The sequence below is a fragment of the Sciurus vulgaris genome, assembly GCF_902686455.1.
Source record: "Sciurus vulgaris genome assembly, chromosome: 4".
Lineage (NCBI taxonomy): Eukaryota > Metazoa > Chordata > Mammalia > Rodentia > Sciuridae > Sciurus > Sciurus vulgaris.
In genome coordinates, this window is record NC_136464.1 from 1,013,063 (window position 1) to 1,295,737 (window position 282,675).

General features: G+C 56.5%; 2 protein-coding genes and 3 long non-coding RNA genes across 7 annotated transcripts; 2 read left to right on the forward strand and 3 right to left on the reverse strand.

The window, feature by feature from the left end:
* The first annotated feature begins 15,034 nt into the window (after window positions 1-15,034).
* Window positions 15,035-16,971, forward strand: NKX6-2 (NK6 homeobox 2). The gene is made up of 3 exons (XM_079138740.1): window positions 15,035-15,668; window positions 15,743-15,915; window positions 16,158-16,971. Exons 1-3 carry the CDS (start codon window positions 15,263-15,265, stop codon window positions 16,407-16,409), a joined length of 831 nt encoding a protein of 276 aa, XP_078994866.1. The 5' UTR covers window positions 15,035-15,262; the 3' UTR covers window positions 16,410-16,971.
* A 1,260-nt stretch (window positions 16,972-18,231) lies between these two features.
* Window positions 18,232-189,506, reverse strand: INPP5A (inositol polyphosphate-5-phosphatase A). Of its 3 annotated transcripts, none has more exons than XM_079138735.1 (16): window positions 189,144-189,506; window positions 140,456-140,497; window positions 117,683-117,783; window positions 114,841-114,928; window positions 86,978-87,041; window positions 80,233-80,336; window positions 69,401-69,453; window positions 67,885-68,004; window positions 57,134-57,218; window positions 42,819-42,914; window positions 42,665-42,739; window positions 34,212-34,285; window positions 22,962-23,073; window positions 20,411-20,479; window positions 19,621-19,657; window positions 19,285-19,484 (listed from the first exon to the last, which is right to left on the reverse strand). In XM_079138735.1, exons 1-16 carry the CDS (start codon window positions 189,216-189,218, stop codon window positions 19,426-19,428), a joined length of 1,254 nt encoding a protein of 417 aa, XP_078994861.1. In that variant the 5' UTR covers window positions 189,219-189,506; the 3' UTR covers window positions 19,285-19,425. The 3 variants fall into 3 exon arrangements, with proteins under 3 accessions (XP_078994860.1, XP_078994861.1, XP_078994862.1); XM_079138736.1 differs by having other exon boundaries at window positions 19,345-19,484; window positions 19,570-19,657; window positions 189,144-189,505; XM_079138734.1 differs by lacking the exon at window positions 19,621-19,657 and having other exon boundaries at window positions 18,232-19,484.
* LOC306660474 lies at window positions 71,854-75,859 on the reverse strand. Its single transcript, XR_013763640.1, has 2 exons — window positions 72,185-75,859; window positions 71,854-72,154 (listed from the first exon to the last, which is right to left on the reverse strand). It is a non-coding gene; the product is annotated as an uncharacterized lncRNA (long non-coding RNA).
* Window positions 189,507-200,040: 10,534 nt separating the features above from the next.
* On the reverse strand, window positions 200,041-210,260 carry LOC306660620. Its single transcript, XR_013763692.1, has 3 exons — window positions 209,729-210,260; window positions 201,772-202,143; window positions 200,041-201,674 (listed from the first exon to the last, which is right to left on the reverse strand). It is a non-coding gene; the product is annotated as an uncharacterized lncRNA (long non-coding RNA).
* Window positions 210,261-262,867: 52,607 nt separating this feature from the next.
* On the forward strand, window positions 262,868-267,654 carry LOC306659346. The gene is made up of 3 exons (XR_013763279.1): window positions 262,868-263,303; window positions 264,264-264,321; window positions 266,088-267,654. It is a non-coding gene; the product is annotated as an uncharacterized lncRNA (long non-coding RNA).
* Window positions 267,655-282,675: the final 15,021 nt, after the last annotated feature.

Sequence of the window (282,675 nt, forward strand, 5' to 3'; positions counted from 1 at the left end):
TTCGATGGACTGGCCTGGTCCTGGCTCCTGCTGGCACAGCCCTGAGCTGGCACAAGGAGAGGCTGGGGCTGCATCCCTCTCTTCAAGTCATACCTAGCCCTCAGCAGCTCCTGGCCCACCGAGAAACAGCAGTCAGACTAGGTCCCATCCCCTGAGCGCCTCACCATGGGGACACAGTGCTGGCACAGGGCCCTTGGGGACACTCAGACCACACCCAAGCCCAGAAGTGGAGCTGCTCTTCATTCTGGGGCTGGAGATGCAGAAGCAAACAAGGCAGAGCCCACGGTGCCTCCTGCCATGCGCCCAGAGGGGCAGAAGGGTCTGCAGGACCCACGCACTGGGGACGTTCCCACCTGCAGGATACATCCCCCAGGACCAGACCCACTGGCCGGCCCATGCCTGGCCCTCTAGGGCACAGTGACCCTGAGGAACAAATACTGAGACTTCCCAGGTCAGAACACATGGCCAATAAACAGCACCCCAAAGCCTAAGTTACTCAGCACTGTGACGAGGCACAGGGCAGGACTGGTGAAGCTGCAAGGGGCACCCAGTCCTGCGGGGCACCGGCAGTCTCGGGCAGTGAGGAGCTGCGGTCCTATGAGACTCAACCTGCCACCGCCCTGCCGTCCAGCATCGTCCTGGGGGCCTCGCGCCCAGAGACACCCACACACGCGCAGGAGCTGGAGAACCCAAACAGATCACCCGCCTGCCCTCCGGAGCACCCCACGCTGCCCGCATGGCTGCAAGAAGAGGGCTTCCTGGTCCCGTGTTGGAGGCCCCAGTCCACCCCCAGCAGGAGGCCAGGCCTCCCACTGTGGCGGGCAGCAGGTGGCAAAGCAGAACTGTCTCCATGCTCCTCAAGACCACTGATCTGAAGGCCCTTCTGGGTCCCCCAAAGGGGACACGGGCCTCTGGGGACATTCCAGACCCAAACCAGAGCAGCCATCAGAAAGCAAATGAGCCATGAAGGCCCACGCCAGGGTGGCCAAGAGGGTTCCAGAATCTACTGCACCTGCTCCACTCTGCTTGCAGAACCAGGAAAACGTCACAACAGACAGCTGGCTGCCAGGCAGAGGCGGAATGGGTGCAGGCGGGAAGCTGTGAGGCCAGGTCTGTGCCTACTGTCGTAGTGACAGCTTACCCAGGGCCAGTCGAGGCCCCCTGGGCCCTCCAGCACCTTGAGCCAAGGTCAGATCCTGATTTTGCCCTCACCTGATTGTGCAGCTATGCAAAACGCCCCTGGGAGGTGCGGGGCCAGTGCCCTGCGTGCAGCATGTGCCTTCCCCAGGGGTGCCTGACAGGTGCCCAGCCCTGTGCGCCCTGTGCTCCCCCAGATGCCCACGTGCAGAGCAGACAGGCCAGCCTGCCCTCTGCGTCCATGGGCCGGGGCCCCTGGTAGCACCACCTTTGCTGTGGGCCTCTAGTGTGCACAGCAAGGGCTGGCACCAGTGCTGTGATGCCAGTGGGGGGCTCTGAGCAGGGTGCAGACATCCCGTGGAGCAGGACACACACACACACCCAGCAGTGACTTGCACCGGGCAGGGCACTGCCGGGCTCACCAGGCCAGGGGGCCACTGTGGACTCGGAACCATTTGGTCCTATGTGCCTTTTCCACGTATTTTCCAGCCAAGATTGACCACAAGCCACTGGAACCGCAAAGTGGGCAGTGTGGCCAGGGCTGGGCACAGCTTTTGCAACTTCCTGGGGTCAATCACCGATTGACGTAAAGGGGTGTCAAACGCACAGCTCCCGGAAATGCAGGGCCGCAGGCCCCATTCTTCTTTGGTTGATGTCCCTTTTCTTCAAATATGTACACATACTTAGTCTGGCTCTTACAAAACACCTAACTAATGACCAGGGAATAAATTCAAATCAGAGGCGCCTGGAAATATGAGCTTTCTCCAGGGAGACGCTGGCGCCCACCCAAACAACAAGGGTAAAAGCTTCTGAGAATATTTCACCTGCAGCAGCACATCTGTTTCCGCAGGCTGTGTCCACCCGAGTGAGAAATATGGAGCCGCAAGTGCTCTCCATGCATCGAGCCTTAGAGTAACTTTCTGAATTATGTGCCGGCAACATAACAAATCACATTATCAATTAGCTTCTATAGCAGAAGTGGCATTCTGTAATATATTCACACATGAAAAAATTGTATAGGTGAAATTTATGTAACCCTAAAACTATAAGAAGATAAAAGATCTCGAGGGATTTATTGGTAATAATGGGAGACAGGACGTAATTCGAATGGTGGATGGCCCCCGAGAAAGGGCGCCCAGCTCTGAAGGTTCTGAACGCAGCAGAGGGACCAGGTCAGCAAGGGGCACCAGCACAAGGGCCCAGGGGTTCCAGACGACGGCTACCCCCGGCATGCCCAGCCTGGGGCTGTCCACTGCCAGGGACCCTCCAGGGCTGGGTACGGGGCAGCAGGGAAGCGAGGAGTAGACTCCTGGTATCATGGCTGAGGGATGCGCCCTGGGTGGCCACGGGAACACCCGGGGACTGGACCAAGCTGCACCCTGCTGGGCTCCGTGGCCTCCAGCAGGCCACTCGAGAGCCCACCCTCTCTCCTGGAAACCCAGTGGGACACCCACTGTGCCTCCGGGGAAGTGAGAGGCACCCTGGGCAGGACGGGAGGAGCAGGACCTGCAGCCTGACAGCCCACCCAGCCCTCCACTGGCCTCGGAAGGCCACTGCCACCACTAATGTCCTTAGTTTATGTCTCGAAACTTTCCATATCTTAAAAATAAGGGTTTTTATTAACAAAAGGTTTTATTATAGGAAATTTGGAAAATACCAAAAATAGAGTAGGTAAGAAGCGAAAGAACCCCCGTGGCCAGACCAGAGGCCTCACCCAGTCGCACCGGGCCTCTCCCGGGCCCAGCAGTGCCAGTGTCCTCACTGACATGGGGAAGGACTCCCACCTCAGGACCACTAGCCTGAGTTCCATCCAAACACCCCTCGCCCTCAAACTAGCCCAGGAACGCTTGCAGCCGGGCAGGAGCCCGACAGCCCAGCGCCTAGCGGGGGCCCAGCACCAGGCCCCATGCTGGGAAGATGGGCGGGTGCACTGGACCCTGCAACCTGGCTCAGGACCAGGCCACAGGTGGGGGCCCTGCTCTGCCCACACCTGCCCCGGCCACACCTGAGACCTACAGGGCTCAGGGGAGAGCCCGCCAGGGCCCCGGCACCTGCCAGGGCTCTGGGCTCGCTCCTCACTCAGTCCTGGAGAACGGCACCCGCACGTCCTCGGCAGCTCCAGCACGAGACCAGCGCCCACTCCCAGCTCTGCGCTCGCCTGCCCAGCCTCCCAGCCTCCTCCACAGCGCAGGAGGCCTGGGCCTCATCTGCCCGGCCAGGGTGCCCAGGGGCCACCCTCCCCACCTGGCCACCTGCCGTCTGCACTCCCCCCAGGAATCTCTCTGGGCTCCTGGAACTTCTCCCTGGAAAGCCCAGTGGGTGTCCCTGGGCTTCCCTTGGTAGCCACCAGCACTCTCCGGTCCCTTGGGGAAGCAAGTCCGTACCCCATGCCCACCGCCTGGCCGGCTCAGGCTTTGAGTTGCTCTGGATTGAGGAATCAGGCAGGTTAATAAAACCAAAGCTCACAGACACTTGTACGTGAATTCCTGTTAAGCTGTCTTGTCCAACCTAGCCTGTAATGGTCTGATTTCTGTATTAAATAATTAAAACCCTATTTTCAATTTCTGTGAACAATTGTTTTCCTTAATGATCTTCCTGGAGAAGCCAGTAATTTTATATCTTGTAAAGATGATTAAATGGCATCATCATCCCATATCTCTGGAATATAGCTCAGCAACTTCAGCCACAGCCATCTGTATTCAATTAAGAATCTCGTGCATTAAGACCACAGTCCTGCTCCAGGCCGTCACCAGCCTCTGTGCCCTCGTTTTATGATGACGATGATGAAGAGAGAAACAACGGCTTTAATTATCCCATTTCCAACAGAGGAATCAATTTTCAATATGTCTTCACCCCTGAGAAAGCAGCAGCCACAGTCCCTGGGAAGGGCAGCCAGGCAGCCGGCGGCCGCTGCAGAGCCCTAGTCCCAGGGCCCAGGGACACACAGCACAGAGGCGTGGGGCCCCACCAGAGGCCGCCCTACTGTGTGACTTTGGGGACGGCCCTTGCTTGTGGGGATGTGGGCTTGGCCTGGCCCTGGGCTCTCTGCAGCCTCTTCTCCCCTGGGGCCGCTGGACCTGGCTCCACAGGCAGCCCCAGAGGCTCCCAGCAGCTTCCAAGGGGCCAGGGCCGCAGCGTCCTGGGGAGCAGCCCCACTAGCACAAGGCAAGTCTTCGGGGACAACGCCCCGCTTCTGGGGCCCCCCGGAGTCGGGGCAGCCAGCGTCTTTGTCAGGGTGATTCAGGGGACGTGCCCAGCCCCTCCACTCAATCACACCAGCAGGGTGGCCAATGCAATCTAATTGTTTGACATTTTTATCACAATTCACCCAGGCGAGAGAGAAATGACGAGATTAATTCCACCACGCAGCCAGCTAATGGCCAGGACGGGGCTGATGGGCCAAATTACAGGGGACCCCTTAAATGTCCTTATTACAGATTCCGATTCTTCGTGACAGGAGGCGAGAGTGGCGGACACGCTGTCCTCCTGGCACCCTTGCCCTCTCTCTCCCTGGGCGCCTGCTCTGAGCCAGGCCCAGGCTGGGAAGGCTGCAGTGGCGGGGAGCGTGGTGGGGACTCAGGCGTCCAGCAGAGGCCAGCTCAACCCCTGGTTGGAAACAACCCCTTTGGGCTCAGGACTGTCCCCCAAGGGCACAGCCAGACCCCAGAGCCCAGACTCTGGGGCCACGCAAAGCCCCGTGGTGACAGGCCAGCGGGACGTCATGGGGGTGGGTGGACATTTCAGATGGCTCAGCGGAATTTTCCTGGGGTGTCCTGCCAGCCTTGATGAGCTGGGAAACCCAACGCCAAAACCATGGTGCCCCACAGCAAGCTGAGGTGGCCTGGGTCTCTCACCTAGACCCCTATTCCCGCACCCTGAGGGGAAGTGCCCCATGGCCCAAGGTGACTGGGCTTACACGGGACTGTGGGGCCCACAGGGACCCACTACCTGAGACAGCTCAGCGTCCCGCCTCCTTCCTGGGCCAAGCCTCTGCAGACTGAAGGAACGGAAGGGCACCAATGTCTCAGCAGCAGCTCCTTCCATCTGGGGCTAAGTACACGGCTGTTCTGTGCACAGACTACGAGTCCCAGCCTCCCCGCAGCAGGTGTGGCCATTCTAAGTTACCGTCAAAGGGAAGCCCATAAAAGGAGGGTCCGAGCCTCTCTTGCTTTCTGAAGGTTGGAATGGAATCCGATGGCTGGAGCCTGGCAGCTACCTCATGCTATGTGCTAGGGTCACATGTCAAGTGTGACAGTCACGCTCAGAAGGAGCCTGGGTCCTCTGCACCGAGGTGTGCCATCTCCTTCCTGAACGGGTCTCCTCAGGACTCTGTCAATGTGAGGGAGCAACAGTCCTGCTTTGCCATCTCCTCAGAATCTAACCCTACACAGGAAGCTGAGGGTTGGGGGGCCTGGGGAACTCCCAAATTTGCAGACAGGGCATCTGAGAGGATGCTTGGGGGACGTTGGTGGTGAGAGCCAGAGACTGACCCACTTCATCACTCCCCAGCCGCAGTTCACAGCGCCGCTTCCTGAATAATCCATGGCTCCCACTGGCTGTTGAGGCCACCTCTGTTTCCTTCAAGCCTGTCACTGGGGTCCCTGCGTATGTGTTTCCTCCTGGGCGGACCCAGCAGGGTCTAAGTTCTAACTCTGGCTTGGCAATATGCCTTCGTATCTATCTACTCATCAATCCTTTTTGACTTCTTTCTGACACTTCAGCTCTGAGGGACTTCAATTTCTCCAGGTGAGATTCATCTGTTGGAGTCCCAAAGAAATGCAGCCTCCACGGGCACTGGGCTGCCTCCCGGGAGCGCACTTGAGGACCCGATGATGTCAGGACCCCGCTCTGTGATTGGTCCTCCTCTCCCGTCACTTTGGTGGCTGGGGTGACCCAGTCCTTGGGATGATTCTCGCTCCGACTCTCCTCTGTCTTCGGCGCAGGGAACATCCTTCCTCTTTGCCATTCACCGTCAGGTCTGCTCGCCATGACAACTGCACGTCTTCCTAGCTCCACTGGGCCTGACCTGCCTCCGCGAGCGGCAAGAGACTGGGATCTGCCTCTCCAAGGTGCTCAGCAGTACGCAAGTCACTTTGCAAAGCGGGTGATGACGGGGCCTGCCCCAGGTGGCCATGCCCAGGGATGCAGGGGCACCGCCCGGCGCCCCCAGCAAGATGCCCAGGCCCAGGAGAAAGGTCAGGAGCTTCTCCCCGCTGCTGGGAGGGCTCTCGGCAGCGTTCAGGGCCTACCAAGGGCTTTAGGAGTCAAAGCCCTACAGACTTCCTGGACATGCAGGGCTCATCCCGACAGGCGAGCTGGGTCTGGGGGCGTGGGGCCCTTCCGGTGCCTGCCTCTCCTGCAGGGGTTGCCGCATCAGGACACTCAAGATCTGGATGGAGGCTGAGGACACCTGGGCCTGGGCAGCAGGGGCAGAGCTTGCTGCTGGAGAGTGTGGGACAGCAGAAAGGACCCCGGACAGGAGGGTGACAGCTGCAGGGGAAGCAGCGCCAGGCCCAAAGGCCGGGGTCAAGTCCACATTGAGGGGAACTCCTGGGACGCTGAGCCGAGAAGCCAGCCTGCCTCGCCTCAAGGAGCAGGCTGAGCACAGCCTCGCTGAGGCCAGCGGCCCAAGGGCACAGATGTGGGCAGGGTCTCTGCCCACCTGTGTCCTCACCCCACAGCTGCAAGGCGCCACAGCCTCCAGAACTTGGGACGGGCCCCATGGGACTTGCCAGAGGCGGATGCAGGAGGCGGATGCAGGAGGCGGATGCAGGAGGCGGATGCAGGAGGTGGATGCAGGAGGCGGATGCAGGAGGCTGGCAGGGACGGACAGTCTCCCAGTCGGTCAGTGCTCCTCCCGCCCCTTGCAGCCCAGGCGTGAGCTCTGGGCCAGGTGGAGGGTGGTGATGCCAGGCACAGCCAGGTGTTCAGCAGGGCTTTCTGTCCTCAGGGCCTTGGATCCCACTTGAGTGGCCTGGCCCTGCACACCCGCTGCTCCAGGGCTGGGCAGCCCCCTGGCTGGACAGCCAGTGCCAGGGGGCACTGCCACCCCGCCTGCCACCCTGCACCCACCTATTGCCCAGGGCCCAGGTGCCCACGCTGTTGGCCAGCTCTGGGGTCTGGCTCCCTCTGTGGGCTCTCCCTGCAGGCCCTGCTCTCGCCCTCCCGCGGGCTACAAAGTGTGCCTGCTCCGGCCTAAGCCTGCTCGGGCGTCCCGAGACTGGGGCGCTGTGGGCAAGTGGGCCTGAGGCCCTCGCCCTCCAATCCAGGGAAGGCGGGGCACTTTCAGAGAGAGCAGAAATTCAGGGCTGCATTCCGAGCACCTCCATCCCTGCCAGAGGCGGAGGCCCCAGGACAGGGGCCCAGGGTGTGCGAGCTTCTCCTTCATGCCCCACCCATGGACCGGAGAGAGGCCAGGGATGCACAGGTGCAGGGAAAGTCCCCTCCTTCTCTCCCATTCCCAAACTCCCACCAGATTGTCTGAGAGGGTCCCTGGGAAGTCCCTGCTGCAGCCATGTTAGCACTCAAGTCAAGACACTGAGTGCAGCTCTGCCTGGCAACCGGAAGTGAGCATCAGCCTCAGGTGAGGAGTCCAGACTCAGGTGAGGAGTCCAGGCTCAGGTGAGGAGTCCAGGATCAGGTGAGGAGTCCAGGATCAGGTGAGGAGTGAGTCCAGACTCAGGTGAGGAGTCTAGGCTCAGGTGAGGGGTCCAGGATCAGGTGAGGAGTCTAGGCTCAGGTGAGGAGTCCAGGATCAGGTGAGGAGTCCAGGCTCAGGTGAGGAGTCCAGACTCAGGTGAGGGGTCTAGGCTCAGGTGAGGAGTCCAGGCTCAGGTGAGGAGTCCAGGATCAGGTGAGGGGTCTAGGCTCAGGTGAGGAGTCCAGACTCAGGTGAGGAGTCCAGGCTCAGGTGAGGAGTCCAGGCTCAGGTGAGGAGTCCAGGATCAGGTGAGGGGTCCAGGCTCAGGTGAGGAGTCCAGACTCAGGTGAGGAGTCCAGGATCAGGTGAGGAGTCCAGGATCAGGTGAGGGGTCTAGGCTCAGGTGAGGAGTCCAGGCTCAGGTGAGGAGTCCAGACTCAGGTGAGGAGTCTAGGATCAGGTGAGGAGTCCGGGCAATAGGAGGTGGTTGGGATGTGGGCGGCAGAACCTCCTCCAGCCTTGTGTCCCAGCAGCTTGGCTCTGCCCTGGCCTCCCGCTCCTGGGCAGCTGCCCAGGGTGTGGTGGAGTCCTGTGGGCGGTGGCACTGCAGGACCTGCCGGTGGACCCTCTTCTGGTCCTCCCTCCAAAGTGGAAGAGACCTCCCCCGAGATGCCTCCCCTCCTTGGAGGAGCCCCATGTCACCTCCTCAGGGGCTTCTGGGACCCCTGGCAGTGCTGACTGTGACCCCACTGTGCCTTTCCCCCAGGGACGGGGCCATGCAAAGGCTTCTCAGGCCTGTGCTCAGCTGGGGCTCGGGCCTGGGCTGCACTGTGCTGAGGCCGGGGGACAGCAGTGAGGGCAGCCTCAGTTGTGGAGTCTCCCTTGCTACCCAGCCAGACCCTAGGACATGTCCTCTGCCTCCTGCCGGTGAGGAGCCCAGGTTCTCCTGAGCAAGTGTCAGCCAGTTCGACCCAGCCGGACAGCACATTGGGTGCCCATCAGATCCGTGGTGGATCTCGCCCCACGTGCTGGAGGCCCAGGCTGCCCCCACGCTGCTCCTCCGACCTCCTGGCGGCGAGAACATGAACGCTGGTGGGCACACGCAGCCTGCAGTTCTGCCCAGCCTGGCGACGCCCTTCTCCTGTCTCTCTGGCTATGGTGCCCACATGGCCACGCTGATGGGGCATACTCCAGCCTCCCAGGAGAAGCAAAGCCAGGCACCTGGCCTGGGCAGGAGGAGATTTCTCCCTGCGGAGGGTGGACCAGCTTGCCGGAGTGCAGCCATTCCTGATCTTCAGCGGCAGAAGAGGCTGCTCTGGGAGCTGGGGTGGGTGAGGGCCTGAGAGCAGGAGGTGGAGGTCTGGGGAATGGGACAGGGGGCTATGGCTAGAATTGGGGCTGGAGACGGGGGACTAAGTCGGGACTGGGCCTGGGACTGGGGACTGGGCCTGAGCACTTGGGCTATTGAGTGAAGCTGGGGAGTAGGGCTGGGGACTGGGGACTGGGGGCTAGGCCTGCAGCTGGGGGCTGGCTTACACAGGCCACCTATAACCCAGGGACCCTGAGACATGGGGCCAGCTGCACTCAGTCAAGCCCTGCAGCTCCTGTGCCCAGGTCAGAGGCACTGGACCATCCCTGCCAGGAGACCCTGACTCACCTGCAGCCCTCCAGGCGCTGGACCCAGAACCACCTCAGAGTGTGAGTGTGGACAAGGCCTCAGCACTGCAGGGGATGCCCCTTGGCTGGGGTGGGAGGTTGGTCTGGCAGCTGGGAGCAGATGCTGAGAGGTGACGAGCCAGTGTGGACAGCACTCCTGCAGAACCCACTGCCTGCTAGGTGGCTAGAGGGCTGGACACCCCCTGTGTGTGGCCAGGAGCAAGGGAGAGCCAGGCTTCCCACAAAGCCAGAGGTGCTGCTCTCCATGACCCACTGCTGCCCACAGAGACGTCTCTTGGCAGGGCCGAGGCTGGGTGAAAGCTGCCCTCTTAACACTCTGTCAGATCTCAGACTCCCGAGAGGCCAGCTGGCCCCTTCAGCCTGCCTGGCTGTGGACAGCAGAGGGCCCTAAGCTGAGGCTAGATAAGCTGCCTCATCCTCCCCATGACATCTGGGTATGGGGAGTCCCATGGGCACAGCGTGCAAGGCCCCTGCTGTCCTCTGAACTTCCACACCACTGGTCAGGCCCTGTCCTGTCTCTCAGCCACTGGTCAGGCCCTGTCCTGTCCTGACTCCATGTCCACAGGCACTCAGTGCCACCTGCTAGCTCTGTGGTCCCTTGAGGTCGCTGTGGCAGGGCAGGGCCACTTCTGTAGAACTCAGCACCATGGGTGAGCAGAGACCCCTTGCTGGGGAGCAAGGTGGACCCAGGTCCCCTTGCAGGACCATACCGCACTGCCAAGCCTGGAGTCTCCTCCCGGGGGCTTCTCTGTGACCGCCAACACCCAAGTCAGAGCACAGGGAGAAGGAATTCCTGGCCTCTTCGCTCTGCCTCTCCAGCCCTGCTGGACCTTGAGGCCCAGAGAGCTGCCTGGAGATGCGCTGTGATGTGTCCAGCAGCCCACCGTCCATGCACTGAAGAGCAGCTGTGGCCAAGGGGACTCAGGGCCTCCGGGCAGTTCCCTCAGGAGGCCCAGCAAGTGTGGGTGATGGAGGGAGCTCAGCCCCCAGGAGGGATGGGGAGACCCTGAGTTGCTCTCACATCTTCTGCACCGTTAGCTCCACCAAAACAAATGACTCTTGAAGAAATGAGAGGGCTGGAGGGAGACTCGGGACCTGGGGCCACAGTTGGTCTGCAGGGCAGGCGACGACAGGCTGGGTGCCTGGCCAGGTCCCACAAAGCCAGAGGGCCTGGGGGTCTCCAGAGGAGTCCTCAGAGAGTCCAGGGGTCCTCTCCCTCCTGACAGCTGGGCCTGTTGTTCAAGCTGCTTCCTGCAGGAAGTGGGGGATGCCCTGGCACCCCTGCCCATTCTGCCCCACACTCTCTTCCTCAGCTTCTGCCACCCTCAGGATCCCAGATTCCCAGAGCCCTATCCCAGTCTTCCTTAGCCTGGGGACCACCAGCCTGTGACCGCCCCATCCTCAGCTGTCCTCCTCTTGACCACTGCTGGCAAGTGTCCAAGTCCCTGCCAATGAAGCCTCCATATACCTCAAGGGCCACTGGACACCTCACAAGGGCTGGCAGCGACAGCCCCAGGCCCTGAGATGACCCCTTCCTCCCCGGAGTGGTGGGCCTACTTCTCCCTCCCTGGTAGCCCCACCCACATCTGTGCCCCGCCCATTTTCATGGGCTCCCCTCCCCAACCTTCTGATCTCCAGAAACCTCTGAAGCCTGCCACCTGGCCAGGTTCACTCATTCTACAGTACTTATTTAGCCCTGGGACAGGAGGTGCTTGTGGATGGCCCGAGTGGGTGGGTGGGCAGCCAGGCTGGTTCACAATTGACTCTTACCAGAGTCTGGGCCCGGGGAGCAGTCCACAGGTGGGAGACCAGGGTGAGGCCTCCACTACCCGTCCAGCCCCAGGCCACCAACCCCAGTTCAGTGCTCCAGCGCCTCCCACTGAGTTGCTTGCAGTCAGCGCCCAGCCAGGGAGGGCACTCCATCTCAGCCCTTGTTGCAGCAGGCATCTGCCACTGGAGGGCGCTGGAGAGGGCGCCCATTCCCCAGGCATTTTGCTGGAGGGGCGGCTTTGTTCCGCAATCTCAGGTGCATCTTGGTGGGCCTCTCAGAGGTCTCTGGGCTCCTTTGTTTCTGGGCTCTGGCCTCCAGCTCTGTGGACCCTCCAGCTCAGGGCTCCATAAATCCCACATCTTCCCCTTCATCCGGAGCCCGACAGGTGGTAGCCACAGAGGTGGCTCTGGGTTGTCTCAGTGGTCCCTTTTCATTCTTTTGGACCATCTTCCCCGGGAAGCAACCCGCTCGCCATGTCACGCATGGATGACTGTGAACGCGCTCTCACCTGCCCGAAGGACAAAACCAGGGTGCTTCCCAGAGGCCTGCCTCAGAAACCCCAGTCCAGAGCAGGTCAGGCCAGGGCAGGGGCAGCTCAGCAGCTGCCTAGAGCTGCCCAGGTCACTGTTTCGCGAATGAGTTCTCCGCGGACTCCTCGGCCTCCCTGGCCTCCCTGTGCAGCAACAGATAGCTTCCAAGCTCCTCGTGCCTGCACGTCCCTGAGACCCGCCTGTCTCCCCCTGCCCGTCTCCCCCTGCCCTGAGGCATCTTCCAAGAAATACCCCGCCTGCCTGCCATGCACGGTCAGTCACTTGTCCTCCCTGCGGGCACTCTGGGGGTTCTACGGTTTATTATCTGGCCACCGGCAAGAGGAGGGCACGCTGAGGCTGAACTTTGCAGCGTTCACTTCTCTCACCCTGGGTGGCCTGGCACGTAGCAGGCACCCGACAAACACAGGTTGAAAGGGTAAAATAAGTGCTGAAAGGGCTCTGCCAAATGGTGCACGCTAGTCTCCAGCTGCCCACAGTCGTAGGACATTTTCTGCTAGACCAGGAGGTGGCATTGACGAACCTCTCCACTGCTGCGCGGCGGGCTTCAGCGGCGCTCTCATCTCAGGCGGGCGGTTCCTGGGATCCTTCTACAGGCGGGGCGCTTCCTTGGATCCTGCTGAGAGGGCGGTGCCTGGGGATGCAGCAGCAGGGGATGCAGCAGCAGCGGATGCGACTCTGGGCAACCACCAGAGACCGCGCACAGGAAAGTTTAGGGCACTTGCAGCAACCCGCCGAGCCGGGGAGAGGGGACTCCGTGTCAAGCCTTCCAGCGGGGTGAGGAAGTGCCCCGGGCGTCCAAGGCAGAACGGGACACCTGCAGAACGCACGCCGCACTTCCTGCGCCCAGATTCAAACCATCCTCCTGATCCCGCACTCACGGCCCCCTCATTCCGCACATTAGGCTGGGAGTCCCTGAAGAACCGCACACTGTTACACACTGAGACCGCCGTCCCATTCGCGACCCCGCGACCGCAGCTCAGGAAGGAGTCTGGTTTACACAGACCCAGGGTTGCTAGGTCGCAGGGCAGCGACCGATCTGTTTTCTCTGTCTCAACAGTGTTAACCAGTCTCCCGACAGACTGAGGGCAGCCAGTGGAGCCGGAGCTGCGCGCGGCATTCCTTTTGCCTCAGAGCTCAGGTTGCCCGGATCCTGCGGGAACACAAAGCGCACCTGCCCTTCCCTCTGGGCGCGCCTCTCCCTGCTCCTCTTCTGGAGACTCGGACTCCAGCAAGCCTGCTTTGCGGCCGCCGCTGCCTGGAGTCGGGTTGCACTGGGTGGAGCGGAGCGGGGTCTGGAGATGGGGACCAGCCCCTCCCACCGTCCCTGCCCCGCCTTCTCCAGCCCTGCCCCCAAACCCAGAACTTGCCGCGGCCCCGCCGAGCCTTGGCCTGCCGCCTCAGTACCTGGGAGTCCAGGAAGGTCCAAACCCTACCCAGGAGCGTTCCCCTAGTGCTCGGACACTCGCTGTGCGCGCGATGTATACTTCCTCCGAGGACGGGGGGCACGAGCGAGGCCAGGAGCTGTCTGGGGCCAGGTGAACTGGGTGCCATCGACAGTGAGGAGATCCCAAGTGTCCTGCGTTGAGGTCCCTAGGCTTGACTCAACTCAGGTCGATCGTCGGCGGGGCTGCGGCGCGCAATCGGATACTATGAGGGCTGACCCCGCCTAGAAAACCAGAAGAGCGAAACCCCGGGGCGCCGGGCCGCACCGCACAGGCGTGGGAGCCCATATTTGCGGGGTGCCTTGCGGTGCCGCGCTGCGCCCGCTCCGCAGCATAGTGAGCGCATGCTCTAGTCAGAGCGACTTCAGAACCCCGGTCCACACCCCACGCCCCAGCCAAGAATGGTTTTTGAAACCTCGACCCTAACCCGTGGCGCATGTAACGAAAATGAACCCTGGAGGGGAGCAGCGGGAGTGGACACTCCGCCCCCCACACGGAGCCGCGGAGATCTCCTTCTTCCACTACACCAAAACCCTGGCTGCTGAGGCAAAACGGAAAAGTCGTTGTTAACAAACTGGTCCAGGCCCGGGAGAGCCGACCTTGGGCAAGCAGCCTCCACTCAGAACCCTAGGCCCAAAATGGCCATCTCTTTGCACACATTTGGGTCATGGCTCCCAACGGGTAGCAGATAATTTAATAGTCTTCACGTATTAATAAGTGAATAAGCAGCATCACCCAAGAGGAGGAAAGTGACAGCACGCAGCATCTGCTCAGAGCCCGCCCAGGGTGGGCTCAAGAATCAACTGCGGGCTCATTTAACCGTCTGGCAATTCTCTGGGGTGAGGGTTGTCTGGACCCAGAGGGTTCTCATGGGCACCACATGCAGGTCTAAAGGCCATGCTGTACTGCTGCGCTTCAAGTGCGCACCCATGTTCAGACTTGAACGTGACACTGTACACGCCCTGGGCTCCAGAGCTCTGAGACAGTTGGGGTTCCTGTTCTCCTCGAGGTGGCTGCGACTGAGAAGAGAACGGCTCCGTAGGGCACTGTTGGTCCTGGGTCGCAGCCCTGGGCTAGAGTTACCTCCTGGGTAACCTCTAACGGGAGGCCCTGACCTCCCCAACTAGAAACCTGGGGGCTGCCACCTCACCACTTGTCTGCAGGCGCGGAACCTCCAGGCAGTGTGCGCATAGAAGGCCGGAGTGTGGCCCCTCTCCCTCCGGTCCTGTCCTGACACTGCGCGGGCCGTTTGTTGGCGAGACCAGAAGCGATTTGCACGAGCCTAGCTGGCCATTCGATCAGAGTACTCCTCCACCCTTCCGCGGGCGCGTCCCAGGACAACGTTCGCCGTAAGCCTTCAGTCCCCGAGGCCGAAGAACCGCGGGGTGGGGCTCGGACCACGGTCCCTGCCTGCGCCCGCTGACCCTCGTCATAGGGCCGCGGCGGCTCTGCCCCAAACTGGACGCACTGAGCGAGCGGAGTTGATCTTCAAATCTACATTCTTTCGGGCGATAAAATATGTTCTCGTATTTTTTCCTGATTTCCCATTAAAACCTTTGCCTAACTAAACTCCCATCCAACGGGATTTATTTCGTCCCTGGGGAGATAAATCAGGGGGCAAATTTACAGCCCGGGAGGCACCTGCCCAGCTAATGGGCCCTTCATGGAGTGCGCGGCCGGCGGGGGCGCGCGCAGACGGCGGGGCGCTGGCCAATGGCTGGGCCGCCGGTGCCCGCAGCCAATCAGCGCGCGCGCCGCGCCCGGGCCCCGCGGTTATCAGTGCGTCCGTCCCGCGCGGCGCCGCTCGGACCGGCCCGGGAGCCGCCGCTGTCGCCGCCTGAAACCCCGCCGTCTCTCCAGCTACCGCCCAGCCCGCCTCGGAGCCGCCCGCCCGCTCGGGCCGTCGGCGCCCGCCCGCGCCCCGCGCGCCCCGCTGCAGCCGGCGCCCGCCCTCCCGCGCCGCGCGCAAACTTCTCTGGGCCGGCGGGCGCGGGCGGCGGCGGCGGGGCCCGGATGGGCGCCCGGGCCAGCGGCGGCGGCGCCCATGGACGCTAACCGCCCGGGCGCGTTTGTGCTGAGCAGCGCGCCGCTGGCTGCGCTGCACAACATGGCCGAAATGAAGACGTCGCTGTTCCCGTACGCGCTGCAGGGCCCGGCTGGCTTCAAGGCGCCGGCACTGGGAGGCCTCGGCACGCAGTTGCCGCTCGGCACCCCGCACGGCATCAGCGACATTCTGGGGCGGCCGGTGGGCGCGGCGGGCGGCGGGCTCCTGGGCGGTCTGCCCCGCCTCAACGGGCTTGCCTCGTCGGCCGGCGTCTACTTTGGGCCGGCAGCTGCGGTGGCGCGGGGCTACCCCAAGCCGCTGGCCGAGCTGCCCGGGCGCCCGCCCATTTTCTGGCCTGGCGTGGTGCAGGGCTCGCCCTGGAGGGACCCGCGCCTGGCCGGCTCGGGTAAGTGGCCCGCGCAGGGTTCAGCGCCGGGCGGGCTGGGCGCGCGGGCCGCTCTCACCCGCCCTCCTTCGCAGCCCAGGCCGGCGGGGTGCTGGACAAGGACGGCAAGAAGAAGCACTCGAGGCCGACTTTCTCCGGCCAGCAGATCTTCGCGCTGGAGAAGACCTTCGAGCAGACTAAGTACCTGGCGGGCCCAGAGCGCGCACGGCTCGCCTACTCCCTGGGCATGACCGAGAGCCAGGTGAAGGTGAGCGCGGCAGGCCCCGGTGGCCTCCCCGGGGCCCTGCTACGCGGAGGCAGGCCTGGGCACCCGCGTCCTGCGAAGGGCTGGCGAGCGGCTGCCCGTCCTCGGCCAACCCAGGAGGCGCCGCTGCACCGGTGCGCGGTGCTGGCCGCGGGCGGACAGCGGGGTCGGGCCGGGGCCGCAGGGGTCAGCGGCGCAGACTCGGAACTTCGGAGGTTCCCCTGACGGTCCTCTCCCGCCCGCAGGTGTGGTTTCAGAACCGCAGGACCAAGTGGCGCAAGCGGCACGCGGCGGAGATGGCGTCGGCCAAGAAGAAGCAGGACTCAGACGCCGAGAAGCTGAAGGTGGGCGGCTCGGACGCGGAGGACGACGACGAGTACAACCGGCCCCTGGACCCCAACTCCGACGATGAGAAGATCACGCGGCTGCTCAAGAAGCACAAACCCTCGAACTTGGCGCTGGTCAGCCCGTGCGGCGGCGCGGGGGACGCCTTGTGAGGACGCGGCCGGCCGAAGGACCAAGGAGCAGGGCGCCCGGCGCCCCAAACGCCCGCCGCCCGCGCCGCAGCTTGTATATATATTTTTACAGAATAAGTTATAAAGCGGCCCGGCTCCGACTCGGCGTGCGGGGCCCGGCGGCGTCCATTGGCGTGGGCGCGGGGTTCGGGCGATCACTTTGTATAATCAATAAATTATTTAACACGTCCGGTTGGAGCCGCGGCTCCTGAGGCTGCACCGCGTGTTTCTTCCGTACCGAGCGCGGCGCCAGCGGGCGGGCAGCAAGGACCTGCGGGCCGCGGACTGTCGGTCCTCCCCGCGAGGCGCGGGGCCTGGCACAGGCGGGCACGGCGGCGCGCGAGAGCGCCCGGCGGCGGCAGCTCGCGGGAACGTGAAGACAACAAGAACGGGCGGGCACTCGGCCGCGCACCCTCGGGTGGCTGGCAGGAAGGAAGAAGCCGCAGCAGAGGCCTCAGTGGAGCGGGACTGGACGGAGCGCGGTGCTCAGCAGGTACGGATCCCCGCGGGCGAAGCCCGGCGCCCCCCACTTCCGGCAGGACGAGGTCACGTTGGCTCAGGTGGATGAGGTTTGTTTGGGGCAGGCTGAAACACACTCGGGCGTCCCCAAAGGCGACTCCGCCGCGTGCCCACCCCGCCCCACCGGACCCAGCACCCGGGGAGGTTACTCTTTTTTTGCAGCTGGGGTGATGGGCTGGCCCTGTCGCTCCAGCAGGGGTCCTGTTTTCAGACCAAGCTGGCTCTGCCTCCCAGCGCGAGTATTTTGAAATGTTTATTTTAAAGTCATTTAGCCAAAACGCTAAACCTACCAAATTCGCCTCCCTTGAAATCCGGTTTGCAATTTCTGCCCTGTGGCCCTTGGCTACCAATTTTAATAGGGTTTTCATGGGCAGAAAGCACTATTTCATTCAAGCTAGGACTGCAAAGAGAAATCTGAAATAATTCTGTCCGCAGAAGGACAGCTCATAAATCTCCATGCAGAGCGACCCTGGGATGGCCTCCCAAGCGCTTCACCCCAGCGCAGAGGGCCGGCTCTCAGAAGGGTACAACTTGGAAGGACCTGACAGCTCTTTCACAGCTCACAAGGAACAGTCCACGCCCAGGGCTCCTGGCCACAGCTGGACCCCATCAGCAAGAGCTTGTCCCAGTGGTCCTGCCGCCCACGCTGACCTTTCCTGGGCCTTTTCTTACCACAAAATATATCCACCAACTCTAAATGAGCTGCAGTTGTTACCAAAAACCCATCTGCTGGGAGCACCCTCCCCATGGCTGATGCGCTATAGATGCTCCCTACTTGAGCTTAGGGGTCGAGTTTTGACTTCATGTAAGTGTAAATGATCGCATTATACAGTTGCAAAATTTCTTTTGGAAGGTGTTTTTGAAAATGTTGAAGAGAAACATGAAGGCATAGGTTTTGCCTTTTGCCACTTGACCACCAAGGTTAAATCAATTCTTTTGAGCCCCTGTCCCTTGTTCTTAAAGGGAAGCCATGATCTTTAAAAAGAGGAACAGTATGATTTGACTTATCTTAGTGCAAGGGAAGAGTGGAATTTCCAGTTTTAAATTTGAGGAAAGCAATGTGTTTACATAACCCCGTTAAAATGTTGAGGGATATGTCTTTTTTAACTACCGTAAAAAGCCCCAAAGACCCTTTTTCTATTCCTACCTAATGATCCTGTGAAAATATGTGAGACTGGCTTTCGAACGGGCTTGAGCTTAAACAACAGGGCACAAAGGCGGCCACTCCGGTCACTTTGCATTTCAGAGGTGATGGACAGGGAAGGAAGGAGGACAAAGCCAGGAAGAAGTTTTCACCATGATCAATTTTATTGCTTAGGAACCGAGCAGTCACTTCCAAAGGCCTTCGGAGTGACCCAGCGCTGACGCCCAGACAGACCCGCTGCGTGGTGGTGGCGGCGATGGCGTGTTGGTGAGCAGCGACGGCAGCACTCCCAGACCCGCCGTAGTGTGGAGAGCTTGGGTCGGCGCAGACACCAGGTCACTCGGGTTGTAGTGGTGGTGGTTCTGTGGCCACCCACGTCGCCCTCACGCCCCTGCCCAGTCCAGGAGCTGTAGTGTTCTGAAGTAGATCAATACGCCCGCACGGCGGCTCCCGCCGCAGTGGCCCGCGCTGTGCTGGGGCTGGGGGCTGAGTGCGCCACAGGGTGGGCAGCAGGCAGCGGCTTCTCTCCCGTGCTTTGTACAGCCCATGTTAGAAGCGATCTCTGTGGGAGGCGGACAATGCTATTTCTAATTCTCCCACAAGATTATGGTTTTAATGTAGAATATTGGCACCATAAAACAGTAACAAAAGACAGACAAAACAGTTTACAAAAGTCTTAAAGGTACACACAGGGTGGCAATACACTTCACATTCAGTTCTAACGTCACACAGAAAAGGCAGGAGTGACACACTGCTAGCACAGCGTGCAGGGGCGCTTCCCCGGCACTGCTGGCCCGTCTGTCGCAGCACGCCTCCACCGCAGCCCTGCCTGCTGCTACGTCGCGCATTCATACTGGAGAGTGTATGGAGCATAAGTTTTGATAAGATTTATAAATTATTCTGAAAAAGTATATATTTATATGTATTTATATATATAAAAATGGGAAGCAGCTGCAGTGTGATTCGGACACCATGTAACATGGCAGTAGAGTCGGCCATGGAGTGGCCTCGGACCGGGCAGGCACCCGGGGCCACCTCCTGGCAGAGGGCGCGGACACCATGGGGTTTCTATGCTGGAGAAGCTCCTCCACGGACAATCATTAAAAATGGAAAATTCTGAAATCTAAAATACAGAACCTCTTTGCTATTAGAGTTTTGGCAACAGGACTGTGACTTATTTTTAAAAATCCAACGTTTCTACTTAATGTCACACGAACAGATACAACAGTGAGGTATGTGAGGCTTTCCCGGAGTGTCCGGAGGCGGAAGCGAAGTGTGGGGCCGGCCACATCTAGCGGTGCTGCTGGCGGGTTCTGCTGCTGCTGCAGGCGCAGTTCAGACGCTGCTACAGGGAGGTCTCGCGGAGGGCCCTCTCCTTGCGCTGGCACTCTTCCCTGAGGTGGAATCAGTGATTTGTTAAAGGAACAACACACCAGGAAAAGCTGCAGAAAGAGAACTGAGGGAAGGAGGCATATTTACCACCACGTCACTGCACGACACAACACTTGTGCACACGTGCATGAGGTTTACCTGCCCCGGGCGCGATTCGGAAGGCCAGGAACACGGGCTGCAGTGGGAGAGGAGGTGTCAGTGCGCACGTGCGGCCACCTGCCACAGACCCTCGAGCCTCGGGGCAGTTGGGGTTGCGTCCAGAGGAGGTGAGGCTCAGTCACGTGCTCTGAGCAAGGCTGGGAGCCAGCCTGGGCCTGCAGTCTGGGGACGGGTCACAGGGGCACCAGAAAGCCCCCTTCATGTTCATAAGGCAAAAGTCAGCAGGTAAAATCAGCAAGAGCACTGGTTCTCAGAACTGCCGAGTCAGCCTCTGACACGTGGAAGTGCATCCAGTCTCCGCAATGGGCTCAGTGGCCATGGGTCAGAGGGCCAAATGTGGTGCCCCGAGTGTCTATGGGGGCTGCTGGGCTGCTCTGGGTTGGGGCAGTCACAGGTATATACGGTCTACAGATGATGGGGCTGTCCCCAACTGCACTGGACTTGTAGGACACGCACTTGCTGCTACTCTGCCTGGTGGGGCCTGGGCTAGGTGTGAGGCCAGAATATTCCAGATGCTGGAGAAGTGGCCTTTGAAAACCATCAGCTGCAGAACCACTGCTTCTGACAAGTGGAAAATGAGGTACCTTGTTGACTGCAGCTAGTCTCCTCTGCCTTTCTTCCTACCTGGCCATCTATCTCAGCATTTTATTAAGATTAAATAAAAACCGAACAACTCAACCTACTCTGAAGCCAGAGGAAACAAGACATGCTGCCCACCCTCCAGCCCCCCAGCCTCCTGGTCCCCGGACCGCAGCACGGTGCACGTCACCTTGTGGTCTCCCATGCAGACGTTGGGCCCGATGTGGTCATAGGTGACAACCTTCTCCTCGCTCTCAGACTGGAAGCAAACAGAGAGGGGGCAGTGTGAGGGTGGCGCTGCGGTGCCCCATGGTCCCACCAGCAGGTGACAGGGGCTTCAGGGTGTCCTGGGGGGCAGAGAGGTGGGGCATTGCTCGCTCTGCCCCGTCTCGGGGGCTCTGGTGGGTTGGAGCTGCACCTGGGAGGGAGGGGCTGGCCTGCTGGAGCCTGAGGCTCCCACAGCACTGCCGCACCTTGGCCAGCCCCTCCCTGTGAAGGACCCTGCTCCTGGCCCGCGGGGGCAGGGGGCCCAGTCACCAGGGTTGTCGGTGCTGCTCCGAAGGTTCTCCGAGATCCTCTGCCTTCCCACCTTGCCTAGGACACCTGTTTTTGATGTTGCCGTCCGCTCTGAACCCTATTCACGGCACAGACTTGCCGACCTCTCTGGGTCACACAGAGCAACTTATGCACACTCCTTCACCCAGTGCGCCTGGGAGGCTGGCAGGTGCCTATGCTTCGGTGTGGATGGCAGTGGGTTTGTTGCTGGTAATCAGTCAACTCTGATGGGGCTGGAGTTTTACATCCACAAGTGAAGCATCCAAGACTATAAAGCTGAAACTGAATTATCTTTAATGCAGTAGGAAGCTTAAGGTCAGATTTACTTTCCAGCATGGTCATCTGCCAGAAAGCATAAAAACACAACCTTCGGCACCACACGCACCAGCACCGCCTCATCCTTCACGAGCCTGAGCCACCGCCACGGAAGTGGGGACACATTCATCAAACGCAACATGGTGATTTGCAAAGGCAGCATAAAATTGTGGATTTTCAACTGCGTGATCTTTGGACAGATAAACAAATGACAGCGGTGCAGGCAGACGCGGCACACCTCGCTGGCGCTCATCTCCGAGGCTCCCAGCAGTGCGCCGCCTTCCATGTTCCAGGGCTCGGGAAGCAGAACAGAACATGACGAGGAGGAGCCAGAGCGTGGCGTGATGGATGGCACCAGAGGCTGCTCATGGCACCGTCTGCCCACGGGCAGCCTCCAGGGGAGGGCCTCCTGGGCACCATGGCCTCAGTGGAGGCCAGGAGCAGAGCCCACGGTGACTTTATTTAAAGTGTGGAGTCCTGGGTCTGGAGACCCAGGGGAGATGTGGCCAATTGTCAGACAGGACAAATGCTGCCTTTCTGGTGCTGTCTATACCTCTGGCCCAGCTGCACAGGGTCCTGCCAGCCCTCGGCTACACCCAGGGCTCAGCACGGAAGGCAGCTCTCCTGGCAGTGGATGTCTTCCTGGTGGGTGCCAGTGGTCACTCTCCCCAGCTGGGCCCCCTGAGCATTTCCTTCTAGCCAAAAGTGAAATGCCCACCTTGAGCCACTGTGCAACTCTGTTCTCTGTCCAGTGCTGGCAGTGTTGCCTCTGCAGGGTTGATCAGCCAATCCTGGCCAATGGGCCCCAGCAGGCCCCCCTGCTCCCCCTGGGCCTGGAGGCTGCTGGCCAGAATCCAGGTGGTCTCTCTTCGGCCCGGGTGAGGGCAAGTCACAGTTGTGCATGCTCTGACCACAGGCTAGAAGGCAGGGCTGCCTGCCACAGCTCCTTGGGTCAGCCCTCTGTCCTGTCCAAGCTCCCAGCAGATCCAAGAGCTTCTGGTCAGAGTCCTTTGTCTCCAACTTGGGCTGTGGGAGGCAGATCCCTCCCAGGGCCAGACACTGAGCACCTGCTGTGCCCCAGGGGTGGGGGAGGAATAGCAACTCAGAGAGAAGGCCAGCAGGGCCTCAGGAGGAGGGCCAGTAGGGCCAGCAAGCTGGGGGGCATCTCAAGGGCACACAGAGTACCTGGGGGTGCTGTCCAGCACAGGGGCACAGACACGGCAGCTCGTAGCGACTCAGGTTAAGGTGGGCTGGTCAGCGGGGCTCCCATGCTGTTCTGGGCCCAGGGAGGGGCAGAGCCCACAGAGCCCAGACCACAACCGCCTGCCCCACGCCACGGCAGCCAGCACCCCGAGCAGCCTGCTGTCCTGCCCGAGTCCTCGACTCCCACTGCCGATCTTCCCTGAGGGGCGACAAGACTCACATGCTGGCCTTTTGAAAACACTCTGGTGTGAGCACATGGGCAAACCCTGGAACCACCTGCAGCCTGGACGTTCCCCGACATGTGCCCCCATGGCCTCCCAGAATAGCACCCACTCGTCTCTGACTCCCCAAGCCCAGTGTGGACTGCTGACCACAACAGCCGACAGACATTCCTCCGAGCTCACCCGCAGGCTGGAGCCCTGAAATCTAGGAGGCAGGAAGCTGGGACTTCTAGACCCCTGCCCGTGGCCGTGTGCACAGTCTACTCAGCGGCCCTCGCTGGGGCCTGAGCACTAGCCAGGAGGAGCCCGTGCTTTGGCTCAGCTCACCTCAGGGCAAGGCAGGGCTCCACCTAGGGTGACCCCGGGGCGAGCAGCTCATCCCACCTGGCCCTGAAGCCCAGCCCTGCTCTGTGCCTCCCAGTGGCTGATCCAGGGAGCTCCACTTACTCTGAGCACCAGCTCCTTGGCTGACAGGGACATGAGGATGCGGTCACACCATGCTGGACACCGGGTGTTCATGTACTGCTCACCCTGCCTGGAGTCCTCGCTGTACGGGTAGCTGGGGAGACACGGAGGAAAAGGTCAGCAGCACCCCGGGGTCCAGGCCACCTCAGCATTCCAAAGGGAAGCTGGCTACTCAGGAAAAGAATGCACACACAGAAGTTTCTAGAATATAATGCCAAACTCACAGCTTGATAAGTTTGCTTATCAAATAGTCCTCTGCACAAGGGTCTACTGATAGCTTCAAGGCAACCCAGGTGGACATATGCTTCCTCTACCTGATCCAGTGGCTGCAGTGCTCCTCTGAGGGTCCAGGTGCTCAGAGGCGCCAGCCCCTTCGGGTATACCCTGAGCATACCCTGCATCATCCTGGGGCAGGTGTCTGTGCCCCAGGCACCTGCCTCATCCCCAGCACAGCTCCTTCTGGCCCAGCACGGCCCCGCTGTGCCTCCACGTGCCCAGAGGCTCCCCAGATGTGTGAGCTGCACTTCAGGGGAAGCCCCTGCCCCTGTGTCCACCTCGGGCGCAGCCAGCCCGCTACCGTCCGTCTCCCCAGCTGCCCACTTTGAGAGGCTGGCTGCGAAAACATCTCCGCACTCCACTGTGCCCCCAGGCGTGGTGCGTCCACTCGCACAGCCAGGGTCAAGACTCGAGAGCCTGTGTTACTGTGTTTTTTCCAAGTCGATTTTAAAACGTCACACAGCAGGTGCAGAGGATGGCACGTGCCCCATGGCCTTCTTCCTGTTAACCTTACTGGAAGGGAAGAGGGATTGATTCTGCAGGCTGAGGATGCCCTGGGCACTGCCAGGTGTTGATTCTGTGGGCTCCTGGGGTGGCTTGAATACCTGCGGGCCAGGCGCCTCACCACTGCCCTGGGGGAGGCCCCAGGACCTCACGTCACCCCTGTGCCTCACTCATCCAACAGCGAGTCCCTCAGAGAACACACTTCCTGTTGGCTCCCCAGAGGGACTCAGCAGATGCTCCCAGAAACTGTGGCTTGTGACCCTAGCCTCACAGGGAGTCAGATTTGGCTAAAAACAAAATCCACCTAACTCCTACTGTAACAACACTGTTTCTAAGAACACAGGACACCAGAGACCCCTGCGTGTTGTCCAGGGAGAACAAGCAGTTGATGGCCTGTCCCTGCCACGGCTTCAGAATGAGAGTCACCTGGCTGCAGTGCTCGTCTCTGCACACAGGCTGTGACGGAAGGACACCCTGCCAGGGCCACGTCTTGCCCTATCTGTTCTGCTGCAGCCGTCCAGGGATGGCAGCAGGGGGCCCACAGCCCTTAGGGCTGCAGAGTCAGGCTGCCTGAACTAAGCCAGCCCCACAGCAGGCAGGAGACCAGTGGGAAGGGGGCACAAAGCTTTCAGCCAGCTGGACTGGAGGGTGTAGGTGTGACCTCCACCTGGAAGTCCCCTATGAGGACTGGGCAGCAGGCCTCTCCATGTACCAGGGGGTCCTACTGGCTCAAGCCACAGACAGAAGTCTCCACGAAAACATGCCCTGCCGGGAGCTGGCTGGCTTCTCTGCATGAAATGAGTCAGTTCTCCCTGTCAGGAGTGAGGTCTCAGTGGGCAGTGGCTGTGTCCATATCAGTTACTGTCCCCAGGCTCTCTCCAGACAAGGTCTAGTGTGCAGCTACTGAACTGCATGACAGGGTCCGACCAAGCCTGGCCTCAACCGTGTCACTGGCAGGAGCTGGCTCAGAAGGACGCAGAACTGGGCCCTGTGCGCTCAGAGACCATCGCTCCACGCATGGGAGCTGCAGAAAGCCTGCTGTGGGCAGCTGGGTCTGGGTGCCCTGGAGCCTGCACCGGCCTGCGCCCCACACGCAGCACATTCTGGGTCTGAAGCACGGTGGTGGCTTTTAAACGAGGCTCTGCTCCTCGAGAGCACTGCAGTGCTGGGCGCTGGTGCTCCCTGAAGCCGGAGCTGGCAGAAGGCAAGGGCCACCCCTCTGGCCACAGGGACAGGACCTGACGGTGGTTGTGCTTGGACACACAGGGCTCTGGATGGGTCACTGGATGGGTCACAGAATGGGTCAGGCTAGGGATGGCAGGAACGACTCCCTGTGCAGTCAACCCAGCCGCACCCCAAGTCCTGGGTCCACTGTGCCCTGGCTCCTCTGGGCCTCAGGACAGACCCTGGCTGCCATGGGAGAGTCCCAGGTGGAGGCTGTCCTCGCCGGCACTGTGGGGTGCACACAGAGGTCCTGGTCCCAGGGGGGCCTGGGAGGCTAGTGTAGACCAGGTCCCAGGACCCCTCCACTCACACTGCAAAGCTGATGCCTGGCTGGACAGGCGAAGCCCTGCTGAGGACTCAGGCAGGCAGGGCTACGCACCCAGACTTACCGGGACGCACACCTGCACCGCAGGAGGCAGGACACGCTGGCCCTATCTCGGCCCCGCACGGTTAACTGCAGTGGTGATAAAGTGAACAATCGCCCACCTGTGCTCCCAGCCCACAGCCTCCTCCTTGCCCCTCCTGCTTCCCTCAGGATGTGGGCAGACTGTTTGCTTCTGGCTGGGTGGACGCCCGGGCAGCTGGGCTGGATAGCGTTGCCATGGCTCTGGGGCCACAACACCCAGGCAAGCACAGGCCCACGGCAGGGCCAGAGAGCTCCACGCCTCCGGACCACAGCCCAGTAAGCGACTGAGAGGCTGCTGACCTCGGGAGAGCGCCCCCTCTTCCGGCCCTCACCTGGTAAACACCTGGACATGGCTCCCATGGGAGCACCGAGCAGGGGAACACCTCGGCAGGACGCAGGGAAACGACGCCGTGTCCCTCCGTCAGCCCTCACTTGGATGGCGCTATGTCCACGGAGGCCCGGAGTCGCAGTGCGCAGTGCTGGGGCGCACGCACTCCAGCTGCCCTGCCACCAGCTGCAGCTGAGACCAGAGAAGCGGCTGAGCAGCAAGGGTGGTGGCGAGGTTGGAGGAGGAGGCAGCCACAGGTGTGAGGCCGCCGACGTGGCTCCTGCTGGGCCTCCTACGCACCACTGCACCCTCGGCCTGAGTCCAGCCAGGGCTCAGCCAGCCACAGATGTCCCTGCTCCCGGGAGGGCTGTGGCAGGAGGGCTTGCCCTGCTGCCGTGGACCAGCTCAGATCTGCAGGCAGCGGAGTGCCAGTCCCACCCCTCGCAGCCCTTAACGAGAGCAGGTGCTCCAGGAGAGGCCACCTGCTGGCTGTCCAGGGCCTCAGCCTGTTTCACACACAGCTCGTCTTTTTCAAATGCCAGAGCCCAATCTTATTCTGTGGCCTGTCCATTAAAGGCACTGCTTTCCCACGGCTGGGTGCTGACCGCTCCCCTTCTGACATCCTCTGAAGAGGTCGGTGCTCTGGAGAGTTCCGATGAGCACATGCAGGTCATGCTGCTGATGTGTGGCGTTAAGACAAGGTGCTGGCATGGAAGGGGTGTCTGATGCCATGCCAGCCCCCAGGGGGGGGCCTGGCTGGCAGGGAAGGGCACGCGAGGCTCTGGCAGCCCTGCTCTGCTGCAGGGCCTTGTCTGTGCACCCTGGAGTGGCAGCGGCTGTGCAGCTGTGTGGCCCCTACTTCAGTGCCCAGTGTCCATGGCACTGTTTGTGACATTCTGCTTGCTTTCAGTTTGGGGTCATCCTTGGTGTTTGGTAGGTGGGCCTCTGGGGATCTCGGAGACCCTTCCAGGGAGAAGGTGAAGAGGTTAGCAATCCTCACAACACCTCCAAGACACTGGCCGCTTCCCTGCACGGACGCTGCGCTGTGCTGAGGGGCCTACGCCACGTGCAGAGGGCCGTGCCTGGGCCATGCGGCCAGCATCCTCCTCCCTGGTGTCACCCCGCAGCTGGTGGAGGCCAGGAGACCCGAGTGCCAGGCCAGAGTACCAAGGCCTACTCTTCCTGAGCTTGCACCTCCGCGGCTGCTCCTGCAAACGGACTGACGGACAGAGTGGGGTTCCTCAGACGGGCGGCTGGCAGCTGTCCTCTTGAGAGGGGATGAGATGAGCCTGCCTCTCAGGAGCCCTGAGAGCATCTGATGCCAATGACAAAACTCAAGCTTTTGAGAAAAATCTAGAACTTTGGAAAATGTATCTGCCCACGAATCTGACAGCACCCCGCCCTGAAGGCTCCTCCGAGGAGACCTGTTGTCCTGGCGCAGGTGCCATGGGCTCTGCAAGGGAGCGTGGCCATCCAGCGCCTGCCCGCCAGGCCAGCATGCCCACGGGACCCTCCCAGAGGGCATGGGAGGCTCTAGGCTTCGCCCTCTGGGAGCAGAGGCATGGCTGGGGAGGTGAGCTGCTCTGTCCTGGTCCAGCTCCGTGTATGGAGGGGGCCGGACCTCATGTCACCCGTCCAGCCAACCACAAAGCTACCGGTCAAACACCACCATCCCTCTCGTCTTCTCCTTCTGTGTGGAAAATAATCACATCTTACAAGAAGTTGTAAAGACATATTTAGAAACGTAATAGTTTATTACTGTTAAGATGAATAAATAAATGTTTAAAACTTATGGAAACTATCAGTAGATACAAAAACTCCTTTGGGTCCTTGACACTTTGAAGAATGTAAGAGTCCAGGCCCACACCAGACCACAGCTCTCCAGGACGTGTCCCAAAGGGATGAACAGGGCCATCTGCAATGATGCAGCCCAGCCCTGGACCTGGAGCAGTGGCCCGTGAGGCTGGAGCAGGGGCAGCAGGCAGTCATGGGCCATGGGGGCAGAGCATGCCTTGCCAGTATGGATCTGAGGTGTACTGACTTGTCCTGCCGAGGCATCTGTTCCTCAGCACTGCAGCCTGGAGCCCCAGCACCCCCAGTGTGAGGACAGCAACCTCCCACTTCCCCCTGGGCAGTGAGGACACAGAAGTGGATCAGACTAAACGAGACTGCAGGGCTGGCCACCAGCACTGTGCTCTCCCAAACACTGGCCAGCATGACTCTGGATGAGGCGCGTGGGCCCAGTGCCATGCAAACCCCTAGACTAGCACTCGGGCAGCAGCCCATCAGGCCCCCTCTGGCCTTGTTGGCGCTCCTCCTAAATCCCACTCCTTCCACTCTGGCCTTCTGCTGTCCTGTGAATTCCACTCTTCAGATCTGTGGGAGAAGAGCCTGGAAAGAGGCGGGTGGGGAGCTTTGTGTCTGCTGAAGCACTGGAGGGCGCGGCCCCCACGGAGAGGCAGTGCAGGAGCCCCGGGCTCTGCTGAGACAGCCTGCAGAGCTGGCACGTGCACGCATGCCCTGCTGCGCTTAGCTGCTCACACCAAAGCGGGCTTTCTTGGCCCTGGAGGCCTGCAGCTCGCACAGACCCACCACCAACAGAAGTAGAGACTCAAGTTTCATCTCAAATTTCAGTTTCAGTGGGATGTGGTTCTTCTCCTTAATAAACGGTAATATCCGTTGCTATACCTTTAAGGGTACCTATGAATGCTTGTCTACTACTTGCTATTTGCCCAATGCAATAACTACGGCAGACACTGTCTTCTTCATCGCAGGTCGTGTTCACACCAGCAGAGCTGAGCACTAGTCAGCCACCGGCACCCAGCCCGCCTGCAGAACTCGCATGGCGGAAACTGGATCTGGGCTTGCAGGTGTGAGCAGCTGGGCCTGCTGGGGACATGGGATCCCCTTCCTCGTCCTGGACCCCAGCACAGAACATGTGCAAGGGCAGCTTATTCCTGCCTCTGCCGGCGTGCTCCACCAAGGCAGCAGCTTACACGGCACACTGGTGTGCCCGGGCACAGCAGTCCCCATGGCAGGCACGTGCAGCCATGTCAAAACAGGGCCCCGAGGCCTTCACCTGGCCTGCACTCAGGCATGGTCCCTGCATCTCAAGGGCAGGGGAAGGCTCCAGAAGGTTGTGGTGGAGGCAGCAGCAGCCTGGTATGGCCAGCTGCGGGCAGTCATTGGGCTTGTGGTCATCTAAGAGAAGGTGCCAGGACACCAGGGCTTCAGTGGAAATCAGGGAGGAAATCAGGGTTCCACAGCACCAGGTCACGAGCACCTTCTAAGCTAAGTGGGTTGATGAGGCTACAGTCCCTTAGGAATGCAGCTCCAGCAGTCCACGGGAAACAGCAGAACAGCCACGAGGGCCCCTGTGAAGGAACCCTGCCACTGTCATCTCGCACCCTCTGCTATAGAGTGCCCTGGGACCAGCACTGGGGACACTATCCCCTGGGCCACCAGGTGCTAGGCTCTACCATGGAGCTCCTGCTGCCTAGGGAGGAGGTCCTTCCCACAATGCCTAGGGACCTGGACAGGAGGGGAAGCGGCAACACGAGACACATCCAGCCAATCAACTGGCTGCAACTCACTCACTTGAATGAAAGAGCAAACCCAGAGAGATTCTGGAAAGATTCTGAAAATCCAGAAACAGACGCAGAAGACGCCGCAGGGTCCCCTCAGCTCTGCTGGCCTAGCACTACCTGCAGACAGTCTAGGCACTGGGCCTCACCATCCCACTCCTGCTTCTCACAGCCAGGACAGACCCTGTTCCGTAGGCACCCAAACCTCGTCAAGGACAAGTCCCAAGCCTGGGGTCCTCACAGCCTTCCTGGAGGTACTGGGAGGGCTCAAAGCATGACTGGGCACAGACATGTCCTGACACGAGTCTAACGTGGAAAAAGGACAAGCTCTGGGACCCAGGGCGCACTCTGTACGTGTAGGCTGAAGTCCTCAACCACCTCAGCAGGCAGACTGCTCTGTGCTAGCAACTGTGCACAAATGTGCAGTCACCCATGCTCATTCATGGACACACACCCATACACATAAAGAGAAGCATACATGCATAAGCATGCATGGGCACACAAGCCTATTCAGATGTGTGCACACTCACAGAATGTATAGTCTGCCCTGCACTTACATCTGCACACCTGCACACAATTCACACACTCGTGCATATGCACAGATGTGCGCGCACGCACACACACACCTGTTCAATGTACATCTGTATGCTCATGCACACACCCATGCAATTTCCAATGCCTACCCTAGTCACACATGCCTACATGGGCCTATGAGCACACACATGTACACAAGTGACCTGTATGCACATGTACACGATGATGTACATGGATATTATAAAAGGACACCCAAAGTGGGCACGCTTAAAACCACACCCACATGCTCATACACATCTTGCATGTGTGAAAACAGACAAACATGCAAACCCACATGCCGCACACACATGAACACATGCTATCACGTGCACATAAGAATAGCCTTCTGCATGATTTTCTACACACACCACATCCACACCACACCTACACATATCTGCATGATTTCTTCTTCTTGAGCACATGCATGGTACACATGCACATTGGGTGTGCTGAGGTTGCCTATTTTAATGTGATCTGAGAGTACATCTGTTTTTACTTATTTGTGCTAAGGACTTGTATGTGCTAAGCATGGGCTGTACCATTGAGTTGCATGCCAGTCATAAGGACATGGCTTGGTAGGTACGGAGCCACAAAGCAGCACCTCTAACGACTACCGTGGTCTTCCCAGCTCAAGCTTCTTGCTCAAGCCACTTCCTGGTCAAAGACAATTCCCCAGACCCAACATGGCACCCATTAGGGGCCTATGAATGCTGTTGGATGATCACAAACAAAGTTTTAAAACACAGTAGAACCAAAGGGAAAAGGGTCAGTGGGTGCATCCCAGGAAGTGGAGAGCTGTCAGGTGCATCCTGGGTGAAGGAAGATCATTGGCTGTATCCCTGTCAGTGGGAGAACCCTGGATGTGTCCTGGGTGGCAGAGACACACCTCGGAGCCTCTGGTTGAAGCTGACACAGTTGTGTGCTCTAACTGGGCAGAGAGGTCAAGCATTTCTGACTGTGGACTGGACCCTGGCACATGGAAGTCAACAGTTCAGTTTGGAGCATCTTTCCTCTCCATAATCCCCACTTGCAATCAGAAAACCTCAATGCTATTTCCAGATTAAAGGAAAACAGTTATAACTAAGCCCATGAGCCAACAGGTGCTGGGTATCTCCTGTGTGCTCAGCAGGCAACACATGGGCTGCTACACTGCCCGAGGTGTGCAGGACTGCAGGGCAGGGAGCTGGTGAGGGCACACACCTGCTTCTGGATAGTGGGTGCCCAGTGAAGCCAGAGGCTGGGACAGGAAAGAAGATGAGCAGAGACCCTGAGGGGCAATCCATGCAAGCTGCAGGGCAGCGAGGGGTCTATTCACAAAGGCCTCCGGCCTTAACTGCAGGAGGGCATCAGGGTAGGTGGCAAGGCCTGCTCCGGGGAAGGTACGGTGGGGTTCCATCTGTGGGCAAAGCACATGCCGCCAGATGGCATGAGGAGGCTGCGGGCCCTGGCGTGCTGGTGACCACGACCACTGAAGACAGATGAGCTGCCATTGCTGGGGGAGCTCAGAGCACAGCTAATGTGGGGCTCCAGACCCCCTCAGCCTCTGCCACTGCCACCCAACACAGCTGTGTGTGTGAAGAGCCCCGGCACCACGAATGGCCATCTCAGTCTTCTTGGGGGGTGGGGGGGACGTTTGGGTGGGTTCAGCTCAGGGTCTCAAAGGCCCAAGTCAAGCCATCACTTTGGCCCTACCCAGGGGCCAGGGTCAGCTCCAGTCCCTGATGTATGTTGGCAGGACTGGCCCTGAGGCTAGTACCTCAGTTCAAGGTCACCTGTCCCTTCCAAGCTGACAGCACAACAGTCATTGTTTCCTGTCTGCTTCTAAGGGCTTATGTTACTGGACTGGGTCCAACAGGTGATCTGAGACACTATCCCTATTTTACGGACACTCTCCTTAATCACCTTTGCAAAGTTCCTCTGGAAAGTGAAGTAAGCAACCCAGCTCAGGAATAAGGACATCTTATCTTTGGGGGCTACCCTTTGTGAAGGTCAACTCTGATTGCCAATGTTATTGCTTTTGAGACTTTTGGGTGTGCCCGTGAGGTGTGTCTAGAGATGACTGGAGTGTGGACAGTGGAACAGAGCAGGGCAGACACCCTGAATGTGGGCAGCACCGTCCAGTAGGCTGGAGGCCTGGGTGGAGGAGGAGGAGGCCCCCAGGTGCCAACTCCCCTCTCCTCCAGCAGGTGCGTCTGGGCCCTGACCTCAGACTACGCCCGTGACCTCAGACTCAGCTGCTTCAGCCCCTGGCCCTGGGCTCTCTCCAGACACTCTTCAGGGAGCTCCCAAGCCCTCAGCCCCGGCTGGGTCACCACTGGTCCCTCCCGTTTTGAGGCTCCAGCTTCTGGGGCTGAGCAGCAGCAGGTTTCCCTGGCTCTGCAGCCTGCATTGTGGGGCTATGCAGCCTGTGACCTGTGAGCCAATCTCATCAGTCCATCTACATACTCTATTGGTTCTGCTGCTCCAGAGAAGCCTGACACACCCTCTTAGCACACTAACCGATCCCACTTCACAGGCACTGGCTGGGGCACAGCCATCTCCTCATGCAGCCCACCCCAGCATCCCGGCGAATAAAGCAGCTCTCAGTTCTTGTCCTCTAGCTCCAATGCCTCCCAATTAATAACCAGCGCTGCCCTTCCTGCCCCAGCCAAGCTAGGCAAGGGCTGTTGGGCCCTGCGTCTTGACAGTCTAGTCTCGGTGCTCAGCAAGTCTGGGCTCTAGCCATGTTCTCAGGAGGTAAGTGCCTCCAGTCTCCAGAGGTCCATCACAGAGGACCCTTCCTGAGAGCATGCTGCTCAACATTCTAGAATACACCAGTATAGTGAGGGTGGCTGAGCCCTGTGAGGCCTGAACCTCTCCTGCCCAGGGGTGGGCAGCAGGTCCTGTGCTGCTGTGTGGGTCAGGGGGATCTCCCTTGCCCCTCAGGTATGGCAGGAGGTCCTTTAGACTCCCACCCTGGCCAGACCCTGCTCTGCATTTCTGGTACACAGGTGATGCCTTGGGCCTGAGCCCCTCAGCTGGTGTCCCTAGCCTGTTGTGGTCCTGAGGTCTCCTTGCACCTGGCCAGCCCAGATGAACCCAGAGAAAGACACCCTGGTGTCTAGAGCTCCACTGTTCAGAGAAGGGATGCTCGTGACATCTGACTGGGGACACTCAGGGCAAGGACAGGAGCAGTCCTGAGTGTATTTTAGATTTAGGACCTTTCTGGAAAGACCTTAGGCTTTTCACTGCACACCTAACTGATCCAGAGCAAGCCGGAAGAGACCATGAGACCAGGCATGCTCAGACAGCACCTGTGAGGACCCCTCTGTCTCGCTGCTGTAGACCACATACCCACGTGCCAAGGCCTTGGCCTGGGCACTGACCAGGTGCCCTGATGCCCAGTGGGGCCCACCAGCAACACATCACCCACCCCCAAAAAGGGGTGCAGCTAACAATAACCCATGACCCAGGAGCCACAGGGCCCCGAGTCCTGTGTAGGCCAGGGGCCCCTTCAAGTCCACACATGCTCAACCACTCGCGGCCAGCCCCAGATGGGGGTAGCCCAGGAGAGAGAGGGCGAAAGGCTGCCTGGCTGTCAGGCATATTTCTGAGGCCAGGGTTCGAGTTCACAGCTCAGCCTTGTGAGACACAAGTGGGCGAGGCACAGACGCCACATGGTGCCATCCCATCAGGGCACAGCTCCCACGTGGAGCCAGCACCAGGGCACTTCTCACCCAGCCCTGGGCATCTCAACTTCACCCGAGGAAGGAGAAGTGGTGGGGAGGAGAGCCCTCTGAGGCTGCACCGTGACAGGTGCCCTGTCCTCGGGCCACCACCTTTGTCCATGCTGCTTCCGGGGGCGCCCAGCAGGCCGCGTGGGCCAGGGAGCACCTTCCTCAGGAACACCTGGTGTGCTGCTGGCCACCTCAGGAGCCACTTTCTGTCAAATCATTCCTCTTTCTTCACACCACAGCCCTGAGTCCTTGAGTTGGTGTGGAGAAAACTGGTTACTGTTATAGATTTCAAAAATGTCAGAGTAAAACACAGGGAAAGCCAGTTGCCTGAAAGACACACAGGCCAGAAATCCCTGCCCAGATGCATGACGGGTCCTGGGGCTCCCAGAGAGACCGCAGCACACAGTCACCCTGAGGCCCACCCGTGCATATCTAATATGGCTTCGGTTTGCATATTGGAAAATATTTTTTTTAAATGAAGATAGCACAATTACTTATCATTCCCAACTGGTTTCTTTCTTCAGGATACAGAAAGGCTAGGAAAAAGTACAGTTCACACAGATGCACCTGGGGAAGGTGGAATGGTGGCCAGGCCCGTCCAGCAGGCGCAATGTTCCTTACCTGGGGGGGAATGAGATGTCCAGTTCATACAGTCTGTCCTTAAAGACAGACAACTCTTTGTCAAATTCCAAGAGCTAAAGAAAAGACAAAGAAGAGAATAAAGTCACTTGGGTTTTCTTCAGTGGGGCTTGGAGGTTAAGGACATTTGTAACTTCTGAAAACCCACCCAGCTCAACCATTCAGAGTGATGCCCGCGCTACCCAGAGCCGCCAGATCACGCCACCAGCAAGGCCCAAGGGATCCTGCTTGGCTTGGTGTCCAGCTGCCTCTGCTGCCCAGTCTTCACGCTGCCTGGCCATTCTGGCCAAAGACCCACGCAGGTCACCTGGGCAAGTGCTTGCTCCCTGTGTCATCCTCTCCGGAGTGGGTCACGCTTTCTCACAGAAAGGACATGGCTGCCACTGTGCCCAACACCTAGAGTAACTTGTAGAGCCAGCAACATCAACTTCATGGGAGTGAATCAGAAAACTGGCCCCCAGTTTGCACACCAGAGGTTCCAGCAGCAGCTCAGGCAGAAATGTTCATCACTTTGTACAAAGGAAGCGAAATGCTCTGTTTTCTCAGGATGCTTCAGACACAAACCCTGGAAGGCATCTGCTCCAAAAGGAACACACCTCCACCAGTGGTCACTGTGCTCACCCTCTGGGACACTGTTCATTAATCACGTCCCACGGCACAGCTGTGTGGGCCATGGCATCGTGACGGGGCTCCCCTGGAAACCATACTGTGTCCTCACTCTCTCCTGCCACCTCATCCATCATCTCTGAACGTGCAATTAGCAGCCTCATGTACACAGTAATTACCCATGTGCCAGGCTGCCACCCCCACCTGCACCAGCCTCCTCCCTGCAGGACCACCGTGGCAGGTCAGCAGGGCTGGGCCTTGCCTCACTCGCATCCAGAAACAGAAACAGCCGAGATCCCCATCACAAGAGGCAGGGTCTGTGGCGAGGGGATGGGAGGACCAGCCCGAGCTCCTTTGACACCAGCGGGCCCATTCTGGACACGGCAGCCTCGCCTGGCACTGGCAACCTTGAGCTGTATCCTGCAGCATCCTACAGAGACCCGGCAGGGCACCTCAGAGCTGCCAGTCCAGAGCAGACACCAAGGGCTACGGCCTGGACCCCCGGGTTCTGCATGCAAAGCCACTCGGTCCACTTAGCACTGAGGTGGCAGCCACCGGGCTCAGGGAGGATGGATTCCAGGGGAGGCTGCTGGCTTTGGCCAGCTGCTGATGTGGCAGTCTTGGTCACTAGGATCAACAAGAGGAACAAATGTACTCACTCCAGTCACCTGCTGACCTGAGATCAGAGCTAGCTTTTCCCTAAAGGCCTGCATGGGAGCCCTTGGGAAGGGCTGGGCTGCAGAAAGGGCCACGGCCAACACACTGGCAGTCCCTTGGATGTCCAGGACACACACTGAAGTCCAGGGAAGTGCAGGTAGGGCACTGGGCTCCTCTTTACCCCCAGGTTTACTGCAGACTTTCCTTCAGGAATGCAGCAAACCTTGTGTGAGACTCCCAGCCGGTTCAGGCAGGGGGTGACTGCGCCTTGGACAGGACTCTTGGGAACACCATCGCTGCACATGCCCACTCTCTTGCCTTGCTTGGCGTCCCTCCATGTCACAGGACTGTCCTGTCCTCTTCACCTGGCCCTGCTCCAGAGCACAGCTGCAGGTGGGCCGGCTCTTGGTCCTGTGGAACGTGTGGGGCTGGCTGGTACCCTTGAAGGGAGAGCTGGCTGCTTGGTGCTCAGCGGCAAAGGCTGCTCTGGAAGCTGATGCCTACTGTGCCCAGGGGGCCCTGGCATGTCCCTCAACTCCTGTGGAGCCTTCTCCTTTATGTTTGGTGCCTGATTTCATCCTGGTGTGGGAAGTTTTCGTGCCTCTTGCTCAGGACTCACTGTGCTTCCTGAAGGTTCGGGACGTGGACGATTCTGGAAAGCGGCCTACTGGATGAGCAATGGGCCCTCTTCCCACGTCTCTGCTGCTCGCCTCGCAGTGTCCAGGTCCAGGTCCTGCGTCCTTCCCTCCACTGTGCGCTCCACCTGGGCTCATCCATGGGGTTGTGGCCTCCGTTCTCTGGTCTGCTGGCTGTTACTTCATGATGGTGACTATGTTTCTGATGCTTTCATGTTTTCAACAATGTGGACCTTGTATTTTATGAAACGTATGATAGAAGGTGACACTGCACACAACCATCGTCCATCACTCAATCGCTCAAGCTTCTTGCCGCCTACCTGGCTGTGGCCATATCTTGACTAGTGGCGAGTGGGCGCTTCTTTCCAGGCTCTGAGGTTTGGGACTGTGGTCTCGTCTTTGCTGGTTCTGCCTTTGAGACTTCCAGTCATGTCATGAATGTGGGCTGCTCTCCCAGGGAGTAGTCCAGTGAGAGGGCACGGCAAACGGTGCTCTCCAACACACACTCCAGATTTCACACTTATGAGCAGCTGGAACAAACTCTTAATTTTCCGTACTTTTTCTTCCGCTTTGAAGGAAACCTCTGGAACCTCAGATGCTATACCTCCAGAGATTAGTGCAGACCAGGCAGCCCCAGCCCCACTAAATGAGTCACTGCTGCCTGCTGGCCTTGCTCTCTGCAAGGAAACCCTGGGGGGAGCCATCCACGACATGCGCCTGGGATGCAGAGGGCGTGCAGTCAGTGTTCTCCACTGCAGGCCTCTGGGAAGCAGCTGTAGAAGAGAAGGGCTCAGGACTCACAAGGAGGCTGAGAGTGTGCACACCAAAGAGCCATCTCCAGAACAGCTCAAGGAAACCTGCTCCTGCCCCTGTGCGCACAGCCAACCCAGCTGGAACCCTCAGGGTCACAGGGTGCTTACTGTGAGCTACCTGTTGAACTTCCTGCAGCATCTCCAGAACATGTGGGGCTCCTGCCACACCTGCGTGGGCAGAGATGGCCTTGAGTGAGGCTTTTGCTCAATGCTGGGTTCACGGTTCCTCGTGGAGCATCTGGAGAGCTCTGTTCCCAGGAAGAAGCCTCATTCTGTGGAGGTGGTGTAGCAAGAAACCCCCTCCCAGCTCTGGCTCCTCTGTGTCCCTAGAGTCCCTGATATCCTGGTCTGCAGTGCCAGCCTAGGGCCTGCCTGGTCCGCAGAGGAGATGGCATGGAGCCCAGCCCTCAGGGGCACTGGGCCTGGACTGCCTTCACTCTGTGAGAGACGAGCCTGAAAAGCAGCAGGTACACACGGGCCAGGAGCGCACAGAGGAGGAGCCTGGGCCAGAGTCACTGGCTCTGAGGACAAAGTGGTGCTTCCCTGCAGGTGATGCTGCTGCTGCTCAGGTGGGGCGTCCCTGCCTCCAGCTGCCAGGGTCCACAGGGTGGGGTCTCTGAGCATGATGCAGCAGTCACAGCATCTGGGTCTCCTGTGGGCATGTTGTGGACATGTGGAGATGGCATGTCAAGGGACATGTGAGGAAGGGTCACTAGCAGGGCTAGGAAGACCAGGACCTAAAACCTCTGACTGAGGAGAAGCCCAACCTGACTACCAGGCAGACAGGCCTCATGACAACGCGGGCATCCAGAGCCCCGGCCCCAACTGCAGACAAACCTCAGCTTTTCATCTGCACTCGCCCACAAAACACAGGAGCACAGACCTGCACACGAGGAAGACAGGGCAGTGCCAGTTGAGGGCCCACCCAGCCCAGCACTCCAGCATCGGCCCTGCCTGGTTCCCCAAAGTCAAGTCTTACAACACTCTGGCTCTTTGAAGGGTTCTGTATGCATAAACAGACATGTATCTATACATAAGCATACACTCCGCACACACACGCAACACACATGAGCACATACATGACAACACATGCATGACATGTATACACATGTGTGCACGCACATACTCATGCACACATGGCACAGATACACACGCAGATGCTTGTGTGTACATGCACACATATACACATTTGCTTTGCTTTTAAGTGTCTGACTAGGCTATGGAAATACAAGCCAGACTGATTATGGTCACCATTTTGCTCTGTGCTCGGTATGAGACCACCAAATGCAGACACGGTCAAGGTTTGGAGGTCCTCATGACCAGTTCTGGGGACAAGTGCAAGAGAGAAATGACTTCACATCAAGGTTCACGATGTGCACACATGTGTGCCTGTACCTGTAGGGGGTGGATTTCATTGTCAGTCACCCAAGTCGCCTTAGCATGAGACTGCAGAGCCATGCAGACTCCCTGTGAGTTTCCTTGGGGCCAGTGCCTGCTCCTAGAGCGGCCAGGGCCTCCCTCTGGCCTCCGCTTGGGGACACCATGTGGGCGTCACCTGCATGCCCCACAGAGCTGCTGTCTGAACGTATACATGAAGAGCAGATGCTAATGCAGACATCCACACATGCTCCAGTGAACAGCCTCACAGGGGGCGCAGGGAAGCAGGAGGGAGGGGCTTGCGACTGTCGGGGATGCCAGCCCCTGGTGAAAGTTGACAGCCCGCTCCCTGTCAGGACCTTGTGGGATTCGTCAGTGGCCACTCTGCCCTGAGACTGAGGCCACTGTCCCACCATGTTTTCTGTTTTAAAAAAAGTTCCCCCTCCAATTCTTGAGGGTGTAAAGTAAAAAGAAGAGCAGACAAATTTGGAATGAATTTGGATCTTTAGGGTGCTTAGATGGTATGAGAGTCCAGGAGGGGTGGGCTGGGACCCTGTCCTCTGCCATCCTGCACTGCCATGGCCACCCTGCCACCACACCTGCGCTGTCCCCATGTCCCCAACCCCCAAGCTGAAAGAAAAACTGGGAAACTGGGGGTAGATGCCACCCTTAAGTCACCCACATGGACTCACAGCCTGTATCTTGACACAGACATGTCCTGAATTTGCACAACTGTGCCCTCTGAGTGTGTAATGGCCATGAGCAAACCAGACACGATCTCTGGCTTCCTGGACTCTATATCTAGTGGCAGCAGTCACACAGACTACCATAGACCTGCACTGTGTGGAGTGTGGGTGCAGGGGCCCAACGTCCCCCATGTGGGTTCCCACTGCTTTGCTGGCATGGAAATGGCCCACGGTTCTGGGCCCAGACATCCACGTGAGATGATGTGGACTAAAGCCACTGCTGCCACAGGCATGAAGTATCTGAGCCGGAGGTTTCTGATGGGAAATTACACTGCACTCTGTTGGATTGATAACTTGTATCTCTTTGAGATTTTTCACAAACATGATAACCAATTTCACGTGTACCGTGAATACTCTTCTTGATTACGACGTGAAAGCAGCACCCGCGTGTGGACAGTGACAAAGCAGCTGCTGGTCACACGTATCTGTCAGGAGCCGCCCAGCTGCACGGATTCCACCGTTGCTGCAGAGACACTGTGCTGATAAAGAAAAAAGAGCCCGGAAAATCAATGCACTCGGAGCTCAGGCGGTTGCTAAACACACAGAAAACATCTCTATCCAACAGGCCAAGTGCTTCGAAAATTCCCAAGCCCTGCCCTGGGACAGCCAAGGAAAATTTAATCTCTCCAAATCCTCACCAGGGCACTCCATCCTGCGGCCCTGACAGCCACACTTATAATTAATTATACAATTTCGATGGGAATATCGACTAAACAAAGCTATAAATCATAGAAAAAGTCAATAGGCATGGACACATTCAATCATGTCCCGGCCAATGATTACTACTCTTAAAATACAATAATTATTTTCAGGAGCCAGCTTGAATTAAATTTCTGTCAGGCGGGTACAAGACCGGTGGTTGATGAAGGATGCGATGGATTTTGGGGGCTGCGTCCCGCGCAGGCACATCCATCTGCAGTCGTAGTTTGTTTTTAGTGCGCGCAGCACGGCGTATTTAGCCAGACCATGAAGACGAGATGATCCCCCATGCTCATTAGGCCGTTTATCTTGTCCCCTCCAGGGCTGCTGGGGACGATGCTCCAGATTCTGGGCATGGGTGATTCCTCCCAGCACTGTGAGACCTGGGCAGGGGCCTGGCACACAGGTGTCAGCCCAGATCCGTGAGGCACTACTGAAGGCCACGTCGGGGTCTGAACAGCAGGAGGGGCTGTCCGTGACCAGCTCTTTGAAAACGACACGGCCTTGCCTGAGCAGCACGGGGCTCCGGGAGTCTACTAGTCCAGCCTCCTGCACAGCAGACAAGCAAGCAGGCCTCAGGGAACGCTGCCTCCACTTCACCCCAGAGGCACTTCCTCACGTAGAGTCAATTAAAGTTCTCCTGAAACTTCAAGCTAGTTGTTTTTCTTAAAAATAAAGTTGCAGAGTAAACACGGACTTCACTTACAGTAGACCGTCCCTCTTCATGACTGCCCTCTGTCTAAATGCCCACGGACACACAGGGACAGTCGACACTTGCCCTGCTTCCAGAATGTGCACCTCCACTCAGCACTGCCCACACCCAGGCTGTGCTTCCCCTGCAGCTGGTGCCACCTCCCTGCCAGTGTCCTTGCTCCCTCTGGAACGTTCTGTCCCGACGGACACCCCATATCTGCTCTGGGGGCTCCTCTACCTGCTTCTTGCCCTGCCCAGGACCCTAGGTCTGAGGGGTCTGCTCTGCTGGGGCCCACAGCACCCCATCTGCCTTCTCCAAGCCGAGATGGCCATGCAGTGTCATGGCACAGCCCCCGTGTCTCCTGGACATTCGGTCTCCCCACGGGCTCACCACTTGCCTCTGTTGAAGTGAGCTGGGATGCCACTCTACGCAGGAGGACTGGACCACACCCACTGCCCTAGCAGAGCTGCCCCGCTGGGGACACCACACTGAGCTCTAAGTCTGCATAAGGGACTGGGGAGAGTCAGCCTCAACAGGCCCCAGAGGCCCGGGAAGGAGAGGGGTGCAGGGAAGGGCTCTGTCAGAGATCCCTGGTGGAAGTGGACAGTGGAGAGAACTTCAGGGCCTCCTGCAGACAAACAGAAGCCAGGCCAGTGACATTAGCCTTCTGGCTTCTGAGGCCAACAGACATGCTACAGGAAGTGACCAGCATCAGTGGGGGGGGAGGGGTAGGCCCTGCAGCAGAAGAGAGGTGCTGGGCCTAGGAGGAGGGCCTGTGGGCACTGACCAGTGGGAAAGCTGTGGGCTGGGCCAGATGAACGGCCAGTTCTAGATGTTACCTCCCAAGCAATGAGACAGGAGGGGCCCGGGGGCTGAGCAGGCAAGGCAGCAGATGTAGTCCTGGGTCACTCACTGTTTTTTGTTTTTAGTGTAGGGTTGAACCCAGATGCACTTAGCCACTGAGCCACATCCCAGTCCTTCTTATTTCTTATTTTGACACAGGGTCTTGCTAAGTTGCTCAGGGCCTTGCTAGATTGCTGAAGCTAGCTTTGAACTTGCGATCCTCCTGCCTCAGTCTCTCAAGTTGCTAAGATAATAGGTGTGTGCCACCACATTCCACAGGATAACTGGTTTTGAACTATCCCAGGGATATGGGGTGGATGGAATCTGCTGGACCACTGGACAGTCCCCTTTATAGGGCTCAGATGTGCCCAGTTCTCCTGCAAGCACTCTGCACATACTGACCCATGAATACGCCTACACTTTGTGAGAGGTAAACTGAGCCACCCAGCCAGTCCAGGACCAGCCCATGAGGGGATGAACACCCCACAGTGCCCAATCTACCAAGCCAGGTCTGTTCTGGACCCACCCACTCACTTCCAACTCTTCTCACCAACTGCCACCACTGCAGCTGCCTGAGAGCAGAAACCCCCTGCCCACAGCAGCCCCACAGGGGCCCGGTGGCTCTGCCAGCTTCCACCACTGGTTCTTCACATTTCAGGAAATCTCAGGAGCTGCTTTAGATGTGACTGTTACTCTGCAGCTTGGACTTGCCCACAGAAGGGGTCTACACCACAGAAACTGGCCAATCCACAAGGCCACCCCTCTACAGCACCACCCTCATTTACCAGAGCATAGCTACACCATGCAACAGGTATCTGCACAGCAAACACATCAGAAAGAGGACAAAACTGTTCCACGATGAAAAATGACCAGAGGTGGATGCAGGCACCTCTCAGTGCCAGCTGCACACATGCTCGCAGGCGGAACAGGCCTGGGACTGAGGGTAGCTCCTGCAGCCAGTGTCTCTGGCGGGAACTCCCTCTTCAACGACCAAGCTGTTAAGCTCCCAGAAACACAGACATCCATTTATACACTCATGTGCATGTTCGCGCGCACACACACGCCTTACATATGCATACACATGGAATCACACTCGTGCACAAATACCCATCACTACGTGCAGGAAGTGCCAAGTCCACCGAGACACCCAGGACCTTGCCTCTTTTCTCGAGGGGTCTCAAATGAGGGGCTGAGTGTCACGCTGCCCACGAACAGGCCCAAGGCCAGGGAGCCGAGCCCGGCCCAGTCCAGGCGCTGCACGTGCCCACAGGCTGTTCTCAGCCAGGATGGCCTTAAGCCCTGGAAAGCCGAAGCCCCACCAACGGTGCAGGAGTCGTGTGAGGAGCAGGGTCTGCAAGCAGCTCACCGCAGTGCCGTTGTCGTCCCGGAAGACCTCCTGGTTGAAGTAGTCGAAGAGCTTCTTCTCCAGCTGGAGCACAACCTGCCAGGGGAGAGCGGCCTCAGCACTTGGGGGCCTGCAGAGGCCCCTCCCCAGGCAGGCCTGGCCAGGGGCCACTCACCTTTCGGTCATTGTCTGACTCCCGGAATATCAGCTTCACGACCTCGTTGGTGTCAGCAGCCCGGACAGTCTGCATGGTGGCCTTGGTGCAGAGGGTCTGTGGAAAGACACCAGGGAACTCAGGGCCGAGGTTACAGTCGGGTCCCTGGCCACCTCCCTCGCGCCTTCCCTGGCAGCCTCCCAGGCCGCCCCTCACTCACAGAGGGTGCAGGCTGGCTGTGGCCGTAGCTCTGCACTTAGTAAAGCAGTGCTGCCCGGAAGCCGGGTCCAGGCTGGCGAGCACAAGCCAGCTGACTGGCTATAGTTAAATCTCAGCCTTTCCAGAAAGCTCTTGTCTTGAACTCAGAAGACCACGAGGGGGGCCCTTCCCTACTTCCCGAAGGCAAGACAAAGCTGGAGACCCCAGGCAGAGGAGCACTAGCCAGGCAGAGACTCTGCCCACACCACAAGGGCCGAGCAGGACCACTTGACAGGGCAGTGCAGGGCTGGGGGCCGACATCACCAGATGCCTGAGAGGAATGAGGGCCTATGTCCACGTTGAAGCAGACACCCCAGGATGTGGGGACAGGGCAAGAGGTGGAGAGGGTGTGGGATGGCAGTCGGCTCTGGGTTGGGGGGCTGGAGAGGGTGTGTGGAGCAGTAGTCCGGTCTGGGTTGTGGTTTGCATGTGAATCATACCTCACAAGGCTTCTTTTGGAAAGGAGAATATAGGATTTTTACTTTAAGAAAAGACCACAGTAACAAAAGTGACTGCGACTTGGCCACGTTCGAGGCTGCAGGGCGCCCCAGCCCTACCCAGGCAGGCACGCGCAGCAGGGACAGGCACCACGGTGTCGAGGGATGTGAGCCTGGGCCACCACTCCCAAAGCACACTGCAGGGCAGGCCATTGGCATTCAGGGCACAGATCAGCTAGCCGAGCCAAGCCCAGCAGAGTGGCTTTTGGACTCGGTGTCACAAATCAGTCTGGCTGCCCCTGAAGAGGGAGGATTAGGACTAGCACCCAAACAACCAGGCAGCTTGGCCACCCTGCTAGTCCTGTGTCCTAAGGAGGTCTTGGCCCCATCCAGATGCTAATGCGCTTAAGTGGCTTAAGCCCTGGGTGAATGGGGAAGGCTCTGGGCTGCAGACTGCCATTGTGGCCAGGCAGACCCGTCCAGGAAATTCACGGCTGTCTCCTGAAGGCATCTGCTAGAAACCTTTTACAAACTGCTTATCTCACCACTGTGGGCAGCTCCCGAAGGGCCAGCGTCTGAGGGTTCCGGCCATGCACAGGGCTGGCGCCCCCAGCCTCTCCTGCACCTGAGGGTCCCCGGCCATGCACAGGGCTGGCGCCCCCAGCCCCTCCTGCACCCGAGGGTCCCGGCCATGCACAGGGCTGGCGCCCCCAGCCTCTCCTGCACCCCTCCCACGGAACCACCTCATTCACAGGATTTAAAGAAATGATCAGGGGCTGAGCAGAGCCTTCCCCTTGCCTTTCAATCCAGAATCGTGACCACTCATGCAGAAAACTGCCCAGCCGGCCTTTCCGGCTCAGCTACTACGGAAGGGATTTTGCTCTTTTGAAAGGAGAAAAAAATACCCCAAATGCTATTTTTTAAAGGCCATCTAAGATTCATTGCATTATTAGTAGCTGCATGAAAGGGCCCTGAAGAGTGGCCTGCACAGGGCTTCCCTGGCACTTGAAGGCCCTTTTCCCCGAAGTTCCTGGGATGCTATGTGCCAAGGCGCCCATCTGTCTGTGGGCCATGAAATTTCTGGTTTCTTCATGCTTGCAAACTATCAAAGGATGCTTCCTGGACCCAGGTCTCCAGGCCCAGGGTGCTAGTGACAGCAAGAGAAGGCTGCCTTCTCTGCAGGTGGTCACTCTCTTACGGCTCATGTGTCATGTACAAAGGGTCCCCGTGATCGATCAGATGTCCCGTGCACACGTGTGCAGTGGGCCAGCTTGACTCACACCAGGAACAAAACCTGACCCTCGACGCCCACACAAGTGGCGTCACGAGTGCTCCTCAACAAAGTCCAAACTGCAAAAGGCAAGCCGTGGTGGGCCAGGCGCCCACGTCCTCTGAGAAGACGCTGAAGAGTCAGCCTGTGCTCTCTGACAGACAGAGTGAGCACCACCACACATAGGGCACCGGGCGTGTCAGTGGGCCTGGACGGGGCCAGACTCCACGCATGGTCCTGTGGACACCTTCTCTGCCAGAAACACGGTGTCCAAGGAGTAGAGGTTTCTCAGGACCAGGGCTGCCCAGGGATCTGCCAGGAGCCCAGTTAACATGTCCTTCCTGGTCTTATGGAGTCTGACTTGGGGAGCTCAGGACAAGGTGCATCTTTCAGAAAGTATGTTCCCAAGACCCATGGGATCATTTCTGGTCTATGGTGGTTAGAGGCATAGCAAGCATCCAGGTGTGGTGGCACTGGCCTGTAATCCCTGCAAGGAGTGAAGCTGAGGGAGGAGGATGATAAATTCAAGGCCAGGCTCAGCAACTTAGCGAGACCCTGCTCAACAACAATAAAATAGAAAGAAGAGAAAAAGGAAGGAAAGAAGGAAGGGAGGGAAGAAAAGGGGGTGCCTACGTTGTGGCTCAGTAGAAGTACCCCTGGGTTCAATCCCCAGTACCACAAACAAACAAAACTGAAAAAGGTACATCAAGCAAAACTACATAAAAATAAGACTTTCAAAAAATCTCTGCCAGAAATGGAAAGCAGCTCAGAGTAAAGGCACAGGGCCACAGGGCTCTCCAGTCACTCTTCACCCCCTGAGCTGCTCAGTGTGGGTCAGAGTCACGACTCTCCAGGGCACGGCCACCTCGAGTCGGGGATCATCGCAGGAAGCATCTTGGTTTGCCTCACCAGCAGCTGGCTCACTGATGAGTGGTGCCCAGGACCAGGCAGAGATTCCCAGGTGAGCATGCCCTCTGTTACCAGTGCCAGGGCTGGGGTGGGCACAGCTGCCCTCAGCGTCCAGCCACCACCTATGCATGTCGCATGTGCATCCTCCATGATCTGCGGGGTTCTGTGGAGAGCCAGTGGACACAGTCCCTGCCCTGGAGTCAGTGGGCTGTCTGGGTGGGCAGCTAGTGAGTGCTCCTGGAGGAAGAGCAGGAGGGGCAGGCCAGGACTGGGTGGGCTGGGCACCAGGAGAGAGGCTGCGGGTAGTACTGGGGGACATGGGCAGGGGCTGGGAGGGCCAGCAGAGGAGAACAAGGAGATAAGGGAGGACCACAGCAGGGAAGGGGACAGTAGGGAGCAGCAGAAAAACTGGCCTGGATTGAGGCAGAAACTGTGGTGTGAGCCGTGGAGAGGGGGATGCGGGCCCACCCTGGGGGACTGGGACGGACACAGGGTGCGCCCAGCACAGCCGTGGCCTGTGCTCCTCAGGGGCAGAGGAGTCCAGGTGCATCCCCAGGCGGCCTCTTCCCACCTGGGAGAGCACCGGTGAGGTGTGACTCAGGCGTGGTTTGTATTAAAGGGCACTTGGTGGGACAGGAGCGCTGCCTTCTGCTGCTGCTGCCGTGCCAGCACCTTCCTGGAAGGAGGCGTAAAGAGCTCCAAAAGGGGAGCCAGCTGCCCGGGTCAGAAGTTGACAGGCCGCAGGGTACTGCGCTGCAGGCCTCATGCCAGTGGCCCTGCACAGCCCCCCTGGAGCCACCCAGAGCAGCCTGGCAAGGGTGGCACAGAAGGACCAGCCTCCTCGTGTTGGCTTCTCTAGTCGCTGGCTCTGGCCAGGGGAGCATGGCAGGCTGGCGGAGGGCTCCTGGACACACGTGGCTGGGACCTGGAGGCCACCACACACACCACTCTGGTCCAGGACAACACCTGGGGAGGGGTTGGCGGTGCCATTGTTGGGTGGTCCTGTCATTCACCAGTGGCAGCACAGAGGCAGGGGCAAGTCCCATCCTGACTTCAGTGGGCAGATGAAGGCCAGCAGCCACTGTTTAGCTGCTGAAGGTACCAGAGGCTCCTGGCCCCACCACGGTTGGACGCTGCCCACTGTCATCACCTCCCCAAGGGGCAGTTAAATGACCACAGCCTGGGACCTCCTGGAGGCACCACGCGGCGACCCACACCTGCTGGGCACTTGAGAAGGCCAAGTCACACACCCACAGCCCACCGTGTGGACAGCCTCTCCTGCAAGAGGCCACAGGGGCATCAGGGTGGCTGGTTCTGACACATCTGTAGAGCAGCCACAAGTGAGGCCTCAAGTCCAAAGTCAACCTTAAACGAGAACAACCAGGCGAGGCAATCCTCAAGAGCCACGGCAGCACTCGGCTCCTCCAGCTCTGCGCAGGCCGCGAGGACAGACGAGGCCTGCCGTCACCACGGAACTCGGAACCACTCAGCCATGGCCTGTGCCACTGTGTGAAAGCACTCCAACCAGACAGCTCTATGGGCCCTGCAGCCACAGCCCTGAGTGGCCTGACGGAGTCCTGGGGTCAGCCTTGGAGCACGTCTTTGACACCCACGGCTGAGAGACGGTCAGGTCTGAGCTCGAGGCCACTTCCAGGGAGTGCCTCAGGCTGCACCAGTCCTGACCGTTGCTTACCTCCCTCACAGCAAAGGCAGAGAAGGCCCTTGAAGGAGAGCTGGACCCCAGCACACTGCCTGCTGGCACCCTGCAGCCTTCGAGGGGCACCCATGGGGTGCTGAGGGAAGGAAGGAGGGGCAGAGCCCAGCCTGTGCTCACCTCCCACGGGGTCCAGGAACGGCTGGGGCTGGGCCTAAACATACACTTTACCAATTGTTCGTGCCCACCCCTCTCCACGTGACCCCGTTCCTCAGCTTTTATCCTTCTGACAAGTTCATGAGGAAAACACGCAGACCCTCTGATAGCATGAAATCGGGACAAAGGCCCAGGGACAAAGGGGACCAGAGCGGCCAGGCTGGCTAGGCCAAACTTCAGCCCCACACAGATGTTCCAGGACATCTGAAAGGAGCCGCTTGTAAAACAATGTCTTCCACAGTTTAAAGAAAGGACCAAGGGAAGCAGCCCCTGTCCATGACAACTCTCAGCAGGGAACCTACCAGGGTCATGAGTCTCACTTGATGTGCTTTCTCTCAGGTTCATCCTGGATTCTAGATGGGAGGAAGGCATCTGGCATCTGAGCTGTGTTCAAGGTCATTTGCAGGCTCTGTTGGCTTCTCCTGACTGCAATTTACTAGAATCTGAGCCACAATCCCTAAGACTTCAGTGAAAAACAGGAAAAGACTAAAGGACAGCGAAACTGGGCGGGTGAGCCAGGCTGCCGCACAGCAGTTAAGACCAAGAGGGGAGCTGAAGAAATGGCTCACTTGGGAGAGCGCTCGCTAGCATGCGCAAGGGCCCCGAATCCCTGACCCGCCCCCCACCTCAAAAAAAGACTAAGAGGGGAGAGGTGAGGGGAGGGAGAGGGCTGGGAGGGGCAGGGAGGGGAGAGAGGAGAGGGAGGACTGGGAGGGAGCCTGAGTGAATGACAGCCCTCCTGCGAAGCGCGGATCTGGAGAATGCCTCCAGGAAGCAGAGGGAGAGAGGACAGGGTCCTTCCGCTTTCCAACAGTCCTTCTGGGAATGCTGAAGTTCACATGCACTGCTGCACCTGGCAGTGCACCACCGAGGCCCCAGGCTTCCACTGGCTCCAACGGGCATGGATGTATTGGCCTCACAGACGGAATCAAGGGCCAATGCATCTCAGAACACCACTGACCCCAGCAACTGCCAGCATGGGAGGTTCCAGGTTTAAATGAAGGCCACTGCACAGTGAATTTAAGAACTGGACCTTGAATTCTGACAGACACACAGCAGAACTTGAGTGCCCATGAGTTCAGGAACACCAAGTCAGCAATGTCTGTCCCAGGTGACAATCTGTTCCTAGATCTAACGCATGAAGACATCTTCTCAAGTCCTACTTGCAGTAGAATATGAGGTTAACTGGCCGGTCATTTAACTGCTAGCTCAGAGATGGAAACCTGGGGCTTTAAAATTTACATCCTCACTGGTGATTTGAAGGTTTGACCAACATGCCCAGAAAACAGTATCCCAGCAGATTCTCCGAACATTCATCTTTGGGATGAGCACGGCCTGCATCCCTAAGTTAGCAGGCATGCAACAGAGGCACATACGATGGCTGCCTACACCAAGTCACATGAGGCGGAGACCAGACCCCAGGCCCTGGCAGACACTGTCACAGAGGGGCCACCAGACCCCTGCAGAGCTAAGCCAGCAGGGAACTGGCAAGGGCAATTCCTACTCAGGAGCAACGTTTAACAGAGGCAGCAGGACTAGAGGGCACACAAAATGGTCCTGAGCTGGCTCTCCCCAGGGCTGTGGCCTCCTGTGTGCCTGGCCCCATGGTTCAAGTGGGGGTCACGAGGCCCAAGGAGCTGGAAAGGGGCAGTGAGCAGTCTGTGGCCAGACCACAGATGCTGCATCTCTGACCCCAGGCATCATGGTGAATCTTGGCCTGTTAGGACTTAGGCTAACAGGGCCAGGCGTGTGACCTCTTAGCGGGCCAAGGTGCAGATCACCACAGTACCAGTGGTCCTGGTGAACAGCACACCCTCACCCTGACGTCCAAACCCCAGGGCCTACACATTTCAATGCAGACTCAGGCATGCTTTGCCTGGCCCTGGGGGACGCTCAGGGACAGCTAGGAAGGTGGGGGCTGCGGCTAGAGTTGCAGGCCAGTTCTCAGGCAGGGCTCGCTGGGCACGCCAACCTGCAACAAAACCAGGGAAGGCACTGTGCAAAGCGGGCACCCATGAGAAGGTGGTCTTCTCAGCGTGAAGGCGTCTGGGGGCCAACTGCCTCCTGTGTCTGTTGGGACGGGTCCCCAGGCTCCACTCCAGTTCACCTTCTAGTCCTGTAGGAAAATTCCACTTTTTTGAAGATCAGAGAAAACCGTCACTGCTGGCTAAGGAACCCCCTGCCCTGACACCACTGCCCACCAGCTGTTGGTGTCAGCACCCTTCCTCCTCCTCACCGCACACCGCCAAGTGTTCGCCCAGAACAGCGTGCCATAGCGACGCTTTCATCTCCTCTTCCAGGACTGGTCCCCAGCTCCCCAGCAGCTGGGCAGGATGGACATGGTGCTCACGTAGCCTGGGCAGCACCACCGAAATCCACCCAGGGAGGGCACTGTGCATTTCCTGAAGCTCACCTGCAGCAGGTCATGGTCTGACCCCTCAGGCTCAGCAGGTGGGGAGAGGGAGGGTAGACAGAGCACAGGCCTGGCCTTAGGGTCTCCACAGACCCTCAGAGGTGTGCAAGCACCACAGTGGGGCCAGGCAGGGTGTATGCGTGGGGGAGAGACCCCCTCAGTGAGCAGTGAACAGATCCAGCTCCTGTGCAGAGTCCTGGAAAAGAAGAGGGAGCACCAAATTCTTCTGTCTTCTTTCCCTATGAAATGGGATTTTTTATGTCACCCTACCTGTTAGAAATGTTGACTGGCTAAAGTGTGTGAAGTAATCTTCCTAGAAGAAAACCCCAGAATATAAGAGTAGCTGCTATAATTCAGTGCAACAGCTGGGCACAGTGACCACATCTGTTACCCAGGGAATCATGGCTGAGGTGGGAGGATGGCAAGTTCCAGGCCAGCCTTGCAACTTAGCAAGACCCTGTTCTGAAATACAAAATAAAAGGGGCTGGGAACTAGCTCAGTAGTAGAGTGCCCTGGCTCAATCCCCAGTACCAAAAATAATAATGCAGTGTGACATTCCAGCAATGTCACATCACAGGTCCTACATGATAACAGTCCAACAGAGGTCTTTCTTTAAGTCGGTCTTTTAAAAACAAGTTTAATGATTTCAATGAGTGCCTGCTGCAATTTCTCTAAGCAAACATTCAAGGTGAGCAGAAGTCTGCTCGCACACCTGTTGAGGACCAGCATCCTGACTCCGTCCCCCAGTGCCCAGTTGCTGACCTGAGGGCACTGCAGCTGGAGAGGAAGGGGACACTTCTGTGGAGTGCTGTGGAGTCCAGTGAATGAAGTGCTTGAGGCCTGGTGATGGGGCACAAGAGCACAGGTCACACATGTTCAGGCCCACTCCACATCAGCGGTCAGGTCCAGGCCTGTGGAGGGCATCCCAGCAGGCTTCCTGCAGTGGATGGCCCTTCCAATGGCCCCCAACACAGCCACGCTGGCACACTGAGTCCTAGGTTCCTACCATCCATGGCTGCATCAGAGCAAAACCCTGAATCACACAGGGCTGCCACAGGCTGGTAGGCTGAGGCTGAGGCAGATGCACAGAGACCCAGCAGTTGCTCCTGAAGGCGTTTCATTCCTAAGCATGAGCACAAGGCCAGCAAGAATCCCCACAGCTGCCCCTGCCGGGCGAGTCTCTGAGGGAGTCACAATGGATACGAGAGCCCAGGCCTCAGGCTGGTGGCCTTGCCTGTGTCAACTGTGTTCTGGGCTGAGGGGTCTTTGTGCAGAAGGCCTGGCAAAGTGGCTCCACAAGGCCTGTGTGAGCATGTGCAAGCTGTACTCCAATAGTAACCGCATAGGGAAGCTCACAGGCAGGTGCAAAAGCAGCCAGGGGTCCTTAGAGGCCTCCCAGGAGGAGTGTGCGGCTGTCTACATGGCTACTATAGCCCTGGAAACCAGGAGTGCATGTGGTCTGGGCCAGGGTTCATGCCACCAGGCTGGCAGCTCCTGCTAGCCATGGTCTTCTCACACAGTGGAGGTGACATGAGACACACGTGGCAATCCTCTCCCAAGGCCAGAGCAAAGCTGGGCCTTCCTTCAGGGCTGCTTTGAAAGCTGTACCCAGGAAGCTCTGCCCGGAACAGCTAGGGCGGTCGCAGTCCTCACAGGACCCTGCTCTTCGACAGGTCCAGCTGCCTCCATGCACATACCTGTCAGCAACTGGCAACTAATTTTTGAAAATGGCCACAAGTCCCCCAAAACACATCCATCACTGCCACTGTCAGGAGGTGATGGACAGCAGGTGTGGCATGGCCAGGCCACCCGGAGACGGGTGCGCCTGGTACCGCTGTCACCATGCGTCACCATGACCAGCTGAGCACTCCAGCTGCCAGCTGCCACTGCGCAAGGCATAAAACATATCCTCCGAACAATCCCCCAGCAGGCCTGAGCTGGAGACTGCACTATTCGTCAGCGTAACGACACACGGGTCTATTAGGCAGCACGAGATGACGGTGTTTAATCTGTGTGTGTTTTAATTACGGCTTAAGCAGTGCCAAATCTGATCAGTGTCATCGTTTCAGTTCTGCTCTGCAAGCATGCCTGCATTCATTTGCATCTGAAACACTAGGAGCTGCTAGTTCCAGAGGACAGAGCTCTTGGTTTTGCACATACAGAGCCCCTTTCACAGGCGAGGTGGGAGGGACTCTGGCAGACCCATCCAACCCCTGTGGACCTCTGTCCGCTGCAGATGAGGAGCAGTTCCCCGCCGTGCTCTCAGAGCTACTGGGGCCGAGCCTGGTCCCCATCCCAGACCCTGCCCTAACAGCAAGATGAACAATTGCTGCACTGAGTGCCTTTGATTTACTGTGGCTGGGCACTGGCTCATTGGCCCTCATTGTTTAGGAGATGGATTTAATTAACCTTTGATGAATCTTGCCAGAGAGCATGAAGTGTCACAGCCTGCTCAGGTATCCTGAGCACTCAACAGGGCAGGTCACGGAATGGGCCTGCCCCTGAGAGCCTCAGCAGCAGCACAGGAAGCAGAACAGAAGGAAGATGGAGCAGGCATGGTTCTGTGCAGCTCAGGACACAGCAGGGTGAAGCAAAACCTCACCACTAAGGCATTACCCTCCGCTGCAGGAGAAAAGCTGGCTCCAACTCAAGGGGACACCCACCCCGCCTACACGCCAGACCACCAGTGTGCTGCACTGCAGAATAGCCCGGGGCAGGGCTGCACTCAGCACCTGACACCCCTAAAGCACGGCCTCTCGAGGGAAGTGCAGCGCACTCTTCCACTTCTTCCTCTGACCTCAGGTGATCTGAGGACACTTGGGAGTGACCCACCCACACTGAGGGCACACGTTCCCAAGAGCAAGGGACCGAGGCTGGGTGTGGCTTCCTTCTCTTGCTCCCAAGGAGTGGGTCTAAAGCTGTGGGCATGTGGCATCCCAATACGGCCACTTCGGGTCATCATGGTAGGAGCCCTCCTGTGGGTGAGCCTGCATGGAGCTACAATGTCCTACAGGATCCTCAGGCACTGTTTTGGGGGCTGTTTCTGAGACTGCTTCTCCCTTCCTTCTTGACAGAACATGGTAGGGAGAAGAAAGGATGGGTGGCTTGGAAGATGCAGCCTGGGAGGCTCCAGGGAAGTGGTGTGGGTGACCTCCTGTGCACCATGGGGTTTTCATGGGCAGATGATGCCAGCTGATGACAGGAGGGAGAGGTCTCCACCCCAGAGCTGCAGGCCTCATGTGCCTGAACAATTCTGAAATAGAACTACCCTGAAAGTCAGAGTCCATGCTTCCCATCAAGCCTGCTTTACCTAGCTCATAAAGTATGTTCAAAATGTAATTAAAGATCATTTTTATTTGCCAAACGAACAGGAGCTATCCATAGGTTTTAAAGAGCCTGAAAACCTCTCCAACAGTTAATGCCTGGATCTAAGATGCATCTGTTTGTTTATTGAGCAAATAATTCAGTTAAAAACCATTGATCTTCCTCCCGCCCCTTTGCAGGTGCCGAATTAATAGCCAGAACAAGGAGCCTTGGGCTTCTCTTGGGCCATCAGCCAGAATCCACCAGCCACACAAATAGCTGTTGCCAGCAGGTGGCATGCTGGGGACGGCAGGTACCGAGCAGCCACTGCCACTCAGGGCGAGCTGTCCCATCTGAGGACACTGCAGACACACCAGGCTGTGCCGTGTGACCACGCAGTGCATTCACAATGCCACACTCCTGAGGCATTCAGCACGTTCAGGTGGTGGTGGCCAACGTAGGAGTAGGGACAGTGCCCCCCAGCAGATGACCCTCTGAGGTCCAGAGCTCTGGGCGCACAGCCTGCCGCCTCCGCCTCCCACTCACCAGCCGCACAGGCATCAGCAGTGATGGCTTGGGGTGAGCATTCTCAGTGGGGGAGCCACGTGGACCTCCTCTGCCCTGCTGCATACTCTCCGCTCTCCTGGGGACCAGGCCCGTCCTGCCCCTGGGATCCACACGGCAACCCACATGGCACTGCCCCTCGTCCTGAGTGAGATGACACTACACCTGGGGTGCTGAGAGAGGCAAGCAGACCCCACACGGGGCACGCTCAGCGCCATGGTCCTGAGACCAGCAAGGACAGAGTGGGGAGCACCGTGGGATGCAGTCTCACAGAGGGGCCTCCAGCACCACAGCGCCCGCGTCTCTGCGGGAATGGTCCAGGCCTGCGGGCACGCAAACCTGAGACGCCGCCGAGATGTGAGCTGAAGTGAGGTTTCAAGTGTGGCTCCTGGACACCCGCAGGACACCACCGTCTTGAGGCTGCTGCATGTGCAGTGTGGTTGCGCAGGGACAGAGCGGGAGGCACATGCTACAAACAAGACTGAGGACAGCCCCTGAGCAAGCTGGGCCTGAGCAGTCCTGCCGGGAAAGTCCTGCCTGGGCTGCAGAGAGACCGCTTCTGGAGATGGCTGTTCTTTCCCTCCCTTAACTCAGTCTTCCATGATGCTCAAGTGAAGTGGGAACATGTCACTGCGGGTGTCTTAAAGAGCATGTGCTCAGAAGCCACTCCTTCCCAGAGCTATAAACTCTACAAAGTTAACCACTGTGATGTCAGGGGGCTGTGGAGACCTGGGGCACACTGGTAGATGTCCTGTCCAAGGTGACCTGCAGCTGGGAGCGGCACCTTACCCTCCACAGGGCTGATCTGCTAGTTAGTTCCCAGATGGTTCCACAACTTAACCACTGCTGGAGTCCAGGCAGCCCAGGAGGTGAATCCCCAACACAGTGTTGATGGGTCCTGAGGACCCTGGATCACCCACTGAAATGGCACTAAGAAGAGGCTGTGAGCCTTGTGCAGCTGAGAGTGGGGTTGACTGGTGCTTTCCCAAGGGCCTCAGGGGGGCCACACACTGGAAGATGGGGTCTCACCTGCCTGCCACGCCCTGTGATAGTGACCTAAGGCACACAGCTGCCCCATCTACAGGTGGCCTCCCCAGCACAATTAACCCAGGGTTCCCCAGTGCAGCAGCCAACAAGGCCTCACCTGGACGCTGGCAGGGCAGACAGATGCCCTCCCCAGCATTAACTGATCTCCTTAGGGGCCACCTTGATGCCGAGCAGGCAGGGATGCTGCTGTGGGTCTTGCCGGCCTCCCTACTGGGGCAAAGGGTGTCCACTCGCCAGTGACCACAACGTGCTCACACAGCCCTGGTTCACGCAGCCCAGCCCTGGTGGGCAGATCACTGGCACTGGGTGACAGAGGCAGAGAGCGGAGCACAGGGGCCAGGGAACCAAGGGGGCACAGGCAGACTCCCACTGCTCGCTTCACTGGAAAGCCAGCAACCAGGGCAGCTCTACGCCAGTCAGTAGCCCTGCGGAGAGGGAGGAGGAAAGCTGGTGGACTCCTCCCGCTGGGCAGTGACCACAGCACGCAAGTCCAGCATGGCCCGGAAGCCCTGCAGACGCAGCTGCCCCGACTCCACCACTGTCCACAGAGACGCGCTCCTTCATGGCAGGTTGGGACGCCCACCTGGTGAGGCTTCCACCTGGGCACAACAGGCTGCCCTTCCTTGTGACACTTGCTCCAGGACACTTGAAGCTCCTCTGACTTATTAACCGTGGGTAGCTCTGCACTGGCCAGTTGTAGCTTTCCACTGGCCACTCTGCTTGGAGCAGAGGCCTCTGAACAGGGAGCCACCCGGTCAGCAGAGGTGCAGTCATGGTCTCAAGCGGCAGTCAGGGACCAGGTTCAGAGGGGTGCAGTGAGAGTCAAGGCTGGGAACGGTGGCTTCAGCCCCCAGGCTCAGCTTCCACAGGCGAGGGACCCAGTGAGGGCTACAGTCTCCTGTAGCATGTCTGAACAGAGTGGGACGCAGCCGAGATTTCCACAGGCAGGCCCTGCTCCTGCTGTCAAGGTTCCCGACATCGGCTTCCAGAGAAGACCTGGCGGCAGCTCTCCTCCTCTCCTCCAGGCCAGGTGAAGCTGATCCCTGCCAGGCACCACTGAGCATCCAGGGAAACCACCTACGCAACCCGGTGTGCACAGGATGCACACACGGGTGTGCCGAGGCCCACTTCACAACGTGCCCTTGGCTCAATTACACAGGAAGGGAAGAGGATTGTACCAGCATGTCACTTATCTCCATTAACCAAAGCGAGACAGAGGACAGGCCCGCGTCTGCTCAGCTCTGCCCTTAGAAATGATTCTCCACCAAGGATGGAAGGTTACCAAGAATACTACTCAAGGCGATGCATGTCTCCACGCTGCTCCTGCTGTGGCCCCAGTCTGTGCTGTGCCACGCCCTGCTCCAAAGGGCCGGCTAGGCTCAGGCTGGAAGCCACGGGCTTGCCCCACGTGCCGCATGGGTATGGGTGGGGGTGCTGGGTGATTTGCTTTCTGCCCCTCTCCCTTGCTGCTACCTGGGAAGGTGGCACAGCCCACCACCACATGGGAACTGAGAACAGCCAGGAGCAGACAGAGCCCTCAGCCTGCCACCCCAGAACTGAGGATGGAAGGCCAGCACCCACCTGCTGCAGACCTCACCATGGAGGAAGGTCAGTCCTGTGTCCATGCTGTGGAACCTGCTTCCTTTAGTGGCACACCCTGGACACACCACTTTCTACTGACTCAGTGCTGCTCATCTCTGGGCCACACTCTGCCAATTTCATGGTCAATGGGGACCCAGTGCCTGATGGGTGAGTAGCCAGTGGGGTCTCTGAGTTCCCAAAGACTGACAGACAGCAATGGCTTATTAAATCAAATGGAACAACCAGTCTGCAGACAGGGAAATACAAAATTTAAAATGGGCTTCCAGCCAGACACAGTGGCATGCACCTGTAATCTCAACAGGACAGGAGGTTGAGGCAGGAGGATTACAAGTTCAAAGCCAGCCTCGGTAACTTAGCAAGACCCTGAGCAACATAGCAAGAACCTATCTCAAAATAAAACATTAAAAGTGCGGGGGATGTGGCTCAGTGGCTAAGCCCCTCTCTCTGGATTCAATCCCCAGTACAAAAAATACCCATAACAACAACAAAAAGTTGACGTGTAGTTGGGAAAGACCCCTCCTCTGGCGTAAGAATCTGTTTACTAGGAGCTTTTGCCTTGACAGCATACCCAGCAAAAGCGGTACCATGGGAGTCGCCTGCACTAGACGCGCCTCTGACCTTTCCTCACTCTGCCCAGGCCTGAAGGGGAGGTCATATGCCTACCTCGACGACGGACTTGGAATCCAGACGGAAGTTGAAGTCGCCAAAGACAAAGTAGGAGACTTTCTCGAATCGCTGATCGATGATTCTGGGAGGAGGAAAGGAGACAGAGGTCACCACAGGTGGAGACGCTGACCAGACCTCCCTCCTGCAGGGAGACCACAGCAAGGGCTCCTGTGTGCCCCGGAACCCAGCACCGAGGCCAGCACTCGGCTCCCCCACGTCAGGCAGGCCAGAGGGCGTCACTGACACCAGGCTCAGTGGAAAGTCACCTCATGGAGAAAGAAGTGACGCCAATGACACAAGCCCGAGAAAACAACCTCCAGGAGAAGCAAGAGGACAGTGGGGGGTTTGTCAGGTGGACAGGGACAGGCGCCTTGCGGGGGACCCCACAACAGGCCGCGCACAGCCACGCTGCCCGTGCGCCTGACGTGCTCCTCCTGTTTGGGAGCATCCACACATCATCCTTCCTGAAGGCCTCCAAGTCGTACGGCAACAGGACTGCATGCAAGACACAGATGTGTTTGAGCCGGGTGTCGCCTGCAGAAGAGCCACGTTCCAAGTAGGTCACAGCCATTCCTCGAGCGCACGGGGCCGTGAAGCAGCGCCCCTTACAGACGCCGCCCGTCTCCACGCACAGGATGATGCAGCAGCACAACCAATGCTCATTCTTTTGAGGCAAAGTAAACACCTGTTACACCATGGGCAGCGGTGCTCACGACAGGACGCAGGCCCCAGCGGCATGGCAGCCTCTGCTGCGACGCGGCTGCGAGCTCCTCACCCGGATCACTCCAGGCTCCAGGTGGAGTCCACCACACACCTGGATCCTGGATCGGCAGGCGTGTGCGTTCGCGTGCTGTGAGGGCCAGCGCAGGCCGGGCTGAGTCCACGGTAGGGCTATGCGCCAGGTACACCTGGAGCTGGGGTCCAGGGCACAGGGAGGGTAGTAGCTGACGAATCATGCTCTGGGCACTTCCTGACTCATCGGTGCAGAAACCAACAGAAGTGAGGAGTCCACCTCCTGAGCTCCAGCTTTCGCAGGCGTGGTGTCGCATGGTGGTCTGTGGCAAGTTCCTGAAGGGTGTCCACACACCAGCTGGAAGGACGAGGTTGCTAAGAGGTAATGGTAGTGGCCACGGTGCCCAGCCTTTGCCCTGCTGTTTTCTCTGTACCTTGGTGAGGGAGGGAGGGAGGGGCACTGTGCAGTCCACTTTCATGACTGGATCCTTGAGCTCAGTGGACACCTTACTGAAAGGGACTTCCTTTCTTTCAACCTGGGGCCTCGGGGACAGTGAGTGTGGACACTCGTCAGCACTCTTACTGGGATTGGCATTCCCCTTGTTTGAATGAGCTCAGGGCCAGTTTCCCTGTGGTCCGCCCCCCTTTCTGAATCTCTGGGTGGCCCTGTCAGCTCTGGGCAGTGGTCCCAGATTGTCTGGGACCGACGTGGGAAGCCTCCCGACAGCCCGCTGCCCCTGTCCCCCCTCTGCTCGGGCAACCTCAGCCAGGTGGAAGCGTCAGCTTCCATGGGAGCAAGTGCACCCGTTTCCCACGGCTGGTCCCAGCCAAGCGCACAGGCCCCTCCACACTCTGGGTGGTGGTGGGGTACTAAGGTGAGCATGGGCTCAACCCGGAGCCACGGAACAGAGCAGGGGCCTCAGGAGCTGGTGCTGCCCACCCAACCGCAGTGCAGCCCAGGTCTCTTGAGATCACCTACTGTGTTTTCTCATTTTTTTTTTTTTTTAAATCTATTCCTTCTAAATCATGGGAATTTTCATGGGGAAGCCTTCTTATTGACAACTTTTTAATTTTTATTTATTTATTTTTTTGTTGGTGGTACTGGGGATTGAACCCAGGGGCACTTTACCGCTGACCATACCCTCAGCCCTTTTCATTTTCATTTTGAGACAGGGTCTTGCTGAGTTGCGGAGGCTGGCTTTGAACTTGTGATCCTCCTGCCTCAGCCTGAGGCACTGAGATTATAGGTATGCGCCACCACACCCAGCTTGATTCTTTAATCATCTTAGCACTTTTGATTCTCTTCTTGCCAAATTTCACAAAAAGTCTTATCTTCCTTTTTAATTGGAACTGCTTTCAACTTAAATGTTAATTAAAGAGAAAGGTCATATTTTAACCGGTTACTATTAGAAACATAAGTAGCCAGTGATTTTATCTACTTTTTAAAACTCAGCCTTTCTGTGGAGGAACAGACACTGTGCTGGCAGGGGGAGTCTAGCCAGGGCTGAGGGCTGGAGGCTGCTTGGCCTCCTCCTCCAGCCCCGCCCCTCCTCCTCACCGCAGGTGAGGGGAACAAGACCACCTGATGTGACTGGGCCGCTCAGTAGGAAAGTATGGACCATCTTTAGAAGAAACGCTGTTCTGCTGGTAAACATCTCTAAGAGGGAAAGCCTAGGCCCCAGAGGACCTGGGTCACTCTCCCAAGGTCGGAGCCCACCAGGACACCTGGACCAGGGCGTCCGCACTGATGCCCACCAGGAAGAGGGAAGAGCTATGTGCTGTGAGACCCTGCCCCATGAGCAAAGGGGAGACAGGCTTCAGAGTCCCCACTTCTACTCATGCTGCTGCCAATTCACCCCAGGACCACGGCAGCAGAGAAGCCAGCCTCGGTTGTCACCTGTTCCCAGCACCTGAGCGACTTCTGCTGTGGGGAAGGACAGCTAGCTGAGGATAAGGCCTTTCCCCGTGGCACAGCGTCCCACCAGGGGTCCTGGAGAGACAGAGGGAGCCTGCCCACACAGACTTGTCTGTAGAACAAGGGGCTGGGCCCTCTTCCTGCTCACAGGCGGCCAGCTTTTGACTGACCTGTGCCCTACCCACCCTGCTGCCCCAGCCTCAGAAATCCGGTCCTGTCAGTTTCCAATATCTTGTTTTTACTTTCAGGCTTGCATGAGTGTCCCTCCGGCCTGAGGCTGCTGGCGAGCTCTCCTGACAGGGAGACACTCAGGTCATGCAGCCCTGGGCCCCAGACATGCTCACACCTAGGCATCCTGCTCTGGGCCTTGCATACAGCTGGTGCAGAGTGGGACATACCTGGTCTTCTCCTTCCGATACTCCCACCCCTTTCCACTGTGGCTTCTGTGTGGCTTGGCAGAGGGACTGCAGGTGACAAGCCCAGGGCTGGTAACCTATGGCAAGGCGCAGGGGTGGGCGGCAGTGGCCTCTGGTGTGCAGAGCCCTGCCTGAGAAGGCTCGCTGCATGAGAGACTGCAGCAGAGCACAGCAGGAGGGAGTTGCTGGGCACCCGGCTCAGGGCTGAGGCCCACTGGCCTGGAAGACGGCCCTCCTCCTGCAGGGCCTCTTCCCTCTCGGGCTCCCGGGTCCTGTTTCAGAGAGAGCTGAGGCCCGAGTCTCCCACAGGTACTCTCCAGCAGCAGCACTCTGCACAGCCACATGTCTGCGCTGCCTCTGGGGTTGCTGGCAGTTGTCTGGCCCCAGAGCAGGAGAGCTCATCCCTCAGACACCCAGGACCAAATGCCAGGAACACTCCTGGACTAAGAGACAAGGGTTTGCTACCGATTTCTCTTTACACTAGGCTCACTTGATGCTGAGGATGAAAAGTCTGACTCAACTTCATGCACGACTGCAGAGGCAAGGGCACCCCACCCACGGGGTGCTGGGTGGGCGTGTGCACCTGCCCTGCTCACAGGAGCTCTCAAAGAGTCCACAGGCAAAGCAGGACTCTGTGACCACTGCCATTGTGCCCATTTCCGCACTCAAACACGCTTAGAACACTTCTTCACTCTAAGGGACTTTCTTTTCTCACAGAAAGCTCTGCAATCAGCGAGTGTTCAGGGAGCTGCTACAACTGCCCCAGGAGGTCGAGGTGAGCCTCTGCACTGGGCTGTGCCCTCAGGCCAGGGTGGTGCAAGGCAAGTGGGAGCTGACCCGGCAAGGCTGCAGGACAGCCACCAGAGCGACCCCTGCGTGTGTGGGGGCACTAGTGTGCACGCTTCAGAGCTGGGTCTCCCAGCCAGCTGAGCTCAGTGGACAGTGCTGAGCTCTGACGGCAGGAGGCAGAGGCCTCTAAGGGGAAGCGCAGAGATGGCCTGGGCCAGTGCCTACAGCAGAAGCATCTGGGCTAAAAAAAAAAAAAAAAACCAAAAAACCTGGGTAATGGCCTGAGCCAATTAACAGAGCACCACCTCTGCAGCTCCTGGAGCACGCGGCAAGATGAAGGGGCTGTCACCAGCCCAGCAATCGCCTGAGTGCCAGGCCCCGGCCTCACGCACTCACTGTTAATTTCAATATAGTGCCATTTGGACCAGGAGAAAAAAAAGAGTTGTTTTAAAATTAATTACCTTGTCAGTAGCTATTATGATTAAAAAGTGGGCCCACATCAATATCATGAGCCTGATTCAGAAGAGAATCACAAGAAGAGCCATAAAAATCAATTTCTTAGGCCTGGAAATAGTGTCTCCTGCCTTGACAGCTGATTCCAGGATGTGACAGCGTCTCTGGGGAGGTGCCAGCCCTCTGCGTGGTCAGAGCTCTGTCCCCCTGCGTCTGGGAGACGCTGCATCCCGACATGGAGGACTGGAGAAGATGCAGAACGCCCAAGGCCTCCAGCATGGTGACTCCCCTAGCACGGAAACAGGAGCCCTGAGCGGGCAGCCGGTGTCTCGGCACCCCAGTGGTCTCTACGGTCAGAGAGGGCTGCAGAGTCCTGCTGAGGCCCAGGAGCCAGCCTGCACACACCCAGCCCGTTCACCCCCGAACTGCAGTGGGAAGCATGTGCGCCCAGGGCTCCCCACAGGCCAGGAAGCTGCTTCTTCTTTCCTTCCTGTTTTGAATCAGGGGATGCGAGGTCTTTGGCACTGTGCTTTGGAGTGCGCTGCCTGCGCTCCATTAGAAGTCGCCTGCAGTGTGCTTCTAGCTGTGGGAGAAGTCACGCTTGCTGGCCAATCTGAAACAGCAAAACACTGGCACCATGAATGACCCAAACTACCCCAAACCTTTAGAGTAATGTAAGCACTTGGAAGCCTCCTGCTCTTCCCTCATCTGACTGGCCGCCTGGCACAGACGTGTCCAAGCCACTCTAAATAAACTCATCCCAACGGAACAAACGCAATGCCCGTTTGAAGCTCTCCACTACCTGGCCCCCACTCAGCCCTCGCAGGAGGCGTGTCCTGAATGTGGCTCTGCCCTTGGGCACTCCTGGGCACCGCAGACTATGGAGGCAGAGGTGAGGGCAGCCTGTCCATCACAAAGGCAGGGACATCAGCCAGTCCAGTTGCTTGGATACCCAGAGCACCCCGGGGTGTGACAGGAGTGGCTTGGCTCCTCGGTGCTTCATCCCCAGGTAACTGGCAGAGGACCCAGAGCTGAGATCCTGGGGAGCAGAGCAGCCCTGGATCCACCAGCTTGGGCTGGGATGGGAAGCCTCACTGGCTTCCGGGAACTGGAAACTGCCTGGCCTTCCCACACTGGCTGGGTGTGGCTGGGTGGTCAGCAACTTTTGGCAAAATACTGAGAACCTTCCCCCCAAGGAGTCTCAAGGAAAGCAGAGAGTTGCGAAGAAGCAGCTGATGTGAAGCCAGAGATGCCTGTCACAGTGCACAGCAGGATGTCACTCAGATAAGGCTGAATCACCACTGTAGACACCCCACGTGCAAACACACGACCCCACGCGTGATGGAAGGTGGACGCCTGTCTCCACACCAGCACAGAAGTGGACATGCACGTGCTCCTGCCTCGCGCAGAAATGTGCAGAGTGACAGGCCCGAGCGCCACGGTGCAGGGGGAAAGGCAGGCAGAGGGCAAAGGGCGCAGGGGCATTAGAGGCATCCACCGCCCGCTCTTCACCAACAGGAGACGTGCAGGACACACACGCCACTCTGCCCAGGGAGGTGGGCGGCTCCTGGCACCATGGCCTTCACTGCCTTCCTGGAGGCCAGACCAGTAGGGCAAAGGACAAACGACAGATTTCATCAGCCACCCAAGACGGGAGCCCAGGACTGCCGCTGGGCTCAACATGGCCCCACCGGGCCCACCGCAGGAGGTGCTGTGGAGACGCTGGAAGGTCCTGGGCAACGTGTAGGAAACAGCTGGGAACATGGAGGACCTTGGGATGCTGCAGGGTTCTGTGCTGGGCAGGGTAAGCCCAGAGGGACGGCAGGTGTCCTGGAGCCAGCAGGTCTTGAGGAAGCCCGACTGGGTGGCATGGAACTGCACTGGCTGCCAGGCAAGCCCCGAATGGCTGGATGCCTCAGCCTAGAGCAGCCGTGCCTGAGGCGCGGGCTCCCTCCTGCTCTCTGGAGCGAGGCAAGCTCTGGGAACGGCCTGCAGAGAAGCGCTCGCTTGGCGGGGTCTTTGAGCAGGCTGACAGCTGACTGATGACCGTCCACACCGCGACAAAGGGAGCTGTGTGGCCGCCCGCGTCACATCGCCTCTCCCTGGGAAACTAATTGCTCCAAATTGTTCAGAGGGACATTATTTTTCTGGCAATCATTTCCTCTGAATGCCCAAAATGAGCATGAAACAACTCTTTTGACTGGACATAAAAGTTAAATGTCCCAATGTTGATCAAATTAACTTCAGCACTGTGACAATGGACTATGTTTGTGAGAAAATAATGGGGGGACAGAGGGGCGCTTTATGCCAAGATTTCACAGTTGTAATGTGGAAATGTCTGCTGCCCAGGGAGGCTGCATTTCAGAGTAGACAGAGAAGAGCGCTGTCACTTGCAGAGGACCTCGCTTCTTGTCCCAGTGCTCGGAAGACTTCAGGACACGTCTGGGGTTAGCATCTCAGAAGGAGAGTGCCTACCAGAGCTGACCTCGCATCGGGAGGGGGACCAGTCTGCAGCAAGGACTAGTGTGGGCAGGACTAGTGTGGGCACTAGAGTGGCATGAGGGTCTCCTCCAGCCCTGGACTCCCCAGCACCCCTCAGACCAGCTGAACATGCCAGACCTCTCCTCACGGATCAGGGATTTGCTGTCCTAACTTTTGATAACAAGGGAGGCAAGGAAAGAAATCATAAATTACACAAAAATAGATAATTATCTCTGATAAGAAATGCTGGGCCAGGCATGTGGCTCAGTGGTATCATGCCCAATGTACTGGGTTCAATCCCTACACCTCCAAAATAAAAGAAAAGAAGAGAAGAAAAAAGAAAAGAAGAATCCTAAGAAACCCACAGGCTATTTTTGATCAACATTTGAGTGGTATCTTCTGAAGCCTCAAACATCAACCCCATCCAAAGGCAAAGGCTAATCACAAGCTGAAATGAGGGGCAGATCCTCCCAGGCCCTGGGCAAGTCAGGCACCCTGCCCTCCTGCCAGGTGGCACCCTGTGTGTGACAGACTGGTCCATGTGCCCAAGCCACTGGTTGCAAGGGTTGCAGGAAGGAAGAGTTGGACTCAAAGCACCTGTCTTTGTTTCGTTTCTTTAATGACCTGTTTATTTTGGAATAATCTCAGATTGAGAGAAAAGTCAGTTTTCACAGAGCATCCTCCCCCAATTCTTGAGCTGGGGGTACACAGCTCACGGGCTCTTAGTCTACTGCCACCTGCTTCTGAGGCTCCGTTGGAGATGGAGTTCCAGGAGCTACACAGAAGGACCTGTTCAGGAGCAGGCGGCCTCCCCATGGACTCTCGCTGCCTCCTGCAGCTCAGCAGAGAGGGCAGACAATGCTCACAGCAGTTCCCAGTGCTGCTGTGAATGCGGCGCTGTTGGTGGCAATGTCCATTCAAAGGGCCGGAGCGGCATTGTCCTCCCCAATCAGCACAGCAGAATGCAGTCTGCTGGTGGCTGCCAAGAGGTCAGCAGCCCAATGGAAGGCGACCCATCATTCACTGCTCCACAGAGCACCCCTTTGTGCCCATGGCCCGACCCTGCACGGGAGGTCCGGATCTGCGGCTGGCTGCGTTCGCCACAGAAGCTGTTCGTGGGAAGATGAAGAAAAGTGGCCCCGAACCCCCAGGCTGCTTTTCTGGGGGCCACGGAGGCATGGCAGCATGGGGCAAGGACACATTTTAATGCCTTGCCACACTGGCAACCTGACCACGATCACCAAGACTGAACGGACAACAGATCTCTCGGCTCCTAGGCTCCCTGGGAGGTCCCTGAAAAACCTGGTGCCATGAAGCAAAGAACTGATCAGGCAGGGAAAGCCACACCTGAGTGCTGTGGACATGGCTCCCACCGCAGGACAGCTGCTTCCTGTCCAGAGAGGGAGCCCAGCGGACAAGTACACAGGGTATCGCCAGTCCTCAGCCACTGGGGACTGCGGGTGGGAAGGACTGTCACCTGCCCGGGACTAAGGCAACCCCGAGCCTGCACAGACACGAGCCCTACCTCAGGGCACCAGTCTGGTGCCATCCTCCAAGGCTGGGCCTTGTTCAGGGCAGCCCTGGCCCGTTTTCCAATCCAGGAGCAGGTGGGCAGTAGCTGCAGTGGGGCTTCTGCACAGGTGGCCACTTGGGGCCACAACAGAAGGCACTCCAGAGCAGGTGCATGAAGTGCAGCAGACAGTCCAGAGAGAGGACTGGATGAGGATGTGGCCACAGGACAAAGCCCCTGCACCCACGGCCACTTGCCACTGCCACACCTCACAACAGGAAAGCAAGAGCTCAGCCTTCAGGTTAGGCCTGCCCCCATGCGCAGGGGCCAGCCTCTGCTAGGGCACGCTATGTACCCGGCAATGACAGCAGAGGCATCCAGACACACATCCCACACCCATGGTTTCTCCTGGAAGACACCAACAGCCCTGAAGCCCTCATACTGAGGATGGGGTTAGAAGTGGTCAGACAAGAAAAGGGACTGGACTACAGGGGCCTAGGCTACTTCTCCCAGGCAGGGAGAATGTCCCAGAGGCAAAGTGGTGGCCACATGCCTGGTTAATGGCCAACCAGGGATAGGAGGTGGAAGGAAGAGAGGCCCAGGTGGCCCTAGGCTCCCCACTCTCCTCAGGACACACGGCTGAGTCACAGCACACTTGCACACTCACACACCTAGTTCACAGGCACACGCTATGGTCATGGAGGGCAGTGAGAAGGCATGCTCCAGCTCAGATGCCTGTGCAGGGTCCTCCCTGGGCGGTTGTTCCTTGTGACCCACCTGACTCCAGGGACTCCTCAGGACATGCCCTCAGGTCACAGTTCCTGCTTGACGGGGAGGAGTATGCCCAGACTCAGGCTTTCCTCTCATGGACTCTCCCGGCTCTGCCCTCAAGAATCAGACAGTGCTGGACGTGCACCACGAGCGTGCAGGGACGGGCCCTCCAGCAGCCTCCACTGGCCCACTGTCCTTCCCTCAGTCAGAAGCCTCCCAAGAAGCCTCCCAGAGCTCAGCACATCTGGCGCCCTGTCCTGGCTTTCCTTCCTGAGTCCAGCCCTTGGCACACCCTGGCCAGTGCCTCTGTCCACGGAGTCACGAGTAGCTAGCTGTGTGATCATCCCAGGCAAGGGCAGTGGCCTGGGACAGCATGATCCTTCTGCTGAGCATGACACCATGCTCACAGGCCTCACATTCTCCCAGGAGCATGAACAGGAAGTGCCCTGTGATGGTGTTTTGAAGAAAAGGGACTGGGCAGGTGCTGGAGGAGGGAGGCTGGGCCCTGGAAACTGGGAGGCCTGGGCAGGTGCTGAAGGAGGGAGGCTGGGCCCTGGGAATGGGGAGACCTGGGCAGGAGCTAGAGGGAGGCTGGGCCCTGAATGGGGAGGCCTGGGCAGTGCTGGAGAAGGTAGGCTGGGCCCTGAATGGGGAGGCCTGGGCAGGAGCTGGAGGGAGGCTAGGCCCTGGGAATGGGGAGGCCTGGGCAGGAGCTGGAGGGAGGCTGGGCCCTGGGAATGGGGAGGCCTGGGCAGGAGCTGGAGGGAGGCCAGCATCAGATGGGAAGGGGCTGACTCAGAGCCCACAATGCTGTGCTCCTCATGCTGGGCTGGATGTGGGGTGGGGGTCCCTTGGGAAACTGTGGGGCTCCCAGTGAAAGAAGAGACCTCTCAGGCGAGTGCCTGTCTTAGGCCTACGGGAGGTTCTGTGGCAAGCTCAGGCTGACCACTGGCCATGCAGAAGCTGGGAGAAGAGTGTTCCAGGATGAGGGCCACAAGAGTATGCAGAGAGTAAACACAGTCTTGGCTGCCTGGGCTGAACCTTAGTAAATGGTCCATCTGCACATCAGCTCTGACCCCATCAAAGGTCACCTGGCAAGATTCAGAGCCTGGAGCACCCAGGTAGGAGCCAGGGCAGCTGGAAGCCCAGGTAGAAGGAGGGCAGCCCCCTGGCTTGGTCACTGAGGCCACCTTCCCCTCCTCAGGAAGCGAGGCCTGACCTGTTAGATGGCAGAAGGGCAGAGCCAGGTGGAGCAGCCCTGTGCAGGGCATGCAGCAAGGCCCCCAGGCAGATCCTACGTAGCTGGGCACTGCTCTAAGAGTACAGACCCGAGCACAGCAGACAGGAACCACCAGACAGGGCCAAACCTGGGGAAGACACTGCCCTGCCAGAAACCCCAAGAAGCATCTGCTCTGAGCCCAGAAGAATCAGCTGTCGTGATTTAGAGGCACAACGTCACCCGTCAGAACTCGTGTCCTGCCACGGGTCTTCACAGTGCTGTTTTCCTATCTTTCCCACAAATGCAGAAGGGAACAGATGTTATGGGGAGGGCCTGCTCAAGCCAGGGGTGGGGACAGGGCTCCCACAGCCTTGATGGTTGGCATTCCAAGGGCCACTGCCAAATAGGAAAAAAGGAACACCACGCCATGTTCCAAAGTGGACAGGGCACAGCAGCACCTACCTGTCAAGCACGTAGCCCAGGGCCTTGTGCCGGATGCCCGAGTACACGGAAGGGCTTGTCTCCCAGGCTACTAAGTTGGATGCATCATGGAAAAGATGGATGTTCACCAAGTCGAAGGCACTGTGAAAGAGAGAAAGACCAGGTGACCACGAGCCAGTGTCCTCAGCTGCCCTGAGCAAGGCTACCCTCCCTGAACCTGGAGAGCAAGCATCGGTGCCTGCCTCTTCTGTGGGGGAGCCACTAGCCCCCCCCTCCACCTGTCCTCAGCCACACCAGGCTCACCTGGAGCATCAGCTTCTGAGGCCAGAGGATGTGAGACCTCTCGTCAAGTCTCCAATAACCCTCACAAATGCAGGCACTTGGGCCAGCCCAAGCAAAGGCTGTCTTTAAGGAAAGGACCTGTGCAGAACTTCAGAAGCTACCACAGCTGTATGCTGAGCAGGGAGGAGGGGGCTCCTCTCTTGTCCTCAGCTCCCACTGCATCACCATCAGGGACCCACAATGGGAGATGGCCAGATGGACACTGGCAGGTAGCTAGACTGAGCAAACAGCCTAAGACCTTCGGCAGCCTCAATGGACCCCTCCATACGCAAGGTCTTGGTGAGGCTGGAAGCTGACCTGGGGCAGCCGCTCCCACACCCTAGAGACGCCTCAGATCCCCAGCTGGCATGGATGTGCCCACCTCAGCAGGTGGCACTCCCTGCCACGTGCAGTCCTCTGTAGGACACTAGCACGGGAGCCTGTCCCCTTCATAGCAAAAGCCACAAAGGAGAGCCTTGCAGGTCTGTGCTCTCCTCTGCCAGCCCAATGGCCACCCCTGCGGTGTGCATGCCTGCGGTGTCCTTCCCACACTGTGCCAGGGGTAGACCCTGAGACCAAGGATGAAAGGTAGCAGTGGTGGCTAGCCTCCTCTTGCATTAAGTCACGAGGGACTGCAGCTCCTCCTTGGGTTCTTCTGTCTCCCTCTCCATCCCACCACTACTGGGCAAGCTCAGAGGAGCAGCCCACAGCCCACAGGACCCTGATGGGACCCCAGTAGAGCAACAGAAGCCACAGTCCAGGCAATGGCTGACTCTGAAGCTTTGAGCAGATGGTCTGCTCTACAGCAACAGACCCTCAGGCAGTGAGGGTTCAGACCTCTCAGGAGGGAAGGTAAAACCTCAGGTGGGACTCCACCACTGCCCTGGGAAGGACAGGGAGACCAGGCACTGTGGGGAGGTACTCTGAAGGAAGGTGGTCAGAGACAACTCAGGCCTGGCTGTGCTCAGGTCCTGCAGCACAGGCTGCAGCCTGAGGGCCACTGGAGGCTCTGAGGACCTGGCTGTGTCTTCATCTGTGCCAAGACCTGAACTCTGACACACAGGACATGGCAAAGCTCTGCATCGTGTGCGTCACCCACAAACAGAAAAGGTCAAGGAGCGCCTGTGGAGGTCAGGCAAGACCACAGTGTCTTTGATGACATGCAGAACACAGCAGAAGGCGGGAGTACTCGGCGGTCCTGTGCCCAGGAACATACCAGTCAGCAACGCACCACCTCGTCCGGATGAAGCCTTTTCTTGACCATTTGCACTGAAAAACAAAGGTCAGGCAGTGAGCAGTGCAGGAGGGCACCGCACTGTCCGCACTGAGACACTCCACTGGGCTGCACCAGAGAGGGGTCCCGGGGCCAGGAGCCAGCCAGCCCGCCTGAGACAGCAGCAGCAAGGAGCCTGGATGGGCAGGCATGAGGCAAGCCACCCCCAGGCACAGCATGGGCCTGGCACTGTCCCATGCGGGGAGGCCCCAAGGAGGAGCTACAGTCTGAATGTGTCCCCAGGTCCATGCTGAGATTCTACTGCCAGTGCACTGGTACTGCAGGGGCTCTGAGGAGCCAGGCCACCAGGGCCCCTCCTCCCTGATGCTGGCGCACTTTCAGAAGGGCTTGCCAAAGGGAGTCTGGGCCCTTTTGTACCTTCCTTTCCCTCTGCCCCATGGGGCAGCATTGGTCCCAAGAGGACACAGTCCTCACCAGACACTGAATCTGCCAGCATCTGGGTCTTGGGCCCTTCTGCCAGTGTGTTACATCGGGGGTCTGTCTGTATGTGAGACGCCCCCCAAAAGCTCACAAGTGAGAGAATGCAAGAAGCTTTGGAGGAGATATGACTGAGTTATGAGAGTCTCAACCTAGTCAACTTAACCCTGATGGGATTAACTGAGTGGTAACTGGAGGCAGGTGGGGTGTTGCTGGAGGAAAAGGTATGAGGTATATATTTTATATCTGGAGAATGGAGTCTCTCTCTACTTCCTGCTTTCCATGTCAGCTGCTTCTCTCTTCCACACACTCCGCCATGATATTCAGCCTCACCTTGAGCCACAAGGAATGGAGCCTGCTGTCTAGGATAGAGACCTCTGAAACCGTGAGCCCTGAATAAGCCTCTTCCCCTCTACATTTGGGCTGGTTGGGTCCCTTAGTCACAGCAGTGAGAAAGGCTGACTAAAACAGGTCCCCGGGTGGAGAGCCTGAGAAGTGAATCCTGCTGTTTCCAAACCACCAGCCCAAGATGTCCCTATGATACCTGCTAATGGGGCAGGGGTGAAACAAGGACCAAGGTGAGCTTCGGTCACACATCCTCCCCCTCCCTGAAACTGAGAGGACACTTGCTGGTCTCCCTCACCATCCTCAGGTTGGCCCAAAGCAGGAAGTGGTGGGGTAGGGCAGAGGCTGGGCAGGGTGCCTGCCCACCCCTATGCCACAGTCCCTGTGCCTGGGCAGCCCTCCCCAGCATCACTGCCTGACTGGTGCCCACACTCATGCAGGGAGGCAAAGTGCACAGCAGCTGGCTGTGCAGCAGGTCTGTGGGGCTACAGAAGGTTCTGGGCCTGGGGGCCCCACAGACTGCTGCTCACTCAGTGTGCGACCGAAGACGGGACAGCCTCTCAGGCGAGGTCTAACAGTCACCAGACCCAGGCTGCCTCGCATCATAGGCAGCACTGGAGGCAGGATCCTGCCATCGGAGGAGCCCTCAGCAGGTGCCAGAGCAGTGGCGTGGAGGCAGTAGGGTGCACCTGCCCTGCCTCGGGGCTGGGCTGGGAAATGAGCCTGCAGCACCTGGCACCAGAGGGAAGGTGCAGCCTGCCTCCTCCATCATGTCTGGCCATCCAGGGCAGGTGACCACACGGACTCGGCTAACTGATGGCGAATCACGTTCCCTGACTCAAAGAAGCGTCCTGAGAAACGGGCTACAAGGAATTTCGTGGAAGGCACTTAACTTCCTCATCTAATAGGAACAGTTTTTGTGGTTGACCCCACCTCTCTCGGCCCAGTCCCCACTTCTTCAGCTTCCCCTGGTCACCGTGCTCCCTTGGACCAGAGCTGTCCAAACACATGGTATCACTCCTCCCACTCCTGTTCCGTCTTCAGGGGCAGCTCAGTTCCTACTGCCAGTACTCAGCCCAAGTTGATGCCCTTGAGGGCATGCTGGCCTCCACACACAGAGCCTACTCTTCCCCGTGCTCAACCTCACCAGCACCCACACCCCCAGTCACCCGCTGCAAGCCTCCATCCTGCTGCCCACCACCACGATGGGCTCTGGGTGCTGGGATATCAGGGCCAGGGGCTCCTCTCCCTGACCCACATGCTCCTGCTCATGCCCAGGGATGTTTCTACCCAGCCTCCAGCTACTTGTGTGCTGGGGACTCCAGGTGCTGGACCGTTGCCCGTCTGCCTCCCTTGCCCCTTGCTGGAGAGCCACGCTTCAGCAGCTCTAGCTGTCCGCCCTGGGGCATGTCTTCTTTCTGGCAGTTTTTAAGGATTTGTTTGGGTTTTTTGTCCCCAGTGTCCTCAAGTACCTGGGTATGGACCAATTCTTACATGCCCTTCTCTGAATCCTGGAGATGCTGAGCCTGAAAACACAATTCTTTTTTTGGGAAAAGCTCCCCCTTACTTTTCCCAACACTGCTCCCCTCTGTTACTCTCTGGAATTTCTTCTGGACAAACAGTTGAGCTACTTGGTGGGGCTATCATGTCTTTTCACTGCGCCTTTCTATGAAAATAAAAAACATCTGGGCGCAGGGGTGCCCACCTGAAATCCCAGAGGTTCAAGAGGCTGAGGCAGGAGGATCACAAGTTCAAAGACAGCCTCAGCAACTTAGGGAGACCCTGTCTCAAAATAAAAACAGCCGGAATGTGACTCGGTGGTTAAGTGCCCCTGAGTTTGCTCAATTCCTGGTACCAAATAATAAAATAAAAAAAAAAAAAGGTAAAAAACATGATACATAGCCATGTTTATAGCTACACTATTCACAACAGTCAAACTGGGACCAGCCTAGGTGGCCATCAACAAACGAATGGATAAAGAAAACATGGTATGCATCCTCACAAGGGATGTTTTAGTCAGCTTGCCATCATTCTGACCCAAAGACCTGACGAGAACAATTTAGAGGAGAAAAGCTCATGTTGGCTTAGAGGTTCACTACTAACTTGGACTTGAGGTGGGGCAGAACATCATGGCAGTAAGCAGCTCAGAACATGGCAGCCAGGAAGCAGAGAGCCCCACTCGCGAGGGACAAAATACAAACCCCAAAGGCACAGCGCCAGGGACACCTCCTCCATCCCTGCATGCTGCAGGCACTGCCAGTTCACCCGCCAGTGGATCCGTCACTGGTCAGGTTCACGCCCCTAGTGACCCACTCCTGTCACCTCTGCATGCTCTCACATCGTCTCACACGTGAACTTGTGAGGGCACTTCATATCTGAACCATGATAATGAAGTTTTATTCAGCCAAGAAGAAGAATGAAATTATGTTATTCGAAAGAAAATGGATGGAATCGGAGGGCACTGTGTTAAGCGAGACAAGCCCATCTCAATGTTTCCTCATGTGGAAGTCAAAGAGGAAAAAGGGGAGTACGGGTGCAGGGTGAACCTCATGAGAACTAGAGGAAGGTCAGGGGCGTGGAGGAGAGGCATCGGGGTCAGGAGGGAGGGAGGAAAAGGGCAGCACTGGGGGTGATACTGGCCAGATCACATGATTTTAGCGTGTGCATGTTCAAACATTTAACAATAAATCCCACCATTACGTACAATTATAATACATCCATAAAAGGTATGGAAAAAGAAATAAAACATGAAAAACCAAGCAAAAATCCTATCTCTTGACTATGCTCTAATGAACTCCTTAATAACATTTTCCGATTTATTAATTAATTCTCTCTGATTTATAACCTATTCTGTTCCTTTTAATGACTGTTTCTATAGACTGGTTTTCATGTCCCTTGTTCTTATTTATGCTTTAGTTGAATAACATCTTACTTAATAAACTTTATCATGTGTCTCTTGAGCATTCTAACATCCTTATTTTCAGGTCTTTGTCAGTTTATCCAACCCCATTTATTTCAGGTGGAGTAAGTTTACTCCACACACACACCACCTCACGCACCACTTGACCCTGCAGTACCCTGGCCGTGCCACAAAGGGACGGACGGAGCCTGGGAGGTCCCACTCCCGGGCGACACTGAGGGCCCAGGGCGGCTCTGGTCTTTCCCTCTCCAGCGCCAGTCTTGCTCCTCACCTCTGACATTCCAGGCCTGGGAAGACATTCTAAGTAACAGATTTTAATTTTCAGAGCAGTTCCAGGTACACAGAAGAATCAAGCAGAAGGTATGGCAGGGCTCCCACACGCTGGTCCCACCTGGACACACCATTAGACCGACCCCTCCTGCTCTGCTTGCAGGTATGCTGGCTCTGTCCCGGCAGGCCACGTGCCTGCAGGATGACAACGGCTGTGCAGAAGCCCCCGGACACTGGACAAGGTATCACCTGACAAGCGGTCTGACTGCTGGATGGAGTGGCGCTGCAGGGATGTGGGGCTCACCTGCCCCAAGTCAGACCAGGCCTTCAGAGTCAGCGGGCAGCTCTCCCAAGGCCATGTGCCCACAAGAGCATGGCCACAATGGATGGATCCAAGCTGGGAGGAGAGCTGGTGTGCAGAGGTCACTCCGCGGAGAGCGCCAACCTCGGGAGGGCAAGCTAGCTATCAGGATGCTCTTGGTGCCCAGGACGCCCTACGCCCACGGTAAACCCTCTCCTCACATACCCTGTGCCCCGACAAACTCTGCTTCCTCCATCTTTTTCAGGTCTGAATTCCACCCATGCTTTCCTAGGAAGCTGATAACCAGCAGCAGCCACAGATCTCCACCTACTGCCTGCTCAGGTCAGCATCCATGCTCCTTGGGCCAGGGCCCAGTTTCTGCTCAGTGAGGATGGGACCCAGATGGGCGGCCTCAGGCCCCTGCGAACACTGTGAGATGGGGAGGGTCCTCACAGTATCGATCTGCACCCCCTTACCAGGACACAAGGGGGCTTCCCTTCCCCTCTTCCCCTTGCCTCCTTCTCTCTGCCTGTGTCACTGGGGTGCAGCTAGGTGGGTATGAAGGACAGGGCCTCCCAGGTTCTACCATGCAGGACTTGCCTAGGTCTCCCTTGCTGTGAGAGCTGGTCTTGAACCTGTCACCACCAGGGCTCCCTCTCAATCAGGCATCAGAGGGGCTCTCCTGGCTTCTGGGGCCCCTGCTTTCTCTCCCCCAGGACGCCAGGCTCCGCCAAAGTGGACCATCATGTCTGACATGAGCTTTTCCAGTGGCCCACCATCCGGCCGCCTCTTCCAAGCTCAAACACTGCCATGTGTCACACACCCAGCACCTCTGCAATTCACTCACCAAGCACGCATGCTGCTCTCCGGCCAGCACGTGGTTCCACAAGGCAGAGGCCTTCACTTGTCCCCAGAGAATACAGAGCCCAAGGGTGCACAGGTTACAAGAGCACACAGAGCTGGGGCAGCCCTGGGGCAGTGTGTGCCAGAGATGAGTGGCCATCAGGCCATCACCCACCACTTCAGAGGGCTCGTCCATGGAAGCAGTGGGGCCAGTGGGCTGCAGATGGCCAGTGATAGCTCCTCCAGGTCCTGGGGTGCACTGGGCCCCACGCTGAGTCCAACCCTGCCTCTTCCTGGAACTCACTGTGGCACCAGCGGCCTTACTGCCATTACGAATGGAACATACTTACACATTGTTGGACCAAAAATTATTGTTCCCCTCAGTTTTCCGCTTTGTCTAAGTGAAGGTATGTACATATGTGTGACTTGAGTGTACATGCACACGTGTGTCCTGTTTGAATGTATAACTACATAACAATGGAGCATTATTTTCAATACTGATTATTAGTAGGCTGAATACATATGATAGGAGACAAAGTGTTACTTTTTATATACTATAGATTAGTAATAACTGCAATGTTAGAATTCTGAAGACATTTGTAACTAAACTGCAGATTAAGTGTAATTTTGTTATAACCAAAAGTTTTGAAGAGGTATCTGCAGAAAACATGTTCCTTTTGAGATATGCTCATCACTATAATCACAAGTTGTTCAAACTGCATTTCTTTTTTTCTTTTTAATTTTTTACAGACTGCATTTTGATTCATTGTACACAAATGGGGTACATCATTTCATTTCTATGGTTGTACACGATGTAGATTCACACCATTCGTGTAATCGTACATGTACATAGGGTAATGATGTCCGTCTCATTCCACCATCTTTCATACCCGCCTCCCTCTCATTTCCCTCTATGTAATCTAAAGTTCCTCCATTCTTCTCTCACTCCCCACCTCACCACCCCCATTATATAATATCCACTTATCAGGAAAAACATTCAGCCTTTGGTTTTTTGGGATTGTCTTATTTTACTTAGCATGATATTCATTTATCTGCAAATGCCATAATATTCTTCTTCTTTATGTTGAATAATATTCCATTATGTATACATACCACAGTTTCTTTATCCATTCATCTGTTGAAGGGCATCTAGGTTGGTTACACAATCTAGCTATCGTGAATTGCGCTGCTATAAACATTGATGTGGCTGCGTCACTGTAGTAAGCTGATTTTAAGTCCTTTGGGTATAAACTGAGGAGTAGGATAACTGGGTCCATTCCAAGTTTTCTGAGATTCTCTACACTGCTTTCCAGAGTGGCCACACCAATTTGCAACTCCACCAGCAATGTATGAGTGTGCCTTTTCCCCACATCCACACCAACATCAATTACTGTTTGAGTCAAACTGCATTTCTAAACAACATTGTAGCATGAAAGATGACAGGGTGCATGACACTGACACTCAGGCCTGTGGCCCGGGCCGCCCACACGGCCCTGGGCCTGGGCTGGGCACAGTGCTGTTTTCCAGGGACCACAAGAAAGACAGCCTCACCCTCACTCAGTGTCCCATGCACCATTCTGCAACGAGAAGATGGTCAACAGAGAGGAAAGCAGGGCCCGACCTGTCCAGGACCACCAGCTCCTTAGAGACAGGAACAGAGCTAGAAGCCACCTCCCTAATTCTGCTGAGGTCCCTTCCCTTCCCATTTATGGCCCAGCTTGAGCGCTCAGGGTCAAGGTGGGGAGGGGCCAAGGCGCCCACACCCCAGGTCATCGTGGGTACAGGCACTTCCTGACAGAGGCCCTCAGTGTGACCTCCCCAAAGACACAGGCCCTCAGTGTGACCTCCCCAACAAAGACATGGGCACTCACGAGCACACACATGACACACGGACGTGGCTGTGCTCAGGGCGCATGATGGGAAGCACAGGGACAGGAACCCTGCGTCCTACAACAGAATCTCCGGGGCTAAGGGGCTCCTGGAAGTCCCCAGATGCACACAGGGTCGCCTGTGCTATGGCAGGTGAAATAGCCGGAATGGGTGGGGTGGAGGCCCCTCAAATGTCTGATGGGTCTCTTTCCTCCTGGTCACATTCTAGAACTTTCTGGCCACTGACCACCCTCTGAACCCTTCGGCTGTGGACTCCCAGGTCCAGACAGGGACCTCACAGTCCTGGGGAGGCCACACTCTCAAACTGAGGAGGCTTCTCCGCTCTTGGAGGGGCCGTTGCAGCTTAGGGGAAATCCGTGCTGTGCCCATGCCTCCCACTCTCCACGTGTGGCCTCTGCTCAAGTCGCTGTTAACAGGGCTCCTTGAGCCAGCAGACGGATTGCGAATACCGGCGGTTTCATCTACTAAAAGACAGCATAAATCGCAGCAGAGGAAAAAGAGGGGCCGGGGGAGGTTATCGCCTTGCAGCCCTGCCGTGAAAGGCCTGCTTGGAGCATTAGTGGAATGAATTCATCTCTCACCAGAGCTTGCGGCAGGGCCTATGATCTATGGTAACAACCAATTTCTCACAACGGGCAAGAGGAAAAAAATGATTCACCCCGATCGACTACACAAATCTGCTTTTTAAAAATGGCCTCACATTATCTGGAGTGTTGCTCCCAGAGGCATCATCTGAAATTCATGCCGAGCCAAAAGCACCCATAAATCAACAGAGAAAGTTTTGTTAGTTTTAGATGCAGTGGGCTGTAATTATTTAGAATTGCATTATGCTTCTATCAAGGTAATTACATTTAGATTATCCTTAAGTGATGGCAATAAAAGAAAGAGAAATCAGTCTTAAACTAATTCCCTCCCCCAAAATGCGCCTGAACACAGTGCAGGGCCTGGCAGCAGGTGTGGGAGAGACAAGCCCAGTAAGGCTGCCAAGACTGGCCAAGGTAACGCTCCTGCTCAGGGCGCCCCAGGATCCTGCCCCCAGAACACAGCTCACTTTGTGAAGTCCTACACATTAAAAAGTATCACGCTTCAGATATGATGTTAGAGGTCGTGATTTTTAAAATGAGATGTCCCTTCTATTAATTGACAGGATGAGAAGAAACATGCACCTGCTGGTACAGCACAGGCCATAAGGGTAGACGCACAGGGTCCCGAGGCAGCTTCCCTGACGACAGCCCCAAGAGGGCCAAGGTCCCTACGGAGATGAGCATCAGTCCCAGCCAGGGACTGCTGTCAGTTAACCCCAGGCTGTGGACAGCAACAGCTGTTCTTGAAGTCCAGGCCAGGCCCACTCAAAGCCACCCCCAGCCCTGCCTTCCTAGGAGCTCGTTCTCCCAGAAACACCCTCTGTTCCCTGTGGGGGACAGGACAGCAAGGCCCCCGAGCAAGAGACCCACAGAGTTCAGGAAGGCCTGGACCCAGGTAGGCTCCTTCCCTGTGGGAGGGGAACCACATCTCTCCCCACCAACACAGGGCACACAGCACTGACCACAGGGTGGAGTGGGGACACCTTTTGTCTAAGAGGTGGCAGAACACAGCAGAGGCCCGCGGACCTCACTGGCCTGGCTCCTGTATTGCCAAGGCTGTGGGGTGGGTAAGCAAGGAGGCCTTTGGAAGGAGCCCTGCTGAGAGCCTGGGGCCTAGGGCACAGAGGGACTCTCGAGGTGCTGCAGAAAGAGCCATTCCTGTCTGGCCACTCTGCCTGCTGCCCAGCTTCTCGCCTTCCCCTGTTCACTAAGAGCACTGTGGCACTCCGCGAGGCCAAGCTGCATCTGCAACCCTCCAGGAAGGAACAGGATGTGCAACAAGAGGACCTTCTGACCCAGGCTCTGGAATCATGAGGAAGTTAAGGACTCAGCGAGGCCACACCCCCCAGAGCCCTGCACGGAACACCACTCACCCAGGACACAATACACGGAGAGCGTGAGAAGCACGCAGCTCAGTGACACTCACAGGAGCCGAACACAGGGTGCAGACATGGGCACAAGGCTCTCGGGTCAGCCTATAGCTATGGGGAGCAGGCCAGGGCACAGGCACTCGCCAGCTCTGATGCCACGGGGCCCGTGGCATCTGCTGTAGATTTGCCACTCTTTTCAACATTTGAACCAGTTTTAGCAGTTAAAAGACAAAGTTGCAAAGAAAGATACTCAAATGCTGATGCCTTCCCCAGAACCATCACTACACTATTGCTTGTGCCCGATGTCCAGCACTGACCCCTATCAGTCCATCCAGCCTGCCCCGCCTGGCCCTGGCCCAGCCCTGGCTTCCCAGAAGACACTATTTCCCCCTGTACCCCTCAAGTCTACTCTGGGTCAGGGTTAGCCCCAAAGAGGCATCCACCTTATTGAGGGCCAGTATGGGGTGGTCACAGGCCTGAACTCAGCTGTAACTGGCCTCTTGTCCCACAGAAGCTCTGAGGTCACTGCAGTCCCACCAGCTCTGCCCACAGGAATGTTGTACAGACACACAGAAGGTCCCATGTTTTCCTGCCCTCCTCCCTGAACCCTAGACCCTGGGTGGAGAGGGGCAAAGAAGTGGAGCCAGGGGCAGCCTGCACCAGCTGAACACAGGAGGCTGGCTGCTGACACCGTGTCCTTGGCCTGCGAGGATGGATGAGGAAGCCGAGACGCCAGGTGACAAGAGGGCCCATCCCTCACGAGGTACTGCAATCTCTCCACTCAGGCACGGTTATAAAGCAAGTTGACAAAGTTGTGGCCTTGCTCAACATTTGCTCTGCAGGACGGCGCGCCCAGCACATTGGGCAGCCCCTCCTGGAGAAGGAACTGCAGAGAGGCCTCCCTGGGCTGAACAGACAAGCCTGGTGTGGCCCCACATCACAGCAAGAGTGGGCAGGCCGTGGGGAGCAGGCATCCAGGGAAGAAGCTCAGTTCTGCTTCAGCACTGGAAACACTCTGGCCACTGGGTCCAAAACCCACTGTGACATGACAGATGATACAGGGAAGGCCACATCCGGTGATCAGCAGGTGAGCTGCCTGAGCTCAGAGAGCTGCAAAGATGCCAGCTCTCAGGAAGGGTCACCAAGTGACCAAATGCAGAATCCAAACAGCTGCATATAAACAACAGCCACGCACGGAAGGAGAAGGCTCAAAGTCCCCAAGACAGAGTGCGTTACAACCGCATGGTCTGGGCAGTGAAGTAGTCAGCCGATTCCTGGGGTTCGAATCCCCAACCCTGGGCACATCACGGTGCGGCAGGCCCAGTGCTGGCGGCCCCACCTGGCTGTGGTACTCCTACCTGCTGTGTGGGCCAAGGCCTTGTCTGTGCAGGACCTGGCCCCAGCCCCAGGCCCTGGGAAGGTGAGAGGCGAGCCACGTGCACATCCCCACGTATCCTGGCACACAGTGACCCCCAGACTCGGCCCAGGTTGTAGCTGCCATTCAGACAGACCTCCATGCTTCCCAGGGGGCTGGGTAACTTTCCTGCATGCTGGGGGAGGGTTCTTTTCCCTGAAAATGATGTCCAGAGGTTTCACCAGTCATCTACTGCTGGACTCTGCAGGTTCCCCCCACGCATGTCTAGGACGCCCAGATCAACCCATGTGCCTTAGAATCTCCCGGAAAGACAGAACCTTGGAGGAAGGCAAAGGCAAGCTGTGGCCACCAGCTGGTAACCACGTTTCATTTCTGTTTTGTCCACTCTGAGAAACAAATGCACTGTTGAGAAAGCCAACCACTGGTGCCCAGCCAGTACCTCAGGGAAGTAGTCCTGCGGGAACTTCTCCTTTTCCAGCATGGGGGTGCTCTCCAGGGTATCCGAGTAGATCTCCTTGCCAGTGACTTTCCTATACTTCTTAGCTGGAAAGATCAGAAGAACGATGTGAATGACCCCAGCGCTGCGCCCCATCCCAATAGCTGTGTGCTACTCAGGGGCTGCACCCCACTGCGCAGCCCTGGGGAGCTAGGCAAGCCACAGGCAGGAACAGACAAGGGGCTAACCCTCCGCAGCTGCTCTGGACATCCTGTGGCTCATAAATTCCTGCTCCACGACCTGGAATCTGACACTCCACTTCATTATCCCCTAAGAGCTCCCAGCCTGCAGATTTACAGGGGCTAATTGGCACCCTCTTTTAAAGCTGTGAATATATTGAAGAGGGCTGTGGAATCACCGTTCACGCAGACCTCCACATGAATTTACTTAATAACATCGATTTCCTCCTCGCACACGCCCCATCACTCATATTCCAGGGAAGAGTTTTCATGTGAGGTGGAGGGAGGGATACACCTGCCTGGCCAGCTGCCGCCCAGACCCCCTGGAGTCCCTAGGGACATGGCTCCCCAACACCTCGCTGGGCTGATGTGCCTATGGATGGGGTTGGCCTGGGTTCTCTCACACATTCCCGCGTTCTCAGTGGGATGTGACTCTAAGTACCTGACTCCATTCTTCAAATGGTTTCAAACGCAGAGGCTCAGGGCAGACGGCTGCCAGTCTTTGCAAGACAGCTAGAGGCACAAGCAACACGTGGTCCAGAGGCTGCTGTGGGTCAGGGCAGGTCAGGACCCAGCACAGATGGCACCCCAAGGTCAAGAGCAAGCGTTCTCAGGGTGACACTCCTGGTTGTCAAACAGATTCTTGGACCCCAACTTTGGCACATAAGGCAAGCTGTGCTGCCAGCTTACGAGGGGAGTCACAGCTAAGACCTGCAGCTCCTGGAACACCAACTACCCCATGGCAGGGTGGGCAGCAGGAGCAGAGTGAAGGGTGTGGACGATGGGCGGGGCCCACTCTGGGCCCACTCAGGGTGGGACAAAAGCAGAGCCAGTTCTGAGGAGGCGAGCTGCAGCATGGCCTGCACAGGTCTCTGACCCAAGCAGCTCAGACAGGGAGAGTCTGGGCCAGTGCAGTGAGCAGAACACACAGGAACTCTCTGGATGTGGGATTCTGCACCCATGAACAGGGACTGCCCACTTAACCAGAGCTGCACTTCTAATGACCCCTGCACCTGTGACACTGCAGGCATGCCTGGCACGGGCTCCTCCCAGCAACACTGGGAGCACCAAGAGCCTCTGGAGGCCTCACCACCCTCTCAAGACAGATGCGTGGGGTGGGCACCATGCCAGGATGCGGCTGGGCAAAGCGGTGCAGGCCACCGGGTCCACGTGCTTAACGTGGTTGCAGGAAGTCACTGTGCTTTGGAAGAGAACCGAAACGCTTCTGCTTTCCTCTGAGGAGGGGAAGAGAGAGGGCAGGGGTGGTGTGTGATCATCAGCCCACACACGCAGTCGCTCGTGCTTTAGCGGTAGGTCAAGTCGGGAAGAACTGACGGCCTGAGAACGTTCTCTTCCCACTGGTCTGAGCCTGTTCAGGTGCTACAACAAGACACCACAGACCGGAGGGCTTGTGAACTGCTGGCTCCTCACAGTTCCGGAGGCTGCAAGTCCAGGAGGAAGGCCTGGTGGATTCAGGCTCTGGCAAGCAAGCAGCCTCACGGCGGGGAGGCAGGTGGGTCTGCCCTTCCGTAATGCTGTGCCCCTGTGGCCCAGGGCCCCAGAGGCCTCCTCCTCCTGTCTTCACTTTGGAATTCGGTACACTTATAGACGATGGGGCCATGCACACACTCAGGCCCGTGTGAACAGGGCATAGCGCCATTTACCCAGCCCTTCCATCTCTCATCAGAGGGTCATAGTTCTCCTCACTGAGATCTTGTTTTGAATCATATTTTGTTACATTTATTCCTAAGTGCTACTTTTAGTGTGTGCTCATGCAAACAGTTTGTTCTTTTAATTACAAATTCCACCTGTTAACTGCAGGAAAGCAGTAAACCATCTTAACCGTGTATCCTGCAACCTTGCTATGATTGCTTATGATTACCAGCTTTCTCAGGTGGTGTTGGCTTTTTAGGATTCTCCACGTAGATAATCATGCCATATGAGAACAAAGGCAATTCTCTCTCCTACCCCACCCCCAAATACTCCTTTATTTCTTCGTTTTTTTTTTTTTTTTTTTTTTTAATCTTATTGCATTCGCTAAGATTTCCAGTAAGAAGCTGAAGTGGTTGAGAGGGGACATCCGAGCCTGTTCCTGATCTCTTCCTCAAATTTTCCATCTACTAACGTCTCATCAATGTTGATGCTACCTGTAGTCTGCTTGCTTTTGGAGAAGTTTCCTCCCTCTCTTTTAAATCGAGTTTTAAATCAATTGCTAGTTTACTGAAGGTTTTCATCATGAATGGGTGCTGGTTTCTATCGAATGCTTTTTCTGTATCTACCAAGTGATCACATAATCTTTCTCCTCAATCTGCTGATATGATGGGTCACATTAGTTGACTTTCAAATGCTGAACCAGTCTGGGATACCTGGACTGAATCCCAATCGCATTATATAATTCTTCTTATACTTCCTGGGTTCAATTTGCTAGTATTCTGTTGAGAACACTTGCATTGTACAAGCGAGAGGGACAGCTTACGTTCTCCTTCACGGAGTCTCCTCTGGTTTTGGTAACAGGGTGGTGATGCAGGTTGGCCTGACAGAATGGAGAAGTGGGGTGGCCTATGGAGAGCCGGTGTGCTCCTCCTCCAGTGCTCGACAGATGGACTAGAAAATTCATCTGGGTCTGCTGTCTTCTTTTTCAGGTTATTAGTGACTATTTCCATGAATAGCTACAGTCCTATTCAGATGACCTAGTCCTTCTTGTATGAGTTTTCACAGATGTGTCTTTCAAGGAGTTGGTCCTCTCGCTTGTTAAATTTAAAGGCACAGACTTGTTCTTGACATTCCTTTACTGTGTTCTTAATGTCTGTGGGATCGGTAGTGATGGTTCCTCACTAATTTCTGATATTAATAATTTGTGTCTTTTTCTTTTTGGTTAGTGTGACTAGTAGTTTATCCATTTTATTGATTTTTTTGAAGAACTAATTTTGGTTTTATCAATTTCTCTATTTTTAATTTTGTTGATTTCTGCTCTGATTTTTATTATTTTTCTTTTGCTTACTTTGGAATTAATTTTTCTTCCTCAGCTTTCCCAAGGTTGAAGGTTAGATTACTGATTTTTAGATATTTCGTATTTTCTAATATATGCATTTGATACTATAAATTCCCCTCTCAGCATAGTTATTGCCAATAGTCCATGAATCTTAATAGGCTGCATTTTCATTTAATTAACGTAGTTTTAAAATTTCTCTTGACACTTCTCCTTTGACCCATGACTGTTAATCAGAAATGTGTTACTCGATCTCCAAATATTTGGGGATTTCCTACCAATCCCCATATTACTGATATCTCATTTAATTCTATTGTGATTTGTGAGCACACTTTGCATGATTTCAAATTTGTTAAGGTGTGCTCTATGGCCCAGAATGTGGGCTGTCTTAGTAAATGTTTATGAGAGCTAGAGAAGAATGTGTGTTCTGCTGTTGTTGGGCTAATCACTCCATAAGTGACGATCAGCTCAAGCTGCCTGGGGGTGCTGCTGAATCCAGCTACGTCCTCAGTGATTTTCTGCCTGCCTGCTCTTCCATTTGTGACAGAGGGTGCTGAGGCTGCCAACTGTGACACTGGGTCCCTCCATCCCTCCTTGCAGATCAGCCTTTGCCTCACATACTGTGACACTCTGCTGGCGTGTGCACACAAATTAAGGACTGCCAAATCCTGGGGAACTGACATCTTGGTTACTATGTAACGCCTCTTTATATTGCTGATCATTTTTCTTGCTCTGAAGTTTAATTTGTCTAAAAGTAATGTAGCTATTCGAGCTTTCTTTTGATATGCTATCATGTGTCATGGTTTGGGTATGTGATGTCCCCCCAAAGGCTCATGTGTGAAACAATGCAAGAATGTTCAGAGGTAAAATAATCAGATCACGAGAGGTGTAACCTAGTCAGTGGACTGACTCACTGATAAGGATTACTCAGTGGTGACTGTAAGCAGCTGGGCAGTGGCTGGAGGAGGCAGATCACTGGAGGTGTGTCTTTGGGGTTTATATTTTGGTCTTGGTGGGTGGAGCGCTTTCTGTTTCCTATGCACCGTGTTCTGAGTTGCTTTTTGCCCCCATGCTCTGCTACCATGATGTTCTCCCTCCCCTTGGGCCCACAGGTTTGGAATCAGTTCTCTAGGGACTGAGACCTCTGAAACTATAAGCCAAAATAAACTCTTCCTCCTCTAAATTGGTCTTGTCAGGTCTTTTGGTCACAGCAATGAAAAAGCCGACTAAAACAGCATGGTATGTCTTTCTCTATTTCTTCGCTTTTAATCTTTGTCTTTGTATCTTAAGTGGGTTTCTAGTATACAAACACAGCTGGGTGCTTTTATTCCCTCTGGTAGTCTCTATCTTTCAGACCGTTCACATCTAAAGTGATCATAAATACAGCTGGAGTAACATCTACCGTGTGCGGGACTTCTTTATTCCTGACTTAGTTCTGTTTCATTTTGTCTTTACTCTCTGTCTTCTCTGGTTTTCACTGAGCACTGTATACAGTTCCATTCTTTAAAAAGGTTCCCTTTCTTTTTGGTACTAGGGACGGAACCCAGGGGCACTTAACCACTGAGTCACATCCCCAGTTTTGTTTTGTTTTGTCTTTATTTTGAGAGAGGATCTTGTTAAGCTGCTTAGGTCCTTGCTAAGGTACTGAAGTTGGCTTTGAACTTGCGATGCTCAGCTGCCTGAGTTGCAGGGATTATAACCATGAGTCACTGTGTCCAGCTCAAGTTTCACTTTCAAGAACCACAAACTCCTTCACAAGCAGTACGAGTTCCTTTTAACAGATATTCTCAGCAGTGGGCCCGGTGACAGAGTCATCTTCAGGGCAGACCTTGTGCAGAAGAGGGATCCTGGTCTTGCCCATGACGACGTGGCAGGGCTCTTAGTGGTAGGACTGACAGGTGTGGGTCCCGGAGTTTTTCTCTCCATGGGAGTCCACACCCAGCCTTAGTTCCCGTGGCTACAGGCTTCAGGGGCAGCTCTTGCTCCTAGGAGGCCGTGACCCTATGCCCGTCTCTGTGTTCCGGGCAGGGGCTGGCCCTGTTCCCACGACCCCTGGTGGATCTGGGAAGGACTGTCTACTTGAGGTTTGTTCAGCTTCCTCTGAGAACAGGAGTCAGGCCCTCCAGACTCCTCACATGTTGGCCAGAACCTGGCGTCCTGACATCCTTGTATTTGTATCTTTAGGCACTCCTTAAATTTCAACTGGATCCTTATTTTTCAATTTAGGCTATTGCTTTGTAAAAAGTTTATTCAAACTTTGCACGAATTCTGAATCGCTCTGCGGTGACTCACCGCCTGAAGAACAAGAGCTGTGAGAGCAGGGCAGCCTGCGACCCACGAGACCCACGCCTGCTGAAGGGCCAGTCACAGCCCTGCTGCGCTGCCACTGTGTCTGCACGGCTAACGTCCTGATCACACAGCGCCTGAGCACGCGTCCCCTGTTCTGTCCAACCTCGTTCGCGCCCTTCCCACACTGTGGAAGCCTCAGGAAGGTTTTGCTCAAGTTACACGTCGATCTAACTACTGCAGTTCTGAATGAACTGTGAGTTGATCTGACTGATTCATTTAGTAGTAAAATATGTATACAGATGATTCTTTTGGAACAAAAGAAAAGAAAAGAAAGTTCTACAGGCGTGGGACCCCTCTAGGCTTGACCTACAACCTTCTCAGGAGTAGCCCTTCTACCCACAGTTTCACCTAGCACGTGGTATGTCCGAACATCTACTGTTGAGGACATGGTGGCCCCAGCACCACAGGCAAAGGCCCGAGCCCCCTCTCTGCAGCCACACGCTTAGATTGGGAGCGCCAGGCGCTGGGATTTAAACATATCTGAAAAGCCACAGACAGAAGACAGTGAAGGGACTGCAGCAAGGCAGAGGAATGCTCCCCGGCCCCCACAGGGCGCTATCTGCTGGGGAGGACAGAGAGCACCAACCTAACCCACCGGCAGGACTAGCTGTGGTCATAGCCGTCACAACCTCAATGACATCTCAGGTTGATGTGCCTGGCTCCAGGCCTGTGTGGAGCTCGGGACAGCTCCCAGGCAACAGGAACAGAGGAAGTGGCGAGGACGAGGCGACACCCCACATCTGGTGGACCCACACTGCAACCTCTACCTCAGGAAGGGTGGGGTGGCAGGTGTCTCGTCAGGAGCACCTCAGACAGAGTGCAGGCCCAGACGCTGGCCACAGCATGAGGGCAGCGTGTTCCATGGCCACAGACACATGCTCCTGCCCATTCTGCTTTTGATGTATGCAATCCTCCCCTTCTGCTTCATTTTCAGTCACTGGGAACACAATGAAAACCATTTCCTCCTCCTGGGACTCCTGTGGGAAAGCCAGGTCCCAGCCAGGTCCCCAGCCAGAGCAGAAGGGGTGGCTGGGGCAGCACACCAGGACCAGATAAGCTGGAGAGCCAGGAGCTCTTGTGGTACACCAAGCCCAGACCACACAGGCCCTCTCACAAGGACACAGGCAGAGGGGACCCAGTGGAGGCAACAGAAGTCAGCATGGAGTCTTACCTTTAAAGTCAAACTGGTAGACGTTTTTCAAGGATTCATGAAGAAAATAAAAGCTTCCTAGTGCCTACAAGAGAAAAAAGAAGGACCGGATCAGAGGCTGTGCTGGGAGTGTTTCCAACCTTAGCGAGGGTCTGAGCAATGAATGAAAGGCATTCCTGGGGGCTGGGGTTTAGCTCAGGGGCAGAGCACTTCCCTGGCATGTACAGGGCCCTCACTGGGATCCTGAACCCCAGGGGTGGGGAGCAGGGGCACCTAAGCCAGATCAAAGAGTTAACTAGCCCTGACTTAAGTTTGTCCACTCACACAGAGGCTTGCCAGCACCCCACCCACCACCAGGCTTGGGTACACAACTAAACTGAGAGGTCAGGGCCAGGGCTTGGCTGGGCTGACCCTCTCTGAGCACTGACCCTCGGCTGTGACCCTGGCCTGGGCTCTACATGCCCACCCACTGGGCACTGGTCTCTGTCTAGCCCCTGCCTCCCTCTTATCTCTTCAACCCTCAGGGCTGAGCTGCAACCCCATGCCCACAGCCATCAGACATGCGACATCTGTGGACTGAATGAGCAATCACAGATGCCCGCTGCATGTCACACAGCATTCTGGGCGGGGGTCCCACAGGGCAGGGCTGGCCATGAAGCAGCACACTGTGCTAAGTTATCTGCTACTGGTCTGAAATTTGACTTTAGCTTGCTGTTTTTACATGTACAAGTGCAGGCACACTATGTGCTTGTTTGTATGTATGTACTTACCATGTGCATATATGTATGTACACAAACATATTTTTAATTCAGCAACCCTGACAAGGGCCCTGGGGACCCTCTACTGCTGGCTGCGGTGGTGGTCACAAAACTGCACACATTCACCAAAACTCACTGGCTTGTCCCTTACAATTAAAGTAAATTTCACCATCTGTGAACTTTGCTTTTACAAACTTGATTCAACAAACAAGGCCTACTTTTGTGGACCTCTCAAAAGACCTGAGAAGTCCACACAGAGCTGGGATAGTAAGATGGTGCATAAGGATGCTGGACAGGGGCCCAGAGGGACCTCAGGGGAAACCTGATCACGGCCAGATCACACAGGGTCTTGCGTGTGGGAAAAGACTCAGTTCTAACCCCAACTGTGTTTGAAGTGCCATCCTCAGACAAGGGACTGCGTAGGCCAAGGATGCAGTGTGTCCTCACACACAAGCACACACATGGGGCTCTGTTTCTGGCTGAACAATGGCCCAAGATATTTCACTCCCACTGACAGTGTGGGACTCCAACAAGAGCTCTCCTCTGTGACCACGAAGCCACCACTGCACTGCAGAAGTCGACAACATGCCACTGACGTCAAAGCCCCAGTCAGTCTCCCCATAGCCCCAGGGTCTTCCAGAGACCTCCACATACTGGAGCCCTGAAGCTCTGGGGACATGGACTGCCTTACACTGTGACACAGCTGGCTTGGGTAGACCATGGACAAAGACTGCAGGGGCTGACCTATAACACGGGAGGCCACTGCAGCCACCCAGCACTGGGCGGCCAGGTGGGAAGGAAAGCAGCCAGGACAGGGCGTGCTCCCAGCCTGCTGAGGGAGGAGTGTGGTGGCGCTGGCCTGGCCCCCACCAGCGCCTCACAGTCCTTGGCCCTGCGGGCCCTGCAGCCCATGGGCACAGTCTCCACAGCACAGGAGCCCAGGAGGCTGTGCTTACTGGGCCCAGCTGAGAGCAGCACAGTGACTGTGCAGGGGGGTCTGAGGCCCAGCTCTCCCTGCTCCTGGCCTCCCTGCGACAGCAGAGCCAGCCTCAGAGCTGCTTCCTTGAGCACTTCTACTGACAAGGCAGTCCAGCAACACACAGAGCATCTTTTCAAGTCCTGTAGTCCTCGGCCACAAGATGCCACCCTGGACCCACGGCAGCTCCACGGGGCAATGCGCAGGGAGCAGACGCAGCACACCTCCTGCAAAGGCCTGCGTTCTTGGCCCCAGCATGTACAAAGGAGTTGGACCGTTCAAGGAGACATTCTCCTTTCCACAACTCACTGATCTGGTTCCACATTTTAAAATAAAAACTAAACGACATAGGCAAAGCTGGAGTTTACTACCATGTAAAATTTAGATCGAAAACAAGCTTGTTTTCATAATTATGGATAAAAGTTAAGTATTAGAATCAGTCAACTCTTGCCTCAAAAAGTGCCACATCATTCTGTGACCAGGGCCAGGTCTGCGGTGCACTTGCCAGACTGTGTTCCTGCAGAGCCCAGAGGGCAGGCGAGCAAGGCGAGGCCCTGGGGAGGCCTGATCTCTGCTTTTTAGGACTAGACCAATGGTCAGGGAGATAGAAAGTTCAACCTTCAAAGCTGAAGCTCAAATTCTCTAGAATACCATTTGATTTTAAGATTTGTTTCCTGGACATCAGACGCTATGAGAATTCTGGCAGGAGGCACCAGCCTGGTCCTCATACTCAGGCGCCTGCTCTCTGGGCGTGGTGCAAGCTGCACCTCCAGGGGCTGCTCCCTGTTTCTGTCACTCTGCACTTGCATGGACCACGACCTGCTGTCCTGGGTCCAAGAAGGCCAAATGAGTGTTCGTCCCTCAGCTTTCTTCACACCACCCGTCCCTAAACCTCCCTCTTGAGCACACTTCCCAGGCTCCACCCTCCCACCCAGCTCAGTTGCACAAATGGAGCCTGGCGGCCAGTCTCTTACCAGTCCTGTGCACACCACCCACTTTCCCTCTCCACCCACACCCTACAGCCCATCCTCCTGCCTAGCCCCTGCTTGTCACATCACCGCTGCCTCTGGAAGAGCCCAGAGCTCCCCACTGGCCTGCCTCTGCCTCTGTCCCCATTCACACAGCAGCAGCCAGGATCCTCTGCACTCTGATCAGAGACCAGCAGATCCACTGAGGCACTTGCTGCTGGGCTCAGGAAGATGGACTAGGTTAAGGTCAGGGGACATCTCACCAGAAAACAACATGTAAGCCTTGAGACACAGCAGCTGGCTCCTGCAATGGATGCCCCTGGAGGGGAGGCAGCAACAGTGCTGAGGCGCAGGCTGGCCGTGGTTCACTCAGAGGTCCAGGTGCCCTGCTCACCTGGCACAGGGCAGGCACTGCCCTTCTCGTTAAGCAGCCACCTCACTGGGCAAAGCACTCTTTCCAGGGCGCTCAGCAGCAACATGGGGCCCTTGGTGGAAATGAAGTGTTTGCAAAGCCACCCAAACACATTTCTAACCTTAACTGGAGTTCAGCGACGTCACAGCCCACAATACCTCATGCCTCATGCTTTGGTTTGGGAACTGAGTCTGACAGCAGCAGGCCCACTTTTCCAACACCCGAGAGTCAGAACTAGAGCGGCAGAACACTGCTCCTGCCTGGGCAGAACAGGACGCAGTGCCAACACTACACAGTAGGAAGCAGGTGCTCTGGCTGCAGGCCAGGGTAGGAGCCCACAGAGGAGGTGTGACGCAAAGCTGCACAAGAGCTGCACCCCCATCACTGTTGACCAGCACATCAGGCAGCCAGTAACCTGCACTGATCTGTCACTCCCACCCTGAGGTCAGCAACAAAGCACTGTGGCTAACCTGGGGCCTTCTGCAGGAGGCTGCTCTTCCAGGCAACAGCAAACTCCTAAGCTCAAATCAAATGGCTCAGCAGTGAGTGACACACAGCAGGGCCTCTTCTGCTCCAATACTGAAATCACCCAGAACCTCCCTGTGGGACCCTGAGCTGGGAAGAGGCCGGTGTGCTCACAGCCAGGTCCCTGTGAGCTATCTAGCCGACTACCAGCAACACTGCAGGGTGTTCACAGTGAGCTCCCAGGGAGCCAGCCAGGACAGCATGGGCAGGGACCACAGCGTGACCAGGGAGTAGGCCGAATGCTTCATTAATTTTTGCAGTTGGATTCATACAAGGCTATGGCTCATTCTTTATTTTGCATCTTCATCACACTAATGTAGTTGGACATCTTTTTTCTCTTTTGCGGTGCTGGGAATGGGCCCAGGGCCTCACGTATGCTAGACGTGTGCTCGACCACTTCAGTGCTTTCTTATTGTGCTACTTACCCCCCAGCCACTTCTCTGTGCGCAGTCCAGTGGTGTTAACACATCTGTGATGCTGCACAGCTGTCAGCACGCCTCTCTCCAGAGCTCCACTCAGCTTCCCAAATTCAAACTCTACGTGTGACATGGTGCACCAGGGCCAGCCCTCTTCCCAGGCCCTGGCAACCACCTTTCTATCTCCTGTTTCTAGACAAGTGCCTGTTCTTGGCAGAATCACGCAGCATCTGTCTTTCTGTGACTGACTCATGTCACTCAGCACGACGTCTTCCAAGTTTATCCATGCCACAGCCGGTGGCAGGTTCCTTCCTTCTCCAGGCTGAACACCCCACGGTAAGCATGTGCCTTCTGCATACGCATGTACGCACACATGGACCCTTGTGCCTCCGGCGTTTCTTCTGCCGTGACCAATGCTGCCATGAACAGTGCACAGACATCTCTGGGCCCTGCTTCCAGTTCCTCTGGACACACACACGCAGGTGGACTTGCTGGGTCACGTGGTGGCTCCTGCTTCAAACCTAAAGCATGACCACACTCTTCTCCACAGTGGCTGCCTCACACTCCCACTAATGGACGAGGGCTCCTTCCAATTTCTCCAAACCGTTATCAGTATTTCTTATTTTCTGGGATTTTTTTAATAGTGGCCATTACAATGGGTACAAGATGTTAGCTCATCTTAATTGACAAAATCACAGCTCACCAGTTGATTTTCACATCTCTAATAATTAGTGATGCTGAGCATTTTTTCATGTTTACGTACATATTTTCTTTGGAGAAATGTCTATTCAAGTCTCCTGCCCATCTTTAAATCAGGTACTTTCCTTTTACTGTTGAGTTTGTGAAGTTCTCTATATATTCTGGATATTGATTTTTTTATCAGTCCCATTTTACTCAACTGATGTCTTCTGATGTACAATTTTTAACAATCTTGATGAAGCCCAGTGTGCCTTTGTGGTTGTCATTGGTCTTTGATGTTGCACCTAAAAACTCATCCTCAACTCCACTGCTGTGAAGGTCCTGCTCTCTCCTTCCAGGAGTTCTGTGATGTCAGGTAGGGCCCCAACGGTGCTGTGCGCGGTGCGAGGATCCAACGCCCTCCTCTGCACTTGGACATCCAGTTTCTCCAGCAGTCTTGGAAGAGACCATCCTTGCCCCTGACTGTCCTGGCCTGGTCAACCCAGCTGACGCCCCACCACTGCCACATTCCTGGCTTCTCTGTTTGGGTCGCGGGTGGATAGCAACCTTTGCAGTCTGGCGAAGGGTCTCTTCCGCCAGCTGCACAGCCATGCCCTCCATGCTCCTCGACTCCTCCTTTCCCCACATGTATGTTTCTTACTTTTAAATACAATCGGATTCTTTGTCTATTATCTGCATTACAAAAGACTCCTGCAGTCCTGGCCTTGCCTCGTCAATATTTTTACAGTATCTTTCTGGATGGAAGCTTTGTTCCTGAGGTGAATTCATCAACATACTTCCTTGTGGTTTCTGCCTCTTCTCATCTGAAGACTCATCCGACTCCTCACGCAGTCCTCCGCGTTCACTCTTAAAGGCACAGGACCGAGTCTTTCCCTGCCATCGTCTGTTGCGCAGGGACTTCCTGTGAGGCAGCACGGGGCCGGGGCTCCCCGTTTCCCAGGTTGCCTCATGCACAGAGGCCTGCACCACTGGTCCTGGCTCCTGGCTCTGCTGCTCCACTTCCAGCAGTGCTCTCTGCTGCTGTGCTTTGCCGTGGTGACTGGGAGGTGGGCCCCCCGGCTTTTCTCCACGGCTCCCATCTGCAGGTGGAACCTGACGTGCAGCAGGCGGCATGAGCACCACAGACAGGCGTGGGGACTGGCTGGAGCTGGCACCTGTAACCTGGGGCCTCACTGTCTTAACACGCTCAGTCTTCATCCACATCGAGATCTTTCAAAATGATTTTGAATAAAGTCTCACCATTTTCCCCATGAAGGTCTCTTAACCTTTTACTACATGTAATCTCAGGGATCTCTTAGTTTCCATTGCTATTACAGAATGTTCCTTTTAAAAACGCACTTCAGCTGCTGCTGCTGCTACTGACTGCGTCTGGCCTTCCCTCAGCAACCAGCGCAGCCCCTGTTGCTCTGGTCCTCTCAGGCCCTCTGATCCCCTGGGGCCTGCCCGCTTGGTCGCCCCTCGCGGTCCTCACACCGCTCTCCCTTTTGCTCTTTGGCTCTGAGGCGCTGCAGGGAGCTCTGGCTCCACACCGAGGGCCTGGGGGAGGGGCGCACGTGCATTCAGGGGCAGTGAGGCCCAGACCCGGTGCCTGCGCCAGACACGAGGAGGGCTGGGGTGAACACATCTGCATACGGTTTGCTGATGGTTGAGTAAGGTGTGCAAGAAAGGGAGCCCAGATGCTCTCATGCTCTGGTCAGAGGGGCTGGGAGGAGCTGCCGTTTTCTGAGCTGGGAGAAGCTGCAGGAGAAGCACGGTTGTGGGGAATGAGGCGTCTGGGACAGACCTGTTGGCTAAGCTTCCGGAGGGCCACCACGCCAGTACAGACAGTGGCCTAGAGTCTGGGGTTCAGGGCCAAGGTCTAGTAAGGGTGGACATTTCCAAGCTGTCTTTCAAGGTTGACACGTGAAGCTGCAAAGATGCTGAGGGAAGAGCTCAGGTCCAGGCCTGGCCAAAATCTGGGGCATCAAGCTGGCACGAGCTCAAGGTAACGGGGAGCATGCAAACCAGAGAAGGGTTGGCCACTGCTGTGACGCCACACAGGACAGAGCATGCTGTGGAGGCTGGTTCGTTAGGGCAGTGAACTGGCTTCTCGACAGCACGGGATGCCTGCCCTTCCTCCTTCCTCCAGCTCTGTTTGGGAGCTCTTCCTCCTCCTTCCCTACAGTGACACCACCATACTGTCCAGGTAGTGCACCCTGGGAAGCTTCTTGCCTGCCTCCTGCTGAGCTCTCACACGCACCCTGCTGGTCTTCCTCCAGCTCCAGCCTTGCTGCTCCAGGCAGCCACAGGGTCCCCCTGGTATCTCTCCTCAGGACGGGCCTCCCCAGCTCAGGCCAGGAGAAGACTGTGTCACGTCCATTCCCCAGCATCACCCAGGGCCAGGACGTGGAAAGGGCTGAATGCCGCAACCACTGTCACATGGTGCCCTCTCTCCAGAGCCATATCGCTGTCGCGAAGGGAGAGCAGACACGTTCACAAGGCACTGCCGTTCCGAGTCCTGCTCCCAGGCAGGACAGGAGATGACGGCACAGGGCGGGCCCCTGGCTGACCCTCAGCACCAAGGCCCGCCCAGCCTGGCTGCCGGTCCACCAGATGCACACATAATCTCATTCCACCTCCTGTCCAACGGCCAACATGAGCAGTTAATTAAATTGGTTGTCCACTGAATTCATCCACTTACAAAGTTAATGATATTCCGTCCCTGAATTAAAGAGCGTCTTATAAAGCGTGCACCATGGGAGCTGGCATGAGTACACAGGGTGCTGAACCCTGTCACAGCTCCCGGTTGTCGTGTCCCCAATTAGGCGGCCCAAGAAGGGCAGGGCCTGTCTGCCCAGGCCCAGCACCAGTCATCCTGACAGCCGGGGCGAGCAGTGCACAGCAAACACTCACCGTCGCCTGCTGGGCCAACATATCCCCACCACATTAGCACACCTGTAGACACCCACCCTGCCACAGCTCGGAGGGGCAGGAGTACCACAGTCAGTCTGCCTATGTGGCCCTGAAGTCCCTGCAGGTGCTGGCAGTACAGAGCCACCCTGCAGACAGGCCTGAGCAGTGGGCGAAGCCACCACCCCCGCCCAAGTATTCCCACTGTCTCAGTCGTCTCAGATGCACAGGGCAACAGGCAGAGCCAAGCTGGCAGACACAGGAGTGTGGGGCGGGCCTCAGAGAGCCGAGCGGGTCACCACCATGCTCAGGGAACAGAGGGCTTGAGAATGCCTTCCAACCCAAACCAGCTGGGGCCGCACACCTGAGACATCACAGGAAGCATCTAAGTGGCTGGATGCACAGGTCAAGAGGTCAGGTCAGACACCTGGACAGTCCTCAGAAACATGGAACGCTGAGCTCACCACGAGGCGCTGGAGCCAGAGAAACGGGTAGAGCGAGGGACTAGACCTGGCCAACAGTAGAGAGGGGCTTGAAGTAGGCAGTAGAAGCTACTGGTCAGTGGGAACAAGGGGCAGTAGGGGGACAAGGAGCGGTCAGGGAGACAAAAGACAGTTGATAAGACAAGGAATGTTCTAGAGACAAGAAGCAGCCAAGGGACAAGGAGTCATCAGCGGGGGCCAGGGGAGGTTAGAGAAAGCAAGGGGAAGGGGAGAGAACAGAGTGCTCAGGGGGACAAGGAGCAGACAAGGGGACAAGTCAATCAAGGGGACAAAGTGCCTGGGGGAATGAGGAGTGGTGGGGAGGAGCAGGAACCAAGAGCAGGTGGCATCCGAGAGATGAGCAGAGGGGTGACCCCAGGTGCTGTGTGCCTGCCAGGTCTCTGGCACAGGATGAAGCCCTGGCCCCAGGCTCACGGTGTGGCCTGTCCAGTCCATCCACAGGGAGTTTCGACACGTGGACCTGCTGACCACTGCGCATAGGTCACAGTGCTGCAGCCCCTCCCAAGCCCTGGAGAACCACACACATGGTGCCATGCTGCCCAAGTGGCTGGGCAACGGACATTCACAGGGATGGTGGAGCCCACTCCACCAGGCCCTTGGCCTGGCCTGGCCTGGCCTGGGTGGCCCCTAGGAGCTGCCCTCTGGAGCACAGAAGGCATGAGCACTGTAGAGGGACCAGGGCCACAGGAAGGCTGACCTCATCAACGTGGAGCCACAGGTGCCCTGGCCCATCCTGGAGAGGGGAACCCTGTGGACTTCTGCCTGCCTCCATCTGTTGTCCCCTGAGCAGAAGCCAGACCACAGGCAGAGCAGCAAGGCAGCTCCTGGTGTGTCCACCACAGAGGGCGGTACACAGGCTGCAAGCTCCCCATTCCAGAGCTACCCACCTCCTGCCATGAGACTGGAGTTCTTTTGCATAGGTAGTAAAAATGAAGTTGAGCAAGGACCTGGACTCTATACAAGCACTCCAAATCAGTTTTTGATTTACATCACCTAGGTATCTTCCTCTCAAAATGAGATTCGTGTATAATCTGAATGCTATTTTTTCATAATACTTATTTTGCAAATTGAAAATTCCGATAATGGGAAAAAACATCAATCTTAAAATAACATCTAATCTTAATTATTAAATTTATTAAGCTATATTTTCCACATCTAAATGATTACAAAGTAATCGATAACTTGCTTGCCAATTAAATTATGTGGAGAGTTCGCGTCATCATTAAAGTGGCTCCAACTTACCTTTTGTCTTCTGAAAATCATTAGCTTTTCCATTACAATTTCATCCTTACGGGTGTTCTGCACAAGTACAGTATGTGCATTATGGATGTAGGATAATTAAAGTGCAGTGTGCTTTCAGAGAAGGCCAACATAGAACACAAGCTGTTTACAAAATACCTTCTACCACTGGAAAAAGCTCAGGGCACATAAAATGCTAAAAAAAAAAAAAAAAAAGCTTTAATTGACTTTTAAATTGCAATTATATTGAGAGACTGCCAACTACTTCTGCTCCGCACAGGGGAGTGCCAGGACAGCAGGACTCTCCTGGGGCTCCACACTTGCTCTGCGCCCTCTCTGGCTCCTGCGGGTCTGCAGCAGGGCCCTGTTCACTCCTGAGGGGCAGGCCTCTTCTCTCCTTGCCGCTGAGGGAGCTGCCGTGCTTCACACGCCGAGGATCCCTACTTCGCCCCATTTCACCACTTTCCTTGCTCTTCTTTCCTTTCTTTCTCTGACCTCGTCAGGATAAGGACACCCCTGAGCGTTTACTGCCTCTTGGTGATCTGCCGGCGGGCACGGGCTCTGGCTGCGCTGGAGCACACGCTTTAGGAGTGCTTCTGGGGGTGCAGAACTCCTGTCGGCAGGCTCCCCTGGGGAGCTCAGGGTCACTGGGAGAGGTCACAGCACCAACAGCACTAACTGGCCACTGGCCACAGCACAGCACACTGTCCCAACAAGAAAGAGATGAGCCCCTCCTAGCAGATAAGGGAGCTCCTGTCTGGGTGGGGGAGGAACGGGCAGGGACCACTTTGTGCCTCCCACCATCGACAGGAAGACCTTTCTTCACCTCATTTCTGAGGCCAAATCACAAAGAACCTTACGGGAAGGATGTCCACAACAGCTACCTCCTACTAATGGCCTTGTTATAAATCAGACCTTGCTGACAAAGACCAAGGCGAGTGACGCCCGTCAAGCAGTCTGCTGCTGATGCTCTGCACTCCAGCACCGCTGTCCTGACCTCAGGAGCATCTATCATCTCCCTTAAGAGACACAGACACTGCCAGGACATCAGTCTCACAGGACAGGCAGTCGGGGGAGGTGCGGGCAGGAGAAGAGGGCAGTGCTGGCAAGCTGCTGCTGCTCGCCTGCGTTCTGACACCAGGGAAACTGCTACAGGGCCTCTTGGAGGGCCAGCAGGCCTTCTGACCGCACCCTCACCTTGGTGATAGAGGCTGACACTGTCCTTGCTTATTGGTCAGGGTCTCGAAGGCAACTGACAAACAGCAGGGACAGCAGGTGATGAAGTGGGAGAGCCTGATGAGGGGGACCAGGCCTGGGGGGCACATCAAGCATCTGAGGCAGAAAGGTCTTCTGGGAAGAGGGATGTGACCCTGGGCTTGCTGCTGGCATACCCAGAGACTCAGTGAAGGAAGCAGGGGTTCCGCAGGAGAAAGGGCTAAGCAGGGCCAGAGCAGGATATGCAGAGCCCTGGCACATGCAGGGACTGGGGGTGGCAGTGGTCAGGGACCTGGGCACCCCACAGCGAACAGGGTAGACAGGGGCAGAGGATGAAACACCAGTGGTGCTGGGGGCAGGAAACAGATGGGACCGAGGAGACCCAGCTGCACAGGGGCCGGCGCCAGTGGGAGCCCTGAATGGAGTCAGAGCCACCAGGCTGGTACAGACGTGCCTGCCACGTGAGGAGCTGAAGCACACAGCTACACGTGGCGCAGAAGCCAGGTCTCCATGGACTGACACGGTGCCCGTGCGAACACAGGGAAGAAGAAACATCAGCGTGGGGAGGGAGCAAGTGGCAGGACAAGCTGTTTTAGAAACCAAGGTCAAAGTTCAAGGCTGGAATCCTAAGCATGTCCTCCTTTGCTGCAAGGTACTATCGAAGGAGCCACAGGGACCAGGCTCCGCAGGAGAGCTGCCTGTGGCCCATCCTCCGGGTTCCGGGATCACCAGCGGCTGGGGGCAGGCTGACAACACGACACCCATGCAGTGCCCCCGTGCTTCCCTGAGGGGCAGCGCGCAACGCCCAGGAGGGTGCTGAGGGGCCTCCTTGAGCCTTGGAATCCCGTGTTCCTCCTGTTCCCTGAGAAGACCCTCTGGCGAGGCTGAAGTCCCAGGGCATAGGTGAGGCGCACAAGCACCGCCCTGGGGACGCTTTGCACGGCGTGGGCACAGCCCTGACCACCTGCCGGCCACATGCTGCCTTCTGTGCTCTGAATGCACCCACCCCAGACCAGACCCCGGGGTGAAGGGCGAGCTCCCAGCATGCAGCCTAGCAGGCGGATCATGCTCAGGAGAGCCGGCCGTGTGGTGGACACAACAGTGCTTACAGAAGGCCACGAGGCCAATGGAGCACAGGTGACACCCACAGGACTACGGCCACCAAGCTGTGCGAAGCCTCCCTGCAATGGTGACGGGAGAGAAAGAGGCGCCCATGTGCACTCCCATCTGACATCAGGAGCAACCTGCATTCCTGGTGTCCCTGGTCACACTGGAAAGCAATCTACCAGTTTAAGATAAAGCCATTATGGATGGTGACCAAGAATTTCATCACTCCCTATTGAGCAAGAATCAATCACTTTAGGTTTTATGATGCAACCTCTGGAAAGTGACCAGTTTGAGGCTGAAGGATTTGAAGGGCTCCAGTTTCAGCCAAAGTGTCCATCAGACACCCTGCTCCTGAGACAGAAATCCCACACGGTTTCCCTGTTTTCCATGTAGTGGTATCTAAAAAGCTTCGGGCCACAACTCCACGTGGTGATCACAGGAAACCAAAAGCCTGAGGACAGGCAAGGGGCAGAGCATCCTGGAAGTGAGCCTCTACCCTCCTGGTCTGAGCCTGGGATTTCCCCTGGAATTTAAAAGGGCAGGCACGGGGCACACTACAGCAGCTGCACCTGGAGGTTCCGCCCAGCCAGTGCCTGTCCACGCCCACCTCGCTCTCCCACTGGACCACAAGACACTGTGCACAGAAATGCATCTGCAAACCTGGGTAACTTTGATGTTAACTAGAAGTAAGAAAAACTAACAAATACTTACAAAAGTTACACCTGAAAAATCTCCACACCAACTTACGTTCAATGTACTTAGCGAAAAGGTCAAAGCTCCGGAATTTGCTGGATAAATAAACGCTGCTGAGGCGGATGAATCACTGGAGAACCGGTGCATGGCAGCGAATGAATAACCTGCAAATGCGTCCCAAACCCCATTATTTCCCCTTCTCCAGGAGCCCAAGATTCATGTCCCCGCATGCCGCCAGTTCATTACGGAGAACCATCATCCCTCTTCCGGCGCGCGCGGGCAGAGCGCGTGGCCCCTCGAGGACCCTTTAATGTTTAATTCCCCATCATCCGCTCCACTGAACAGCTTAATCTCTGCTTGTATGATCAATACTATATCAGTGTAAATTAAAATGACAATTTTAAAGTAATTAAGCCTGTTAATGCTCGATTCAAATGTCATTATTTGCACAGGGGATTGAGGAGAAACCACACCGTGTCGGGGTGACAGGAGGACGCCTGTGCTCCCGGCCCTGCTGTGCGGGGCCACTAGAGGCTTTAGCAAAGCGGATTAACTTCTGCCTCGCCCTGCCAGGGTGCCTATCCAATTTCTAAAGAGGATAACGCAATTTGATGAATTTAATTCCAGCTACAAACTCAATCACTGTGATAATAGATGAAAGTTGGGAGGAGACTGCAGGAGGCCCGAGTTTCTACAAGTGCACTAACCTCCACGATGGACACACAGTAATGACGTGATCTGATTTGTTCTCTCTTCTGAAAAACCTTTAGATCATTACGATGGCTGGAAGGACAGCCGACATTTATTAAACAGCCTCGCTCTAGCCCACAAGGGCTGTGGCTGGGCGATGCCCGCCGCTGTCCTGAGCAGCAGCGCAGCGTCACATCACTGCTCACGCACGGCCCTCGCCAGCTGCAGACAGGGCCTGCCCTGCCAGCCAGACTGCTCTGCTCCCAACCCCACACGGCAGCCAGACACCTTCTCTCTGGGCAGCAGTGTCGGGGGGAGACAGACACAAAGAGAATCAAGGGAGAAACACCCCCTTCTCCCTGCTGTGCCCCCAGAACACCAAGCGCACAGCATGGGTGGCAGCGCTTCCTCCACCTGCGGGTGGCGGGCTTGTGCGGCACACATGGGGACCCGACTCAGGGACACCTACCATCGCCTGCGTCATTCATTACATCAGCAATAAAAACTGACAACCCAACATTAATTTCAAGATGAAAAGCAAAGTGTGACAATTTCCATTTGAAAGATGTTTAAGCCCAGGGCAACCCACTGCCCAGGGCTTCCGAGACAATCCCCAGCACTGACCACTCCAGGGCCCCACTGGAGCGCACTCCCAGTCCCGGCAGTCAGGCAATGAGATAGCTTTGTTGGTTATTCTCAGACCACTTCATTGTCTAAATTTCAGATTTCCTGCAGCAAAGGGAAGCTTCCAGTAGGCATTTCTTCTCAACGTCCCCTGCAAAGCTGACGGGACCTCCTGTCCCTCTTCGCTGTGCATAAAAACCTCATCACTTGTCTCCCCCAGCTGACAGAAACAGGATTTAGAACCAGCAGAAATGTGGAACGTATCCAAAAGGATCTCCCCTTCTGGAAAAGCAAACCTCCCTGGGTAGAAGCCTATAGATGAGCAACCAGAGAGCCAGTGAAGACCTACGAGAACAGCCATGGCCGGGGCAGCAGCCTGTCATCCAGCTGCAGCCACAGGACCGCCCTGCGGGGGCGGGGATACAGCCAAGAGGCACCGATGTGCCCACCCAAGTGAGGCCCTGGGATCCAGCGCTATGTGGGAGAAAGAGGAGGAAGGCCGGGCACACATCTGACAGCAAGTCGGCGTGACGAGGGAACACAGGCACCACGCCTTCTCACAACCAAGAAGGATCAGAGCGAGGAGGCCCCAGGCCTGACCAGCACTGCTCCCACAGGAACGAGGAACACAACCGAGGGGAAGTGTGGAGCATGTGCACCTGAGGACGGGCATTTCCACAACTTCAAGGGTGGCCCTGTGTGCTGGTGGCAGTGGACACCCTGACATGTGGCCTGAGCTCTGGGACAGTGAGGCCCTGGGCACCCTGAGCTCTGGTGAGGTGAGGCAGTGGACACCGTGACAACTGACCCCGAGTTCTGGGACAGTGAAGCACTAGGCAACCTGCCATCTGGCCCTGACCACTCCACTTAAATGTGGAGCCTCCGCATGAGACCCGCTGGAGGGGACGCTTGACAGCCACAGCTAGTCCCTCCGGGGTGGATGCTTTCATCCTCATCACACAGAGACGACTCTGAGATTGCAAAATAGGAGGCAGCAATCTAGTGGGTGTAAATCCTAAAATGATGATAATGCCCACACTGCCCAGGGAGAGCCCACCCCCTTACCACCATGCCCTTGGGGTGGAGGAGGACCAATCACAGGGGACAGCACGCCCACTGCCCCAGACATCTGCACACATGGGCACTGAGGGAACTGAAAGGCCACTGGAGACACAGAGCACATCCGACTCGCCTACCCAGCACTCGCGGCTCAGGTGCCACACTGTGCCAAGCTGGCACACGCCAGCAGCCTGAGCAGCGTCCCGACTGTGTCCCTGAGCAGGCAGCCGACTCTGCACGGACAGACAACCTCCCCTGGGGTTGGGGCTGTGGACGGCTCCAGAGGAGCAGGCCAGGGTGCCGTCCGGGTGTCCTGCCACACGGCGAGGGAGGCTGTGGGGCTCTAGCAATGGCACAGGGACTCTGGTGACACACACACCTGTCATGTGCAGGTCCTGTGACCCTGACACATCACAGCAAACACAGGGAAGACCTGCAAGGAAGGACGGGAACAGGGGGCAGCCGAGATCTCCTCCAGAGAACCCCTCGAGACACCCTCCAGCACAAGTGTGCACAGTGACCAGCAGGCCTCTCTCACACTGCCCATTTCTGAAGGTCACCCTCCCTCCATGAATCAGGCTCCAGGGAGGTGGGGACAGCAAGCCTGCCTGAGCCAGGGACGGGCAGATACCACCCTAGGGTGAGGCAGGGCCAAGGGCTCGTCCCCCTCCCAGGGACACACCAGCTATGCGCAGGGTGCGGCTCACAGGGGTACCCTGGGAGTGAATGTCACTTGAAGCCAGACGAGTAGGACAAGCAGCACCCGCAAGCCGCCCAGGACGAGGAGCAACAGGCAAGCTGCCCAAGACTACTTTTTATGTCCACTGCTTCAGTGATTTTCTGTCAAAAACGCTAACAAGCACGGACGCCCGTAAAAGCTCTACAGTCTTTCAGATTGTTCACCCGCACATTTCCTGGAGCGAATCTGTTTCCAGGCTCCTGTGACACGGCCTCCATCACGCCTGTCTGCTGCCTGATGGATCGGCCACCACCCCTTGGCTAGCTCGAGCCTGTTACGGATTTCCCACTGGGGAGCACAGGACAAGAGTAGAAGGACGACCCAGGAGGCCCTGGGCTGGCAGGTGGCCAGTCGGGCTTGGATGCACAAGGTGGGGATGTGGATATGCACACCCACACTGCCCCCAACCCAGTGCCACACTCAGAAAGGGCTGCCCCTGACCTTCCTCCATCCCCTCAACAGACCCTCTGCACCCAGATGCAGGTGGGGATGTGAAACCTGAGGTTGGTCACGACGCTCACGCTCTCTGTGGCAGATTCCAGATTTGGAGAAAGGTTTTGCCACAGGGTCTGAGACTCAGTGCTGGGTGCTGAGAGCACACAGCAGGGCTGGTTCCTGGGACCAGCGAGTCAGCAGTGGCCTGACAGGCAGCTCCCAGCCTCCCCACAGCAGACTCCTCCCTCAGTCTGGTGGAAGGCTGGTGCGGGATCCTCCCCTCTCTGGCCCTGGCCTCTTGCCTGCACAATGCCCACCCCCAGGACGTCGGCTACAGCACTCAGTGGGGAACACATGTGACACAGCAGGAGGCCAGTCTAGTTCTGAAGGGTGACAGGCTCAACAGGACGTGCTCACTGAGGTGAGGTGGCTAAGGCCATGGCGGCCTTCCTGAGCTCTGCAGGTGTGTGTGTTCAGGGCCCGAGAGCCAAGCTCCACAGAACACTCTCAGCAGCCTCCACCACAGGCAGAGAACCTTCTGCTCAGGGTCCCGCGGCCAGGCAACCAGGATCAGCCCCTAAAGCTGAGCCTCACAGCAGCTCCCAGTCTTCCCAGGTCTGGATCCTTCCAAGGACGCCACCCTGGAAACCTCCTTGTCCTCCTTGTGGGACTCCAGTGCCCTCCGTCCAGCCTCAACCAAACCTGAGGACGTAGCTTCCAGGGTGGCACTGCGAGGAGGTACTGCTCAGACCCCACTCCATGCCTGTGCATGCTCATCCCCGTCCATCAGAGCTGCCCGGTGAGGCCTGCAATATGGGCCCCAAGAGCAGGGCTCAAGCATAGCCGTCCGTCTCTGCATCTCTGGGGCTGAACAGACAGGCCGCCACTCCCCTCCACCCCTGGAAGCAGGGTCACCGCTGAGCCGGCTGAGGCTGCGGAGGAGAGAGTCGACAGCTATGCAGCTACCCGAGTCCCTGCTCTGCCTGTGAGGAAGGGGGAACACCCCAAGGCCCTGGGCAGGTCTCAGGGCCAGGAAGGTGTGCATCTCTCTGCAACTCACCATCCCACCCACAGTGCTGCTGGAGGCGGAGAGGCCCCCACAGAGGGCATGGGCACCACTGCCCTGGCACTCAGACGGTTGGGGCTCCTGTTGCCTTCTATCCAAAACCAGGTACAGGGGACAGGCCCACAGGCCAATGCCACACCGGGGGGATGGAGGTCTGCAGGCACGCAGGGGTGCGTGGGGGTGTGGGCGAAGGGAGGCACGCGCCTGCCACGCGGCCAGCTTCGTCACTGCCACTGCCTGCCCCTCAAGGCCTGGCCCCCAGCCCAACCAGAAAAGACAGGCTCCTCCCTGGAGACCTCACAGGCAGCACAGCTGGGCAGTGCCACCACACCCTGTGTGAAGCCTCACCTCTGTCGAGGAGACCCAGCCCCAGACAGGGGCCCTCCTCCAAGCATACCTGCCAGTCTTGCTGCCTGTCCTGCTTCAGTCGGTGGACACCCCAGCCTTTCGAGCCTCACTGCCTTGTATTCAGACGGGAGTGGCCGTGGAGAAGCTCACAGTGCCCCAGGCCTCAGTGCCCAGTATCCAGTGGGGGTGGCCTGGAAGGGCATGGAGCTGGGAGGCCTGAAGGGAGTCTGCCCTGCCGCCACACCTCTTCCCCCACCCCCTGCCACAAAGGGACGGCATGAAGAAACATGGTGGCTCACCAGCAGAGCCACGTGCTGGCCCAGGGCCGAGCTTACCAGATGCCAACAGGTGCACATTTCCATGCCCAGCATCAAAAACACAGCACGGGCCGCACCTGCACAGTGGCTGGTGCTGGGCATTCACAGCCTCCTCCCTCCACAGTCTGCTTCATCCCATGTTCAGCCGAGGATGTGTGTCAGCTGGCCACTTCCCCTTCTGGACGTCAGTGACTAGGAACCCTGACTCTTGGCATTGGCACAAGCCACACTGTCACGTCCCCCGAGGAAACTTTCTACCACTCAAGAAAGACCACGAAGAAGAAGTCAGGCCGCACGCTCTCTCTGCTCTGCTTCTTGAGCAGCCCTGGCTCCTATGCCTGCCTTCTCCCAGCAGGCCACATGGGGCCACGTGCCTGGCCCTCTCCCGGCAAGCCACATAGAGCCACAAGGGGTCACTTGGAGCCACGTGGTCTGCTACGCCTCTCAGCCGCCTCCTAAAAGGAAAACTTCCCAAGAGATGCACTGCTCATTCTGTCCCCATGCTCACAGGAACCAGCACAGCCAGGCCCCAAGGTCTGCGCAGCCAAGGCAGCTGGCAGACACTGGGGACCCCCATAGGCTCCACCCCTCTGAGGGATGCTAGACTCAACTGCCACTGAGCAGATGCCACGGCCCTGGCAAGCTCACTCTAGGGCCCACCTGGGGCCCAAAACACCTCACTCCACCTCCTTGGGACATGCAGAGCCTGCGACAAAATCAATCTCCTGGCGACTGTTTTCCCTGTTTGATTGCCAGTGTCCGCTCGTCTGTTAGAGGGAAATAAAGGAGTCAAGCCTAAATGTATAAAGAATCACGATGGAAGTCCTGAATACAGTGGGGCTGCAGGCGCACTGAGCTGAAAATCAATCCGTCAATGAGGGAGTGGGTCAGGAGTGCCTCGCAAGCCCCAAAGAAATGATCTGCCCAAACACTGGGATCCAACAGTGGGGGACCAAGTTCCAACACTTTTAGGAAGTAAATAATGAAAAATCAATTCAGAGGAAAAACAGATCAAGAACCCTGACTCTGACGTGCCGACACATTTACTGCTGAATACCATTTCTCGGCTGACCGAAAACTTAGGAAGGTGTTTATTTACTTTCAACACCTTCCAGAGATCAATATTTTTAATTTGGATCCGAGTTATTATTTTTCACATCACAGCAGCGGGGAGAGGCGTAAAGTGGCTCATATTTTAGTGCTAAAAAGATCGATACGACAGTTTCACCTTCACTGCAGCCCGGCCGCTGCCCGGCCGCACATCATCGCGTCCCACGGGGCTGCAGGTGCCGAGGCAGGAGAGCAGGTCATCACCCGCCAGCCGCACAGACAGCTGTGATTTAGCTGAGCACCGAGCGCCCAGTGCCCTCGGAAAACCAATCTTGCACCTCTCACTTCATCAGGCCTGTCTCAGGTGAGGCAGCGGCAAGGGGCCTGGGCAGGGAGGGGCCCCTGCCCACAGTAGATCAGGCCCCAGCACAAATACATCTGCCTTTCCTTCCCCATCCTCGGATCAAAGGGTAGCAGCAAACGCATGGATCCCCATGAATTCCCCTCAAGTCTCATGAGGAGAACAGGGGAGGGGCTGTACCGGGGTAGGGAATGGGGTCTCCCAGGCAGGAGCAGCCTTAACTGCTGGCCCCACGCTCAGCACCAGGGTCTCTGCCTGGAGCTGTCAGCCGGGGAAGAGCCTTCTGAGGAGACTCTAGGACCCGGGAGCTGTGAGCCACGAAGTACAGTGGAAAAGGCGCCTCTAGCACCCAATCAACCCATGGGGCTCCACGTCAGGGGAAGGCAGGCCAGAAACCTCCTGGGAAGCCCAGATGGTGCTCACAGCCAGGAGCACCAGTCTTTGGGGCTTGCCTACCCCTCCAGTAGGACCTTCCTCTCATCAGTGCAAGGAGCAACAGAGAAGGAGGGGAAAGGAACCAGCCCGCCTCCTGAGCAGCCAGCCACTCCTGGCAGTCCTGACCACAGGACACAGAGCCACGGGCCTGTCCGTGAGTGAGCAGGAGGCGGGCCCACCGAGAGACCTGCACCTGCAGGGCAGGCATCGGAGCCTCTCCACACGAGGCTCCAGCGCAGGACCTCCACCAAGAAAGCAGGCCTCGTGCCCACCCCACACTGTGCGAGGACCCTGAGCCCCAGCCTCAGGCTGCCCAGCTCCCTGCACAGCCCCACACTGGCTGTGCGACTAGGACTGCTGGGGAGCAAATGGACAAGCACCCAGGCCACAGGGCGGGCTGCTACAGCAAGACTGCACACACGTCCTGCTACCTTCAGCTCTGGCAGGAACAGGGGTCTGCACCATGTTGGGGTAGGAGACCAAGCCACAGCGCTGGGCCCAGCCAAGGACCCCTGCCGTGCCAGGGTTTGGGGCCACCAGGTGAGTGTCCTGACAACCAGCCCTGCATCAGCCTCCCTGTTCTGATTCATCCACAGGAAAAGCTCAGTGCACCAATATCCAGGCATCTGCAGGTTAAAAAGCACATGTACCCACCAGGCTCCCCTCTGAGGCACCACCCTCTCCCTATGCCCAGGGCTGCTGTGGCCATACAGAGGTCCAAACAGGAGCCCAAGCAGGAGGCCAGCACCCTGCACACCTCCTCCTGCCCCAGCTCCAGCAGCAGACAGCTCCTGGATCCTGGTGTCCCAGGCCAGGCCTTCTCAGCCTCTCCACAGCTACCTCAAGTACCTTCCCCAACGTCCCCTAGGTGGGTGAAGACGGCCCACCGAGAGGGGAGTCTCTCGTCCACGCTCTGCGCCACGGTCATCTTCACTCCAGAGACCAGAGCTTTCGGGCAGGTCAGCACCAGCACCCAGGTCCAAGCGGACGTCCTCTTGTCGGGGGCAGAAGGGCAGCACACACCATCTTCCTGCTGCCCGCTCAGGTTTGGCCCTGTAGCCCCAGAAGCCACACACCCTGGCTCAGACCCCACACTCAGATGCCTGCGCCTTGGACACCAAGTCACCAGGGAAAACTCGGAGGCCCTCAAGGCCCTTCCTGTCCAGGCCACGCCTGAACTCTGCCACGGTGGACATGGCAGAAGCCACTCCCTCAGGCTTCCAGGTCAGGGACCATCAGGAAAGCGGTGCCGGCGCCTCACGCAGCAGGGCTTTCCTTCTGCAGCAGGAGGATATGGCGGAGGAAGTGCGTGAAGACAAGTCTGCAGTCCCCATTTGGCCATCCCAAGCTGCAGAACTGAAAGGCATCCCCTCACGTCGGGCCATTGCCGTATGAGCTTGTCAGGCGGTGAGCAACGCGCTTTCTACGCTCCTCCATGTGGCCAGTTAAGTCAGACGCAGGACTCCATGCAGCTGGAGCGCCGGGTCCATAGATGCTGGATGGCCTTGGGAAACTTCGCTCAGAGCCCACGGTGCCCAGGCCTGTAGGGCGGGTGTGCTGGGTCGAGAGTGCTGAACCCAGGAAGGCACGGTGCCGAGGCCGCCCAGGAGCTTCCTCCCAAGTCTGCCTCAATGCATCAGGTGGCGGGTGGCAGGTGTGTCCCCAGGGCAGGGCCTGGAGAAGGCAGCTCAGGGACCAGGTGGCCTGATCTCCCCTCTGGACCAGCCCACACAAGCACAGGGTTCAGGTGTTAGCTTGGACGCCTCCTCTGGGGCCCTCTTCCTTGGGCCAGGCCCATTTCACCAGACAGGGTCAGGAGGCAGCCCCAGGCAAGAGCTCCTGGTCATAAACTGCCCAAAGTCCTCTCTGTGTTGCAGGGCCAGCACCGTTTGAGGAAAATCCAACCTCACCTAGGGTCCCAACTCTGTACCAAAGACTTCTCTTAACTCTTTGCTGAATTGCTGTTCTGGCAAGGAACAGCTTCATGCCACAGGCCAAGCTGGCAAACACGCAGATTGCACGCGTTCTACAGAGTCCATCTCCCAGGTGGACGATTCACACAGGGCTGTTCTCATCCAACACCCATGATGGTTCACTGGACCAAAGGCAGCGATCCCTGCCTTCATGGAGCTGATCTGATAGCAACAAGGAGACAGGTCCTGGGTAAGGAGCACTTGTTGGGAGAAGCACAGCCACACTGGGCAGCAAGGTCCCTCAGGAAGGGGAGAGAGTGGGACAGAACTTCCAGAAGGAAACAACAGCAGAGCCCTCCAGGAAGGGGGAAGGAATGGATGGGCCAGCACAAAGGTCCTGGAGCAGAAGTCATAAGTGTTAGGAGGCAAAGGTGCCAGGAAGTTGGCAGCCACATCCCGGCCCACAGAAGACAGCTCGGCAACAGGCAGCCCCTTCTCTCCTTCGCCTCTGCTTCTATATGCCCACCAGGAGCAGGGCCACCACGAGGCAGCCCTGTGTGGGGAGGTCACTGCAGCTCCTCACCAGATATCCCTGGTCCAAAAGCGCAGGCCTGGCCCCCAGTGGTGCTGGGATAGATGTGGGGAGGCACTGAGCAGGCAACAGCAAACGGCCCTGGGGCAGCGAGGTCCCACAGGGCAGGCTGCCCAGGTGCCAGAGGCTTCTCCCCTTGGGGAGCAGCACCCTCCCTCACACACCTCCTCCCTCTCCCTCCTGCGCTCCGGCTGCAGTGAATGCCCCTGAGCACACAGCCCTGAGCACATGCACTCCCCTCTTCTACAGAGGACCACACCGCTCACCATACGCAGACAGAGCCAGCAGACTCACCAGCATCAACCTGGCAACATCTTGTTTCTTTTGGGTCAATACGAAACCTCAACTGGCTCAGCAGCCGGCACCTGCCTCACACATGTGAGGCCTGGGTTCCACCCTTAGCACCACATAAAAATAAATAAAGGAGCGGTACCGTGTCCATCTACAACTAAAAAAATCTACAACACAAACAAACAACACGGCTGGGACATGAGGCCACTGAAGCTGCCAGGACACCAAGGATGTCCAGCAGGTCTGGACAGCACTGCCAGCTCTCCCTTGGAAAGGGATGCCATGAGACCCAGCCACCACCTGTGACCAGGGGACGCCAGGCTCAGGTCCCTCCTCTGGCAGGGCAGAGCCCCGTTCTCCTCGGGGCCGGGTGCAGGTGGGGAGGACAGTGCTTCCCCTTGGGGTCCAACCTGGTCGCTGTTGGTGTCTGGGGCATCACCCCTCATTCACCACCGCTGCACCCTGGATGGAACTACTTTGCCTGTCTTTCCACCTGCAAATCTCTGGGAGCCCTGTGCTTGGCCCCCTGCAGCCAGACCTAGGAGGCAGCACCCAGTTCACAGCATTAAGCACTGGCAGCGGCCACTCCCGTCTGGGGCCTGGGTCCCCTGCGCTCCACACAGGCACTGCTCCTCCACTCTCCGCCTGTGGGCTGAGGTGCCACACAGACCCACCAGCCCTGGCTGATCCTGCCCCAGCACTGCTCCGCCCTGGGGACCCCGCTGAGCACTTGCATGTGCAGGCTCCAGGGCAGGCGTGGAGCAGCTGCTGCACCCAGGGAGCAGGCTGACGACCAGGAGAACCAGGGCCAGTACCGGGATGGCCCTGCTGGGAGGGAAGGCCAGGGACACTCCCGTTCACAGCACAGGTGCTCCTGCCTCCTGTGCAGCTCTCCTGTGACACCAACGCCCTGGGCCAAGCGATGGAGACACTCCAACACACTCCCAGAACAGGAGGACCTGGCCTCCAGTGCCAAGGCCTGAACACGCCAGACAGGCAGCGCCTCTGAGAAAACAGACTTTGACACCAACTTTCCACAGAAAACACAGGCAGGCAAAGCACTAGCTGGCGACAGAGGCCGGGGAGAGGGACGCCACCAAGGGAGCCCAGAGAGGAAGGTGCGCTTGTCTCTATTCCTCTCTGCAGACCAAAGGAGCCTCCTGCTCACGCCAACGGTCACACACAGAATTCAGTGTCGCCATTTAAGTACACGGGTCCACCTGGCGCCACCTCCTGGCCGTAAAAGTCACTCACAATCCCCTGCCTCTGCCCAAAGCTCCCAGGGTGTCCCCAGCAGAGGAGCAGCAAATGCCCCCTGCTGACTCGCCGAGCCCCACCCACAGGACGACCCCATGTCGGCGTGTGCAGCAGGTGCAGTCCAGTTCGTGAGCTTTCTGGGAACAGGCCACTATTTTCTGATCCCTATTAATGCCCATGACAGCATTTATGTACAAGATAAATTCATTTCAATTTCCTTCTTCAATTAATGGCCTATTATTTGAACCAGACTCAGCTGAAAATACTGCTCTGATACCATCAATCTTATAAAGACTAAATGTCCCTCCGTCTGAAGCCAGAAGGCACCAGGTTGGGTAGGAGGGCTGCCTGGCTGGTTCTGCCCAGGACCCCAAGCGAGTAGGGTGCTCTCTACCAGGACACCTAGAGGCCACTCAAGGTCATGACACTACCCAGGGGGCATGAAGTGGTGGTACACAGGGCCTCAGTCTCAGTAACAGGATAACAGCATCACTGCCTTGGTGCCCACCCACGATGGCAGCAGGCAGCACAGAGCAGCCTGACCACCGCCAAAGCCTTCAGAGGTTGCCCACAGCCACCCACTAAAAACAAAGGCAGCCCCAGGGGACCCTGGCTGCAGGCCAGGAGACAGTATCCCCAGGAGGGACGCCAGGTCATGGGCACCAGTGAGCCAGGCTCAGCGGCAGGTGTACCACACATCACCCCTCCTCCCAAACAGCCCTGGTACTTGCTTCTGTTTCCAAGTCCTTCCCAGCCCTTGCTCTAAATCTTGTACTGAGGATTGAACTCAGGGACACTCAACCACCAAGCCATATCCCCAGCCCGTTTTTGTATTTTATATAGAGAAAGGCTCTCACTGAGTTGTTCAGGGACTAAGTTGCTAAGGCTGTCTTTGTACTCAAGATCCTCCTGCCTCAGCCCCCTAAGCTGCTGGGATTACAGGTGTGCACCACCCTGCCTGGCCTCCCTGGCCTGCTTCTGTAGACAATCAGGAAAATGGCCTTGGGCAGCCAGCTTGTCCAGCTGCCCTCAGCCCAGCCCTGGCTGCTGGCATTTCAGAGACCTTGACTTTGAGAACACGTACTCTGCAGACTGGTGTAGTGCTGTCCCTGGTGGAGAGGTGGCCCTGGAGGTAACTTCTGACCAGGAGTGGCCAGGCTCCTGCCTGGCACTTCCTGTCTGAGCGACGGGGTGGCGCCCCCTCTGCTGGGCACCCAGTTTAACCACTCACATCCACGATGCAGACTGCTCCAGCAACACACATTCTGAAGGCTTTTTAGTTTGTTTTCATCTAACTCAAAGTGTTTTCACTCATTCTCCTTGTCATTTCTCTTGTCATTGAATCATGGGATTCAGCTTGGTTGACTTCTAAATATTTGACAAATTCTCAGAGAGCTTTTCAGTGAACTTCTTGTTCCACCCCTTGTAGTCCAGTAACACAGTCTGCAGAATCCCAGTCTCCCGTAGTGTCCAGGTCTGTTCTACAGCGCAGACTCCAAACACACGCTGGTGGTAAAGGGTCTGTGGCCAGTGCCCAGGCCAGGTAAGACCCTGGAAAGAAGCTGGCCAAGAGCCCTAGAACTCATCCGGGCCTAGAATGACCTCATGGAGGGGCGGGACCAGATCACCCTGACCGCAGGCCACCAGGGACCTGTCCACAAAGGGCCTGAGCCAACCTAGAAGACAGGTAGGCACTGCAGCCCTCAGGGCCTGCAGGGGCTACTGGAACCCCCTTGGCTTCCTGCTGAGAGGCCTCTGGGGACAGTGGACCTCACACTGCCCTTCAGCCCATCACACTGCCTCGTAGTCTCAGGGCCGCGGGTGCTGGACACACGTCCTCCCTATTCTGCCCCTCGGTGTGTGGCATGGCTTTCGGCTGTGGCTGCATACGCTGCACTTGATCTGGAGTGGCCACACCAGCACTGCAGCGCAGGCTGCTGGACAGGGGCCTTTGTCCACCTGCAGGTAAGCTAACAGGGCAGGCATATTCAGATCCCCTGCTGGGCAGGCCTGCTCACTTCGCCAGGTTCTGCTGCTTCCTCGTCTACGAGAGCCAGGAGTCTGGGGCACTTGGGACTGCTCTGAGCTCTGCGCAGAAGACCTCCTGGCCGCCAGGAGGTGGCCCTCTTTGCTCTGGTCATGGTCCTGGTTCCAAAGGCCACTTCCACAGCAGCACAGCCACCCTGCTCTCTCCTGGCTGTGCTGGCAGGGCTTGTCTCTCCTACCCGATTACTAGAAAACACCTGCATCTCTACAGTTAAAGGAGGCTGGGAAGAGCAGAGGGACTTTCCCACAGCAATGCGGGTAGTGGAGTAAGGCCATGGTGCAGGGCGGAAAGGAGAGGCAACCAGAGAGGCCCAAGGGCAAAGTGGCCATGAGGAGCTACCTACAGGACCTGTGTTCAGTGAGTAGACTGCACCATGCCTCCTGGGCTTGCCTTTGCGCTCCCTCTACCTGCAGCTTGTTGCGATACCTGCTTCTGTGATTTTGTTGTGGAAAATCTGGGCTGTTCTTTCTTTAAGCATTTCCTGTCCATCCCCTCTGCACCCTTCAGGGGCCCCAGCCACACACAGGTGAGGCCCAGGACACGCTGGGTCAGCCGTGCTCCCCAGCCACTTCACACCATCTCCAGGAGTGCTCCACTCAGTACCACTGCTCTCTGCAGGTCATCGTCTCGTCTGGTCTGCCACATCCAATCAGTGTGTTTTCATTTTTAAATTCTGTCTTTTCATGTACAGAAGTTCCCCTTGGGAAGACAGGAAGTTGGATCCTGGCAGAGGAAAGCAAAGGGCTGGGGAAGGCCAGTTTCTGTGTGGGGGTGGACGAATCCAGAGCTGGGAGGAAGCAGCCACAGAGAGAAGGCCACTGGGGAGCGTGGAGGCTGTGTCCTGAGCCCGCACGGCCCCAGGTGCTGGTCAGAGTTGGAGAGGCATGGAGAAGGGTCTGCGGGTGCTGCCGGGATCATGGAATCTGCAGGGATCTGCAGCTCTGTGGCTGTCTCCGTGCAGCAGGGCATCACTTACCCGCACCGAATGCCCAAATCCAGAGACAAGACCTGGACAGACAACTCCCTCACCAGGACAACCCCCACGCCACACCCCCAGGGCAGGTGGCTTCATCTCTGCCCTGCCCACACCAGGTTCTGGGGCAGGGAAGGCTGAAGGACAAGGACCACAGCTGCCTGCAGGACTCTACCTTATGGAAGAGCTATAAACGTGACGGTGTGACAGAGGGTGCTGTGAAGGACAGGGACAGACCCAACCCAACCCCAGGAGTCTGGAGCTTCTGAGAAAGGGCCTGAAAGGCTGCTGGGGTACAGATGAGGTGTCCCCAAGCTCGTCTGTGAGACAGGGCAGGACGTTCAGAGCTGAAGTGGCCGGGCCACGGGGCCTGAACCTGACCAGTGCATTGACCCGCTGACAGGGATCCATGGGGTAGGGACCACAAGCCGGAGGTGTGGAGGAGGAGGTGGGCCACAGGCGCTCCTCTGGGTGTGCATCTGGGGAGCTGCGCTCAGCCGCCCTGCTTCCGGGTGCCCGGCTCCCAGCTGCTTCCCTCCGCCGTGATGTTCTGTCTCATTCCAGGTCCTAAGGAATGGACCTCTGAAACAGAGCCCCAAAATAAACTTTTCCTCCTTTAAAATCGTTCTTGTCAGGTGTTTTGGTCATGGCAGTGAAAATGCAGAATAAAACAGACTTCATCTCTGAAGCGACACCCGGTTACTCAAAACCTTGCAAACATCTCCTGAGAGGCGCTCCCAGGCCCCTCCTACCTCCCAAGCCTGCTGGACCTCACCGGGGCCACTGTCCCACAGAAGCCAGGACATCGCAGAGGAGGGACAGGCCCTTCCCAGATCTGCAGAGGTCCCATCCCACCCCTCATGGTACCCTGGGGCAAACCTGGCTCCTCGGGGCCTCCTAGGGGCTCACGAAGGGACACGGCACACGGGAGCGGGGCCGGAGGCACCAAGAGCTCCGCAGAGCCCACTCGTCTCCATGGACCAGAACGGCAGAGGCCTTCTGACTCCCATGCCGAGGCTGAGGGCCTCCCTTTGTTGGCAGCTGAATCTCAGTCCCCACCAGGCTCCACATACGCCAGCGGAAGGAGGCGGCCCTGAAGCAGCTGTGTGCCACGCTCAGCATCCCCTCCCGGTCGCAGAGGTGTCGGATCACCCACCAGCCTGCAGTTGGTGCAGCAGCTGGATTCAGGCTGAGCGGAGTGCGAAACAACTTCGTGCTTAGAAGGACCAGCCTCAAGGGAGGCTCGCCCTGCCTGCAGTTTCCACCATGGCCTGGAAGGGGACTCACCGTGAAATGCTCCTGTGACTTGTAGTTTTCGTCCAGGTAGACTCGAGCCCTGTTGTATTCTTTCATTGCATCGCTTGAGAGTAGTTCCCTGGAAGGAAAAAAGCGAGGTCATTAAGGAACAGCAACAGAGGCCACATCATTCTGCAAGACACCCTCGAGGGGAAAGGATGTATTCAGACAGCATCTCACGTCACCCTGAAGCCAGCACCAGCCAACAGTGGGAGAGAGGGGGAGGGGGAGAAGGGGAGATGGGGGCAGGGGAGAGGAGGGGGAGGGGGAGCCTCAGTGATTCAGCTGCTGGTGCCCTTCGTGCAGTCTGAGGGAGGACATGAGGCTCCAACACTGAACATCGTGCCTCACGCCTCATCTGGCATCATACCAAAATTACCTGATATCCAAAAAGAAGCCCAATAGCCACCAGTGGAATCAAACACAGAAAGGACAAAAGTGGCGGGATTCACTAAAAGAACCTTAAAACAGCAACTACGAACATGATGAAGCCGAACAACATGAAGGTAATGAAGAGAGACACAAGACCCAAAATCACAAAAAACAAAAAACTGATAGAGCTAAAAAATATGATATCAGAAATAAAACAAGTTCACGGGACTGACTTTAGGTCAATCCTACAGTCCTGCACAGGAACAGACCAGTGGCTCTCACACACACACGGAGGCCAGCAGGGGAAGAAGACCTTTGGGACGAGGGCAACATCAGCACCCTGGAGCCGAGGACTAGAGAGAAGGAGGGAAGAAGAACAGTGTCTAGAGAAATAATGAACAAATGACTTCCAAATCTGATTAAAACTATAAATCTACTGGTTGAAAATAAAATCAAACCAAAGAGTAACATAATCAAGTCACTGCAAAACGGCTGTAAAGACAGAATCTGGCAGTTGGGGGATACTGAGGTGAGAGCACCAGCCACGTCCTCAAGGGCAGCAGGGCCACAGAGGCCACTTGAGACCTTGAAGTGGCAAGCAAAAGGACAGGCTTATACTCCAGTGCCACCAACATGGCTCTCCAAGACGACAGACATTCCTCATTCAGAGGAGGGCCAAGGACGCAGCAGCCAGCTGAGCAAAGGCCTCAGCTAGATAAAAACTAGATACACCAGAGCGAGCACTAAAAGCATAAGTGAACCACTAATCATAAGTGGCAGTGACTCCCACTCCTTAATCCTAAGAGAAAACTGGCTATTCAAAGGAAAAGCAACAAGGCAGGAGGCTGCCAGGGAGGGAGGACCCCAGGTGCGGTGGGTCCACTCTCCTGCAGGTGCCAGAGCCTCTATCACCTCTTCCCCACTGTGAGAAATGCCTGCTCTTCCATCAACCTGCCTTTCTTCTTTTTAGCAACCTGCAGGAATTCTTAATATATTTAAACACTAATTTTATCTGTGGAACGTTCTGCAGATCTTTTTCCCAGTGTGGCTTAACTCCTTTTATTTGGAGTGCCTCTCTATAAGCAAGGTGGTTAATTTTAACATGATGAAATTTATCAGTCTTAACCTTTCATAAGCTATACTTTTTGGACCTTTGTAAGGAAATCTCTGCCTGTCTCAAACCTTTGAAGAAGATATTCTGCTATAACTTAGTCTCAAATTTTAACCTTTCTACAACTGCAATTGCTGATGCAGGCCGTGGTGGGACCCAATCATAGGAAGCCCATGTTCCACAGGCCATGCATAAGAGAGAGCGGCCTGGCCGCATCTGCTCTGGCTGCCCTGCTTCTCTGCCAGCCCACACCACTGTCCCCATTGCTGCACAGAGATTGGGTCTGACTGGCAGAAGTCCTACCTCATTCCCCTTCTAGACTGTTCTGGCTGTTCTTCACTCTGCTCCAGAGCCATTTTGTATCAGTTTGGTGAATGTCAGGAAAAAAAAGTCTGTAACACTTGCATTAAAATTGCCCAAATTACAAGTTATCTGGGGAAAATGTGCAGGTTTTTATCCTGAAAGTCACCGTGTCACATCTGAGAACCTTGAGTGGTGGGAACTCAGCGTGGGCAGCAATGTCACTCCAACACCCAGCCCGGGGCAGCAGACACTGCCAAGTCCCCAGCCTTCTCATCCTCCCACAGACCCAGGGCTGAGGGCTCGAAGCCCCTCTGTGGATCCCGGTGCCCCAGGTGGCCCTGCACAGAGCTTGCCTCCCTCATAGCATGGAGGCCTTCCATGGCCAACTCTGAAGTCACAAGGCACTACTCCCCTGCTCTGTAGGCCAGAGTCCAGATCCCTTTCCCCAGTAGGTTCAAGACCACACTGTCAGGGACAGAAAGGATGGACTCTACTGTCACGGCCCCCTTTGGCAAACACCACCCATAATGATAGCTTTCAACATTTTCCAAAACAGGATTATTCAGACTTCGCTTTTTATCTGCATTGTATTTTACAGAATGTTAATGAGGTACCATTTACTACACTTACTCTCAAGGCTGGGATTTCTGCAGACCTCAGGACGATTTTCCAGCAGAAGCACCCTGTACAAGAACTCCCTCTTGAGGACATGGAGAAAAGGAACATTTTTACACTGTGGTGGCACTGTAAATTAGTACCACTGCTATGCAACTCCTAGAAGGCTAGGAACAGAACTAATAACCATCACTCCTGGGTATCTATCCTAAAGAGTCAAAGTCACCGTGCTACAGTGAGACACATGCACTCGTGCTTACAGCAGCACAATTCACAACAGCCAACTACAGAACCAGCCCCAGGTCACCAAAGGAAGAAAGGACAAAGAAAATGTGTATATATATACACAACGGATGTCTCGGTCCAGAATAGCAAAGGTGGGGACAACCCCCAGCCCACCCGCAGCCCACAGGAACCCATCCCGAGACTTACTTGACGAACTTGTCCACGTGGGACATGGAGGCCTCGTAGTTCTTCCCTCCGAACTCCTGGCAGTGCAAGGCCATGAAATGGGGCTTGTGCGTGTGCACAACCTGAGGAGGAAGACACACGGTCAGGGCACAAACCACCCACAAGCTGGAAGGCCACACAGTCCCCCACAGCCCCAGGTGGGGCGAAGGCCACACATCTGCACCAGGGGTGGGTCTTCCCAGTCTGAAGCAGCCCCTATGTTCCCAGGCACCTTCATCCCCGTGTCTTCCTCTTTCCATCACCATGAATCCCTTAGAAAAGATTCAGAGTTTCCTAGGACCTTCTTCCACAATCTAGAGGCATATTTCTCCAATTAGAAAAAGAAACAGTTTCTGCTGCAGGGAGTCTGGAGAGCTCCCAAAAACCAAACAAGCAGGTCATCGTCTCTAAGACACTACCTTGGGGCCACCACCAAATGAGAGTGCCACCCAGGCACACACGTGTGTGAGCACCTGTGACGAGCGTGTGCCTGTGCAGATGTGCATCGGCTGTCTAAGGGAATACACGAGCAAGGGTAAGCATGTGTGTGGTCATGTGCAGCTCTACACATGTGCACAGTGTGCCCATGGATATGTGTGTACACTGTGCATGCAAGTGCTCATGTGTAAGCACATGTGTGAGTGCTATACATGAGCATCACAGGCACGTGTATGAATAATTTGCAAGAACATGTGTGTATGACATAATGTGAGCATGTGAGTGTGCTTAGGGTGTGTAAGCACATGCGCACAAAGTATGATTGTGAGAATGTACATGTGTGCATGAGCAAGTGTCAACACAACCTAGCACGTGTAAGCATACACGCCTGTGCTAGCATGTGTGTGGCTGTGTGTAAGCATGTGCACGCTTGCACATGGTCACTTCTGGCCCATCCGGGAATCACTGAAGCTGACTGCTGAGCGTGCACCAAGTCCTCAGGTGGTCTTGTATCCTTGGGTAACTCTACATGGTGGAGCAGGGGAGGACTGCTACACAACATAACTTGCCCAAGGTCACGCAGCCCAAATGGCAGAGTCTGGGCTCAGAACTGAGCCTCAACTGGTCTACCTACCTGCAGATCCACCCCTGCCCACACACTGTACTGTCTCAGAGGTCCCAAGGTCCCTGACAGTTGACAATTCATTCTTTTAGAAATCACCAGCAAGGATTTCATCCCTCTGTAGTGCATTCAATCGGCCCTAAACCTTGCATTTCAGAGCGGCACAGTGAACATCCTTGACAACAGGCTTCCTGCATCCTGACAGCCACACAGCCATGCAGACCTGCATTCCCAAGGGTCAAAGTTTGAGCAGACACATGGGAGGCAACACAGGAGCCCAGACATCACCTAAGCAGAGGGAGGTGTGGCCTTGCTGCTCTGCTTTCTGGAGCACAGGGTGGGCAGTGCCTTGCAGGGAAGTCCACTGACAGGTGCCCATGCCTGACAGTCACTGGGAGTCCTGGCAGGGTAAAAAGGGCCTTTGGGGGGTGGGAGGAGGCAGGAGCAGAGGAGTCACAAGTCAGAGTCACTGCCACCACAAGGCCGAGGGTAGTGGCAGTAGCTGGACTCACAGAGGGCGAGGGGCCTCAGGGTATGTGGCACTAGAGGTTGAGAAAACACTCGGATGCAGCAAGTGCCCACCTGTGGCCCTGGGGCCTGCATTCTTCCTTCGACTCTAGGTGGAGTTCAGCGTGGCCTCCACACAGCTCTGCCGTGTGGCAAGACAACTGAGGTAACGGTCCTGCCCAGGAGCAGGTCCAGCACCATGTGGGCCCAGTCCAGGCAGAACTAACCAGATTTCAGGTTGTGACATAAAAATACAGGCCATACTTATTAAAATGGGAAAATTCTAATAAGAAGGACATGGAACACACGTGGACACTTCTGAAAACAGCTCCGCCGTGGGATGGGACAGTGCTCTCGCAAGGTCACAGGGCCACCGCTGCAGCAGCGTGTTTACCAGAACACGATATATTCCCTTGCTGGTGGCATGTACTCTGGGCATCACTCCAGGGGCTTCCTCCAGGGTCCTCGGACAGAGAGCATGCACACCAGCAGTGCTGGCCACAACCCAGGGCAGAGCTCAGGGAACTCAGTGCCACCGAGTGGCTGGCTGTGCCAGCAACCAAAGACTCTCATCTCAGAACAAATCGCCAGTAGCTCTGCCACACAACCTTCCTTCATCCCTTCACTGCTTCTTGAAGCAACATGCCCACACCACAGCCCACTCAGAACTTCACCCTTCACACAGCAAATAAGAGGACCCCTGTGGGGTGTGGGTTTCCTCAGGGAGCGCTGCCCTGCCTGGAACTCTTCCCCACCACAAGGGTCTTCCATTGCATTTCTAGTGGTGCATGGGGCACAGGAAGCTGCTAACGAGGAGTACACGTGATTCCTTGCATATGCAGGTAACTATGAGGATTTCCACATATTTCGTGTCTTCAGCAAGCAGAGTCCTTCAGCTTCCTAGAACTCTGCAGAATGTTCTTACCCAGCTGCTGAGGTGGAGCGGGTAGAGGGAAAGGAGGCAGAGAAGTACTAGGGAACCCAGACCACGTACACATCCCCGCACATGTCCCTGGTGCACTGCAGCCAGCACCTTTTCCACTGGAAAGGGAGGAGTGGGGTGATGAGGCCCACGGTCTTCACACCAGACCACCAGGAAAAGCAGCTTCCTGTTTGAGGAAGACTTGGTGCCCCTCATCTGTATAGGGGCACAGGCACCTGAAGGCCATGCTCCCTCCCAGGCTGCCCAGCCCACCTGGAAGCAGAAGTCAAACCCTCACTCCATGCACAGAAAGGCACAACGGCTCTTTCAGATCTTCAGATCTACTGGCTCTCACCTAAATTCCAAGGAACACTTTCCTCCTCAAAATCACTTGTTTAAACACAAGGAGCCTTCTGAGGCACAAAAGTCGACATTTAAATGACACTGAACTCTCAAGGTCAACTCTGGTCCTTTGTACCTCCAGAACAATGCAGGGATCTGAACTCAGCAGTCAGACACAGCTGCAGGAGCCACAGGGACCAAGGAAGCAGCCAGCTTCCTGGCAGACGGACACTTGGTGGCTGCACAGAACCCTGCCCAGGCAACAGCGCAGCACTGCTCATAGAGAGCCCATCTCTGCTGGGAGCCCTGGCAGACAGAACGACCCCAGCTCAGGGTGGCATGCAGAAGACAATTCAGCCAGCAGGTCAGCAGCATGGAAGTCACAAGACAATCCGCATGCAAGAAACATCCAGGGACCGCACAGTATGCGCTGCTCCCTGCTGTTTCCAGTCTGGATGTGAGCACGAAGGGAAGACACTGACAAGCCCAGGAGAACCAAGGTCGTGAAAGGGGTCACAGGGCACATGAAGAAGTTGGTGAATTTTTAGGAGAAAAAGCCCAGACAAGTGGCACTAACCCAGTCCAACTGAGCAGAAAGGCCTCTAGGGAGCCTGGGCGGAAAGGAGCAGGAGTTGTGTACTTGGAGAGACACCAGGGCAGGTGGCGCACCCTGGTAATGCTCTTCTTCCGCCTGGTGGGAGAGCAGGAAACTGACAGGGCCCAGGCTCAGGGGCAGTGGAGAAAGCAGCCTTCTGAAGCACCTGAAGGGGGCAGACATCGTGAGGGGCAGCACGCACCACACCCGGCAGGCAGGCCGGTCGCACTTAGCTGCAGGGCCCCTTTGAGAAGGCCAACCACTAGGCAATAGCAGCCAGCTGCAACCAGAGAAAGCAGAAGGCGGAAACAGTCCCCAGCAGGTGCCCAGCAAGGCCAGGATGAGTGAGACCAGGTAGCCGGATGCAGAAGGGCAAAGCCATGGCCACTGGAGACACAGCCTAGCACTTCCCCATCTCTGTGCACTATGCCTGGGGGTGCCCCAGCTGGTGGTCTTCAGAAGGCTGCCAGAGGGTGGCCCAGGCTGCAGACCCTAGTTTGGAGTCTGCATAGCAGAGTGAGTCAAGGAGTGGATGAAGCCCAGCCCACGTCCACCCATGGAACATGCAGGGCTAGCTCTCCTGGCCAGGCAGTTGGGCCATCTACTCCTGCAACCCACAGGACTCATCCCTGCCTGCAGGCGAGGCTCCCTGTTTTCTTGTCACGACCGGCTGTGCTGATGCAGCTCTGCAGGGCCTCAGCCTCCCCTGTGAAACAGGGAAAGCCACAGTAGGAGGCCAGCAGCCCTGGCAGGAGCGGGAGACAGGCCTGCAAAGCCCCAGCACCGCCCGAAGTGACAAGGTCTGGCACTCCTGGCTGGCATCTCAGTAGCAGTTGGCGGTTAACACGCCACTTGCTCTGACCCGCAGTTCTTCTGCCACTTTTGATAACACTAAGTGGAATTACATCCTCCATTTCCTCCCCCAAGCCTGTCAACCTACACTGACCTCCACTGAAGCCACTCTTCTCCCACGCCTCAGGGATGGGGCCCACTCCCAGGGAGCCAACTCTCCAGCACCCGCATATCCGGCTCACAGAGCAGGACCTGTGGACCCATCTTCATGGGAGCCCCCAGTTCAGGACGGCCCTGGAGCACTTGCTCTTGTGTGACGCGCAAGGAAGCAACAGTGTGGGCAAGCGCTCCCAGGACCAGAGATTGAATAAAACCCTGACTTCTATGCAAGATTCTCATACATGCCACAGGAGTCCTGCATCCTGCACCAAGTGACCCCGCTGCAGTTCCCACATCTAAATCAAACACGACGAAGCAGTCTCACGGAACAGTCTTTGGTACAACAGTCTCTGAAGACCACAGTAACATGCTGGGCACAAGCCACAGACTCTCCCAGAGGACGGGAGCCACCTCATTGAGTGCTCAGCATGCAAGCCTCCTCCCAAGTGCCAGCCTGCTCACTAGGCTCGCCCACCTCTTGTCAGCTCCTGTCACTCTCATCCGAAAGGCCAGTCCCCTCCCAGGTGTGAGCTGGACCAGAGACCAAGAGCATACAGGGATGTGAGGGGTACAGCTACTGTGGCCAGCACTGCAGCCCCTCCCTTGGCTCCCCTAAGCCCATGTGACTTTGCCAGGCAGGTGAGCAAGCTGCCAGGAGAGAGGATCCTCCATCTCCAAGCAAATGCAGAACCTTAGAGGACAAAGTCTGGCCAACAAGCTGACCTCAGTGTCCTGAGAGGCCTGGCGCTGGAGCCACCCAGCGAGTTCCAAAGTCCTGGCCCCCAGGAGTGAGCAACAAGTGGTTATTGTCCAAAGCCACCATTCATGGGCCACCTGGCATTCCCACAGCAGCAGCATCTCCGGCCACCCTCTGCCCACACCCACCATCTCCACCTGAAGAGTCCACCCCGTGGCCAGGTGCAGCTCTGCTTTTGTTGCACACCTGCCCTGGTTCTCAGCAGAGCTCAGTCATCTGGCTTCCTTCCAACCACACTCCTCTCTGCAGGACCTTCTGACCAGGTTGCTCTTACAGTCCCTGGCTGGCATGCAGCCTTTCTTCTGAGAATCCACCCCTCTCTGCAGGACCTTCTGACCAGGATGCTCTTGCAGTCCCTGGCTGGCATGCAGCCTTTCTTCTGAGAACCATGTCCCTCAGCCCACAGACCCTCAGTATTCTGGAGGCAGGGAGGTTCGAACCCTGTTTTTCAGTTACCTTTCTCTCAGGAACTTTATAATTCCTTGAAAACAGGGACTCTGGCAAATGGCACAGCCTGTAGGCATGACTAGCCCAGGACTGACAGCTCCAGAACCTGCCACCTGCCCCTGAGCACAGGTGTGTCAGCACCAACCTCACCAGGCGCTGGGGCAGGAGCAGTGTACACGCGAAGCATGGAGTACAGGTCTGGATGTCACACACCAGGCTCCCCAGAAAACCAAAGGCACCGTGGGAAACGGCCCAATAGCAACAGGCTGGGAGGAGCCCAAGAGCACCAGAGCTGGTGGAGTCAGCACAGGCCCTAAGCTGACACAACAGCCCACACACCTGCCCACTCCATGTGCAGCTCTGCTTCCTCCACAGGCCCAACCTCGCCAGCTCCAGGTCTCCCCATCACTGCTCTTACAGTTGGGCTCCATGTGCCTCTGGGATAGTCACTATCACCCCTGGGGTTCAGGACAGTCTTGGTGACCTTGCTTCCTCTGTAGTCAATGACAGGTCTCCACCTCCCCCTCCTGCCAGACTGTGAGCCCTGAAGCCTGCACACTGGCATGTGGCCATACTGGGGAATCCTGCCAACATCCACCCAGCCCTGGATGCACCCAGGATGCATGCATAGGCGATGATGATGTTCTTAGGCACCACCTCAACCCATGCCCTCCGAGAGGTTTCAAAAGCACAAAACAATGCACAGGAAAAGCATCATGTCTCCCGTATGTAGAAAGGTGTGCTGAGAAACAGCCTTCACAGATTGGCATCCTGCTTCCATGGAACCTACATTATTAAACTGCAACATCTGCCAGGGGTAGTGGCCACGCCTGTCGTCCCAGGTACTCAGGAGGCTGGGGCAGAAAAACTCAGCAAGGCCCTGCCTCAAAATACAAAGTAAAAAGGGTTGGGGATATACCTAGTGTGGGAATGCCCCAGGTTCCATCCCCAGTGCTAAAGAAGAAACAAACAGCTTTATCTGGAAACTCTCAGGAGGGAGGTGGAGAACAGTGATGGGAAAGGTCAGAGCGCTGATCGAGCTTCTCCACACCCACAGCCCAGTCTCCAAGCACATGTGCTACCGGGGTCCCATGAGAAGCCCTCCTTACACTGACCAGAGGTGAACTGACACCAGACACCAGACGTCTACAAGGGAAGACCACATGCAGAAAATTGTCCTGGGGCATCAGGCACCTTCCCCACAAAGGCCATCTGCAGGCTCAGGTCTGTGTGAGTGAAGGAAGATGTCAGGCATGTCCACTGGTCAGGACAGTGGTCACTGTGCCTGACACCATACAGTCCCTAGAGGACGAGCTGCTGCCATCCAGAATGGCCATCTATATCCATGAGGACATGGCCACACTAAGAACCCAGATACCGGTCACCTTGAAATCAGGACGCTATCTAGTATGAGGACAGTCTGGGGAACTGCCCCGTAAAGAGAAGGAAGCAGGAACATACCCTGCCCTGTTTTTGAGACGACACTGTAACTCTGGAGACAGACAGCGAGGGTAAGCGCCTCCTCAGAATGCCCAGCTATAGGGGAGAAGCGCCTCGGACTTCCAGAGCAGGGACCCTGCCACCCCTCCCAAAGCACAGGCTCACAGGGACAGCAGCTGAGGCAGCACACGACCTGCTGAAGTGCGATTCACAAACGCAGACACGTGCACCCAGTCTGATCATGAACAAACACCAACACAAAAGATGAGTGGGGAGAGCGTGTCGAGGGCTTGAACAAGGACAACGCAGCAGCAAAAGTGAACACCCAAGAGATCGCTGGAGTTGGTATCAGAGATAAAGTTCAGGAGACGTAGGAAGGCAGGGCCAGAGCAATGGCGTGCAGGGGACAGACCTCACCGAAGGGGTTTCCCAGCCTAAGCTGCGCTGCAGGCAATGAGAGCAGGCGCAGGCCATGCCGCTGAAATCGGGGTGGCCCCTGTGGGTAAGTCCCCTGCTCCTTCTGCTCTCGTGGCTCTGCCAAGGTCGGGTCACACTGGTCTGTGCAGCAGGCATGGACTGCCCAAACTCCAACAGAAACCACCACCCTCTGGCCAGAAGAGCAGGGAGGAGCTGGGAGGCTGGAGTGTGCATGGGAAACCCCAGGGGGAGAGTGTTTAGGCCACACAGGAACCACTCAAGCCATGGAGTAATCCTGAGCCACACGCCAGCAGAGCAGCGGTGCTGAGAACGGGGCCAGCTTGAACTTTTTAGTTTTTGTTAAACACGAAGGCACAAACAACACAGCCTCAACCTTCCAAGGGCCCATCTGTACCACTTCCCCTCTGGAAGGTCTTCAGGGCAGCCGCTCTGCAGAGCTGCCTCTGCAGTCCCTCCCAAGGGACCCGCCTGGGTGCTTCTGGGGAGCTGTCACTCTTCAGACTGCGTCCATGCAGCCTCCCTGGCTTGCTTCTTGCTTTCTTCCCAGACCAGGCCCTGGAGCATTCCTCTTAATGAGACACTTCCAGGGCTGGGCCATTTTCAGACCCAGCCCAGAGCTTGCTGAGGTCCGCAGGAGCTCCAGTACCCCTGCACTCTGTTCTTGGGCTCTTCCTGTCCTTTTGTAGCCCTCTTGTAGCCTCCTCTTCTCTTGCCCCCAGCCCAGGTTCATGTTCCCCAGGTAACAGAAACTCTCTAGCTCCATTATAACTTACGGGGCCACTGTGGTTCCTGGGTCCTTCCTTGGCTGAAACATGGCAACTAAATGTCATAAAGTGGCACGTTACCATAACTGGAGTCCCAGGAGAGGAGAAAGATCCTGGAGCAGCAAAGAAGTACTTGAAAAAGTAACAGCTAAAATTGTCCTCAATTGAGTGAAAGACATTCACAGATTCTAGAGCCTCAGTGAATGCCTAGGAAGAAAAATCCAGAGAAAAACCCATGTCGACACATGTCATGATCAAACTGGTGAACGTCAATCATGAAAATGCCTCAACACGCACTGAAGCAGGGACCCCAATGGAAAGCAGTTCTGTCACCCTGAAGCTCCCGTCAGAAAAACCTGGGCTCAGAAGAGAGTGGGACCTGTCTGTTCCATGCCAGAGGGAAGAGGGCCTATATAATGACCATGGGGCTCTGCGGAGAGGAGACACTAGAGCACCCCAGCTGCAGGATGAAGGAAAGGCACCAAGGTGGGGTCTGGGTGAGTCTCAAGAGACTACCTCTTGCTTTTTGGATTCTTTAAAATATGTAGGATAAGCCTCCAGGGTAGCTGAGGACAAGCTGCCCCAAACATCATGCACACGTGTGTGCATAAACGTTTAAACCTGTGTGACGCAACATACATAATGTACAAACCACCTGGTAAATAACAGGTACAGAGGGAACACACTGAGCCTCAGCTTCCCTGCAGTTGGAGACCAGCCCAGGCAAGGCTGCAGAGGAGCACGGGCAGCCAGGGAGAACCAGGAGACAGGCGCTGAGAGGGGAGCTTCCCACACCACCAGGAAGTCTCGCATCTGAAAATATCGGGAAGTGCCCAGGCCACCAGGGCACAGGCTCCCGGGAATTGACTTCAGGGACTACAGTTTAGAGTGGGTGGGCGTAAAAGCTTCCAGAGAAGAGAGAGATAAAAAAAAAAAAAGAAAGAAAGCAGCAGCCCCCCCGCAACAAAATACTGAAGAAGCAAGGAAGAGGTGACAACACAGCCCCCTGGGTCAAATGAAGTCAGAGAAGTGGCAACCCCAAACCAGACCACCCAGCCAGTGCTGGGTGTGAAGACTGACAGCAGAGGGCGCCTTCGCACCAGGAACCCAGAGCACACAGGCCGCCCACCGGCCCCTGAAGGGCTACGGTGAAGAGCAAGGAGAAACTGCTCACAGGTCAGAGCACACACCAGACCTGGAACCGGCGAGAGGACGGCTCCCATCTCTGCTGCACGCAGAATGAGAACTACTCAAGGGTTGGAACCAGGGACACACTCAGCTCAGAAATGGACAGAGAGAGAGAGAGAGAGAGAAGAGTAGTGACTGACCTTGAGCAAATTACAAGCACTCCAGGGTTAATCAGGGCTTCAGAGCCAGAGAAAGAGCCAAGAAAGCAACAGCAGCACAGCGGCACAGACGCACAGAGCAAGGGGCGAGAAGCCAGAGGAGCAAGGGCCTGAGGAACAACACCCACCCAGGTCCTGCCGGAGGAGGCAGGCAGGCAGGGCTGGGCTGGCTCTCAGGACTGCCAAGGAAGCTTCAGAGAAGGAAAAGGGCCCGCTCACCCACATGGCAATATCTGTGGAGTAGAGAAAGCAACCTGGAAGCTTCTGCCCCAGACCACACCCCATGGGCCTGCAGGTGGAAGGCTGAGGCTCAGCCTCCAGGACTCCAGGACTGCACCGGCCTCCTCACCAGAGAGGCCCTGCAAGGTCATCACGACAAGGCAGCCCTGGAAGATCTCAAGGCGTGCACATCCAGCCAACGCCATTCCCACAGGAAACAGACTCCACTACCCCTTGGGGCTCTGGGGAGCCTCTAGAACAGGGAGGGCTCTTCTGCAGAAGACCCAGATGCACATTTTAGGCTCTGAGGGAACAGTCCCAAAGGAACTCAAAGCAGCCTCTGCCAGTAAAACCCGACTTCCAGAGAGGAGGCAGGCTGGCGTGACTGTGAGGGACAAGCAGCTGCCCTGGGTTCGCCCGTGGTGATCCTGCCTGCTGGGCACTCAGGGTGAACCTGCCTGTGCTGCACGGAAACCCGTGTGGCAGCAGGGCCTCGGCACGGCACACCAAGGCCCACATGCTTGCACTGAAAACGGCGTGCCTGCAAAACGAGCTGCGCTCAACTGTTATCTTGAGACGCAAGGGCCAGCCTCTGCAAGGCCTCCACAGCACAGGCACCACGTGTCCATGGGCAGGTGTGAGCAAGCTGGCTGCACTGCCAGTCCTACAGGGCGTGGCGCACGGCCATGTGCGGGCACCACGGCTCAGCGGCCAGGCACGCCACACGTGCCCCATCGTCCCAGAGGGCACTCCTCCTACTCATTAGAAAGAAACGGAACTAGGCAGTCTGCCCTGCGGCCCAGCAGCAGCCTCCTTCCGCTCATGGTCGCCGAGCCTCCCGCTGCCCCGCTGACATACACAGGTGTGTGTACTACTCCCCGTGCATGGTGAAACCACCTGGGAACACATTTCCCCGAGAAGCCCCGCCTTGGGTGATGCCTAACTGTGTGTCATAATCCAACCAACCACTGAAAGGTGTTTTTGATGTTTTTTGGAGTTTTTTTCCATTATTTTATTTATTTGATTTTTTACAGGGGACTGAACTCAGGCATGCTCAACCACTGAGCCACATCCCCAGTCCTTGTTATGTTTTATTTAGAGACAACTCACTGAGTTGCTTCGGGCTTTGCTAAGTTACTGAGGCTGGCCTTGAACTCTTGATCCTCCTGTCTCGGCCTCCTGAGTCCTGGGGACTACAGGTGTGCACCACCACACCCAGCCCGGAAAACATTTTTTTAAAGCCAGTCAAAAGATAAAATTAAAATGAAATGCAAAAAAAAATAATAATAATTCAAAATAAAACAGGAATGGGGGGAAAGGAACAAGGAGTATACAGACAGGTCGTGAAACGGCAGACCCAAACTCAACCACACGAGACTCATGCCAGTGCAGCTGTCCAGACCCACTCTGTGCAGCAGCAGCCGCAGGCCCAGGTGGCTACATGAGCTGGAACTAAGAGAACACCCAAAGATTCAGCTCGACACACTGACGGCATTTCAGGTGGTCACTAGCCGCATGAGCATAGTCAGGAGGCTCCGCCACAGGGCTCTAGCCTGGGCCCTCCAGGAGGAGGCAGTGCAGGCAGGGTGCACGGGGCCAGGACCTCACACGCCCTGGCAGGGCCACACTGAGTAGAAGGATGCCCTGCAATGGGAGCCAGGAAGGCAGTGGTAGCCGCAGCCAGGAGACAGGAAGAGCGCCGATGAGGGACATTGGAGACGAGGCTTGGGAGATAGCCCAGCCACGCACGCGGAAGCTGACCAGGGACAGCGCAGCCAATCACCCCACCATCACAGGGCTGAGTGACACCTCGTCCAGGCGGCCCCACCCAAGCCCCGACACTCAGGGACCCACACGGGACAGAACGGCGGTCGCACACAGCCCCATGGCACACAGACCACGCGTCCTCAGCCTGCCCACGGTACACCCGCCAAGAAAAGCCTGTGCTGGCCACAAACCAAGTCCTGGTGGGCTCAAGGGATTAAAGCAGAGACTGTGCTCTGACCACAGGGAGCAGCTGCACTGCCTGAGGGCAGCCAGACAAGGAGGAGGACACACAGTGTTCAATCTGTTTACATAAAATCCCAGGAAACACAAACTCATCAGAAAGCAAAGCAGCGGCTGCCTGGGACATCAGTGGAGGGAGGGAGGGAAGGGGGCAAAGGGCCAGGACCAGGTGGTGATGGAGCGTTTGTATCTTGACCACAGAGGGTTGGGCAGGTGTGACTGCAGGCCCTTGCTGTAAACTCATACCTCAACGAAGCCACAGATTGTCATTTCTACCAACATAGCAATGAAATTTAATATATAAACTGAGAAGCTGTGAGACAATAGAGGGTATGTGGTCATCACCTGCAACCCTTTTGGGTGTGACAGTGATATTGTGGGGCTTCTTCTAATTCTGTAGAGGTAACTATGGGTATTCGGTCACGAACATGCCCAGGCGTGAGGCCGACAGAAGTCAGTTCAGAGCCAGCCTCAGCAACTCAGTGCACCCTTGTCTCAAGATGCCAGAGGAGGCTGAGGCTGGGGTAGCTCAGCGGTAGGGCACCCTGGGTTCGATCCCCAGGACACTAAATAAATAAATACCTAAGAATCAAGTGATAGGCTGTCATTTGCTTAGAGACAACTAGGGGTGGAGGAACATGTGCAGGCAGATTTGAAATGAGCTGGCCCGCTCACGGCGGAGTGTGGGGCTGGGCCTGGCACAGTCCTACCATCCTCCCCTTTACAGGTCTGAAGTTCGTCAAGCAGATGTGCTGAGCACACTCAACATTTAACTTGGCAAGAACAAACCAGAGGCCCAACAAACACATCCTCTGGGGCCAGGGCCTTGGACCAGAGCGGCAACCCACCCCAAATGCTTCACAGTGAACCCATCTGAATGAGGGCGAGCATTTCCTTGGCGGTCTCTGATCTTTCCAAGTTTCCTGCTGATGAGGGGAAGAACGGAGGCATCACCATCGCCTCATCCGCCTGGGAGCTCGACGAGGAAATGCACACACTGCCAGCTACGTGGTGAGGGACCCTGCTCAGGAGCCGCACAGCCATGCCACACACAGGACTCTGCACACACGGATGGCACAGAAGAGAGCACAGGCTGAAAACCAACCCAGCTGCTGCACATGATAGGAAACGCAGAACAGCTCTTTAGATCTGTTTTTGTGACATGCTGTTAAAAACAACTGGCTAACAGAGAAAAAAAAATTTCCTTTGCAAATGAGTGAATCTGTGGAATAATTCCAGGGCACAAGTGAACACTTCACTGAAGGAGCAACAACTCTCAGTGGCACAGGAGTAAGAGACAGCTGCCCTCCGTGGGAAGACGTGGAGGGGACCAGTGCCCAGGGGGGCCAGGACAGCTCTGCAATGGGGTTCTGAAGCACCAGCACTCAGAAAGGCAAGGGTGATACTTCCTGCTGGCACGTGCTCACTGGGCGTAGCTGGCTCACAGTCCTGCTCCCTTCTGAAACCCCCAGCAACCGCTGCCCGGGCACAGATGTCTCCTTGGGGTCGGGTGGGACAGCAGTTGCCCAACCCACTGAGCTAGTGGCAATGTGCTGAAGGGCTAGAAGACCAGCTCTGGGCAAGAACCCTGGGGTGCAAGCATCTACCTGGTACAAATGCTCCTCTGCACAAATGCTAACCTACCAGCATGATGGCGCCACACAGGGCCATCCTGGCAGTGGTGTACTGCCTCACTCAGACGCCAAGAAACAAGCAGGATCGGCACGAGGCACAGTGCAACAGCAACAAGGGAGTGGCGAGTCGGACACCAATTACTCTGGTTACTGTGATTTTCTTAATTATAAGAATCTGTAATCTGACTTGTTATAATGAGCGACGGACCCCAGGTTGCTGAGCACTCCACAGTCCACTCCCGCAAGTAGAAGGCACTGGCGCAGCTTGCCACTGGATGAAGGGTGGGGGCACAGAGGTAGGAGCACACCCAGTGTGGATTCTCACTTTGCCACCTCCTACTAGGACCTGTGCCTGGTGCCCTGGTCTCAAGTGTCCACTCCCATGCCTTCCTTGTGGGGCGTTGATGAGAGGCAGGCACCAGGCGCTCAGCATGGGCTCTGGTGGACAGTCATCAGTTGGACGTCAGCACTCGCACCAAGGACTGCAGCAGGAGCAGGGAGAAGTGGCAATGGCTGCCTGGCCTCAGCACTGCCTCCCTCAGACCAGGAGGACAGGGAGCAGCATGCAGAGCCGCTTGGCAGCTGCAGCCCAGCAAAGCAGCTCTGGGCGACCTTTTCCTGGCCACTAGAAGGAGCTCTGGATCCTGGAAGACAATGGGCAAAGGATTATTCAGGCAAAACGAGTAGCCTGGCAGCGGGGCCACTTTGTACACTGGAGGGAAAGGCCACACTGGGGCACAAGGCAGTTGTCACAGCTGGCTGGAAACGCCTTGGGAAGCAGTGACACACACCTGCATACCCTCCACAGGATGCTCCCCTGCCCTGTGCTGGCCCTCCTGTTCCACACTCTGCACCCTGGACAACCAGAGAAGTCAATGGCCAGAGCTGCATATGTCTTAGACCAAGATTCTACTGAAAAAAGAAAAGATTTCTACCTTAAAGAAAAAAAATGGGCAACTGGTAAAAATACATAGGTTCTTCTACTATCATTTCCCTGAACTGTATTCTGCACAGGAAGGCTGAAGGAAAGCATTTTGGAAAAGAGTGAATTAGAAATGTGGCAAGGAACGCAAAGCGTCTCACACACACATACACACAAAAAGCAGCCCCCTGCTTGTGACGCAGTGCAGGTATTCAAGCAAGAAAGCCATCTTGGCTCCAGGAAGCCTGTGGCACAGGCCTGTGGCCACTGGCCCTGTACACTGCCAAGAGCCGAGTTAAAAATAGCAACAGGCAGGCCTTGTTAGTCCTCCTCCAAGAGGAGTATCAGAGTGACCTAAAAAGGAATTACGCCCGCGAGCACACCACTGGGAGCCTGAGAGTCAGGATAAGGGCCAGGAAGAGGCAAGCGATGCGCCCGCCAGACTGGGAACGCCCGCTCTGGCACTCCCACTGCCCACGGGTCCCAGCCGGGACTCTTCCTCGACTCCCAGCAGGCTCGGGCAGCCCGAGTTGGGGATCATTTAGACTCAGCTCTTCATGAACCTGTCCAGTGGCCTCTCTGCAAGTCTACGCCCAGCGCAGGGCCAGAGGCAGCACAGAGTACAAGGAGCCAGCTACGTGGGCAGCAGGCATATTCTTCTCACTGCCCTGCACAGGATGCTACAGACCCATGACCTCACATTAGGCAGTGTGGCCAGGGCAAGCAAGCAGTAGCCTCCTGGGTGGGTCTGCATGGGATTGACCACCTGGGGACAAGTGGTAGCCACACCACAGCACATCTGAGTTTTCTCCGCAAGACCAGGCTCTGCTGAGCCCCTCTCCTCGCAGGCAGAAGGCAGCTTGAAGAACCTTGCCTGAAAGGAAGCCAGAGGAAGAAGCAGGAGTGAAGGGCTGGCGCACTGCCCTCTGGACAGTCTCTTGCTGGAGGACATCGAAGCACTATGTGGACTCGCTGATTTAAATTGAGCAGCACTTTCCCCAGCTGAGGTGGGAGGACAATCAAACTGAAGGTCACCAAGCAGAGCTGTGAACCTCCTGCTTACCGCCCAGCCATTTGCCCTGGCTTTACAGCTGACCTGGAAGCCAGCAAGCAGCTCACCCTCACGGGCATAGCAAGAGGAGTCGGGCACTTCTCACAGCTCCCGGGGAGCCTCCCACTACACAGTTCCATGAGGGCCCACCTCATCGTGCCCACTGCTGGCTCACAGGGGACGCGAGCACCTGAGGGGAAGGGAGCCCCTGATGGTGGGGTCCAGAGCTGCAAAGGCTCCCCCACAAGCCCTCGAGACAGCCCCCCCAGTGCTGTGGCACCAGCCCCTCCCACCTCTGCAACCTCCATCACCTAGGGCCCACCCAACCCCATCAGCACCTTCCAGAGTCCAGGGCCACAGGACCCACCCAGGTTCCAGCAGACATGTCCATCTCCTCTCTCCCTTCCTGGACATGGAGGAATCACTCAAGAGAGTGCTCACCACAGCTCTCTCCAAAGGCTACCCAGAGTTCTCAGCGGGGCTGCTGGGCACTATCAAGGACAGCCTCTTTTCCTGGGGTCCTCACATCTCACCCTCACCTGACGGTCCAACTAAACACCCTCCTTTTTCTTCCAGGGCCCCAACCTCCCCACTCCCCCTCCCGCAGCAAATGACCTGCCAGTCCTGGGGAAGGGAGTCCAACCCCCAGCTCCCAGTCCCCATGTCTCCCACGTTCTTCCAGACCACTGCAAGGTCACATGGATCCCTCTATAGGGCCCTGCTTCCCAGGCTGAAGCCAACTCCCAGGACTTCCTCCATGCCTCCACAGTACCAAGCCCGTCACTCCTGTGACCTCCTGTCCATCCACAGACCCCCAGTCTGCCTCCCCCTCTTCTTACTGCTCAAGGGAAGCACCACCTAAGAACCACGGTGACAGGGGCCCCCCGTCTGGCCACTGCTTCACCATGTGTCTCAGACACATCTCTCAAGCTCTCTAGCCCTCGGTTTTCCCACCTGTAGAATGGAGCATGGAGGGCAGCTGCAGCAGAGCTGTTCTGGGATGACCACACAAGGGGCTGAGCAGAACCTGGCAGTGCAGGAGCACATACGCAGGCTGGGCTGACTCCGAACACACAGGGACACGTCAGAAGCAGGTCATCTGTCACCCTTCCCACCAACCTTTTCTAAGCATATGGATGTTATACGATTGTCCTGCAACACTTATGAGAATGTTCTAACTTAAGCCCTTCTCCCAAATCATTAAGAGCTGGTGATCACATGACTGAGAAGCTGCACACAGTCCTTCACGCCCAACCCTCAGGACATGGCTGGGCTGGGCTGGGCTGGGATTCCGTGGGCATCTATGGGGCCTGTTTCTGGAGTATGTCCTTGCTGTCCCCAGCAAGAACAAGCCTGAGACCCCTGAAGTATTCTGTCAAACTCTTTCCAGAAGGATGCTTCCCATCTGCAGTCTTGGGCATACCCACGCCATCATGTCAGCAAGCCCTGAGCAGCCAAATGCATGCACGTCTCTCCCCTGAGAGGCAGTGGGAGCTCAAGCACAGTGCTTGGGAGCACAGTGCTCAGCTTGCAGGGAGACGGGCCGCGTCTGAGTCAGCAGTCACTGAGTGTCCTGTGCCTGTTGTCTGAGATGGATGTGCTCTAGAGTAATAAACACATGCGATTCCAAAAGGAGCACACAAGCACACCAAATACGTGTTAGAATGACGTGGACATTCCGGGTCAAACGAAGTGCACCGTTAAGCTCAAGCTCACCTATCTCTCTTCACCTTCCTACACGTGCCTCTCGGTAAACCGGGGGCTGCACAGGTGCCTCACGTGGCACTGCCACGGCAGCAGAGAGGCCTGCCACAGCCTCTCCCTGAGGCCAACACCCTCCCTGGAAGGGCTCCTCCAACGTTCACACCAGACTGTCATCTCTTCAGCGTGTTCCCAGTCTGTCTTTCAGTGACACTCAGGCTTCAGGAGTGTGAACAGACCCGGCCAGCTTTACTGAGTCAGATTTATTGCCTTTTCCTGCACGATTCCTTCAACTACCTGCAGTTCAGAAGAGCCTTGCCTATCCAGAAAGAGGAGCAGCTACATTTCCATCCACGGGGCCCCTCCCCAAATGTGCAGGTGACCATGAACGGGCAGGACAGTCTGCCTCACCACGGTGCAGCAGTGGCCTGCCCATGTCCCCACAGTGGCTGAGGCCATGCCAGGTAGATCGCAGGGAGCCCATCGCTCCTCACGACGACCTTCAGGTGCGGCCACGCTGCCTGCCATCAGGACACTCCTCACGACGACCTTCAGGTGCGGCCACGCTGCCTGCCATCAGGACACTCCTCACGACGACCTTCAGGTGTGGCCACGCTGCCTGCCATCAGGACACAGGCACGAGGAGGGGGGTGTGAGGACGTGAGGGCTCCTGCAGGGTCAGGACCTGAGGCGGCTCTTGCTGTACTGCCCCCTACAGTGGGCAAGGAGGGCCGAGCTCCGTCTGCGTGTGCCAAGAGATCTTGTTTAAAAAGAAACAAAGTGCCGTCAGGCAGGGTCATGCCATTCCGTGGGTGCTAAGATGTCGCTGGCAGGAAATCTGTTTTCAGGGCTTTCTGTTGGAGATTCATTCCTTCTTTTTCTTTTTAGGAGACTGATTTCTAGAAAAGCATTCGCCCACACCTGAGGCTCACTGCCTTTCTCCTCACCAACCCACACCTGGGATTCCTGATCAGACCACATACCACAGCACACCCAACAGAGTTGGGCAGGTATCGGCAATGCAGTCTGCAAATCGCACAGCGTCATGGCTGTCGCCGCCTCTGCACTCCCCGGCTCTCTGCAGCCACCAGCCCTCTCTGCAGCTGCTTTCCACTCCAGCCCACAGCCTCACGGTGAGCTGTCCGTGTCCAGCACTGCTGCAGGGGCTCGTCCCAGGGCCCCACCAGAGTCCCCACCTCTCTCAATACTCTCCCGCCACCCTCGCCCCAGCCTCAATCTGCCTGGACCTCCTGCCTTCTCCACTGCTGTTCCTGGGAGACGCTTCCCTTCCGCCTTCATTTGCTCATCCATTCCACAATTATGGCCAACTTACACTGACAGCCTGGCACAGAGGAGCACTGGCTAGGGGACCCTACTTCCACAGAGACACGGTGCTCAGTACGGCGACCAACAGGGACAGATGCCAACTTCAGGGCCATGCCCAGCACCCTCACCTCGCTGCCATCCTCAGGCCCGTGCCCAGCACCCGCACCTCGCTGCCATCCTCAGGCCCGTGCCCAGCACCCTCACCTCGCTGCCATCCTCAGGCCCGTGCCCAGCACCCTCACCTTGCTGCCATCTTCAGGGCCCATGCCCAGCACCCTCACCTTGCTGCCATCTTCAGGGCCCATGCCCAGCACCCTCACCTTGCTGCCATCTTCAGGGCCCCATGCCCAGCACCCTCACCTCGCTGAACCCTGGATTCACCCACACAGCAAGGCAGACTCCAAGCTCCCTTGCTCGGCAGCCAGGCTTGAACCTCTCAGTACAGGCGTGGCGCCAGTAGCGGCTCTCAGCCTTAGCCTCCCAAAGCCTGGGGGAGCACGTGCAGTGCCTTCACCCGCCTGGCCCAGCAAGGGCTGCCGTCACCAGGTGGCGCAGACACTCACACAGATACTCATCTCCTGCAGCTCTGGAAGCTGGAAGTTCAAGCAGTCTGCAGCTGGTGGGGCTGTGCCAGCTCACAGACAGGCCTTGCGCTGTGTCCTCAGGAGGCTCTCTCGAGGCGCCGATCCCAGCACAGGCCTCTCTCGGTCCTCCTCCACTATGCCACATGGCTCCAAGCCGTTCCCCCACTGCCATGGCCAGCATGATGAATTTGTGGACAGTGAGCAGTGAAGACTGCCAGCATCTGCACCCTACACTGAGTGCGAGCTACCCAGGAGGCTGCAGGTACTGCCCCAACTCAGCAAGCAGAGTGGGGCTGGAGATGGACCAGCTGGCTGGGTATGGCACCCCAGCCTGTGCAGCCCCGTCCAGCTTTCAGCACGCCTCTCCTGGGAGTGGGTCCAAGAGGAGCAGGCACATGTCCACAGAAGGTTGCACACCATGTCCAGGCTGGCCAGACCCAGCCAGACCCATGGAGAGAACATAGGAGCCACACCACATCACAGCAACAGGCGGTAAAGGAGGCCTGCCAAGAGCAACTCACAGGAGCTGCCAACAGCTGGCAGGCAAACGAGGATGGCCAGGGTATTGTGCTGGGTCCAGGCAACACAGATCTGCAAGGCCTGCAGGAGCTGACTGGGAAAGGAGGAAAGAAGGTCCCTCCTTGGGGCAGGTGCCACACAAGTTCCCAAGAGTGACCCCTGACAAATCTCAGCTGACTCTAACAGTAGATAGGGAAAAGGTCAGTTTTGACCACCTTGGTCTTAAAACACCTAGCAAGAGAACATAACCAAAACAGTCATACATGCAGATTTAAACAAAAAGACAATGGTTTTTCACTTGAGATGTACATTGTGTCAGTCCTCCTGAAAGTAAGTAAAACTGGGAGGTTACACAGGTTATACTGGGAGGTTTTATACAGGATAAATATCACGAAATGCTCCATCAGAGTCACAAGTTTGCTCTGTGTCAATGTGAGACCTATCTGTGCCTTTTTTTCCTCCTGGTATGATTATTATGAGCTGCTGCTCAGCCTCCCCTTCTGGCATTTGCATTCATCACTTCCAGCCTGGCGACTTGATTTTAATCAAGACCTGAAAGAAGACAAACTTCAACTGAATGGGAAAAGACCTTACCAAGTGCTGCTAATCATCAGGAATCATCGGGATGACTATCTGAACGGCTAAAATGGGAAGAACTCGTTCCTCCTCAACAAGTTTCTATGGCTAGGACGGATGGCTATAGGCCAAAGGTACAAGAACAAAAATTAAAATGAGACCAAAATACATATAAAGATAAAGGTGTGAGACACTGCGAGCATTTAGGACACACTGGATATTGATTTACACAGAAAGACACCTCAGTTTACCAAAACGGGGAGCCTGCATGAACGCAAGAGGAGCGTGAGAGTACACAGATCTGCGACCCCTCATGGAGGTCCGCTCTCCTGCAGCCACTCGCAGGACTCGGGCTGGAGGGGCAGAAGCAGAGGAAAACGGAGTTGACACTTTTCTGCTTCATTCAACTTACTCAGAAGACTCTCAACAGACAGCTGCAGGGAACACGCCATGTGCAAACCATCAGGAGGGTGGACACAGCCCTGAGCAAGGCAGGCAGGGCCCTGCTCCCGAGAGCCCGGTCGCAAGACAGCCTACCTGTCTTCCCCACCTCACCTACACATGCAAGGCCGAAGGGTTCCTCCGACCCTCCAGATCCCAGCCTCTCCAGGAAAGGGGAGGGCGCTCCAGGGGCCAGGGAGGAATGATGGTCAGGGCACCTCCGAGCTGTGCCTGAGTGAGGTCTGTGTGGACGAGTGGACTGAGGTGACGGCTCTCGGCTTCGCCGTGGGCTGTGTGCGTAATGCCGCACTTGCACAGACACGCTGCCCTGTTCCCACGGCAGGGCCCTTCATCCTCACTGCCACAGGCAGAGGTGGGCTCTCCACTAGTCCCACTGCCCTCCCAGTGGGGAAAGGGCACAGGTCCTGGCCCAACATCTTTTACACAAAGGTGCACGCAAGGACACAGCCAGCAGCAGAGCTAGATGCGCCAGCACCCAGGGCAGGGAGGCCTGCACCCAGAACAGATGAGCCAGTGAGGCGGCACAGGCCGCAAGGGGCTTCCCACCTCCTCCCAGTCCTCCCCGGAAGACTTCCAGGACAAAGGCCCAGACCCCGTGACTTGGCTGGCCCTGTTATCCCTCCAGGCTTCACTCTGTCAGCAGACCAGGTATCACCCACTGCCACCTCCAGTGAAGACAAAGGCACTACGGGGTCCTCCAGGCTCCAGGATCTACGGGGGACCACAGGACCCTGACCAGAGGCTGCAGAAGAGCCAAATCCCCACCTGGAGAGGGACTTGTCCCCTACCACAAACAAAAGGAGGCCACATCTCCCACCCAGCGGCACACCTGGGGGACAGCACAGGGAGGTCCTGGCCTCCAACCAGTACCCAGTCATGGAGAGCAGGCAGACAGAAAGACCCTGAGGACACAGGCTCTCTCTGCAACACGGGTGCCAACAGCCACACGGGGTCCCTGTATCTCTGAAAAATGGCCAGACCCCAAGAAGGGTCCGATCACCACATAGACATAGCCTCCCTGTCACTGTGGCCCACTACCTCCTGTCTGCCTCTCCACATTTCCAGGAAAGGTGATCATCCTGCCTCGCCCTGGTCCTGACTCACAGCCAACAGAAGGGCACCACCACCTGCAGGGCTGGCTCCCCACCACCCTGGGAATCTTTAGGCATCTGTGCTTCTCAGTTTCTCATGAGGACGTGAACCAGCCTCCAGGGACTACACAGACAGAATGAGGCAGGTCAATGCTCTCCAAGGCGACTATTCTACAACAAAAGAAAGGAGGCAATTCACGAGGCACATCCCACTCCACCCACATGCCACAGACCCCAGCACCCTGCAGGTAAGGTCCCGGTCCCCAGGCCTGACTGACAATGGACCCTACACTGACAAGAATTCCCAGCACCCACCCCGAGACCTGCGCTGACACGGGCCTCCCGCGCCCTCTCTGAGTCTCCCTGGACCTGCCAACCTCTTCCTCCATCTCTACAACTCTTTTTCTGGAACCACTGGCTGCTGGCCCAGGTGCCCTGAGGCCCATTTTCATCCTACACCTCTGCCTCCACAGGCCTTCTGGGTCCCACTCTGCCCACATGCAGCTAAGGAAAACTGGGAAAAGTCAGGCCCTGGGTCCCACTTCACCCCGCCACAGACAGCAGACAAAAGAGCACTGTGTCCACCAAATCCTTGTCGTGTCCATCTTCCTGCCCCACCCCCCCGGAAGGCACACTGCTACATATCCCCACATGTCTCTTCAAAGCAGCGTCTTCAGGAAAGAGACACAGGCACTTAATAAACCTTCACTCAGTGGCCGACTTGGGGATCTGCACCTCGTCCAACAGCACCACTGCCCAGACCCACAGCAGTACCTCTGTCCAGGACTCACACCACAGCCACAGGACCCTCCCGAGAAGTGACAGCACTCACCCCCCACCACGAGAAGAAACCCCAGGCTGGGTGGAAGCCAGGATGTGAACAGTGATCCCTGCAGAGGACCTGGGCCTGGCTGGCCATGGGATGGTGACAGGCACTTCTCTGAAACGGAGACAGGAAGCCCATCCTGCTCAGCACTGCTAGGCCCAGCCAGGGTAGCCAAGCAGCCAGGCCTGCACTCCACACAGACCTGCTGCAGCCCTCCCAGGAAGCTCACCTCCAAGCACTCTGGAGAAACGCCCACTCCAGCTCTTACCTGGTAAAATTCACGAAGCCAGTTCTTCTGCAGGTTTTCTGGCTGTAAGTGAAGAAGAAAAAAGAAGAGACAGTCAGACCACAGACACCAGCTCAAAGGGCTGGAGCCAAGAGACCCCTCTCCACAAGGGGTACCCCACTCCTCATGAAGGCCATTCCTGGGGCACAAAGCAGGGCAGTCCTTGTTTGGTGGAAGGCAGGTATGCACAGGGCCCCAGGATCCCCCCACCAGTCCTACTCTGTTCCCCACAGGGTCATGGGGAGGGAGACAGCTCTGTACTTCTGCTTCAAGCAGAAAGTGACAGCCTGCAACTGGCCACAACTCCAGCCTGGCCAGAGCAGCTCAGGGCACCACTCAGTGGCACTCTGCGGAGCACAAGATGCCAACTACAGGGACAGTTCTTTGTGCTCAGCCTGCTGTGCACTGGGGAAGTGCCTCCTTGGAAATCAGCCCCAGGGGGAGAAAGCTGGTGTCCAGAGGGTGCGGCGACTGCTGCCAGAGGAAACGTCCCGAGAGCCACAGAAACCGCTGTGGACTACTGCGCACTGGTGACCTGCATACTTGAGAACACCTCGGGTGCGGAATGCAGTGTGTTCCAATGGCAATGCAGAAAACGGAAGAAATGCCCTCCCCTGCCGCCAAGGGACTGAAGCCCTGACACCTTGGCCCCTAGAGCAGGGAGGTCTCTGAGCACCCACATCCAGACCACAAAAGCCTAGGCTCATCAGTCCCCTGGGTGTGCCCTAGAAGCCCCCACAAGTGAAGCCAGCAGCACCACACTGCTTCCCTGGGTGCCTTCTCCATTTGCCAGCTGGTGCTTCTTGTGTGTATGGTGCTAGGGGTCAAACCCAGGCCCTGGCACAGCACTCAAGGGCTCTACCCCTGAGCTGCACCCAGCCCAAATGAGTTAGATACACAGAGATACAGATATACAGACATAAATACAGATGCAGGCTTTTTTGTTTGTTTGTTTGTTTGTTTGTTTGTTTGTTTTGGAGACAGGGTCTTGCTAAATTCCCTAGGCTGGCTTTGAACTCTCAATCCTCGGCCTCCCCAGTGGCTAGGATTATAGGCCACCACACCCAGTTGCCAGTGTTTCTAAGGTTTCTGGGAATCAAGAAGACAGAATTCAGATCAATTAGTGAAGGGAAAACAGCTGGCAAGGACCAAGAACCTCTCACAGACCACAGAGAGTGTGAGGGAGACTGGGGTGTCCACTGGCAGAGTGCCCAGGAGGGCTCCTGGGCCCTCACACCAGTGGCACAGCTCCCTCCTCTGACCCCAGAGAGCCACAGCAAGGCATCAAAAGGACAAACTGGAGCTGGCAAGGATCTGAACAGAATGGCCAGGCAGAGGCTCAATCATTAGCCATGGACAAAATACAAAACCAGGGGCTTACACAACCCCTGGAACGCTACAACAAAAGCTGGCAGTGGTGCCAGGGAACAGGAGTCTGTCCACACTGCTGCAGGGAACACTGGTGGCTCTTCGAAATGCTAGACCCAGAGTACCAACTGGCCAGCAAGTTCACCCAGCTGCGCACCCAAGGAGTGAAACGTTCCACGCAGAAACCTGCACATGCCTATTGTCAGCAGCACGATCCAATGGCAAGACACAACCTATAGGTTGTGTGGACACAACCCTATGTTCATAGACCTAATGAACACACAAAGCATGGACAATGGTGGAAGACTTCTTGGCAGGTCTGGCCCTCAGGCCTCAGGCTCCTTTGGGCCCAGGCAGAGTCCTATCAACCAGAAGCCAAGCTGCAGGGACCAGCCCCTGCCTGGACCTCTGCACCTGGCCTCCACAACAGCTGAATTCTCACTCCAAAGTCCTTCAGCTATCAAAGGCAAGACTCCCATTATGAAACATGTCAATCCCTGTATCAGATCCTGACCCAGCCACAGGCAAGGCCCAGGAGTGCCCTGCCAGGGCCTGCCACCAACAGAGAGCCCCACCCAGGTGAGTTCTGCAAGGGCAGCCAGCAGCAGGGCTCCAAGATAACAGGCAAAATATGTGCATTGGTCTTTTATCCCCAGATGCCAAGGCACTCAGCCTTCCCCAGGGGAAGTGACTGAGGTTCAGCCATAGCAGTCCTCTCCAGAGCTGTGCCAGGAGAGCATGCCAGGAGGCCCGGAGATCAGAACCAGAGGACAAGGCCCTGGCACGGGGAGGAAGGAGCCATGCCTCAGGGAAGGCAAGCTGAGCAGGGCAAGGGGAGCAGAGGTCACAGAACTTGGCTGTGCACTGCCCACATGACTGCAGTGACGGCACACCTGGGCACATGGTGAGGCACACCTGTCCAGGAACAGTGTTTCCTCTGGAACACTGGGCAGTGACGGATGAGACCCTGCTGTGGTGCCGGGTGCACCTGCAGCCACCACTCTGCTTCAGGAGGATGAAGCCAGGGCATTCCTCCTGTGTCCTCACCAGGCCCCCAGCAGACACCCAGGCCCAGGTCCCTCGCCTTGTGCCTAGCCTCCACCTCCGCAGACAGGGCCTGCTTCCTCTGTCCTCCTCTCAGAGCAGAGTTCAGTCTTCGAGACACACACCCGGCACAAGCACACCATGTGAACACACACCACCACCTCCCCTGCCAGCCCCTGGTGTGTGGGCAGCCTGAAATTTCCAGCTCATGCCCTGCCCACCTGGCCACCACCCGTGTGCAGAACTCCTAAGGTGCCATGGAGTGCCCACAAGCCACAGTGACCAGAGCTTCCCTTGGTTCTGGCTTGCACCAGGAGCCCAGCTGCATGAGGGCCCCAAGCCCCTCAACCACTCACGGCTCCCTGCCCGACCTTGAAATGGGCCCATCGATGTGATGCTGCCAGACGGCCTATGTGCAGCCCACCCCAGGGCCTGACAAACCCAGGGCAGCCACTCCTGAGTCGCTCTGGGGCCCCTATCCAACAGATGTCCAAGAAGGCCAGGGCACAGGCGTGAACGCGTGCGCTGGGCTCCCGAGTGCAGCAGGAGTGCTCCTGATGACACTCCCACCCCGTCCTCGGGCCACTCCTTGAGTCATTTCTGCCCACTTCACCTGCAGATCCAGTGAGGCTACAAACCAGGTGGCTTAGACAGGGACAGCCATGCCTATCTGCCACTTATAAGTGGCCACCACAGCTGGAGAATAATCAGACTACAAATCTAAACCGAAGGGAGGAAAAGGAGAAAGACAGTGAAAGGGGATGAGGTTCTGAGAGAAAAGGCTTTCCATCTGGCATGCCCACCCACCCACTGTCACGGGCACGCTGGGCCAGCATCACATGGACACGTGGGCAATGCCACCAGGTGGGCACGGCTGCCCTGAGCTGTCCTCCCTGAGCTCAGCCTGCCTCCGGAGGACCTGCTGCACACGGGGGACTCGTGGGTGCCACAGCTCCACCACCACCAGACTCCAGTTGGAGCGTGACGGCAGCTCCGAGAACTGAGGGCCCTTGCCCAGCCCTACACAGAGCCCTCCTCACACACCCTGCCCACTCAGTCTCCTGTGCACACTCCCACACATGGCTTGTCTCCGGGAGGTGACTCCCCTTCCACCTCGGAGGCTGAGGCCTGTCCACAGCTCTCTCCCAACATGGGGCCCTCAGCCAGCCACATCTGCTCCTCCACCATCAGGTTACCACAACTGCACGCGCCTGCCAGACGGGTCTGCGGCCTTTGCTTTCTTCCTCAGAAGGGGTCTCCCTGCTTCTGCCTTGCCCCTTCCAGTCTATGCCCCACAGTGTGGCCAGGGACAAGCCCATCAACCCTCCAATGCCTCCCACTCCCCTTGGCAAAAGACAAAGGTCCCCCCAGACCTGCATGGAGCCTGAGTGCCTGACCCCTGCCACTCCCTCCTGGCTCTGCTGCTAACTCTCCACTCTGCACTTCCCCTCCACAGAGTCTCAGTGGGTGTGTACCACTCTCAGGCCTGGCAGAGGCCGTCTCCTCTACCAGTTACCAAGCCTTCCACACAGTCAATCCTAAACCTCCTGTCCAGCAGCAGTAGGTAAGCCACCTTCTACTCCTCCCCTGCCTCTGCTAGGCGGTTCAGGGATTCGGGAATTGGCAGCATTTCCGTTCCCGCCCCATATACCACAGCGCACAGGAGCAATAATTCTAAGAGTCAATAAAACAATAACAACTGCTTCAACCACCATCCAGTTCTAGGGCTGGGGCAAAGATGGCCAAAGAGAGTTAGATCAAGACATCTGTTCCCTGACATGGACAAGCCCAGTAACCGCATGAGGAAGAATGGTACAGCCTCACACCTCACCAGGAAGGGCAGCCAAGTGGGCAGGGAGTCTGCAGAGGAAACCACATGATGCTCAGGATGCAGGGCAGCACAAACCCAAGACAGAGAACGTGTGCACAAGACTCCCTAGAAGGAGGGAACCCACATGAGGGAGGGGCATCCGAGGGAATCCCATGCAAAAGACAGGCAGCAAGGCAGCCCAGGTTGCAGAACTCAGGCCATCCGTGGCCTCCAGCGCCATGCCATGGACAGTGAGGCTGGCCACGTGCAGGAGGAGGACCGGGCAGAGCCAGCAGCCACAGCCTGGTCAATGCAAGTGACAGCCACCGCGTCAGAAGGTGGAGGTGCCTGACAGCAGTCGTCTTCCAAAACAGGGCTGGGTGTTCACACACATGGTAAAGCTAGTCCACAACTCTGAAGCACTCTCATCCTAAGAACATGGGCAGGATATCACATCTCTTGCTCTGATGAACAATTATTTCAGATTTAGTCAAGTGCTGTCAGTTCCAACTCAATGCCTCTTCTAGCAGGACTGACTCCAACCTTCAATGCCATCAGGCAATCAGGCAACCCGCCCTCTGCACTGACAGCTGTCACACACAGACAGTGATTCTGGGTGGTGGGATTCGGGGAGGGGACTTGTATTTTTCTATAATGCTATTATTCATAAAATAATTTCACTTCAGTGGGAAACCTATAAGAGGTGAGACTGATGTTTTTAGCTTATAGGTTACATACCCTCACCATGAACACGTAAGCCAGAGAACACTGCGCTCCAGAGGACCAGCTCTCCTTGCCCCCAAGCTCAGATAGTCAAGATGGCAGAAGGAGATCCCTGGGCACAGGGAAGGAAAGGCGGTCATTTATGTCCTCACCAACTAGGCCACTGATCAAATTCCATTCCTGTGGAGCTGTTTCACAACCACTACTGTATTTTATTCTTATTTTATAAAGGTGGGAGGTCCAAGTCCATCAGTAAGAAGGGGAGGTCCCAAAAGCCCAACCCGTTGGAGACCAAGGACACCTGGGCCCAGCCAACACTACATGTACTTCACCTTGCAACACAGGCTGGGATAAGAAGGAGCAAGGAGACCTGCCACGATCCAGCACACAGAGGTGACATGGTTCTCCAACACTGTGCCAAGTTGCTGCCCGCAGCCCTTCTGCCACGGCCCACTTCAGGTGTGGGGGGAAACGTGCGATTTCTTGAAATCTGCAACTGAAGTTACGACATCCTGACGTTTGCTTCATACCAAAATGTGAGGAGCTGAAAGGCCCGCTGCAAAGTCCCACTGAGGCAGGTGTCGGTGGCGTGGTGAGCCACAGGCTGCCAGCCCAGGCCGCACCGCCCACACGAGGTCGCCTCCAAGACCTGCAGGGAGAGGAGGTGAGAGGCTGGGGACGGCGAGGCGAGCACAGCAGTCGCCACCCACACCTGGGACGTCCAGCAGCAAGGAGCGTGTGCCAACACACAGGTGCACAGCCAGGAGGCGCCCATGCCAGAGCCTTCGTGACAGACTCTGCCCACCACGAGGGGCGACTCCCAAAGGACAAACAGCGCAAATGGAGAGCCAGACAAACAGCACAGCAGAAGTATTTCAAGCAGAATGGCTCAGAACTTTCTAGAATTAATGAGACACCACATCCAGGCCCAGGAAGCTCAGAGAGCACCTGGTGGACTGAACAGGGAGGGGCAAGTCCACACCTGACACCTGCAAAGGCCACGGACAGAAAAGTCCTGACAGAAGCCAGAGAAAAACATACCTTAGCTATGGAGGAAAAATGACAAGAACTACAGTCAGCTGCTGAACACAGCCATACAAGCAAGAGGCAGCGAAGCATTTCAAGTGGCGAAAAAAAAAAATGAAGCGTCGATCCAGAATTACATACACAGGAAAAGTGCCCTTCGAAAGTGAGCCAGAAATGAAAGCTTCCCAGACAGACCCACTCTGCGAGCAAGGCTTAGAACTTGTCCAGGGAGAAGAAAAATCGACAAGTCGAAATGCACATAAGAAAGGAAGAGCGATGGAGAGGACACAAATGGAAGTGGTGGCGAATGTCAGGTGACGAGTATCTCCATAAGCCAGCACCATCCTTGATGGGGTGCCAGGCTCTAGGCTGGACAGCAGGCCAGGCCCTCTGGGTGCACTCCTGCATAGATGGCCCTCCCCCGTGAGCGCACGCTCTGGACAGGGTAAGGCCAAAGTCCTGTGCCCGACAGAACACTGCAGACCTGACCACCGCCACCCTCGGCAGGCCTTAGAGATGGAGATGTCCTGGGCAGACCCTACCAAATGACCCTTTCAGAGATGGAGACCAGAAGCTGGAAGCAGGCAGCCTGAGGCAGATCCTGCCCTCCCCTGGGCTCCTGGAAGATCACAGCCCCACGCTTACCCCACAGGGCCCACATGGGCAGAGACAGAGGCCCCCACAGAAAAGGAGCCCGCAGACTTACTCGTCACACAGCACAGCATACTCGCTATCCGTGGATCGTGACAAACAGGGAGCACGCTTGATGGCCCAGTGCGTGTGTGTGTGTGTGTGTGTGTGTGTGTGATGAAATGGGGAGGTGTTCTGAACACGTCTGCCCCACTGCATGCCGTTTGGGGGGTAACAATCATGGGAAGGATCTAATTTAAGACTTTACCATGACATTAGCCACTAGCTCCCACACCGTCCCGACACCAGCCTGGACCGTCTGTCCCTTTTCCTCTCAGTTAGCCTTACCAACATTTGTCACTCATGTGTTCAGACAAGCGACTGTGGCGATTCCTGGCGGTGCTGCTGTTCCTGCTTGTTCTCCTTCATGAATACCTGGACTCTCACCTGTCCTTCCGACCTCCTCCAGTCACGGCACGGCTCTGCACTCCAGCATTGGGGGTTCATTCACTTTTCTCTTCTTGTTTCTCATCCAACAACTCTGAGTGCTGTGCAGCACGTGTGTCACAAGTGTTACAAGCCACATGTGTGTACCCTCATCCTGAAGCTGCCTTTCTTCTCTGGCAAACACTACACCACACTTAAGTGGCAAGAAGACCCAGTGCCCATTCTTTGAAACCATGGGAACAGGAATGAGACCAAAAGAAAGTCAAAATGGCCATACTACCAAAAGTGCCAACAGATTTAATGCAATTCCTACTAAAATTCCAACAACATTCTTCATAGAAATAGAAAAGGCACTCTTGAAATTCGTTTGGAAAAATAAAGAGGCCCAGAGTACCCAAAGAGATCCTTATCGAGAAAAGTGAAACAGGAGGCATCACAATATCTGACCTTAAATTGTATTGCAGAGCTATAGTAAAAAAAAAAAAAAAAAAAACAGCATGGTACTGGCACCAAAACAGATATGGAGATCAGTGGTACAGAATAGAAGACACAGACAAACCCACATAAACACAATTATCTCATACTAGACAAAGTCACCATAAATGTACAATGGAGAAAAGATAGCCTCTTCAACAAAGGGTGCTGGGAAAATTGGAAATTCATATGCAGCAAAATGATATTAGACCACTCTCTCTCACCCTGCACAAAACTTAACTCAAAGCAGATCAATGACCTAGGCATTAGACCAGAGATCCTATACCCAATAGAAGAAAATGTAGGCCAAACTCTCCATCATGTTGGTTTAAGAACAGAACTCCTTAACAAGACTCCTAAAGCACAAGTTGTAAGATCAAGAATCAATAAAAGGGATGGTATCAAACTAAAAAGCTTCTTCACAGCAAAAGAAAACAATCAAGAATGTAAAGAGAGATCCGGCAGAATGGGAGAAAATCTTTGCCACCTGCACTTCAGATAGAGCATTAATCTCCAGGTATATAAAGAACTCAAAAAAACTTAACACCAAAAAAACAAATAGCCCAATTAATAAATGGGCAAAGGAACCGAATAGGCACTTCACAGAAGAAATAAAATTGGACAAAAAATATGAAAAAATATTCAACACCTCTAGCAGTTAGAGAAACCCAAATTAAAACTACACTGAGATTTTATCTCACTCCAGCCAGATGGTAAGACTAGAAGTAACAATAATGTTGGCAAGGATGTGGGGGAAAAGGCTCACTCTTACATTGCTGGTTGGACTGCACATTGGTGCAACCACTCTGGAAAGCAGTGTGGAGATTCCTCAGAAAACATGGAATGGAACCACCATTTGGCCCAGCTATCCCACTACTCAGTTTATACCCAGAGGACTTAAACTCAGCTTACTACAGTGATGCAGCCACATCAATGCTTATAGCAAGCAGTTCAATTCACAATAGCCAAGCTATGGAACCAACCTAAATGTCCTTCAACGGATGAATGGATAAAGAAAATGTGGTATATATACACAATGGAATATTACTCAGTCATAAAGAAGAATGAAATTATGGCATTTGCCAGAAAATGGATGGAACTGGAGACTGTCATGCTAAGTGAAATAAGTCAATCCACCCAAAAATATAAAGACCAAATTTCTCTCTGATATGTGGATGTTAACACACAATAAAGAGGGTGGGGAGAATAGCAGTTCACTGGATTAGACAAAGGGGAATGAGGGAGGGGAACAGGAAGGACTGCAGAATGAACGGGACATCACTTTCCTATGCTCATAGATGAACACACGACCAGTGAAACTCCACACCATGTACAACCACAAGAAGGGGAAGTTATCTTCCACGTATGTATGGCATGTCCAGTGCACTCTCCTGGGGTTGGGGTTATGATACAGCACTTGCCTAGCACATGTGAGGAACTGTGTTCAATCCTCAGGGCTACATAAAGATAAATAAATAAAATAAAGGTACTGTGTGCATCTACAACTAAAAAAAAAACACACTTTAAACACACTCTACTCAGGACTGCAGTTGTGGCTCAGTGGTGGAGTACTTGCCTAGCATGTGTGAGGCACTGGGTTCAATCCTCAGCACCACATAAAAATAAATAAAAACACACAAAACATCATAAAAATATATCTTAAATGTACTCTACTGTCATGTATATTTAAAAAGAACATAAAAGAGAGAGTGAGAGAGAGACAGAGAGCACAAGAGAGAAACTGGAGCCAGAAGCTCAGAAGGGAAGAACTAACCTACCTGAAGGCAGGTGACAGGGCAGCAAAACCCCACGGAGCAGGTGATGAACCCAAAGCCAGCAAAGAGAGTGCAGGGGAAACAGGGTCCAAGACCAGCACCACCAAGGAACAAACGAAGCAGTCAGAAGACACGCTGGAAGAGAAAGCCCTACTTCCCATGGCCACACAGAAAGAAAATGTCAGGCACAAGCTTCTTCTCACATGCAGCTTTGTAAGAGGAAGACTTGGAGGCATTCCTGGAACAGGTAAAGCAGACTGCATCCAGGGGAAGAGCCTCAGAGGGGGCTCTCCCCATGTTAGGAGGCAAAGGCACCCAAGCCAGCAACCAGGCAGGCTGATGCAGGTTCAGCTGGACAAACTGTCCCTCAAAGTCCAGACACAACTTCTAGGAAGAGTGTCACTACCATAGGAATTTCTGCATGGCAAAACCAAAAAAAAAAAAAAAAAAAAAAAAAAAAAGAGTGTCAGAATGATTGAAAATACTTGAAGAACATGCAAAAATCAAGGAAAAATTAAAAAAAAAAAAGTGGGCAAAGACCCATCAGAGGCCCCACAGGAACAGAGAGCCCATGGGCAGGCAGGGCCTCCTCCCCAGAGGGCGGGGCCTGCTCAGCTGGTGTGCGTGGAGCTCCAGGCCCACCTCGGGGTGCTCCTCCCCAGCTGCTGGGGACCAGCTGCCAAGCAACGCCAGAATGGTCCGACAGCAGGATGCCCACAATACACACAGTCAAGATGGACGGTGGGAGGAGGCGGGCAAGCAGGGGCGTCCCCCAGGCCACGGCTCAGGCAGCACCCGTACCCCACACAACCCTGCTCACATAGACACACGGTCATCCTGAAGCTGCAGGGTGGGGTCTGTTTTTTAGCTAAAGACTAAGTCCAGAGGACAGAGAAGGAACCATGAGAACAGGACAGCGGGGGAGCCTGGACTCGGTCACTGTCCTCACTGTGGGGCTCTAGGAAAGGCGCTGGCCCTCAGGTCCTGGCCCTGTGACAGGAGGCTGCATAGTCTCCCCACAGGGGGCACCGGCCCATGGAGAACTGGACCAGCACTAGGGCCTTCACTGCAGCACAGGGCAACAATCATGGCAGCCGCGTTTCTGGCAGTCCCATCGTGAACTTGAATCCCTGAAATCCTTTTCTTTCTTGGAGATGTGAGCAGTACACTCCGTGGCATCCTGCTCTGTGACTCCCCACCACGCTCACCCTAGGCATCTGCCTGGTGAAGATGCAGGGCTTCTAGACACCAGATGAGCACATCACCACTAAGGTCCCATGCTGCCAGGGCACCCGTTCTCTGCACTGGGCCTGGAGGGTGGAGAACCTGCTCTGGAATCCAGGCCACCTCTGCCTGCTTCCCAAGATTGTGAGCCAACAGTCCATGGACCTGGAGGGCAGGAAGTGCAGTTGGCCTTGGGTCACGCAGTGACTAGAAGCGTGCAGTGCCCAGGATGGCAGGTGACGTGTGGGTCCAGCTGACAAAAGCCCAACAGCCAGTCAGGAGGAGGAGACAACGCTGCACTACCCACCCAGGACCAACAGCCTCGATGACACCACGCCTCCTCGCTGGCCTCCTGGGCTCTCAGGTTGGGCCCCCTGCCATCCAGTGCCTTCTGCAGCTCTGCCATTCTTTACACCCCAAGGACTGAAGCACCCTCACGGAGGGGAGGCACCCGGATCCACCTGCTCAGCCTGCACGCCCACTGGGCGTGTGCAGTGGGCATGTCCGGCAGCTCTCCCTCAGCAGGTCAGCACTAGCTCCTCACAGCAAGAGGATGGGGTCAACATTTTGCCCTCTTCCTTTCAGCATGTGAAGACTCAAGTAACAAGGTTCCAGCCTGAAAGCAGAGAGCCAGCTCTCCCAGACACCAAACCTGTCTGCACCTTGATCTTCAACTTGTAGCCTCTAGAACAGTGAAAAATAAATCTATATTCTTTATAAATTAAAAAAAAAAAAAAAAGGAAGGGTCAAGTCAAGGCCAGGCAGGAGCCCCGGCTCAGGGCAGACCTGGGACAAACCACAAGCCCCAGCTGCGGAAGACCACATCCTCGAGGTCAGAGGCAGGACCCAGGGCAGCAGAGACTGCAGCAGACTCATCTGCACTCAGATTCTTTCTTAAAACTTCAACCATGAGTCGCTAAAAGTAAGTGAGCACCCAGGCTCCCAAGAGGAAAGCAGCCCAGGCCTCCAGGCCTCGTGCAGCAACCCAGGGCGGTGCTGTGGATTCCTCAGGAAATCCTGCCCCAGGACACTCTTATCCTGGGGCACAACCGCTTCCTTTCACAAAGAAGGCAGGCACGTCTGTGCAGTCACGAACACACTGAAGGTAAAAATAGCCCACAGAACACGTGCCAGCTGTGTCCCTACCAACAGGCAGGCAGCACAGCCTGGTGACAGGGAGCTGAGAAGGGAGCCCCTGTGGCCATCCTGCTGCGTGCCGCAGCGCTGCTCCCCACAGACCCCGGCCAGGCCAGAGATCACAGGCTAGAGGAGATCCTGGCTCCTCTCGCCTTCCACAGTCAGGGTGACTCTCCACATTGTCAGCACCAAGCAAAAACACCGCTGGCTCTTCTCAACTGACACAGCATTCAACACTCCCCCTGGAAAACCTGCCAGCAACCTGGGCAGCACTGGGAGGCTGCTCCACCTGCAGGACCCACAGAAGCCTCACGCTGCCTCCTGATGGGCCCAGTGGAAAACTGCTTTCGACTCAGTTACAGCTAAGACCAGACAGCACCATGGAGACATAGAGATGGAGCACAGAGAGGGACACAGAGGCCATTCACATACGACCCAGGACAAAGGGACATACACCCACCACCACACTGAGAACTACAAAATATTCCTAAGCAGAACCAAAGACACCCTGGATGAGTGCAGAGATCACCAGCCCCAGTCGTGGGCCAGCAGACAGCACTGTACTGCTGCCAATTCCCCGATGCATGCCCAGGCTCAGGCAGCACAGACCCTAACCTCAGCAGGCTTGTGTAGATGCTGGTCAGCTACGTGCCCAAATTGTCCACAGCAGTCTTGGAGACCACTCAGCATCACTGGCCTGCAGCCTTACATGAAGGCACGGTCATCCAGACTCCACCTGCAGAGCAGCAGAGCAGGGCAGGGTCCAGAAGAGATGCCATATGTACCCCTTGATTTCCACAAAGAAGCCCCAGCCATTGATTAAAAGCAAAACCTTATCAAAAAATGTTGGTGAGGTAGCTGGACACCCACATGGAAAAGTAAGCCTCGAGCAGGACCTCAAGTCACAGGCAGGAAGCTAAGCGAAGCAGCGCAGCCGCAGGGCTGCCAACGGGGAAAGCTGTCCTGGTGCCTGGGTGGAAGCAGAGCCCGGGTCACAGGAACCATGAAGGAACAGTCTCACCTCAACAGTGCTGAGCACCGAGGCACCAGCACCAGGTGACAAGGTCGACCGGGGGAAGACTCGTGGTCACACCGGTGCCAGGGACAGGAGGAGCTCCCGCCACTCCACAGCAAGGTGGATGCTGCAGAGGAGAAACATGAACGGGAGACACAAGCAGACACTGTCAAACAAGGCCACACGTGTGGCCAGCAAGCACTGAAAAGACGCTTGCTGACATCACTGATCACCAGGGCCAGCAAAATCACCAGTGGTGTCTCCTTGTGTAGTCAAACCAGAACAGCAAGGTGCTAACGACCAAATCTAGACCCAGAGAGACAAAGAATCAAAACAGTGCAGCTATAAAGTTCAACTATAAACTATCAAGTATCAACATAAAGTTCTCTCAGATACTTCAGGGAAAAGGATACACAATTGATCAACAAACAAACATCTCTAGCAATTACAGAAATGCAAATCAAAACTACTCTAAGATTTCATCTCACTCCAATCAGAATGTCAATCATCAAGAATACAAGCAACAATAAATGCTGGTGAGGATGTGGGGAAAAAGGTACACTCATACAATGCTGTGGGAATGCAGAATGGTGATTTCCTTATGGAAATCAGCATGGAGAGTCCTCAGAAAACTGGGAAAGAAAGCACCATTTGACCCAGTTATCCCATTCTTTAGTTATACCAAAGGACTTAAAATCAACATACTACAGTGACGCAGCCACATGAATGTTTATAGCAGCTCAATTCACAATAGCTAAGCTATGGAACCAACCTACATGCCCTTCAACAGATGAATGGATAAGAAACTGTGGTGTATACAAGCAATGGAATATTACTCAGCCTTAAAGGAAAATAAAATGATGGCATTTGCAGGTAAATGGATGGAGATGCAGAGTATCATGCTAAGCAAAATAAACCGGTCCCAAAAAACCAAAGGTCATTTGTTTTCTCTGATATGTGGCTGCTGATCCATAAAGGTGGGTAGGGACAAGGGGAAAATGGAGAAACTCTGGATTGGGCAGAGGGGAGGGAGGAGAAGGGAGGGTACATGGGGGTGGAAAAGATGGTAGAATGAGACAGACATCATTACCCTAGATATATGTACAATCACACGAATGGTGCGACTCTACATCATGCACAACCAGAGAAATGAAAAGTTGTGCTCCATTTGTGTACAATGAATAGAAATGCATTCTGCTGAACAAATAAAAATTAAAAATATAAAATTCAACCTGAGTAGACGTTGAGATTTTCATAATTGCTGGAGAAAACTTCAAGAATAGAAAATTACAGGGCTGAAGGCAATGGTTTATGTGAGAAACTGAAAGTCCAGTAGTCCATTTTCAGAATGTAGTGTTCAGCCTTAAGTGGGATTAAGAGTCAATTTAGCTTCCTCAGAAAGCTTGGAATGGAACCACCATTTGACCCAGCTATCCCACTCCTTGGCCTATACCCAAAGGACTTAAAATCAGCATACTACAGAGATACAGCCACATCAATGTTCATAGCTGCTCAATTCACAATAGCCAGATTGTGGAACCAACCTAGATGTCCTTCAGTTGATGAATGGATAAAGAAACTGTGGCATATATATACAATGGAATATTACTCCACCATAAAGAATGATAAAATTATGGCATTTGCAGGCAAATGGATGAAATTGGACAATATCATGCTAAGTGAGATAAGCCAATCTCAAAAAACCAAAGCACGAATGATCTTGCTAATAAGCGGATGATGACACATAATGGGGGGTGGGAGGGGTTAGTGTTAGGGTTAGGGTTAGGTTTAGGTGAGGGTTAGAGAGGGGGGCAAGAATGGAGGAAGGAAGGACTGCATAGAGAGAAAAGGGGTGGGAGGGGTGGGGGGGAAGGGAAAAAATAACAGAATGAATCAAACAACATTACCTTATGTAAATTTATGAGGGGCTGGGGAGATAGCTCAGTCGGTAGAGTGCTTGCCTTGTAAGCACAAGGCCCTGGGTTCAATCCCCAGCACCAAAAAAAAAAAAAAAAAATTATGATTACATAAATGGTATGCCTTTACTCCATGTACAAACCGAGAAACAACATGTATCCCATTTGTTTACAATAAAAAAAAAAAGTAAATCTAGCTGTTTTAACTACAGCCCACCCCTTTTTAAAGCCCACCCCAATTTTAAAAAATTAGCCAATCGCATAGATGGTGACCCACTCTCCTCATCAGCAAGGGGCAGTGCTGTGTTAGGGATAGGAATAAAGGCAGCAGAGGCCCGCCCAGCTGCACTTGCTGGCCAGGTGCAGGGCACACCCTTCTGCAGAAGGTAAGCTTGCCTAGCCGGCTACTCCCAAGCACGGGCTGAGTATGATCCTTGCAGACCCCAGTATTTCTAAACCTCTAAGGCCCTTTCCCAGACTTCTAAGCCCCAGCTAAGCAGAATCTATTCTTCTCAAACAGAATCCACTCTAGTAACTACAGAGGCCACTCTCGTACAACCAGACACAGCCCCTGGAATCTTCTGGCAAGATGATTCCATGAACACTCCCCCTGGGAGCTGTCAGGAAAGCCCCACCAGGAGCAGAAACAGGCCACTGGGCACCCCTACAGCTTCTTTGAGGGATGGCGAGCAGCCCACAGGAGAATGAAAACCAGGCCCTGAGGCATTAAAAAAAAAAAAAAAAAAAAAGGAAGAAAGGAAGGAAGGAAGGAAGGAAGGAAGGAAGGGAGGGAGGGAGGGAGGGAGGAAGGGACGGAGGGAGGAAGGGACGGAGGGAGGGAGGGAGGAAAACACCCATTCTCCAGCAATTTGACATGCTAATCGCCATTCTCAGAGGACTTTTTAAATCTTAAAATCCAAGTCCAAAATAACATGTCTAAAAATAGGGCCACTGTAAAATAAGCACTTTCTAAAACTTCCTGCTTTTCTCTTCATTCCTTAATCACTAAAGGAGTATGGGGACGCCATCCCCAGGCCTTGCAACCCCACCCAGAAGGGGACGGACAGGGCGGAAGCCAGCTGCAGGGAAAGGTGAGGCCAAACACAGCAGGCCACCCTAGAGAACTCACCCCTTAGCCCCACCCTTGCCCCCCACTGCAGCAGGTCAGGACCCCCAGAGCCCCTTCCTGCACTGTGCGCTGTCCAGGAGCACAGATCCTCTGGTGCATCCTCTCTGGGGCAGAGGGACACCTGGGCCTTTACCCTCCCCACTCCTACCAGCACCCTGCACCCCACCCCCTGCGGCTCCTCTGTTCCCCCAGCTGCCTCTTCACGTAGGGAACCAGGCTCCTCCTCCCCCAAACCCACTGCTGCCCAAGAACCCTGCCCTCTGGCACCCAACCACCTAACCCAACAGCTTCCTGAAACCAGTGGCCAGTGCCATGGACAACTCAGGAGATCAGTGGACATGCTAGTGTACTGACCGTGCATACCTGCAAAGTCCAAAGAAGCGCCAACACAGGTGACAGGAAGAGAAAGAGAGCACTGTCCAGGAGGCTCTGAAGACAAGGGGCCTGGCCCTGCTCAGCTCAAAATGCCTACAGGCCTATCTCTCCGCCTAGACCTTGTTCTTGGGCCAATGACACACATGCAGGAAAATGTATAAGGTAACTGCACCCTCAGATCAAAAAGGACACCCCCAAGATTCTTGAGTGTTGTTCCACCCACAAAGTTACACTGTCATATGTGTGCAGTATTCCTGTTGGAGAACTAAGCATGACTACCCCCATCTCAGAAGCACTTACCAAGGTACCCCCACTCACACAAACAGTGAATGCTGGGCATAAGGCTTGAGACCGTGGGTCCACACCAGGACCCAGGTTCACAAGCCTACTGTTTGATAAACCAACCAACACTGGGCTCAAAGGCAGGAAAGACCCTACACAGCTGGCCACAAGGACCCAGAGTGGAAAGAGCAAGGGTGCAGGGGTGCCTTTCAAGACCAAGCACTGCAGGCAGGCAGACCCTGCCCTGACAGCCCCTGGCCCTGTGAAATGCCAAAGCCACGCCCACGGCAGGCCCAGAAGCAGGCACCTGAGATGCAGGCCCAGTCCCAAAACAGAGCACACCTCTTCTCAGGCCCACAGAGGTGTTCCAGGACTGCGACCTGAGACAGGAGAGGGGCACACAAGGCAAACGCTCCCACTGCCACTTCCCTTCCTCTCCCCACCTAGGGAGACCACCCGGAGCCCTGTGACTGGCTTAGGCAGACCAGTGCTAAGCCTCTAGCGAGCACGGCACTTAGCACTCAAATACAGGGCCTGGACTCCCTGTCCCTGGGGGCATCTGCTTCCTGGACAATCCAATTGGATGTGAGTGCACATCCAATTTCTAAGACTGCAGCCAAGAGGAAAGTCAGCCTGCAGTCCTGCCCAGTCCACACTGAATTATGGGGTCCGACACATTCCTTTAGGATGTGGGCCTTTCCCACCTGCCTCAAAGCTCCCAGCAGATCTAGAATGTGGTACCCAGGATAGCATGTGGCAGCCAAAAAGCCCCTGGGCATGGAGGAGGAGGGAGGGTAGTGAAGGGTGCAGCCGGCTGGGGAGCTGGCAGGGTGGGAGGGGTGGCCCACTACCTGCAGAGCGCAGGCCACCTGCCTAACCAGGCCTGCCCCAGCAGCAACTCAGGAGGCAGCGTCGTGACGCCCCGCAAGGCCTTCAGGAGCCCCATGTGAGAGACACACAGATGCGGCTCTGCCAGGAGGCTTCTCCACTGCAGAGAGTGAGGCACCTGTGCCACCTGGATTAACAGTCCCCAGAAAACATGTCTGACCCTCCTTGGAGCACTAGCCACTCAAAGAACTTGTTTAGCATGGAGCCTCCTGCACAGGTGACCAACAGGCACGGCCAGCCTACTGAAGGGAGACCAGCAGCATCCCTCAATATCCCAGAAGGGACTTGGCCAATTCACTGGGACCCTGTGCAGACCACAGCATGAACACCTTACAAAACTGAAGCCCTCCCAGCCTCCAAAGCATGAGCAAGACCAGCCCCAGCTGCAGCAGCGCCCCACCACAAACAGGGTGGAGGAACTCACACCTCCCTCAGCCAGGCCCACTAAGGGCCCCAGAACTCACCCCCTCCCACCCTACCTTTCTGGCCTCTTCAAGTGCAAGAGCACACATGAGTGTGCATGCACACATGCCTGCAGATCCACCCACAGAGGGGCACACGAGGCCCTGACCTACCACTAGTACCCACTGCGTGGAAACACCCTTCTGGTGACACGCATACCACCCAGAAATGACCGGGACAGGAAGGCCTTCATTGGTGGCCACAGGGTCAACCTGGCTGGCAGGAGCCCTCTGAACTCACCAAGATATTACTTCTCAAAAAGTAGGCCCAAATCTTCACCACATCAGCCTGGAATCTGACTTTCTTAACGAGACCCCTAAAGCACAAGAAGTTAAATCAAGAATCAATAAATGGGATGGACTCAAACTAGAAAGCTTCTTTTCAGCAAAGAAAACAATAATGTAAAAAGAGAGCCTAAAGATTGGAAGAAAATCTTTACTACATGCACCTCAGATAAAGTATGAATCTCTAGGGTATATAAAAAACTCAAAAAACTTAACATCAAAAATACAAATAACCCAATCAATAAATAGGCAGAGGAACTGAACAGGCACTTCACAGAAGAAGATATACAATCGATCAATATAAGAAAAAATGTTCAACATCCCTAGCAATTAGAGAAATGCAAATCAAAACTACTCTAAGATTTCATCTCACTCCAGTCAGAATGGCAATTATAAAGAATACAAGCAACAATAAATGTTAGCAAGGATGTCAGAGAAAAGGTACACTCATACTTGCGGCTGGGAATGCAAATTGGTGCAACCACTCTGGAATGCAGTATGGAGATTCCTCAGAAAACTTGGAATGGAACCACCATTTGACCCAGCTATTCCACTCCTTGGTTTATACCCAAAGGACTTGAAATTAACATACTACAATGACGCAATCACATCAATGTTTATAGCAGCGCAATTCACAATAGCTAAACTATGGAACCAATCTAGATGCCCTTCAACAGATGAATGAATAAAGAAAATGTGATATACATATATATATAGATATAGATATACATATACATATATATGTACATATATACCTACATACATATATATACATACACACATACATGTTGGAATATTACTCAGCTTTAAAGAAGAATGAAATTCTGGCATTTGCTGGTAAATGGGTGGAGTTAGAGAATATCATGCTAAGTGAAATAAGCCAAACCCGAAAAACCAAAGGCCAAATGTTTCTCTGATATGCAGAAGCTAATTCACAATAAGGGGGTGGTGGACAGGGAAGAATAGAGGTACCTTATATCAGGTAGAGGGGAGTGAAGGGAGGGAAGGGGTATGGGGAAGGACGGATAGTAGAGTGAAACAGTCATTATCACCTCATGTACAAGTCTGACTGCATGACTGATGTGATCCTACAATATGTATAATCAGAAAAATGGGAGATTACACTCCATTTATGTATGATCTATCAAAATGCATAAATGCATTCTACTGTCATGCACAACTAACTAGAACAAATAAAGAATTGATTAAAAATTAAAAAAAAAAAAAAAGAAGATATTGCTTCTCAGGAGCAGACATGCCTGGAAGCGCAGAGGTGCCTGGGCACCCTGTGCCCTCAGACCTGTGCTCCTCACACACATCCTGACTTATCGAAGGACAAAAAACTCCCCACGTCCTGAGGAACCAGGCAAAGACCATGGTTCCCAGACAGCTGGCACCCAGAGGCTGAGGCTGCAGCCTGGTGTAGCCAAGCACAGCACAGGTACCCCTCCCTGAAACCCCCAAAAGGCACTCTGGGACCAACACCTGGAGAGACCCTTCTCTTCAAGAACCTGACATGAGCCCCGGCAGCCCGAGAACAGTGGTCACACACGCAAGGCTCTTTGTTGACAGACGCAGGTGCCTAAGGGGGTGCTGCCCAGAGGAACCCTTGCCCTTGTCAGGCTGAGGTCAGGTCACGCTAGAATCTACAACAAATCAAAATGCAGTCTGTAAAAACTTTTTTAAAAATTGAATAAGAAGAAAATTTTTTTTAAAATCTAGAATCTAGCAAGTGACCCAAAAGTAAAATACAAACAACCAACTTTTAGAAAACATTTTAAATGGGTTCTGACATTTCAATGTGTTTGAATATTGGAACAGCCCAGGCGGATGGTCCTGGAAAGAAGAGTGGGCGGAGGACCCACTCCGCCCGTCAGGAGCTCTGCGCAGGCCACACAAGACCCAGAAGAGGCACTGTCCAGCAGCCGCCCTGCAAACACAGCTCAGTCCCACTCTGTCTCAGCATGAACCCGCGCTTATGCTCAGCTAAGGGTTCCTCCATCCTTCCCCAAGTTCCGGAGGATGTCCAGCTGGCCCCATGGGGTGGGGCTGGTGGATGTGGAGGAGGTTCTCAGGAGCCCAGAAGCTCACAGACTGTCCCCTTAGCTGGGCTATCTTGATAGGACTGCACTCTATATCATGTCCTTCTTTTTCCTTTTGTTCACTTCTGGCCTCACTTCCTCCTAAGATTATGTTCCCAAGTTCACTTCTTCCATTCCAACCTTCTAGTCAGGCCGGGCCTCCTTGAGATCCCAGGGTAATTCACACTCCTTCTCCTATGAGAGTCCCACATAAAAGGCAGAGACAGGCTGCATCAGTAGACACCATCCCATGCCCCCAACTTCTGCCCTGATGGCACCTCTGGATGCCTAGGAGTCCTAGAAAACCAAGCCCGTCCACACCGTAAGTCCCAGCATCCCAGGTCCCCAAGGCAACATCCTCCTTCCAGCTGCTCATGCCCAAGGCTTGACACCCGCCTGACAGAAGCTCCCTGCTGGGAACTGAATCCCACCCTCCAGAATCCATAAGAGTGAGACCTGATCCCAGGGAAGCCTATCCTTTCAAGGAGAAGATGCAGAGCAATCCCTCCACAGGCACACAGGAGGCCACAGGAGGACCCAGTGAGAAGTCGGCCATCCACAAGGCAAGCAGGAGACTCAGCAGAAATCAGTCCTGCCTGTCCTATGTCTCAGAATTACAGGCTCAAGAGCTGTGAGAAGCACCCCCTGTGGGACCTGTCACCAGGGCTGAGCTAATACACCCTTCCCCTCAGCTCTCCCAGAATCCACTGCTCCCTACCTCTCCACTGCCAGCACCAGCTGAGCGACGGCTCCTCCTTCCTGGCTCCTTCCTTTCACCCTGAAACCACCACTCAGACAACTATTTGCTCAGACTATAGCCAGATCAGTCCTCTGGAAGTCTGGGCCATACCCCGTCCCTAATGTCCAAAGTCACCTGATGACAACTGCCCTCTTCCAGCAGGGCTCTGGCTTCTCTCAGAAGAGCATGGCCTCTGGCCTTCAGAGGTCACCTATAAGGGATCCCCACTGACATGTAAGCGAAAGCAAAGAAGAACTGGGAAGGAAAAACAGCAGGTGACCACGATAGCTGCCCACAACCCCACCGGGGGAGGGCACTTCCAGCCTGAGACTGTCCAAGGACTGCAGGAGACACACCCAGCCCAGCTCAGTACCATGAACTGGCTGTGCAGGCAGGCCCTTCACAATATTCAGCTGAAAAGGAAAACATCCAGGGCAGGTGGTTAAACATGGAGAACCCGAGGAGAACTACAAACTGTCCCCCACGTCCCTTGAGAACCAAGCTGACCCAGGTCTCGGGAGCCTGTGACACCACTCACGAGCTCTGGTCAAGCTCCCTCATTTAAACTGCCTAGTCTGCAAAAAGGACACAGCCAGATGAGGTGGCCCTCCACACAGGGCCCACGGACTAGGTGGGCACTCTCCCCACATGCACCTGCTCCTTCCTGACCCAGTCCTCGATCTGCCCCTCAGCCCCACTCCCCTCCACGGGGTCTCCAAATGTTGGAAAAGGGGCTGAGGTGTGGCTCAGCAGTAGAGGCCTGCCTAGCAGGCGAGGGTCTGGGTTCTACCCCCAGCACTGCACAAAGAAAAGAGAAAAGCGAGGGAAACAAGCTCATGGCCTCACTTCCAGTGTCCCCACTTCAGGGGCACCAACAATCACCTCGGCTGTTCCCCAATCTCTGTTGTCACCAGCCACGTCAATTCCACCTCCACAACATCTCCAGTTCATCTTCGCTTGTCCTCTGACCAGTCTAGCTCATGGCCCTCACTGAGGAAATCCACACCAGTGCCCACTCTGAAATGCCACCTAGTTTACAGGCCCACAGTCCCCCTCAGGCCGCACCAGTGAAGGCTTCACCCAGAGCACTGTGCCCTCCCATGCCAGGGTCATACCCATTCCTAATGTCCAAGGCCTGTGACCAGCTCTGCCGCCCAACTGAAGACAAAGGACTTCCCCAAGGTTACACAGTCCGCAGGAAGGACCTGACAGGTTGGCCCCGGGCCCCATGCTTTCTTACAGAGCTGCTGCCACTGAGGTGAGTCCCAGCCCTTACAGCACGTGCAAGACCCCTCCCACACCTCTACCTGCCCCTGACCTCTTCCAACCCAACAGACCATTTCCTACGGTCACCTCAGCCCTCCCCTCCTGTTCCACCCACTGGTGGCCTCTCTCCACTTCTCCAGACTGGACCCATCCCTGAGCGTGTCCTTTTTACCCACCCCTGCCTGCCCCTCACAGAGCTACTCAGGCTGCCCCTCGCCTTCGTGTGCACAAGACTGGCAGAAGGATAGCACACAGCATGGGCACTGAGCTCACTGAAGCATTCTGGGCACACACCCGGCACAGAACATGGTCTTTTATGAGGCTTCGCAAACAAGGAGAGACACTGGTGGGACTTGGCCCCTCTTCCCTGACACACCTCTCAGCAACCAGGCTTTAGGTACAAGCAGCCTGTGGGATAGCCAGTCCTATTCTAAAATGGCTAGGAAATGGACGACACACAACATGGAGCAACATGACCCCAGAAGACCAAAGGACTGGACCACACCAGGCATCCATGTGAGAGGCAGCTCGGTCTGCACCCTCTGAGCTTCTCCTTGGGCCCTGCAGCCCTACCTAGGAGTGTTCCCACATCTCTCTGCTCCCCCTTCCATACCCTGGAAATCCTCAAAGGTCCCCTGATATTCCTAGAGCCCAGCATAACATCCTTAAAGGCCCAAGGGCTCTAAACAGGGATTCCCATAGTACAGCCGGATGCAGCCAAGTGAGCAGGCAGTGACCAGTGTCTCTGGGAAGCAAGTAGAACCAAGCAGACATCAGCAGGGCACACACAGGGGATCAGGCAAGCTCTTGTGAAGTTGGGGTTCTGGAGAGAGGTGTGGGAGTCAAGCGGTCAAGTGCAGGTCTCGGGCCATGGCCTGCCTCCAAGTGCCTGGGCTCTATGCAGCACAGGCAAGGCAGGTGCATGCCAACAGCATCTGACTCAGGTAAGCAGGGAGGAGACTGACTCAGAAGACAAACACTGCACAGGTATAGCTATGCAGCGGTTTGTGCACCAAGATAACTCAAGAGCATCCCAGTGCACTTGCTAGCTGACCAAAAGATGAACAGAGCATCCTATGCCTTAGAGGCCACCAGGTGGGTGAACAACCTCCACCCACAGGGTCTCAGGAGTACCGCAACCTGGATGCCACAGCAAGGGCCCCCCTCCCCCAGCACTGGGTGGAAAACTCTCTTGACCATGTAGCCATGTACCTGAAAGGAAAACCAGTACCTGGTACCCAGCCTCATTATGAACCTGACCCCTCCCGCTGGTGACAACGAAAACCCCACCCAGCAGGGACTGTCCTATGATCCTGGGAGAAGCAAGCAGGAAATGTCAGTCCTGGGGAAAGTGGGTACCAGTGGTCCTCCTGGGCTTGGTGAGAGTACTAGAAAGGGCTGCAGCCTGCCCACAGCTGCCTGGGGACAGGCAGGTCCAGGCAGGAACCTGCTCTTCTAAAAGCAGGGCAGAGAAGGGCAGAAGGAAGCCAGGAGGGCATGGCAGCAGTGCAGAAGGTCAAAGTGGGTGGGTGGCATCTACAGACAGAGAGACTTGCGGTAAAACCACTTCTTCATGGTGCCTATGGTCCAGGCATGGAGAGGGCCCTGGGATCCAAAGAGCACAAGAGTCACAATGTCGATGGCGTCAAGCAGGCCTCTGCGGAGAGCGTGAGGCAAACAATGACACCAGGAAGAAATGCCAGTGTGGAGAGCCGCTCCAGGGACTCCCCTGGCATGCAGAGCCCAGCTGGCGAAAGAACTCGGCACAGCAAGGCTGCTCAAAGAGCCAAAAGCGGGGCCTCCGAACACCGACTTTTCAAGTTCATGCCTGACTCATCCTCACCAATATAAACACTCTCACAGGACTTCAAATAAACAGCTTTCTATAGGAAAAAGAGCCTGGAAGTAAACACTCTCCAGGGCTTGTGGTTGGCCAGGGAAGTGGTACCGCTGGCCTTTCCCCTTTTCACTGGTTTCCAAATGACTGTGAATGTGGTTACATGGGTTTGGTTCCTAATTCTACGATTTTAACCAGAATGGTAATGACGTGTAGGCCCCACAGGCTCTGCAGCGGCACACCCCTTCCCCACACTCTCTAGCTCCTGGGGGCTGGCGAATGCCGGCTGCACCTAGCATCTTTCCAGGTGGCCTCGAGAAAGGAGCAACACCTTGAGGCAGAAACACGTGCCATCCAAACGCACAGCACTGGGGTCACGGCCAGCCTGCTGAAGAGGAGCACAGCATCTACACAGGGTGCAGGAGAGCCAAGCGGACGAGCCTGGGCTGCCAGCGCGGCCAGGATGTCCACCCCTGCACTTCGCACCCTGAGGCTGACGTCAAACTGCCTCACTACTCCTAAGTTTTCAGGAAACAGAAGCACCTCAGACACTTGCTCCAGAGATGCTTCACCTGCCACACTGCAGACGGAGCACTCTAAACACCTGAGCCACCGGGAGGGACTCAGCCCACAGAGTGGCCCTCTGCATTACCGTTTACCACGCAGATGTGAGGCTTCCAGCCCGGCCTGCTCCTGGCCAGCCCAGCCGCCCTCCAGGAAGGACTTCACCACAACTGCACCCTGGACTCTGAAAAAAACCCTCTCCAAAGTCTTCATTCATGCCCCAACCCACAGGGAAGATGTCAGCAGACGGACAGGAGACCTGCCCTCAAGGAGCTCACAGCACATGCACCATGCAGGACAAAGCCTTCTGCAGAAGAACCGTGCACAAAACAGTCTCCCCTGGTGTCTCTAAAACGATGATTTCACCTAGATTCTGGAGAGATGCCCGCCTCAGCACTCAGCCAGCCGCAGAGCAGGGGAAACACTGGGAGGCTCCCTGCAACAGGGTGATACGTGCAGCATGTGGGCTGAATGGGGCGGATTCCCCACCACCAGAGTTTCCTCTTAGTTTTGCCCGAGGTAACAAAAGCTAGAAGAGAAGCGAGGGCCAGCACATGTGCCCAGCCACATGACGAGAGCATGGTAACCAGCAAGAGGACCACACTCCATGAAGGCTAGGCAGTCGAAGGAGCAAACTGGCTCAAGGTACCAGCGCTTTGCCCTTCCACCCTGCAGGCCTCTGAAAACCACAGACTGAAGTGACATGCAAGCCCATCGTCCTGCACACCCCAGCACCCCCCACAACCAAGGGGATGCCAGAGGGCATCAGTGCTTTTCTCTGGAAGCCGCAAGTTCAAGCCCTGCCACTGTCCCCAGAAGCTCCCTGCTCCTCCAGCAGGAAGCTGTGCAACTCCAACAACCCACTTCATGGAGAGAACATTCAGGAAGATGCCTCAGCACAGAAAGTGAGGCCCACACCTTGGGCATCCGCCAGCTGCAGAAGCTTCCACTACCCCAATGTTTTCCTGATGTCACTTCGACCACCTACATCTCCAGCCTCACGTCAGAGCGAGTCTCAGCTCCCACAGTTCCCAGTCAGCCTCAGGAGCAGCTGGCCAGGCCCTGTGGGCTTCCCTGCCCTGCTCCCTGGACGAGCCCTGTCTCTTCCTGACTGACAGATGTCAGTCAGAAGTGCCAGACCACAGTGTGTCCCAGGACTCTACTGGCTCTTGCATCACATTCACCAGGCTTTTCACTCCTCTAACCCAGAGATACGGAAAAGGGCATCAGAAAGTCCTGAACAAAGGGGCATGGTGACAGGAAGGACAGGGGCTGGTGGTCAGGGTGCAGCCCTGCTGTGTCTCCCGCCCCCACTTGGTCATCAGTAAGCAAGGGTCCTGCAGAGAAGCCCCAGAGAGCAGGGCCCAAGCAGGCCCTGTGGCACAGCCCAGGGTGGCAGCAGAGGGTGGAAGGTCTGTGCAGGAATGCTAGGTGCTCCCCACTGCTCCGGCGTGTTTTCAGACTCTTCAGGAAAAGCCTCGGGCTCTCTGCATCACCATTCAATCTCCTGATTTCTCCCTCATGTCCTTCCCCTCATTCAACCAAAGGTACCTGCCTCCTACTGCATTTAGGGCAAGAAAGATGCCCAAAGTGCCCAGGTCAGAGTGCTGAGCCTGAGGTGGGCAGGCTCAGGCAAGAGCCTGCCTGTGCCCAGTTGGCCCTGCCTGGGAGACAGAAGCCCCAAGAACGGTTCCACAGCTTGGGAAGGCTGCAGCAGAGAGGGAGGGGTCTTGTTTTCTCTCCTCTGCCCCCATCTGCAGGACTTCCACACAGGAGGCCTACGCAACAACCTATACCTTGGCAGCATGCAACAGCACCGGAGCAGTGTGGCAGAGGGACTCTGCTATGTGAGCAAAGCCAAGCTCACTGCCACAAGACACCCACTCCTGATGTCCTGACCACTAAGAAACACCCAGCAGGGGTCAGTCACCCAGTGGTCACCAGGATATCAGGTCTACAATCCACAGACTCAGCTGTCCCCAAATGGTTTAATGGTTGGTACACTGGAATTCATGGGGAAAATATGCAAGTATTTTTTAGTTTAAAAACACATGGGCTCATAGTAAAAACACCCAAAATGAAGACAATGCCCAGGTCACTAAACACTCCTTAGAAGATGCCAGGTAACTGAGCACTAGCATCAGGCCAGTGGGCATCCAAGGAGCCACTGGATGATGTCTGAGACAGGGACAGCCAGAGCATCTCCCCTCCCATTCCTAAGCAGGACAACAGAAAGACTCCACAAACGTCTCTGGAAGGAGACCACCGCCCCTCCTGCCCACACTGACCCACACTGAACGTGACAGCCAAAGGTACCCAGGGGCAGCCTGCAGGCATGCTGCAGAAGCAAGGTGGCCACCAAGCGAGCCCAGAGCTCAGCAGCACTGCGAAAGCTCACAGTTCAGACCAAGCAGATGGGTGGTCATCAGTGAGGAAACACCCTCAAGGAGATCACATCAGCTTCACAGACAAGAGGTGTGCGTCAACAACCCAAGAGAAAGAAATGTGGAAGCACAGGAATCTATCACTGCCTGCTGTCTGCTAGAATCACTTGCTTTCAAATGTCCAGTATTAAGAAAATCTCAAAAAGAGAATACCAACAAGAACACATCATTGTAGTCTAGCTTACTGCCTTGCTCTGTGCAAAACATGCAATAACTTACACGCTTTGGGCAACAAAATGTTGGTCCCTATTTTCTAAGCTTCTACTGTTTCACAAAAAAATCCTTAATAACTTGCTTGCAGTGGGAAACATGAGGCTTTAACTGAAGGCAGCTTAACAAGGTGCTCCTTTCAGGGAGCTGCAGGGAGCAACTTCTCAAGCAGCCTTGCATCCCACAGGCATCCAGCAGTGCTCCTGGACAGTTTCAGGAGGACCACGCACCCAGCTCCTCCATACTCAGCTGACGCACCAGATGAAGGCTGGCAGGAACCACTCGTATGCAGCCAGACATCTCAGGGATTCTGCCCGATGTGCTAACTAAGCAGTTATCACATGATCATTCAAAAAGAGGGCGGCATAAACTGTGCACGAAATCTTCCAGAATAAAATCAGTACTTAGAATTAAGTAACATACTTGAATTAACAGGGCATTGGAATGAGGCTGGAATCAGTGGACTGCAGGTCACTGCTGCAGAAGTAGCCTCAGAAAACACACCAGGCCTTGTCCCACAGAAGTACTTAGACTGAAGATGAACCCCACGCAGAGATCTAGCTGGAGCGTGAGCTGCCTGAGGACAGACTGTTCTCTGCTCTAGGGCTAGAAGGACCCGGGGGGCCTCCTCTGGGCCTGAGCCAGGGCTGGGTGTGCCTGAGTGTGAGGCAGGCGCGCGGTGGACGGTGTGCACCAAGACCGCCCCCCGTGCCACCTCCCCCACTTCGTCAGTGCTCTTTGCTTCTGATTGTTGTTTGTTTTTGTTTTTGTCTGAGACGGGTCTCACTGAGTCACGCAGACTGGCCTTGAACTCAATCCTCTCTCGTCAGCCTCCCAGTTTTCAAGGATGCTGCTGAGTGGAAACTTTAGAATCAGCTGTCAGATTCCAAAACAGCCCTGCTGAGACCTGAACACGGCTGCAGTCCATGGAAAGGGCCAGAGTCCACAGGTGCACGTGTGCTGGCCCGGAGGGGAAGCCTCAGGCCTGGAAGAGCCTCGCAGTCCTCTTCCCTCTGCCTGACTCCATTGGGCTCAGGAAGCCTGCTGCGGGGAGAGCCAGGGCCAGGCTGGGGTAGGGAATGGCCGACAAGGTAGGGGCCCTGTGGTGCCAGAAGTGAGACACGCACAGGAAGCAACAGGATGGCAGGACCAACAGGAGACCCCAGTGGGCAAAGACCACCTGGACAACCACGTACCTGCCACAGCAGGTCATAACCCAAGAAACATAATACCCACAGCTGCATGCAGACAGGACGGCTGAGTGAGCGCACCAGCAGGAAGGAAAGACGCCTCCTCACGGGAGACCCAACTCTGCGCGCGCACAACCAGGGGGTGCAGCCTGACTGCCCTCCCACAGATGCCTGGCTCGGAGTGGCCGGAGCAGAGAGGGGAAATCACTAGGCAGGAGAGACTGGCTACTCCACACACAGGTGAGAGGGCGACAACAGAGGCCGTCACAACCCACGGAGGCACGTGTCCTGAGGGGAGTGGACAGCACCTCACTTCTAAGCTCTTCCTCCCAAAACCCAGGACCCAGGACAACAGGCAAACCCAAACTAAAGGACAGGCAATAAAATCCGTGGCCTGTCCTCGTGAGCACCAGGATATGCAGAGTGCCAGTGACTGGAGGAGGCTGGAGGAGAGGCAAGAGGGAAGGCAGGGAGGGCCAGAGGGACCCTGGTGGAGTGCTGGGGTGGTCCACAGGAAGCTTGGGGCCGGACAGTCACATGCCCGTGTCAGTGTTTTGGTCAGGCATGCACCATGGTTATGTGAGACATTCACATCAGGGGAACACAGGGGACCGGATCTAAAGTCACCCTAAATTGCTGTGGAGAGCCAGGCGCAGTAACTATAATTCCAGCTGCCCAGGAGGCTGAGGCAGGAGGAGGGTCGCCAGTTCAAGGTCAGCAATGACAACGTAAAGAGGCCCTGTCTCAAAATAAAATAAAAAGGGCTGGGAATGGAGCTAGTGGTGGAACACTTGCCTAGCACACACAGGGCCCAGAGTTCAATACACAGACTGCCAAACAAAGGCGTGAAGAAGCTGCCCAAGGAACAGGCGGCTTGTGTCCAGTCATACAGGCAGTGCCCTTCCTGCAGGTGTGGGGCTCCAACGGGGCCCCTGAGTGAGCCATGCCATCTGCAGGAGGTAGCCTCGCAGAGAGCAGGGAGGCGTGCAAGACCCCAGCCCACCCAGCAGCCTCCCTCCTTCAAACCTCCCAGGATGAGGACCATCTGTTAGGGGCCCCGACACCAGCAGCTCCTGACAGGACGAGCCAAGGGGCCGGTCCTCCTCAGGTTGCCACGCCTCTGCTCAGGAACAGCCAGCACCACTCGTTCCAGCCACTGCTCTGCATCCTGCCCTGCTTCGCACAGGGCCCCAGTCCACACCACCTCTCTCTTCATGCAGGGCACGGCTTCTGGTTACTGTCTGGAAATACACAGGGGCCTGGCTGACTTCGGAGGGGGATGTTTGGTTTTGTGGCACTAGGGAAAGAACCCAGGGGCGCTCACCACTGAGCGACATCCCCAACCTTTTTATGTTTCTTTTTGATAAGGACTGGGTAAGTTGCCAGGCTGGGGTCTTGTAACCTTGGATCCTCCTGCCTCAGCCTCCCAAGTAGCTGGGATCACAGTCATGTGCTGCCACACCCAGCTTCTGTGTGATTTAATTAGCTTAATTTTAGTAATCTGATTACTAAATTCTTTTACTGTGTATCTGTTGCATGCAGCCATTTTGACAAGGAGAACTCAGAAGCACATGGATGATACGCCACTTCTAGGGCTTCAGCCAGCAAGCACAGTAGCCTCTGCAGTCCGACACAGCCCAGGACTCACCAGCACACACATCCTCCACTTCCATTCTGAGCTGTCTGTCTCTAGTCCAGGGTCCAGCCACTTACTGTGGACTCCTGAGCTGCACACCTTTGTTCCATATAATGCAGAAACTTAAAAATGGTCCTCGACTCCAAGCCCGGTCTTGTAGCCAGGACTCAAGGCTGACAGGCGGCTGGCACATAGGAGGAAGCGCAAGGTCACATGGCAGGGGAGCTCTGGACACAAGCATGTGTCCATGGGTGTAGGCCAGGCCTCAGCACCCAGTAGAGCAGGCTCAAAGTGCTCAAAAGTGTGTGGCATCTGAAACAGGAGCAGGAGAAGGCCACTCTTTCCTGAGATCGGTAAGAGATCCCCAAACAAATCACTGCCCCTTCCCAAGATCATCAGCCACCCAACGACCAACCGCAGCGTCCCACTAATGACAGTGGTCACACCAGTGAAGGAGCCTTCCCATTTCTCCAAACACGCTCTCACACCAGCAACAAACAGCAAGAAAAATCATGAAGCAGCCAGAGGAACCAAGCGCATCTGCCAGAGGCAACGGGCTGCACCCAGAGAGAGAGCTGAGCTGTGCCAGTGCCAGGTGTCAGTTGGGTTGGGGGCTTGAGGGTATACTAACTGACAAAGGATCACCAGGTCCAGCCCGTGGTTAACGAGGCGAAAACAGCTCTGTGAGTTCACTGGCCACAGCACGGCCCTGCTTCCTGGTCCAAGGATGAACCAAGCCTGAGCTCAGCCACCAGTGCACACCAGTCAGCACCACGTGGACGCAGAGTCACCCTTGGGAGTAAAGGCACATCGTGGCAAGGAGCTAGCTGAGACTGCACAGAGCACGCCCAAGACCAGGGACAAGCACTAGTTACTAATCGCAGCAGGCAATGCTGGCCAGCAGCAAAGAGACACCTCTGCACACCAGGGGGGGTCCTATTTTAAAGTTATTCAATACGGCAACCAATAATTAGGATCTTTTCAAACGTACTGATATTCTGTTTCTCTTCCTACCCTGCACCCCTTCCTCATTCACTTACTACAAACATCAAACATAAACATTTGTTTTTAAGTTCATGAGTATGATTGTGCTAATGTTTAATTTCCTTGATCTGAACACACAGCTCTCTCCTAGCAAGGAACTGCTCCGACCCACCAGGAGGGGCTCTGTTGCTGGTGATCCAGTGCCCCGTGAAGATCATCCAAGACCCTCGCTGCCAGAACCAGACCTGTGGCCACACCAGACCACAGTTATGAGCAAGCTACGATAAGAGGGTTGGTCTGCAGACGTGAGAGCTAACTGTGGACTTAAGAACTGACCACGAACAAGAGCTGACCACAACATGAGAGCTGACCACAGGTGAGAAGCTGACCACGGATCTGAGAGCTGACTACAGACATGAGAGCCAACCATGGACCTGAGATGCGACCACGAGAGCTGGCTGCGGATGAGAGCTGACCAAGAATCTGAGAGCTGTCCACAAACATGAAGCTGTCCACATACAAGTGTAAGTTTCATGCACACGCACTTCCTGACATTACATTTCACATCTGGCCCCACTGCCAAAACTCCCCCTCTGGCCTCCACGGGCCCAGTGAGGCTCTGAAACCTCTACAGGGGAGCAGAGCAGCAAGGCCTGCTGTCATACATGGAGGAGCAGCCCGGCAGCTACAGACACAGAGACCCCTCCTGAGGCCCCCACCTCTCCCTCTCATGAGGGTCACTGCCCTTTGCCGAAAGGACTGCATGGGACCCTCAAGCCAGTCAACCTCTCCACCAGGCAGTGGAGACTACCTCAGGGTGTGGTCAGTTCCCACTAGTCACAGGTTCAGAGAGACAGGGTTTCCTGGGACACAAGGTGGAGCAGGGGTGACAGCAGGGGCCACACACTGCCAGAGCTCCTGGGACAAGCCCAAAAACAGAAACAATGAGTGAGCCCAGAAGGACAAAGTGCTTCTCTCTGCACAGGAGCTAGTCTCAGTGACACCCTGCTCCACGGCTCCCAGCTCTAGGCTCCCGGCCACAGGACACGTGGCTCCAACTTCCCTCGGTTCCAGCCTACCCACGGAGCCAAGCTCTGGACACAGCTACATGTGGAGGTGGCATCTGGCACCAACATGGGCAAGGGTGGCAGTATGTGAGCTTTCAGTGCAAGGAAGCAGGTGGAGATGAATGAGTCCACTCTTAACTGGCTCTAGGGCCCTTCCTGGGAGCCCTCTAAGTTTGTGTTTTTAAAACTTCATTTCTACTTAAATGACCCTGAGGCTGATAAGCATATAAGAAATGCTATGAAGCAATCTTGCATCATCGTCCAGCTAGACCACATACCCCTGGGCCTGGCAAGGCACACACCTCAAAGACAAAGCTGGTGGCGGAGGCCGACCTCCCACAGGACAGGCTCACAGTCGTCTGGGGCGACCAAGAGGTCCCTGGGGGGAAGGGCATCCTGTAGGAAGATATTGTACTCACCACTAGAGCAAGAAAGACTCTTCTTAACGTTCTTCCAGAGGTGACCGAGACCAGCCTGACAGCCCAGAAGGGTCAAAGCCTCACAGCCACAGCCCCAGAAAGAGCCCTCTGCTCTGGTCAAGTCCCAAGAGTCCCTGTGGCAACTGCCGTGGGTACAGATCTCAGCTCAAGCTGATCGGAAGAAGTGGAGTGCCTGAAGAGACTGCAGCAAGTAAGGAGACTGAGTCCAGCAGACTTGCGCCAAAACACACAAGACACCACTGGAACTGACCTGTGGAGATGCAGCCGTCCAGATGGGGAGACCACTGTCAGGATGGTAAGGCTCCCTGAGCGACTACGGTGGACACAACCCCTATCAAAACCTAGCTGGCTGACACTAAAATTCAAATAGAAACAGAATGAACAGAAAAGCTAAAACAATTCCCCCAAAGTAAGACCAAGGCTGGAGGAGTCAACCTGCCCAACCTCAAGACTTACTACAAAGCTCTGGTGCAGCTACAAGACCGTGCAGACTGGTTTAAGGTGACATACAGATAGATGTAACAGAACAGAGAGCCAGAAAAAAGTGAACTTTCAACAAAAGTGGTAAGACACTTAGTGGGGAATACATCTTCTCAACCAACTGCGCTGAGACAGCTAGATATCCACATGCAAAAGAATAACACAAAAGCTCTTACACCGTGTCAAAAACTAACTCCCAATGCACCAAAGATGGGCACAGGAGAATTAAAACTAAGTCTAAGAAGAAAAAAGAGGAGGACACCTCCATGGCCTTAAATCAGCTGTGGTTTCTTAGAACCGATGGCACAAGCAATCAAAGAAAAACTGAGTTGGACTTCATTGAAGTTAAAAACACTGTGCTTCAACAGACACTATCAATAAGTGACAACACAAAGAATGGGAGAAAATATTTGAAAATCATGTATTTGATAACAGTCTTATATCCAAAATACATAAAGATCTCTTAAAATTTGGTGACTTTTTTTAGAAAGTTTTCATTGTGCCATGGATTTGAGTCTTCAAAGTAGACAAATCCCCAATAAGACATGAAAAATACTCACATCAGCAGGAAATGTACCAACACCACAATAAGATGCCCCTTAACACCTACCAAGACAGGCACCAGCAAAGATGGACAAGAACTCATGCCTTTGGCTGTGAAAATCAGAACCCTCAAGCATTGCTAGCGGGAACAAAACAGCACAGGCACCAGGACACGTCCAGCACTTCCTCCAGGAGGATCAGCATACACGACCTGGCACATGTACCCAAAGGGACCAGCATACACGCAAACAAAATCTCGTACATGGATGCCCGAAGCAGCTCTATATGTAAATGTCCATCGACTAACAGGTGTCCGCACAAAGTGTGCTGTGTCTGGGCAATGAAGCAGCATTCACACGAAGGCAGAGGAAGCCTATGGAGGCCACCTGCCGCTCAGCCTTGAAGACATTCTGCTGAGCACAAGTCACACAGAAGGCTGCGTGCCATTTGTTCCCATTTGTGTGCAACGTCCAGAACAGGTGAATCCACAGTTGGGAAGTGGGCAATGACTGCCAGGGTTGCGGGGAAAGGCGATGGGGTAACTGGGCTTCTTTTCAGACTAATGCAAATATCCTGGAATTAGAGAGTGGAGACAGTCACACAGCCTTGTGAACATATGGTAAAACACTGAACTGTATTTATCAAAAGGGTGAATTCTGTATATCTCAAATTTGTCTTAAAAATGATAATAGCAAATGGAACCGCTACAGGCTTTTCCACTTGAAATAACTAATATTTCACCAATGAGACACAATTATACGTGTGCATCAGTGGGTAGGTCTGGGATAGGTGGAAACTGCCCCTTTGGGCCACAGGTGTGTACCAAGGCGAGAGCACACTGCTTTGACACCACTAGTAGGGGTGGTAGCATGAGGGAGAAATCCTCCCCCCAGAGGCGAACTGAGACCTCGTCAGATGGCAACTGCACCAACTTGCAAATAAGGACCACCAGACGCAAGTGGCCAATCCAGCATGCTCAGGACCTCAGGGAGCTGGCCACCCAGGCAAGGGCAGGGGTGCAGGCCCAGGAGGGCCAAGAGGAGATGGTGCTGAGTGGGACACAGTTTGGCTGGCTCAGGTCATGGCTGAGCATGGCGAGCACAGGAGCAGAGGAGCAGTGGTGACTACGGCTCCCACGAGTCATGCATCCATGGGCCCTGGGGCCTCCGGGAGGCTCCGGGGAGCCTGGGATCACACAGGAGGCATGAGGACAGCAGCCAGCAAGGGCCTGAGCGGGCAGCCTCAGAACGCCCAGCTCCAGAGGTCCTTCTGAATATCCTGGTTCCCCTCAACTCCGAGGAGTCCGGGCAAAGGCTGCACATTCACAGCCACAAAGCCCTGAGACTCGACAAACCGCTCAGGGCCACATGTCACTTCCCTTCCACTGCCCTATTCTGTCCAGCATGGGGAATAGAAAGCAGGACTCCTCCTACGGAACTGCCCACACTGAAGCTTCCGTAACCCCACCCTGCTGACCCACACAGGAGATGTGGAGGCAAAGGAACTGGAGGCTTCACACACACAGAGCCCCTCGGCCTCAGAAAGCACCTGATAAGCCCATGGCTTCAGGAGGCAGAAGGACTAAATGGTGCTGTCCAGGTCCTCGGGGCGTAGGGAGGGAGGTCTGAGTTAACAGAGCTCATGAAGAATCAGCCCAAATTAGCCCTGGTGCCTGCGGCCTCTAGGGAGAGCCTGGTTTCAGTGATCTTGTCCACATATGCTCAGCACTTGGGACCAGAGTACTCGCAGGTAACCTCAGGAAGGCATGGGCTCTGCCATGGCCCCTGGCACCCCAGTCACACACAAGGCTGCAGAAAAGCAGCCCAGGGACACAGAGCATCCCTTCCCAACCAGATGCCTCCAGGTTCTCCTGGCTGCCCTGCCCAACCTCACAAGGCAACCAGGTTGCTCTTCCTATAAGCTAAGAAGTCTTGGTCAAGCATTCACGCTCAATCGAGATTTAACTTTTAATTCATCATAAGGGAGAATCTGCTCACTTCCAATAGTGACAGTAGTCACAGTCAGACTCCCAGGCCTGCTGGAGGACAGTGGCTAGAACATTCTGAATAGGAGGTAGCCAGGAGCAGCGACTCCAGGGAAGAGGTGGTCTCCCAACAGTGTGGGGCTCCGTGCTTCCTCCCTCTGTGGGCAGCGCTCCCACACTGTGGACACAGACCTAGCATGAAAAGCACATCTGGGGCTGAGACCCTGCACACAGTCACAAGCATCACACAGAGGACTACTAGCAGACCCTGCCCACCCCCCAGACTTACCCCAGGTTCCCTTCCAAACTTAGTGTAGTCTGACCACCAAAGTGACCTCGAGACTTGTGGCCACATCAGGCCCACAGCACCAGGTATGAGGGAATACTCAATGATACTCTCTTCTCAGCAGTCACAAAAATCAAAAGAGGCAAAAAAAAAAAAAAAAAATCTACAGAAGACAAGTAGCTAGGCTACAAAGCCTAATGGCTACCTTCTGACTTCTGCGCAGAGGCACTCCCTCAAATAAAGGAGTCACTGAGGACATGGCTCAGTGGTAGAGCACCTGCCTCGCTGCACAAGGCTCTGGGTTCAACCTCAGCACGTGAGAGTGAATGCCGGCATTCACAGAACACAACCCAATGTTGTTCTGCAAAGAGGAACCCTCCGCTCCACAGCACCAGGGCTGCTAAGGACAGACCACAGAGGCTGCGCGTGCTCTCAGGAGCACCATCTGCCCAAGTGTAGACACGCTGATGTGCTACCTGATGAGAAACAGACTCATGCTCCATCACAAGCCACCTGAGTATGGATTCCAGCTGGCGAGGCAGGTAAACTCACACGTGAGAAGGCTGATGTGGTGGAAGATGCCAAACGGCAATTTTGATTTCCAACCCAAGAGGGATAAGAAGAAACTGCCGCTGGTGATCCAGGTCATTTGGTAATTTCCTAACAGGTGTCACAGCATACAGAAGAAAAAACACAAAGTCAAAAACAAGTTGAGTACAACATGAGAAATGGGAAGTACAATGTCAGAAGGGCCCCATACCCAAGGCCTCTCTACACACCTGAAAAACTGCACAGTGCAAAAAGAGGCGTCAGGAATGGCTGACAGGAAGAGCATCTGTCCTACAAACCTACCACCACCCACTCCACAAAGCAACACCGTGACTTAGATGCAAGATTCACAAGGGCCATGTAACTCCAACATTAAAACCCAAAAACAAGGAGGGAAAAATATCACAAATGGTACTCAATCTACAAGAAACCAAGAAATGAGCATCAGATTCCCACAGGTGACCTGACCAGACATTTTTTAAGTATCAAGAGGGGTCGAGGAAAAATAACAGAGTGAGACAAACATCATTACCCTATGTACATGTATGATTACGCAAATGGTGCAACTCTACTTCATGTACAACCAGAGAAACAACAGTTGTACTCCATTTGTGTACTATGAATCAAAATAAATGAACTAAGAAAAAGGGGGGGGGTCAAGGATGTGAAATACCAGACACTCTCCCCCAGCCCAGAGGGAGCACGTGATGTGCCCACACCAGCTCCAACAGAACCACAGAGTCCAGGAGCTTGCACGGGCAAGCAAGGACAGTTTGCCACATCAACATGGGCAAAAGCCAGAGACAGACATAGTCTTAATGTCCACGTGTGTCCATTGTGTTCACATGGCCGATTGTCTCCCGCTCCTAGAGGAGAAAGCACACAGAGGAAGAAGCAAGCATGCTACTGACAACGACCTGCCTACTTAGAACCCCACACAGGGTACAAGGTGGGCTGTCCGGGTCCTTCCCTCCCCACCCCATGTTCCAGGGAACCACCAGGGTATGGAAACACCTGGGCATAGGCAGTACTTAACAGTTCAGGATCCTGGCCGCCCACCAGCTTCCAGGCACAGCAGACCCCAGCTGGGCCCTACCAAATGTAGGAACTGGACTTTCTCCATGAAAAGCATCGAGCTGCCAGATCAAGCTAAATTCCAGTAGGTATGTTGTTGAGAAGTCTTAAAACACTGCAAGTTTGTTTTTCATCAGTAATACAGACTCCTAATACAAAGCCTGCTGCAAGACACTGAAACCCCTTCTACAGCCTGTGCCTGACCACCCAGGACATCAAGGTAGCCAAAGCTCACAGACAATAATTTCTCCCAATGCTAAGGTTCATTTGAACTAACTCTCTCTCTGAGCAGAATTTACCAAAAAAGTGTCAGTGTTGAGTCTGTTTTCAGGAGGTGTGCCATAATGACCCAATCCCCAGAGCCCTGCCCCTCAGTCTGAGGATAGCCCCAACATCACCAGGAGCTCTTCTCTGCCCCGGCAGACCCCACCCAGGCCTGCTTCCCCTTCTGCATGAGCCACTTATCAGTAGTTACAAGAAACAGGTCACAGACAGCTTGGGGCCCAGCTGCCTACAGATGGGGGCTGACTGGACAACAACAGTAGACGCAGCCCTTGCACCCCACACCTCACCACATCCTCCTCTGGTCACACACAGCCACCAGTCTTGCTCCCCGTGCTGTTAAGGGACAGAGCATGAGGACTGAGGTGCAGCCACCCTCTGCCTGCAGCACCCACTCCTGCTCCCTGGCCGCAAAGCTCCCGCTGCCTGCACTGCAGTGTCTCAGCGGTCGCCCTTCCCTGGCTCTCCAGTCAGTCCTGATCCTCCAAAGCCATCTGTCTCTGCAGCCATTTGCAGTATCCACAATTAGAGCATCGCTGGGCTGCCTGAGCCAGCCTGAGGCACAATACAGATCTCCACATTCCTGCTTGTGCTCCCAGGCCAAGCAGTGTGGCCAGAGACATCAGCCGGGTAATGTGGAGGGCAGACTACCTGGCGGAGGACATGGCAACCCCCAGAGCTGTGAGGATGGCAGGGTGTGACGTGCAAAGCACTCCAACAACACCCAGTGGAACAAGGCCCTGGCCCACCGCCCCTCACACCCCGGCACACTGGCCCAGGCCCCTCCATCCTCCTTACTGCCACCCACGACTCTGACCCCATGCCCCCACCCCGCTCCTGGCCTTATCCTTCCTCTGCTGGGACTCACCACTCCCTAAGCACCACACTCAGACACCCTTCCCTGGACAAGAACTGGCAGCAGAGGCATAAGGTGGGCCATCCCCAGCCCAAGGGGCCAAGGTCAGAGCCCAGGGGAGGACAGCCTTCCTAAGCTGCTTCCCCACTGCTGTGGCTGGCAGACAAAAGAAACCTCCAGGAAGCCACAGCCCAGCAGGCACAGGTGGCTGCCCTGCAACTCAGCAGAACCACACAAAACTAGAGCCCACTGGCCTGACCCAAGGGGAGCCCATGACTCCTACACCAGTGTACTTCAGGGGGCCACATGCTTGGATGAAAACTGGCTCTGGTGACGACCTCAGAAGCCCCACCTTGTCACAAGGGAATCACGTGTATGTGTGTGTGTGTGTGTGTTATCAGGAGCACTTTCCCACTGAGCTGCTTACCAGCCCTTTAGATTTTGACGGGGTCTCGCTAAGTTGGCAAGGCTGGCTTTGAACTTGCAGTCCTCCAGGAACTTAGCCTCCTGCACAGCTGGGATTACAGGCATGCACCACAGTGCCCAGCACTCATATTCCCACACAAATGGCCCAGCCCTCCGCATCCCATCTCAATCCGATATGTACACCTGACTGCAGCAGCTAGGGCCACCAGGTCGTTATAGCAAAACAGGAAGTCATGATGATCTGAAAAACCCTAACAGTTACAAAGGAGGCAAGAAAAGAAAAGCAGATTTCCACAAATCTGCCTGCTATTCACACAGACATCAACCTTATAGAGCAAGCTCAGTGAAAGTGGCCCCAAATTACCCCAAATTACACAGAGTAATGTGTGTCCCTCACACATGAGGTACTCAGCAGACACCTGCCTAACCAGACAAAGCAAGTGCCCACTGAAGCACCCCAATCATGCCTCATTCTGTAGGGACCCCAAGAAATTCCAAGGGGATTGTTGGCAACCGAGGGCAAGTGGGCCTTTCCCTGCAGCACAGGCTCCCAGGTGCTGCAGGAGGCTTCATGGAGAGCTTCACACATGCAAGTCACCCAGGCGGTTCAAGGCCAGCACCCAAGGAAGGTACCCCACCCACACTCTCTGTTCTCATGCCTGGACCAGCCAGAAGGGGTCAAATGACAATCAACCAAAGTCAAAAGGTAGGTAAGGGAGGTGCTCAGGGCTGGAGTACAGACCCCCCAGAATTCTTTTAAGACTCTAAGTAGGGCAGATGGCTGATGGAGTCACTGGACCAAATGGACCCAGAGCAGTCCCTTCCAAGACGGCTGAGGATTCCCAAGCATGAGGCCAGCGTTCACTCAAGGATGTCCAGGTCCAAGCCTGGAGGGTCACAGACCCAGAGCTCTCCCTGAGGGCCAACAGGTGGGTGAAGAGCCAACAACTGGGTGGGAGGAAATAGCCTGTAACACTGAGGGCCCAACAACAGGAGGCACAGCGAGCTGGGAAGCTGGCTGCCCATCACCCCACAGTCTTAGACAAGGTCAAATGCTTCCCCTCAATGAAGAAACAGTACCAAATTCATGTCCCCTGTTCTTCCAATACTGCGGTGACCAGATGCCCCCAGCTGCAATTAACACCCACTAGCGATGCTGAGGCCACGGACCCAAAATAGAACAGCTGCCTGGCTATCAAGGAGGCCTGAGCTCCCCACCAAGCCTAGCTCTTCCCAAGCAACCTGAACAAACACAGCTCCTGGTCCTGGAAGTCCCCAGACTGGGCATCAATGCCCTCTTCCACACACAGGTGCAGCATGTACCCAAAATCACACCAAGGAGCAGGTAACGTATCACAGAGTCACGGTCACAGAGCTTCCCAGATGCCCCCTCGGGTCTACAAATACACTCACCCAGACCCCAGGAAAGCAGGTAATAAGGAAAGGACAGGGATGCCAGGCAGCAACCAGAGATGGTCCCCTGGAAGGGGCCACAACACATTTCCCACAGACACTGGGAGACTCGACTTAATGTGGAGGCCCCTCTGCCCCTCAACAGTGGCAGTGCCCAACACCCACAGGCCACAGGATGGGAAACTGGGCTCCTGAGTGTTCCTGGGGCCTCCCCACAAATACCAATGGCACAAAGCTGACCGAGGTGCATATTACCAGTTCAGCTGACCCTGTGTGCCCCGATGCGTGGCACTGAGGCTGATGCCCTGTGCTCTGCTATGTTCACAGCCTAGTCTGCCCCTCATGTCCCAGTGCCTGTTACCAACCCCGGTTGATGCCGACCCCGGCTGCCTTGTTTATGACTCCTGGTTGACACCATACCTATCCTGTGTTAATACCGTGGGCTGACCAGCACTCAACACCCTGGAACTCAGTCATCACATCCATTCCTTGACATGAACACACACTCAGGCACATGGGGTTGAGCAGCAGATGCCAAGGATGGCCTAGGGTACCAGGCCCACAAAATCCTGAATGCTCCCCTTCCTAGCTCCTCCCGCAGTGGAGCTCCAGGACACACACCTGCCTTTGCTCCTGCTTTACCGTCACTAAGCTTGCTAAATGTTGTGATTTATCACACCTGCCATCTGTCCAGGCAAACAGGCCTCCAGTAAGGGTCCCAGGACCCTGTGCCCTTCCTCAGAGGGATGACCAGGAGGGCAAAGCCATGGGGCCACTCCCATTAACACAGTCCTTTGTTTTCCAAAACCCATTACCAATAGGGCAAAAAAAAAAAAAAAAAAACAACTTGTGGGAAGCCTGTTATTTAAAAAGTAGAGGCCAGAAATACACATTAAAACTACAAGGAGCCAAACATGGTGGCACACATCTGTCATCCCAGGGACTCAGGAGGCTGAGGCAGCAGGATCAAGTTTGAGGCCAACCTCAGCAACTTAGCAAGGCCCTAAGCAACTCAGTGAGATTTTTGTCTCAAAACAAAAAATAAAAAGGGCTGGGGGTGTATCTCAGTAGCAAAGTGCCCCTAGGTTTCCTCCCCAGACCAAAAAGAAAAAAAGAAGAAAACACAAGAAAGGATAACAACCACAAGGAGATGCACCATACCCCATCGAGAGTGTGAGCTGTGGGACTGTGAGGTGCAGGCACCAAGCACGCGAGGAGCCTGGTGCTGAGCAGGCAGAGGAAGCAAAATGGCTGAGCCCAGCAGATGAGGTCCCTCCAGGAGCAGCACCAGGCCACACAGCAAGGCTGGTAGCAGTTAGCCACAGGCAGGTGTGCTAACTGAGTGGGTGGCCAGCCATCCAGGCAGCCCAAGAGTGTAGCTCAACACCCCAGGGAAGGAGCAAAGATGAGGTGGCTACCCCACAGGGGTTCACAGCTGAACTCCCCACATGGAAATAAGAGGACAGGGAGCCTTGAGGAATACCTCAGCATAGAGACTGGAGGTGGGTGCAGACAGAGGGCAGATTCTGCATGGAGACTGGGGTCTGGGTGCAGAAGCGCGGCAGTTCAGAGGCTGGGGAGGGCGGGAGGGATGTCAAGGCGGGCAATGGACAGTAGTCCCAACACCCAAGGGCGGTTCTGCTCAACACCCACCCCTTCTAAGATGCAGGGGAGTGAGAGTGGCCCACAACCTCAGCCGCTCCCAAAAAAGGACCTTAAGCCCTTGTCAAAGAGAAGGACCAAGAAGACGACTGGTCCAAGGTCACAACGGCCTGTGAGTGGGCGCAGACTGAAATGGGTTCCACACATGCTGTTTGCTGAAGGAAAGGAAGCCAGAAGTGATCTGGGCCTGGAGGGTTCCAGTGTGCTGTCCCCACACCTGGAGCACATCATTGGCCAGGAAGGCCCTCTGTCAAGCACCAAGCCCAGTCCACCCAAAGGCCCTCCAGTGGCCCAAGCCCCCTGTCATGTCATCACACCCTCACATGACACAGACACCAGGCATCCTGCGGATAGTCTGCCAGCAGGAGAGCATCACACACCCCTACTTACAACAGGATCCAAGTGGACACTCCTCCAGTGCCATGTCCACTTGCAAACCACGTCTACAATTAAAACTGAAACTGGGAGCAGTGCAGGCACCACAAAAGTCTCACCCCCAGAGACGAAGCAGAGGCAGAAACTGTGGCTTAAGGGCCTCAAAGATGAGAGCCACAGGTCCCAAGAGAAGCTCACAAAACAGACCCATGATGTCAGAAACTGTGAGCCAAAGACCAACGGTTAGGAGACCCCCTCCCAGAGAACCTGCAGGGGCACAGCCACACACGGTGACCACCACCCTCCAACCTCAACTTATTTGAATTACTGCTTGACTCACACCTCTGGACTAACATTCTCTTCTCCAGGAGGAGCTGAGTGGCCTGATGTTGGTCTCACGTATGGATGCTTGTTCACACACACCAGTACAGACCAGAGTGCGTTCTCACATCAGGGAGTTTTTATGAGGGTCCTGAGCTTCCAAGGGGCTCAAGGTCAGACTAGGGTGGGCCAGCTCAGCAGTGCCCTCCCTGACCTCAGCTCTGGGTTTCCTAGATCCAAACACATCCCCAAGCATGATATACTCCTGGGAAAGAAGGGGCTCCCAGAGGGGAAGCCCTTGCATCCAAGCTTCTTCCCTGCACTCTGAGGTCACTGCTTGGAAGGCCACTGGCAACCAGACCTGGCCAGGGTGGGCATCAGACTCCAGCCTCTAAACTCCTGCTCCACAGGCCTCTAGAGAGTCTGTCTCTGCAGGAGATTCCCAAGTTTTCCAATTAATTAAAGTGCTGGCCATGGGGACAGGCCTACTCTCTCCCTGTCACCTTGCTGCCCCCAGACCCACCACTGTTTGACGTAATGTGTGCACATCAGAGGGACTCGCCAGCCTAGGCAGGGGCTGCTCCAGAGGACATGTGGAAAGCAGGGTTAACAGCATGCAGCTCAGGCCATTCCTGGACAGAAGCCACCTTCCCGCTGGGGAGCTTCTACTGTACCTGCTGTCACTTAAGAAGCCCTGAGCCTGCTCCCTCTCCCCTGTTTTCCCCACCTCTCCTATTTAGTGAGGGCTTCACCCACCAGGGACAGGGGGCTCCCTAACTTTATTCCCTAACTTCACTGGGAGGCAGGTCTGGGTGTGAGGTTTCTGCAACTTCTGAATCAGAGCAAGCAAGTCCATAGAAACACCCCTAGTTCAGACCTCCTGTTCTGAAACCAAGCAGAGGCCATGGTAGGAGCAGCATGGGCCCCCAGTGCTCCCCTGCTGCAAGAGGAGGCCCTAAACCCCCACATGGAAGGAACTTCTCAGTGATACCCTGTGAAGTGGGACTTCTCAGGCCTCTAGGTGGACATCATGGGCACACATGCTGCCATGTGTTACTATCCTCACAGGATCATCCAGCAGCTCCACCTGGGGCTTAGCTCAGAACTGGGGAAACACTTGGTATTCAAACCACCCCAGCTCCCAGACCCCTCCACATCTCTAGGAGGATGGAAACAGGACAGAGGGAGGTGGCAGTTGAACAGGGAGCACAGCTGCACTCAGAGCGGTCAGTGACAGCACAGAGCGCGGCCTGAGTTCCCAGACGTGGGCAGGTCAGAGACAGGGCCTGAGCAGTGTGGAAGCAGATGACTGTCACGTGCATCCAGAGATCCCAAACAACATCGAGGCACTTAAGATGCCTGTCAAAGGTGATTCAGAAGCTATTCCTTGGGCTGGGGTTGTGGTTCAGTGGTAGAGCACTTGCCTAGCATGTGGAAGGCACTGGGTTTGATCCACAAGACCACATATAAATAAATAAGTAAAATAAAGGTCTATCAACACCTTAAAAAAAAATTAAAAGAAAAAAAAAAAAAAAAAAAGCAGCTGTTCCCTGTGGCTGTGGAGCAGCACCAGTGATTGCAACAGGGCTTGGAACGCTCTCTTACTTGATCCTGCCATCCTGGAGGACAGGCGGGGCCCTGTCTTGTAGACTCAGGAAACTGACCATAATTTTCTCAGAAGAGTCTACTGCACTTCAGGGCAGAAGCAGTGCTGCCAAAAACAAGAATGCTGAGGGGAACAGGCCTGGGGGCAGCAGGAGCCCAAAGCAGAGGCGAGGCCTCCAGCAGCCCCATGCTCCGCACCAGCTCGCAGACGGCTCACAGACAGACGAAGCCCCAGTCCCTTCAGAAGTGCTGGTCCTCTGCACAGGCCGTATGCTGCACACATCCTCACGCTCCCTGATGTCACTCTCCGCATAGTGCAGAGAAAGGGAACCTAAGTGAGGCCCAGGAAGCAAGTGTGGCAGGGAAGGCGGCCAGCCTGGCCCCAGCACACTCATGCTGAGAGCCGGGTGAGGAGACTCAGATGAGGGTGTCCAGGGAAAGGAAAACATCTTGGGAGGAGGACAGCGTAACAAGTGCTGGGGAGGATGTGGAACCGGAACCCTGTTGGTGGGAATGAAAGGCGGTGCAGCCACGGAGAGTCCTGTGGCTCCCCAGGGGCTCGACACAGTTACCCTGGGACCTGGCAATTCCACCACGAGGCACACGCCCGAAGAGCTGACATACACCCCCACAGGGACTTGCACACCAATGCTCACAGCAGCAGTGTTCACAACAGCCAAAAGGCGGAACCAAACCCAAAGGGTAGACAAGACGCAGCATGTCCCCAGGAGGACCGTGTCTGTCCACAGCAGGAATGAAGCACTGACACAGTCACAACAGGGTGACTGAGGATGCCAGGCACAAAGGCCTCACGCTGTGATTCCATATGTGCAAAGTCCAGCAGGGGCAGGTCCACGGAGATAGGAGAGGCTGCTGGTGGGCAGGGGCTGGGGCTTCGGGAGATGCGGGCGTCTGCTAATGCCTGACTTCTTTTCTGAGGCAACATAAATGTTTCAGAATCAACTGGCAAAAGTCACGCAACCCGTGGATGCACTGAAACCTCTGAAATGTAGGTGGCACATGGACTATACCTCTGTAAAGCCACCACCAAACAAAAACTCCTTGCAGAAGGACCCACAGCCAGAGCTACCAGCAAGCAAGTAAGAAGGACTGACCAGGAACTGGCCACAGGGGACCGACCCAGCTTGACAAAAGAATCCCACAGAGAAGGAGGACACCTCTTCAGAGGGTGCCTGAGACAAAACTATCTCTAACACTGTGGAATGAGTTTCTTCTCCATGCTCCCGCCGAGGGCACGTGATGCCTCCTAGGAGCATGTGGCATGCCATGACCCACCCCTCTGCCAGCTAATGCCACATATGCTGTGTTCCTGAGTTTTGCTACTGCTCGGTTTCAACTTCTGATAGTGAATATTTGTAGCTAAAACCTTCATAAACAAGAAATCATGGGATCCTCCATAATCTCTAAGAATGTAAGGGATAAAATGTGGGAACTGATGTCTTGTAAGGTATTTAAAGCACAATCTGTAATATCATAGGACTCCAAACAACCTGAAGGCCCTCAGCAGGGAAGTGCAGTAACTGCAGCCTGGCTATCTTGTGGGACATGAGGATGCCAAGTGTTGATGAGAAGAAGTGAACTAGATGTTCTAGAGATTTCCAGGGTGTTAAGGACAAAACCATGATTAAAATTTACATACACAGGCAGGGGGTGGAGCTCCATGGTAGAGCTTGTACTCAGCACAGCAAGACCCTGGGTTCAATCCCCAACACGCGCATGCACACACACACACACACACACACACACACACACAAAATTACATATGCAGTGTTTCAAGAGGGGTCACCTCTTCTTGGGGAGAAGGGAGACACAAAACTGCAAAAGCAGAAACAAACCACCTATCGCTGTACATAAAAGGAAAAATGTCCTTCACAGTCAGCATGTCTGTTTCAAATTGGACACCTTTCTCCTCAGAACCAGATTCCCTCGGAAGCAGCTAAGGCATAAGGCACAAAGCAGAGCTTGCTTTTGACAAGAAAGAATTCCTTCGAAGGCCTGAAGGCTGTGGGAGGGGTGTTTGTCAGCAGGGGTACGTGTTGAGTGAAGGAAAACAGTCACAGCAGATCTGAAATGGAGTATAAGCCAAGGAACGGAAGCCTCCTCCTCTAGAGAACCCACTGCTTTCACAGGCTTACATACCATGAGCACCATCACCCAAGCCTCCGCCAAGGAGGGAGGCCCTAGAATGCAAGTGAGCCCTGCTTTGCCAGGTCACTGGGGGAGGGGAGGACGACAAGGGGCACAGGGACAAAGCTCCACCTATTAAGAAACATGAATCTGGGCATGGTGGCACACACCTGTAATTCCAGACACTCAGGAGGCTGAGGCAGGAGAATCGCAAGTTGGAGGATAGCTTTGCCAACTTAGCAAGACCCTGTCTCAAAATAAAAAATAAAAGGGCTGGAGTGTAGCTCAGTGATAAAGTTTCCTGGGTTCAAGCCCCAGTACCAAAAAAAGAGAGAAGAAAACAGACAGACGCTTTTCTACTTGCCTTGAATCCCAAGTCACCCTGTGGAGTTAGCCCATGTGCTGTCTACTAAAACAAACGCTCCTTCCAAATGCAAACATAATGCAAGATTCCATACAGCCTTTAAGAAAAGTAAAAATTCACTAGACAAAAATGAATCAAGTTACCCATTTTAATACCTACAGAGAAAGATACGAGTATACAGTTGAAATGCAACAAAAATGCTAGAACTCGGAATCAAAGATTACTGGAAAGAATGTTTGCACAGCAAAATTCTTTCCCTTTGAGACTAAAATGCCCCACCATGCTTAATTTTCCTGACATTTCTGAGGCTTTGAAGCCACAGTTAACGGATCTGAATCATCTGAACGAAACCATGTTAGAGTGACATGTTACTGGAAAGCCCAGAATAGAATGCTAAATATACAGGCACACGCCCATTCAGGCTCTTTAAAGAAGGATCACGCATGAAACTACAAGTTGTCCACCCAAAGTCCAAGGGGAAGCAGTCCATCTCCAGCAGGTAAGCACAACACAGGTGCCTGGAAGTTACATTACAAAACACAAAAACAGCGCCCACCTTTTATTAATAAGAACTACTACTATCCAGGCACTGGGGCACGTTCCTATAATACCAGCTACTTGGGAGGCTGAGGCAGGAGAATCCCAAACTCGAGGCCAGCTTCAGGAACTTAATGAGACCCTAACTCAAAATAAAAAAGGGCTGGAGATATAGTGCAGTGGTAGAGTACTCCTGAGTTCAGCCCCAGTAACCTCTTCCCCCCAAAAAACCTAGTCTGTGCATGGACTCAGCTTAATGAAACTCTTCCAACCATACTTGCTGCCAGTAAAGAAACAAGAACATCCCCTGAAATCTAAATCAGGCTTGTATCCGCAGCACACACCTCCCAACCCTGGCATAGCCCCAGCTCTTCACCTAGGGAGGGCGGGAGGGAGTACGTGGCTCCACAGCTCCATCTGTGACATTACCCTTTCTTCTTAAACAAGCATGCCACTTGGAGCCGCATTCTGCTTTATTTGGGTTGGCAGTTTAAATACCAACAGTGGGGTGGCACCGTGGCTGAAATGACGAACTAGGTCAGCCTAGGCCTGCTCTGGGGAGCTCCCAATGCACCCTGGGCCTGGGCGCCTCCTGCCTCCAAGGCAGGCTCTGGGTTCCTGGGTGGGACTGAGGACTGGTGGGGGCTGGACCGCAAAGGTCTGGGGCAGTCAGGATCCCACTCTGCTCTTGATGAGCTTCTCAGCACCTTTTCCTGAATTAACAGGGATATATGGTCCTCCAGCGCTTCCAACAGGCCCCTCACTTGAGAAGCAAGGAGATCACAAGTTTCCAGGGGAAATGAGGGCACCCTACACTTCAGGCACCCAGGAAGACAGGGGCAGATGGACAGGGGTCAGGGAATGGCGTTTGGGGGCCCCAGGGTTCAGGGCTTGGGGACCAGGAGCTCCAGGATAGGGGTTGGTGGTGAGGTGTCAGGGTTCGGGGGCCTGGGCTCAGGAACCAGGGACCAGGCTCAGGACCTGGTTCCAGTGCACGGTCTTGGGGCTCAGGGCCAGATGGGAAACAGGGATAGGAACTCAAGCACCGGCGTCCGAGTCGGGAGCGCGGCCCCCGCGGGCGGGAGGTTCGGTGGCCACAGACCTGGTTTCTGGAGCCCGGGTCGGGGCAGGGGGTTCGAACGGGCTGGGCCTCAAGTTGTGGGCGCAGAGACGAGGGCCAAGGGCCCAGGCCGGGGCCGGGGGCGGGCCCGCGGGGCTCGCGGCCCGGGCCGGGCCCGGGGGCGGGCGCGGGCGCGGGGTCTCGGGGCCGCGCTCGGAGCGGACCGCGCGGCACTTACGTCGTCGAAGAGCGAGCCCACGTTGGCCGTGACCAGCAGCACCGCGGTGCCCGGGGCGGCCGCCTTCCCCGCCATCGTGCCGGGCGGCGCGGGCGCTGGGCTGGGCGGCGGCGCCGCTTCCTGCGGGGCCGGGCCGGGGTCCGCGGGGCCGCGGGCGTCAGCTGCGCCGGGGGGCGGCCCCGGGGCGCATCGCGGGCTCGGCGGGTCGGGCCGGGCCTGGCCGGGGCTCCGGCCTCACGCTCGTCGCTCCTCACTGCTCCGCGGCCCCGCGCCCGCTCGCCGCCGCGCCTCACAGCGGCCCGCGCGCAGCCATTAGACCCGCCGGGAAAGTTCCCGCAGCCGCTGCCGCGGACTCGGCTCGGCAAGGCCCGCCCCTCGGGGGGCGGGGCTGCGCGGGGCGGGGCTGCGCGGACCCAGGCGGAGGGATCCGCCTGCCGGAGCAGGGACTGTCGAACTGGGCGGGGCCTGAGCGGGGCGGGGACATGGTGGGCGGAGCCTGGAGTCTACGCAAGGACCGCGCCAGCCCGCGGGGCGGGGCCTGCGCGGGGAGGGGCGGAGCTGCTCTCTGACCATGCTACTCTTAAACCGGCCGAGCCTCCGCGCGCCCAGTCCCGCCCCCTACGCCGCAGCTGCGTGCAGACTCCGCCTCCGCACTCTGACGCCATCAGTGCCCTGCTCCCACGACCCCGCCTTTTAAAGGGGCAGCGCGCGCTCTCTCGCGCTCTCTCTCCCTCTCTCTCTCCCTCTCCCTCCCTCTCCCTCTCTCTCCCTCTCTCTCTCCCTCTCCCTCTTTCTCTCCCTCTCCCTCCCTCTCTCTCTCTCTCTCTCTCTCCCTCTCTCTCTCTCTCTTTCCCTCTCTCCTCTCTCCTTTTCCCTCTTTCTTTCACACCTCTCCTCTCTCTTTCCCTCTCTTCTCTCTTCCTCTTTTCCCTCTCCTCTTTTCTCTCTCTTCCTCTCTTTTCCCTCTCTCCTCTCTCTCCTCTCTTTTTCCTCTCTCCTCTCTCTTTTCCCTCTCTCTCTTCCTCTCTTTTCCCTCTCTCTCTTTCACCCCTCTCTCCTCTCTTTTCCCTCTCTCCTCTCTTTTCCCTTTCTCCTCTCTCCTCTCTTTTCCCTTTCTCCTCTCTCCTCTCTTTTCCCTCTCTCACCCCTCTCTCCCCTCTCTTCCTCTCTCTTTTCCCTCTCTCCTCTCTCTCCTCTCTCTTCCCCCCTCTCTCCTCTCTCTCCTCTCTCTTCCCCCCTTTCTCCTCTCTCTCCTCTCTCTCTCTCTCTTCCTCTCTCTCCCCCTCTCTCTCCCCTTTCTCTTTCTCTGAGCCAGCCCACTGCTTTTTGGCTTAAAAAAAGGTCCCAGGGACTCAGAGAACCTCCAGCCTGACCCTGCAGCACCATGTGGCGCTGTTCTTCAGCAGTAGTTCCAGCCCTCAGGACATCAGCCTGGTGGGGAGTGGGCCGGGTCCTGGAAGGTGGGGGGCGACGCCTCAGTTCCCTGGAAGTCGGATCTGCGCAGACCCTGTCATTTACCCCAGCCCCTCCCGGCAGAACAAGTGTACGGGATTTTGCAACTTCCTAATATGTCCACCAAGTTCCTGATGCTGACTAGTTAAAAGAAATAGAAGGTATCTGTAGCCAAGAAAACAGTAAAAGGAAAAGTACTTTTAAGAAGCAAGCCTGAGTTGGGGGTGCTTGGGCAGCCGGTGCTGCCCACGTCCCGCACCTAGAGACAGCTATCTGGGTCTGTGCCTCTCTGGACAGGGACTTTTAATTAATCACCACACAGTTCATGGCCCAGCTGATGGTGGGGCTGGGGCCGAGACCTGCCTGCTGGGGGTGGGGGAAACCAAGCCCAGGCTGAGACCTAGGCAGCATCCACCCTGAAGGGAGCAGGTGCTGTAGACAAATAGGAGCCCCGTTTGTAATGTTACATTTTCTAGTAGCTACGTTTTTAAAGGTAACAAGTAGCTATTAATTTTAGCAACACATTTAACCCAATAAATACAAATATTCATTGCCTATCCAGTATTTAACAGTGTTAATATTTTTTCACACCAGGACTTTGAAATGGGTATCTGATACTGGGAGCCCAGTTCAAGGTGCACAGCCATGTTTCCAGGGCTCAGGGACACCATTCTGGACATGGTCACTCCAGAGTTTTTCAGACACATATGTTGGGGTGGAGAAATGAAGAGGTGTGCAGTGTGCACAGAGCCTTCCCCCTCAGTGGCTCTAGGGAGGCCATCCCTCAGTTGCTGAGAGCATAGTAGTGCCCAATGGCGTATGATGTTCATTCTATTCTATTAGAAAAACATCACCTGCAGGGGTGGGGGTGATGGCCGGGGAGGTTGTTGGGCCACAAACTGGTTGGCAGCAGGCTGGTTGGTAGCAGGCCAGAGAGCAGTAGGCATCACCATTTTACTATGTAAAGGTTTCTGCTTACACTGACCACCAGTCTGATCCCACCAAGTCCCATTTGACTTACAGACCAGTGTTAACTTCATTCAGTAGGTAAGTGCTGCAGAGAGAATTACACACACCCCAAATTCATATGTTTTAAGTCCTAAACCCCAATGTGAATAAACTAGGAGATGGAGCCTATCTGGAGATAATTGCCATTAAGTGAGGTTCTAAGGGTAGCACCTGATCCAAAAGGATCCAAGTTCTTATAAGAGGAGACAGGAGAGAGCTATTATTCTCCACCTCTTCACTGCACACCAGGTCCTGGGAGCACACAGGGAGTAGATTTCCCAACAAGCCAGGAACCCCTCACCAGGAGCCAACCCCTGCTGGAACTACCTCACCATCAACAGCCTGAGACCTTGGACTTACAGCCTCCAGAAATGTAAGAAATAAATTTCTGTTGTTTAAGCCCTTCAGTTTGGGCTTTTTTGTTATAGCAGTTCAAACTGGCTAATACAGTCTCTTTTCTTCTTCTTTTAATGAAATCATCATACGCCAAGCATATACCCTTAAAAGAAAATAAATGCAGCGGCATTGCTGAGGTTCAGGCCTTGTTCCCTGTTCCCCTTAAACCATCTTCTCCCTCTCACCTCAGCACTCCTTAGCCAAGTTGGGGTAGCATCACCTGGCTTTCCTGGTCCCCTTCCTTCTCCAGCCAGCTCCTGTGAAGCCATGTCATTGGACTCAGCCCTCTGAAGGGCAACCTCCTCTCCTTCCAGACACCCCTCACTGACTCAGCCCTGTCCCCCATCATGTGTCCGTTCCTGAAGACTCTAGCACGTGGGTAGGGGGCCCTGACCTCTTGTCCGTTCCTGAAGACTCCAGCACCTGGATGGGGGGCCCTGATCTCTTGCTGGTCCCACTTCAACACCACTGCCTTGTCTTATCCTCATTCTTCGCAATACCAATAACCATGCCTTGTCCTAGTCCAGGCACCTCATCCTCCCTATACCCCTCACCTTCAAATCCACTTGTGTGGGACCTCCTGAAGACCTCCAACCTGCTGTTGTTCCCACCCCTTCCTTAGCAGTCACCCCCAGTACACACACCTGCACACACAAACACAAGCATGCATGCACAGATCTCTGCTTCCCACCTTACTGTGCTCCTCCCCAGAGCAGAATCACCCCTGTGTACCCCGTCCCTTGCCCCTTCCTGTCCCCTTCATTTGCCTGGCTGTCTCCCAAGACTGACACCTGAGCTACCCACTTTTGTTGAGCTTGCCCTAGATTAGAGAAAACCAAACTTGAGGAAAAACTAGAGAGCTAAATTGAAGAGCACTCCACTCTGACACCCCTGGCTTCTTGCACATGTGCCCTCGTCACTCAAAGATGTTGGTTGTTTCCACTTACCCGTCTCTCAAAACCACTCGCCACCACCTTCATTGAGGAAGGATTGGCAGCCTGTGATCTTCCTGCCAAGTCAACAGCCCCCTGGCACCTGGCAGCCTCTCTGTACCTCCTGGGTCCTGCTGCACAGATGAGGTGCCCACCCCACCCAAGGCCACTCACTTCTGTGCCGTGCCATCAGCCCCTAGGTGGTCTCGGTGACATGGGTCCTGTAAAGTCTTCCTTCACGCTACACACCTCCCCCTCTTTTTACCTCACTGCTGCCTCACTGTGAGTCTTACTCAAGGTCTCTTACAGACCCTCAGCTCAGGCTCCTTATGCCCACACCCCACCAGGGACCCTCGCAGAGGTTCCTAGGCCTGATCTCAGCCAGTCTCCCTGCATGACTGACCCCCTGACTCCCTTCTGGCATGCATGACATTCCTGCTCTCTGCCCTTGCCATTGATGACCACCCTCTGGTCTCCTTGACTGGCTCCTCTTCATGCCCCAGCCAAAGTCCTGGGGTCCTGGGACTTGATCCTATGTAGGTCCTTCCTGGAGCCACACTTCCTCCGGGTTGAGCTCCTCGGGCACACACCTCAGATCTTGCCAACATGCCTGCCTGCTGCGCTGGAAGGGTCAAGTCCACAGTGGAAACATTCCTGACTCCCACATTTTCTTGTGTGGTGCAGAACACCAGCTTAAGGACACACCAGCTCAGGGGCAGCTCAGAGCATTGGCGTGTTGTCTCTGTCAGCCTGGCAGACTTCCTTTGTCATGAGATGCCCCTTCCTCTATGGGCCCTTGCTGTGGTTTAGATGTGAAGTGTCCCCCAAAAGCTCACGTGTGAGACAGTGCAGGAAGGTTCAGAGGAGAAGTGACTGGGTTGTGAGTCTCAGCCCAGCCAGTGAGTTCATCCCGGATGGGATAATTGAAGTGGGGGCATGGCTATGGGGTATATATTTTGTATCTGGAGAGTGGAGTCTCTCTCTCTGCTTCCTGATCACTGTGATGTGAGCTGCTTCCCTCTGACACCTTCTCCCACCATGATGTTCAGCCTCACCTCAAGCTCTGAGGAATGGAGCCAGCCTTCTATGAACTAAGATCTCTGAAACGTGAGCCCTCAAATAAACTCTTCCTCTGCTATAATTGTGCTGGTTTGGTCTTTTAGTTACAGCAGCAAAATAGCTGACTAAAACAGAAATTGGTACCAAGAAGTGGGGTCATTGCTATGACTAACCTAACCATGTGGTTCAAAAGTTTTTTGAGTTTTTTTGAATTGGTGGGAGGCATTTTGAGATGTATAACTGTGCAATATGGAAATGCTTTACATTGTTGTAAGCAGAGATTAATGGCCAATTCTGTTGGGAGTTCAGAAGACTAGAATAGCAATAGGATAGTGATCAGTGAAGACGCGGCTCAAGAGCATTCAGAAAGGAGGACTCCATTGGAATTTGGAGTAGAGTCCATTCGTGTTATGGTCTGGCTGAGAAGTTGTCTGCATTTTACCCATGTCCTGAGACTTTCTGTGAGGCCCATTTTAGAAGTGATGGACTTCTTCATCTGATGAAAGAAATGTCTAGGCAGCATAACATTCAGGCAGTGGTGTGGCTATTGCTGGCAGCTTTTAGCCAAATTTCTTGTGATAATCAGGAGCAGAAAGCAGAACATAAAGATTTTTAAAACGTGGGTTTGAAAGGCAAGTGTAAAACTGGGTCTAAGGAAGCTACAGCTGTTAAGGACATTACCACCACTAAAGGAATGCTAAAGACCATACCTAGAGGCCATGAGAAAATGGTTGAGGGCATCTCAGGAACTGGCAAGGTCACACTCAACTCAAATTCAAGGGAGTAAAGGTGAAAATTCCCTTGAGGTCAGTGGGGCACCCTTCTTGCACAAGGGGCCTAGGAGGTTTTTTCAACATGCTCAGCCACCCAGGCACTCAGAGGCTGCTGCAGCCAGGGTCCCTAGAGGCTTGGTTACTGCTTGAGATGGCAACAAACCTGGCTGTGAACCACATGGTGCTGGTTCTGCAGTAGGATGCTGGAGTTAGGGGGTCATGGAGGCTTCCACCAAGATTTCAAAGGAAGGCCTGGGAGACCAGGCAAAGTGCAGCGGGGTCAGAGTCCCTATGGGCACCCCCTGGCAAGGCAAAGTATGGAGATGTGAGGAGGAAGACAAAGAGCTACAGTGGAGACCCCCGAGGTTAAGAAATGCCAGTAACGTGGGGTCATCATCCTAGGAAAACTGCGGGAATGGAGCAGAGACAAGCCAACAGTAAGGCCCCAGGGGCGGACACATGCCATTTGGAGAGAACATCATCATGCCATGTGCCCCATTTGCCGTTCATGGAGCTACAGGACCTGTTTGCCCAGCTAGATTTCAGCCTTGCTTTGGACCCATCCCTTCTTTCTATGCCCCTATTTTTGTAAATGGAAATGTTTACTTCATTCTTTTATATGTTGGATGTTTGTAAATTGCTTTTACTTTTACAGGAGCTCACAGGGCGAGATTGCCTGAGCCTCAGAGAAGACTGTGGACTTGAACTTTGAGCAATCTCAGAACTGTTGAGACTGAGACTATGGGGACTCTTGGGAATGGACTAAATTTATTTTGCATTGTGAGATGGTTGTGGGGCCAGGGGTGGAATGTTATGGTTTAGAGGTGAGGTGTCCCCCAAAAGCTCACATGTGAGGCAATGCAGGAAGGTTCAGAGGAGAAATGATTGGGTAGTAAGAATCTTAACCCAATCAGTGAATTAATCCCTGATGGGATTAATTGAAGTGGTGTGGGGTCGCTGGAGGAGGTGGGAATTAGGGCATGGCTTTGGGATATATATTTGTATCTGGATAGTGGAGTCTGCCTCTGCTTCCTGACCACCATGTTGTGAGCCTCTTCCCTCCACCACCCTCTCCTACCATGATGTTCAGCCTCACCTTGAGCCCTGAGGAATAGAGCCAACTTTCAATGACTAAGATCTCTGAAACCGTGAGCCTTCAAATGAACCCTTCCTCCTCTAAGTTATGCCAGTTCGTCCCCAGTCACAGCAGATAAGAGCTGACTAAGACAGCCTGCACCCGCCCACTCCCCACCCCATGCCCTCCTTACCCCTCGCACCATGGGCTATCTCACAGCCCTCCTCACCTTGCCCTTCTCCCTGGTCAGCTGTTGGTTTCCTCCCCACCCCTCATGATTAACAGCCTGAGAGTGGCTGTCACATGGGAAATGCTCAGTATTTATTATGTGAATTGACATATCAGGCCCATCGCAGAGCTGGATCCAGCGTGATCCAACCTTCAGAAAGGCATTGAGTGCTTACATCCCCCACACTAAGAGATAGATTGGGGAAGGAAGGGGCTCTTTGCCTTCTGTTGCCATCTGGATGTTGTTCCAAGTCTCCTGTGCTACCTGTGCCAAGGTAATGAGAAGGGCCGTCGAGCCCTGCCTCCCAGGTCCAGGAGCCAGCAGCCCAGCCCACCTGTTCTGCACAGGGCTGAAGATGGCAGTGGAGGCCATAGGTGGCTCTCTCCTCCTGCTGCTGTGCTGTCCATCATCTTGAGTCCTGGCCATTGGACCCAATGCTCTCAGGCTCCCAGAAGGGAAATTTGGCACAAGTCTTTTGTTAAATAGCAATATGTTGTAACCTTTTTAGAAAGTTTACATTAAAGTGACCACTAAATATCACATCATTACTTAGTTTAAGAAGTACCAATTTATTTATGGATTCAGAGTTATCAAAAGGTTGAAGGGTTTCAAACCTGAACTCCTCATGGACATTCACAATCCTATTTAAAAGTTACTCTTCAGAGTAGGTATATATGGCACTCTTAGCTACAAAGTGTGTTTCCATCATTTAATAACCAAGCTTCAGGATTTCTGCAGGAGACACTAACCTTATCCCACTGTATATCAAAACACTTAGGCTAAGTAACTCACTCAAGATAATTTCCTATAGAGAGAAAGCCTGGCTGGATACACAGTGAAGAGAATCTAGGACCTGGTCCTCTTTGGGAGGGACTGGCCTCTTGAGCCAACAGTAAGCTAATGGCATGCTTTCACCGGATCTGGGACCATGCTGGAGAAGGAGGACCTTTCCTTCTGAGTTATTTGGATACTTTCCTGGTTCATCCGCTTAGTAATAGTTACCATCTCCTGGGCACCAGTTGTGTGGGGGTTTACCATCCTCCTTTCTAATCCTCACAACTGTCTCGTGAGATATGTGTTTCTATTTCATGAATGAAAAACTGAAGCTGTCAGATTAAGAAACATGCAACCCTCACACAGCCTCTAAAAGAGAGAGCCAGGGCAAGCCCAGCCGAGTTCTAGGCCAGCCGGCCCCCGCAGCACACGCGTGCTACCCGGTTGAGCCCCCACAGATGTCTATCAGGTGCTTTCTTTGTGCTGCACCACCCAGACACCAGGGAGGAGACAGTAACAGAGGATCCTGTCCTGAGGAAGCCCAGACTGCAGTCAAGACAGGCCAGAAACACATTGGCGCTGCCTCCAATGATGTGAGCGATGTGAGCGCACCCAGCTTCCTGTCCCCACATAGGTCAAGAACATCAGAAACCATGGAACGGCACACAGTCTGGCAAGGGGAGCTCACTCATGATTTTACTCCAGCAAACTGAGCACTGTGGCAGCTTTGACAGTGCCTCTCGGTTCTGCTGGTCCTACAATGAGCCCTGGGATCCTGCTGGACACACAGCGTGGCTCCTTGCACACCCAAGGCTATAGTGAAAGTGTTTCCTGATGCAACTAGACTCTTCCTAGATGTTTCCGGTGCCTGTGCAGTACCACCTGATAGGTGAATCACAGTGTCTCTGACGGGTGATTTTTTAAGTTTAGATTGTTTCCAATATTGCATGATTTTAAAATGCTGTGGTAAACATCTTCATACATGAAGCATTTTCAGTTTTCAGGAATTTTTTTCCTTAGGTTAGAGTCAAATAATATGTTAAAAAGAGTTTAAATAAAAGACATGAAAGGGTTGGGGTGTAGTTCATTGGTATAGCATTTACTAGCATGTGCCAGCCCCTGGGCCACTATCTAGCCTCTCACCCACACAGCATGAAAATTCAAAATGTGTGAGATGTAGATACGGTAGTACTTAGAGGGAAATATATAGCTTTAAATGCTTATTTTGGAAAACAAATGACATAGTTCTAAGTTGAAAAACTAAAAGAAGAACGCAACTCAAATCTGAAGCCAAACAGGAAATAACAAACATTAAATCAGTGAAATAGAAAGCGAGCAGAAACTACATAAAATCTGAAGATTGGTTCTTTTAAATAATCGATAAAATTAGTAACCAACATCTAGAATGATCAGAGAGGGAGAGAGAGGAGGGAGGAGGGAGAGAGAGAGAACTACATGACCCAGGTACAACAAGGGAAAGGTAACACTATAGACCCTACATGTTTAAGGGATAAGAGAACACTGTGAATAACTTTATACCAATAAAACCAACAATTTAGATGAAATGAGCAATTTCCTTGAAAAACAAACTACCAAAGATCATCCAAGAAAAAGTGATCTGAATAGCACTCCATTAAAATTTCAAATCCATGATTTAAAATCTTCTCACACAGACAAGTGCAGTGGCACATGCTAGGTAATCCCAGCAACTTCAAAGTCTGAGGCAGGAGGATCACAAGTTCAAGGCCAGCCTCAGCAACTTAGCAAGACCCTGTCTCAAAATAAAAAACGAAAAGGCTGGGGATGGAGCTCAGTGGTAAAGTGTCCCTGGATTAACTCCCCAGTACAAAAAAAAAAAAAAAGAGAGAGAGAGAGAGAGAAAAGAAAAATATTTAAAAATAAAAAAATACAATCTCCTTTCACATGTAGCTCCAGGCCCAAATGGCTCAAGTGCTAAATTCTGTCAAACACTTAATAAATAAAAAATTCTATACAAACTCTTCCAGAAAATTGAAAAAGAGGGACCATTCCCCAACTCAGTCTATGAGGCTAGATTTCCCTAATATCAAAATAGCTAAAGACAATATCAAAAAAGAAATTTATGAACCAATATCACTCATAAAGACAGAAACAGAATTTCTTAGCAAACTAATTGTAACTCTAATCAATATGCAGAAGGAATAATACCTCATTCCCAAGTGACGTTGACCCAAGATTATATTGAAAACTGCAACTCATATTAATGGAATTAATGCAATTAATATATTAATGTTAATTTTCTTAATCTAGTAATAGAAATCACAGTTATGAATTAATGTAGTTCCTATTAATAAATCAAAAGGAAATTATATGATCAGGTCAACAGACAAAAAAAAAGGAACTTGATAAAATTTAACATTCCTTTATGATTAAAAACTCACCACAAATGAAAAAAAATGAGGAACCTTCCTAGGTCTGGTAAGATGGTCTCCGCAGACAGGGGCTGACGCTGTATTGGTGAGGTGGTGTGCTTGCCCCGAAGGCTGGAACCAGGCAAGGACACACCCTCACTTCTGTGCTCAACCGGCCCTAAAGGCCCCTGTTTGGACAACAAAATAGGAAAAAGAAACAGAAGCATGCAGACCGAAGAGCCCATCTCGTAGAGTGCCTGCCTCTCGTGTGGGAGGCCTGGGTTTGAATCCCCAGCACTCTGAGATTGTGGAAATAACAAACAAACCAAAATCCTCTAAACACGGAAAGTTGTTTTTAAATTCATCTGTTGGCATAACTGGAAATAAGGAAGAGCAGTGGTGTGTGCCTGCTTGGTGGCGAGGCACCGGCCACCGCAGTAAGGGTGCCCTGCTGCTGCTTAGAGTGTCATTTGTGGGATGTGTAAGCTTTTGTCCCTGGGACAGAATCTGAATTCTAAATTCCATCAGGTAGGAGGGCTTCAGACAGGACTGTGGAGCCTTAAGTGCAGCAATGCTTCAGAGACAGTGCACCCAGTCCGCCCTTTTCTTCTTTAGGAAAAGCACTCCAGGACTGACACTTTCGGAAATAGTAGCAAGGGCTGCTGAGCTTGCCCCTGCCTTTCACCCAAAACCTGCAGAAACAGAGGCACCTGGGTGTGCAGGCCAGGGCAGTGCCGCCACACAGCCACCCACCTCCCGACCTTGCGGCCAGCACACCCAGGGGAGGCGGAGTTGTCTCTGGGAGCTGTCTCCGCCCTGCTCAGCCAGTCTTCAGTGGGAGTGACACCGGAGCAGGGCGTTTGCGCCCTAAGGTCACCAGCGTCTATGCCACTTCACAATCCTGTGACCCACCGTGAGAGTGTGGGTGTGGTCAGCCTCATCCAGGGTGGACGTTCACTCAGGGTCACTCTTCTGTTCCCAGAGGGCTGTGGCCGAGCCCTCCTTCGGGTTTGTCCTTAATCAGCTCAGTAAACCAATGTGCTGACAATGGTTCCTGGCAGGCAGGGTGACCCCACCCAGGCACACCGGAGGCCCTCGGCCCTCACTCAGCACATGAAATCCAGACCTTTCCCTACAGCCCAGGAGGCAGGAAGTCTTGTCCCTCCTCTTGACTTTGAAGGAAAGTAAATAACAATTCTGGATTCCCTTTCAGCCAGACTGAGTGAATGCAGGTAACTGCTCTTCTTGGGGAAGCAGTTAATCCCTCTCCTTTTTGGCAGAAATATCATGGACAGGGTCAAATTATTTATATAAAATTACATAGGCAGAAAATGTTGGCCCAGGGTGAGTCGAACTGAAGAGCTTGTCCCAACCCAACTCTGCAGCAGGCGGGCCTCAAACAGGCCCCTGCAAAGGGCCTCACTCCCAAGGAGGGGTTAACCCTGTGCACAAGGACAAATGGGCTCCCGACCACTCAGAGTCCCAAAGATGACTAAAACAACTCAGGAACACCATACCAAGATGATGGTCTCCAGGTTGATGATGCACTTGAAAGTTGCCAAAGAAAGCTGCTTTTCTTGAAGGCGAAGTAAGAACACTAACACTTTTCCCCTGATGACCGAGTTTCAAAGATGTCCCACCTCCTACTCCAATCATCAGCAGGGCTAGTGTCCCAATCAATTTTCAAGGATTCTCGGCTCAGCTGTGACCTCTGTTTTGCAACTTTGTATTTAATAAATCATCTTTGTAAAGATTTCTCTGCATTGTCCATTGTTCAAATCTGCAGAAGATTAAAAAATATCCTCACATTATATTAAATGGGAAAAAAACTGAACCAACATCTAAACCTTTAGTCTCTGGGCGAGTGTTGTCTCTTGTTCCTCTGAGTGATGCACCAGAGGGTGACCTCGAGTTTGTTCGTTTTTACCTGTGGGAGTTTCACTGTTGTCCCTGGCTCATGCCAGACTCTGCCCTTGAAGGTACCTGAGCAGTAAGCCTGTGAATGAACAACCTGCTCAGTCCAAGTGTTTTTCGTGAGATGTTATTCAATCACATTGTTACACTGGGTATAGTCCGTTCCAAAATAAACCTCACCAGGTATATACATCACACATTTCTGTGGATGAAAATTAATTTTTCAATGACCTGTTTTTTAAACCAAGTGGTCTTGCTCCAGGAGTCCTGGTCAGCAACCGACGGCCAGTCGCGTTACTTCCCTGTCCTTCAGGAGAATGTGGAAAGGGTGGGGTGGGGCCATCTGGGCGAGGCTGGTCAGCAGCCACGGATGTTGTGAAGGGGTGCAGGAGCACAGCCCGAGTTTGGACTTGGCTTTGACTCGGAGGGCCATTTTCTGTGTTTGTGGAGAGCAACACAATGGGGTGTCCAAGAAAGCAGGTAATGAAGTTGATGCCTGCAGGCTGTGGAAGGAGAAAGGTGAAATCACCTGGAAAGGAGGGAGGGGAAGACGTTCAGAGGGGAGGGGTGGCTGAGCACACCCCCGAGCAGCTCCTACCCTCCCTGCCAGAAATCAGGGAACTCACCATAAGCTAACGCAGACCAGACAAGGGGGTGGGCGCCATGGGCTTCAGTCTGACACAGCTGTGCCTGCCCAGGTGACTAACCAGAGAACTGAGAGTCAGGCTTTGGGGAAGGCTTGCGCTCGGCAAGCAGGCCCCTCAGCTTACAAGATGTCCAACCCATCCAGATTCAGGTGGACCATACCCAAAGCACTAAGTTAGAGCTGAGAAGAGAGGCCAGCAGAGAGGGGTGCTGGTCTTATTTGAAACAGGATCTTGCTAAGTTTCCCAGGCTGGCCTTTAACTTGCGATTCTCCTGCATAAGTCTCTGGAGTCACTGGGATGACAGGCGTGGCCACCGTGCATGGAAGACGAAGTCACAGCGGACAGGGCTAGCTTTCCTGAGTTAGAAAAGACAAGATGCGTGGGTCAGGATGACCTCTGAAGCAGCTCTCACGTGTGGAGAGCAGTTAGTAACAGTTTCTGCCCCACCCACTGTAGCTGACTGCTGTCTCAACGTGGTCTCCAGGACTCACAAAGGCTGATGTTTTCAAAGCTCCTTCCATTTCAACTCCTGTGTTTATGAATTTCTAGGCACTTAAGCAAGTGTGCGTTATTGAGACAGGATCACACCTGAAAGCGCGATCATCTTAGAATAATTGCAACAAAGCAGGACAGGTCACCTCTCTGACTCACCCAGCTGCTGCAAGTTGCCATTTATTCAAATCTAAGAATAATTCAAGCTTAAAAAGAAAAAAAAATCAAAGTTTTCTTTTCTTTTCTTTGTGCTTATGGTTTTCCTGGCTTCTCAACTGAATAGAAAAATACAGTTGGTGATATTAGGAGTATTCCATTATACAATGCATTTCTTTCTTTGGTAGAAGTTTTGATTATCCCTTTTGATTATAAAATTGAAGCACATTAATATAAAAAGAACCTTCTACTAATGTAAATTTTCTTATATATCCTTCAGTGCAATTTTGGTAACCACAGTTTTATTTTATTTCATTTTTTGATTCATTGATTCTGAAGATGGAACCTAGGGGTGTTTTCCACTGAGCTACATCCCCAGTCCTTTGTATTTTTTGTTTTTATTTTGAGAGGTCTCACCGAGTTGCCGAGGTGACTTGAACTTGCGACCCTCCTGCTTCAACCTCCTGAGTAGCTGGGATTACAGGTGTGCACCATGCCCAGTTTATTTTATTTTTATTTGTAACTGATACATAAAAATTGTACAAATGAATGGGGCGCCACGTTCTTTTTTGTCATACATCTGTAATTTATTCCTGGGTTTCAATCTGTTTCACTGGTCATGTGTTGTCTTCTGCCACATATTCAAACTGGCTCTGGTTATATATAGAAGTGCTAATCTGAACTTACAGTTAACATTTGAAAGCTCTCACTTCTGGTTTTCTCTTTATGATCCTTTGGATTTTTCAGGCAGACCATCATATTAGCAGGTGAAAAGAAGACCATAGTGCCATTTAAAGCTAAATTAGGATATGCCTGAGAATGGAAAATACATGATGGATGTTTTTTCCAAACCACAAATTTAATTAAAGTGTTTATTTTTTTTAAATATGAGTCAAGTAAAATACTTGCTTTGCAACACATGATGTCATAATTTTTAAAGTGAGGTACCTTGAGTAATAAGCCATTCCAAGAAATTCTTTAAAAACAAGAAGCTGCTAAGTGAGTGGCACACAGCTGTAATCCCAGCAACTCATCATGCTGAGGCTGGTACATGTGAGGCCAGACCCAGCAATTTAGCAAGACTGTCTCAAATTAAAAAATAAAATAAAAAAGGGCTGGGGATGTAGTTCAGTGGTAGAGTGCCCCTGGGTTTAATCTCTAATAAAAAAAAAAAAAAAAAAAAAAAAACAGGTGGTACCAGCCCTGCTGAGAGTGGCAGCAGTGGCCCCCTGCCTCCAGCACCTGACCTGCAGGGTGTCGTCCACTTCCTACTTCACCCCCATGCAGCCACAGCTGGCTTTGGCCAGCAGGAGCCAGGTGCCCAGCACTTAGCAGCAGAGTTGCTGTTGGCAGAGTTACTGCCCAGCTGCTGGACACTCGCCTTTCATCCTTGGAGTGGGTCTAGGGTCGGTTAATAGAACAGTCTGTTGATCAGAAGCAGCATTGGAACTCAGAGCCTTTCCCAGGTAAAGTCCAGGGTGAACTGGACCTGAGTCCCTGGCTTCAGGGGAAATGAAAACCACGCACTGACCCTGTGACTAGACTCTTGCCCCTCATTCTGGGGATTCCCTTGGAGGTCCAGGGTAGAGGTTCTGGAATTCCCACAGAGGCAAAGGCTCTCCTCTTCCCCTCCTCCCCTCCTCGGCCTGTGGGTGAGGTCCAGGGCTCCCACACCCTCTCCATTTGAACACTGAAGGCCAGCAGCACCTTGGTAAGGACAACACAGAGTAGCCACGCCTGGCAGTTTCCACCAGAGACAGACACCAGACTGGCAGAGAGGTGGGGGCATGGCCGGGTGGTGTGGGTGGACGGAGCCTCCCAGAGCTCAGATGCAGGGCCTGAGGAAAGTGCCGCTGGCTTCACTTCTGTACACACATGGTTTGGAGAAAGTCCACGTTCTGCTCCAACTAAACCGTGATGTTTCTCCAGCAGGACTTTCAGGACCAGTTCTTCATCTGAACCACCGAGCACAGGAAATGGTTCCAGGGCCTGTTCCCAGTTCTCCAAAGAGACTTCTGGGCTTGCATCCTTGAGGGACAGAGAGTAGAGGTCCTCAGGGACGCACCGAGGACTCAGGTCTGCTGGCTCCGGGAGAGGTGACGTGGCCTCTCGTCGAGTCTGCCCTTGCCACTGTGTGCCTCCCGTGAACTCGGCTGAGTGTGCCCACAGGGTCTGTCACACCCACCACCCTTTCCTGACTGGTCTCCTGAAGAGTCTTCTCTGGGGAGAGGGAGCAATGGTGAAGCCCCCGTCTGCTGCCCAGGGGTGTGGGGGGACGCTGCCCCACCTCTGGCTGCCCGGTGGCAGGGAGGAGTCCTATGTGTCCCTCTCAGCACGCCAGCTCCCCACTCTCCTTGGCGTTCCTCGAGCCCAGCCAGACTCAGGCACCCTCTCCTCTGCTCTGCTGTCCCTAGTGAATTGGGAGTCTGGGACCGACATTGCCCAGTCCTCTGAGTGATGATCTGACTTCGAAACTTCCTTTGTGACCACAGTCAGGTACAGAAGGTAGGGCTGTGGGGGCAGTGGTTGCCAAATGAGGGACCAGAAACAAAGGACGACATTAATTATGACATAAAATATTCATAAGAACAGAAATAAAACCTTAATAAGAATAGAATTTGAGTCAAAGTAGAAAATCTGCCTTGGATGAGCCACAGGCATGCCAGCACAGGGAGCGTGGAGGGAGGCAGGAGAGGACCCTTTGCTGAAGGGACTGCACCCAGGTGTGGGCGTTGTTGGCCCCAGGGGAGGGGAGGGGAGGGAGGTGACGGGCAAGAGCCCCAGGACAGCAGGGTGGAGGAGGGCCCCCTTTCTGAGGGGCTGCAGTCAGGACAGTCCCCACAGGGAGGACTGGGAAGAAGCACCTGGCTACTTTGCCCCATCCCCATGCACCCCACCCCACTCCCCAAGGCTGGACCCGGCTGGAAGCCAGCAGGGCCAGGAGCCTGGGCTTAGCCTCTGGGCCACAGCAGAGGGGACAGAGTGGGACAGGCAGAACAGAGGGAGGAGGGCAGCATCCTGTGGCAGGGTCGCCCTCCCCCACAGAGGTCCTTTGGGCTGCTGACTGTGAGCTAGGACTGGGGAGGCACGTGGCCTCACACCTGCAGGTTGAGGCTGGCCCTGGTTTGTCTGGGCTCTGCCAGCTGCTCTCAAGCACAGGGACGATGGTGAGGGGGTGCTGTGGCTGAGGAGAGTCTTCCTTGCCCCTAGGGGTCACCTGGGTCAGAAACGTCCCAGGGATGGGGGCTTCTCCTGCTGCTTGCTGGACCTTCTCTCAGCACAGATTCCCAAAAGCTCTGCATGAGACAGCAGAAGGCTAGCTCTAAGAACCGGCTCCGGATATTCATTTCTCCATAGACCCTTCTGCCAGGACGGAAACGGAGCCTGGCGTGGACAGGGAGTCAGGACAGTGTGAGGTTTGGGGTTTGTGCTGGGGGCTGCAGTACGTCACACAGGACTCGACTTCCGGCAGCCCCACCTCCAGCCTGGACACCAGCTCATGAGTATCCTGTCCAAGGACAGAGTCCTTCTCCAGGGACCTGGGTCCTTCTGGCCAGTGGTGTCAAACCGTTGTCACTGTAATTGGATTTGCACAGTCTGCCCTGTCCCTGGAGCTCATGGTCCACACTCTGTCCTGGTCCTCTGGGCACCCCGATCAGGCCCTCGGCTACACAGGTGACCAGATCACACTGCCAGAAGTTGTAACCCTGCCCTGCTGTGGCCACCAGTGTTCCACACCTGCTGGAGGAAGCAAACTGCCCCTGTGGCTGCCCCAGCCCTGGCCCAGACTGACTGCTGCCCGGAGGCTGCAGGGTTGCGACCCCTGGGGCAGAGCAGGGGGAGGGCAGAGGGCAGAACGGAGGGGCTGGCAGCAGCCGGCTCAGTGGCTAGGCAGACGAGCTCTGGGAGATGTGGCTCTGACGGAGACCTGGAAGGTCCTCGGTGTGGTCAGTCTCAGGGCTGAGGAGTGGCAGGGGAGGGAGGGAAGCAGAGGAGCTGCCTGGGATGGAAGGAGCACCGCCTCCTCCTCCAGCTGTGGGAACCGTTGGGCCCTCAGAGCAAGGATGAGGAAGAGGAGGATGAACTCTGGGACCTCGTGAGCCACCGTCACAGCCAACACCTGTGGCAACATTATAGCCCGTAGATGGCGTGATTGGCTGCACGTACCAGGTCTCCCTTCTGAGCCTCCACTGTCAAAGGAGGCCTTGGTCCAGAGCCCCGGGGCCCAGGGGGCTGCAGAGAGGACCCCCAAAGACCAGGACAGGAGCATGGTCCATGAGCTCCACAGAGGGCAGACCTTCTGATTCTGCAAACTCTCAGCCCTTCTGCAGAGATTCCCAGCCCTGAGTGCTTGGTGGCATGTGGGCATCTGACTGGGCCTGTCCAGGCCCTCTTGAGGTGCCCTGCTGGCCAGAGTGTGGACTGAATGAGGCCCTGGATTTCATTCAGTTTCAGGTGATTCTTCCAGGGCCTGGAGGTTCTTCCAGGGAGGCCGGAGGCCAGGTGGTACTTCCTGCGTTTCCACAGGGACGCGCAGGGGGAGGGCAGGGCCTCCCGGCTTTGCCTCAGCCCTTGCCTTCTCTGGTGGCAGGAGCTTGGGTGGGGCACTTGCCTCCAGCTTCTGTTTCCCTTCAGTGAGATGATGCACCATAGCCATTTCACCCTGAGATGCTACTGGACGGAAGCCTGGGTCTAAGACCCCCAGGTGGTGCCTGTCCCCAGGGTCCTCCAGGGGTGTCTATGGAGTACAGTCTCTGGCTCAAGTCCAGCCTCTGGGGCAGAGCTGTGCTGGGAGACTCTGGAGTCTTCCAGCTGCATTTTCCTCATTTCTAATCCACGAGAAGAAAGTGCGTCCCAGGACCCAACAAGTATTTACCTAACTTTCAAAATACTAGCATCACCATCAATGTTATATAAAAAGAATGCCTTCGGGGAAGCTTTTCTTCCTCACCGCCTTTCCCGCAGGCTCCCTGCAGTGCAAAGCCAGCTGCTTTTAACCTCTAAAAAGGTAAACCAGGGGCCCCACTTGGAGCTATTTTAAGCACAGACTTATAAAGTAAAAGCAGCTGTAAACTGAAAAGCTTCAGGAACATTTCCATTTCCTGGGATGAGGGGCAGAGAGCTTGCCAGTGGGCCCCGCAGCCAGATCAGCTGCTTGGACGGAGCGGGTGTCCAGGCCTCCACCAGCTCTACCCGGCATGGGGCAAAGGCCCAGCATTTTCCACGACGATCCTGGCTAACATCAGAGCCAAGTTGCTGTCCTGCATCCAGTGGAGGCAGCGGCAAAGGCCCTGTCTGGTGTGGCCAGGGCCCCACTGCTGCTGGGGCTGAGAAGAGAGCAGCTTCTCACAGCTAGGGACCAGCCACAGTGGTTGCTGCTAGGTGGCTTCAACGTTTTTAGTGATCATGACAGGAGGAGTCTGAGCGTCCCTGTTGTCGAGGGACATTGGGATGTCCATCTGTGGTGACTGCCCTATGGCAGGAGTTGGCGGCATGCCAGTGCAGACAGCCCTGGGCCCTGGAAGAAGCTGCTCCCTGGCGGCTCAAATGGGCTGCATGGTATCTCTGTGGTATCTCTGTGTCCTGGTGTTGGGGGCTGGCCCTGGTGTTGGGCTGGCCCTGCCGCACATGATGTGCAGAGCAGGGCCACTCCTTCAGAGCTGTCCCCACAGGGGGTCCTTCCTTGGGGGTGGCCGTTTAGCAGGAAGGCTCAACAATGGCTTCACCAAGTTTGTGCTCGGCTCCGGCAACTCGAAGCCTCTATCAGTGTCCCCAAGGCAGAGAGTAAAGATCTCTTCTTGCCCTTGGAACCCGCAAGCCGCTCTTCAGAGGGTGGAGTCTTGGTGGCTCTCTTCTCAGATGTGAAAGCATTTGGGAAGGGTGTCTGGAAGGTTCCCTGAAGACTCAGCCGATAAGTCTTGTGACATGGGCCTAGCTCTGTCCTCTGCAAACCCAGTAAAGGACAGACCCACACAGTGGGGGCAGGGGCCAGTGGAGGAAAGCACTGCCTAGACACGTAGGTACCCCAACCCCAGCTGTGGGACCCTCACTGCCTTGGCCACATGACCATGGAACCGTGCTTGGAGGGGGTGGTCACAGACTGCCCTGTCCTGCACCCACAGAGTCTGAGCTCCTCTGAATGATGTTTACTAGCCGTGACAGTCTCCCGGTGGCCATGCTGGGCAAGTCCTTGTTGGTATCTGGTAGGGTGCCGCCCCACCCAGAAAAGTTCTGGGGACAGCTCCTGTGCTGGGCAGGAGTCCCTGTTTGCCTTGAGGCTTCCTGAGGAACTGGGCCTGGGGACCTGGGGCTGGGAGAGCTTCATGGAAGCATTCAGACAAACCCTCCCCAGAATGCTCTGCTCAGCTCTGACCCAAGAGCCAGACCTGTGCTCTGTGGTCTCCTTGCATGCCTGTGTGGACATAGCTTGACAGTAGAGAGGACCCTGTCCTGCTAGGGCTGTGCCAAAGTCCACTTCTAAGACTGTCAGGGGCGTCTGAAGACATCAAGGGCTGGGTCATCCAGCCTGACCTGGGTCCTCCTGGGGAAGCAGACATGAGGCCCCCCATACTGGAGGCAGAGTTTCTGGATCGGAGCTTTACTCATGAACTTGAAGGATGGGGCATTGACACGTCCTCAGGTCCTTCCCCAGTGGACAAGCCAGGAGGCTAGGTCTGACAGAGACAGAGAGACCAGAGGCGAGTTTGCTGTCCAGAGAGACCAGGGCCTTCCCCACCAGGGAGCTAGCCACATGCCCTGATATCAGGAGGTGTGGACCTCTTCCGAGCCCCATCTTCAACCTTACTGAGGCCTCGCAGGACCTGGGCAGTGTCTCTGGGAAGCAAATCAACCAACTTCAAACTTCTGATTTACAGGAAAGTAAAGGCCAGTCCTAGAAGGGGCTAAAGAGTGGTGGGAGGTTGCAGCTGGGTTAGACCTCGGGTAACTGTAACCAGTGCCACTGACCATGAGTCAAAAGCACCACCAATCCCAAAAGACCAAAAACTGCAGGCCCAACATAAATGTCCGTTACCCAGTATGGCTCAAGTAGGTGACCACACGGCTCTCAAACGCACCTTCCATAGGGGCAGGTTGTCCAGACAGAGGGCACAAGAAAAAGTCCTGGTCAGGCTGGTGACGCAGACACAGCAGCACAGCCCAGGACCTGGTTCCTGCGGCAAATGCTCCACCACATCCCCAGCCCCAGCAGCCGCAGGACGCGGGAGCAGGTGCGGGCAGGCTCCCTGGCAGTGGCACAGGGACCCAGAGCCCTGCCCAGGCCTCACACTTGCCTTGAAATTCTCGGTCGTTTGTGAACAAGGGTCACATTTTCTCTTTACACAGGGCCTCCTGAAGGAAGCAGCAGTCCAAGAGAGCTTCCGCAAGTCCAGGAAAAGGCCTGCCTGTGATGACCCCCGGGGCAGGGCAGGGCAGGGCAGGGCCTCCCCCTCCTGGAAGGGCCTCAGAGGAAGAGCCAGAAGCCACCCCACCCCCCAAGGTGCCATGGGGCATCTGGGTAGAGGTCAGCAGGGGACCGGGCTCCAGTGACCAGGCTAGGGCACCTGCAGCCCACAGCCCTGGCCAGGCTCTTCACTCCTGTGCTCTTGCAAAGGGGAGGCCATCCCGGAGGAGGGCTCTGTCCTAGCCTAATAATGACTCCAGTGCCGGCCCAGCCAGCCACCGCTATTTTTAGAGTCCCCTCGCCCAGCCTTGGTGTGACTCAGCAAGGCCTGCTCTGATGAGAGATGTGGCTGCCAGGGGGGGGCGGGGGAGGGGTCCGGCATGGCCACTCCATGCAGGGGGCTGGGGTGCCAGGCCGGCCACTGGACCTGGGGCCTTGGGAGCATGGCCTGCGAGCCAGGGACAGCATGGTGTTCTCCCTGCCCCCATCCACCACCGCCCTCCTGGCTCCCAACGGGCTCCTCCCCAAACTGGAGCATGGAAAATCTGATGTCAGAATTCCAGCGTCAGCAAGGAATGTGCCTGACCTTCACCTCCCAGAGCCGCACGCCAGAGCCTCAGGGCGCAGGCTCCGGCTCCCCAGCATCGCTGGACACCCTGGGGGCCACCTCCTCCCACCGGGCCACCTGTCCTGGGGGCCACCACCCTCCCCCTCTGCCTGGTCCCCACTGCGACCCTGGCCTACTGGCTCCACAGTGTCGCCCTGCTGCTAAGCGCCCAAGGGTGCCACACGGCATGTCCCTGGACTGGCCTTGCCTCAGCAGCCAGTCTGTTGGTGCCCCTGCTCAGAGGACTTGAGACTGGACCCGCTTCCGGGGCTGGTCATGGTGGGTGGTTGTGAAGCCATGGGGCAGCACCTGCCCCAGCCCCCTGCCCTAACCCTCCTGGGCTTTGCTGAGGCCCACTCCCGGGAACAGTCCTGTCTTTAGGGTGGAATAGAGTAGCAGACCAGGAGAGCTGGGGTGGGGGTGTGCACTGCATGTGTTCGTGCGTGTGTGTGCATGAGTACACGTGCTCTGTGCAGGTGCACCTGTGAACACGTACAGGCCTTGTGCTTGTGTGAGCTTCGTGGGCAGGGACCGTGCACGCAAACACTGACAGGGCTATGGCCCTCTCAGAGCCACGTCACTTGTCTCTGTAGGAAGAGGGGACACTGGGGACCCTGGAAAACACGGAGGTTTTGCATGGGTAGGGATGGATGCCTGGACGCTGAGTGGGGTCGGGGCTGGCCCCTGTCTGCAGGCTCCCCTGGTTGCTCCATGGAGAGCCTGGCTCCCGGGCCTGTGCCCATGGAAGTCTCCAAGGAAAGCGACCTGCCCTGTCCATGCTGGGTCACAGCACCTGGAACCTCCTCTTGTTTGTTCTCTGCTTTGGGCTCTAGGATGCTTTATATTTAGAGAAGAAAATTGCTTCCTAAACATGGATAATGACAGCAAATTATACCTTGTTGGTCCTGCACTTTTTTCTGTCTCCTAGTCTGACTGTAGTGAAGCAAAGGAAATAAAAAGATTTATAAGTCAGAATGAAAACATTATGCTGTTGTTCATTAACTTCAAAGTCACTTAGAAAACGGTTTCCATTTAAAATCCCTGACTGGCCACGCTGGAAGTGAAGAATGCTTCCTCCCTAAATGTCCCGAGGAGATGCCCTGAACTGGGAGAAGCCAACCCCACAACACCCATCAAGACCAGGACCTGCCATCTTTTGTGGTCGTCTGGCAGGAATTTTGACTAACTAGGAGACTGGCAGGCACTGGCAGGAGAGGAGACTGTGGCCCTCTACTGCCCGGAGGTCACAGGGGACTGTGGCACAGGAAGGGGTGGCTTCCTGTTTAGAAACCTGGCCGGGGCCCCTCGGAAACGCCTGTGGGTCTACTTTGGGCACAGCTGTGCTGAGGTCCCTCCCTCCAGAATCCATCGGGCAGAGGGCTAGGGACTGCCAAGTGAGTCACAGGGACCTGGCCCTGCAGCCCCCAGGAGGGTGTTACAGGGGAGGGGACAGCTGGGAAACCGAGGCAGCCACAGAGACACCCTCTTCAAACCTGGGTTCTCGTAATCACGTCACAAGATTGTCCCTTGGGCGGCACAGGTGGGGTGAGAGGGAGGCAGCAGCAAAGTGCCAGGGCATCTCGTCTTTGAGGGCAGGAGCTACAACACGGAGGCTCGGGGGACAGAGGAGCCCCCTGGACGGGCACTTGGGCACCCAGGAACAATTCCCCAGGCCAGCGCCCAGCCTCACCTCTGGGAGGGAAGAACACATCCAAGTGGGCCGCAGGGGAAGAAATCCAGCCCTCTGGTCCAGCCTGAGGCAAACAGGGCTGAGCACCCTGCACACGCAGAGGCGCACACACACACGTGCACACCCATGAGCCATCCGGCCACATGCGTGCCACACGTGAACCACACACTTACAGACCCCCACCCGATCAGGGGCCCCGTGAGCCTCCCCCACCTCGTCGTGGGCCACGGGCAGTCCTGCAGCTGGGACTGAGGAGTCGTCCTGGGGCTCCCTCCGGAGAACCAGTCTCCGGAGACAATCTGCCATGAACACCTGAGCCCTGAGAGAGCTGCACCCTGGGGAGGAGCAGAGTCTCTGGAGGAGGCAGGAGGGAGAGGAGAGGAAACGGGGCAAAAGTCAGGACAGCCTGGGCTCAGGTGGGAGGTGCAGAGTGTCCTCAGCGGCTCTCGGCCTGAGGCCGGCTTTCAGAACTCGCTTGTCAGGCACCCCTGGGGTGGACCCCGGTCCATGTGTGCCAGGCCAGTGCTCCTCCACCAGCTTCCTGCAGCCCCAGACTGTCCATGTGTGATTTTTACCTCTAGAAGTAGGTAACAGTGTAATGGCGACCTTAAACAGCTCAGCTGGAGCAGGCAGCACATGGGGGTCCCTGCCCCCTGTTCCTTCTCACGAGCCATGGATGAGTGCCCGAGGACGCCAAGGAGGCTCAGTCCCCTGTGTGCTGTTCCTTCTTGCCCAAGCAGACACCCCTAGCCACCAGGGGCTTAAACCACAATCACAGCCTGCTCAGGAAACAAGGAAAACTACAACACTACTTGTAAAAATTCTGGAACGTGTCAAAAACTCTTCCCAGAGGCAAACTGGCCATTTATGAAGTATTCAACTACTGTACTCAGAAACGAACACAGGGAAGAAACTGATCGTTTTGAAAGTAAAAACTAAAAAATTGGGAGAATAATAAAAATTTATTAATACTCCAGGTTCCGTGGTGCATGCTTGTAATCCCAGTGACTGGGAGGCTGAGGCAGGAGGATCACATGTTCAAGGCCAGCCTCAGCAACTTAGCAACTTACCTGGATCAGGTGGCAGGGGGAGGGGGGTTACATAAGTGTGTGGTTCATGTCCTGTCTTAAAATAAAAAAAATAAATAAAAAGGACTGGGGATACAACTCAGTGGCAGAGCACACCAAGTTCCATCCCAAGTACCACGAAAAGAAAAGAAACATACATTAATGAAATGGTTTTAAGAAGCGTGAGGACTGAACAGCCAGTAGCAACAAAGGACTTTGAACAACAGTCTGCAGGCATCCTCTCTAGTGAAGGTGTGATGGATGGGTAAGCCTTCCAGATGTTCTCAAAGCAAGCCATCAGCAAGCTCCAGGAACCTGAGATCCAGGAACAGAGCATCTAATCCATTCTGCCAGGCTGGCATAAACCTGACCAGGACCTCAAAACCGATCTGAAAAGAAAATGCTAGACCACTCAGATGCCAAGATCATGAATGGAGCGTCAGCAAATCAAGCACAGGAGGAGATGAGCAGAGAGTCCTCGGATGCCCAGTTGGGTTTATCTCAGGAATGCAGAGTGCTTTATCTCAAGTAATTTATAAGCCAAAGGTCAAAGGAGAAAAACCTTACCTCAATAAATGCCCAGGAGGGATTTGATAAGATTCTAAATCCACTCCTGACGTTCTTAAACTCCCCGCTCTTTTCTTCTAATATCTTTTTTTACTGCGTGCTATGGACCATGACAACGTCTTCCTGGGTCTGTCCCCATTAGCCTAGGAGGTGGAGCCCAACAGTACCCCTTACCTAAGGCTGCCCCAGGCTCAGGGAGGTGAAGGAGATGAAGGGTCCAGGCCAGGTTCCTGGTGGTCTCTACCCCTGTTTCTGTGGGACAGCTGCATGCAGATCTCTCAAGGAGCCCCACTCCTAGGAGAGAACATGGAAGCTGGGCGTGAGACCCCCACAGAAGCCCAGCCAGGGCTGTTGGGGCCAAGAGGGCAGAGCTGGATGGAGTACTCCAAGGCAGGGCGAGGCGGGCCCAGGTGTGGGAGGACGATGGAGGAGCCCCTGTCCTCCCACAAGATCGCACAGTCTGCTGTGGAGTCAGCAGAGACCTGTGGCTGATGGAGGAGCCAGGGAAGCGCCCACCCTGGGGGAAGCCATTGTCACACCCGAGCGGTGTGCTCGGGGGGCTCCTGCCAGGCCTGATGACTTTGTACCACCCTCAGGCAGTGGGGGGTCCTCATGAGGCCCTGTCCTGACCCAGAGCTTGTCCTCACCCTGGACATCATGAGGCTGGCCAGGCTGGGCTCCAGGTCCTGGAGCAAGGATGTTCTGGTCTCTTCCATAAGTGGCTCCTGGCCCTGTCCTGGACTGCGGGAGCCAAGAGGGACTGCATTGCTGAGGAACTGGGCACAGCTTTGTGTAGGACAGAGGGAGGGACATCACTTGAGGACAGGGAGGGACCCAGGGCAGGGCTCCAGGAAAAAAAGGTGTGCTTGGCAGAGGCAGGGATAGGGCAGGGACGATATGTCAGCCACGGGGGAGGGTGTGGCCACAAGGCCAGGGCACAAAGTCCAGGCACAGGTGTCAGGTCCCCGAGTGCTGGTTGGAGCGCCTCCCAAGAGTGGGGATGGGTAGGGCCCAGCCTGGCCTGCTGGGGACCCACCCAGAGGGAGGCCAGCCCTGAGGTACATCATGTGTGGTGGGAAACCTCAGCCTCCAGCCTGAGGACCCGAAGCAGCAGGAAATTCTCCATGCCTCTGTAGACAACCAAGGAGCCCCCAGCGTGCGACCCTGCCAGACCCATCCTTTGGCCAGAATCTCTCATTTCTGGCCCCTTCTGCTTCCAGAGCTGACTCAGAAGCCCCCTGGGATCTTCTGCAGCATGGTGGTCTTCACCCTGCTCTGTCCACCCCTGGGTGGAGGCTTTCTTTTATCCTTGCCCCAGCTGCTCTGGTGAAGCAGCACCTTGCAGAGTTAAGTGGACTTGGTGCTGGCCTGCCGTTACTGGCCGTGTGGGGCTGGTGCAGACTGCCTCCGGTGGGTGCAGCCGTCTTGCTCCATCCTACCCACCTCTTGGCCCCTGCTCTCCCCGCCTCCCCTGACAACCAGCCTCCTCCTGAACCAGGAAACTGCAACCTGACCCAGCCTCTGCTGCCTGAGCGTTTTCTCTGGGACTGCATGGTTGGCTTCTTGTCTGGCCCCTGTGAGACCTCCCCACCTGTCCCCTCCCTGGTCCCTCATTCAGTCCTGCCTCCCTGTTTAGTCACTGCCTGAACACCTCGTGTGGCATACCCTGTTCGCCGTTTAGTTCCCTGTCTGCTGGGTCCTCCCCACTGGAGTGTGGATGGGGAGCCGGGGCGGGGCCTGGGAGCGGCTGGTTTCGGGGCAGCAGGAGGTCTGCGAGGGCGTGGGAACTAGAAGAGCTCTGGGCACACACTCGGGCTGCTCCTGAGGGCGAAGCAGGCACAGCCCGAGGCTCTCCTGGGGGCTCCCTGTGGTGGCATCTGTGTCCTGGTGAGGGCCCTGCTCACCCCCTGGCCCCAGGACTGGCTGTCCTTGCCCAGCCAGGAGCCCCTCACCCAGGCCCTATCTGTTCCTCAGCAGGGGTGGCAGCTGCTCCTTCTCACCTCACTCCTGACACCCCAGCCCACAGCAGCTGGAGGCGGCCCTGCAAGGAGAGCCCTGCCCAGGCTCACTGCCCTCTGGGAAAGGTGCTCAGCCTCCCTAGGGACATCTTAGGAGGCCAGGGTCTGCTCCACTCAGGTGTCCTGCTGTGTGTGGTCACCTTGTTTGTGTGGCTCAGAGGGACAGCATGAAAATACTCCATGATTTTGTCTCGTGTGTGGCACACTTGCCACTCCATCCAGACTGTGTCCCCTTCTCTCTGCTTGGAGGTCCTGTCTGTCAGATGTCCATTGTCCTGTTTGGGGAAGCCATGGGCCTGGCTGTGCACATATGCTGACCTGGGATACTGCTGATTTGGGAGGACTTTTCCTTAGTCTGCACAGTAAACTCTAGACTCAAAAAAACCCGAGACCTGGCTGGTGGACACCTAGGCTCTGACTGGGGCTGACCACTGGGCGTCAGGTCTGCCTCCCCTCAGCCAAGGCCCAGACTAGATAGACAAGAAGCAGGCTGGTCCCTGCTGGTCATGGTTCCTGGCAGATAATATCACACCAATTGGTTTCCAGTCCCTGGTCCAGGAGTCTGTTGATAGAGAACCTAACGCTAGCAAGGCCTGAGCCATGGGTCACCTGTCAGTGGCCAGCATGAGGCCTCTAGAAAAATCTAGTCTTCTTGAGAAAGGAAGCTTGGGGAAACCTGAGGGGCCGTGAACATATGGGCGCTGGACAAATTGGGGCAGCTGTGAGGCCAGCTCAGCTTTCAGACCCACAAGCCAGCTCTGTATGGAACCAACTTCCTGTGATTCTCATTTTGGCTCAGTGGCCAATAGGTGTGACAGGTGGCCTAAGTCCACAGTCCCATAAATGAAGTAGCACCCTCAAGGAGGCTGTGAGGACTGATTTGGAAATGGTCTGAGCCTGGAGGGTCCCAGGGGGTGCTACTGTGTTTCCAGAAGGGTCAGGTTGCCATTGTCCATGATGTATGGGCTATGAGTGTCTTCTGGGAGGTCAGCACATCCCCAGGTGTGCCAGGGTGGGAGGGGTGTACCCAGGGCAGGTGTACTGTGAAGGAGGGGTGTGCCCTGGCAGTGCATGGGGGAGGGGTGTGCCCTGGCAGGTGCATGGGGGAGGGGTGTGCCCTGGCAGGTGCATGGGGGAGGGGTGTGCCCTGACAGGTGCATGGAGGAGAGGTGGGCCCTGACAGGTGCATGGGGGAGGGGCGTGCCCTGGCAGTACATGGGGGAGAGGTGGGCCCTGACAGGTGCATGGGAGAGAGGTGGGCCCTGACAGGTGCATGGGGGAGGGGCGTGCCCTGGCAGTGCATGGGGGAGGGGTGGGCCCTGGCAGGTGCATGGGGGAGAGGTGGGCCCTGACAGGTGCATGGGGGAGGGGCGTGCCCTGGCAGTGCATGGGGGAGGGGTGGGCCCTGACAGGTGCATGGGGGAGGGGTGGGCCCTGACAGGTGCATGGGGGAGGGGTGTGCCCTGGCAGGTGCATGGGGGAGGGGTGTGCCCTGACAGGTGCATGGGGGAGGGGTGTGCCCTGACAGGTGCATGGGGGAAGGGTGTGCCCTGGCAGGTGTATGGGGAAAGGATGTGACCCCAGGTGGACTCAGTAGAGAGAGGCCCATGCCAGCCTCACCCTTGAATTGGGTTCCTTGTCTCCTTGGTCTCTTGGAAGTAGTATTCAGGGTTTGTGGTGGCCAGAAGACCTTCAGTGGCCTCCCTGGGTGCACAGAGAAGGCTTATGCATCCCCAGAGTCTATCCAACAAGAGGAAACCAAAACTAAATGCAGCCCAGCATGGGACAGGTGGCCCTCAGAGGCCGAGGTTTGCTAGACGCCCTCTTTCTGAGGGTCTCCATGGGGGCCTTCATTCCTCTGCCCAGAGTTCCAAGGGCCTCCTCTGGGATGCTTTTTAATATCCTTGCCAAATTGAAATGTGAGCCACCTAATTACAACTGGAACACCCTGCCCTCGCAGGAGAAGCGTGATCTATCTATGGAAGGGCTGTTCCCTCTGCGCTACACCCTCCCTGAACTTTGAAAAAAAGCCTCCCTCCACCTCTGCTCAGAAGGAGATCAGCAGCTCCAGGGCCACTGTGAGTGGAGAGGGTGCCAGCCTGGTCCCTGCCAGGACGGAGTGTCAAGTTCGCCCAGGAGCAGGGGCTGGTGCTCGATTGCTGTCAATGAATGGACTCTGTAAGGGAAACCAAGGAGGCAAAGGCTCAGGTGGATATGGAAGCCAGGACTGTGCAGCTCAGCTGCATCCAGAGCTGTGGTCAACACAGGGACTGGGGCTGAGAGCACACTGGGACGGGGTCTTGCTGCCCTTCCTGGTGCATGAGGGTGGGACAGCCGCAGGCCAGATTGTGCCCCACAAGACCCCGGAGGGCACAGCCCTGAGCTCTGGTCTCCCTGTACCCTCTCCACAGACACGGACCCTCAGTCCGGTACCTCTGCCCCCTGCAGATCCCAGCAGGCACAAGCTCATGGCTCCACCTGGCCGGACTCTGGCCTTCCCCCACTGAGCACAGCTGGGGCCTCCCTGCTCTCCTAGCCTTCCACCTGTCCGGCCTCTATTCTCCTTCCCAACGCTCCCTGCACCCAGGCCACCCCAAGAGTTCATGCTTGCAGGGAACTCTGAAGGACTGAAGATGCCTACAAGGTCTCAAGATGAAATGGCAGGGCCTGCTGAGCGGGTGGGCAGCTTTCCTAGGGAAGCTGCAGTATACATGTGACCCCTGGGCCACTCTCTCACCTCCTATATCCACCGGCCTAGACACAATTTTAACCTGGATATTTTGGAATTCAAATCTTGGGACAAACAGAAAATTTGTTATTATTACTTTTATCTGAGACTCAGAGAATTTCAAGAAGAATGAGTTCCCAGGGTCCCCAAAGGCTGACAGTATTCCAGAGAAGGTCAGAGAGCCTGAGTTCTTGCTATCCATCAGGAGGGATTGGAGTGCCCTGCAGGTGAGAGGCCCTGGAAGGCGGCGTGCCGGACTCTGATCTAGGTGCCAACAGCTCCTGGAGGACTCAGGATGCCCCAAGGGAGGGAAGCAGCTGAGCACAGGGGCCCTCAAGCCTGGGCCAGCCTGAAGGAGCTGGGCTGGGGCTGTCCAGGCTGCCCGTCTTGGCCAGGCCAAGTCTCCATCTTGCATCGACAGGCTTTGGATACAGCTGTCCCCAGAACTGTCTGAGCAGCCCACCAGCCCAGACCTGTCTCCTCCAGGCCGTGTGTGGCTGTGGAGTGGAGTCATCAGCCACGACCTAAGCTCAAGCTGCTCTTCTCCTTAGGACGCATGGGCTGTGCACACCCCCTGGCCCGAGCAGTTCCTGTGCTTGTCTGGGTCACAAGGGATGTGGTGGGGACTGTGCCTTCTGTCCTTAGACCTGCACCTAGGCTGGGCCCTTCCCAGAGGGAAGGTGTGTGGCATGTGCCAAGGATCCAGGGGCCCCTCTGGTGGCCTGGGCAGCAGGATAGAAGGGCTGGTCCCTGCAGTCATGGAAGACCACCTTGGGGCTGGTGGAAAGCACTGCAGGAGCCCCGTGGGGCCCTGGGGTTTTGGAGTCCCTGGATATGGGGACCCCTTCCTTGCCCTGGAGTCCTGCAGAGGAGGTCAACTAATGGGCAGGCCTTGCTGTCCAGAAGGGATGCTGTGAACACAGAGCGAGTGCCACTTCCGGTGGGGAAGCTGGAAGCCTCAGAACCATTATTGGGGCTGATTTTCTCCAGCAATCGAAGACTGACCCACCGGCTCTGGGCTGCGATCAGGCCATTCGTGCTCCTGTTGAGATCTGAACGACCCTGACAATCTGCCTTACAGCATCGCAAGGAGAGGCAGCACCTGGAATTCCTTGGCCGTCACGCAGCTTGGTCCCGAATCCACAAGTTCTCACGTGTCCACTGGAAAAGGGGGCCGGGCATGAGGGAGGAGCAGGTGGGGGCCACAGAGTGGGTGGGGGCTAGAGAGCGGGCAGTGCAAGGTGAGGCACCAGGCCCTCAGCTGCCTTGGTGGGCATGAGGGGTGCCTGAGCAGTGGGCTCCTCCAGGCCCCTGTGGAGAACAGCCCCTCACCAGCTCCCAGAGAGCCTGTCCCTGGAAGGATCCAGCCCCTTGCTCAAGATTGCTGTTCAAGTTCTTCTGAGAAAAGTCTTTTCTTGAGATGTTATTTATTTATTTATTTACTGCTACCAAGGATTCAACCCAGACCACTGAATTATATCCTATCCTTTTTATTTTGTATTTTGAGACAGAGTTTAAGTTGCCAACGGTCTCACTAAGTTGTTGAGGCTGGCCTCTCAAACTTAGGATCCTCCTGCCTCAATCTCCCTAGTTGTTGGAATTACAGGTATGTATCACCTCACCCAACTGAAATGTTATCTTTTTAAAAAACAACTTCACTAGGGTATAGTTCACATGCCAGTCAGCCCACCCACCTAAAGTGTAGCATCAAGTGGGTTTTAGTGAATTCACAAATATGAGTAATCCCCTGGGCATGATGGTGCATACCTGTAATGCCAGTGACTTGGGAGGCTGAGGCAGGAGGATCACAAGTTCAAAGTCATCCTCAGCAACTCAGGGAGATCCTAAGCAACTTAGCGAGACTCTGTCTCAGAATAAAAAAATAAAAAGGGCTGGGATGTAGCTCAGTGGTTAATTCTGGGTTCAATCCCCAGTTTAAATATATATATATATATGTATATATATACGTCTGTATGGGTTGGAACCACGTGCTCTTCGACATTGCCCTCTGCCTAGTCCTAATCAGCTTTGCTGCATCTGTGTATTTTATTATTTATCTATTTTTTGTACTAGGGATTTAACCCACAGGTGCTTTACCACTGAGCCTCATCCCCAGCCATTTTGGTTTTTATTTTGAGTTAGGGTCTTCCTAAGTTTCTTAGGGCCTCACTAAGTTGCTGAGGCTAGCCTTGAGCTTGTGATCCTCCTGTCTCAGCCTCCCAGTCTCTGGGGTTATGGGCGTGTGCCACCACGCCTGGCTACTTCCTGCCTCTCTTGGTGCTCCCTGCTCTGGGAAGTTTTGTAGGAACAGAAATATCAGACGTGCAACTGGGTGTTATCTCAGACTTCATTCCTTCCCCATGAAGCACTCTCAGTGGCCCTGAGGGGTGTGGTCCACACAGACACGAGAAGACCAACGGCTGAAGTCTTCAGAGTTGGGGAGCAGCTATGTAATTATTTTAAATGCCAAAGAGATAAAAAGCATTGCTGCAATCGGATGGACCACATGTCATGAGGGTTGGTGGCCCACAGGCCTGTGGCACCAGTGTGACCCTGGGAAGGCTGGGAGGGCCAGCCTCAACCTCCAGGACAGGAACCCTACAGCATCCCAAAAGCTTCTGGAAGTCCCTGCCTTCCCAGGGAAGAGGTCGACATCCTCACTAAGTAGAAAAGAGTCGTAAGAGAATCAAACCCGAGCTGTCAGGAAATGTGATTCCAGCAGGACAATCTCAAGCTGGGCTGAGGGCGAAATCTGCTCCCCACCCCAAACAAAGACTCAATGACGGCAGAAAATTGTAAGAAAATTGGAGGCTTAATTAGTATTTTAAGTACTCGGGAAGGTTTGGCAGTCAAACAGAAAACTTTAGAAAGGAAAGGTTTTTAAATTTTATAATTTCAATATAAAGTGTTTAAAGTTTTGGGGCTGGAACTGTAGCTCAATGGCAGAACGCATGCCTACATGTGTGAGGTACTGGGTTGGATCCTCAGCACCACATATAAATAAACAAATAAAATAAAGGCATGCTGTCCATCCACAACTACAAAAATCTTCATTAAAAAAAGTGTTTAAAGTTTGCACACATATACAAAGGGGACCAAATAATCACTGAAGCTCACCGCTACAGGTGTCCAAATTTGCTAGGTTTGAAAATAGAATGTCATGGAGTATAAATCGAGCTTAGACCTTGAAAATCTTCTTACTAACTGCACAGCTTTATTTTTCGGTTTTTATTATGGTAAAATACACACAAGATGAACTTCACATCTTGGTCCTTTCCCCCCAGTACTGGGGATTGAACCGGTGCCTTGCACATGCCAGGCAAGTTCTCTGTGGCCAAGCGACACCCCCAGCCCTTGGCCGGCCTGGAACTCGGTCCTGCCCCTCAGCCTCCAGAGGGGCGGGGGTGACGGTGTGCCCCCTCCCAGGACCTCCTGGCCTTGTGTCACTGACTTATTTCACCCAGCGAGCTGCCTTTGGGTTCACCTGCGCGTCGTGGCCTTGACCCCTCTTCCCGGCCGTGCCAGCGGTGCTCGAGGCTCGTGGGTCTGTTGAAGGACCTGTGAGCTGCGCCTCCCCTCATACCGTGACAGTGCTGCTGTTTGCTTTCCGTTCTGTTGGGGCGGACACCGGTGACCAGAACTGCAGGGTCATCCAGTGATCACATTTCAGTTTTCGAGGCACAGCAACCTCTTCTCTGCAGCAGCCATACTGTTTTATATTCCCACCAGCCAAGCAAGAGGGCTCCAGTCCTCTCCTCACCAGCACCGGTACTCGCTAGCTTTTGGACAGTAGCCACAGCCACGGCCTAATAGGGTGAGGTGGCATCTCATTAGAGTTTGGGTGTACATTTCTCTGATGATTAGCAATCAGGGGGACTCAGACCCAGGCCACCGTGGACACAAACCAGCCGTGATGCCACCAGACACAGCCCAGGCTGGCTCCAGGACCCAGCTGGGAGCTTTTGACAGAGGAAACTAGGTCACAGTCGACATCCCACTTTGGATTCAGGCCTCTGGGCACTTTCATGAGAGTCACGGGTTCTAACATTGACAGCATCACATCCCGCCTGTCTTAAAATTGTTTCCAAAGAAGCGTTCGCTCACCTGTTGGGAGATCAGTGACTGGAGATCAGTGGGCTGGAGGTTGAAAGAACTCTCTGGTTCCGAAAGCCCACATCCTGCAGGGAGAGGGCCAGAGCCCAGCGGGTGTCTGGTGTGCCTCAGGAGCTGGGAGGAGCCCTGCTGGGTGTGCCTCTGCCCACATGCCCCTTGGTGGTCCCCTTGGCCCTGCCCTCACCTCTCCCGCCCCACCGCAGAGAGCTCAGGGAGAAGGGGCCACTCCACACCTGGGATCCCACTGGCCAGCAGCAGAGGCTAGTTGGGTCCTGCCTATCGACAGTTCTGGCCAGCATCCCGTCGACGAGGAGATGCCCAGGCCTGTTCTGGAATGTGGCTCTTGGTGTCCAGAAGTTTCCAAGCTAAAGCCACACTGGCAAGGCTCCCGTGACCACATGCAGTTTGGGACCTTTTAGAAGACATCGGGGTCCTGGGTCAAGGTGTCTGAGTGAGGCCACCACAGACATGGGCATCTCTCCTGCTGCTGGAGCCGTGCCTGCCCCTGTGTGGAGAGGACACGACCTGGCCACCCCAGCCGCTCTGTACGCTTGCGACCGCCTGAGGCTTGGCCTTGCGCTGTGCCCGCCCTGGGGTCTTGTGTTTGTGTGTGAGCAGCTTGGCTGGCATGTCGGGTGGGGCTCAGCCTTCCGGTCAGGGGCATGGGGAAGGCTTCCCTCAACAGCAGAGGGACGGGCTAAGGGCTTTCTCTCCTGGGTCAGCCGCAACATCTGTGGTGCTCCCCGCTGGTGACCATGACGCCTGCTCAGGGCACTGAGGTGACAACGGGGCCAGCCTGGAGGTTGGACAAGCTGTACTGCCCCGTCACCCCCGGGGCTGCTCTGCCTCCATGCCAGTGAAGCAGGGTCCTCAGACTGCCACCCTGGGCCCTGGCCTGGGTGGGGGTCACCGACAGGTGTGGTAAGGAGTCTGCCTCTGCTCCATCTTGGTCACACTCAGCATCCAGGGCTGTAGATTTAAGTCCTTGTTAGTTAAGTGGTGAGGACAAACCAACCCGACGGGGCCCTGAGGCAGGGCCTGGCCCGGCACAGGGAGGGGGTGGGGCCTGCTCACAGCCTCTGCACGAGGGCCTGCAGCCCTGCCCCTCCGTCCCCATCTCTGCCGGTCTGGCCCTCAGCTCGCGCCCACGCACACGCACCCAGCTCCAGCCTGTCAGTCTTGTGCTTGGGGCCCTGTGGTCCCTGGAGGCTGAGCTGCCTCGGTTCTGAGCAGAGGACATCCCTGGGATGAAGCAGCCTCTGCCCAGCCGGGGGTGGTCACTTCATGTCTAAAACTCTTCTCAGCCTGCCGGCTCTTCTCTGTAAAAAACTCCTCTGAACTTCTATAAAGAAGGATCTAAAATAGGCTACCTAGGAACCACAGTGAGCTCTGACCCAGTTGTCCATCAGGAGAGGACACTGGGTATGCTCACCTTTGCCCTGGCTGGGCTCTGCCCTCGGGCCAGCATCGACTTCTCAGCCCGTTTTCCCAGCAGAGCTTGGACTCCCTGAGGTGTCGGTGCCTCGTTCGCGACCTTCCGCCTGTGTTCTTGCCATCTGGCCCCTTCAGGGCCCTGGGGGCACTTTTGGTCCTGAGACGGTTCTTACACCTGCTGGGCCCACCTTACTGTGCCCACCTCACTGTGCCCCTGCCCTGGACATCTTCAGAGGCTGCACCAGGACAGTTCCTGTGTTGCTCCTCCTTCCCTTGCTTCCGAATGGCCTCACAGCACCCACAAGGACTCTAAGGCTATTAGCAGAGGACCAGGCTCTGAAAGGGATTTCAGGCCTCTACAGCTGGCCGTCCTCTCCCAATTTGAGACTCTGGGCTTTTTCCACAACCTGCTGGAACCCAGAGGAGGCACAGAGCCCCTGGCCCTGCCTGTGCAAGGCACACTCAGCAATGACGGGGGGTGGGGGCATACACCAGAGTGACCATGGAGCTGGGGGGGCATGCTGTGGGAACTCAGGATGACAGGGCCTGGCTTGGGGTCACATGGTCTTTCTGCAGGGGTGACCCTGGCATGGCCCTCCGACAGGGGAAGCCTCATCATCCAAGGAAGCCCACAGCCCCCAGGAGTGGCTGTGCTTAGCACCTCCCTTGGACGTCCAGCTGCTGCAGGTCTTCTGCAGGCCGCCCTGTAAATGGCCCCGGGCTGCCATGGCATCTGTTAGACACATGCCTCTCGCCAGGCTCTGGCAGCACCCGAGCTCTGCCTGTGTGTGGCTCTGCACCACCGGAGGAAAGCCAGAGGGCGCGAGAGTGAGTCCGCGCGAGGAAGAGCCCCAGGAGGAGTGGATCAGAGAATGAGGGGCACGGAGCCCGTGAAGAATAAAGGGGTGGGGGTGCTGGGGAGGCCGACAAAGCCTGAGGACAAGCAAAGACCTGGCATGTGGACAGGAGCCCCTGAAGAGGAAGGCCAAGACTGAGGGGAGGGCATGCTCACGGTCGGGACTCACTCTTCCGAAAGGGAAACGTTTGGATCACAGCATTGAACGATGCCACTCCACACCTGAGATTTTTTTCTCTCAATAGCCCCAAAGAAGACTTGCTCATCTGATCAAGTCCTGGAGTTGGGCATGCATGTGCATGTGTGTGGGTGTGCACGTGTGTGCATGTGTGTGGGTGTGGGTGTGCACATGTGTGCATGTGTGTGGGGGGCATGTGTGTGCATGTGTGTGGGTGGGTGTGCACGTGTGTGCATGTGTGTGGGGGGTGTGCACATGTGTGCATGTGTGTGTGGGGGGTGTGCAGACAGGGATGGAATTGGTCCATTTGGTCCTCTTGGGAAGACAACAGGAGTCACTTGGTAGGGAAGGGAAAGAGCCGGCCCAGGGGCTGCCTTTCCATAGTGTGCCAACCCCTGATAGAAGGATGTGGTACGGCCTGAATGTCACCCCTCCCCAGTGCACAGGGGTGAGTGGACCTAGGCCCTGGGCCTCCCTCTACTTTCATTGGAGAAAGGATAGTGGCCAGCCCCAAAGAGCTTCCTGATGGACGCTCCCTGGCCTGGAGTCCTACAAAGGCACTGACCACATCCAGCGGAGCCTCCAGGTCATGCTGCTGTTTGTACAGGGTGCAGAGGGTCATGTACCCTGCCCTGTGTGTGGGCAGCGTGAACCCGCTGGTATGTATGTCACAGATGAACCTCAGGAGACAGTGGGGACCTGGGGAGTCGAAGGACTTCAGGACACATCAGATCTCAGGCTGGGTGGTACTGTGCTGGGTCTCAGGACGCTCATGATACTTGCCAGGATGACCAGGGGAGTGGGCTGTCAGCACAGGAAGGCTGCAGGCAGGGTGAGGGCAGGCCTTCTGAGGCCATTCAGGGCAGTTGCACCAGCTTTTTTAGGCCTGAGTGGTGGTAAAAAGGATGCCTACCCCATGCGAATGCACCAAGTCCCATCTTCTTGGTATGGTTTTCTTTCTCTCTCTCTTTCTTTCTTTCTTTCTTTCTTTCTTTCTTTCTTTCTTTCTTTCTTTCTTTCTTCCTTCCTTCCTTCCTTCCTTCCTTCCTTCCTTCCTTCCCTTCCTTCCTTCCTTCCTTCCTTCCTTCCTTCCTTCCTTCCTCCTTCCTTCCTTCCTTTCCTTCCTTCCTCCTTCCTTCCTTCCTTCCTTCCTTCCTCCTTCCTTCCTTCCCTCCCTCCCTCCCTCCCTTCCTTCCTTCCTTCCTTCCTTCCTTCCTTCCTTCATTCCCTCCCTCCCTCCCTCCCTCCCTTCCTTCCTTCCTTCCTCCTTCCTTCCTTCCTTTCCTTCCTTCCTCCTTCCTTCCTTCCTTCCTTCCTTCCTTCCTTCCTTCCTTCCTCCTTCCTTCCTTCCTCCCTCCCTCCCTCCCTCCCTCCCTCCTTCCTCCCCCCCTCCCTCCACAATTTGCCATCAGAGGGGATTCAGCTTGTGGGTGAGGACAGGCTCTCCACTAGGACAGGGGCAGGGACAATGGGGGGCAAAAGAGGCGAACGACTACAGCCTGTGTGTGGAGAGGGAGCAGCTCAGAGTGGGCAGCTCGGCTGGCCTCTCACCTCACTGCAGGGTGGTGGGGGTCTGCATGGTGGCCTGCCTTGTGGAATGAGGGACTCACAGGGCTGCCAGCCAAGGTGTGAAACATGGGGGGAGCATCTTCCTTGGAAGCATAGGGAGCAAGCGCAGAAGGGAGCTCGGACAGGTGCCGCTCGCTGTGGGAGGGGTGGACCCATCGGGGGCTGTGACCCAGACCCCAGTGGAAAGGTGGACAGGAAAGGGCCCTGCGACAGGACAGGGCAGAGTTCAGAGCCAAGGAACTGGAAGACGCCCAACCCCGCAGAGCCAGGGCAGCGTTCACCAGAGAGACCTCAAGCAGAGGAGAGGGAGAGCCCGGACGCTGGAGGCTCTCTGGGAAGGAGGCGAGGCAGGAATCAGAGCAGGAGGCAGGAAGGCCGCATAAAAACCAAAAAGACTAACTAGGCTTGAAATAGAAGCAAGCATTTTCAAGATCAAAGGCACAGTGGAATGTGGAGCATCCCAGCCAGCGAACACCCTGGTGACCCTGGACTGCAGCCTCAGTTTCTCTGAAATGGCATCTTTCTGCTGTGTCATTGAAGATCAGGACAGAGGCCAGAGCAGCAACACACTCCTGTCATCCAAGCTACTGAAGAGGCCGAGGCAGGAAGATTGAAAATTCTAGGCCATTCTGGGTAAATTAGTGAGAACCTGTCTCAAATTCAAAAACAAAAAGGCTGGGGATGGAGGGAGAGAGAGAGGGAGGGAGGGAGGAAGGAGGGAGGGAGGAAGGAGGGAGGGAGGGAGGGAGGGAAGGAGGAGGAAGAAGGGAGGGAGAGAGGGAGGAAGGGAGGGGAGGGAGGGAGGGAGGGGAGGGAGGGAGGGAGGGAGGAAGGAGGGAGGGAGGGAGGGAGTGGGGGGCGTGCCCTGCGAGCTGGGTCCTGGGGGCAGCGGAGGTCGGGCGGGATGCTGAGGGCTGGGCGCTGTGGGTCTGAGGACAGGTCATGGGGGTCTCTGCTCTTCCCTTTTGGTTTTAACATGAACCTCCGACTGCTCTAAAATCAACTCTTAAAAAGCTTAAACTAAAAAAGAAAAAAAGAACACGAATCCACCACAGGAGTCCCCAGATGGGGTCTGTGGGCAGATGTGAGCTCTCGGACAGCCCGTTCTGGATGCATCCCTCTCCCACACCCTCCCTGAGTTCCGGCACCATCTCTGGCTTCAGATGACCGCGGTACTCTGGGCCAGCCCCTGGTCCACACCAGAAGCAGCCTCGCGTTTCCCAAGTCGAGCTGCGATAGCCTGGCAGAGTGGCAAGGCTTTCCTCTCACTAGCAGCCTCGGGTCGCAGCTGGGGGTTTGCGTTGCTTTACTCATGAGGAACGCTCAGCAGCGGCAGCTGGGGCCTGCTCGCTTCACTTCCACCAGCAGCGAGGGGCTTTCCCTGCAGGTGATGTGGGCCAGGGCCCTGCAAGACCCGGGAGCTGTCCAGAGGTGAGGTCTCTGCAGCTTGCTTCCTTCTTCATACTTTCCTGGGGTGTATCAATCTTCTATCCTGAACATATATTGCCTTTGCAATCAGAAAGTAGGAGTTCCATCCCTAATGTGGATGCGGTCTCTGTACTGCCTGACCCTGGGGAGACGCAGGCCTGGGCACTAACCCAGCAGGAGGGCTCGGCCGAGGTAGCCTGGCGGCCTCCTCCTTCCCTCGAGCTGATGCACTTCCCTGCTTTTCCATGATGAGATGGCCTTTCTTTTAAAGCAGAAACTGCTTCACTTTAAAATTGAAAGCCGAGGCCCGGAGGAAGCCCCTCTGGGCAGCGGGCACAGACCAGCTGCCTGCGGGCACAGACCAGCTGCCTGCAGGCAACCTCAGGAGTGCTTCCCATCTGCAGGCTGGGTCTGGGCTGGGAGCAGGGTGCTCTTCAGAGGCGACGCCCACTCTCTGGGGCAGGGTTGGGGAGGGGGCAGAGAACCCAGGGCTCTTTCTGCAACCCGAGTTGGCGGCAGAACCAGGAGCAAGCAGGCTGAGACTGCGTGTCGGGTGGAAGAGCTCGCGGTGACACCGAAAGCACTCCGAGGGGTGGCAGCTGAGGCACACCTACAGCCCGGGTCCCAGGGTGTGTGGGGACAATGCAGGGCCAGGCCCAGCCTACCCTGGCTCCCAGGGAACTCAGCTGCTGGCCATACTTGCCCCGTCAGGGATGGGGTCCTGCACTTCCAGTCTGAGAGGATGGGAAGCAGTGGACCGAGACACCACATTTCCGGCTCCCGGCTGTGCCTCACACTCCCGCGCCTCCCACACTCCTCACAGGGCCCTGCCCACAGCCCTGGGATGTCCCCAGGGTTGACCTCCATGTGGTGGCATTAAGGTGAGGCTTGGGTTCTATTTGCTAGGGAAGGGTGAGGATCGAGGGGTGCCCGTGGCCTGCCCGCCCATTCCCTGTGCTCCTGGGGACCCCACATAGAAACGGCCACACATTGGACCCAAAGGACCCCTGCCAGCAGCTGCAGGAGCCCCAGGAGCCCTGGTGGCATGTTATGGGGGGAACCAGAGCCCACTGGCCAGGTCTTTGGGCAGAGATGCCAAGGACCAAGAGGGAGATGAAGTAGGAGGCCAGTGGGTGGCAGGCCACTTAGAGGGAGGGAGTTCTGTCCTCCTCCCTGAGGGACAGCAGCTTCAGATGTTGCTGGGCATTCTGCTCTGGAGACCATCCCTCGACTGTTCATGTCCATCATGTGGCCTAGTGGAAGAACGGGGTTAAGAACAGAGACCTGGCTGCCAGTGCGTGCCCACCAGGGCTGCTGCTTCTGCGGGCCTGCAGCATGCTTTGCTCCTGCTGGGTTGCAATGACTCCATATCTGGGGCTAGAAAACGCCATTCCACATGGAGATCCCAGTAAGCCCCTCCCCTGCCTGTGTTCCTTCCGGCCCACCACAGGAGGACCCCTGAGGAGCCCAGCAGGACAGGATGTGATGTGCGTGAGATGACCCGGGGTCCTGCCCACAACCCAGGGCCCCATCTCAACAGACACTAGCTGCCCAGCCTGCCTCGCCCCTCCGCCCCTGCCCCACAGGTACCTCCTGTGGTCCATGGTCCGGGAGGTGCTGCAAGGGCTTGCTTTATTCCAGAGGCGTCAGTCTCTTTAGTTTCCCATCCTGCTGCTCTGTGGCTCCCACATGGACGTGGGAGCAAAGGCCTGACTGCTTGGGGGCACTGGCGGGAACCCAGGCAGGCAGGACAGGATAGCCCCTGCTGGAGGCAGGTGAGTTCAGCTCCTGCTGCTCAGGGATTCCTGGCTTTCTGGATGACGTCAAGGACCCTCTCTGGTGCACGGGAGGAATCATCCAGCGGCAGCCCCTGTCCTCAGTGCCCTGGAGGGCTTTTCTGGGGCGGGCACACATGCCAGCAATGTGCCCGTGTGCTGCCTTGGGTCAGACATCTTTTCCCTTAGGAGAAAGTGCGTTGGGCTGCAGCTCTGGGTCTAGCGATCTTCCAGTCAGGCTGCAGCCCCGCCGGTGCCCCACCATGACGTTCTTGTTGGCCAGGACCCCAGGGCTCTGACCCAGAGCTCTCTGCTAAAAATCAGAGCTCTGCTTGTGCCAAATGGGCTTCTTGATTTGATTCTGGGATCATCCGCCAGCCTTGTCCAGAGGCTTCGCTGCTCCTTGGACAAGCTCAGACTTCCCAAGCTGACAGTTCCATTTTCAGGAGCTCTCGCTGCAAGGACCGTGCCCAACATCGTCTGTGTCCTGCTGGAGAATGCAGGGCGGAGGCTGGCTGGGATGGCCACTGCTGCTCCACCCGGTGGTGGGGCTGCCAGCCTCAGCAGAGCCGACTGCCACCTGGGGCCTCGCTCAGACCGGGGGCGTGGGGCTCCTGGCAGCTTCCCCTGCCGTGGTGTGCTGCACTCCCAGGGCCTGTGGGGCTGAGGGAGTCCCCGAGGTCAGGCTCCGGGGGATGGTGGAGGGTTGGTGGAAGTGCTAGGCAGACATGGCCCCTCCCCACCTCTGCCCACCCTTCCCCTTGGTCATGAGGATCAGCACCCTTGAAGACATGCCCAGGTTGGTTTTCTCGGGATGTGTTCACACTGGTGCTCCCTCGCTGAGGAATGGCATTGGACTGGCCTTTCCTGTACTCTCCCGTCTGGCTTGTTTTAATGGACTCCAAATAACGGGGAGATTTCCCTCTTTGTGGTTGAAGGTGTTAAACTGGTGCCCTTCAGTAGATGAATGGATAAAGAAAATGTGGTATATACATTTGATGGAACATTACTGAGCTTTTTAAAAATTTAAAAATTGTATTTGTTCTAATTAGTTCTATATAACAGTAGAATGCATTTATACATTTTGATAGATCATACATAAATGGAGTGTACTCTCTGATTTTTCTGATTGTACATGTTGCAGGATCACCTTGGTCATGCAGTTGTACATGCACATGAAGCAATGATGTCTGTTTCACTCTCCTATCCTTCCTACCCCTACACCCCTTCTCCTCCCTTCACTCCCCTCTACTAATATAAAGTAACTCTATTCTTCCCCATCCCCTCACCTTATTGTAAATTAGTGTTCGGATATCAGAGAAAACACTCAGCCAGCCTCTGGTTTTTTGGGACTGGCTTATTCCACTTAGCATAATATTCTCTAGCTCCATCCATTTACAGGCAAATGCCAGAATTTCATTCTTTAAAATGAGAAATTATACCTCATTTATGGATAGTATACCAAAGCACATAAATGCATTGTCATTGGAACAAATAAAACATTTTTTAAAGGTGGTAAAGATCCTGTATCCCGAGCACAATTACAATGGCAACTCAATTTCAACATGAGGTTTTTCTACCCACCCCCCATGCTGGGGATTGAGCTCAGAGCCTCACATAGGCTCGGCAAGCACCCTACCACTGAGCCGCACCCAACCCCTCCTGTCAGTTTTAAGGGACATTTAAACCACAAGCACTGTGCAACATATGTATCTATTTCCACATGCTACATACATGGTAAGTAGTACATTCAGTATAGTCCAGTTCTAAGGATTTCTAATTTCCAATATGCATTATTCTTTAAACTCCTTTGTCATTTAAAAGTACTTACTCTGTTTTCCAAATAAATAGTGATCTATAAAGATTCTGTTAGCTTAAATTATTGAAGTTATTTGAAAAATCTTGTTTGACTTCAAATTCATTGTACTTCAGTCTGAAAACAGTTTACATGGAACCAATTCATTGCAATTTGCTAGCCAATTTCACGTAGTAATGTGCAGTTATTTCGTAAACTTTCCCTGTGCATTTGAGGACAGGAAGGTCCACAAGCCAGCAGAATGTCCGTTCTCTTCGTCCATGCAGCCACATGAATCCCACCTAAGCAGCAGCGGCTCACAGTGCTGGGGTGGACACCGCCTCCCAGTGGAGCCCAGTGCTTCTTAGAGCCCAGCCGCACCTCTGGCCTCCCGAGGCTGGTGGCACGGGGTGGGCTGTGGCAGGACGCTCTGGCCTCTGCCTCTGCACTTGCTCAAGGTGGCCTCAAACCACTTCTTCATCAGAGCAGTTGCTTCAGAGTCACGCCCCAGGCCTTTGCAAACGGCCCTCTCCTGGAGGCCTCCGGACCCACAGGTCTGGCGAGGCTTGCCCTTCTCAGGCTGAGGGTGGGGCCCTGTGCTGGTCTGTGTTCACCTGTGGGGGAAGACACGGGTTAGCTGGAAGAGTGGCTTCCCGTGGGGGCCGAGCAGGCTGCCGCCTCCCCCTTGCGCTCCCCTCTCCTCCCTGGCCAGCACAGTGGTCTGGGCTCCAAGCATCCAGGTTGGCAGCTCTGGTTTGACTGTGTCTTCAGCCCTGGTCAGCACAGGGAAGAGGCCTATGTGAACTGGGCTGTCACCCTTTGCTGCTGTGGGCACCTCTGACTCAGCTGGCTGATTGAGTCTGGGTGGGTTTGCCAGGGAGAGAGGCCAGGCTCTTCTGTGGGACCCAACCTGGACGCTGGGTCTGCCTGCTGTGGCCTGGTGCTGAACAGCCATCGAGGCTGGCCGCCCCTCCACCCTACCCACTACACAGAGAAGCTCGCTGGAGATAACCCAAGCCAGCTCACAGGCAAACACCAGGGAGAACGCCCTTCCCACCACGCCTCTCCAAGAAGGTGCAGAGTTACAGACTCAGCGCCCTCGGGACTTAGAGCCCTCGACTCCACGTTGCTCTGCCTCAGTGGGGTGAGCCCAGAATTGACTCTGCCATGAAGAGTCTTCCCCTTCCTTAAGCCTCACTGTGGGGCCACGGCACACTGCTCTGCCCCAGCCAGACACAGATGGCACGTGGAGCAGCCCCCTCGGGGCCACTTGGCCACAGATTCATCCACGGTGAGGCTCAGCTCCAGGTCCGGCCAGGTTCCTGATGCTCTGAGCAGCTGAGGGTGGTCAGTCAACAGTGGTGGTGACGGTGACCCCAGGGCCCCTGGCAGGGCCTCCTGCAGCCACGGGGCCATGTGCTGAGGACAGAGGCTCAGTCTTCTCAACGGGGCTGCTCCAGAAGACCCTGGCGCCCTAGAGAGACACCCAGAGGATTCTCTGAGCCCTGGGGCTCCCTCTGCTGAAGCCCACCTTCAAGACACCCACCATGCTCACCCCTGTTCAGATCCACATGCAGGATGGAGTACAGAGTATGAGGGCAGGCGCGGGAGAAGCCCTGCCCTGGGGCTGTGGGGCCAGCAAGGTGCAAAGGAGGCGGAGGAGAACTGGGGGCACGGAGGGAAGCAGGACTTGGACAGGAGGAGGCTACAGCCAGGCCTGCAGACACCAGGGCCAGGAGCCTCTCTGAGAAGCTGGGCAGGTGACGGCGTCGCAGGTGAGGTGAGGATTTGTGCTCCCACTTGATCACCACGAACAGAGGACCCCTGCTCGAATCCAGCCGGTACAGCTGTCTGGCACGTCCCCCGGAATTCTAGATGCGTGCGGCGGAACTGCAAGGGAGACAGGGAAAGCTCCCACGTGGTGTGTGTGGCGGAGCTGCAAAGCAGTCGGGGGATCTCGCCCGCCCTGCGGACCAACAAAGGGATCTCATGTATGCACACTGGGCGGAGAAGGTGCAGCACGGCCAAGCCCGGGGGCAGGAATCTGTGGCTCAGGGAGGGACGGCCTCTCCAGCTGCCTGGCTGGGTTCTCTCAGGGATGGCCGAGGCCCAGGGGAGTGGTCTGGGTTCAGCACAGGTCTGGAGGGGTGAGCAGGCAGGAGACTGGCCCCTCGGTCATTGGGCCCACTGCCCCACCCCCACCATTAGTGTCCAGTGTCCCCAAGCTTGTGGCCATGGTCAGCTCATCCTGCAGCTATTCGCACACGCGTCACAGTGCTGGGGAAGCCCCGCGTGTAAAAGTTTCATGTCCCACCTTGACCTGAGTCCGTGTCCCGTGAGATGGCAGCTCCTTCTGGCAGGTCAGGAAGGAACCAAGGGGCCCAGGCTTAGCCACTGGTTCCCAGGTGAGTGAGAGCTGCACCAGCCTGCGGCACCGGAGGACAGAGGGAGACACCAGAGCAGAGGCTGGCGCTTGCCACACAGGACAGAGCTCCTCTGCAGCGGCTGCAGACTCTTCCATGGGGAGCTGGCCTTCAGCCCAGTGACATCATGGTGAGGAGCTGGTCTTTCTTTGTAAGTAAGGTCAGGTCCTCATCTGCATTTAGGGTCCAGACTGAAATCCCCTCTAGAATCCAGGCAGGTGGGAGACCCACACCTCTCTGGCCAGCCTTGGACGGGTGGCCTAACAGGGACCCGCAAGTTCCAAGCCACCCAGTGGCTGCGCTTGAGTGCTCAGGGCCAAGCCCCCAGGGCATGGGGGTCCCCAGGGCAGGCGTGTTGGTGCTGGGGGCTAATGAGGAGGGCTCTGTCCCTGGACTTCACGGCCTCCACTGCTCCCCTTGGGACTCTTCTAGGACCCAGGGCCTTCCCTGGTGTGGGCCTGTCTGTCTGAGACTGGTACCTCCCCCAGCTCTATGAGGACTTGGCTGGGGTTTAGCGCAGGGGTGGCTGTGGCTGGGGTCTGTGGGACGGTCTGTGCCCACTCCCTAGGGGCTGTAGGCCTCACTTAACCCTGGACTCTCCATCATCAGCCTTTACCCCAGTTGTGATGCCCCAGGGTCCAACTTTGCTGCCCAAGGTCCTGAAGGACAGAGGGTGCCGCGCAGGACATCTCTCCGTCCCCTCCTTGCTCCCCCAGGGTTCTGTGCCCACAGCAGGGAATGGAACCAGGAGGCCCAGGAAGCTGGCTGAGGAGATGCAGGGACCTGGTGGCTTCAAGCGAGGGGAGCCCACCACTGCTGGCCTGCTCCAGTGGGGGCTCATGGCACCGGAAAAGTCCAGGATCAGAAGCCACAGGGAACCCCCAGGGCCATTTCCCCATGCAGGCTGGGCTGCGTGGTGCTGCAGAGGGGCACCTGGCAGGAACCTGTCCACCAAGCACTGCCTCTCCATCTGGGCTCCCAGAGCAGCATGAGGGACTAAGGCCTCTTCTGCTGCATGTCAGGCTCCCCGGCCTCCTGAGCCACAAGTGGGGGACAAGGGGCAGGGTCCACCTTCTGGTCCAGGCGCCTTCTGTCCAGCCTCAGTGTTTGGGACCACCCTTCCCCTGGGCCTGGAGGCTGAGCAGCTCCAAGTGGGATGCTCCTGCTGCTTGCTAAGGAAGCAGGGGCGCCCCAGGACCCTGGCCACCACACCAGGCAGAGGCGCTGCCAGAGCCCAACAGTCCAGGCCTAAGTGTAGCCAGGACAGCTGCAGAGTGTGGGTCTGCTCCTGCGGTGGGCGCCCGTGGCTTTGGCACCGTTGCCAAGATGCTCTTCAGCAACCTCCACCCAGGCTACCTCAGAGCATCAGTGAAGGGTGTACCCTGACCTGGCCTACCACAGGGCTGTCCCCAACAGCCCGGCTGATGGCTGCATCCTGTGCGGCATTCTGGGAGTGGGGGCTGGGCAGGCTCCTCCTGCAGCCTGTAGGTGTCCCAAACACAGGCTGGGGTGGCCTCTGGCAGGAGATGTCTGGTGTCTGAGCTGGTGATCTTTCTCTTGGTGCTTTGGGCCTGGGAAGGGGAGGGACCCCAGCTGCTCCTGTGGGTCCAGGTCAGCCGCACCAGGCAGAACACGGCCCAGGAAACAACCCATGCGCTCCCTTAGCTCACCGCAGTCTCCTGGCCAGCCGATGTCGTGCACTGAGCTCTGTGCATCTGCCCTGCCCCGTGGCCCCTGGTGGGTAGGAGGAGCAGGTGAGTTGTGGGCCCCTGACCCTGCCAGCTCCTCATGAGTCCCCAGGGCTGCTCCTGCGACCAGTCTCTGCTGCATGCATGTCAGGGGCAGCCTTGGGAGACAAGGAGGGAATGGAGGCAGCCCCCAACCTGAGCCCTTCTCGCTGATGAGGGTCTGAGCAGCTGCCGAAAACTAACGTCAGCCAGAGCCCTGGTTTTCAGAGTGCAGTATAAGCTGGCAGCTGACAGACGAAAAGGTTGCTGCTGATTAATTCTTCTCTATCGAAATGCCACTAGGCCATCAGACACGCACTCCCTCTGTCTGCAGCTGCAAATGGATTATTGATCACTGGTAGGAGCTCCTGGAAATCTAAAGAGCACGGCACCTCCTCCACGGGCCAGACTGCAGGACAGCAGACCGCTGGGTTCTCCTTGTGGAGCCTGGAGGTAGACACAGGCTGGGCCAGTTACTCACGGTCTCTTCCCAGGTCCAGCCTGGGCTCAGGACACCCAAGGAGTAGCCCTCAGGGCTCCATGGTCTGCATCCCTCCTGGGACCTGGGTTCCCAGGACACAGCCCAGCTGGAGGCAGGTGTGGTGGAGCAGGTGCTTCACACCTGGGTTCTTGGACTGTAGCAGGTGCCACATGCCAGCAAGCCCGGGGTTCTTCCCTGGGCCTGGCCCTCGGTCCTTCCTGGAAGGAAGACACATGTGTTGAGTCATCAAAAGGCATAAAGGCCAGGAGCATCCACAGGAGGAAAGACTGGTCGATGCCAGGGTGGCACAGGGCTGGTGCAACCCAGCTTCGGTCAAGTTCGAAAGAATGCAGCAGGAGGGACCAAGAACGCAGACCCCCGTGACCTCCACAGTGCAGGTCCCCACCTCCAGGGAGCACAGGGACGGGGGCAAGGCCAGCGACACGGCACACGCGGCACACGCAGCGTCTGCAGGTGCGCTCACGAGCGCCAGCAGGCACACCCTGAGCACAACCGTCCACGGGCGCAAACACATTCACACACGTGTGCACACGACCCACACGTGTGTGCCCTGGATCCCACGCGGCTCACAGAGGTCCTCCACCAGGAGAGAGAGCAGCGCACACGTGAGGACGGAACCATTTTCTAAGGAGAAGTTCATCTCCCAGTGCTGCTCTGGGCTCCCCCTGAAGACAGAGCAGGCGGCTCGGGAACGAGGCTGGGAAAGCCTGAGCAACAGAAGAGCGTTCCTTGTCTTCTCTTTTTTAGTTGTATGGACACGATACCTTTATTTTCTCTGTTTATTTTTATGTGGTGCTGAGGATGGAACCCAGGGCCTCACACGTGCGAGGCAGGCGCGAGCCGCGAGCCACATGCTGGTCCTGGACCTGCGTGTTCCTTTGGGTTTGGTTCTGCAGTATTGGGAACTGAACCCATGGGTCCCACATGCCCCCTGCCCACGTCTCTCTGGACTTCCGTTCCCGTGTTTTCTGCTAACAAATTTCCCAGTTCACCTGTCTTGTGTCCTGCTGTGTCCACCTGCTGTTAAAGCCATTGATCCAGTTGTTAATTTCAAATATTGAATGATATAGTGCAGAATATCCATTTGATTTGACGATTTAAATTATGAAATTTTTAAGATTTCAATTCTTTGCTGAAATTTTCCATCTTTCCATTTAACTGAGTCCACCTTTTCCGCCACTATCTGTAACATACTCATAAAAAGTCCTCATCTGGGGCTGGGGTCATGGCTCAGTGGTAGGTGCTTGCTTAGAATGTGTGAGGCACTGGGTTTGATCCTCAGCACCACATTAGAAAATAAATAAATAAGCAAACAAAAAAAGTTTTTTTTAAAAAAGTCCTCATCTGCTCACTCTGACATCTGGATCACCATTAGGTTTGCCTCTAGAGGTTTTTAAAATTTTTAATGAATAAATGAATTAACTCATTTTTTTTAGTTGTTGATAGACCTTTATTTAATTTATTTATTTATATGTGATGCTGAGAATTCAACTCAGGGCCTCACACATGTCTGGCAAATGCTCTACCACTGAGCCACACAACCCCAGCCCCCAACCCAGTCCTTTTTATATTTTTATTTTGAAACAGGATTGCCTGGGCTGGCCTCAAACTTGTGATCCTCCTGCCCCAGCCTCCTGGGTCGCTGGGTTTACAGGTGGGGGCAGCTTCTGTTTCTCTCTCAGCGACTGATCCTGGTTCTCGCCTGTCCCGTCACTACTACTGGCTGATGGTACACTGAACGCTGTGTGACGTCCCTAGGCAGGAGGGTCCAGCCCCACAGCCTCGCCTGTCCCACTGGGAATCGCTCTGTCCTGCTGCCACCCTCCCTGGGGACAGCCCTCTGTGAAGCCCACAGGAGCCCCGCAGTCCAGAGGCGCACACGTGCCAGCCTTGCGGGGGCAACTGCTTAGTGAAGTCATATCCTTACCCAGGTATCCACATAAATCAAGTTCAGACAGATCAAGAACCATGCCGTAAGCAAGCTGCAGAGTCTGTAATCATTGCACCAGTTTCGAATTTGATACGAACTTACTGAGCATAAACCTAAAGGAGGACCATCGAAGGCAAACAGGACGTGTTTAAGTGCCTGTGATTCGGACACACACGCTCCTTAAAAACAAGAGCCAGTTGGCAAACTGGGCAACTATTTGCAGCAGATGAAGTCTCCAAGCCTAACGGACTCGAACATCCCCGTGCGGGCGCACGGGCTCTGACCTGGCCAGCAGGCTTACCACTGATGGGGAAGGGCTGCTGGAGGCGGAGGGTCCCTGGGGTGTGCCCGGAAGGTTCCTCTTGCCCCCGTCCCTTGTCCCCCTTCTCTCTGTCCACCGGCTGGCTGCTGCGAGCGCACAGCCTTCCTTCGCCGGCTTCTTCCACCAGGACGGTCGGCTTCTCCTCAGGCCCAGAGCAGTGGGGCTGGCTGACCAGGGACGGGCACCTCTGAAACAGCCCAGACGAGCCTTTACCCCCAGCTCGTTCACGTCAGGCGCTCAGTCACCACAACGGAAACTGACCAACACAACTAACAAGATGGACTGAATGTCTGGAGCGACCCTCTCGACCTCTGCAGCCGTCAGAGGACGTGAAGCAGAGCTGGGCACAGTTTGCTGACTGCCAAGCGCCCTCTCCGCCCAAGTCCCAGCCTACCTCCCTTACCACAGGTCAGCAGCCCGGCCGGCAGGACACCCCTTGCCGTGGCCCTTGGACCCTGCTTCCACTCCTGTTCCAGAATGTGTATGGTGAAACAGAACTCAGGGTTTGCAGCCAGGCTGTCCTTCAGAGGCGGAAGCCCGGCTTAGTCCTCTCTGGTCCTCTGCCTGTCCCAGACTGTCTGCCTAGCTTGACTTCTGGGCCCTGCAGAGACCCCCTCCAGTTTCTGCCTTACCCAGGCTGCAGCTCCCTGGCCCTCTCAGCTCCTGCTATTCTCTAGCCCTTTCTGCCCCAGGTCCTTAGCACTTGCTTCCTCTTCTGCCTGAGCAGTCTCCTGAGACCCCCATAGTCCCTCCATGTTTTATTTGGCTTTTTCACTGCTGTGACTAAATGTTCTGACCAGCACAATTATAGAGGATGAAAGGTTTATTTGAGGGCTCATGGTTTCAGAGGTCTTAGTCCATAGAAGGCCAGCTCCATTCCTCAGGGCTCGAGGTGAGGCAGGACATCACGGTTGAAGAGTGTGGCAGAGGGAAGCAGCTCACATCATCAGGAAGCAGAGAGAGACTCCACCCTCCAGATACAAATACATCTCCAAAGCCACGCCCAATTCCCACCTCCTCCAGCCACCCCACCACCTCAATTAATCCCATCTGGGGCGAACTCACTGGCTGGGCTGAGACCCTCACAGCTCAGTCACTTCTCCCCTCAACCTTGCTGCACTGTCTCACACCTGAGCTTTTGGGGGACAACCCACCTCCAGCCATGACACTGGTAAATCGGACCCTCCTGCCAGCTGTCTGCCTTGCCCTCTCAGCCTGCAGGGCAGTGCTGGTGGCAGCTCTCACCCGCCTGCTGCTTTGCCCTGGATTCCCTGCCAGGGCCTGGCATGGCAGAAGTGAGAGGGAGCTTGGCTTTCCCCATTGCTGCTCACTGGCTGCACCACCCTGGCCCCGAGAGTCCTGAGCAACGAACGTGACAGGGCAGGCTGAAGGCCGGGGCTGGCACGCTGGCACTGTCCTGCGGCTCTGGAGTCCTGGGCGACCCTGCGGTTCCGTCTACTCCTCGAGTCCTGCACAACACTGGTGGCGCAGTTCACCACTAAATAAGTCAGGAACACCATCTTAGGAGGACATGGAAGAAGCAGGCCGAGTTTTCATCTGAGCAAAGGCCTGACAAAGGAAGGGGCCAGAGTCCAGCCTGAGTGGGCAGGCTAGGGTGGGCAGCCTGGGGGTCAGGCTGAGGCGGGCAGGCTGGGGTGGGCAGGCTGAGGTGGGCAGCCTGGGGTGGACAGCCTGAGGTGGGCCAACTGAGGGGCTCTGAGGGCCTCTGCTGATCCTGCCTGGCCTTGGGCGGAGAATGGACCTGACCTCTGCTGGCCAAGGGGCCATGCGTATTCCTAGCCCCCGGCGCCCCGCCACTTTGTGCAGGAGCAGGGGTAGGGTGAGGGTCAGCAGGCCAGAGAGGCCCCCAAGCTGCTCTGCTGGGGACCCTTGGGTCCACCGGGCGGCACGGCTCTCGGGCATCCTTCAGGATCCCTGTCCTCCTGGCCTCCTCCCACTCCGCTTCCATCTCTCCTCCCTGCGCTCCCACCTCACCTTGCAGACACATGAGGGAGTGGGCGGAGGGCACAAAGAGCCTGCTCTTCCCCTGTGGGGCGCAGTGTGGACACCAGCCCCTCACGGCCAGCCAGGGCTCTGCCTTGCCCTGCAACGGGCTCTCTCTCACCTGTGGGTCGCTCCTGCCAGGCACCTTAGCCCTGACTCTCAGGCTGCCCGTCCCTGCATGCCCATGTACCCTACGAAGTCCCAGCCTCCTCCGGAGCCCCTCCACCTTGGGGGCTCCCTTGGGGGTGCCCCTTCTCCCCTGGAGCCCCTGCAGGGCAGTCCCTTGCCCACAGAGCTCCTCTCTTGGCACTGAGGGAGCCTGCACCCAGTGCACTTGCTTATGGGCAGCCCAGGTGGGCATCCCCTACACTTGAAGACTGGAGGGGTGTGCAGGCTGCCGCAGTCCCCTCCCAGGTGACCTGCTATGTCCTGGCCAGGAGGCCGCAGCAGGCTGAACCACAGGCTCTCAGCTTGATGGGGAAGAGTGGTCCTGGGCCACTGGGAGTGCAGTAATGAGATATTGCATAACCGGTCGTCTCTCCTCCCTGGGCAGCTCTCTGGGCCTTTGGAGTTAATTGTAATGTATTTCCAGAAGCAAATCTGGGGCAAGGTGGTGGGAATGGCCTGCAGGGAGGGGCTGGCCCCCAGGGTCTCTGCACACTTGTGAGAAGTTGCTCCAAGCCCTAACAGACATGCCCTGGGCAGGAGCTGGTTCTGGCTGGAAGCTCGGGGAATGGACGGCCAGCCGGCTCAGTGCCAGGCCTATGCCAGTCCTGCCTCTCCCCAGGTGCCTGAGCCCCAGGGTCGCCAGCTGCAGAGCCTCCCCTCTGCTCAACCACGTCCCCCGGGAGCTGCTGGTTCCTTAGGTAGAGGTCCTGGACACTGCCCATGCCTCTCAGTGTCACCCACTGTGCCCATGCCTCTCAGTGTCACCCACTGTGCCCACTGCACTGGGCTGCATGAGGGGGGTCCCCAGCTCAGTGGTTGACTCACGACCGTGGTGGGCTAGCAGTGGACTCAGGGCACACTTCTTTCTGCTCAGAAACGTGGGCCCCAGCAGCTGGGTCTCACGGGGGGAACCTCTCTGGTATCAGTGTCCCCAAGGGCACTGGAGGGGCACTCATGAGACCAGGAGCTGCCCAAAGCCCTGCTCACCTGTCTGGGCATGCTCAGAGGACCATGTCCAGCTCCAGGACTGGGCAGTGTGGGGAAGGGACGTGTGGTGACCCAAGGGCTGAAGGCTGTCAGGGAGCCAGTGTTTCTTCTGCCCACTGTGTTCCCTCCTGGCTGGGCCAGGACCCTCTGTCCAGTGGGGACCTGTCCTGAAAGCACACCCGTGGTCTCTCCCCACAGCACAGGGTGGGTGTGAGCCCGGGAGGGGCATTTGGGGTGGGGATCTGCTGCCCAGGTTGGGTTCTGCAGGGTGTGTCCTTCTTTGGGGGCTTCGACTGCCCAAGACAGAGCAGAGAGAGGTGACAACGGCAAGCTTGGTTCTCGGGCCAGGGCTGAGCCCCGGGGATCACTGGGCTTGGAGGCAACTCTGGAGAGGAACTGGCCACGCTCAGGCCCACAGGTTCCCACCCTGGTGAGGGAGATCAATGGCCTTGGCCAGCTGGGAGTCTTCTGGAAGGTCAGCTTGTAGGCTGCCCAGTGCTGAGCAGGGCATGGCCTTGGGCATGGGGGGGGGGCGGGGGCAGAGGGGGCACTGGGACTCTTTTAGAAAGGATTTGATATTTGTTATTTCAGAAAAGGCGTCCAAGACATAACTGTGGGAAAGAGCAGAACTTTGACCCTCTCTCACGTATTTTGTGGTTTAGTCCTGTTTTAATTCCAGATCATATGGGGGGCACGTGCTCCTTCAGCACAAGCGCACAGGGGTCCTCCTTAGTTCCACGCATGGAGTCCAAGAAGGCCTTGAGACCCAGGCCCTGGCAGCGCTGGTCACGGGTGGAGTCATGCACCCAGAACGGAGCCTGGCAGCTCGAGCTGGAGCCCAGTGTGGGCACTGCGTCTCCCCCAGGTGGCCCTTACCCCAGCCATTGCTGGCATGGTTCAGATTTGGGGCAGCTGGACCGGAGCAGGGGGAGCGTGCGGTGCTGGCCTGGGAGAGGTGAGGCTGACCCCAGGCTCGCGGCCCCCGCTGCCTGCCCTCTCAGAGCCAGGACAAGGCCTTGGGGAGGGACCCACCACCAAGACTCTGTGGGCCCCAGGTCTTTTTCTCACGTCTCACAAGACCCTGTGTGACCAGTTAGCCCAGGCCCCAGTGCCTCCTGTGGCCCCTGGGCCTTGGCTTCCCTGTGTGTAGGATGGCCATCCTGATTTTGTGTGGGCTTCTAAAGGGCCCCAGAGCAGGATCCCCATGAGGTGCTGTGTCTGGCCAGCTCTCTGGGAGGCCTCAGTGGGCACGGCGCGATGGTCACTGGTGCTCCTCCTGGTGGGCTCTCCACAGCCTTGGAAGGTGGTGTTCTGCTCCCCCAGGGTCTCACCAGGAAGACCCTGAGCCTGCAGGTCGCAGCCCATGTGTGCTACTGCTGCCCCTCACTGGGGTGGCAATGTCCAGTTATGAGGGCACATGTTCTCCATGGCCTCGTGAGCGGATGGCCACAGCCGGGCCTGGCTTCCTCCTGTCCTGAGTACGCAGGCAGAGGAGCCGGTGAGGCTGAGTTCCCCAGCTGGAACGGTGTCCTGCTGGAAGCCGTGATGTGCAGCCAAGCCCAGGGGAAGGCTGAGGCTCCAGAGCTGACCCGGCCCTGGGTGCTGGAAGGGCACAGGGCTGTTTAGTGGTGACCAACTTCCTAAGGGGGTCTGTCTGGGTAGTGGGGTGGGGGGTGTGCACGGGCCTCCTGGATGCACAAGCACAGAAATGTGGGGTGGTGTGTGCACAGGAGGGGTGCCCCAGCTGGTGGCAGTGGTCACTGAGGCTCTAGCCTGGGGCAACATCCTGGGTGGACTGGGCAGGGCAGGGCCTGGCCCCACGCGCCTACAGAGCCATTTGCCCTGCTCTTCGTGAACGAGCCTGGGTGCTCAGACTCTGCAGAACTCAGCATCGCCATCCCCCAAGGAAGGCTGGCACCCTTTGGGCAATAGGATTGGGGGCTGGGGAGCCTGCAGGGGTGGACAGGGAGGCTCTGCGCTGGGCTGTGCTGGCCCTTGGGAAGGTCTGGGGGATTGAGGCCTGGGTCTCCACACACAGCCATGCTGGGCCAGGCCTGAACAGGGGCTGGGGCCAGAAGGAGGGTGCCCGGAGCTCTGGACCACTGGCCCCAGGAGAATGGTATGCCCAACACAGCTGGGCCATCCTGGGCCATCCTGGATGGGGACTCACTTTCTGGGATCCTCCTGGCCCTGAGCCACAAGTCACAGCAACAGAAATGAGGCCTGGCCCTGACAGTCAGTGGTCTCCTAGCCCCCAGCAGGCCAGGCTCACTCCTCCCAGCAGCTGGCTGTCCTGGGCTGGGCACCCTCCCCCTGCCTTAGCCTGCAGAGCATCCTGGAAGCTTCCGGGTTGGGGCCAGCTCAGGCTCCTCAGGACTCTCGGGCCAGAGGAGAAAACCAGATGGGCTTGCTCAGAGCCGGCCCAGCCACTTCCTTTCCCACCACCAGGGCCAGCAGCAAGTGCTGTCCTGAGAGTATGACCTCAGCAGCTGTCTTGCCTCCAAGAGGCCTCGTGCCTGGGGCAGCAGTGGGGACACCCAAGCTGTCCTGTCCTGCTCTGGGAGAAGCAGCCCCTGAGCCCCAGGGTCTCAAAATAACCGTGGGTGTTGTGAAGCATGGAGGCCCAGGGGCAGGGAGCCAGGGTCCAGGTCAGACCCCAGGCAGGTGGCTATACCCACAAGGCCTCAGTTTCCCTTTCACCTGCTCAACTCTGACATCCCACTCGGGTGTCTGGCTTCGCTTACAAACACCACGTTCCTCTGACTAGGCAACCCCAGGCCTGCCCAGTGCCCATCCAAATCTGATCCCTTAGCCCTGCTGCCCTTGTCCAGCTGTCCCTGCACTTCCCCAGCAGAGCAAGCAAGGGACACTTGCTAGAGGAGAAGGGTTGTCCCTGGACAAAGCATGAGACAGCTCCACCGGCCAAGGGGAGGCCCAGCCATTTCTTCTGGGAGCCTGGGCTGCTTCCAGGCTTGGAAGAACAAGCTGGCTTTCGCCTCAGCCAGAGAACACAAGGGCCTGGCAGAGCCTGCGTCAGCCCTTCCAAACATGTGGGCAGCATAAGGCAGCTCTGAGCGCGGCTTCCCTTAGCTGCCAGGGGTGCACCGGTGTGTCAGGGCGCTGCCCTTGGGGCATCTGGCAACAGGGAGGGGGCCACTGCCCACATGTGTATTCTGCTGAGCCTCCAGGTTCCTGCACGGGGGCACAGGTCCCGAGCTTCAGTGGGTGAGGGTGGCACTGTTCCGGAGAGCCTAGGTTTGAATACAGAGCTGCCCCTGAAGCTGTGACCTGGGCCAGCGACTTGCTGACCACGGCCAGGAGTGAAGATCAGTGGCTGCACAGGTAGTTTGCTCCCATTTGCATGTGCCCTGAATATCACCAGAAACCTGCTTTGTCAGGGCAGATCACCTGCCAGGACTTGGGACCCCACCTGGGGCCTGGACAGTCCCTGGGGAGCTGCCCTGGTTGCCCTGGGCTGCTCTGATGGCCGGGCTTTCCACTCTGCTTACTGCTACCTGAAGCCCCTGGCCAGAGTCTGGCCACAATTCTGGTACCCCAAGTCTCAGTTAGCTGCTGGCAGAACAGGGTGGGGTACTGGCCCTGCTCTGGGGTCTAGTCTGAAGATAGGAACTGCGTGTGTGAACGTCCCCTCCCCTCACACCCTGCCTGACAAACAGACAGAGCAGTCCAACACCAGCTGGGTCACACTGGATGCCCAGGCCCACTTCCTTTTCCCCAGACCCTGTCCCAGAGGTTTCTGGAAGCTGTTGGTGTCTCTGGAGAGGACAAAGTTGGGGAGGATGCAGGAGACCTAGGGAAAGGAAGCACCAGGCGCCCCTGGCATGGACTCTGGGGGTGCATATGGCATGGGCTCCATTAGGTCGTTTCTAAGTTAGCAAAGGGATGATTGGACTCCAGGGGCCAGGGATCCATTGCCAGGGCTCTCCAATGCACAGGAGGTGAAAGGATTGGCCGGCCACCCAGGGCCATGCTTCCTGAACTGTGGTCATAGCAGACTCCGGAGGGCCTAGACATCCGCTCTGCTTCCCGTTAACTCGTCCTGGCAAAGGCATCAGATGAGGCCTGACTTGCAGTGGCTTCTGGTGGCCATTCGAGGTTCCTGCTGCCTGTCTTTGAGAGGGCAGCCACCTGATGCTCCAAGCCCCGGCTGTAGAGCGTTCTGGGTGTCTCTGGTCACTCCCAGAGCTCATCAGTGGTGGGGCAGCAAGCCTGACTCAGTGTCACATGGCCTGTGGACCCGCAGTGTGGGGCAGGGCTGACCGCCTGAGAGCACTAGGTCTGCCCCCAGAGCAGCTCCTCTCCAGGTCCCCCACTGCTCTCCCACTGCCCTCCTCCTTAGTGCCCTTGGTCAGTCTGTTCTGTCCTACAGAGCCCCCTCTGTGGTCTCCTTTTTTGGGACCACACATCTGTGGCATGGCCTTCCGAGAAACTGCAAGCTTTCTGTTCATGCTGGGAAGCGACTCACATAGTTCCTGGGGCCCCTGGAGTCCAATCATCTCTCTGTCTCATTTAGAAACAACCTAATGGATCTAATTCTCTGCTCTCCCCAGAGAAGTGCCGCCATCTGTCCTGGTTTCGGTGGCTGCCTCCCCTTCCCTCCAGGAGGAGCAGAGGACCTGATTCCAGGCACGTCTGGACAGGGCAGGAGATGTGGGAGCTTGAGCCCCGGTGACCCATGCAGGGTGCAGCTGGACTCCGCTCAGACAGCTGTACCCATGTCTGCTCTGTAACCTGGGACAAGTTCAAGGGGCGGGTGGTGCCCAGTAGGGTCTCTTGGACAAGCAAGGACACACAGGCCCCTTCTATAGTCAAAGAAGGCTCATGTCCTCCAGGTTCAAGCCAAAGTCCCCTGTAGCTGGAGACCTGGCCCACATCACCGTCTTCAGCCCTGGCTGCCAGTCCACTGCCAGGCTCAGGGGTCCTGCAGGGAAGTCTCCACTCTTGGGTCAATGGCCCAGGTGTAATGCCCCACGTGGGGCACAGTGGCCAGTTGGGTCCTGTCCATGCGTGGGATGGCCCTCATTCATCAGCCTCACATCCCCAATATTCCCGAGCAGCAGCACAGGGGCTGGGGACCTGAGTCAGGGGGACCAGAGGATGGGGAGAGATGGGGAGGAGGGGCTGAGGGGCCCTGGGTGGGGAGGGGGCAGGAGGCCTCCTCAGAGGAGGGGGCCAGAGGGGGAGAGTGCTGCTGGCCAGTGGGAGTGGGGAGGGAGGGGGAGGAGGCCGGGGAGAAGTGTCTGGACCTCCTGCAGCGTGCCAAGGCTCTGGTATGACCCCCAGGTTCAAAGGATGGGGACCTGACTGCTGCCTCTCTGGTCAGGCGCAACCCAGAGGGTCTCTCACTGACTGACCCTGGCAGAAAGAAGAGCCCACCAAGACCGGCTGCCTGGCCTGTGGCTGCTTCCACCCTGTCAGCAGGGACAAGGCCTCTGCTGAGAACAGAGGGTGCTCTCCACAACTGCACCAGCCAGGCTGAGGTCAGGCCAGGATGGACTCTCCTGCTATGGGTCCTGCTGCAGCCTGTGCAGACCTTCCCCACCCGCATCCTCCAGGGCTGCTGGCCAGATGCAGATGAAACCCTGGACTAGCCCTGCAATGGGAAAACCTGGATAACGATGGCTTCCTGAGCACCAGAAGAAACAGGAGCGAGTTGCTGTCCTCCAGAGGGGGCCGTGGGACAATCTGAAGGGGGCCAAGTCCCCAAAGGAGCAGGGCCATGTGCAACGTGGCAGGCAGTCCCTTGGCACCCTGGACTCTGCATCGGTCTCCTCCAGGGAGGGTCTGTGCTGTGGAGGGAAGGGTCAGGACCCTTCACCTTCCAGGCTGCACCTGTGGAAGGGAAGGCAGCTTTGGCTGTCCTCTCCTGACCTGCAGGGAGGGCCCTGGGTCTGACCCAGGGACCGGTCCCCCACCATCTCTGCAGCCCCCACTCTGTGCTGGCTGCCCCAGGTCAACCTGCGTTGGACTCCAGGCAGGAGACCTGGGTTGGAGTGGGCACCAGGGCACTCCAGTGGTTGCCTTGGAGCAGACACCTGTGTGGTGGGCGAGCTGGATGTCCACCTAAACCATGGCCCGGGAACCTCACCTTACATAGAGGGAAATCAAGCTTCCTGGCTGCCCAGGGGGTTCCAGGGTAGTCACAGGGTCCTGAGATATGAAGAGGGTGGGGCGTGCAGGGCCAGAGGACGTGACAGTACAGAGTCAGAGATGCACCGCTGGCCGGGCAGCAGGGGAGAGGCCTGGAAGGGGCAAGAAGACAGATCCCCTGGAGGCTCCAGAGAGGAGGCAGCTCTGACCACACCCCACACTGGCCCAGGTGGCTGTTGGCTTTTGGTTTTGTTTTGTGTGTGGTGCTGGGTTTCAGTCCAGCGACCGGCACAGGCTAGGCACGTGCCTGCCGCCAGCTGTGGCTCAGCCTCGAACTTGTCTTCACAGTTCGTTTGCTGGTCTAGCAGCCACGGGAGGCTCACAGGCCTCCACCTGGAGGCCGCTCACTGCAGAACAGAGCAGAGCCCAGGAGCACCGTGCACGGGCCGCAGGCCGGAGACCACCCACAGACCACAGGCCGTGTGCTGCCCTGTGTGTGAGCACCCTGCCCACATCTGCACCTGAGGGCAACTCTTCCTCCCAGGTGTTTGCCGCTTACCCTCCCCGTGATCAGAACTGGCACTGGGCAGCCTGGAGCCCTTGGAGACTGGGGTGCAGGCCTCACCCTGCAGGACAGCTCGCCCTGAGGCAGGAGCCTGTCTGTGGTCACTTGAGGGCTGTGCTGGGGCCAAGTCAACGGGGGACACACCCTGCGGCTGTCCTGCCCTGGAGTAGAAGCTGCGGCCCACCGCTTCTGGGGTCAGGGTGTGGGCCCTCTGGACTGGGTGGAAGGGGACGCTACCCCCTCAGCTCAGATCCAGTCCCGGGACGCTCAGTGGCAGTGGAGACAGTGGTGAGCCTGGCACCGCTGGCAGCACACACAGGGTGAGGGTGTGAGAAGACGTGCGCGGCTCAGGAGAGGAGGTGGGGACAGGGAGAGGCGCCTGCAGCCCCCAGTGTGTGGGCGACAAGAAACCCTGGGAGGAAGCTCCAGAGGCTGCCCCTGGGTGCGGACGCCCTGTCGAGTGGGCACTGTGGGGCAGGAGGGGCAGGGGCTTGGGTACCAGGGCAGTGCTCACATGAGCACGGGCTGCCCTCTGCTGGCGGACATGGGAGCGGCAGGGCTGGGCGGAGTTGGGCAAGGGTGAGGGGCCGCTAAGCCCACAGCAATGCCCTGTTCTCTGAGCCCCAGAGCAGCTTGGGGTCCATGGTCTGGCTACCTCACTCAGGTGCACTTCTCCAGCTGCACCAGGGGCCGTCCCTAGCAGCTGCGTCTTGGGGACATGCTCTCTCTGGGGCCCTTGTGTATGAGGGATGGGAACTCAGCCAGCAGAGCCCACAGCTGCTCAGGAAATCAGCCTTGGCCACCTTGGCCTTCCCTGAGAGGCCAAGTCCTCAATCTGGCATGGATGACAGTGGTCACACACTGGGTGGGCAGCCATGCCATTTGGGGTCCCAGAGTCTCACGTCTGGTAACGGGTGGCCCCCAGAGCACACACCTGGGGCTCTGCCTCTGAGCACCTGGGTCCGCATAGTGCCCTCCAGGATTCCCCAGGCTCCCAAAACCCCAGACGTCATTTGTAGCCGATACTTGATGTGCGGGCCGATCCCCCTCATGGACCGCCTGCTGATCAGCTCCCCCTCACGGACCCCCTGCTGGGCAGCTCACCCACAGGGTCCTGGTCATGTGCCGCACAGTCTCATAGGCTCTGCTCCAGTTTGAAACTCCCCCCACAACCAGGTGGGCATCTCCATTCATGTCTAGGCAGGTGCTGAGCCTGCAGGGCTCAGGACCCATGATTGACCGCCTGCTGGGCTGTCATTAGTGGAGGATGAGAGTCCCAGATGGTCAAGTGGTGGGGAAGGGGCTCAGAAACTGCCATGCCCCCAGCTGCTCCTTCCCAGTCGCCACCTGTCAGCAAGGACCCAGCCCAGGAGAAGGTGGCAGCTGAGGTCGGGATCCACAGGAGAGCTGCTGGTGGAGAGGCAGGTCCTGGTGTCCTACAGTGCAAGGGGTCGGCTTCTGGAGGCTCCACTGCCCCTTTCACCTGTCAACACGAAGGCCCCTCCTGAGCCTGGGAAGCATATCCGTGAGGCTGCCCCCCAACCTGGGCACTGTCCGCCGTCCAGCAGGTTGGTCTGCTGCCAGCTGGCGTGAGCATTGCCTGCAGATATGGAAGAGGCGTAAGGGGGCCCTGGCCTGGCAAGGGACAGGCACCTCAGGGCCACTGTCTACTGCCTGCCCACTCTGGGTGGCAGGGTTTGGTTTATTGGGATGGTTCGGGTCAGGGGTCTGGAAGGACTCGTCACTGCCACTGCGTCAGGAGGCTGCATCAAGAGTGCCCAATCTGAGGGGGAGACCAGCTGGAGTTCCGCTGTCACCTTGGCGAGCTGCTGTGCCTCAGTTTCCCCATCAATCTCAGGGAGGAGCCCACCTTGCACTGAGGGCCTCTAATGCTGGGTGGGCAGAGAGTGCAGCTCCTGTTAGCCCTGAGTGTGGAGAGGCAAGGGGGAGCACAGTGCAGGGGCCAGGCGGCCAGCCGTGCCAGGGCCACGGTGGAGCCAGCTTCCCACAGGGCTGGGGGCTGCCCTGACCCGGGTGCTGCACGAATGGCTCTGGGTTCAGGTCAGGGCTCTGCAGCACCGCCCCTGGCCCCCGCCGGCAGAGGTCTGGAAACACCAGGAGCCAGGAGTTGGGCTGGCAGGCTCCAGATCTCAGTAGCTTCCTCTGTGGGAGGCCGTGACTGAGAAAACAGCTGCCCTTTGTCGCGAGCAGATGTGGCTCTTCACATGGTCTGTCCACGTGCATCCAGCCCCCGACAGCACTGCTGTCACCTGCCAGGCAGTGTGGTTGCTATGGAAGCAGAGCTGTCCCTCCATCCTCTCCAGGGATCCAGGCACCTGCAGAGGACACGCAGGCTTCCCCTCATCTTAGCTCCTCTCAGGCTGTCCTTGTCCCTCCAAGCCAGCAAGCCGTCCTGCATGGTGCTGGGCCCTGGGACAGTCGTGGCTGTCCTGCTGGAGACATACCAACTGTGGCACAGCAGGAGAGGGTCCTGGGAGCAGGCGGGGAGGTGGCGGCCACCATGGCACGGCAAGCACTGATGTTGCAGGGAAGCCTGTCCTGCTGGGCCAGCGTGGCCAGCACAGCATCTGGGCAAGCCGCCGTCGCGCTCAGGGCCCAGCACTCTCCAGGAAGGGCAGTAATTGCCCTGCTCTGCCAGGGTCTGGAGACCTGTGCCCCTCAGGCCTATTTCCACTACAGGGCATCGGGGGGTTGCCAGAGGGACTGGAAGTCAGGCAAGGCAACCCCCAGGGCTGTACCCACCCCACCAGGGACTGTGCCTAGTTCTCTCTCGGAGGGAGCAAGTTCTCCATAGTAAAGGACAGCCATGTCCCCACCATTTCCAGCCCCACCCCTACTCCATACTGGACCTTCCCTAGATCCCTGCCAAGGGGTGGGGCAGAGGGACAGCCTGAGAGCAGAGTGGAGATAATTGACCCCTGCCCACCAACTGAGACCCGCACACCTAACACCCTCCCCACCCACGTTCACACCGCTGGCGTGGGGGTGTCGGGGACAGAGGATGTAGTTCCGGGAGTTTCCTGGGTTCTCCTGCCTGAACTTGGGGACCCCATGTGGCCACCAAGTGAGCCACTCTGAATTGTCCTGCCTCAGCGGGGAGGTCTGAGCTGCCCAGCCCTGGCTGAGGACGTCCCCTTCACAGCTACCTGTGGCCTCTGCCACCAAAATGGCCTGAAGAGCTCAGAATGGCTGCACATTGCCGGTTGCTCAGGTGGACTGTCCTCATGGGTCCTTGCTTGGGCCAGAACACCACCTTTCATCCTCTGGGTCACAGTGGCTGCCAGGGTGGGTAAGCAGAGCCCTGCAGTGTGGCCCGCCAGGGTGGGTGGACATGAGTGAGCCACGCTGGCCAGGAGACGGTGAGGGCGGCCACCAGCACAGGCAAGAGCCTGCTCTGCACCCTTTCTGTTTTGGTTTTGAAAACAGTGCTGTTCAATCTGGGATAGTCCTTTTAGACTTCTGGACCGAGGGGTTTTCAACAGCCTTGCCGGGTCTCCAGGCCTAAGGCTAGCCCTGGAACTGCTGTTAGAGGGTAGAAGAGGCGCTGACCCTTGACCACTCCTGCTCCCAGCTCACGCTGGCTCATGCTGCAGCTGGCACCCACTCCCCACCAGGCCTGCTGGGGGCTCGGCTCTGCACCCTGAGAGCACAGCCAAAGGCTGGCAGGGAGACTGCTGCTGGAAGGGGCCCAGGCTTGGGCACAGGGGCTGGGCTGCCAGGACCCGCAGCCAGACTGGCACCTTAACAGGTCCCCTAAGAGTGGCCACAGTCTGAGAGCAAGGACACTCCATTTTTAAGTGTGTGCACTGGGGCCTCGGGAGGGGGCAGCAGGATCCCCTTAGGGTCTGGGGCCTTGGGAGCGTTGGCTGTCTCGAACTGGAAAAGAAGCCTGTGGTGCTGGGGCTCGGGGCAAGTGAGAGCCCCACAGAGGGTAGGTGCTGCTCTCCGTCCCAGGCTCCCCTCTCCAGGCCGCACACACCCAGCCACAGAGAGGAGGCTGTGGGTTTCTGCCCCCTGGAGTCCTGTACCAGCTGGGTATCACCTGCCATGGTGGCTGCCGTTGGAGGTGGGGGCTCGTCCTATCCAGGATTGGCTGGTAATTAGTGTGGAAATGGGGAGAACGTAGTGAGGCTCCTGTGAATCCATCGTACACCTTTGGTCTTCCATGCAATGTTGAGAAATCTGTCAACATGTCAGCTTTTCCACTCCTATCTGAAGCACGTGGACAGAGCACTAAGTACTGAGCACTAAGTACTGAGCACCCTGGCAGGCAGACCCTCAGCTCAGTTTCCAAGCTCTCAATTTGTAGAAGACTGCCTTGTGTAGACCACGTGCCTCCGAGTCCTCTGCTGTGCCTCTGGCCTCTGGTCTTGGAGCCTTCTCCACTCTAGCCATGCAAATTCTGTCCTGTCCCTGGGGCTCAAGGGACCCCACACCTCCAACCCAGGAAAAGCCAGCTTTCCCTTCCTGACATGAACAACTGATTTTCAGATTCTCTCGGGAGGGCTGCCTCGCACTCTCTCTTGGAATGTCAAGTGAATAAATTCATCAGCGCACATCCATTTGTATATATGTGTGAGTGGCTGTCTTACCTTTTTCTGAAAATTATCTTTGAACAAATTTATTAGGTTTGCAGGAATTGTTTACTACCAAGCAAGCTTGTGGCTGTTGATCCAGACAATGAAGTCACTTAAGAAGAAGATCAAATAAATCAATAAGCAGAGTTTAAAATGCTGGGAGGCCTTTATGTTTGTACGTGGGAACCAGCACTATTCCAGACATGGACGTTTCCTAGATTTATATGTGGAAGGAGATGCAGAGTACAGACCATAAACTTGAGGAAGGGCCGGCTTTGTTGAACCACCTGTGTAGGGCGTCTCCTGAGCTAGGCCCCAACAGGTCCGTCCAACCAGGGAACTGGATTCCACAGAAGCCAGCTGAACTTGGAAAAGGGCCTGTCTCCAAAAAAACAGGAGATCCACAGCCACCAATCAGCCGGGGACCAGGCCATGGGCTCACGGACATCCCCTCTGCTTTAACCCTACAGGGAAAGACACGTGGAGAGGAACAGTCTGCTCCTCCTTGCTGCTCTCCTTGGCTCTTCTTCCTCACCCCTCATCCCCTGGGCCACCTGTTCTGTAAACAGACCTCCCACACAGCTCTGGACAGGTTGGCTCCTGGTTTGGGGCCTCTGGGAGACCAAAGAGCAGGGAGAGAGGGACTGGAGAAGGACGACTCCCAGTGACCACAACCCATGGCCCCTTCCCCTGGGCCTTTCCCGACCTAGGAACCTTGACATTTCCAGCGCCCCAGCCCTGGGCAGTCCAAGGTGGACAGACACACCCAGAACCGTCCAGGAGGCCCCTGGGACTGGGTCCTAAGGTGCAAGTGTCCAGTGTGCGCCTGGGTCAGTCCACCCAGGCTCAGGGTCCAGCTTATCATTCAATTAAATCTTTGCATTAAACTTGTTGTAATTTTGTCTTCTGACGGGTCTAAATCCTGTGCCAGATCTAATGAAAACAGACCCAAAGGGCCCTCAACTGCCCTGTCAGCAGCCCTGGCCTGTGGCTCAGCCCCAGGTACATCCCCGTATGTGGAATTGTTCCTGGAGGGGCCTAGCTGAGATTGGCTCAGGAGCCCTCTGCTGACGGAAGCTTTGCATCCTGGAAGGGCCCGCCTGCCTGGAGGAGTATGTGTGGCAGTGAGGCCTGGAGTACAGAAGCAGAATCCAGAGCAGGTTAGTAGCTACCTGCCCTAAACCTGGTTGCTTAGAAGTGACCAAGCAGCACCCAGTGGTCCAGCCCTCTCTGACTTTCTCAGGGCCTCACTGGCCAGGCTGGATTGACCCCAGGTGGCAGTGTGCACACTGGGCAGCTGTTCCTTAGAGCCCAGTCCAAGGGGTCTCCTGGACAGAGCTGGGTGTGTCTGTCATGCTGGGATGGCCTGGGGCTGAAATGCCAAGGTCCCTAGGTAGGGGCCCCATCCCCAGGCAGGGCTGCAGAAAGGCCCGGGTCGATGCCCAGGGCAGGAGTCAGGCCTGAGATCCAGAGGTGAGGCTGCTTGGAGCCATCAGCCTCCAGTCCCTCTCTCCCTACTCCAGTCTCCCACAGGCCCCCGAGAAGGAGCCAGCCTGTCCAGAGGTGCATGATCAAGGTCACAGTGTCTGCCTCTCCTGGGAGGACTACTTGGATCAGGAGGGTGTGTGTCCTTGGGTGACACAGGTGCTGGGTGCACAGTGGGGGCTGGGGACAGCATGGGGCCAGGTACAGTGTGGCTCCTGGTGCTGCGTGGGTGCTGGTAGTGTGTAGATGCTGAGGCTGCGTGGGTGCTGAGGCTGCGTGGGTGCTGGTGCAGTGTGGGTGCTGGTGCAGCATGGTTCCTGGTGCAGGTTGGGTGCTGGTGCAGCGTGGTTCCTGGTGCAGGTTGAGTGCTGGTGCAGCGTGGGTGCTGGTGCAGGTTGGGTGCTGGTGCAGCGTGGTTCCTGGTGCAGGTTGAGTGCTGGTGCAGCGTGGGTGCTGGTGCAGGTTGGGTGCTGGTGCAGCGTGGTTCCTGGTGCAGGTTGAGTGCTGGTGCAGCGTGGGTGCTGGTGCAGGTTGGGTGCTGGTGCAGCGTGGTTCCTGGTGCAGGTTGGGTGCTGGTGCAGCGTGGGTGCTGGTGCGGGTTGGGTGCTGGTGCAGCGTGATTCCTGGTGCAGGTTGGGTGCTGGTGCAGCGTGGTTCCTGGTGCGGGTTGTGTGCTGGTGCAGCGTGGTTCCTGGTGCAGGTTGAGTGCTGGTGCAGCGTGGGTGCTGGTGCAGGTTGGGTGCTGGTGCAGCGTGGTTCCTGGTGCGGGTTGGGTGCTGGTGCAGCGTGGGTGCTGGTGCAGGTTGTGTGCTGGTGCAGCGTGGTTCCTGGTGCGGGTTGAGTGCTGGTGCAGCGTGGGTGCTGGTGCAGGTTGGGTGCTGGTGCAGCGTGGTTCCTGGTGCGGGTTGGGTGCTGGTGCAGCGTGGTTCCTGGTGCGGGTTGGGTGCTGGTGCAGCGTGGTTCCTGGTGCGGGTTGGGTGCTGGTGCAGCGTGGTTCCTGGTGCGGGTTGGGTGCTGGTGCAGCGTGGTTCCTGGAGTGGGTTGGGGGCTGGTGCCGCGTGGGTGCGGGTGCTCAGAGGACACCTCTTGGATGACTGTGAGCCATGTCTTTCTGCACAGCAGCCAGCAGAGGGCGCCTACACTCACATGCAGCAGACTCCACAGAGACTGCAGGGCCAGGTCTCTGGGCAGCAGAGGGCTCTCAAGTTAGGCGGCCATCCTGCTGTGCGCCTCTGGGGCTGCAGCCCTGTTGCTCCTGCTGAGCCCTCCTCCTCTTCCTAGTACCAGCCGGTTTTGGTGCAGAGCTGTCTTCTTTCCTGCCCTGCTCCTCTCCCTTTGCGGTTCATGGTTTTCTACAAATGACTGTGGCTTGCTGGGCTCCTGGCATGCTGCAGTGGGCAGCATAGGACATGAGCTCCTGTCCCCCAGCACACCCCAGGGCATCTCCTGCTTGTCTGCCTGGCCACCCAGGTGAAGGTAGGCCAGAAAGAGCCAACTGGAGCTGCTGCCCACTCATGAACTCAGGAGCTCCTTCGAAAGGAGGGCCTGGTTCCAGGTGGGGGGCATGTCCCCAGGGTCTCTTCTGGACTCCCCAAGTCCACCTGTTACCTGGGGAAGCCAGCTTGAAACCCATATGTGTTGGCTGGGAGTCAAAGTCAGACATGAACATTTCATGGGCAGGACCATAAATAATGTACTTATAGAAAGACAATGTGAATATTTCATACCCTGAGGTGCAGCCACATTTTAAGAGGGACCCACATTGTGGGGGCAATGCCTTCCCGGCCCATGTCACATGGAAGTCCTGACTGCACAGGCCTGAGCCGAGGGCATGTTCTGGGGCCACCGTGGCAGCACCTCCTGTCCATCCCCACGCCCCTGCTGGCTGACCTGACCTGGCCTGGTCATGGCTCAGGTGGGGCCCTGCTTCTTGGACTTGGGCCTTGCAGCAGTGGACCCTCCTTGCAAGAAGACAGGTCCTCAGCACCATGCGAGGAGGAGACCTAGAGAGGCCGTGGGGGTCCCTGCACCTGCCTTTAGGGGCACTTTCTGTTCTGCGGCATAAAATAGAAGCTGCGTTCGCAGCAGATAAATGGAACATTCCTTGACCTTCCACACTTTCTTCCATCTCCTGGCCTCCATTCTCCGTCTAACTCTCCACATGGAAATGTTTTTGTATTTTCATGTTTTATATAATAAACAGATTTTCTAATTCATTACTTAATTAAAATTTTTGACTTAAAAAAAAAAAAAAAAAAAAGCCCAAGACAAAGAGCAAAGTACCTGGAAGAGGAGCTCTGGAAAGACCAAGCCCAGGTGGGTCCTCTAAATGTCTGCGAGGGGAAGGGGATCTGGATGGGGAAATAGGAGCCAGACCTCGGACCTGGAGGGAGAGGGAGTCACACCAGGTCCTGTGAGGGAGAGGGAGTCACACCAGGTCCTGTGAGGGAGAGGGAGTCACACCAGGTCCTGTGAGGGAGAGGGAGTCACACCAGGTCCTGGAGGGAGAGGGAGTCACACCAGGTCCTGGAGGGAGAGGGAGTCACACCAGGTCCTGGAGGGAGAGGGAGTCACACCAGGTCCTGGAGGGAGAGGGAGTCACACCAGGTCGTGGAGGGAGAGGGAGTCACACCAGGTCCTGGAGGGAGAGGGAGTCACACCAGGTCCTGTGAGGGAGAGGGAGTCACACCAGGTCCTGGGGGAGAGGGAGTCACACCAGGGTCCTGGGGGAGAGGGAGTCACACCAGGTCCTGGGGGAGAGGGAGTCACACCAGGTCGTGGAGGGAGAGGGAGTCACACCAGGTCCTGGAGGGAGAGGGAGTCAAACCAGGTCCTGGGGGGAGAGGGAGTCACACCAGGTCCTGGGGGAGAGGGAGTCACACCAGGTCCTGGAGGGAGAGGGAGTCACACCAGGGTCCTGGGGGAGAGGGAGTCACACCAGGTCCTGGAGGGAGAGGGAGTCACACCAGGTCCTGGAGGGAGAGGGAGTCACACCAGGTCCTGGGGGAGAGGGAGTCACACCAGGTCCTGGAGGGAGAGGGAGTCACACCAGGGTCCTGGGGGAGAGGGAGTCACACCAGGTACTGGAGGGAGAGGGAGTCACACCAGGTCCTGTGGGAGAGGGAGTCACACCAGGTCCTGGAGGGAGAGGGAGTCACACCAGGTTCTGTGAGGGAGAAGGAGTCACACCAGGGTCCTGTGAGGGAGAGGGAGTCACACCAGGTCCTGGGGGAGAAGGAGTCACACCAGGGTCCTGTGAGGGAGAGGGAGTCACACCAGGTCCTGGAGAGAGAGGGAGTCACACCAGGTCCTGCGGGAGAGGGAGTCACACCAGGTCCTGGAGGGAGAGGGAGTCACACCAGGTCCTGGAGGGAGAGGGAGTCACACCAGGTTCTGTGAGGGAGAGGGAGTCACACCAGGTCCAGGGGGAGAGGGAGTCACACTAGGTCCTGTGAGGGAGAGGGAGTCACACCAGGTCCTGGGGGAGAGGGAGTCACACCGGGTCCTGGAGGGAGAGAAAGTCACACCAGGTCCTGGAGGGAGAGGGAGTCACAACAGGTCCTGGGGGAGAGGGAGTCACAACAGGGTTCTGTGAGGGAGAGGGAGTCACACCAGGTTCTGTGAGAGAGAGGGAGTCACACCAGTTCCTGGGGGAGAGGGAGTCACACCAGGTCCTGGAGGGAGAGGGAGTCACACCAGGTCCTGGAGGGAGAGGGAGTCACACCGGGTCCTGGAGGGAGAGGGAGTCACACCAGGTCCTGGAGGGAGAGGGAGTCACACCAGGTCCTGGGGGAGAGGGAGTCACACCAGGGTCCTGTGAGGGAGAGGGAGTCACACCAGGTCCTGGAGGGAGAGGGAGTCACACCAGGTCCTGGAGGGAGAGGGAGTCACACCAGGTCCTGTGAGGGAGAGGGAGTCACACCAGGGTCCTGGGGGAGAGGGAGTCACACCAGGTCCTGGAGGGAGAGGGAGTCACACCAGGTCCTGGAGGGAGAGGGAGTCACACCAGGTCCTGTGAGGGAGAGGGAGTCACACCAGGTCCTGGAGGGAGAGGGAGTCACACCAGGTCCTGGAGGGAGAGGGAGTCTCTCCACGTCCTGGAGGGAGAGGGAGTCACACCAGGGTTCTGTGAGGGAGAGGGAGTCACACCAGGTCCTGGAGGGAGAGGGAGTCACACCAGGTTTCTGTGAGGGAGAGGGAGTCACACCAGGGTCCTGGGGGAGAGGGAGTCACACCAGGTCCTGTGAGGAGAGGGAGTCACACCAGGTCCTGTGAGGGAGAGGGAGTCACACCAGGTCCTGGGGGAGAGGGAGTCACACCAGGTCCTGGGGGAGAGGGAGTCACACCAGGTCCTGGGGGAGAGGGAGTCACACCAGGTCCTGTGAGGGAGAGGGAGTCACACCAGGTCCTGGGGGAGAGGGAGTCACACCAGGTCCTGGGGGAGAGGGAGTCACACCAGGTCCTGGAGGGAGAGGGAGTCACACCAGGTCCTGGGGGAGAGGGAGTCACACCAGGTCCTGGGGGAGAGGGAGTCACACCAGGTCCTGGAGGGAGAGGGAGTCACACCAGGTCCTGTGAGGAGAGGGAGTCACACCAGGTTCCTGGGAGGGAGAGGGAGTCACACCAGGTCCTGGGGAGAGGGAGTCACACCAGGTCCTGGGGGAGAGGGAGTCACACCAGGTCCTGTGAGGAAGAGGGAGTCACACCAGGTCTTGGGGGAGAGGGAGTCACACCAGGTCCTGGGGGAGAGGGAGTCCCACCAGGTCCTGGAGGGAGAGGGAGTCACACCAGGTCCTGGGGGAGAGGGAGTCACACCAGGTCCTGGGGGAGAGGGAGTCACACCAGGTCCTGTGAGGGAGAGGGAGTCACACCAGGTTCTGGAGGGAGAGGGAGTCACACCAGGTCCTGGAGGGAGAGGGAGTCACACCAGGTCCTGGAGGGAGAGGGAGTCACACCAGGTCCTGGAGGGAGAGGGAGTCACCCCAGGTCCTGTGAGGGAGAGGGAGTCACACCAGGTCCTGGGGGAGAGGGAGTCACACCAGGTCCTGTGAGGGAGAGGGAGTCACACCAGGTCCTGGAGGGAGAGGGAGTCACACCAGGTCCTGTGAGGGAGAGGGAGTCACACCAGGTCCTGGAGGATAGGGAGTCACACCAGGTCCTGGGGGAGAGGGAGTCACACCAGGTCCTGTGAGGGAGAGGGAGTCAAACCAGGTCCTGGGGGAGAGGGAGTCACACCAGGTCCTGTGGGATAGGGTGTCACACCAGGTCCTGTGGGAGAGGGAGTCACACCAGGTCCTGTGAGGGAGAGGCAGTCACACCAGGTCCTGGGGGCGAGGGAGTCACACCAGGTCCTGGGGGAGAGGGAGTCACACCAGGGTCCTGGGGGAGAGGGAGTCACACCAGGTCCTGTGAGGGAGAGGGAGTCACACCAGGTCCTGTGAGGGAGAGGGAGTCACACCAGGGTCCTGGGGGAGAGGGAGTCACACCAGGTCCTGGAGGGAGAGGGAATCACACCAGGTCCTGTTAGGGAGAGGGAGTCACACCAGGTCCTGTGAGGGACAGGGAGTCACACCAGCTCCTGTGAGGGAGATGGAGTCACACCAGGGTCCTGGGGGAGAGGGAGTCACACCAGGGTCCTGGAGGGTAGTGGGGTCACACCCGGTCCTGGAGGGTAGTGGGGTCACAGCAGGTCCTGGTGCGTGGCAGCCTGGCTGGAGCCTCACTGTGCCTCTCCTCGGGCCTGTCCCCTGCCTGAGTGGCACCTGCCCCTGGATCTCATTTTAATGATGTGCTTTGACAGCCCTGCCTTTCTTGCCCCACCTGAAGTGGGCCATTTGTGTTTTCTAGGAGCTCAGGGCCTGTGCCAGGTGGACCCCAGGACCCCCAGAGCCCTGCTTGCTTGCTCTCCAGCATCTGAGGAGTCTGGGAAGCCATCGGCTCCTTCCTCGGAGACCTGTGGCCCCTGAGAGGGAACGGGAGGGTGACGGCTTTCTCTCTCTTCCTGGGCCACTGCCCAGCCTCCCTGGGCAGGTGGCCACCCTTCGCTGCACTCAAGGCTGCCCTGGGCACTGCCAGGCTGCAGTCTCCCAGCTGCATTCCTGAGTCCTGACTAAGGCCACCTGTTCCCACAGGCCCCTTCGGGCAACTTGCTCCAAACCGGCTTTTCTAGCTGCTGCCAGGGGAGTCGCCTCACCAGGCCCAACCTGGGGTGTGCGGGCCGAGGGGCCCCCGATGGGGTGCTGCGGCTGCCAAGGAGAAGGCCTGGCCGTGGTCTGTGGTTGGCCTTGGAGAGAAGTAGGAAGTGTGTTTCCCGTCTGAGGTTTGTGCAAGGACAGGAACTGACTGCTGGGCGACTGGGGGAGATCACTCTGTCGATTCAGAGGATGGAGTCAGGCGGCTGCTGCCCAGCAGGCCCTGAGCGGCCCCTCAGCCTGCCCCTCACAGCTCCTCCATGGTATGGGGAGGCTGCCAGAGGGCGGCCGAGCCCAGTGGCTCACATGGTGCCAGCTGGGAGGGCCTTGCTCCACCCTGGCCTGCCCGTCACAAGGAGCTCACAGCCAGGCAGCCTCTGCACTGTGCAGGGCAGGTGGGGGCAGCCAGGCTCCCACAGTGTCCTGAGTTGGCCACACTTGCTGCCCAGGGAGTCATGGGCCTCACTGAGGGCTCCACTGGTCACCACTCAGGACAGATGGCTGGTCTCTGGGCCTGTAGGTGGCCCCACTAGGTTGGAGGGAAAGCCTTGGCCCAGTTCCCGGGTCTCCTGGTGATGAGGCCCCAGGCCCTCCTGGCCCAGCTGGCAAACCCTGGAGGCTCCCACTGACCACTGAACAAAGTTCAGGTGGATCCTTCAGGAAGTCCAGCTCGGAGAAATGCCACGGCCAGGCTGGGCTGGGCAGTGGGGGCTCATGCAGGACTCTCCCTGGGGATCCCTGCCATCCATTGCTCCATTTGCCCACCCCCAACGCCCAGCCCTCTGGAGCTGTCTTGGAGGGCCCTGCTCAGTGTGGACCTCTGCATATGCCCTCCTCCCCAAGCCCCAGGTCGGCCCGGCTCCTCCTCCTAGTCCTCCCTTCCCCTTCCTCCCCTCTTCCTCCTCTTCCTGGTCCTCCTCCTGGCCCACTGCCCTGCTCTTCCTCCGTCTGCTTGTCCTCCTGCCTGCTCTTCCCGTCTCCCCCTGAGCGTGGCAGCAGGGAGCTGACAGCGGCCTGGTTAGCCCAGGCGCCTGAAGCCTCCTTGCTCCCAGAATGCTCTGCACCTTCCAGGTGTCTAGGTCCTGCCCCACCACCATCCTTCCTGAGCCTGGAGGTACCTTGCTCCTTCCCGCCTCAGCCCACCTCGTGCCCGCTGCTGAGCTGCCGGGTGGACCAGGGCCTCTGGCCCCCCTGAGAAGGCCCTTCCAGTGCCCCCCTCCCCATGAGTCCAGCAAAACAGGGCACAGTGTTGGGCTGGGCCTGGTTTCTGTAAGGCAGAGGGAGGGCCAGGGTGCCCCTCAAGGTCTAGCCTTGCTGTGGACCAGCTGGAAGCAGCTGGAGCTCCTCCACACCCCTTCTGCCAGGCAAGGGTGCCCAGAGCCCACCCTGTAGGCCCTCAACCCCCTCGCCTGGGCCTGGGCCCCCACCGTGAAGCCTCTCCCCTCAGAAGTTCCAGTCCAGGGGGGCCTCGGTCTCAGACCTCAGGGCTGGCTTCTGGGCAGGTGTCTGCAGGAGTGAGGGTGTCCCTGCCCTAGAGACCACTGTGTCCACCAAGCCCAGCCACCTCCTGCGTAGCTTCCTTTGACTGGTGGCCACCCAGCCTCCCAGGAGGTGGATGGTGTTTGGGGAGCTGCACCCATTCAGCTAGAGCCGTGTCCAGGCAGGGAGGCTGCCAGGCCTGGCTGCCCCCTCATTCCCCAGTCTTAGCCCCTGGAACCTCGGGAAAAAGAGGCTTTCTCTTAGAGGGGCCGAGCCCAGGCCAAAAGTGAGCAGCAAGGGCTTGTGCTGGTGCTGGGGTGCAGCAGCGCGGGGTGCAGGATGGGTCCAGACACACCAAGAAGGTGGGGGTAGTGAGGGCGCAGGGGGAGAGCCGGGCAGGGGAGCTGGGGGCCAGGTAGACTCCAGGCCTGGTGGGCCCCAGGACAAGGAGGGGATGCTCTGCAGAGGGCCAGGTCCCGCCCCGGGGATCCTGGGGGGATAACCAGCCTCATAGCTTAGCTCTGCTGGGGGATTTCCAGGCTCCAGAACTCCCAGCCTGGCTCTGTTGAGCTCCCCACAGCTCATAAATATTCATTTAAAAATCAAAGCCCCATTAAGGAGCTAACTCCTTGCTGACACTTGCAAATTATTTTTGTATGCAAAAGATTTAGCTGCTGGAGCATGAGGTCCTGCAGAGGCAGGCCCCCAAGTCCTGGGCAGTCCTCTCCCTGGTGGCTGCCTGCCTCCTGGAGGGGCATGGTGGGAGGGAGCACGGCCCTGTGGGGTGGGGCACCGCGGCCTGCAGGCTTGTGGTGTCCCTGACGTGGGTCCGTCCAGTGTTCGAGATTGGTTCTGGCCCCTCTCCTTCTTCTTCAACAGTTTATCATGGCATGTGCAGCCCCACAGGAGGAGATGGCGGCCTCCCAGGCCACCCTGCCCCAGCGCTGTCCCCTGGGGCTGTGGCCCTAGGCATCTCCCTGACCTCCACCCTCTCCTGGCCTCCTGTCCCATCCGCCTTGCTGGATGGTGAGTGCAGGTTCCACCTCTGGAGACTGGCCCCTCATCTGGCTACAGCACAGAGTCCGCTGCCTGGACGGACTGCACCCACGCACAGGCACACAGTGGCCACCTACTGTGCCACAAGGTGACCAGAGGGTGATGGAAGGGTCCCTGAGTTCTGGGTTAGGGTGGCCCAGGACTATTTTCAGCGGCGATGCTTCGTGGTTGTTCTGTGTGAGGCACGGATTACATTTGTAGTAAGGAAAAAGATTCTGGGACGAGCAAGTTTGGGGGTTTTATCCAGTTTTATTTTAAATTCCAATTCTGCCTTCAACTTTGGGCAGTGGTTGATGACCTGAATCATTCCCAGGACTGTCTCCAATCCCCAGTTCACATTTTCTAGAATCCGTTGCTTTGGCACCTGCTGTTTGCGATCCACAGAGGGCCGTGCCTCTGATGCCCTGTGGGTCGTTGGTCTGTTTCGTGTGGCGCTGGGACTGTGGTGAGCAAGAACCCAGGCACCTCGCACCCCCCAGAGCAAACCCACCATGTGCTGGGAAGGCCGAGGCTGGGAAGGCCGAGGCTCGGAAGGCCGAGGCTGGGAAGGCCGAGGCTGGGAAGGAGCTTGGCTCCATCTTCCAGACGGCCCCAGACTGGAGGCTGGGAGTCACAGGGCAAGCATGTGTCCTGGCACCTCGGCTCTGCCCACCAGACTTCCACCGGTCAGAGGAGGTGGCTGCTGGTGAGGACTGGACCAAATGACCATGAACTGAAACCAGGAGCTAAAAATAAACCTTCCCTCCTTTAATCCATCATCTCAGGTCTCTTGAATGGCAACAGAAAGCTAACAGGCATTTTTTGACAAAAACTAAAATTGAAAATCCTAGTAACGTGGGAGGCTAAGGCAGGAGGACCATAAGTTTGAGGCCAGCCTCAGCAAGAGTGAGGCCCTAAAAAACCTAGTGAGACCCTTTCTCAAAATAAAAAACAAAAGGTCTGGGGATGTGGTTCAGTGGTAAAGCACCCCTGGGTTCATTTCCCAGTACCCTCTCCCCAAATTAAAATTGAAATGTAAAACCTCCTTTTCCCCTGTTCTGCCCAGCAGCACCCACACCAAGGCTTGGTTTGGCAGCCCAGGGCCTGCTGAAGGCAGCACTCTGCAGGTCAGTTCGAAAGGAGCCATGCCTGCTGCATGACTGTCACCGACTGCCGTCTCCCTGGGTGGGGTCCCCGTACTCATAAAGGTGCCTGGCCCAGATGTTCACAGGGGATAAGCCAGATGTGTGTGCCACTTGGCAGCCTGCGCCCAGAACAGGCTTAGGGACAGAGGGTGAAGTGTCCTGGAACAGGGGCTGCACCTTGGCGGTGCCCAGGGCACAGAGGACGCTTCAGGAATGTTCGCCAAGAGGGCCCTGGGTCTGGGTCCCCTGGGGAGGTGGGGACAGCATTCAGACCTCCCCTGGAGCTATGGGCCTGGGGTGGAATGGGGTGCGGCAGGGTGGTCTCCTTTCCTGGCAGGTCTGACGGCTGACCCACCAGCAGCCAGGCGCCCCAGCCAGGGACCTGCCTTCCGGCCTTGGCAGAGCCTGTTCTGCAGCCACCCTCCGTGGTCCCTGGGTCCCATAGTCCACAGAGACGCAGGGAGCGCAGCTGGGTCCTCAGGAAGCAGAGGAACTCAGCCTGGGGTGGCAAGGGCAGGCCCCCCTCCCTCTTGACCAGCTGGCCAGCTCAGCCCTGGGGGTGGCAGCCCGGGGCCTCTCGGGTTTGAGGTGAAGCACAGGTGCTGTGGCGCTCTCTGGTGAACCTGATGGCTGCTCGCGGGGAGCAGAGCTCATCTGGGCTGCGGAAACCCTCCTTCAGGTGGGCACTGCTCCAAACAGTGGGAGGCGGGTGTGCGGCCAGGCCAGGGGACCCCTCCAGGCCTCGGGGGCAGTTTGCAGCTTCTAGAGGGAAGTTCAGGGAGAGCGCAGCCTCCTTAGGGGAAGCAGGGCAGCTTGACCTTCAGTGCAGTGGAGGAGAGTCCAGCTGGTCACTGATGCTTTGGGGACAGCGGGTCCACAGCTCCCAGGGGTCTGTCCCTTCTGGTTCTCCTTAGAAAACCCACCAGAGCTCGGCCCACCCACGCTGCCCTCCCACTCTCCTCCCAGTGCTGGACAGCCTCTCAGTCTAGGGTGGGCAGAGGCTACTGTGCACCTTGGGCTTCATGCTGCTCTGCTGTCAGGTCTGAGACCAGCAGAGCATTGTTGGGTGGGCAGAAGCTGCACAGGAAGCCAGCAGCTTGAGCTGGAATACCAGGGCCAGTCCACCCTACGCCGACTGGGGTCACTTGGCCTGGTGCACGGGGGTGCTCAGTGCAGAGGCCCCTCCTTGCCACCTCCTCTCTGAAGCCCTCCTGGTATGTCGACCCCGTGTGGGCTGGGCCTGCTACAGCCACAGCATGGAGTCTATGCTTCTCCACCACCCACACCTCGAACCCCGAAGAGCAGAAGCCACAAGCACGGCCTTTGTCTCCGAGGTGCTTGATGAGACCCTGGGGGTGAATGGGTGAGCTCCTGAGGAGCCCTCTGCCCAGCCCTGGCAGGGCAGCTTCAGCCTGAGCTGGCCTGGGGGCCTGGTCTCATGACTCATGCTCCCCCGCTCCCTGGGGGCCCCAAGAGAAGCTGCTGTGCATGCAGTAGGGTGGCCTGCCACTTCCCCCACATGGGCTCTGGGGACCTAGCCAGGACACAGCAGGCAAGACTTGTCCTCTCAGGGCATGGGGAGGGGTCCCAGACCTTGGAACCAGTTAGGAAGTGCCCTCAGCAGAGGTGTGGGGGCAGGTGGGCGTGGGGCCCAGCCCAGGAGTGGAGCTGCTACAGGCGGCGACCCTGGGCCTCAGGGGCCGAGGCAGCCACTGGCCTCTGGGCTCACACTCCCGACTCCTTTGCAGACGCAGAGTGATGGGAAGCTTCTCAGGCTGGGGTCCTGAAGACCACGAGTCCTTCCTCACAGCCAGCGCAGGGCCTGGTCTCCAGGAAGTGACAAGGACAGCCACCAGGCCAAGCGAGGACCACTCTCCCACCCTCCCCGTGTGGGTGTGAGCTGGACACCCACAGTGCCAAGACGGTCTCATGAGGGGGACTGAGCTGGCACTCACCCTGGTCCCGCGGAGGTCACTGGGCCTGTGTGACCTGGAGCCAGTCTTCCCCCGCCCCTGCCCCTATGAACCTGCACCCCTTCCTCTGCCTGCAGTATCCTGCTCCCTCTGACCCAGCCTCTGGCAGGCAGACCTTTCATTTGTCCTCAGACATCACCTCTTGGTGACAATGGGAGCGAAGGGGGCGTTCCTGGGCACCAGGCTCACACACCTGCTCCTGGGCGTGGCTGAGTTGTCCCTGCAGGGTCCAGCCCAGAGTCTAGCTCCATGCCTGGCACAGACTGGTACTCCCTGCATGGGCTAGGTGAGTGAGTGAAGACACAGTGCAGGGCTGATCTGGGCACAGGGGTGCTCATGGGGTGAGCTGGAGGCTGGCTGGCTGGAGGAGCCCGGGGGGCCATCTGGGCCTTGCCTGCCACTCTAGGCCCGACAGTGCAGGCCTGTTGGGGCAGTGGGCTCTGGCCCAGAGCGGCCTGGGTCAGGCAGGACACTCCCTGCACTGCCTCCTTCCAGCCTGCTCTGTCCCCAGGTGAGCCAGGGACTCCACAGAGGACTAGCTCAGGGGGCACTGTGGCCCCTCCCTGCAGCTGGGTCTCAGGGTTCTATTTCAGAGGAAGTCTGGGGCTCAGGAATGCTGGACCCGCCTGACCCAGAGGCCTGCTCAGAACCTGCTACATCTTTGTGAAGCTCTGGCTTGTCTCTCAGCTGGACTTGTCCTAATGTCCCAGTCATTCCAGCCCAGTCTCAGCGCTGGGGCTGCTTGGGAAACGTTCTTGCAGGTGAGCTTCAGCAGTGCTGGAGAGGCCTGGGTGGACCGGGACTCAGGGGGCCTGGGTACCCAGCTCCTGCCACTGCCAGGCCTAGGGCCCTAACCTCCCCCGAGGGCAGATCAAGGGGGTCTTGTAAGCACAGAGCTCTGCTCTGGCCACAGGACGGTGAGGCATCTGGCAAGGCCCTGAGCCCGGAGGCAGTCGGGAGCCCGTGGGCTCCTAATGCGCCTCCTCTGGCAGCACCCCATGTGCTGACCTGGGCTTGGCGCTGGCGTGCTCCCCGCCGCCCAGAACCACATGCCCACTTCCCTTGGGTCTCTGCTCCCACAGGCCTCCTGGCCAGGGCCTGGCCACTCCGGCTGTCCTCAAGTGGTCTCCACCAAGAAGCCTTTCTTGTCTGCTGCAGTCTCACTAGCCCATCCTCCGCGTCTGTCTCAGAGTCAGGGTGGCTTGCAGGATTCCAGGGTGACCAGAACCCTGAGACAGGTGAGCCCAATGGCAGCCCAATGCTGGGGATGTCCCAGGTCTCCAGGAAGATGTGGCCTCTCCCTGCCGCTGTCCGGAGCACCTTTCTAAAGGCTGACCCATGGAGACGCTCTGGTTTTCAGGAGTCGACCTCGGGCAAGAGCTCCTGTGGGACCAAGGTGCGCCTTTCAGAGACCATGGGGCACTCTCCCCTGAGCTGCGGGAGTTCCCAGGACCAGGCCAAAGCAGCCTGGTCATGTTTGAATGAGGCCTTCTGAGCTGTCCACCATTACACCGTTATCCTCTGGCCTGCCCTGCAGTATCTGGCTATGGCCACAACTCCAGCAGCTGAAGGCCAGGGGACTGAGGACTGCAGCCTCAGCTCCTCACAGCCTGCTGGCCCTCTGGCCTGGAGAGCTGGCCGAACCGGGTGAGCAGGGCCAGAGTGGGGGACGGGTGCCTTCCCCTGGGGAAGGCCACAGAAGCCTCCCCCGACGCTGCTATTGAATAATTAACATGCAAAGTCCCTGCTCTGTCAGCATGATTCAGCTCCTGAGCTCAGCCTAAGCCAAACAGATCCGAGGGTGGTCCCTTAGGCCCGTCCACACAGGAGACTGCCGACTGTGTGCCAGCATACCAGAAGTGCCAATGCAGTGCAGCATCAAGCCTCTGTGAACATCTCCTGCTGCCAGCATAGAGTTTATGGTTAAAAAGAAAACCCAGGGCATGCGGAAGCCTTCATGGCCAGTATCTGACCCGGGAACGCGTAGTGCCCACAGTGCTGGGCCTGGGCTGGCCTGGGACTCCAGCCTGCATCTGGGGCAGAGGTGCCTTGGGAGAGGGCCAGATCGCCCTACACCAGGACTGCTGGGCTTCCAGGGAGTCTGGCCCAGGCCAGAATGGCAGCAGGCTCAGGGCTGCCCCAGCATAAGTCCCCACCCATCCAGGCCCTCCATGGGTAGCAGTCCCTCAGCCTGGAGCCACTGCCCACTCTGTGCCCTGATAACTTTGGGCCTCAGGGGGCAAAGGCTCCAGGCCCACTCCTTTGCCTGTGCACCCTGGAGGTCAAGTGGCCATGAGAGAAGAGAACCTCAGCATCGTGCAGCTCCCACTGAGCCCAGGCCCTGGCCGTGATAGTGACAGTGACGATGACCATCAGGGCAGCAAAGATGGAGAACAAGGCCTGTGCTTCCAGTGAGGCATCCCCGCCCCACAGGACAGCTCCCTCGGCAGGTGGGCACTGCCTTCCAGCCCTCCTTCCAGGCCCCTTTCTCTGTAGGGCCGAGAGGACCAGAGGGTGAAGGGTCAAGCCTTCCAGAGCATCGGTGCCACCCACACAGGTGTGAAACCCTCCCACAGGAGCCCAGGGGCCTGCAGAGGGAGCTCCACCTACAGAGCCCTGCCCACCACCCCCTTGCCTGTTCGCAGCTGGCTATGAGGGACCCCAGCTTTCCCACTTGGGGTCAAGGCCATGACTGAGGACTTTCCTTGGGCCAAAGCTTGCTCTGGTGGTGGTTCTGAGGTACTGAGGATCACCTGGGAGCCAGAGGGACCCCCTTCCACTGGGACAGTGAGGCCCAGACACAGAGGGACTCACCCAAGGCCATACGTGGGATCACGGAGTCTAACTGCCTGAACTGTGGAGCCCCCAAGAGGGCCTGTGGGGGCCTCTGGCAGGTAAAAGTGGCCACAACCAAGATCTCCCCGGTCATGGGGTTTGACCCAGGGGCTCCACAGGCACGTCTCAGTGCCATGCCACACAGAGAAGAGTGCCGCAACCTTGCCCAGAGCAGGAGGCCGTCAGTCATGGCCAGGCTGACCCAGAAACAAGCTCCTGAGAGTGCAGGCCACACGGGGACATGGGCGCAGCCTTGGGCCCCAGATCACCTCCTGAGCAGTGGTTCTCTAGGGAGGCCGGGTCTGTTTCTCCAGGGCAGGAACGTGGAAAGCCACCATGCTGCTGTGACTGGCACCTCCAGATGCTGATTTCTGAGGCCTGAGGTGAAGTGAAGCCCCAGGGTCCTCCAGGCATGGTGGGGCCAGCAGGGGCCAAGCCTGGAGACTTCCAGAGCCAGCGCATGCCCGTGCGTGTGTGTAGGCCTCGGGTCCAGCGTTCTGCCTGAGTGCGGGAGGCCCTGCGCTGGAGTCAGGATGTGTCTCTGAGACCCTGATTCCGACTCAGTCCGTGGGAGTCCTGCTAACCTTCCCATGGACTGCACAAGGCCCAGTTTTGCTCGGCCTCCTCGGCACCTGCCTTCTCTCTCATTCAGAGGAGCCATCCCAGAGGATGTGAGCTGGTGTCCCCAGTAGCTCTGATTTGCGGTTTTGAGCTGTGCTGTCTGAAGTGTCCCTGGTGGCGGCAGGAGAGACGGAGACAACGAAGACCCTCTCAGGCTTCCATGGTCCTGGCATGGTGGGCCGTCAGCCATGGCGTCCACCATCAACTCTCCAGTTCCCTCGTGGTGCCACTCTGGGTCACTGCCAGAGTCCCCTGACCCTCCCAGCCCACCCTGCATGGGTATGATCAGGCACCAGCTGGACAAGGGCCCCTGCCCGCTGCTGTGGCCGACCTGTGCCTGAAGTGCCTGCGACCCTCCAGGACTGGGGACGGGGCCAGTCAGGCTCCACCCAGTGCCCAGGGCTGGTGCTGCTGGACAGGGGGAGACTGGCAGTCCCTTCGGCAGACCTGACAGCAGAAGTCTCCCAGCGACCGTCCAAACTCTGCTCCGTGGGGCACAGGGGAGGGGTGGGCAGCAGGCAGGCCAGTGCTGCCAGTCAGGGAGGAGGCCCTGGCCGCGGGGACTGCACAGCACCCACCTGCCAGGTGGGTTCTGGGCTGGCGCGCTGGCAGGCAGCTCCTCAGCGCCCCTTCGATCTCTTTCTGTCTTTGGTACAGTATTCACTCAAGGGAAAAGTGCTCTGGTTTAAATGTGAACTATGTACATTTTGCATGCTTTAATTTCTCTTTCCTTCTCCTCTAAGGCAGCTGTGTTTCAATTAGCAAAGAGGAGATTCTAGATATTGGATTGAACTTGCAAATTTGCAAATTTGCATCTCTCAGGGACTGGCCCATATCCAGTTTGTCCCCAGGAACACGGGCGCACAGCGGTGGGAGAGGTAGTGGCCAGCAGCCACGTGGACCAAGGTGCGGGGCTGCCTAACCGATCAGTCACTGCCTGCCCTCCTCCCAGCTTGTCGCTGACCCCAGCCAGGGCCACTGAGCCCCTGACCTCAGTTCCTCTTCCCCACTGCCCCCCAGGGCCCCCCACTGACTCCCACTGCGTCTCAGGCAAAGCACAGAGGGGCCTCCCCAGGAAGTCCTCCCCAGAGCCCCTGCATGGCGTTCCTCCTCCACGCCCATGCAGCCCCCACAGCTGTTCATCCGGCAGGGCCTGTGTCTGATGTCAGGGAGACGCCACTGTCGGGGGCTGGGTCCTGGCATGTGTGGGCTGATGGACGAGCATCAGAAGTGCGGAGCACAGTGCAGCTTGAGTGCCCAGGGCTGCCCGGGCTTCCAGCACCATCTGCCTGCCGGAGCTGCGGCCTGGGTTGCTCCATCAGGGCCGCAGCAGCAGGCAGGCTCACAGCCTCTGCGACAGCCCCCGGACTGGAAAGGGCTGTTGGGACAGCTGTGCCCAGGACAGTCCTGCCCTTGGTGCCTCCTGGGGCCTAGGAGTGGACCCAAGCCCTCTCCTGCAAGGCCAGTCTCAGGGCTCAGCACCCACGTGCCTGGCTTGAGCCTGTGGCCTTCCCGGAAACGAGGAACACCCAAGGCCACCAGAGAGGTCCCCAGCCAGCCTCCCCACTCAGGCTACAGAGCAGGGCCCTGGGGTCTGCAGAGGCTTCGCCCCTGGGGTAGGCCTGGCTCCTGCCACTGCCTCTCTTCCTGTGCACACCCCAGGCTTCCTGGCACAGCAAGGGCCTCCCTGTGACTTACACAGGGTCTGAGGAGGGCACCCAGGAGAGACCTTTTGTCCTGCCCTGCTGCAGGGGCTGCTGAAGGAAGGACACGCACATCTCAGCCCGAGACCCACCATGACCCAAGGCTGCTCCAGACTCCTGTCTGCAGGAGCTGAGCCAGGAGACATTCACACCCGAGAAAGATCTCCCCTCAGCCTGCAGGGACATGTACAGTGGGCATATCCTGTCCTGTCTGGGGAGCGGAACACCAGTGAGTTAAAGGAGGAGGTTGAGCAGGGAGAGCAGATAGCAGGCTCAGAGGGCATCCACCATCTGGAGATGGTGCTGCTCCCGCTGAGAAGAGCTGGCCAGTCCCTGGGGGTCACCATACCCACAGGGCCCTGGGCCAGACTGGCCTAGGCCCTAGTGACTGCACTAGCCTCTGCTATTTGCTAACAGAGGGCCCTGAAGGCCCGGAGCCTCTGCAGAAGCTGGGGCCTCACAGCTGACACAGCAAGCCTGGGCTGGCAGGCAGAGCTGCCAACAGGAACCCGCCCACTGCACACACGCAGCACATACACACAGAGGCCAGTGCACGCGGCATGCACACACACTCAGCACACACCAAAGCACTGACACAGGCACCGAAGACTCGGGACCTTCCCGCAGGCATGACTCTCACAGACATCCCCACCTGTGAACCCCTCACTGGCCCACGTGCGCAAGCACGTGCCCCACACACGCCCCTGCTCTTGTGCCCACTCTCTGCCAGCCTGGGTGTCCCTGCCTACACCCACTGCAGCCTGAGGGAGCTGGCAGGCCTGGTGCTGCTGCAGTTTCCTAGGAAACTGTCCCGAGTAGCACTGCAGAGCCTGGAGGACTCCATGTGTGCCAGGTAGGGCCCGGGCTGACCCTGGGGCTCAGGTAGCAGGTGGGCATGGGGTCCTGGGTACGTGCAGCCTCCCCATGAGCCAGGCTCTGCCTGCTCCAGCCCCTGTGCCAGGTCCTGCAGCAGGAGAAAGAGGGCTGGCTCCCTGCCCTGCCTGCCCTTTCCCAGCAAGGCTGAGGCCCAGGTCTGCTGTGCTCACGGGTGGGATCCCTTCACGAGACACCTGCTCTCTGCAGACCACGTAGGTGCTGGGAGAAGGAAGGAGCTGGAAGGGAGCAGTCCTGGAGCCAGCTCACCCAGGAGAAGAGGCAGGAGGAGGGCTGAGAGCGGGATCTGGCAATCCAGTGGATGGCCAAAGGAACCCCAAACTTCCCATTGGAGGGGTCTTCGCACATCCTGTTCCATGGCCCCTTGAGCCCAGAGCCAGGCCCACTATGGAGGGGTGGCCCTCAGAGAAGTGATGGGGACACTTGGCAGCTGAACACCACCCCTGCTCCCCTCCTGCACCATGTGCCAGTCCCCAGCTCCAGGGAGGGAGGATTCATGGGTAGGCAGACTTGGCTGACTGACCTTGTGAGTTCGGCATGGCTGCCTGCTAGCCCAAGCACCCGGACCTGAGCAGAGGGCAGGCACATCTGTGATCCTCCAAGGAAGGAGGTAAAGCAGCTGGGGCAGCCATGAAACAAGTCAGCAAAGAGGAGAGCAGGGACAGGAGAGGGCCTGGGAGGGCCAGCGAGGGGCCCTGGCAGCCGCTCAGACTGAGGTCAACCCCGAGGGCAGCATGCTGATAGCTGGCAGACCTCTCAGGGCCACAAAACCCACCTTCCGAGGCCCAGGCCCTCTGAAAGGCAGTGTTCTCCCTCCTCCGAGCCTGTGTCCATTCACACGGCACACATTTCCCAGGCGAGGTCTGCCGACAGGGCCAGGCCCCAGCTGGGCCCCACCTTCTCTGCCTGGCTCACCTGCACACTTCCTTCATGAGCAGGCCACAGAGCCAGTGCCCTCCAGGGAGGCTCACGTACAGGGGTGCCCAGGAACATGGGTGAGGAGTATGATGGTGACAGCAGTGATGGCAGTGATTAGGAAAACGGAGATGATGCTGATAAAGATGGTGATGATCATCGTGGTGCTGATGAAGATTCATGAAGGCAACGGTGGTGGTGAAGGTGGTGGTGATGATGATGAAGGTGGTGGTGGTGATGATGAAGGTGGTGGTGGTGATGGAGATGGTGATCATGGTGATGATGAAGATGGTGGTGGTTGTGATGGTGGTGGTGATGGTGGTGGTTGTGATGGTGGTGGTGGTGGTGATGGTGGTGGTGGTGGTTGTGATGGTGGTGGTGGTTGTGATGGTGGTGGCGGTGGTGGTGGTTGTGATGGTGGTGGTGGTGGTGGTGGTTGTGATGGTGGTGGTGGTGGTTGTGATGGTGGTGGTGGTTGTGATGGTGGTGGCGGTGGTGATGGTGGTGGTTGTGATGGTGGTGGTGGTGGTTGTGATGGTGGTGGTGGTGGTTGTGATGTGGTGGTGGTTGTGATGGTGGTGGCGGTGGTGATGGTGGTGGTTGTGATGGTGATGGTGGTGGTTGTGATGGTGGTGGTGGTGGTTGTGATGGTGGTGGTGGTTGTGATGGTGGTGGTGATGGTGGTGGTTGTGATGGTGGTGGTGGTGGTGGTGGTTGTGATGGTGGTGGTGGTGGTTGTGATGGTGGTGGTGGTTGTGATGGTGGTGGCGGTGGTGATGGTGGTGGTTGTGATGGTGGTGGTGGTGGTGATGGTGGTGGTTGTGATGGTGATGGTTATGGTGGTGGTGGTGATGGTGGTGGTGGTGGTTGTGATGGTGGTGGTGGTGGTTGTGATGGTGGTGGTGGTTGTGATGGTGGTGGCGGTGGTGATGGTGGTGGTTGTGATGGTGATGGTGGTGGTGGTGATGGTGGTGGTGGTGGTTGTGATGGTGGGTGGTGGTGGTGGTGGTGGTGGCGGTGGTGATGGTGGTGGTTGTGATGGCGGTGGTGATGGTGGTGGTTGTGATGGTGGTGGTGGTGGTGATGGTGGTGGTGGTGATGGTGGTGGTGGTGGTTGTGATGGTGGTGGTTGTGATGGTGATGGTGGTGGTGGTGATGGTGGTGGTGGTGGTTGTGATGGTGGTGGTGGCGGTGGTGATGGTGGTGGTTGTGATGGTGGTGGTGGTGGTGGTGGTTGTGATGGTGGTGGTGGTGGTTGTGATGGTGGTGGTGGTTGTGATGGTGGTGGCGGTGGTGATGGTGGTGGTTGTGATGGTGGTGGTGGTGGTGATGGTGGTGGTTGTGATGGTGGTGGCGGTGGTGATGGTGGTGGTTGTGATGGTGGTGGCGGTGGTGATGGTGGTGGTTGTGATGGTGGTGGTGGTGATGGTGGTGGTGGTGGTTGTGGTGGTGGTGGTGGTGGCGGTGGTGATGGTGGTGGTTTTGATGGTGGTGGTGGTGGTGATGGTGGTGGTTGTGATGGTGGTGGTGGTGGTGGTGGTGGTGGCGGTGGTGATGGTGGTGGTTGTGATGGCGGTGGTGATGGTGGTGGTTGTGATGGTGGTGGTGGTGGTGATGGTGGTGGTGGTGATGGTGGTGGTGGTGGTTGTGATGGTGGTGGTGGTGGTGGTGGTGGTGGTGATGGTGGTGGTTGTGATGGTGATGGTGGTGGTGGTGATGGTGGTGGTGGTGGTTGTGATGGTGGTGGTGGTGGTGGTGGTTGTGGTGGTGGTGGTTGTGATGGTGGTGGTGCTGATGATGGTGGTGGTGATGATGGTGGTGGTTGTGATGGTGATGGTGGTGGTGATGATGGTGGTGGTTGTGATGGTGATGGTGGTGGTAGTTATGGTGGCGGTGGTGGTGGTGATGGTGATGTTGAAGATGATGGCGGTGGTGATGAAGATGATGGTGTACCCCCAGTTAACTTTTTAGGCCTCCAGTCTGCTGCCAAAAGTGTCCCCTGCCACATGCTGGACAGCTGGAGCACACGCCCACTGGCTCTTCCCCTGCCCTTCTTATCACTCAGGCAGAGACTCCTGATGGGAAGAGACTGAAATGCAGCCATCACGCCTGTTGTGTGATGGGCATTAATCATACCCTCGTGCAGAGCCTCATCAGAAACCCAGTTTCTGTCAACGTGAGGTAACTCGACTCACTAGGAGCCACTGTGCACACACAAGTCGGTGTCCCCCTGCCTACGGCAACAGTGGAAATTTAAAAAGCAACATGCTTTCAATCCCTGCTGAAATATGTTCTGATTCACTGCATGTCCATGGTTTTCTGGAGCTGGAATCCTTAGCCGGAGGACTGTGAACCTGGACAAGAACAAGTGGCCCCTTTATTTTCCCAAGCTCTCACTGAAGCAGCACTCCTGTCCCTGAGGAAGGCCAGCAGCCTGGGACGTGGTCTCCAGTGGAAGACAGCAGGGTTCGCCTCACTTGGCAGCCGTTGCTGACACCTGGAAGGTCACCTCTGCCACCACCACCTCAAGACCACAGGGCCTTTGGCATCCTGGGCACCACAGGGCTCATGCTGCGCCACTCCACAGTTGACGCCCCCCGTGGGGCAGCTGCTGCACTAACGCCGGCTCCTCTGGCGCCCTGTGCGCTTTGTTGGTATGGACATCACAAACAGGTAGGGTGTGGGGACTGGAAAGCCGTGGAGTGTCACGCAGGCCCACAGAGGCGATGCGTCACATGGGCTCATCGCAGTGGTGCACAGCCACGCCACTGCAAGATGCGTCTGCAGGACAGGGAAGCTGTGCCGGAGGCACGTGGGCACCCCGGAACCAGCTGCTCAGTTCTGTGACCAAACGCTGCTCTAAAAATAAACTCCATTTGTTTTTTTTTTTTTTTTTTTTAAAGTCTACTCTATAAAAAATTTATATATTCCCAGGTGCCAAAGGCCCTTCCTTGGAGCCCTGCAGGAGCCTGGGGACACCCAGCCCTGACTCAGACCAGCAAGCCCCTCACCACTGCCCATGGGATGCAGGGGACCCCTGTGCACTGGGGAGGGCCACTGCAGACCCCAGGCACAGGCACAGGACAGTGAGCACCTGTAGGGGATGCCTGCAGGAGAGGGCTGTCACAATGAGAGTGGACAAGCACTAGCACACCCTGAACAAAGGCACACGCAAGCACACTCACCCAGGAACACCCAGGCACACTCACATACATAGGCACACACACCCAGGTGCACATGGGCACACTCACATACACAGACACACTCACATACACAGGCACACTCACATACACAGACACACACACCCAAGTGCACATGGGCACACTCACATACACAGACACACTCACATACACAGGCACACTCACATACACAGGCACACACACCCAGGTGCACATGGGCACACTCACATACACAGACACACTCACATACACAGGCACACACACCCAGGTGCACATGGGCACACTCACATACACAGACACACTCACATACACAGGCACACAGTCACATACACTCAGACACACTCACATACATAGGCACATACACCCAGGCATACCCAGGCACACTCACATACACAGGCACACACAGGCACACTCACATACACAGACACACTCACATAGACAGGCACACTCACATCCACAGGCACACAGGCACACTCACAGACACAGGCACGCACACATACCCTCTTGCGCATGTTAGCCTCTGGCGTTAGCCACAGGCCCGTGCTTGGACACACGGTGCGTGTTCCCACCCAGCCTTGAGGGTGTGTTTTAACGTACTTGTCCTCCATTCTGAATGCACACGTGGGCTAGTCTCAGACATTACATTCAGAGTAATTAAACCAAAAAGCTCATTTCTGGAAAGAGACAAGGTGTTTTGGGTTCTGAATCGATATTCCATCTGCCTAGCGTCCCAGACCTGCCCTGGGGCAGCGTCTGCACTCGCAGGGGGCAGCGGCTCACCAAGCAGCGGGAGGAGCTACATCTGGTGGGAGAGCAGCCCGCTGCCTCTGCACAGTGTGGGTGGGTCAGGACCCTTTCCTTCCCTTTACAAATCTCAGCGCTGCATTCAGTTCAGCTCAGGCCAACTGATGAGCCTGCTTCGGAGCGAACGGGTTTGAAGTCAGATTCCGACACTCAGAACGTTTTAGGGGAAGAGCCCAGGCGTGGGCCAGGGCCCCGCTGGGCCGAGCAGTGGCACGCTGTCTGTGGAAGGGGCTGCTGGGCAGGAGCTTCTCTGCCCGCCCCGTGGCAGGACATGCTGTTCGCGATCGGTGTCGCTGGTGTGAAGCAGCACCGTGTCCCCGCTTCTGACAGTCACGCACAGTGCAAGGAAGGAGGGCCTGTCGGGCCGCATGGACGCTGCTGAGTGGAGCAGGCACCACATTCTGGGCCCTGTGCTTGATGCCCACAGAGAGGTGCAGTGCCTGTGGGCTCTCAAGCACAGAGGTAGGTTTAGGGACGCCCAGGCCAGAAGGAGACGTCCCCGGGGCCTGTGCAGGCCACAGGGGCCCAGGCCCGGCTGCAGGAGGGGGCCTGGCACCTCCTTGCTCCCTTTCCAGCCTCAGGGCACCAAACTCCCTCGGGGCTCCACCCAGCACACGGCAGCACTGGCCAGGGGCCGGAGTAGACAGGTGGCCCTGGACAGTCGCCACAGTGGGGCCCCCACATGGCTGACTTGGCCCTTGCTCAGTCCCACCCTGCTGGCTCAGCTGCCCCAGGCGGGCGGGTGTGCACTCCGAGGCCCACTAGGCTGGAGGACCAGCGGAGGCACCAGGCTATGGCCAGAGCTTGGCCTCCAGTTCAGCAGCTGCCCACCATGCTTGTGCTCATGGCTGGCCACAGAGGCCCACTGACTGCAGGTCACCACCCTGAACGCATGACCAGTGCCTCCTCTCCAGGCCTGTCCCTGAGAGACATGCACATCCATGGGGAAACTGGACACAAGGGTTCACAGCAGCCTTATTCAAAGCAGCCCACAGGAGGAAAGGCCCAGTCGTCACCACTGGGGAGTGGGCATGTCCACACAGAGGGACGTCATTCATCCTGAGAGTGAAGGAGCCGGACCCCCACCTCGGGACCCCCACCGCGGCAGGATGGGCCTGGAGCACCAGCTCTGCGAAGAAGCCAGGCACAAGAACCAGGCGCAGCGAGGCCACGGATGGGAAGGGCCCGGGACGGGCAGGTCCTGGAGACAGAGCAGGGCAGTGGTCACTGGATGGGGTGCCAGTGTGCAGGCGGGGCTTCTCTCTAGGGGGATGAAAATGCTCCAGAATGGCTGCTGTGAAGTCTGAACGCCAGGGCCGCGTGCTCAACAGGTCTCAGACACGGCCCTGTCCCCCAGAGCACGCTGGACGGCTCTCAGCGTGTCCCCGGCTCCTGGTGCTGTGGCGGCCGCGACGCCTCAGCCCACACCTCAGGAGTCAACAGGACTGCTCTCTGCGGTCAGCGGCCAACAGGAGAGCCTCATGCTTCCAACTGTGTCCAGAGTGGATCCGAGGGCTGCTGACCTTCACTGCAGTGGCCCTAAGGCCATTCCTGTCCCACTGTCTGTGCCAGCTCTGGGTCCTGTCCTCTCCTGACTCCCAAGCCTCCGGGAGGAGGACCTAAGTGACCACCAGGGTGCGACAAGGCTTGGGCAGAGCCTCTGACTTGCTCTGGTCTGTCCCCACGTGGGCCCTGCTGTATCTGCACCAGGGGTCCCCGGCATCCCTACTCTACCTGGGCAGCTGCCTCCTGCTGGACTGCCTGCAGGACTCGGGCAGGACTGCCCTGTGAGGACTCGGGCAGCCCAGTGCAGCCCAGCGCAGCTCTGACCCTCCCTGCATCCAGGCCACCCCTCCACCACGCACCCTGACCCGGCCTGTCCCTCGCCCTGCTGGCCACTCAGTGTCTCCCACGATTCTTGCCCTTGACCTCACCCCTGCACAGGCCTTCCCTGCCTGTCCTCAGACCTCCGTGGTCCCACCTCTGCCACTCTGCCCAGGCCTCGGCTCCTGGTCCTGGTCCTGGTCCTCTTGGAGCAGTCCCCATACCAGCCCTCCAGCTGTGGACCCTGACCCGGCCCTGCTGAGGGGTTCCTTGGGCCCTGACCCCAGCCTCCAGGCCCCTGGGCACACCTGAGCCCCACCCACTGCCTGCCTCCCCCTGAAACCACAGGGAAGCCCTCCCCATCTCCTATGCTGGTAGAGCGGGTGGCCTGGGAGGAGCCTGAGGCCACACCCGCCTCTCTGCAGATCCTTGTGAAAAGCTCATGGTGGTGTCAGGCGGGGCAGAAACTAAAAATAGATCAGCTGGGGCAGAGGCTGGAGGCTGTGGTGCCTCCACAGGGGCGGGGGCAGGAAGGGAGATAGGCCCTGGTGACAGCATAAGCCATGAGCCCAGAGGCCCAGAGGAGGGGCCAGCTGACCACACCCCCACCCAGAGAAGCTGGGCAAGGAGGGGGAGGTCAGTCCTGAATCAGACTGGCAGGCAGCCCAGCATGGCCCTTGGTCCGGCTGGGCATGGTCGGCTCCTGGAGCGTCCTCAGGTTTCTGGGGTACGAGCAGCTAAGCCCTCAGCAGATGCTGGCCACTCCCAGCCAGGGCCAAGCACCCAGCCAGCCGTCAGGGCCAGCCCCGCCTCTTCTGCATGCTTTCCTGTCGTGGTGGGGGGACTCCTGCAGGGGCTGCTGCCCAGCCTCAGCCCCAGCCAGGCAGTCTGCAGTGTCCAGAGGCAGCTACTAGCACCCCAGGGCTCAACTGGGAAGGGGAGGTGTGCCCCGAGGACAGAAAGTCAAGGTAGCCAGGAAAGAGAGCAGTGGGCAGAGCTTCCTGGTGCCAGTCTGCAAACGTCTGCTGATGTCCAGGAACCACACCTGGGAAGAGGACACAAAAGACCCTCGGTGGGGAGACCGCAGGAGACTTTTTACCTTCACTCCTCTTTTCTACTAACAGAGGTTACTTTATAATCAGAGAAAAAGACCCTGCAGAGCTGGGCATGGGCTGTACACCTGCAATCCTAGCTACTCGGGAGGCAAAGGCAGGAGGATTGCAAGTTTGAGGCCAGCCTCAGCAATTGAGCAAGACCCTACATCAAAATAAAATAGAGAGTTGAGGTGTGGTTGCCCAGCATGCTCCAGGCCTGGGTTCAATCCCTGGCTCACCTCAAATCAACCAGCCAATCAACAGAAAGACTCTGCCGAAAAGGGAGACACTGGTGGGGATCCTGGACACCCAGCAGCATCTGCAATGTCCAGGACTGGGGCACTGAAACCCAGTGGACACAGATCAGAAATCAGCTGGGTGCCCCAGCCCTCAGTCTCTCCAGTTGGAAGATGTAGGCACTCGGGCCTGGCAGCCTACAATGCAGGTCCATTGTGCAACCAAGAGCCCAGTCCACACAGAGGTTTCTGCTTCTGCCCCTCTGCCTCTCCTGCCCTCCCCCACTGTCTCTCACTCCCATTGCCCTGATGTGCAGGCGCTGATCGGGGAATAGCAACCTGGGGGACTGGACAGCGGGGACACCGGGGCAGGAGCTGGGAAGGGCTAGCAGGGCTCAGGGCCAGGAGGGGAGGCGGAGCTGGCAGAGCTGGAGCTGGACCTCTGCCACACAGGCCCCGTCCAGTCTCACACAACCACGCCACAGATTCAGAGCCCACGGCCCCCAGGCCCTGCCCCGGCACACTGGCGGGGACACACCTCCCTGCAGTGGAGGTGTGGAGGCCCTGAGGCAGCAGACACCTCAAAGGCAGGGAGGGCTTGGGCTGGCGACGAGGTCGACTGGGATGGACATCGAGTCCTCACACGTTTCGGCTGTGCCCAGAGGTCCCCTACCCAGCCTGCTCCATGGCAGAGTGATGACAGCTGGCCTCCAGCATATGACTGAGGGCCAGCACTGGTGGACAGAGGGGGACGCTGGTGACCAGAGCTAGATTCTGCCAGAGCTGGGTCAAGGCTGTGCACCCAAGGACCCTGGGGGGTGGGGCCCCTGACCTTGGGATGTCCCTGCCTCGAAAAGTGCTGGCCAGAGTCCAGGACCCTGGGTGGACGCTTGGGGGTGGCCTAGCCCAGCCCTGCTCTAAGGATCAGCTCCTGTGGGTAAGGTTGGTGGAGGCTGGAGCAGGCAGGCAGGGTCAGGAGCAGCTCCCTCCAGCCCTGAGGAGACTGAGTCCGGACTCCACTGCTCACAACCACGTGGAACTGCAGGGCCAGGGCCCCAGGGACTCCCAGGCCTCCTCAGCAGCCGGGTCCTCGAGGGTGGGGTGTGCAGGCTGGAGGGCTCTCCAGACTTCTCTAAGGCAGCCTTGCCCATTCCCGGGCCAGGTAGGCCAGGTGTGAGTGCCATCCTGGGCCTGCAGCCGGTTCTGGGAGCAGCCCCCAGATTGGCTGGACACAGAGGACTTGCTCTTCGACTCCAGACCCCTGGGCTGGGGCCCAGAAACCCTGGCCTGGTGAAGGTGGTGTGTGGCTGGCGAGCTGCCCAGTGACAGAGACTCCTGGGCTCCCCACTCCCAGGAGAGGGGCCAGACCCGCGTCCCCAGCACAGTGTCCTTCCAGCAGGTTGGGCTAAAAGGGGATGCCTGGAGCTGGGGGCTCATGGGTACCCCTCCATGCCACGGGCCCCTCCCACTCAGGCCCTGCTGGTCACTGACAGGCTCTGGAGTCAAGGAGGGCAGGTGCTGCAAATGACCGCGGCCAGAGGGCAGGGCCCGCCCTTCCCAAGCCGCTGCTGGGGACCCAGGGTGGGTGTTGCCACCTCCACGGCCACTCCTTCCCTCCTCGGCAGGAGGAAGACACACCCTCCCCGCCCGGGGGTGGGACGGGTGACAGCAGCCGCTCTAGCTGACTCCTTGAGGATGCAGACTTCACCGCCAGCAGGCGATCGGGGCGATGCAGCTGCTCAGCGGGTTTGCTGCTGAGAAGACCAGGCCCCAGCCCTGCCCGCAGAGCAGTCTGGAAGACGGCGGCCTCTGTCCTGGGTCCCAGATGGCAAGGACCCCTTGGGCCAAGCTAACTGGGATCAGGAGTTCTTTCCCAGCTCAGGCCTCCCTGGGGACTCTGGGTAGAATGCAGACATTCAGGATCTGTTCCAGTGTGACCACTGTGTGACCACCCAGTGGGGCCTAGGACTCTGCTCCTCCTGAGGTGAAGGCTCACCTGTCTCACAGGACCTTGGATCAAGGAGCCAATGTAGGAGGCTGAACCAGGAGGAGCAGCCCTGGGTTTCTCAGTCCCTGCCCTCTCGGGGGCTGGCTCCCTCCTCCAAAGTCGCTGCCCTCACGCATGTCCCCTGTCCCGCCTGTGGACTTCCAAAGTTTCCCAGGACCCAGGGTCCTGGAGGAGGTCAGGGTCAAGCAGCAAGGGCCAGCTCCTTCTGGACACTGTTCTGTGAGATTGTTTGAGGAAAGGACTCTGCCCC

Excerpts from the sequence above, each read along its gene's own strand:
- NKX6-2 (XM_079138740.1), top strand. The coding sequence starts at position 15,263 with ATGGACGCTAACCGCCCGGGCGCGTTTGTGCTGAGCAGCGCGCCGCTG. Across the intron at positions 15,669-15,742 it reads CCCGCGCCTGGCCGGCTCGG|CCCAGGCCGGCGGGGTGCTG; the intron begins GTAAGTGGCCCG and ends CCTCCTTCGCAG. Across the intron at positions 15,916-16,157 it reads TGACCGAGAGCCAGGTGAAG|GTGTGGTTTCAGAACCGCAG; the intron begins GTGAGCGCGGCA and ends TCCCGCCCGCAG.
- INPP5A (XM_079138734.1), bottom strand. The coding sequence starts at position 189,218 with ATGGCGGGGAAGGCGGCCGCCCCGGGCACCGCGGTGCTGCTGGTCACG. Across the intron at positions 69,454-80,232 it reads CGCAGGACTACTTCCCTGAG|TGCAAATGGTCAAGAAAAGG; the intron begins GTACTGGCTGGG and ends TTTGTTTTTCAG. Across the intron at positions 23,074-34,211 it reads GACATCTCATTCCCCCCCAG|CTACCCGTACAGCGAGGACT; the intron begins GTAAGGAACATT and ends GTGTCTCCCCAG.